The 288,358-nt window shown below is 37.8% G+C and overlaps 3 protein-coding genes across 5 annotated transcripts; 1 reads left to right on the top strand and 2 right to left on the bottom strand.

Annotated features, from left to right (window-relative positions):
* Positions 1 to 78,468: 78,468 nt before the first annotated feature.
* mrpl23 (mitochondrial ribosomal protein L23) lies at positions 78,469 to 120,253 on the bottom strand. The gene is made up of 5 exons (XM_056452074.1): positions 120,146 to 120,253; positions 119,465 to 119,587; positions 114,174 to 114,256; positions 95,262 to 95,335; positions 78,469 to 79,179 (listed from the first exon to the last, which is right to left on the bottom strand). The coding sequence occupies exons 1-5, from the start codon at positions 120,160 to 120,162 to the stop codon at positions 79,015 to 79,017; spliced, it is 462 nt and encodes a 153-aa protein (XP_056308049.1). The 5' UTR covers positions 120,163 to 120,253; the 3' UTR covers positions 78,469 to 79,014.
* A 13,987-nt stretch (positions 120,254 to 134,240) lies between these two features.
* On the top strand, positions 134,241 to 201,140 carry si:ch211-236l14.4 (SITS-binding protein). Of its 2 annotated transcripts, XM_056451474.1 has the most exons (10): positions 134,241 to 135,211; positions 136,797 to 136,968; positions 169,117 to 169,324; positions 175,159 to 175,309; positions 185,873 to 186,067; positions 189,039 to 189,307; positions 191,007 to 191,143; positions 194,452 to 194,573; positions 196,275 to 196,454; positions 199,247 to 201,140. In XM_056451474.1, the coding sequence occupies exons 1-10, from the start codon at positions 134,741 to 134,743 to the stop codon at positions 199,421 to 199,423; spliced, it is 2,082 nt and encodes a 693-aa protein (XP_056307449.1). In that variant the 5' UTR covers positions 134,241 to 134,740; the 3' UTR covers positions 199,424 to 201,140. The 2 variants fall into 2 exon arrangements, with proteins under 2 accessions (XP_056307449.1, XP_056307450.1); XM_056451475.1 differs by lacking the exon at positions 199,247 to 201,140 and having other exon boundaries at positions 191,007 to 191,139; positions 196,275 to 196,364.
* Positions 201,141 to 226,305: 25,165 nt separating this feature from the next.
* On the bottom strand, positions 226,306 to 275,996 carry cpt1ab (carnitine palmitoyltransferase 1Ab (liver)). Of its 2 annotated transcripts, none has more exons than XM_056451372.1 (19): positions 275,887 to 275,996; positions 268,495 to 268,653; positions 267,661 to 267,803; positions 266,248 to 266,419; positions 265,496 to 265,597; positions 262,484 to 262,621; positions 260,671 to 260,748; positions 257,490 to 257,597; positions 254,487 to 254,574; positions 248,424 to 248,619; positions 244,174 to 244,362; positions 242,910 to 243,015; positions 238,455 to 238,571; positions 237,288 to 237,452; positions 237,074 to 237,208; positions 236,461 to 236,613; positions 236,244 to 236,357; positions 233,885 to 233,977; positions 226,306 to 227,746 (listed from the first exon to the last, which is right to left on the bottom strand). In XM_056451372.1, exons 2-19 carry the CDS (start codon positions 268,633 to 268,635, stop codon positions 227,657 to 227,659), a joined length of 2,328 nt encoding a protein of 775 aa, XP_056307347.1. In that variant the 5' UTR covers positions 268,636 to 268,653; positions 275,887 to 275,996; the 3' UTR covers positions 226,306 to 227,656. The 2 variants fall into 2 exon arrangements, with proteins under 2 accessions (XP_056307347.1, XP_056307348.1); XM_056451373.1 differs by lacking the exon at positions 254,487 to 254,574 and adding an exon at positions 251,811 to 251,895.
* Positions 275,997 to 288,358: the final 12,362 nt, after the last annotated feature.

The raw sequence follows: 288,358 nt of genomic DNA, 5'->3' as shown, positions 1-288,358 counted from the left end.
AGTGGGGTTGAGTCATTCTCATACAACTGAACTTGTATGAAGTCGTACGAATTAGCTACTAAACTGACAAAAGGTAAAATAGTTATATTTTCTCATGAGATCAGGTTATGAAAACTGCACATATCAACTTGGAATTGCCAGCAACTCATTAGCTCTTTGAGTTAATGAATTCTGTTATTTAAGTTGTAATGTTGGGCGTCAAGGTGGCGCAGTGGGTAACACGATCACCTCACAGCAAGAAGGTCACTGGTTCGAGCCCTGGCTGGGTCAGTTGGCATTTCTGGGTGCGGGTGCTCCGGTTTCCTCCACAGTCCAAAGACATGCGGTCCAGGTAAATTGAATAAGCTAAAATTGGCTGTTGTGTATGTGTGTGAATGAGAGTATATGGGTGTTTCTCATTGTTGGGTTGTGGCTAGAAGGGCATCGGCTGCGTAAAACATATGTCTGATAAGTTGGCAGATCATTGTGGCGACCCCTAATTAATAAATGGAGTAAGCCAAAAAGAAAATGAATGAATGAAAGTTGTTATGTCATATTCTATAATGTTGGTTTGGCTAGTGGACCTAGTGAACCTTTCTACCTCTCAGTAAAAGTCTGAGAAGTGTGAAATGTCCACTTTTTTGTTGTGCTGAAAATGTTAATGACTGAATTTGTATCTGAAGTCTAGACAAGTTACTTTTATGTATGTAGCACTTTTACAATATACACTGCCATAGCAGCTTTACAAAGAAATCAGGCAATAAATAAATATCAGGTATGCAGTTTTGTCAGTATGAAACAAGTTCAGTAGGCACATTCAACTCTACAGAATGCTGGTTTTGTTCTAGTTAGCTCAAATGATTCAGTTGAATATGAATGTCAATGTTGAATGATGTAATTCACAGTAGGGAAGCTCTACCAACCCCAACTAATCAAGGCAAAAGCTGCAGTGACATGGAACCAACATTTCAACTCACATAAAAGGACAACAAACCTTAGGAGAGACCAGGCTCATTTAGAGCACCATTTCTGCTCTGGTCAACTTATTGAACAGGCACAACTTCATTCCAGTCAGAAGTGGACAATTGGCTTTTCACCAGCATGGACCATGCCACACTTTGAGCTACACTTTATTGTAGGGATGAAAGGGATGGCAAGGGAACAGTAGGATAAAGGGGAAGGGAAGGAAGAGATAAACAGTGAACAGGTTGAACGGGCCTACGGGTCCTACGATGATGCCCAGAGAGTCAGAGAGTGTCAGAGTACCATCTCTGTGATATTTTGATAGAGTGATTGAAACCCCCGCATCAACCTAGGAGGGAAGAGAGAGTTATAAGGATAGTTAATGGGAAGCAAGGAAATAGGTAGGTTCAAGGGAACAAGAAGAACAGTGCTAGAGGGCTGGTCTGCCTTAAGTAAGTTGTAGGGAGTTTGGTTAAGGAGGCAAAGTGAGGTCCACTTTGTTAACAAGTTAACTTTATATCAATGACCTTGAGAACAATGACAATCTTTCTTGTTCTTATTCCAAACAGTGTGTTCATGCAAGCCAAGGGGCTCTGTGTTGAGGACTTGTCCCATAAACAAGGCATCTGCTGAGGACCAATCCTGAGGGTTTGTCACATCAATGTCCTCTATGACCATGGACGGGTCTTGCTGTGATCAGTGCAGGTCAGTTATCTAGGCTGTATATGGACCAGATCCAAATTACAACTCTATATACTGTGTATATTTAGGTTGGACAGAGATGACGCGTCCCCACCAATATCCACCAACCATAGAAATGTCCCCACCAATAATTTAATCCACTTAAAAAAAATAAAAATAAAAAAATAAATGCGCTGTAAACTTTAAAGGGCACATAGTTTACCTCTTTTTTATGATTTAGTAATAATATTATGGTTCTTCTGAGTGTGCCAGTTTAGGTTCAGTTTAAAACACAATTCAGATTTTTTTATTATAATGTGTTAAAAAGTGTCATGTTGGGGGCGTGTCCACAGCTCGCTGATTTAGGGGTGTGTTGCTTCACATGTAAATTAGTTTCGGCTTCCCGCCCAACGTAACAAGGGGGCAGAGCCATGAGCTCACCCGCTCTGTGTTTGCACCAGAGTCAGACAGGCAGACTGAGAGAAGGAGCAGGACCAAGCAGAGAGTACAAAATCATTTGTGTCTTTGTATAGTTTTACAGCCAACTGTGTGCTAGTTTCAAGTACCGAGCTTGTACACAGAAACTAATAACCACGCACACTGAATTACCATCGACTGAGGCACCGGATGCGCTGCTCGAAGCCGCGACACGGCACACCAGACACTCTCTGTGGCGCAGCACAAACATGAAGGGTCCTGAATCGTCACGCCATGCATTTTAGAAAACTTAACATAGGTTTCTATTAGGGTACACACAATGGCACTTCAAGTCGGCAGCGGTTCGCGGTGCCCAGCCGTCGACTTGAAGCGCCGTTGTGTGTACCCAGATAGAAACCTATGTTTAGAATTCTAAAACGCATGGCGCTGCATCAGGTACAGCAGCACCTAGTTAAGATCACAGGGAGCCTCTGTGATCACGAGAAATGCAAACGGCTGAAGTATAAGGTAGACTCAATGAGAAGTACACATGTTTGCAAACCTACCTAAAGATACAACCAATAATTCCGATTAGAGCAATAATGTGGAGAATATTGATCTTGTGTTGAGCCCAATGAGCCTTGCATCTAAAAATAGAGCAAGGGTGTTCCTTTAGTGATTTTGCTTCGACTCACACTGAAAATGGCGGACGTGAATCAACAAACTGAGGATATGATGACGCGCCTGTCAATCAATATTGGTGGGCGGGGGGACCGCATTCCTACGTTAAGTTGCAGTCGGTCTGAAAACCGCTTCATTTGGTCCACCGTTTTTATGTTTTTAAATTGAAAAAAAAGCACTGGGTGTGTTTATATCACCCCAATATGACGGTCTATACACCATACATGCATATATGTCTGTCCAAACAGCTTGAAAAGTCGATTTTTTACCATAGGTGCCCTTTAACCTAGACACGCAGGTTAAATCACGTTCTCTCCCAGAGTCCTCCCGCCCCCAAAAGCGCATATGGACATTTTGATTGGCTGTGCCTTTCTCTGCTATCATGTGAGAGGCTGTGGCTGCCTTCAGATACAAGCAGCGCCAAAAGAAGTGGATTGTTTTTTTTCCCCGTGTAGGAATAAGATGTGTTGGGTGACACACAAGCAAGGATGGCGGCAGCAAAAAAGGTGCACATAAGGTGCTTCTTTCAACAAAAGTGTAGATCACATAAACGCAAGTTCGCTACTGAATGAGTCCATCATCATAATGGTGTTAATGCTTGTGTTTTCCTCGGCTTTAACGCACAGTGCATTGTTATAGCAGACTGATATAGTCTGAATAATATGCCCTGAAAACTAACCACAGAATAAGCAGCTAAAGTACAGTATATGATCCCCGTCAGTTCTTCTAATCTCTCCTAAAATATTGTGTTTTACTGACATTTTAAGAATAAATTTTTGCTGAATTAGCTTGTCGGATGGTTATCATAACCACACTTTTTGATGTACCAAAAATATTTTCAACCATTCTGTCTAATTGCTTACCATACTATTTTACTATTTTAAGTGTTTATTTACAAATGTGCATTTAATCTGTAAGTTTTATATTATAGTTATACAAATAATGAAAAATTTTAATAAACATATGAAAAGATACTTATTTAAAGTAAGTATCAAATATTAAATACAAATTTAAATAATAATAAAAATTCAAATTCAAACAAAAATAATTATAACAATCCAACTTTTGGTCTTTCGAACCACCCGAACCCCCCTTGGCTACAGGCCAAAAACTTAATAAACTGTATAAAGAGAGGATTAATTAATAATATAATTTAATAGCAGTTAAATAAATAATTGCACAATTATAAATAAAGACAATTTAAATATAATGATAATAATAGATATATGTGATAGCGATTTATTATTTTTTTTGCTAAGAGGAAATATAGTTGCAATATAGACGTGCCATCTATTAAATGTTCTTCACCCATAGCCATGAGGTCGGAGAATACGGGTGAAGTAGGGCTAGTTGTGGCAAATGATGACAACGAACAGAGTTCGGAAGATTGTAATTAACATTGGAGATACAAATCAATTCTATTAGGATGTTGCTAACATTTAGCACCAGGTGAAAAATAACTGTTTATAGAATATAATCACGATTTAGATGCTGTTACACATGAAATAGGCTAAACATTATTAAATAGCCTACTAAAAATGTTTCCTTCTTATTAAAAATAAATATAATTCTAATCTGATATGTAATGGGGAGAAAAAAAGTAGCACGAGTTCAGCAGATGGTGGATTTGAACCGGGTTGATGATCAATCGTGTGAAAAGATGTTGCTGTCTGCTTTACGAGGTACGCCACTCACGCTGTGATCTGCTTCGCTCTTTACTCATATTGTCTCTGTCAATCAGGCATTGATAGGCGTAAACCGTGAATATAGTTTATTCCAACTAAGTGCGCTATTTGAACTTAGTCTAAAAAGACACTCCGAAATTGCCCCACCTCCCCCACACCCCAGTCCACCCCCGCCAACCACCAACACCCCCCCCCCCCTCTCTCTAAAATAACTCAACTTAAGTCAATTGACTAAACCTAAATCGGCAACATAGATGTGCTCCTAGTAAGTAATTATATCTTAAGAGCAATCCCTATCTGTTCATTACCTGCTACAGCAGGGGAGTTTTCGAGATCTACCTCAGCTCAAACTCCCCTCTCGCCACAGCAACCGCGAGACCTATATGGGCCAAGAGAAAAGGAAATGGAAAAAAAAAAAAAAAGAGTAAAGACAGAGTAGACTGAGAGAGGGGAAAGAGGGAAAAAAGAATTGGGGTTCCGTTCTCCAGACATGCTTCCACTCGGTCCTCCACCAACTGAGAGATGTGACGACGTGTTGGGAGCCCTATGGAGGAATCTATCCACCCGCCTGTCTTCTGGTGTCCGGTGGCGGTTCTCCTGGCTGGCTGGTGGCATCTCTGGTCTCCTGCTCCACTCCCGCTTCGGTGGATGGATGCAGGCTACAGCATTATGGCGGATCATGGCGACTCCCCCTGGTTCTCTAGGATGGCTCCCTTCAGCGCTTTCCCTTCTGGTGGTGAGCCCCACGTCTCCTGCTTCTCTCCATGCTGGGAGACGGCAGCAGGCAGATCCTTTCCTCGCCAGCCTCAGTCTGCCTTGGCACTCTGGGCAGACGAACGGGTTTCTCCCCCACTCGGGTTAATTCCCGAACATTCGCCCCCCCTCCTCTCTCAGTGGCGAAGGCAACTGGACAACGTGTCCCTCCTTCTCCCGAGTTTCGGCACCACTATAATGAAGTTTACGGCCCCCTGGCAGCCGGGAAGAAGGAGGCGGAGAACCGACTAAGTTTTCAAATATTTATTAATAAAAGGGACGGCAGTCTCCGTGAGGACAAAACAAACGGATGGCAGCTCCTCACCGAGACTACTGTCAAACTGAAAACAAAAGTAAAACAATATGTCCTGGCCCGGTCCTCTCTCGGCTTCCTCTGCCATTATTCCTCCTCTTATAGTCCAGAGCTCCTTCCAGAGGTGTATCCACTTATGCAGCGCCCTCTTTCCGTTCCCATGGCTCTCGGCCCCGCCCCCTCACCACAATGTCATACTGACGTTGTACCCCAAGGTACCCCAACATCGTGGGGACGTTGGGTTATGTTTGGGAATTAAAAATTTGTTGACATCAGCACCCAACGTCAGGCTGACGTCAATGTCCTAACCTAAATATCAGCATCTAATCATGTTAGATCTTGTTGTTGTGTGGACGTTACCACTATGACATCTATCAGACGTTGGTTTTGGTCACTTTCCAACACAACCTAAAATCAACCAATAGCAACGTAATTTGACATCGTTACAGGACGTCAAATTAATGTTATCCTTAGACGCTGGCTAGACATTAAATTTTGGTCAACTGACATCCCGACCTAAATCTAACCTAATATTAACATCTTATGGTGTTGTGTGCTTGCTGGGTATATACTTATATACCATATCTATGAATGTATTTGTTTTATTTAAGAAAATTCATCATTTATAATTTTCTTTAGAATTTGATTGCACTCCAGAATCTGACAGATTAGCTGTAGGCTATAGAACAGTCATCTTAAACGTTGTCATAAAGTGTTATGCCTTGATTTCATAAATAGCCTTGCATGATGATGTATATAATGGACAAAAAAATCATTCTAACATGCTGATTTAAAAAAAAAAATGCACTCGTGTAAATTCCACCTAAGTGTTAACAAACCCGATGTGTCTTCAGCAGTTTCTTTAAAATCGCCAAAGATAAAGCTGCTCATGTACTGTAGATTGTGTCAAGTATTTCCATCAGCATGGAACATTAAAGATGAACATCAAAATCCTTGAAAGCGAACTCGTGGTTGATTTGTAGGCATATGGCAGCACCTTAAATTTGATGCAAGCAATAACTGGCAGCCAATGTAAATTGATGAATAGAGGATTGACACGTTCTTTTCAGCTCATTAAAGATCACTTTCACTGCTGCATTCTAAATCAGACACAGAGGTTGATGGTGCTGGTTGGGAGGCCAGCCAAGAGAGCATTGCAATAGTCCAGCTTGGACAGAACAAGAGCTTAGACAAGCAGTTGAGCATTATGTTCCAATAGGAACATGTTGTATAGAGCGGACCAGCATGACCTGGCATTTCTAGCAGTGTTGTCTGTCAAGATCAGCTGGTCAACAAGAACAACTCCTAGGTTCCTGATGGTCCTGGAAGGAGTTATGGTCAAGATGCCCACTGTAAGGTGAAGTTGTGAAGTGTTGGTTTAGCGGGGATTACATTTTATTAGATCTACTTTACATTGTTACTCTGTCACGTTTCAAAGTAAGTAACACTTGCACTCAGGACTTATTCCTTTATTTGAGTTTCTAATTTGGCTGTCTCAAACCCAAACATTTACGAAGTTTAAGTCTGCTTTTAATTGGCAGTTCATTCCACTTTAGAATCCCCTGATGAAGAATGGTATAAGCCGGAGGAAAGTAAGTGAGTGAGAAGTCTGTTGTTTGAATGGAAGTAAAATAGATAAGTAGTAAATGCAGCACCAAAAGTCATTTTGGAAAATACAGGAGGAGGGAAGTGCAGTATTTTATATTCATTATTATTTACAATTCAGAGAAATAACTCAAGTTATTCTTCTGTTTAGCTCAGAGGTTTTGCTTAATGAAACGGTGAAAGTAAACATTCACATGAAGAGGTTATTAAATGCGTAAACACATGGCAAAGAGTAGTGAAATTAAAATGTTTTTTTGCATCTTGCAAAGTATCTTTGTAAGGCTTTTGTACATGTTATATACACTCACCGGCCACTCTATTAGGTACACCTGTCCAACTGCTGGTTAACACAAATTTCTAATCAGCCAATCACATGACAGCAACTCAATGCATTTAGGCATGTAGATATGGTCAAGATGAACTGCTGCAGTTCAAATTGAACATCAGAATGGGGAAGAAAGCTGATTTAAGTGACTTTGAGCGTGGCATGGTTGTTGGTGCCAGATGGGCTGGTCTGAGTATTTCAGAAACTGCTAATCTACTGGGATTTTCACGCACAACCATCTCTAGGGTTTACAGAGAATGGTCTGAAATGTCTTGTTGATGCCAGAGGTCAAAGGAGAATGGCCAGACTGGTTCGAGCTGATAGAAAGGCAACAGTAACTCTAATAAGCACTTGTTACAACCGAGGTATGCAGAAGAACATCTCTGAAAGCACAACATGTCAAAACTTGAGGCAGATGCGCTACAGCAGTGGAAAACCGCACCGGGTGCCACTCCTGTCAGCTAAGAACAGGAAACTGAGGCTACAATTCGCACAGGCTCACCAAAATTGGACAATAAAAGATTAGAAAAACGTTGCCTGGTCTGATGAGCCTCGATTTTTGCTGCAACGTTCGGAGGGTAGGGTCAGAAGTTAGCGTCAACAACATGAAAGCATGGATCCATCCTGCCTTGTATAAATGGTTCAGGCTGGTGGTGGTGGTGGTGTAATGGTGTGGGGGATATTTTCTTGCCATATGTGGGCCCATTAGTACCAATTGTGCATCGTGTCAATGCCACAGCCTACCTGAGTATTGTTGCTGACCATGTCCATCCCTTTATTACCATACCTATCTTCTGATGGCTACTTCCAGCAGGATAATTGCCATGAAATAAAGCGTAAATAATTTCAGACTGGTTTCTTGAACCTGACATTGAGTTCTCAGCTGACAAATCTGCACCAAGTGCGTGATGCTATCATGTCAATTTGGACCAAAATAACTGATGAACATTTCCAGTACCTTGTCGAATCTATGCCACAAAGGATTAAGGCAGTTCTGAAGGCAAAAAGGGGGGGGGGGGGGGCAACCTGGTACTAGTGAGGTGTACTTAATAAAGTGGTCGGTGAGTGTATATATATATATTGAAAACATAAAAACACATCAGTGTATGAATATTTTAAAGTTTCAATTAATTTCTGTGAAAACCTGTAAAGTCATGTGATCAACAGGAAGATTGCAGTATTTCATTTTTCATAGGATGCGATATACATTCTTGCAGTCTTTTGAGTGCATTCTTCAGAGGTAACTTGGCAAGACCTTGTGAATCCATTCTCTGTGCTTTTGGTATTAAGCAACAGCCAATGGTTCCCAAATCTGTTCTTACAGGCCCACCAGAACTGCGTATTTTTAAACTCTTCTTAATCAAACACACCTGAATCGACTAATCAGAAGATTAGACGAGAATCCTAAACCTGAAATTAATGGGTCAGATAAGGGAGACATCCAAAGTATGTACTGTTGGTGTGCCTCCAAGAATGGAGTTGGAGAGACACGTTGGTCTATTGTGTTATATTTCAGAAGAACCATTTTGCACTGCACATATGCATAGATTGTTCTGGGTGTTCATGTGTGGTTTTGGTAACTTACAGAGATGCAGATATTGTATGATCATGGGGTCTGAAGTTTTGGATCCACTCAATTTCATCTGTTGGATCTGTTCAGTAATAGAAGCTTCTGTAAGTTAATAAAAATTTGACAGATGAGTTCACACATCAGTTTAATTGAATGTTCTAACACTGCAGTTATAGAATTTGCCATCATTGATAAGTCACTACTGCTATATATAGGTGACCATATTAGAAAGTTGCTGTATTAAAAAACTGTGTTTGTCAATCCCAAATGCTGACCGTGTGAATAACTATAGACTGTGATAGAACTGACTTTGGTTGTAAGGAACTTTGTAGAATTAAGCTGGTTTCCACTACAAATCAGGCCTATTCATGGGTGGTGGTTTGCTAAAGCCGGCAGATTATACAGGATATTGGCATACAAATGAAAGAGAAAATTCTTGTCAGTATATAGTCCATATCACAGAGTTGTCTCACTGGATGTGAAGCCCTAAACCTGAGACCTTCTGTGCCAACATATAAAACCGCATTGGCACATACACCTTGACAGACTTTCTGATGACTTCCCTTCCTGTTCACTCACTCGGACTCCTGCCTATGTTTCGCTTCAGGCCACATTTCAGAATGTTCTTAATTTTTCATGAGGACCTTTTCGTTCTGCTCTCCGGAGCTGAGAGGTCTTCCTTTGCCAGGAACATCAATTCTTTATTCCTCTGCTTCATCTGCAACTTTTTCATGCCAACAGCTGTCACTTGTCCTCCTGCTTCTCAAGATGAAAGACTTTGAAGAACACATAAATGGACATGGTAGCTGATAAAAAGAGTTATCACTATTTACACACAGGAGATTCTATATTAAAGGCTGTAACAACAACAACAACAGAAATCAATCCTAAATATAATTTCAAATTAACATTTTTGCTTGCAGGGAAACATTTCAGACATTTCATATTAAGGCAGTAATAAATTCAGACAAACGTGTACAAAATCTGAACTGTGATGCTTGTGAAAGGCTTGGATGAACTAGTTTTACAAAACCTGACTGAATGATGATGTATGTTAAAGGATAGTACTGAATCTTTCCTAAACTTTTAGTAATCCTTGAGTCAAATAACTGACTCAAGAACCATTACTTCTGAATCAATCATTTTCCAGATGAGGAGAAAAAAAAAGTTTAATAGCAAAATAACTAATACATCACTGTTAAAGACAGGTGGACATTTACAGAGTATTGTATAAGTGTAATTAAATACTCTATCCGATTAATTTTCCCTTGAAAAACAAACAAAACATGTCACTATTTTCTTATTTTGAACTAGAGAATTTGTCACCCACTCTGAGACATGACAGTGGTAAGCATTAAAAACATGTGTGGTGGGAACTAGAGATCTTGTGTACTAGACCCAAATCAACCCAAATCACTTCTAACCCAAACCCAATGTTTTTAAAAAGAAAAACCAGACCCGATAAAATTGGAACCCGAGTTTGACTTAATGAAATAACTGCATGTACAGTTTTATATAAAAATTTGGGCATCCCTCTGTGGCTGCATAATATTGTGCTCTCTCTTTAGAGAAGAGAAGATCACAGTGCAATGTTGTTCGGTTTCTAGAGAAAGTAAAAAAAAATTGATTGGAACAAAAAACCTGATTTGGTGGATGGTAGGTCTTTCCAGCCAGCTTTTGAAAACGATTAAGTACATTTGGGGCACCAGTGGCACAGTTGGGTGAGTGAGAATTAGCGTGGCTGGTGGTCGACGCTCACCGGGGTACTTGATAAGACCCAGGCCCCAGCCCGCCAAGCCATGCCCGACAGGAGACCCCTTTTCTGGGATGTCCCGCGCCTGGAGGTGCCTGTTCGACGCTGATTGTCTCTGACCTGCCATCAGGAATTCGGAGAAGGTGAAGAAATGTGGACTTAGGTTTTGGCGGCTTTGCGTTTAAAGGAACCAGGGGGTCAATGGCGAGGCTGGCTGCCCGCGAAAGTGCCCTGATCCCGGCCAGCGCCGTTGGCATTGGGGACCTGGGGGTCCCGCCTCAACCAAGCGGATTCAGTCATCAAAAGCTTGCCAGCAAAAGTGCCCCGATCCCGGCCAGCGCCGTTGGCATTGGGGGGTGGGGGTCCCGCCCCAACCAAGCGGTTCAGACATTGAAGTCTTGCGCAAAAACAGTGCCCTGATTTTGGCCAGCACCGTTGGCATTGGGGGCCTGGGGGTCCAGCGTCAACTAAGCGCTTCAGTCATCAAAGGCTTGCCCAAAGACAGTGCCCTGATCCAGGCCAGCGCTGTTGACCTTGGGGGGTGGGGGTCCCACCCCCAACCAAGCGGATTAGACATTGAAGTCTTGCCCAAAGACAGTGCCCCAATCTTGGCCAGCGCTGTTGCCATTGGGGGCCTGGGAGTACGGCCTCAACCAAGCGCATTAGTCATTAAAGGCTTGCCCCGAAATAGTGCCCCAATCCCGGCCAGCGCCGCTGGCAGTGGGGGCCCCAGGGGCACCAGTGCCACAATTGGGTGAGTGAAAATTAGCGTGGCTGGTCGGGTCGACGCTCACCGGTGTACTTGATAAGACCCAGGCCCCAGCCCGCTAAGCCATGCCCGACAGGAGACCCCTTTTCCGGAATGTCCTGCGCCTGGAGGTGCGTGTCCGGCACTGATTGTCTCTGACCTCCCATCAAGAATTCGGGAAAGGCGAAGAAATGTGGCCTTAGGTTCTGGCAGTTTCGCGGCCGGGAAAAAGTGGACTTAGGTTTTGACCGTTTCGCGCCTGGACCAAGAATGCTGATCGATAGGAGCTCGTTTGATGCCCCATGGGTTAGGCCCCCGCCCAGAACCCCCCCCAACATTGGTAGTTCGGCCCCTATGGGTGTGGTTGATTCCTCCCTGCCTCGGGCGTGCTTTGAGGGAGGCGTGGGGGGGTGTCCCTCCGCACACAACCCCCCTCTTTCCCGCCTCTATCTGTGGGAGAAAAAACTCAAATGGCCCGTCTGGTTTGGACCAAGAGCATGTCCGCCGCTCTGCCTGCCCGCCTGACCCCATGTGCTTTGTCCTCCCCCCTGCTTTCTCAGTCCACGCCCCCCTCGCCCTGGACAAGGGCTGGGGATGGTTGGTGGGTTCGGTAGAGTCTCCAGCATGGTGAATCAAGTCCAGAGCCCGTGTGGAATACGAGCTGGCGCCGGCTCTAGCCCCTGTGTGTGCGCGTGACCAGTGCTGCATCTCACGCCCGTTTGCAAGCTCGGCCACCCCTTCGGGTTTATCCTTGCCGGCCCTCGGCGACAATCCAAGCTGCCCAAAACATTGTGTGTTCGGCAGGACTCATGCCATCCATTTGTGGGGGCAGAAAAGGTAACTATAAAAAGCTTATGCAAAAAGCCCCTGCGGGCTGGCGCAATTCAAGCTGCCCAAAACAGTGCGTGTTCGGGAGAGCTCATGCCCATCCCTTTGTGTGGGAAAAGGGAATCAAAAAGCAGCGCAAAAAAAAAGTCCCCGCTGCTGACACTGTAAAGATGCCTGAAACAGTGCGTTGTTCCCGGGAAATAAATCCACCAAAAGTCGTAACAACTGCTTCCAAATTATATACGTTGGACCAAAGAAATTTCGTAGATATCGGTCTTCCCCTTTAAGAGGGGGAGGGGTGACCAGCGTCGATGCCGCGGAAGTGGATGCGTCGTCCGCCATCTTTTAAACCGCTCCACGCGGTGTGTGGGTCTCTCTCCCTCCAGTCTTGGTCTTGGATGGTCATGTCCGAATGTGCACTCTGCTTCAACTTCTACAGCCGCACCTGTCCGCGGGCCACAAGGTGTCAAACGCGGACGAGAAGAAGCTTTTGCTGATGCTCGCAGCTGCCCGCGTGGACCGCATGCCCGGAACCAGAATAAGTAATCAGAATAAGCCTGGGTTAGGTGTGGCAGTAATCAGACCTGGGAGTGGCTAGAGAAATTGAATTCAGGTGTGATAAACCAGATGCAAGTTATGTTTTAGGAGTATTGTTTCCTACTGGCGATAGGTTGTTGTATGGCTAGAAATACTTTTTAGCCAATCAGATTCAAATCCTGATTTAACTGTTGCATAAATTAGTTTAATGTTTTAAATTATGTTTATGCCTGCTATGTACTTTATCCAAAGCAGCTGAAAGTTTAAGATATATGCATGTAATGTATTCATTCTCATTAACCCATGATCATCAGCATGCTCTACCACTAGAGTTACATATAGTAATTTTTGGCTTTAAATGAACAATGACTTAAAGGAATTGCTTAAGTGTTTGGAAGAATCAATCTGTGGAACTTAGTTGGAAATCCATACAAAACAAATTGTTTTATAATGTCAAATATTTTGGCACAATAGATACATCTTTACGATAAAATATATAACTTATTTTCTTTTTTCCCCCTTGGGTCACACAGGGGTAACCTCCACAATAGCCACAACCCATCACACTGTGTAAATGTCATACTCACTCACAATCATTTTAGACGTTTATATGTTATCTTTTTCCCCATTTTCTTTGCGTTTTGGAGCTGATATCAACCATCCATCTAAAAGCCACATTGTTCATCAACGGGCCACTACATTTGGCTGAGGACACAGATGAACAAACCCTTTATCCCTCCCTAGCTCTGTTTATGGAGTCGCTTCCAACCTTTGCTAGGGTTAATGAGATAAAAGCATTGGAGAGGATGCCAAGTCCATGTGTCTGTGGTGTGTGCTTAAGCTCAGTCTCCTGCAGGTTGGCCATTCTTTGAAATGAGGAGACAGATAGGCATTTGCCTTAATTTCTGTATGATAACAGTGGTATTGGCCATGCATTTCATTGTTTACAACTATCTGAGCAGGCTCAATAGCCTTATGCTGTGTTCACACCAGACGCAGCATGCATGGATAAATTGCATGTAAATAGATGTGTGAACATTTTGAGTTTACTCGCTTTATTCGCTCGTAAAATTTACTTCAAAATAGATGCAGATTCATGTCATAAGATAGGCTTTTGTCTGCCCGGTGACTCTAGCTTTGTTGCTAAATGGCAAACATGGATTTTATTGAGAGAATAGCTGTGTTTATGTGCTTTATAAAGGCTGAAAAACAGTGTTGAGCCGTTTGGAGCCGTGTCTGAGTCCACTAGGTCCTATCAGAGGTGCATCCAGCTCTATGAGTTCATAAACTCCTCCAGAAACTGCACCTGAATGATGGAAGCTTTCAGCAGTGCTTTAGGCTGAGCCGAGCTCAATTTGATGAACTGTTGTCCGGTGCTGGCAGACCAACAACATACTGTGTCATAATCACGCCCCTACTAGAAAAAAAAAAATAATGAATCTCACGTTTATTTCATACAGATTACAAAACCAGAGAACATTATTTTCATGTGTTGGTTTGTTTAAATGTAGAGAATTCAAGCGTTACAGTAGCTATATTTCTCATCACTGTGAGGCAAGTGTTCACCGAGATTTCAGCGTTTATGCTGAACCTAGGGTTTATAACAATAAAGCTGCAGAAACTATTGTAAAAAACAAATGTCTGGAACGAGTCCTGCTTTCTAGGGCAATCAATGAATGGCTCCTTTATTATAATATTAATTGATTAATAGGCTATAATTTCTGCCTGATACAGTCCCAGCAGATTGCAATCAGAAGTTACTTCAGATTCACACTGATTGACTGAAAAAGTGAATTGTTTTTAACTGTCTTAAATTTTTTTATTAGCTATTAGCCTGATACAAAGAAATGTGCAGCGCTAACCTTCTCCTGTTCATGACCACTCCTCCAGCCCTCAATTGGTGGCCTGCTTTGGACTAATGTGCTTGGTGGGCCAAAATCGACTGACCCGTTCAAATCCCGGAAGTAATAGTGGCAACACAAGTGGCCCTGGCATGCGCTAACACACACACGCTTTTGGACAAAATGTGGAAACGTGGCTAATGAATCACTGGAATTTGTCAGAGATAATTGGGTGCTCTGTTGGTATGCTCTTCGCTGTAGTTAAGTAGAAATCCCGCTCACACCCCCTTCAAATCTTTTGCAGATGTAAAATTGCTATTATAAAAGCTGTCAGAGTGTTTGCTTTCAAATACCTCATGGTTTTGGTGGAATAACTCAATTGCTTCAAATGTGCACAAAATTTGAATGTGGATTCGGATGAGGTTTATGGGTGAGCTGGAATTTGAACTCTGGAGCTTGACACTATTGCAAAATGTGATGAGTTGGTCTCCTGAGAATTGCCTGTGCAATTACAAATAAAATCTGTCATGAAAAGGCAAGGTTATTTATTTCATTCAAAGAGCTCATAAAATGTTGTTATGATGATGATTATTATTATTATCTAATATTGCTTATTGAAGTATTAGTTAAATTATACTAAACAGCTTGACCAGACATGTAAAAACAGTCACACCAATGGTGGAATCTAGCATATTTTTGTCTAGCAATGGTAGACAGGAAACCTATATGAGATCAATGACTGAATTCATACAAGCATACTACTTTTTTCCAGTCATATTGCTTACTAATACTCATCTTGTTTAAAATGCTAATGTTCTAATCAGAATTGACCCTTCGCTAAGCCACATCCAAAACCACCACACACCTATCGTGGCTTAGCAACAGTAGCTACGCGCAGGAGGCCTGTCAAGCTTTCGAGCGAGGGAAACAAGCCAAAGCATTGTGCATACGGATTGTGCAAATCTGACACCCGGTATCCTAAAAGTTTGGACAGGGTGGTGAAATTTTTTCCTTTTTCAAAACTTAAAACCCAAGGGGAGAAATGTTAGCGTGGATCAAGCTCTGTGAGGGGCGCTAAAAGATTGGAGTTAAGTTGGTATTGTCTCCGATATTCTTGACACATTCAGTAATAAACGACATTAACTTACCCTAAACAGATCTAAACTGTGTTTCCTACAAAAATACAAAGCAGGTTATGTTTCACAGCTGTGTTTTTCTTTTTTTCATCTCGATACTATGAGCACTGCTTCATTTAAGCTCTCACCATAGTAGTCATTAAAATAGCAATCATGTTTCCATCTGTTTCAAGCTATGAATATTTAAAATTACATATTAACAGAACAAAACCGAGATATGATCACCAACTGAGCACTTGCGATCAATATACTTCACCCGCAGCTGTTTTTCAATCATTTATAACCCTAATGGCCATGTCATAGCTACAGTTCACTGATGTTTTCGTCCGTTGTTTAGAGATTTAGTCATTAAAGAGCCCATATTATGGATTTTTGAAAATGCCCTTCCATGTAGTGTGTAACACAGCTCTAAGTGAAGTGAAATATCCAGCTAAGGCTTAAATCTGTAAGTGTACAGTGTTTAAAACTATTGATTCATCTATAAAAGAGTCGACTCATAGTGCTTCAAACGAGTCGTCTTGATAACGAGTCATTAGGTGTTTCGTGATGACGCAGCTACGAAACACAAGTAGTTGGGCGCGCAAACCTGGGAGATTTGAAACCTGCGGCCCCGCCCACTAACACAGAAAAAAAAGTCTCACACACACACACACACACACACACACACACACAGACAGACACCGGTCGAATGAAGTCACGCTGTGCAGATGGATATTATTGAGTCTAATTAAAGAGGAAACCTCAGCATTATAGCCCAGCCTTGAGCAGTTCTGAGTGCTTATGAAAACTATATGCTTTCAAAGAAGACTTCATCAGTTTGTTAAAGGAAGGATCAGTGAAGACTGTCTGAACATGGATCACTGCATCATGGATCAGTTTCTTCCCCCATTTCACCAGTGTAAGTACGTGCGATTAAAATTATTGCCTCGTTTACTCTATCTTGCAAATTCTGTATTTAGTTGTGTTTTGTTACTTGTAACCGCGTGTGCTGTATCAGGTTAACTCTTTATATTCTCATATCGCGTGTAAAGCCACGTTGAAAACGCGACGCGTGCTGCTTTGATTACGGATCGTCAGCTGTTTACACACATGCAACGGTCAAGTTCAATTCAATTCAATTCAATTCAATTCACCTTTATTTGTATAGCGCTTATACAATGTAGATTGTGTCAAAGCAGCTTCACATAAAAGGTCACAGTAAATAGGAACAGTGTAATTCAGTTTGTAGTGTTTAAGTTCAGTTCAGTTTAGCTCAGTTCAGTGTGGTTTAATAATCACTACTGAGAGTCCAAATACTGAAGAGCAAATCCAACGATGCGCAGCTCTACAGATCCCGAAACATGCAAGCCAGTGGCGACAGCGGAGAGGGAAAAAAAACTTCACTAAAGGTGGAAGTGAAGAAAAAAAAAAACCTTGAGAGAAACCAGGCTCAGTTGGGCATGACCATTTTAATTTCTCCGCTGGCCAAACGTCTTGTGCAGAGCTGTAATCTCGGTGGCGGAGGCTGGAAGCTGGCCTCAGCGAAGACTCGTCTGTTTCTGGAGCGTCACAGGAATCAGTCTCATGTTCTCCACTCCTCCATGACCACCACAGTAGCTGCTTAGGATTCGGCCAGGTCCAGGATATAAAAACCTTGGGATCATCTCGTCGTTGGTCTTGGATCGAATCAGTGGCTCTGTATAGTCTGAGGGCCTCGGGAGGAGTATCCCCAGATGGAAATGGAGAATAAAGAAAATAATTAGCGTAGCTGATGTTCACAGTGTATATCAACAAGATGCATAACCTGTGTGGAAGCCCCCAAGTGGTGCACTAAGTGTATGCTTTACTGAACAGATAGGTCTTTAATCTAGTTTTGAATTGGGAGAGTGTGTCTGAGCCTCGGACGTTATCAGGAAGGCTATTCCAGAGTTTAGGAGCTATAAATGAGAAGGCTCGACCTCCTTTACTCGACTTTGCTATTCTAGGTACTACCAGAAGCCCTGAGTTTTGAGACCTTAAAGAGCGAGTTGGATTGTAGCGAGACAGAAGATTGGTTAGATAAACAGGAGCTAGATTATTTAAAGCTTTGTAGGTAAGAAGCAATATTTTAAATTCAATACGAAATTTAACAGGCAGCCAGTGTAAGGAGGATAAAATTGGGGTGATGTGATCAAATTTTCTAGATCTGGTAAGAACTCTGGCAGCTGCATTTTGTACTAATTGAAGTTTGTTAATAGAGGATGCTGGGCAGCCAGCAAACAGTGCATTACAGTAGTCCAGCCTAGAAGTCATAAAAGCATGGACTAGCTTTTCTGCATCTGAGATGGATAGCATACTTCGTAACTTAGCGATATTTCTCAGATGAAAGAAAGCAGTTTTTGTGACATGGGATATATGATTTTTAAAAGTTAAATTACTGTCTAATATGATACCCAGATCTTTTATAGTAGAGCTAACGCTAACTTTGTATCCCTCTAATTGTAGGTCGAGTTGTGAGATCTGCTGTGTACAGGATTTTGGCCCAATAAGTAATAATTCTGTTTTGTCTGAGTTTAAGAGAAGATAATTGTTGGTCATCCAGTCTTTAACATCTTTAATACACTCAGTTAGCTTGGACAGATTAGACGTCTCGTCAGGTTTAGTTGAAATATATAATTGAGTATCATCTGCATAGCAGTGAAAGCTGATCCCATGTCCTCTAATAATGTCTCCCAGGGGTAGCATGTATATTGTAAACAGCAAAGGCCCTAAAACTGATCCTTGAGGCACCCCGTATTTTACTGGGCTGATTTGTGAAGGCTGTCCATTAATATTCACAAACTGGTAACGGTCAGAAAAGTATGACTTAAACCATTGTAGGGCATGTCCCTGGACACCTGTAGACTTTAAGCGATTAATAAGGATACCATGGTCAATGGTGTCAAATGCCGCACTAAGATCGAGTAGAACTAATAGCGAGATGCACCCTTGGTCAGCAGCTAAGAGTAAATCGTTGGTTATTTTCACTAATGCAGTTTCTGTACTGTGATGAGCTCTGAAACCTGACTGAAACACTTCAAAAACATTGTTGGTCTGCAGAAAGGAGCATAATTGAGCAGAAACAACTTTTTCTAGTATTTTAGATATAAATGGAAGGTTTGAAATAGGCCTATAATTAGCTAAGTTGCTGGGGTCCAGTTGTGGTTTCTTAATAATAGGTTTAATAACAGCTAACTTGTAAGGATTTGGAACGTGGCCTAAAGATAAAGAAGAGTTGATAATGTTAAGAAGAGGTTCTCCTATAACAGGTAGCAATTCTTTCAGTAACTTTGTTGGAATTGGGTCCAATATACACGTAGCTGATTTAGAGCTATTTATAATTTTGTCTAGCTCTTCCTGTTCTATGATTTTAAAGCACTGTAGGTTATTTAGATTCAGAGGCGTGTTTACTGGATCTGAAGTATAAGGCGGTGCAGAAAGTTTAATATCTCCTATTTTCTGTCTAAAGCCTTCTATTTTATCACTGAAAAAATTCATGAAGTCATCACTACTAATTTGCGGTGGAACGTTTTGTTCCAAAGATGACCGATTATTTGTTAATTTAGCAATGGTGTTAAATAAGAATCTAGGATTGTTTTGATTATTTTCTATCAGTTTGCGGAGGTGCTCAGCCCTGGCAGATTTTAAAGCCCTCCTATAGCTGGACATACTGTCTTTGTATGCCATTCTAAATACTTCTAAATTAGTTTTTTTCCATTTACGTTCCAGGGCACGGGTTGCTGTTTTGAGAGCGCGGGTATGACTATTATACCACGGTGTAGTTTTATTCTCTCTAGCCTTTTTTAGTTTGAAGGGTGCCACAGTATTTAAAGTGCTAGTAAAGATGGCATCCATACTGCTGGTTACTACATCAAGGTCATTTGCGTTTGCGGGTGCATTTCGAAGTAGAGAAAGATCAGGTAAGTTATTTATAAATTCATCTTTAGTGGATGGAACAATAGTTCTACTAGGGCGATATATCGGAGCGGATCTGCTAATTTCAGGTAAACACAGCTTATATAGTAAGAGGTAGTGGTCTGTAATATCATCACTTTGTGGTATAATGTCTACATCAATGACCTCAATTCCATAAGACAGAATTAGATCTAGTGTATGCTTTAGGCGATGGGTTGGACCAATAACATTTTGCTTTATTCCTAGTGAGACCAGCAAGTCCATAAACACGAGCCCTAATGTGTCGTTAGCGTCATCTATGTGGATGTTAAAGTCTCCTACAATTAGTATTTTATCAGTTTTAACTAGTAAGTCAGAGATAAAATCAGAAAACTCTTTTAGAAAATTGACATAGGGTCCTGGGGGTCTATATATGGTGATTAGAGCGAGAGATAACATAGGTTTTTGCATAGTGTTTGGAAGGACAACATTAAGCGCTAGTACTTCAAAGGAGCTAAATGTAAGTCCGTTTCTCTGATTAACATTAAGAATATCACTAAAGATTGACGCGACTCCACCACCACGACCAGTTTGACGAGCCTCATGTTTATATAAGAATCCTGGAGGAGTTGCCTCATTTAAACTAATATAGTCATTTTGTTTCAGCCAGGTTTCAGTGAGACAGATTGCATTAAGATTGTTATCTGTTATTATTTCATTTATGATAAGTGCTTTAGGTGCTAGTGACCTGATGTTTAGGAGACCAAGCTTCATGAAATTTGTATTATCACTTTTTGGTGTTTTTTCTGGTTTAATTCTTAATAGATTATTTCTGGAGCACACAGTACGTTTGTTTCTTGATCTAATAATACGAGGAACAGACACAGTCTCTATGTGGTTAGCTAGGTATGCATTACTGATATTTATGTGGGACGAATAGGACTCTGTATGGCTAAATTGCGAATTTTGTGAATTTTTACTTACTAGTCAGATAGAGCGAAGTGTTCTGGAGATGTTGTCCGACAGGAGTTCAGCTCCAGCTCGACTGGGGTGCAGCCCGTCAGCGCGGAAAAGCCTAGGACACTCCCAGAAAAGATTCCAGTTATTGGCAAAGAGCAATTTCTGTTCTTCACACCATGTTAATAGCCATTCATTCAGAGCAAAAAGTCTACTGAACCTTTCATTTCCTCGGCGGTAGGTAGGAAGCGGTCCAGAAACGATGATCTGCGTGGCGGGCGAGGTGCGTCGAACCGTCTCGATCAGGCTCCTGAAGTCCTTCTTCAGGATCTCCGTCTGCCGGAGCCCGGTGTCGTTCGTCCCCACGTGGAGGACGACGGCACCGAGGCTCTCGGCAGTGCTCAGGATAGTAGGTATCTGTGCAGAAATATTCTTAACTCGGGCACCAGGGAAGCAGAAAGTGCGTACTTTGTTACCTTTGGAGGAAGTGGAGCGGACGTGGCGCACGATTGAGTCGCCAATGATGGCAACATCGCGACCCGTCTCGCGGAGAGGGGCGAAGCGGTTCTCCGTGGGGATCTCGAACACCGGAGGAGGAGACGTTCTGCCCCGGGGCCTGTTAAGCACCTTACGCGGCTGCACCCAGGGGCCGTGGTAGCCGGGTGTCGGCGTGAACGACGCCTGGGCGAACCGCGTCCTCGGTGCGTTGGGCCTGGACAGAGAAGCACACGGAGTTGAGGAAACTGGGAGATTGTCGTTGTATCGAACACTTACCTCAGACGAGCGAGTACGGGTTAAGAGCAGAGCCCTGATGCCCTCTCGCTTCGTCTCCAGCGAGCGAATCTGGGACTCCACCGCTTCCAGCTCCAGCTCCAGCGCCTCCATCGATGCCTCTCCTGCACTCAAGGACAGACACGCAAGCGACATTGTACAAGGTGAAGAGCAAAGCCAGAAAGTGAGAAAATAAGTGTGTGAAAGAGGTTGGTAGCTTTAGCTGACCAGCGGTGCTAGCAGGCTAAAGCTACAAACACCAAGCGGATGCTCGAGAGACAGAACGTTTAAAAGTAGATTTGTTTGTAAGAGTGTGTTAGGGGATTGTTCACCCCAAGTAGGAGAGATAAATATTTAGCGAATGAGGAGGTATTTTATGATAAAAATGTAAATTGCGAATCTAAACGCCAAACAAACGCAGCGAACTCCAAACAAACGCAGCGAAGTAATGTGTGTGTGTGTGTGTGTGTGTGTCTCCTCGTGTGTGTAACGCACGGGTATTCGCGGATATAACTGAGCGCCGCGCCGCCTCAATTCAGCCGCTCCTCTATGGACGCGCCGGCCCTGTGTGTGTGTGTGTAACGCACGGGTATTCGCGGATATAACTGAGTGCCGCGCCGCCTCAATTCAGCCGCTCCTCTATGGATGCGCCGGCCCTGTGTGTGTGTCTCCTCGTGTGTGTAACGCACGGGTATTCGCGGATATAACTGAGCGCCGCGCCGCCTCAATTCAGCCGCTCCTCTATGGACGCGCCGGCCCTGTGTGTGTGTGTGTGTGTGCAACGCACGGGTATTCGCGGATATAACTGAGCGCCGCGCCCTCTCTATTCAGCCGCTCCTCTATGGACACGCAGGCCCTGTGTGTGTGTGCGTGTGTGTGTGTGTGTGTGTGTGTGTGTGTGTGTGAAAAGAGCAAGAAGACTGTGACTAGGAGGCTAGGAGATCTCCTCGCCAGTTCTTGGACTTTTTGCTCAATAAAATAGTTAGTCGTCAGTATTTTCTAGTCCATCGTCTGTGTTTACATTCACCCACTGGCAGCCAAAATCCACTATGAAGCGTGTATGCACTGTGACTACTTTTATATTGTAGATTAGCAGCTGGGCATTTCACTCTGTCTCGCGCTGAAGCCTGTCACTGTCGACCAATCGCAGCAGGCTGTCATCGGTCCAATCAGCGCAGATTAGCTTCGCGCTGAGGATGGGTTTGGGAACAAATGAATCGCTGAACGATTTATATGGGAGTCGCTGGGATAATTAGGTAAAAATAAATGCAGATTATAAGACAGTGAAAGTGTTGTTTGACCTTGCATGCATATTAGACTGTTGTTGGAGACCCTTACAACCTAAATATGACCCTATTTCATGTATAATATGGGCTCTTTAATATCAGACACCAGCTATAGGTTAGTGTCTGCTTTTATATTTGGTGTCTGATTAATATTTGCTGGTAGGAAATATCTATATGTTCACTTCTGCTATTTATACTTTTATTTGCATTCCAATTAATTTATTTGTTCCACTTAACTGCAAATTAGAATAGAAACAGTATAAAAAACACAGACATACTGACAGTTATAGCTACTGTACATTGTTATGGGTCAATGATGCTAATATTTGGCACAAATCCATGAATTTCCCCTTTCTGGCTGTTCTTTCTATGAAGGAATTATGTAGAAGCACTGTCCATGCATGTTTCCTTGTCGGTTATTAACACTATATTTCATTGCGCAACAATTAGCCTATCAGGCTTTTAGCTAAAAAAGAAATCACGGTTTAATTAGTTATAATTAGATTATTTTTAATAATCAAATTATTAAAATTAGATTTTTAATAATATACCACACCAGAACTACCCCACACAATTCACAATTTCACCATGGACCAGTGGGGGGTGGTCGATGTTAGTAATTGCTAGGCGACCATCAACCGTTTTCTCAGAGGATGACAAGCTGACAAAACATTGCTGTAACTCTGATACAAGTTTTATTTATAGAGAAAATTACAAAGCACTGCAGCATTTGGGTGTTCTGTGTTTGTCACAGATAATTAGTCTACCAAAATGTATTTATTCTATAAAAGCTGAAGCTAATCGTTCACTTCACGTGACTCGCGGGGTGCTCACGACATTCAATGGCACACCTCCATTGGAAATAACGAAGTTGCGCGAACTCTAGAAAAGATATGCGAACAGCCCAGTTATGGGCAGTAGCGCTACTAGCTTAACTACATTTCTTAGTAGCGTGGCGGTAGCGTTGCTACTTTCTAAATCAAAAAGCTTTCCTGTAGTGAAGCTTTTTTTTTGTCAAGTAGCACAGTACCGTCCACACAAGCTACATTTACTGATAACGGATCAATAAGTGATCGCACCGACATTCACAGAGCCGATGAATGTAAATTATACATGATTGTTATATATGATGGTGAGAATGACGATTTCGTCTTCTTTCTGTTTTATGGTGGTCGACAACAAATTATTTGGTGCGTATCTGCCACCTCTCTGTCAGGTCAGTGACGTCGCCAATCAATTAGGCCAACATGAGAAACTTGCTTGATGGAAAGATGACTGAAGAAGAGGAGTTATTTCTGAAGCAGGATTGATCGTAATCATACCTCGAGAAGTATATGTTAAGATGCACTAACGTTAATTCTGATGCTGTGCTCAAAAAATACTTTAGTAATTTATAGTAAATACTATAATATTTTTGAACTACACAAAAGTGAAGTACTCAAATCAATTAGTTGTATCTATATAGTTTACTGTAGTAAAGGCTAAAGTATACTATAGTTATTACTATTAGTTCATGATAATAATAAAGAGTTGTATATGTATATGTATATATATACATATATGTATATTCTTATTATTCTTAAGAATATATATTATATATATTCTTAGTATAATTCTTATTCCTAAATAATTTCCTTTACTATAAACTACTACAAGATTTTAAATGTGTAACACCTGGTTTATTGGATTTTTGTTGTTTTTGCTGTTATATACTCTAATTTGTTTTTGTTTAATACAATTTTATTTGCAGTAAATAATTGAACTGAACAATTATGCCTCATATGTTTTATTCATCACTAAGATATGATTTTAAGTAGAGAAGGTAATAGCTTAGCTGACTACATTTTTCAAGTAGCTTACCCAAAACTAGAACGACACGTCGTTTGCGATCTCCAGAAATTGATGTTCTTGCACAGACATGGGGGATTTCACCTGATTTTTTGACAAACGGGTTGCTAATATAATCCTTGGCAGTTCGTAAGTCCTTCACTGGAACTTTTCCCCTTAGCAAAGAAACTTTCCAAAGACCTGTTTCTCACTCGTTTTGCTGCTTGTGGGTTAAATTTTGGCACTCAGGTGACCGAGATATAAGCGAGACAACATGGCCATTTTTTAAAATAAAAGTTTTTTCAAAATTAAGATTGTTCAGACTCAGATGAGTAAAATGGAAATAATTAATGATTTCTTGTGCAGCCTGGTACAAATTGATTCACGGACCATGGCCCGGTGGTTGAGGACCACTGCTGTAAACAGTGACATTTCTGATCACAATTCTACTCATTAACATTTTTCTTTACAAGAATAAATTATGAAAATCATGAGCTTCAATCATGGAGAAGGTGCCGGTATAAGTAGAAGTATAAAATATTCTATATGCCAGTGTTTATTTTAAATGCAGATGAAATGTCAATATATCAGACTCTTATATAAAAAATAAATACTAACATTTTATACAAACCCATACCAAATAAATCTAGTAAGAGAAACTGAGAAATTTGTCATAGTTTGTGAAAAGCTGTATATTGGATATAAGCTGAGTTTAGATGTGAATCAAATCTATGCGAAAAACTGGAATTTTGAATAAAAGAAGTGCGAATAAAGCGCCGTTTCCATCCAATAAGTCAAAGAGAACAAAATCGTCACTACCTGATTAACTGGCACCAAATATCAAAAGTAAAAACAGAATTTACTGTGGTAAGAGAGGCTGGGTGAATCTTTAATAAATTACTTACACCTCAGAAGACAATCCTGACACGCAATGAACACGTAGTGGTGTTTGAAGGCATCAGACATGGAGCACAGACACTCATCAATTCTAGAGGTAATTAATAATATAATAACACTACTAGTAAAAGTTTTAGAATGACAAAAACAGCAATTCAGATGTTTCACAATGTGGTCATCCTGCTGCTTTCTCTAATCACATTTTTATCATCAAATGACTTTTTTTTAATGCGCAAACTGGAATTTGTTCTGTAAATGTGTTTCCATATGCACATTTTTTTCTTATCGAATAAAATGTTTATCCTACTCTGCAATTGGCATATGATTTTTATGCGTATTTTCAAAATTGAAACATAGCTAGTGTCGCATGATCCTTCAGAAATCATTCTAATGTAATGAATTGTATGACTAAAAATGACTTAAAGGTGAAAAATTATTTTGAATATATGCATCATATTTTTCACTTATGTTCTAACAAAAATAATATTTTGAAGCTTATTCAGAGTATTTAAAGTATTTACTCAAAAACATTATTAAGTTCTGAAGCCTTAAAGTCCCAAAGAAATCAAAACTAACCATATGATTTTAGTAGCTGACATTGCCAGTTTTGTGGTGAACAATTAATCTGTGGATAAGTAAAAAATAGTTTGCTTTTTTTAATCTTTAATTGCAATCTGAAAATGCACTTCCTGTTGTTGTTTTTTTTTTTTCAGTTAATTTGTCAGATTACGTATATCTTAGGAATTGGGCTTCCAACTGTCAGTTTTGACAACAAACAGAAATGGTGAGGAGAAGGTGTCTGTTAGATTGTAATAACTTTCCCCAAGCCCTTTTCCCCATCTTTTTGAATTAAATACATATTTTACTACATCCAATCAGCTCTCAGTAGAAAAAAACAAGCCCCGCCCACTGTTTTGTCATTTAATAATCCGTTTCTCTAGGAACTGTGTCATAATATGAAAAAAAGGGATGATTGCAGCTTCCGGTTTATAGGGACTTTAAACCCAAAAAAATATTTGAGATTAGAAAATCAATGAAAAACTTAAATAAATTAGATTGTAAATGTGAGTGATTCTTCATCTGATGAATCCAACAATACATTCATTATGATGTTACCTCCTTGTGATTAAGGTTTCGGTTTAGTTGTTAATTGTCATGTATATGTGGACAGTCTCTGATGTATTTGTATGACGTCAAGAAGTGCAGAAGGTTTTGGTTTTTGCCATTGAATGTTCTTTTTGGACTGAAAAAGTTTTAAGTGCTGGATGTTTGTGTTCCTTTTTCACTGAAAAGATCAAGGAACATTTGTTTCCCTGTGAGGTGACCTCATAAGTCTTTGTTTCTTTTTTGCTAATCATACAGTTGTTCATAGGGAAACCCTCCAAAGACCCGACAATCTCCCCAGACCAACATCACAAACGTCATATTGCTCCCCGATCCCAACAGCTGTTTCTTTTTTCTCCCTGCCACACAACCTTTATTCATTCCATCCATGTATCCGATTTGTTTGCAATATAATCTAAAAGGAAGAAAACTCCTGAGGAAGTGGTGTGAGAGCTAGCTACTTTCCCTCAAGAGGGGCTATTATTCTTTAACAGTGTTTAGAGTGTAAGGCCTCTGTTGTTTTTCATTACGAAAGGAATCACCTTGGCTTTGCCAAGGATCTTGATCAAAACCAGCCGCTTATGACTTTTAATTGAAGCAAGCTGGACCTCCATGTAGAGCTCAATACACATAATGTGACAAGTTATCCCATCTCTTTAACAGCATTTCTTGAAAACAAGGCAGAAATAAAAACACCCTAAATGGCTTTTCTATTAAGGCAATCAGTATTTGTCATAATTCAGCAACTAGTTATAATCAAGGAAACATAGAGCCATTTTGGCGTTTTCCACATCTCAAGGGCAGCTCTGTGCTGCTTTGGGGTTTGTTGGGTTTTTTGGGACTTCCTCAGGTCACACAGCTCAAACTAACGAATGTAGTTTTGAAGGCCAGTAAGATTTAAGACTTGAAAAAACCAAATCACAATTACTTTGTCTTACAGATATTCTCTGGCTTCTCAGATGTTTCTCCCAAACAAATATCAAATTCTCATCAAGCTAGGAATAGCAAATAGACGCTGTGTTTTTAGAGCTTTTTTAAGTACACCCGCCTTCCACACTGCATTGTGAATACCACTGACTGTGGCAAATATAACTGGAGGGATTTAACTGGTGCCATGACCTAGAAGTGAGCAAGATTTATCTTCAAAATGATGGCAGAATGTTTGGGAACCTTGGTTGCTTTGAATGACCACTAAATAGGCTATATGACTGACAACTGAAGCAACAGTTATTGTGAAAAAGTCTCCACAATAACAGATCTGTTGTGCAGCCAGTACTAAATTTTCAAAAGTTTAAAACAACAGTACCATTAAACTCGGTCACTCTTTATTTTGATGGTCCGTTTGTTGAATTTAAGTTACATTGCATCTACATGCCAACTAACTCTCATTAGATAAGTTGATTGTTAGGTTGGGGTTAGGGTTAGTGTAAGTTGACATGTACTTGCAAAGTTTCTTATAGTTAGTTAAATGTCTGTTGAAGGAGCAGTATCAACAGATATTAAGCAGACAGTCTACTAATACTGATACTAATGGACCATCAAAATAAAGTGTTACTTTAAACTCTGACTGTAATGCATCGGTCTCGTACCAACATGGAATTAAAATTTTTCAAAATTTATTAAAAACATAGTGAGCATGAAACAGTTTTGAAGGGTGCCTTACCACCCTTAAAAACACCAAAAATTGGAACCTGAATACCATTACTTACCAATTACTTTCCATTGTACAACAGTGTGCACTTCATCAAGAGCTATACCAATAATACCTTCTCCAGTTTTTAAATCCATCAAGCAGTTCTGTTGGCCCATACACAGAAATAATTCCTTAATCTGTTTGTCCTTTATTTCGGATGAGACGTTAATCTGAGGTCCTGACCCATGGCACTTCTCGTAAAGAGTATGGGTGTAATCCCGGTGTCCTGACCAAATTCACTCCATGGCCAACCAGTCATCCCCATCCACCAAATTGGGTCTATCACTGTCCTTCCACTCCACCTATACCTGGTATGTGGTGAGCACACTGGCGTCGTAGTCCTGTGGCTACCATTGCATCATGCAAGTTGATGCTGCACGCTGGTGGTGGTGTTGAGAGCCCCATACACGATAAATGCACTATATACAGTAAATACATACACATTTATGCCAGCTTATGCAGCTGATATACCCTTCTAATTTAGGCATTTAAATTGTCCTTTATAGATGCTTGAGGGCTAACAACTATATGACTTTTGCCATCTTCAGTAACCAAAACAAGTAAATATACCTCTTAGAGATTTTACTGTGTTGCAAGAAATAATCTTGGACATACAATATTAATTTTTTTTTAGCATCAATTTTTTAGCCATTTTATAATGTTCTCAAAGCAAAGACTACTGAAGTCATATACCGAAAAATTAAGGTTGACATCATATCCAGCTCTACATGTGTGTACACCCTCAGGTGATAAGCACCCTCAAAGCTGGGACACATAAATTCAATGGTTGGCTGTTGTGCAGCATTGGGCCATCTGTGGTTTTCATCTCTGAATACATTGTAGCGAGCTTGCTCGATACAACACGAATAATTGGCATTTTCCTTTGTGTAATGACAATACAGACTACTGCAACCCAGTGGTATTGAAAAAATAATTATACACAGATGCAAAATCTACAGTATATTCTTATTTCTGTGTGTTCTGACGCAAGGTTTCGACCCAGCTGAGGCTCCAATAATAGGCAAAACAACTGACAAAACCACTCTGGCTAATATTGTGCATGTGTTTTGTTGGTTTCCTAAAGAATTCCAATTATCCCAGGCTATGATCTTTGGTTTGATACATTCGTCAAAAGGCTCAGTGGTTAGCACTGTCAGTTCCCAACAAGAAGGTTGCTGGTTCCAGTCTCAGTTGGGCCAGCATTTATGTGTGGAGTTTGCATGTTCTCCCCATGTTCACGTGGGTTTCCTCTGGGTGCTCTGATTTCCAGCACAGTTCAAAGCCATGTGATATAAGTGAATTGAATGAACTAAATTGGCCAAACTGTCCCAGCTCATAAGATCTTCGAGCTTGGGGCTTCCTCAAGTTTGCAGGGTGAAAGGGGAGTTTGAGCTCAGGTAGATCTGGAGAACTCCCCTGCTTATTTATGGCTAAATACAAATTAGGGATTGCTATGGAGAGATATACTGCTGGCTAAGAGCTCATCTATGGTGGCAGTTTTGGTTTAGTTAATTCACTTATGTCGCATGTCTTTGGATGGTGGGAAACCAGGGGAAACCCACGCAAGCATGGGGAGAACATGTAAACTCTACATAGAAATGCTGACCCAGTTTGGACTCGACTGGCCTGGTAAGGACTTGAACCAGCGGCATTCTTGCTGTAAGGCAACAGTGCTAACCACTGAGCCGCCATGCTGCTTTATCTAGGAAAAGGGGTGGAAGGGGGAATTCTTCAAGGCGAAGATAACTGAGGTATGAAACTCTTGTTATTTATAGCGTTTTGGAATGATCTGATTGGTGAATCATGTGTTAGCTAATGCAGTACCAGCTGTAGTCAATCATAAGCACGTGATCCTTTCGAAATTTGTTTATAAATAAACTTCACCTAGTGTATGAGTGCATGTGTGAATGTAAGAGAGTATGGGTGTTTTCCAGTACTGGGTTGTGGCTGGAAGAGCATCATTAAACAATGTCAGAAGATTTCAGACAGTTTCCTGCATTGTTTGCCATCACTACAACTAAGATCTTAAAGTGTGATATGGGGATCATGGTCTTACAATCTGACGAACTTTAATTGTGATTTGAGGTTTAGTCAGAATCCACTCACTGCTCACAGCTGCAGTGTTTCTTTTAAGTGGCAACCTCCCGCTCTCTCTCGTGAAGCAAATACGGAAGTAACTGAAACTGCAATTCATCGAAATTTTGCTAGTCCTGGCTCCATAATAGAGCAGATTTCTGTTGAGGCCACGGTTAAATTGGCCAACTTTACAGCAGAAAAAAGGATGTTTACAGCCTGGTACAAAGAACGATTTTGGTTAATATAGCTAATATTACACGTTATAACAACTGTTGGGTGTTTGGGTAAGGGTTGAACGTTTTTTATAACTCATCCTTTCATTTAAATTAAGTTTTATTAAGTCTGCATAATTAAGGGCGTGGCCACTTGAGTGACAGCTAGGTCTCGCTGGACGCCATAATACCTCAGCTGATTCCGGCCGATTAGCCACTGAACTCAGCATATACACTTGTTTTGTTTTATGTGGCTTTACACAGTCAGTTGCTTTTTGGAATTATTTTTTACAATCATCAGGTGATATGGCATGCTGTGTGCTCCTAATTGTGCTCACAATCCATTCACGTGGCTTCCATTTTGCCAGGTGAGTAAAATCATATACTTATATACCATATCTATAAATGTATTTGTTTTATTTAAGATCATTTATCATTTATATTTTCTTTAGACCTGTAATGCACTCCAGAATCTGACAGTTTTATTAGCTGTAGGCAATAAAACTATATAGTCAGTATATAGGCTATAGTCATCTGAAACGTTGTCATACAGTGTTATGCCTGGATTTCATAAATAGCCTTGCATTTACTAACACAGACTATACAGTATATTATGTGTTTGGAAGTAATTCATGTTTTCCTCCTGTAGAAAACCATCATAAAATGTTTAGCGGTTCAATGTATTACAACAGTGTTTTTAAAAGTCTAAATACTTTATTGATATAGTAAACAATCAAGCACATGTGGTCAGAACACAAACTAGTCGCAGGTAATGAAGTATTAAGCTTCTCTCCCAAAGAAAAGGCCATCTAAGCAAAATGCTAGCAGGCGTCTGTAGCTCCGATCACGCTCCGCCTCCTTGCCCTTGTTTGCTATCCCCCTGTGGGTGCGATAACGCGCGAACAAAATGGCGATGAGTGGCCATGCCTACCTGTAGCTTCTTTTGCGTTCTTCAGAAACCTATGGGTGATGTCACGGACACTACGTCCATATCTTTTACGGTCTTTAGTTTCTATCCAGTGCAGTGTTTTGCATGACCACAAAACTTCTCAATATAAAAAGGAAAGCACATATATAATCTAAACTAGAGTCAATGTGCAGTGTAGTAAATCTCCATTGACTATAACATCTTTTTGAGAATTTAAGAACAATTAGTTCAAGGCAGTAGAGCACCAGTTACATTCGACTGCTATTGATGCCATCCTTCTTTTTTTGTAGTTAATTCACTCCATCCCATTTAGCATTTCTGCTTTCACTACTCATCCATCAGAAAGCTTGACGTCTTCCAGGATGCTCTTTGAGTTGAAAACTTCTCCCAGGAAGATCTTTTTGATGTCTTATTTTTTTCAGCACGGAGCACTTACTTGAGTTGCTTTCAGCTTCAAGCTGCACCGAACAACAGCTGAATGTGGGAGGCAGATGAGCAGTGAACAGTCTTGGCACGTGATCAGTGGAATACACAGAGGGATTCAATATGTCCGTCGGCATTCGCCGTGGATGACTGACTCAACGCAGAGGACACACAATGCTCGGATTCTTTCAAAGATGTCTGAGTTTTCATCACCTCTTAGAAAAGGAAATTATTCATAATGGTTAAACATGAATAAGGCACCACAAACTGTCTTGATCTGAAAGAAAGCTGTGAGGCATCTGTAACCCTGAGCCAATATTATCTTTTAATTCAAGGTCTCTTGCTATCTTTCAAAAGCCAATCATAAATCTTTACGTGGAAGTGGCCCCCCGTGACTTCTTCGGCATGAAAAGGAAAGACGGCCAGCAAGTCACAGAGCTCGGGAGGTTCACGCGAAAGCACTGTCAGGGGGAACACAACTGAGGATCACATCCAGGAAGGCGTTGGCAAAGCTTCAGACTTAAAAACAAACACAATGTCCCGACACCCAGTGGATTCGACAAAGGTTAAAACAATATCATTTGTGCAATTCATTTTTGACCGATCTGCTTTTTCATCAGCTTCGCTTATCCTGACACATTTCTTGTCTCTTTTAAGTGTTGCTGACATAGACCATCACATCGTTGTTTTCGAGGGACCGCCGTGTTTATTTCGGCCAAAATATTTAGCGACTCGGCCTAATGAGAATCAGTTGAGCAGCCAGCGCAGCTCGAGGGAAGAGTTTGAAGTGGAACTCCTCTGAAGAAAGGAAATGATAACACACAGCTGGAGACTCAGCCGTAAAAAAACCCCTAGACACCCATCGTGGACATTTACCATTCATCATGACAGAAATTTTTGCTTTATACATTAGAGCAGTCATAACAACCACAAGTAGACTGATTAATGTCGTCATTCACTCCCTTCGACGCGCTTTCGGTTAGTTTCTGTTCAACTTTTCCACATTTTACTATTTGTATCTATTAAATGCAACCGTAAACTACACAAAGGGAAAAAGCTCAACAAAAGCTTAACTTTCAACAAAACTGACTGCTTGTACGTATGTTGTTAATGTTTTGACAGGCATACTATTGTTGTGTAGCAACCAAGCCATTTACATAATTTAGCAATAACGTAAGAACTTACGTAACAACTCATTCATTTCAATTCAACAACAGCTCCCAGCTTGGCCCCATGATTCAGAGACGCACGGCGGCCAGCTGAAACGGCTCTCTGAACTTGTTCTACTGCATTTACAAACTGCTTTGGAACAGCAGGGATCCCAACAGGCCGCTTTAGACCTTTTGGCCTCCTCACCTATCGTGACTTTCTCTCAGTGTGGGCTCATTGAAAACAATAATAGTAAATGTCTGGTAGATATTAACTGGTAGATGACACTTCCACGAACAGGATACACTTTGGTGCCCCATGACATTTTTTTAAAAGCACTAAAGGTACAATTCCTTTTTAATAAGTTAGACAAACTATTGTTGAACACGACTTAAAGAGCAATTAGTTTTGCAAACATTTATTATTTTTTGTTGTTTAACATCGATTTTCCAAGGAGGGCAATGAACTATTAATAATAATAATTTAAATTATTTAAATTAATGTATATGTTTTAAATAAATTCACCAGCCACTTTATTAGGTACACCTAACAGGCCTGCAGGCTGTGGCACTGATAGATGCTCAATTGGTACTAAGGGGCCCAAAGTGTGCCAAGATAATATCCCCCACACCATTACACAGAAGGCAGAAGGGATCAATGCTTCCCTGTTTTTGATGTTAAATTCAGACCCTACCATTCGAATGTCGCTGCAGAAATCGAGAATCATCAGACCAGACAATGTTTTTCTAATCTTCTATTGTGCAATTTTTGCTGACCCTGTGCAAATTGTAGCCTCAGCTTCCTGTTCTTAGCTAACAGGAGTGACACCCAGTGTGGTCTTCTAGTGCTGTAGCCCATCTGCCTCAAGGTTGGACGTGTTTTGCATTCAGAGATGCTCTTCTACATACCTCAGTTGTAACAAGTGGTTATTTGAGTTATCTTTCTATCGGCTCAAACCAGTTTGGCCATAATACTCCTCTGACCTCTGGCATCAACAAGGCATTTATATAAAAAAATTGATGATGGCAACATTGCGACACTGGCAACACTGTGAGATATGTAAACTTGGGATTGCCTGCCGGGAATTTTAAGTTAAGGTGCTATTTGTTTTTATATTCAATTTTTTTATATTTACTGTTGCAGTAAAGTCCAAAAGTGAAGAATTTAGGTTATTTATTACTTGATTGTTCAACCTTGTTGAATGTTTAAATAAGGTTAATTAAATGAAAAATACGGAACATCCTGGATCTGTTTCTTCACTCTTATTTATTATTTTTTTGTATTATAGAAGTATTGGATTGGGCATCGGCATCGGTAGATACTCAAATTCAAGGACTCGAGGGCAAAAAACAAACAAACAAACAAAAAAAAAAACAACGATCGGGACATCCATAGTAAACAAGCAGTTGGACAGGTGTACTTAATAAAGTGGCCGGTGAGTGTATTCACATAAATTATTTTATATACATAGAAGTACATTAAATACAAAAAAAGTGTTGTTTTAATGCTGCAAAAAACTTATTTTGTGAAATAATAACAAAAAAACAATTGTCAACCAATATGCAACATATTATATTATATTATATTATTTTATATTATATTATATTAACCACATATATATTTTACAAACCCCTTGCTGTAAAATGGGCAAAACTTGGTTGTACTCTATCAAAGATAGTGACGGTAGGGTTAGTGGTAAGGATAGTGATAGGTAAGGTTGATCATCACATGTTTCCAGTCCTAATTATCCTAATTATTATTATTGTACATTAGTCTTCTGGTCCAAGACAAAATGCTTGAAAGTTTAAAAAGGAACAAGAAAACTCTTGTCGCGACATACACACATACATACATGCATAAGACTTTTGGTCCAGATCTAATTTAAATGGACTTTAATTTAAACCCAATCATATTCTCAAATTACAAAATCATATACTATACCAAACCCATAATTTTGGATCCCTGAAACCCAGAGGAACAACATCAAAACAACTACATATAATATGGGCACATTTGTCGTTCCTGTATTTCTAGTCTCCTATCCAATGGCTACTAATAGAAATTAAATATGTGACCTGATGCATGTAAACGTCAAATAATTAAAATGTATAGTCAATTCATAGTAATAAAGAAATGCAGTATTCTATAAGAGAAGTTATTTATGAGTACTCCAGAATGTGCGTAGAAGAAAAATGCAGTGAAGATAATGAAATGGCCTCATCTGCCCTCCAAATGACAACAAAAAGAAAAATATCCAGCAAATTTACTGGCCTTAATGCTCTATAACTCTTTCTTAGGTACAAGCAGTTCAAACATACATGAGCATTGCAGTTTCAGTGAGAATTATTACTACTAGATAGATGTTGCATAATACTGCGAGTACATAATGTATAATTTATGAAATACAAAAAAATAAAAAAATAAAATAGGAGTGTTAAGGGTCTTGGGAAAGCTCTAAAATGGCCCTCTTGTTGCAGATGGGCTCTGAAATAACGGAAACAGCTGATGTCCAGCTAATAGTAGAAATAAATATATTTATTAATGTTTATACAACCTAAGTACACATAACAAGGACATTCTTTAATTCCAAAAAAGTCACAATGTAATTTACTGTAACACACAATTTGTAAACAGGCAGAAACACTGCTCTTTCCACGTGTGGGTTGTTGACATGATTTTATATTTCAACTGTCACAAGTGACAAAAATGAATACACTACCTGACAAATGTCTTGTCGCCTATCCAAGTTTTAAGAGCAACAAATAATAACTTGACTTCTAGTTGATCATTTATATCAGAAATGGCTTATATGAAAGGCAAAGGCCTCTAGATTACACTTATTTTACCAAAATAAAATATAATTATGTCTTGATTTTCAATTATTTAAAAGGTCTCACTTTGTTTAGACAAAAGTCTTGTCACTTAACAGAAATGATGTACAGTATAAAATATAAAGTCATGGTGTAGTGGAAGAATAATTAATATTGTGTATTGACTCCCATTAGGCATGGGCCGGTATAAGATTCTGATGATATGATAACCTTAAAAATATCATGGTTTCCTGGTATTGTGATTACTGCTCTAAAATATATTCTTTTTAAATGTCTGGGGAAAAAAACTACAACTTTTTTCTACTTTGAACACAATATATATTTCATTTTGAGAAACATTTAAAATTTTGTGGAGCAGTAAACATGTCAGGCTATAATTCAAATGAATCATTGACTTCTGCTGTCTTCATTAGTTTCAAAAACATAGATTTCTTAACAATTTAAAACGGCATCTTTGGATATTTTTTTTTCTGCTGGAGATACTGTTGTCCTAAAAATGTAAATAAAAAATTGTACACATGCCTTAGGAATGGTATAGCAGAATATTTTGGCAGTTTTAAAATCTTGACTAAGATAATTGTCCCATGCCTAACCCCCATGATCTTGGTCAACTGTATCTATTCATCTCTGCAATTGTAATGTGAAGTGACGCTGACAACTGGAGGTGTGGATCCAAATGCAGGTTTATAGAGAATGGTCAGGCAAGCAACGGTCACAATCAGGAGCAAACAGGTATATGTAGGCAAATCCAGAGTCTTAGTGAAATACACAGGCAGATGGTCAAAAGGCAGGCAGCAGACAGAAATAAACAAACAACAAATCGAGGTTCAAAACCACAGGTCGCAAAAAGGAAAACACGTCGTAATGTTCACAATACTGTACAACAAGACTCAGCACAGACGTGTGTGTGAGTGCTCTCTTTATAGTCAATGTAATCAGTTCATGAGCGGCTTCAGCTGTGAGTGTTTGCAATCAGACAGGATCTAGGCCAGGTGTGTAAGGGCTGCATGAATGGATCTTGTAGTTCTTTTGCTGGCAGATTTGTAGTTCTCCAGCGATCTGCATGGGTTAGATCGCTAGTGACTGTGACAGCAATGACTCTAACTTAGTAATAAAGTCATCTGGAATGGCAAAGAAAGCGTTCTTGCAGGACTCCCAGAGTTCATCAAGATTCTTTTTGATTCATCTTCAGTGCCTCCTCTTTCATTTTACCCCAGACATGCTCAATAATGTTCATATCTGATGACTGGGCTGGCTAATGGAGTGGAGGCTGAAGTATGAGAAGTAGCGCTATCCTGCTCAAGAATTTGCCCTCTCCTGTGATTTGTAATGTAATGGGAGCACAAATGTCTTGATACCTCAGGCTGTTGATCTTGCCAACCACTCTGCAGATCTCTCGCACGCCCCAAAATAATTTGTAACCCCTACCATGATTTTTCCTAAACTTGACTGATTTCTATGAGAATCTTGGGTCTATGTGGGTTCCAATAGGTCTTCTGCAGTATTCATGGTGGGATGATTGAGATGCAGTTCAAAAGATCATTCATCTGGTACAATCTATGTTTTTCTATGTTTTTATATATATATATATATATATATATATATATATATATATATAAATTTTCACAGTATGTCTGATAATATTTTTTCTTCTGGAGAAAGTCTTATTTGTTTTATTTCGGCTAGAATAGAGCAGTTTTAAAAAAAAATTTAAACCATTTTAAGGTCAAAATTAAGCTTTCAAGCTATATTTTGATAGTCTACTGAACAAACCATTGTTATACAATAAATTTCCTAATTACCCTAACCTGTCTAGTTAACCTAATTAACCTAGTTAATCCTTTAAATGTCACTTTAAGCTGTATAAAAGTGTCTTGAAAAATATCTAGTCAAATATTATTTACTGTCATCATAGCAAAGATAAAATAAATCAGTTATTAGAAATGTGTTGTTAAAACTATTATGTTTACAAATGTGTTGAAAAAAATCTCTCCGTTAAACAGAAATTGGGGAAAAAAATAAACGGGGGCTAATAATTCTGACTTCAACTGTGTATATATATACAACTGTGTATATATATATATATATATATATATATATATATATATATATATATATATATATATATATATTTACATATATATTAACTCATTCATTCATTTTCTTTTCGGCTTAGTCCCTTTATTAACTTGCAGTTGCCAAAGTGGAATGAAACATCCATACACACTCATTCACTCATGAATCACACTCATTCACTCATGAGATATTTAAAACTTTTATGATTAGACATGTGTTGAAAAAAATCTTCTCTCCGTTAAACAGAAATGGGGAAAAACAAACAGGTGGGCTAATAATTCAGGGGGGTTAATAATTCTGAGTTCAACTGTGAATATATATATATATACTGTTCCATGGAGTGACTGTCTCAAGCCTACTTCAGTAAATGTGTCTACCACTTTTTCCATGTATTTACAGGTGTGAATTGTATTTAACAAAGGTAGGTTACAACATTGACCCTAACAATATATCACTTTAGACTATTAAAAATGTTAATAAAAGTCTTTTTGAAACTTTTCAAAAACGTTAAACGTTGTTGAAAGAAAGCTCAAGGTGTCATAATGCAATTCAAAAGCATAAATAAACAAAAACATAAATCACAAAATATGTAAAACTGCTAAAATACAAATATTTTGTACACATAACAAGGAAATTCTTTGATTCCAAAAATCGCATCACGCTTATGAGGTCTGTAATCTGCACATTTGCAAACAGACAAATGTAATGACCTTTCTTGTGTATATTTAAAATGCCCCCCCCCCCCCCCCCCCCCAAAAAAAAAAAAAAATCAACAATAAGCTAGTCATCTGGGGGATGCATTTCATAGCAGTTTGAAAGGAAAAACATCTCTAGCGGTTTGATGTGGGGAAGCCCTGTTGGTTAATTGCGAGAAAGAAAAAAAAAGAGAAAACTCTCCGAATGGGTATAGCTGGAAAATCCATGACATCATTTAAAATGAGAGACACATCGAGTGGAGAGAGTGAAATGAGAAGGAGTAAAAACAGCAAAGGGTCAAAAAATTGGGCCTGATTAGCAATGGTTTCCAGTGAGGCACGCCGCAGGTTCCCCAAATGAAGGGAAACAGTGGTGTGTTTTACGCGGGTCTCGTTTTCACCCTTTTTTATCCCCCTGCGGTGTTCCAGGGGCAACTCGGTTTGCGTCTGAAGTTCATTGTGGTGGCAGTGTGAGCGCTGTGTGATCTCGTCTCACTCAGAGAAGTCTGTGCGTGTTTGTGTGTGTCTGACAGGAGCAGAGGTCACGCTAAGGTTCCGATGAAGTCAGAATGTAATTATGCCTCAATGAACCAAAGGGGAAAGTAATACAAAACAGCTGGATGTTTTTGACTCTGGCTCAAGACGTATAGATAGGGATATGAATAACTTTCTCCCTCTCTCTCTCTTGCGCTCACTCTGTCTTAGATGCTAGTGAAAAACAGATTGGATTGATGGGAGATGTTTCCATTTTTTTTTTATTTAATAAATTAAATGTGCTCAAGTTTGTGTGTTATTGCACTCTAAAATATGTCAGACCGCAATTCATAACTCAAAGCAAAAAAGCATTGCATTCTAAGTGCTGCCTCAATGAGTGCTATATAGGGAAAGCATTAATATAAATTGCCTTTTATTAGTCTGATTTGGGACATACAGTTGAAGGCAAATTTATTAAATAATTTTAATTCTTTATTTCAAATATTTCCCATGAGATAGATCAAGGAAATTTTATTGTAGTTCCTAATAATTTATGTTTTTTTCTTCTGAAGAAAGTCTTATTTCTTTCAGTTTGGCTGGAATATAAGCAGTATTTAATTTACATAATATAGTATTAACTTTTATTTTCTAATTGGTTACAGAACAAACCAATGACTTGCCTAATTAACCAGACTAAAGAGTTATTAGGATATTTTCGAAAAAGAAATTCAATTTTACAGGAGGGCTAATAATTTTGTCTTTAACTGTACAGACATGGTGAGGTAGTACAAAAGTAACAGTTATGGTTTATACTACACATATTTAGCTAAATCTTCCTTTAGAGGTAAATATGAGAAAGGCAAATATGGGAAATTTAAGGTTATTACTGACTATTTTCAACTTCTATAGACATCATTTAGTGGTTGAAACACTGATTGAGCAATTACATGAGATACTTTTGATAAGCTGTACTCTTTCTTTCAATATTCCTTCAATGTTCATTCTTGTTGTCACGATCACCAGTGATCCAGTCTGTGCAGATCGCTAGTAAACACACAGTATTGCATAGAACTACAAATCTGCCATTAAATGGACTACAAGATCCAGTCATGCACCACTCACACACCTGCTCCAAGTCTCTATTATTTAGACTCACACAGCTGCAATAGACTGCCCTACCAGTTGCAGCCAACACAGTATCACCCTTATGCTGGCATCTCCTGTACTCATGTCCCCTGTTCACCAGCCTAGACCACAGCTAGCTCACAAAATGGCTGCCTCCAATCCTTCAGCTCACAAGATGGCCGCCTCCAGTCCGCCAACTCACAAAGTGGCCACAACCAGCCACAACCATAAGATGGTAAGCGCCAATCTGCCACCGGCACAGAAGATGGTTTCATGTTTTAAGTCTGTTCCTGTCTTAGTTCCTGCCATAGTTCCTGTGCCATAGTCACCAGAATGGCTACCACCACCGGAGCTGTTACTGCCAGACCTACCAGAGCCGCTGCCAGAGTTGACACCATCAAAACTCTCTGAATCCCTTGAATGGTGGGTGCCAAAGCCCTCTGAATCCCCCGACTGGCAGGTGCCAGATCCTTCCGAATCCACCGAATGGTGGGCGCCAGATACTCCCAAATTCCCTGAATGGCCAGGGGCGCCAGATCCTCCCAAATTCCCTGAATGGCCAGGAAAGCCAGATCCTTCAGAATTCCCCAAATGGCCAAGGGTGCAAGATCCTATATAATTCCCTGAATGGCCAGGGGTGCCAGATCCTCCTGAATTCCCCAAAAGGCTAGAGCCACCACCTGAGTCCCACAAAAGGCCAGAGCTGCCACCTGAGTTTCATGAAAGGCCAGAGCCACCAGCTGAGTTCCAGGAATGGCTGCCAGAGACGTGTGACTTGCCAGAGCCGCATGACTTCACAGTGTTGCCAGAGCCATGTTACTTCTCAGAGCTGCCATAGCTGTGTGACCCTTTATGGCTCGTTTCCACTGACTGGTACGGTACGGTACGGTTCGGTTTGGTACGGGTCACCTTTATCAGGCTTGCGTTTCCACTAACAAGGGTACCCTTTTGGTGGGCGTGGTGTATGACAGAAAGTTTCAGTCGACGTCATTCTCCCTGGAGGAAATGTCTACTATAAAGCTGTATGGGTCATTCACATATCATATGAAAAGCACTTCTCACAACACAGATGCCTTACACACATAAATACTTGTGTAGAAATGTTTATTACTAACTTTTCTATGAACATGAGTTGATTATAACTGCAGATCAAAGACAGTGCGAAACAGCCTACTGTAACGTCTGTAATTATATTAAATAACTAAATAAATGAACATATATAAACACAAACAGCCCCTTACAGTCTCAGATATGTTACCATCTACAGAAGAACTACATATAGCAGACATTTCGCCCGTATTTAGGTTCAAAAACAACAAAATATATAGCCTACAGTCAGTAAAAAACCTCTTATCTGTGTCTGTAATCTTCAGCAGCACATGTAGCCTCTGTTAGAGAGTAATTCCCTCATTCCCGGTTCATATTAGTCCAAAATGTGAAGATAATAAGTTAGTTATACATGGCATTTTGTTCGCGTTTGCTGAAAAAATTTTCCGGCTTCTCCTTTGTTTCTTCACGCTTCACTCTCGCGTTTGTCAGTTTCTGACAGGATCGGGTTTCAAAAGCACATCAATAATCAAGCGCAGGTTATTATCATCAGCTCAAGAAGTTTGTTATTTCAGATATAATGTTAGACGCGCGCGAGCGCTAGCAAGAAAGCGAAACCGCTCGCGCCTCAGACTGGCTCGTAAAAAACTACGAGGCACAGGGTAAATCTGTTTTTCTTCTTGGCTTTGTGGCTGTTCATCCAGACGACGACAAAGTTTGTTTGAGCCCAGATCGACCATGGCTCGTTATTATACGTATAAATAATTCCGCTATAATCTCTCGGCTGTGTATTTCAAACATGGCGGGTTTTTTGTTTTCATTCTGGCTTGTTGCGTAAGCGAATGACGTATCTCTGTAAACCAATAGCGTTCAGCTGTGCGTGTGGCTCCGCCTTTTGGTACCCTTTCTCGTGTTTGGTACCCTTTCGAAAGGGTGCCGAAAAAGTGGTATGGTACGGTTCGGTTTGGTACGCTTTTTGACAGTGGAAACGGCCATAAAAGCGTACCAAACCAAATCGAACCGTACCGTACCACTCAGTGGAAACCGGCCATTAGTGCTTCCTGAACCAAATCCTCCTGACCAACTAAGGTTATACAAACTGCCAGTGCCTCCTGAGCCAAAGCTTCCTGGCCCACTAGGGTTGAATGAATTGCCAGTGCCTCCTGAAACAAGGCCTCCAGGCCCTCCGCAGCTCCACGCTCCAGGCCCTCCACAGCTCCACACTCCAGGCCCTCCGCAGCTCCACACTCCAGGTACACCTCCGCTGCATGGTCCTAGCCCTCTGTCCCTCCCCCTGTTCTGCCTCTGTTCCACCTCCCTCCTGGTCTGTATTTGGAGCGTCTGGAAGCCGCACTTAGAGGGGGGGCTCAGTCACGATCACCAGCGATCGAGTCTGTGTAGATCACTGGTAAACACACAGTATTTCATAGAACTACAAATCCAACATTAAATGGACTACATGATCCAGTTATGCATCACTCACACACCTGGCCTAGATTCCCATGATTGCAGACAGACACAGCTGAAGCTACTCATGAACTGATTATTAGGACTATTTATACTGCACACACACTTCAGTGCTGAGTCTTGTTTACTGTATTTGTGACATTGCAACGCATTTTCCTTGCCATGCCTTCTGTCTTTTTGAACCATTAGCAATTAATTGTGAACAATTAAACTATTAATTGATGATTAACTTATGCATAATTTTTGACCCTTAATATAAAGTGTTACCAAATTTTTAACCCAGACTGGCACCAGTTTTAAGGTTACATATTAGGCATTATAGACACTTGAAGTTATAAGTTAAACAAATCTTTGATGTGAAATTATATTAAACACATTTTAAATTCCAATCCAGTCTTCATCTGAACTTGATTTTTAGAAATATAATGATTTTTAGAAATAAAAAAGAAAGCCAACCTTGAATGGACAAACTAGTATGCTAGTATGCAGTCAAAGAAACTTACAACAACTTTCTATTTCACATGAAGTTATGAAAACACATTTCAAACCTTGTTACCATGTGACCATAAACAGTGAATACAGTTCAACTGAAATGGGTGGCATTACCAGGTGGTTCTACTCAGGTGATCTTGTAACTGCCCTGCCTTTAAAAAAAGAAGAAAAAAGGGAGGAAAAAGTTGTTTGGCTTTTAAAGACCTCTTAAAACGAAGAGGGCAAAACGACATCATTTTCCAAGAAACCCCACTCATCATCATCTCCCAATCTGTCTCTTTCAGACATGTTTTCCAGCCCTTGACATCCACAGATACCGTATCCAGCAACAGTAGCAGAGCAGTAGGTTGTGGGAAACCGCAAAGGGAGTGCAGGGCCATGGAGGGATTGAGAACAGAGTGATATGGATAAGCGGTTAGTGAGGAGGGGGATGGTGGAGGGTGCACAGTGCACTATTTGTTCCAGATAAAGGGGTTTAGTTACCCACATATCAGGAAATATGAAGAATAAAAAGATTTTGTCAAGTATGATCAAAAAGCACACATGAAATTATACATTGAAACTGGTTCAGGATAAGAATGACAAATTGTTTTTCATATTTTTAGAACATGCACAGATGAAAGAAACCCTACTGTTTTTCTTTGAGTACATTGTGTTTTTTGTGTGTTTACCTATATAGTAAACTATATATTTTTTTATTTCAATTTTGGCAATATATGAAGAGAATTTTATATGGAAATTGCATGGTAAAACTTGACAAAAATGCATTATATTTCTTAAAATACCAATATTACTAATAATAATATTACTATTAAACTATTAGTAAAAATAGACAGACAGACAGACAAAAGATAGATAGATAGATAGATAGATAGATAGATAGATAGATAGATAGATAGATAGATAGATAGATAGATAGATAGATAGATAGATAGATAGATAGATAGATAGAATCTGTTTTAATATTTTAAATGCTTAATTTATTCATACATAAAGATTTCAGATGCAAAAACCTTTAAGTGCAATCTAGAATTTTTATCTAAAACGAGCATTTTTCTCAGATTCCTGTTTATGTTCAGTTATTTCAGTTGAAATGCCATGAAGAGAACATATTCTTTGCCATTAAAGTTAAAGTACTTTAACCTACACACAGGAGCCTAAGAAAAATGCAAATTTTAGATGAAAATTTTAGATTGCACTTGATGAATGATTTAGGAATGATAAGTTTATTTATGTAGAATATTTCTAACACTGTGGTCATTCTAAGTGCTTTGCATAAACAAGAATAAAATAAGTATAAGAAATAAAAACAACAAAGAATAAAATGATATAAATGATTAAAAAAATATTAAATGTTTTAAAAGCTTTAAAGGAACGAAAAAGAAAAAAAGACATAATAGTGGTTCTGGTCAGAATCCTGGCCGGAGCATTCTGAATGAGCTGCAACTGTCATTCTTTTTGAGAATGCCAGTGCAGAGTCTATTACAGTAATCCACACTGCTGCTGGTAAAAGCATGAACAAGTTTCTCTAAGCCCTCTCTGGAAACAAAGCGTCTAATTCTTGCAATGTTTTTGAGATGATAATATGCTAATTTAGTTACTGCTTTGACATGACTACTGAAACTTAGATCTGACTCTATTTGTTGTTGTTTGACCTCTAGAGCCAAGGTATGCATACACCTTGAGAACCTCATCTCTGTTCCCAAATGCAATGACTTCAGTTTTCTCTTTGTTTAATTGAAGAAAGTTTTAGCACATCCAACTGCATTTGGCACATCCAAATGCATTTCATCAATGCATTGGCAGAGGGTATCAATAGGGCTATAATCATTAGGCAATAAGGCTAAGTAGATCTGATTGTCATCAGCATAGCTGTGGTAGGAGATTTGGTTCTTTTTCATTATTTGGCTCAGTGGGAGCATATAAAGGTTAAACAGGAAAGGTGCCAAATTGAACCTTGTGGGACTCTACATGCCATTGGAGTCCACCTTGACCTATGTTCACCTATAGTAACCTCACCCTTAAAGGTATGATCTGAACCATTTGAGGACCGTCCCAGAAAGCCCAACCCAGTTTTCCAGCCTATCCAGAAGTATACTGTGATTGACAGTATCAGATGCAGCACTGAGATCAAGCAATAACAGCAATGTTAGTTTACCTGAATCTGTATTTAGGTGAATATCATTGTTTATCTTTATAAGCCGTGGCGGATTTACGCATGGGCAATATGGGCGATCGCCAAGGGCAGCAACCTGCAGGGGGTTGGAAGCGAGCCCCAACTTTGACCTTTGAGATACTATTTACTTTATGCAAGTATATTAATTTAAAGTGTTAATCCCAGAATGAAGACGTTATGGGCCATTCACATTTAGTGTCTTTTGCATGCGCAAGCTTGTTACTCTCTATGTGCAACCAAAACAACGCTGGTGAAATCAAACTGACGCATGCATGCAGAAAACGATTCCTGCGCGCCTCATGCGCTGCTCTGCTCCTGGTGTGAATCCCGGTTGTTTACAGTCATGCCGATAAAATACGTCTTTGTGCTGTGAAACCGCAGTAACTGGTGTAACTTTTATGCAGAGGTGTCGGCACGCAGAGAGTTTTGCAAGTCAACAAAACTAAAGTTTATATGATGATGATCTTATTTTGACTAAGCATGGCTATGAAGCAGAAAGGACGGATAATGAATCAGGGAGGGAAGACTTTCTCGGCCATGAGTCAGGTCAAAGACAACAGATAATTCCATAAAACATGTATTTTTTTGTATTCTATAAAATTGTCATTAATATTCATGGAAAATATTTCTTAAGTGATCTTTGCATATCACTCCAGTTGTGTCTTTCTTTACATTGTTTTCCAGTTACATTTAGAATAATAATTGTATATTAATAATAATATTGGGCGGTATATTGGCCAGTACTGGGTTGCGGCCAGAAGGGCATCCTTATGGGGTGGTTCGCCCAGAGTGCCATTTAAACTAGAACCGCCACTGTTTATAAGGGAATTCTCTGTACTATGATGTGCCCTGAAACCAGATTGAAAATTGTCTAAACATCCCTTAGAGCTTAAGAACTTGGTTAAAAACAACTTTTTTCAATGATTAACTTTAGCATTTTGAATATTAAAATAAATATATCTATCTGTCTATCTTAATAGTAGTAGTTATGTGTACCAAAACTCGGTGCCATACTATGTAACCGGTATGCACCGGACTAAATCAGCATATAAATTTCGCTGCCTAATTTCGGTGTCACTGGTGCTGCGACAAGGACATAAAAAAGCATAAATGGGTGCATCAAAGGCACACATAGTTACACGTTGTGTCAACCCATTACTAAGCATTTAATTCTAAACAACTTTGAGGGATACGGACACGGTCGGCGATGTTAGGCATCTAATCTTGTTGTTCAGGGAACGCACACAAGAAGGCAACGTGCACAGTACAGCGTATACAGTGAGCAACTCCCTTCAGATCCATCAAAACGCATGATCCGTTCATTAAATTTGCTTAAACTAAGCATTCTAAAGTATGACTATATTTTACAAGCAAGGATTCTGACACAGCAACGTGCAGCAGATGCTTTGCAAAAGTTGCGTGTAAGAGGAAAACACGTCAAACTTAAAGAAACATTTGAGGGCACATAGAATCAACTTAAAGGCAGAGGAAGCTGTCTTTGACAGCTTGTGGCATCATCTGGAGCTTTCACTGAGTACGTTTACATGGACACCAATACTCAGATTTTAAGATAATTAAGTAAACAGCGAAATTTAATTACCTTAAAGGACCACAGACGACCGTGGCATGAAATGTGGAGGTTTTTTCTTTCATCTGGTGCATGATATCAAATTCCATTAAATTCCACTAGTCCTTACTTCATATTCTCATTCAATGCCTTAGTTTGTCAAGGGACATCAATAATATGTTGCTGAATAAAAGTAAAACTGCCGAACTGCAGTATAAAAATTAAAAATGAAACATCCGAAATTACATGAAACTCCAGAAGAAACGTGGATAGCGTGGTGATGCAATGACGTTAATCAATCTATGTACTTTAACATGCAAAACGGGATCCTAAAAGGAACATTCAAAAAGCAACTCATGTAAACACATTAATCATATTCTTGTCTTATTCAGATTAAGGCAAATAATTTGATTACTGATGTCCAGGTAAATCTAGTCACTCACGAGCCCCAACCCTAGATAAAAGGTGTTCACTGATTTTGATGAAAGCCTTTCCACAGATTAGTAGTAAGCTAATGTAATGGTAAATGCATAATGCAAATCTTAAATTTATGTTAACAAACCAATGATCAAAATAAATATATTAATGCAATTCAGTTGAAATATATAAAATATGAATTGATGTATACTTTAAACTTTAATTATATTGTTCAATTAAAAGGCCACACAGTGGCGCAGTAGGTAGTGCTGTTGCCTCACAGCAAGAAGGTCCCTGGTTCGAGCCTCGGCTGGGTCAGTTGGCGTTTCTGTGTGGAGTTTGCATGTTCTCTCGGTTTCCTCTGGGTGCTCCGGTTTCCCCACAGTCCAAAGACGTGGTACAGGTGAATTGGGAAGGCTAAATTGTCCGTAGTGTATGGATGTTTCCCAGAGATGGATTGTGGCTGGAAGGGCATCCGCTGTGTAAAACGTGCTGGATAAGTTGGTGGTTTATTCCGCTGTGGTGACCCCGGATTAATAAAAGGACTAAGCTGAAAAGAAAATGAATGAATGTTCAATTAAAATACTTTTTTTGTCATATAAACATTTTTCTAGAGTCATCCACCATACTTTTGTGGCTCAAAAATATTGGTTCAGGCACCGTTTTGGGACCAGTACTGTTATAAAAGTATTGATTTAGCACTGGTATCGAAATAACTCCAAACGACATCCAATCCTAGTGGTAGTTTTGGTAATAGTATTATTTTAACAAATATAATGCATTTTGCGTATAAGTTTTCATTCATTCATTCATTTTCTTTTCGGCTCAGTCTCTTTATTAATCCGTGGTCGACACTGCGGAATGAACCACCAACTTATCCAGCACATTTTTACGAGGCGGATGCCCTTCCAGCTGCAACCCACCACTGGGAAACATATATTCACACTCATTCACACACATACAGTACGGACAATTTAGCCTACCCAATTCACCTATAGCGCATGTCTTTGGACTTGTGGGAGAAACAGGAGGAAACTCATGTAAACGCAGGAAGAACATGCAAACTCTACACAGAAACACCAACTGACCCAGCCGAGGCTCGACCAGCGACCTTCTTGCTGTGAGGCGACAGTACTACATACTGTGCCACTGCGTCGCCCCGTAAAAGTTTTACGATGTGATTTCAAGGTTTTTCAAATATTAATCAGATTTGAAGCAGTCATGTTATCATTATTGCCCCCAACCCCCCCCCCCCCCCCCAAAAAAAAAAACAAAAAACTAATCATTACACCAAACTTCTTTTCAACATTTTAATTCTGCAAAAAAAAAATTTTTTTTTTCAATTTAGCCACAAAATATACAAATAAATTTGAATACAGTTCTGTCATGACAAGTCATGAATATGTATATGTCAATGTTGTTGCTTTCAGTCTACTGTTTTTTTTTATTATTGGTCTAGCGCACAGGTGTCAAATTCGCTTCCTGGAGGGCAGCAGCTCTGCAAAGTTTAGTTTCAACCCTAATTAACAGTTGATCAGACTTTGAGGCTTTCAGGCTTGTTTGAAACCTACAGGTCTGTTGGAGCAGGGTTGGAATTAAACTGTGCAGGGCTGTGGCCCTCCAGGAACTGAGTTTGACACCCCTGGTCTAGAGAAAGTACAGAAACTCGCTACTACCAGTATATTCACAGTCATGCTGTCTAAGAATATAACACACTGCTGCTGCAAGCAAAACTTACATGTAATCCTGTATAGCAGAACTATACAGAGGTGGAGCTAGGGTGAAGGAGTGTGTCCAGAAATGCTCTTCAGGTTTCTAACACAAACAACACTGAACACAAACAACACTAAGGAAACAGCAACCAATCACCTAAACCATGAAGTATCACCAAAGAGGTTTATTCAATTGTTCTGTATAGAATATAATTTTTTTTTTTTTATTGAATTTAATTTGGGGTGGCACGGTGGCTCAGTGGTTAGCACTGTCACCTCACAGCAAGAAGGTCACTGGTTCGAGTCCCGGCTGCGCCAGTTGCCATTTCTGTGTGGAGCTTGCATGTTCTTGGCATGTTCATGTTGGTTTCCTCTGGGTGTTCTGGTTTCCCCCACAGTCCAAAAACATGCAGTATAGGTGAACTGAGTGAACTAAATTGGCCATATAGTGTATGAGAGTGTGTGTGAATGTGAGTGTATATTTGGGTGCTTCCCAGTGCTGGATTGCAGCTGGAAGGGCATCCGGTGTGTAAAACATATGCAGGAATAGTTGGCGGTTCATTCCGTTGTGGTGACCCCTTATAAATAAGCGATTAAGCCCTTATTTGAATGAATTTAACTTTCTGTAAATGTATAAAAAAGGGAAAAGGATCATGTTATTGACCATTTCATCACACTATTGAAAAAGTCCTTAAACTGTAACAGAATGTTTCAGGATCAAGACTTCTAAAATAACAGCTAATGGTTTAATGCTAGAACAATGTGATCCAGGAACTGCACGGACAATCCTATACTTTTACCATTATGCAAGACAGTTAACCAGAGATTGCTTTGGAGAACATCGTAATATGATTGTCCCTGAGTTCCGTGAACGCAGCAAATTTGAGAGGAGGATAAAAGATTCAGGGAAATCTCACACATTGTTACTTTCTTTCTGTAACACACTCTTCCAGTGACAGAATGGGCACATACAAAATTGATTGCCAGTTGCTCCACCTGAGTTTCAACCATTTAGTTTTTGTTTGTGTTCAAACAGAAGTCAATTATGCTTCAAATGTGTAATTATGGTAAAATTTGGAACACCTACCCTTAGCCAAAATAGCCATGGAAATCTTTGGAAAACCTTTAATTCAAAGCTGTGCAAAAGACACATTATACTGAAATCAAAGCTTTGGAAAGGTACTTCAAAACGCAAGATTGTGTCATGTCAGGAATATAATTCTGTGGCCATCTTGGTATTTGGATAAGAATTTTTTTTTGTTGAAGCTAGCAGATTGCTTGAGCCCTGATATTACTTTAATGTGGTGTGAACTTGGAGAGTGGTGAAACACCACCTTTCAAAGGTGAAGAGAAAAGGATACATTTTTTAATTTATTTTATCTTTTAGTTTGTACACTCACTGGCCACTTTATTAGGGTACACCGGTCCAACTGCTTATTAATGCAAATTTCTAATCAGCCAATCACATGACAGCAACTCAATGCATTTAGGCATGTAGACATGGTCAACATGATCTGCTGCAGTTCAAACAGAGCATCAGAATGGGGAAGAAAGATGATGAATTCAAATGGCCTCCACAGTCACCAGACATCATTCCAATAGAGCACCTTTGGGATGTGGTTGAACTGCGGCAACTGCGTGATGCTATCATGTCAATGTAGACCAACACCTCTGAGGAATATTTCCAGTATCTTGTTGAATCTATGCCATTAGGAATTAAGGCAGTTCTAAAGGCAAAAGCGGGTCCTACCCGGTACTAGTAAGTTGTACCAAATAAAGTGGCCGGTGAGTGTACATTCAGCAGACATACAATTTCTTGGTGTAATATTTTAAATAATACATGTTTCTTCTTATATAATAGTTAAAAGGATAACATCTCATTTTGTTGTTTCTGTATTTTCTGATTCGCAAGTGTTCTTCATTTATTTACGGTTGTGAGTTGCATTATGGGATGTTGATCTCAGCTCTGTCGACTTTTGATGTTGAAAAATCAACTCTACAGTTTAACAAAATCACTTTTATTGACATTTTAGTAGTTTCAAATAATATAATAAATAATATATAGAGAAATAAGTCTGTAAAATAACAGAATATGTACTGGCAGTTTATTACAAGGTTTTTGTACCATAATATACAACACCAAGACAAACATATCATGTTAAACTATTAAAAATGTTAATAAAAGTCACCTTTTCAAACTTTTCAAGGTTAAAAGTTATTGGAAGAAAAATCAAGGCCCCATAATGGAATTCAAAAGCATAAACAAACCGGAAAAATAAAAAAATCAATCACAAAATAAGGAAAACACATTTACAGATATTTTACAGTGTATGTTTGAATCACAACTTTCGATCAGGCCTGTGAATGTTTCCCACCTCCCCTAGAGTTAAGATGAGGACAAAGAGCCCCTCAGGCAATCGCTCAGAATGGACAACTTCTAAATCCCACCAGCTGCTGCCTTGTTGTAAACTTCCTACAAATGTATTTGTAAAGACTGATCCATGTAAGGTCATCAGTGGAAGTTGTTCTGTTTTGTGCTCCAGTGGCGTCCATCCAAACATGAATGTCTTTTTTTGACAAATCTTTCACCACAACACATAATAAGTATCAACACACTACTTTCTGAGTGTTTTATTAATATCACTGTAAAATAGACTTCATAAATATTATTGTGGATATTATTTGGTTTATGGAGAATCAAGCTTTGAATTATCTTTTTAGGCTAAAGGTCTTTACAAGCTATATAAGAATAGGCAAGGCAACTTTATTTCGAGCACATTTTTACACAACCATAGTTGATTCAAAATGCTTTATAATAATAAAAATAACAAATAAATTAGTATAAAAAATCTAAGAGAAAATTGTATAAAGGGTGGCATGGTGGCTCAGTGGTTAGCACTGTTGCCTCACAGCAAGGTCGCTGGTTCGATTCCTAGCTGGGTCAGTTAGCATTTCTGTGTGTAGTTTTTATGTTCTCCCCGTGTTTGGGTGAGTTTCCTCCTCAATCCAAAGACATGCGGTATAGGTGAATTGAATAAACTAAATTGGCCTAAGTGTACAGTATGTGTGCTAATGTGAGATTGTATGGGTGTTTCCCAATACTTAGTTTTGACTGGAAGGGCATCCGCTGTGTAAAACATATGCTGGATAATTGGCAGTTCATTCCACTGTTTATTAATAAAAGGAATAAGCTGAATAAAAATTAATAAATGAAAATATTATATGTATAAACTGAAATACAGGTATAAAATAACATACCTGCATCATTCAAAGGCTAGAGAGTAAACATAAGCATTTCAATCTAAAAGCATCTGATGAGATGATGGAGAAATCCTGATGTTCAATAACTAAGACAATGATGAAGACATTGTTCTCCAAATCATGTCCACCAAAGCATTTTTGCACTGCAGATACTTGAAATTGCTTAGCCAAATGTCAAAGGTTTTAAAAAACGTCAAACGTTCAGCTTTGATCATACATTTCCACTGTTTTGAAAATGAGGTTCTTCCATTAACAACAGAAATAAAGGTAACACTTTATTTTGATGGTCCATTTGAATATTAGTAGGCTGATGGCTTTATATCTGTTGATACTGCTCCTTCAATGGATATTTAACTGACTATAAGAAACTTTGCAAGTAAATGTCAGCTTACACTAACCCTAACCCTATCCCCAACCTTTCTACTTATGATCTAATGAGAATTAGTTGCTATGTAGATGCAATGTAACTTAAATTCAACAAACGGACCATCAAAATAAAGTGTGACCAAAATAAATAATTCTGCATCACAAAATACACTTCAAAGGACACATGCCCTAAGAATTCAGACTGCAGTTATAATGTTACAGGTGTAGAGATACTATATTGTTGGGATCGTTTTCAGAAACTCAGCAAATCAGAATCTATAGAAATATAAAGTACTCACACCATTTAAAGCTACAGTCAAAAATCTTTTTAAAGATTTTTAAAGAGAGCCCCGGGCTCGAGGATCTTATGAGCTCAGGGCTCTCTCCTGGGACAGCATGCCAAACAAGCTTAGAATTAATCATCAGCTAAGTGTGAACTCTTGAAACTACTGTGAAAAGGATTTAGTTGTTTTTAATTCCACTACACTGACTGTAATTTCCAAATTTGCTGTTTGATTAGATAGATTAAAGCCCTGCTCACACTGTGTGATTTCAGCCACGATTCAGCCACGATCCTATAATCCTAGGCTAAAATCTGTGTTCTTTGATCGGCGGTTTGACACAATCGCCGACAGCCATTTTATGGAAGTTGTGATAAAATTTTCCCTGCAATGAAGTTCTGTCAGTGTCCAGAAGATTTCAGACACTTTCTTACAGTGTGATTTCAGCTACAACAAGTGTCAAACCAAAAACCAGTAGATACAACAAGCATAAAACCAGGAAACAATAGCTACAACAAGCATTAAACCAAGAACCAATAGCTACAACGAGCGTCAAACCAAGAACCAAAAGGTACAACAAGCGTCAAACCAGGAAACAATAGCTACAATGAGCATCAAACCAAGAACCAACAGCTACAACGAGCATCGAACCAAGAACCAACAGCTACAACGACCATCAAACCAAGAACCATTAATTACAACGAGCATCAAACCAAGAACCAATAGCTACAACGAGCGTCAAACCAAGAACCAATAGCTACAACGAGTATCAAACCAAGAACCATTAACTACAATGAGCATCAAACCAAGAACCAATAGCTACAACAAGGGTCAAACCAAGAACCAATAGCTACAATAAGCGTCAAACCAAGAATCAACAGCTATAACGTGCATCAAACCAAGAACCAACAGCTACGACGAGCGTCAAACCAAGAACCAACAGCTATAACGTGCATCAAACCAAGAACCAACAGCTACGACGAGCGTCAAACCAAGAACCAATAGCTACGACGAGCATCAAACCAAGAACCACCAGCTACAACGAGCGTCAAACCAAGAACCAACAGCTACAACGAGCGTCAAACCAAGAACCAACAGCTACAACGAGCGTCAAACCAAGAACCAATAGCTACGACGAGCATCAAACCAAGAACCACCAGCTACAACGAGCGTCAAACCAAGAACCAACAGCTACAACGAGCATCAAACCAAGAACCAATAGCTACAACGAGCATCAAACCAAGAACCAATAGCTAAAGCGAGCGTCAAACCAAGAACCATTAGCTACAACGAGCGTCAAACCAAGAACAAATAGCTACAACAACCGTCAAACTAAGAAACATTAGCTACAACAAGCGTCAATCCAAGAACCAATAGCTACAACGAGCGTCGAATAAAGTACCAACAGCTACAACGAGCGTCAAACCAAGAACCAATAGCTACAATGAGCATCAAACCAAGAACCAATAGCTACAACAAGCATCAAACCAAGAACCAATAGCTACAACGAGCGTCAAATCAAGAACCAACAGCTACAACGAGTATCAAACCAAGAACCAATAGCTACAACGAGCGTCAAACTAGGGCTGTGACGGTAACGGATTTTCTGTTACCGCGGTGATGAAGCAAGAAATCATGCGGTATGTCAGTTAACAACGCGCATGCATGCATATATATATACACATACATACACATACATACACATACATACATATTTACATATACACAGTGTTTCCTCTAGGATGTTTTCCAGCTGTGGCGGCAGGCCTTTTTTACACAGATCTACTAACTCCTGTGGCGTTATTTCAATGACAAATGTCGTGAGCGCAGTATTAGAAGTTGAGATCGCATTTATGTAATAGCCTACAGCATGCGGATCTCTGCTTGCGCGCCGATTTTTTCGGCTATACGTCGTGTTTGCTGGCCTCACGCATAACGCACCTGTCACAGTCAGCCAGTCAGTCAGCACGTAACCTTAAAGGGTTAAACAAGCACAGCACTACTACGGTTACAGAAAAGTTTGCGCTGTTATAATTCACGCTTTGGTGCGATTATCATATATGCGCTATTAAAATAATAAAAAAATTTGAATGAGAAGCTGTAATGTAGCTGTGGCGGGATGATCCTGGCGTGGCGCCCGCCATGGAAGAATGAATTTAGCGGAAACCATGAGTAAATGTGAAGTAGTTAAACTATCAAACTGGCACAGGAATATCAGTATATTAATATAAGCTTTTTAATAAACTCTCTTATATCTGCTGGTACTGCTATTAATACGCAGAACTCGATTATGCTGGTGCAGCCGTTAATACACGGTTCAGGTAATCAATAAGCCAGCTCGCCTACATGATGTTTAATTATGGGTGGCTCGCAGGTGGATAAGTTAAATCATTGGTTATGCAGACCACTTTGCCTAAAATATCAAAAAGTTCAAACACTTTGATTAAACTAAAGCGAAACTGACTGATCAATGGATGTTTGTCATAAAGAGTGATAGTATAGGCTGCTCTTTTAATTTTGATCATACAGTTAACAAAGATTCAATATTCGAAACTGAATATTTCACTTTTATTTTATTTATATTGCAGTATTTAATTGTATTTAACCGGTTTGTGTTTTGGCCGCGGCATAAGCGGACCCTGAGGCACATCGCTTCACCTCAAAGTTTATTAGTTATTCGTGTTTATTTTATAAATAACTGACCGACAAAAACTAAGATACAAATTGTACAAAACAAAATTCGTTCAAAGAATATTTTTTTTCCGAAGAAAATATCTGAATTGCATATTTTTGTGCGTCTCAATCCGCTACACAACTGTGCAGTGTTTGTTTCGCTCCACGGGAAAAAAGGATTTAATTAATGCTCCACTGTAATTGCTCCTACACAAACCCCTGTGATATATTAGCTACATGTTTTTATAAATGTCTTTACACAAAATTATTATAGCCTATAGCCTACTTTAAATAAGTCAAAATATATACGATTGTTGACTCTTCGCCGTGGTCGCAGCTCGCGCTTCTGTTTATAGCTTCTGTAAAAAAAGACCTACATTTAACCAGCTTTTTAGCAAAGCCTATATTAAAATACTGATATTCCTGTGCCAGTTTGACACTGTAAATTAAACTGAGGAGAGTTTAACTACTTCACAACACTCCGTCACCTGAACTCAGCGCGAGGGCGAAGGAGAAAAGTGCAGCGCTGAGGTAAAATCATATTCTCAAGTCATAATCTTTAAAATAATGACTTGTATTAAACATGTTGATAAAGGGATTGGGATATAGAAATTACAGCGGTGCGTTAAAAATGCAAATTTTCTGTGGAGCGATTGATTTGAGTTAGTAGGCCTGCTTTATTAAAATAAGCTTAAAATAAAAACAGCATGCTGGTTATTAAAACGGATTCAGTGTTTGCGTTTTGTAATCTAAATTTGTAATTTAAGTGGAAAATACTTAGGGCATGCCTTTTATTCCTTTTTAGTTTATTCAGTTTTTCTATACAATCCTGAAAGATTCACAAGCAAAAATAAATAATAAACTAAAATGAGCGGTGATGACGGTAATAGCCACATCACCGCGGTTGACATCTCATTATGGCGGTAAGGCGGTGATGCGGTTACCGTCACACCCCTACGTCAAACCAAGAACCATTAGCTACAACGAGTGTCAAACCAAGAACCAACAGCTACAATGAGCGTCAAACCAAGAACTAATAGCTACAACAAGCGTCAAACCAAGAACCATTAGCTACAACGAGCATCAAACCAAGAACCAATAGCTACCAAAGTGTCAAACCAAGAACCAATAGGAGCTTCAAAGCACCGAAATGTCAAAAAATTGTTGTTGTTTTTTTTTTTTCAAAGTATGAGCAAAATTACTGCTAGAGTTGTTTTATATTTGCCATGAGGTATTATTCGAGATCACGAGCAGTTTGATATGCTACAATCATTTCGAAATATAAAAAAATCGCACAATGTTAGCTAGGCTTAAGTTACATGAGCTGGATTCAATGGTCAAATGTACTGCTAGCACACCGATAATATCTGGTGATTAAAAGGGGGTATTGGACAAAAAAGCATATAAAAAAAACATAAAATAAACAGATTGATATCATTCGTCAGGGTAGACACAAAAATATTTATTGTTATATTTATAATTAGGGTGCTTGGTGTGAAGGCTTGAGGCTTTTGGCTAAACTATTCACTTTCAAAAGTAAACAAATAAATGAAAAGAAAATCTACAAAATTAAATAACAGCCTCACAGCTGGACCAGTTGGCACTTCTGTGCGGAGTTTGCATGTTCTACCCATGTTCTCTGGTGTCTGGTTTCTCCCCACAGTCCAAAGACATGTGCTATAGGTGAATTGAATGAACAAATTTAATTGAATGAAGGTAGTGTAGAAGTTTGTGTGTAAATAAGTGTGTTTGGGTGTTTCCCAGTACTGGGTTGTGGCTGGAAGGGCATCTGCTGCTTAAAACATATGCTGAAATAGTTGCCGGTTCATTCCACTGTGGCGACCTCTGAAATAGAAACTAAGCCAAAGGAAAATGAATGAATGAGTTAAAAAACAAGCATCAAGACAGCAGCAGTTGCTCAGCCAATGGTATACGTGTGGAGGTAGAGCTCTGTACTTTTTCAACCAGTGGCAGAGGTTGGTTGGGAAGCAAATACTTTGTTTACTATTTAAATAAACTGCGCCACTCAAGTAATTATGTGGTCATGTATTATAATTGTTCCTAAAGCTTTGTCACCCTTGGCCCATTTTTACATGACTTTAATGTCTTGCAATAACTCTACAGTACAAGCAAATTCAACATGTTGGATATCCTCTTTGCGTGACCCTAAACTCTGGCAGATTGTCTTGGAGCTTTTTTTTGGTTTTCCTAACAATATGTCAAACATCAACAGGATGAAAAACGCTTGATATTTAATTAATGTCTGACATTTCTCGGTTTTCTCATAAAGTTGCAAAGCCAGGGTGAGTTGTGTCTGAGAGGTCAACAATCTGTTTAGTTTCTGCCAAAAACAAAGATGTCTGACTGAAGCTGTTGCTCTTTGAGCGTGGGTTTGTTTGAAGAAAGACAGCCTTGAGGGTTTTTTTTCTAGGAATTCCTGCGGGGATTTCTAGGAATTCTGGATGTGGTCAAAGCACCGTCTACAGGAGGGGGTTTGAAGGCTTGATGTCATTAAAATGTAAAAAGACTTGTATTTCTGTGGTCAAGCTAACAAATACAACGGTCATTTTAAATATTCAGTCTTGAAAGAGCATTTTAGATATAAATAAGCAGTTTATTCTTAATTCCTAATGATTTTATTTTCACAACCTATTGAAGAAAGAGTCAGGTTTGTATTTTTTGAGCATATTTTTTTTAAGTATTGCTTTAACAAATCCTTTAAATGAAATTCCTCATGTTTATTGAACATAATGCTGTGCCTTCTAAGTTAGAAAGTCCATTCTATGAATGTTAACCCTCTTAAAAGTTCAAGTGCTCTCCGTTGAGTTCCTTTACATCAGTTTTTCCTCAGTGCGATACAAAAAAAGGCTTACTGCCAGTAAACAGCACACATGAATCATTTACTTCTATTTGCAATGCATGATCTGGAAGCTACAGTTAGGGATGCTGGTACAAATTTGTACGAGTGATTTTTATATTCACAGTAAAGTTATGCTCCACATGGAGAAAGGCAAACCCATTTGCCAAATCACAATTATATGACTTCACATTTAATGGTGTGCAAAACATTGCAGTACAGGAAGTACTATTTTACATTGTTTTTGCCCCCATTAAATGTTTAATGTTCTTGTAAAAGTAGGGGGAGAGAGGTTTAAAAGCACTCTCCAATCTGCTTACAAGGGAAAGCTGAATCATCTGACTCCAACCTGAGTCCACATATGACACGTAGATTCAGCACGAGTGTAAAATGTGACACGTGAACAGAAACGATGACTGTAGGCCTCAAAGCAGTCAGAAACAGTTCATCTTGGTAAATGACTCAATGTCTGATATCTATATAGGCAGCTACCTTCTTAAAGTGTCATATTTACCATTGTAGGTGAAACCCAGTCATTTCTACTGGAATCCATGCAATCTCAAGTTTTGATGAATGATTTCCCCAAGCAGACTTTACAAAACCTTCACAAAAAGCTGTTCGGTTTGTAATCAGTGTACCAATTATGTATTGACTATTGGTGGAGGGTCTGCTTTTTTCAGTGGTTTGTGTAATACATACTGTATGCATGCCTTAATGCCTTATAATGAGCCAAATTCATTCATTTGATTAGGGCCCAATCCCAATTCTACATCTTAGCCCTTCCCCTTAAGGCTGATTTATATTTCTGCATCAAGCGCACGCGTATGCTCCTGCGCAGTCTACGCGTAGTCGCATAGGCCTTGCGTCTCAAAAATGTAACTATATGTTGCACCGACACGTAGCGCAAGCTCTGTGATTGTTCGGCTTGCTAGCACTAATGCATGTGGGCGGAGTTGAGAGCCGCACGAGCCCGATGGAGCGAGTGGTTACAAGTGTGGAGTCCCATGAAGAAGCTCACTTTTGTTTTGTGTTTACCTTATGATTGAAGTTCTTGCACTCCCATCAATTCCAGCCTCAAAATGAGCTAATTTTAGCCACTTAAACATTAAGGTAGCGTTCAGAAAATACAAAACACCAGTGAAGAAACTCGACACAGAAGAACATAAACACCTACTGCCAGCTAGTGTTTCAGAAGTGTTATTGCAGAGCAACACAAACAGCACACAGAAGTATAAATGCATGGTTACGCGCATTGCATGTGCCGTGCGTGGGTCCATGCCGATCACTTGACGCAGAAGTATAAACCAGGCTTTACCCTCGTTTTGCACGTTCACATGAAGGGGTAGGGGTGTCCCAATTCTCTTCAGCTTGAAGGTGAAGAGTTAGGAATGGCTAGATAGCCTTTGAAACTGCGATTTTTCAGGACCCCACTCGAAACCAAGGGGTACAAAAGATTCCCAGAATACACCAGCTACAACAGCAAAATGGCTGCACAAGAAAGGAGATGCACAAATTTGTATTTTTTGTCATTATTATGAATTTTTACAACAAACAATCACATTTTTTAATACATTCATAATGGCGTTCGTGTTTTACTGTCATGCTTTTAAAAAATAACGCTAAAATATAAAAACACTAAATTTCGCTTTTTATAATCCATAATAATAACTCCTGTGTAGCATTCCCACAACATTCAACATCCATCGTCGATCTCATATGAAGCAAGAGATCGCGATGATATATGATGACGTGTGCTGGTGTTGTACAGAAAATTGTGATGGTAACTATTTCAATTGTAATTGTAACTATTTTGCACTTTTAAAGGGCAGACAACAGCCCCACCCCCTCCCCCATTAACCCCTGATTAACCATTAATGAATTTGTATTCTTGTAACTACTCATAACTAGGGAAAATTGTAATTTCGTAACTACAGAAAATTGTAATTGTAACTATTTTAATTGTAATTGTAACTATTTTGCACTTTTAAAGGGCAGACAACAGCCCCACCCTCTCCCCCATTAGCCCCTGATTAACCATTAATGAATTTGTATTCTTGTAACTACTCATAACTAGGGAAAATTGTAATTTCGTAACTACAGAAAATTGTAATTGTAACTATTTTAATTGTAATTGTAACTATTTTGCACTTTTAAAGGGCAGACAACAGCCCCACCCTCTCCCCCATTAACCCTTGATTAACCATTAATGAATTTGTACCCTTGTACAGTAACTACTCATAACTATTTGTAACTACAGAAAGTTGTAATTTTGTCAAAGTTTTGCTATTATGTGACCTTGCCTTAAAACAGCAAATCCTTGAGTACATAAAAGACGTGTGGCCAAATTAATTCCAAATATAAATTAATTCAGATTAATTAATTAATCAAGATAAATTATTAGAAAAATACATAAACATAATACATAATATAAATACATAATACATGAAACACATCCCATAACACATTGCAACAAGTAATTATTCAGTATGATGTGCATTAGTTTGCACTTTTTTACAACAGGTTTGATTGCAGAACCAACTTCCAGAATCAAACATTTATTAAAAGTTCACAAAGGTGCGAGAGTGACAACTTTAAAGGGCACTTATGTTGAAAATCAACTTTAGTAAGCTGTTTGAACAGAACTGTGTGCAGGTATAGTGTGTCCACTGTCATACTGGGGAGATATAAACACAATAAGTCTCTCTTTTTTGTATTTCTTATCGTTAAAATAGAACCCAAACCATAGTGATTTTGAGGCGTGACGTACAGTAGAAGTGAGGTTTTCCCCACCTACCAAATTAATTGACAGGTGCCATGTTTCTATAATGACATGTATACACATGTGCAAAGAACTTTTTTTTTTTTGCAAATAAACTGTGATTAAAATATCTGTTCCAACTCTCTGTGATTTTTATTAGTTTTATAAGTTTAAAACGTTTTTAAAACAGCAGGTTTCTTATAACAAAAAATTTAAATTGCTATCTAATTCTTAACCGCTATATTAGTGCTATACTATCTTCTGTCCTGTCCTTTGAAGCAAGCCCTTTTGCTCCTGCATTGGATGTCCATTATTTATTCATATATGTTTTGATTAAAAGTTTTGAGAAATTTTTGAGCTGAGATGTTAAAGTTACATTCACAATTTTTGCTGTCAGTCAGAGCAAAACATAAAATAATGGACTCCTATTGAACTTTACAACATAGAAGAAGAGCAACCACTAAACTTGTGCGCCCTCTTCAGTGTGGCAGAGCAACTGCCTGCCTCACCTCATGTCTTTTCAGTGACATCTTTATGTCAGATCCTAACACTAAATAAGTGATAAAGCATAAAATACATTACCTATCATATGCAAAGTGAGGACATATAATAAAAAATTTTTACAATGTAAAAACATTTTAATAAAGCATTACATTGGTAATTCTACACTGAGTAAGCAAAAGGCACGCGCTCAAGCCAGTGTGCAGGGGATTGTGCAATCTGGCGTGAGGCTCAGCTCAGTGCTGCCTCACCTGAGGATGATGACATGATGTCCCTGATCACCACAGCCGCGTGGTGCCAGTAAACGTGCATATATGTGTGTATGTACTGCAAACAGCGTTTGTGTGTGACTCATCGTTTCAGAAAGGTTTGAATAAAATATTTTTGACAAGAGCTGTATTTCAGCTTCATCCATATCTGTTTCTATCACTGACTGCTGTTTATCTGCTGTAACACAGAAGAAGCAGACAGGCATGTGGAAATGGTGGGCGGGGAGAAGCAGTTCATTTGGATTTAAATCCACAGGCTACAAAAACAGCTACACTGTAGTTAGACACCGAAATGTGCAGATTCTGGAGGCTATAATAAATTATCTGACGGGTATTTTGAGCTGAAATTTTAGACACATTCTGGATACGCCAAATGCTTATCTTACATCTTGTTAAAAGGGTAAAATATGTACTCTTTAATGCTGAAAAGAACTACAGTATAAAACTAAAAAGCGTTGTGAATGACAGTCAAATTAAAAAAACTATGGAGAGATATAAAACTATTATTTAAAATAGTTGGTCGTATCATTAAAATCAATACATTTCAGTTCCATATATAATTTATATATGTATAGCTATGTATTTTGAGAGATTTGACAAAAGCATACAAAATTTAACAATACAAGAGCTCACACCAACGTTTATCATTTACTGTAAAGAAAAAAATTAAAAGATAAATAAATCTGAAAGCCAATTTTGCATTTGAATAATTGTTTGTTGCAATGCATTACTGTACTGCCTTCTTAATAGGTCTTGAAATGTTTCAGAGCAGTGTTGAGACTAAAAGATGCCAGAAGGTGGGAAATGTTTAAGAAATATGTTCTCAAAACCTTAGATAGACTGTTGAAAAAAGTGATGTAATTAAAACTACTTGAAAATATTATTGATAATGAATCTTGATTCCTGCTGTTCCCAGCCTCCACATCCTTAATTAAGGTGAAGGTAAAATTGTTTCAAAGGCAAGCAAAGAAAACAACTTTCAGTCAAAACAGATGGATTTGATGTCTGAATTAAGACATCGCGAGGATGAAAAAGAAAAAAAATGTAATTACAAATAGATTGGCTGCTATGATGTTGTTGTGTGGTCTTTGGTAAACACTAAAGATTTGCTTTGAGACTAGATGGAGCTGTTCCCTTTGTCTGTTCCCCAAAAAAACAGAATTACACATGGCCAGGCCAATGTTTGTACAGAACACCAAACTCAGGACACCCCCAGGGGCAGAAAATGTTTGGTCACATGCCTTGCTCTGGCCTCAGATTAGCGTAGCTAACGTTGTTTTTCCTTTTCTCGTTACTAAGCACAAAAGTCAAGGATTCGCTTACAATAACATTAAATAACAGGCCCAGTTTTTGATCTCAAGACTAACAAAAAAGTCTTATTGTCTGACAATAAGAGATGAAAGCACATTCATTTAGCCTGCATAAGAACTTTCTAAATGCAACTAGTGCAATAACAGTGCTTTTTGGTTGTATTCTGGTATAGTTTTTATATAGTATCAATAGATTGTGGTGTATTTTCACCATCTTCGACCCCTGGGAAGCCATAAAAAAATAATCATCTTCTTTGTTTATAACCCAGTCAAGATCTGCTGTTGGTATTTTTACACATTTTGACATCAGTTCTTAACATTTAAGCTAAATATGATTGAACAGGATTGTTTGGAATTTCTTAAAAATGTAATACAGTGTTCATACTACTACAAAAACAAACACAAAATAAAAAATATATATGTACTTGGCTCTGGAGGGAAAAATCTAAGCAATAAATTGCTTGTTTTTAATCTTATTATTTTTTTCTCCTAAAATTCCTAAAAGTGATTGTGGCTAAGCTTTTAGGGATTTATTTTATGTTTCTTAAAAAAGGTCTAATTATTGACAAAGGGATGATTGAATAATGTAATTTTTGGGAGGAACTAATTAAATATTGACACATTGCTGAGATTTCTGAAACTTCACAACTTGTCTGAAGCATAGTCAATATCTGTTCCATGGGTTTGTTATACAGTGGGTACACAAAGTATTCAGACCTCCTTTACTGTTCCACCCTTTGTTAGATTGCAACCATTTGATAAAATCATTTATGATTTGTGATGTCGTGGACGAAAGTGAGTACTGGGGGAGTGGTTGTAGTCACCATCACTAGCCTAGGTCGCCCCTTTGGACGCACCGGCCCTGCATGTTTTTCACGTCTGGATTTAGGGATTCTTTGCCATTCCTCCTTGCAGTTCCTCTCCAGTTCTGTCAGGTAAACGTTGGTGGACAGCCATTTTTAGGCCTCTCCAGATATGCTCAATTGGGTTTAAGTCAGGGTTCTGGCTGAGCCATTTCAAGAACAGTCACAGAGTTGTTGTGAAGCCACTACTTTGTTATTTTAGCTGTGTGCTTAGGGTCATTGTCTTGTTGTAAGGTAAACCTTTGGCCCAGTCTGAGGTCCTGAGCACTCTGGAGAAGGTTTTTGTTTAGGATATCCCTGTACTTGGCTGCATTCATCTTTCCCTCGATTTCAACCAGTTGTCCCTGTCCCTGCAGCTGAAAAACACCCCCAAACCATGATACTACCACCACTATGCTTGACTGTTGGGACTGTATTGGACAGATGATGAGCAATGACTGGTTTTCTTCACACATACGGCTTAGAATTCAGGCAAAACCACCTGAAAATCTACTTCTCACCTTCTTGTGGTGGGAGTCCTTGAAGTGTTTTTTTGCAAACTTCACTGAGGAGAGGCTTCCGTCGGGATATGTACCCACTGTACATTTGCTGATAATGATACAGTAGTTCTTACTCAACAAACATTTGTTTTTACATAAAGCTCTTTTGTTTCCCAGTACTGGGTTGTGGCTGGAAGGTCATCCGCTGCGTAAAACATATGCTGGAATAGTTGGCGGTTCATTGTGCTATGGGGACACCTGATAAATAAGGGACTAAGCAGAAGGTAAATGAATGAATGAATAAAGCTCTTTTGCTTTTAACGTACATTAATCCATTTAGAGTGTACTGCGTCTCTCCTACACCCAGCAAACCATCTGTCCAAACGTGTTGAGCTAAAATGCATCTTTAGTGGGTCGTCCAACATCTCACATTGCATTTAGAGAAGACAATAAATGAGATGGTTTTCATGGAAAGCGAGACAGTTCTACAAAACAGAAGCCCCCTGACTCCAACAACAACATAACTGACGTTAGCTCTCGGGCACATGTACGTCTACACAAGGGACTGCATGGCTTCTCACACAACAAAGTGCCAGCTGAACTAACATAACCTGGATTCAATTCTCTTACAGCCATTTCCCATCCAGTATCCACTGTGCGCAATTAGTATTGAGGCGTTTCAGCCTGGCCAAGGATTGATTTTTTCTCTTTATTTTTTTAACCATACTAAACCCCCCCACCCCCAGCCGCCAAAATAACAGTCCAATTATAAGGAACAATTCATCAAGCACAAGTCTTGGAACAGCGACAGCAACAAAAAAAAAAGAAAAAAAGTGCTTCTAACGGTAAGGGAAAATCTGTCTTTACAGTCCCTAGGTTTCTCACTGCCAACTTTGTTCTGGCTGTTGGGTGAGCGGAAATGAAAGCGTGCTAGATTCTACCCCCCAGAGAATAACTCTAACCCTGCAAAGCGCAAATCAAACATACAATCGACGTCACAGGAAACCATTTTGAAGCCTAAAACCTCCCAATGGAAGATCCATTTGAGTGCCGCGGGTGTGTGCAAGCCGCTACGCCTCCCTCTTTCAAGGCTTCAGCCGCAAAATAACCCAAACCATACCACACCGCCAGTGTTCTGAGGACAGGACGCCTTTCTTTTTCCCTCGCTCCCTCCCTATCGCAGACGTTCTTTCTCGCCATCCCATCTCTCATTCTTGCAGTCTCTTCATCCAACACACGCAAAACTCTTCTTCTCCCACTCTCTTTTGTCTGCTGCTTATCAACAAACACATGATTGTTTTAAACAAAAAGGCAATTGTGGATCAAGTTTATGCAGACTAGAGATTGAGGAATGGCAGCTCTTGATTAGAAGCACCAATTTAAATCAGGTCTTTCTTTCTTTTTTTTTTTTTTCTTCTTTGAGACTCCCCTGCCCACAAACCAGGAGTTCTGGAGTCAGTAATGATCTGTATCGTATTGTGTTTAATTATCCAGGATCTGTTTGAGGCCTGGTGCCAAACTCTTGAGCTTTCGCCTTAGAAGACCGCATGACCCCCTACACCTCCCCTTCCAGCCTGCTTGACATTTGAAATATGGGTTGAAAGGTCACAACCCAAGCAATCAAAGCAGTTTGTTTTGGCACTCCGATGGCTGGGGAGAGACCTTGCTATCACCTCGCATGCCTCCCTGAGAAACAAATATGTCCTTGAAGATCGCCGTGGGTTGAGGCCACACATTTGGATTGGTCCAAGGTATGCACCAATTTTCGGAGCTAAAGGAAGTGGATGCAAATGAAAACCAGGACACATCACAAGCTTTCCCTCGGAACAAAAGGTTGGCTGAGGTTTCCAAAAATGCACAATTCATACACTGTTGCTAGAAAAACACATGAAATTCTCTTGAGGGGGGTTTGCATTCCAATCACCTATTGGTCCTGCATGAATGAGATCAGAGGATGTGTGTGTGTTTGCGTGTTCTCTTAGTGATTAACAATGGAGTGCTGGTTAAACTATTCCCAGCAATCTGTTTGAGTTAGGCCAAGGGGGGGCGTCACATATCCATTAAATCAAAAACCACAACATTCTCAGACGTTTAGGAATCTTTTAAGAAAAAAAAGTGTTTTTCTGAGCTGATATCACTTAATCAGACTAATATTTAGGTGACGTAATTAAATTAACCTTTCAGTTCCGTAATTCTTACAGTATTTTAAATCGTAGTCCTGCTGGTTAGATGGAATGTTGAGGCTCCTATTTTAAAACTTTGGATTAGGAGAACACACAATAGAACTTTAGGCCAGTAGCCACAGAAAAAACAAACATTATTTGTGAATTATTCTCATCTGTATCATTTTGTTGATAATATATTTAAAAAAAAAAGCTTGAATGCCCAAGATCTCTAGTCGTAAACTAAATTGTCACATCAAAACCACATTCAAAACCAAGCCCCTGGCGCCTGTTCTTTTAGCTTCGTTGTGATTATTAGCTTGTTTAAAATGCAAATGCATTTTTTCAACAGCTGCTTTAGACAAAGACCACCCAGTCAGAACAAGCCATTGTTGATTGCAGATAAGCAGTAATAGTGTGCCGAGGGAACTTACTTGCACTCCACTATGCAAGAGACTTGCAAAGCAAAGCAAAAAAAAAAAACCCCAAAAAAACCTAATAAATAAAAAATACAATAGTGTCAACATTTGGGTGTAATGATTAGTGTCAAGATGAGACTGATCTGGTGCCAGACATGTCAAATCATACATATTTTCTTCACAGTTCTTGACTTTTACAGATTACTTGATGTATCTCCTGGTTCTGGTTGAAAGGTATTTTCTACAAAAATAATAAATAATTTCAGGGTGTGTTGAATCAATTGGCCACATGCTGTACATACTGCTGCTTAATTCAGCTATTCCAACTACGTATCCAATAATTATTTCTTTACAGAAGAGAAAGCCATAGTGTACAACTACACTTTGATTGAACTTAAATAATAGTTCACTCTTTGCTGATGATTGATAACAAGGCATGTTTGGCATGCTATGCAGGGATTCTTTTGGCCTGTTCTTTAATTATTGGAGTTTGTCCATTGAAAGCTTAGCACTAAATGCTCATATACGGTGCTAATTTGGTTTATGCAATTCACTTAAACATGCAGTCTTTGGACTGTGGGAGGAAACCGGTGTACCTGGGGGAAAGCCACACTAGCACGGAAACAACATGTAAACTCCACACAGAAACCAATTGGCCCAGACGGATCTCGAACCAGTGACATTCTTGCTGTGAGCCAACACAGCATATGGTTTCAGTAGAGCTTATGTTTGGTTGATCTCAATTTGTATCTTGTTTCGACAATCTAAAAATCTAAAAATCCTGATGTTGTCTTTCATAAATAAAAAAAAAAACATAGCATAGTTTTTAAGTTTCGACTGGATGGACAACAGTCACTGGAAAAGGAAAACTGCAATGGTACAGAACCAAAACAACAGTTTATGCTATCCTTCCAGCAATTGTGAGGTTGTATTCATCTGATTGGTAAATCATGTTATAGCTAATACAGGACCAGCCGTGGTCAATCATAAGCACGTGATCCTCTCGACCTTAAACTTCACTTACTGAAACAACCAGAAGAAGATTCTTTCAAACTTTATTCACCCTCATGTCATTCAAATTATATAGTCGAATATAAATAAGAGAGATTACGATTAATATACTGTAATATTGTACAATTGGTCCTCCAAGTTGGGGGTTGAGCATTGAGCTAACGACCCACCTCGTAAAAATGAGATGTTATGAAACACTAACATGGTGCGGCTAAATATCAACTTCGATATAAACGGCCCTGGGAGTAAGCAAGTAAGTAATACTGTGTGATTATAATAATAGGATAATTGCTGCTTCAACACAGAAAATGGTTTCAGTAGAGCTTATGTACATTTGATCTCAATTTAAATCTCGTTTCGACCATTTCTCAAAATCCTGATGTTGTCCTTCATAAATAAAAAAAATATATATATACTTTAAGTTTCGACTGCATGGACAAGTCACAAAAAGAGCACAGCTGGTTGTCACAAATCTTAAGGACATTCGGTTTACATAGTGTCAAGTTTGTATCTCATTTTGGTTCTCAAAAAACACTGATCTAGTTTGGGAAAACTGCAATGGTACAGAACCAAAACAACTGTTTATTCTATCCTTTCAGCAATAGTGAGTTTGTATTCATCTGATTGGAAAATCATGTGATAGCCAATAAAGGACCAGCCGGGGTCAATCATAAGCACAGGATCCTCTCGAAATTAGACCACTTACAGAAACAACAAGAACAAGATTCTTTCAAACTTTATTCACCCTCATGTCATTCAAATTCTATAGTGGAATTAAAAAAAAAGAGATTTCGATTAATATACTGTAATATTGTGCGATTGGTCCTCCAGGTTGGGGGTTGAGCGATGGGCTAACGACCCACCTCGTAAAAATGAGATGTTACAAAACACCAACATGGTGCGGTGAAATATAAACTTTGATATAAACAGCCCTGGAAGTAATACTGTGCGATTATAATAATAGGATAATTGCTGCTTCAACACAGCATATGGTTTCTGTAGATCTTATGTACAATTGATCTCAATTTGAATTTAGTTTCGACCATTTCTCAAAATCCTGATGTTGTCCTTCATAAAATAAAAAAACACAGTATAATCTTTAAGTTTCGACTGCATGGACAACAGTCACAAAAAAAACACAGCTGGTTGTCACAAATCTTAAGAACATTCGGTTTACATTGTATCGAGTTTGTATCTCATTTTGGTTCTCAAAAAAACACTGATCTAGTTTGGGAAAACTGCAATGGTACAGAATCAAAACAACTGTTAATGCTATCCTTCCAGCAAGCCAGATGTTTACATTTAACGGGGGAAGTTCCTTCACTATTATCATTTGTATACTATGGTATATTAATAGTATGGGACGGTGGACATAATCTTAGATCACCCCCCTTTATGTCTCCCTTAAATACAGCTGTGCATATGGCACTTCAACTGAGCTTCCTGCTGGGCTAAAAACACTGCTGTTTTTGCACAAGGCCACGACAGAAAATGTGGGGTGAAAGAGTGCATTGGCTGAGCTCAAATGAAACAACAGCAACCTGGGGGTGTCAGGAATGTCTATGGATCCTCTCCAACACTCCCGCTCACTATGGGCCTACTCCGGTTGTCTTAGAGAACATCTTTCAGAGACACTAAAATGCATCAGGGGTTTTTTTTCTCAAGATTTGTTACGCAGCTATTAATAGGAAGAGTATTTATCGTCCCATCTTTTATTGGAGACTGCTCAAGTAATGCAATAGTGCTAAAAAATCATCAATATATTTGTTTGAGATCTTAACGTTTTCCAAAATCAAAAACTATCCCCAATTAGCCTTCATGGTCAAAACTAAAACGAGTGTTGTCAGCAAGAAATTCTGGGTTTGGAGCTGTGGAGAGATTATGTTTATTTTAAAGACCCAGATGTGTCTCTCCAAGGCCTAAGTATCACTGAAAAACAGCCACATCCATGAGTCAAGAATGACAACATATTTTATTTTGAAGCCCCCATTTTAGCATGCAATAGCAGACCACACAGGGTGATTGCAAAAACTCGCATTTATTAAATGGACAATAACTGTGATATATTCATATTGTTGAAAAGGTTAGTTTATCTTTGTTGATAGATCTTATAAATTTGACTTCTCCGAGAGAAACAAGCTACAGAGTTTGTTGTAACAGGTCATCTGAGTAGTGCGTATTTAAAAAAGGCTAAATAATTCTGTACCCTACCAACCAAGAGTACTGAAAAATCATGCTTAAGTAAAAGTACCATTACTTGCCAATAAATGTAGTGCAAGTACACTATAAACATCTGTTGTAAATATTACTCAAAGTATGAGTAAAACGAACACCCTTCAAAAGTACCTAAGGGTGGTTTCACATCTGTGGTTCGGGTCATTTAGTCCGGACCAAGGACAACATATGATACATTGTAGCATTTTTCTATTTTTTTTTTAAACCACACTGATTGCTTTTGTCCAAACCAGTTGAAAAGAACCAAAATGCAGTCATGTGACAAAATACAAATCACTCATTGGCCAGACGTTATGGAATGTATTTCCTAAACTGCTTTTCGAATGGTCAGAATTACCATGCAAGAATATGCCAATGAAACTCCCGCAAGTAGACAAACCGGTAGACACAAAATGTCACTTTTTACTATGGAGGGAAGACTACGCTGGCTGGTTGTATCCCTGGTCATAGTATACTATATATTTTGTATACATCACTTTAGACAAAATATACATTTCGAGAATGAAGCGTGGCTGCTGCTGGAAAACAATGTTTTTCAAATGGCGAAGGTGCATCGCAAGTCAATTCAGGAGGAGGCTTGAATTAATTTTGCTTAACTGCAACATGGTCATCTTCCGGAAATATTACCAACGATGCATCAGGTAATGTTTTTCCCTCTCTCTCTCTCTCTCTCTCTCTGTTTAAAACTGTTGGTAAAGCGCTGTCAACAAATATTTTTCCTCCACATTCCATAATGCACCGCGCATCGGCCTATGGCAGCTGGGTCTGTTCTAGTTCAGATCATGTTCTCACAACAAATAAACCACTCCAAGGTTTGTGTGAAAGCGTACCGAGACCACCTTTTTTAAGGAGGTCTCGGCACACTTTTTTGATCCACTATTGGTGCGCACTTGGACCTGCCCAAATGAACCGCACCAAGATGGAAAACGAACTTTGTGCATGTGTGTAAACGTAACATTCTGTAGTGCATTTAGTAACTGCCCAGCAGGCACTCGTCATAAGATGTTAATATTAGGTCAGATTTAGATTGTGATGTCAGGTGGCCAAAATTCAAGTCTAGCCAGCGTCTAAGGACAATGTTATTTTGGTGTCCAATAATGACATCAAATGACGTTGATATTTGGTTGATTTAGGTTGTGTTAGAAAGGGGCCAAAATCCAATGTCGAGCCAATATCCTAAACCAACGTCATACTGACGTCAAATACTGACATTTATTCGTCAGGTATGACATCCAAAATCCAACGTCTGATAGACGTCATATTGGTAACATCTACATGACATCAAGCTTTAACATCATTAGACATTGGTATGTGGTTGATTTTAAGTTGTACATTGGACATTGACGTCAGCCTGACATTGAGCTTTGATGTCAACCTGATTTTCATTACCAAACAAAATGCAATGTCCCCATGACCTTGGGGTATAACGCCAATTTGATGTCATGTTGACGTCTTGTGCCTGCTGGGTGTTTAATGCCAATTCAGTCATCCATTTATCATACAGTAACTAGCCGTCATCTTCTTATCAGTGACATGCATCTAAACTTGGGTGATTGTGTCTAAAGATTTTGGACATCTTCTTGTACACTGAATACTTTGAAATAGTTTGCTGTATTTATAAAGCGCCCATGACTTGAAGTTGTTCAGTGTGGTGCAATTTACTTTCTATGTGCGATTTGATTGGACAGGAATCACAGGGCTGATTTTTCTAATCCCCATAAACAAGAAAAAATAAAGTAGTGACTGCAGGTTGAAGGAAGGTAGGAGTAAAAGTACAGATACTGCACTAAAACTTTACACATGTGAAAGTAAAAGTACACATTTTTTAAAACAACTTTTTAAATTACAATTTCTGAGAAAAACCACTCAATTACAGTAGTTTGAGTATTTGTAATTTGTTACTTTACATTACTGCTACCAACAGACTTGAACGTATGTACTTTCACGTACAAGCTTTACAAAGTTTTACAAAGGAAGAGAGATGACTTCCGTCAAGGATTTTATGTAGGTACAACATGTTGTGGATTTAATGGAAATAAAGCATAGACAAAATTTTATTATATTGTGGTACTTCCTGCTGGTGTAAGAATGTGTCATGACATCTTTGACGATCTGATGTAGGCATGGAATGATGTAAGTCAATCTCATGTTAGCTTGTGATAAGACTACAGTTTCGTTGACATCATCTTCTATATTAAGCAGATGATGTCATGTCAATTCCAAACTTGGCGTGAAAAATAGGGCCATGCTCACTTTTCTCACAAGAGCCTGAATGAAAAGGAAATGGACAAGAGACTGTAAAATATTCAACCCTCTTCCATTAGCTTGGACAGACCGAGAATGCTGCTCACGCTGTCAATTTCATAACACATTAAACTATAGAGACAGGAGAAAAGAGCATGTGTGCATTGGATCTTGTTTTCAATAATGATGCATCTTGTATAATTCCTCAGTTCAGCATTCGGTAAAACTTTAGTTGAAGCGGGAGTTTATAAGACTGTCATGACACCTTTATAATCATGATATGACACATTAGGAATATTAAAGTGCTTTTATATCATACTATGACAACTGTCAGTAAGTGTTAGCTCGGCTATGTCGGCTTAAATGCAAAGATGCACTTGTTTGAGATGTCTTTGCTATGTCAACTTGACATAAATAAATCATAACCTGTTTAATCTTTTTCATGAGAACTTATTACCAAGACAACATAACTTGTCATAAATCTGTCATAAACATGACTGTCATGAGGTAATTATTAGTGATGTGACATTGTGGCTTCGAAGAATGAATCAAATAAATGATACATCTCGCAGTAAAGCAGTGTTCTGGAGTTTGATTAGTTTTGCCATAGTCACATGATCAGTCCGAAGCTTCATTGTCACCTATTTCCATACAACTGCTTTGAATTTTGGTTTAACGGTTTAACCGTTGTGGGTTAGTAAAGTGTATAGTGAGATGTCAGGCCTTGGATTTTACTTCAGTCATCAGTGGTGTAATGTAACATACCTTATATGTAAAAAACAGTATTTGGGTTATTTGTTTATATTACTGTTGTTGTATTACTACATGAATGAATTGGTCAGTTGTGGACGTTTGACATTTTTGTGCTTTCCCACACTTTAACCAGCAGAGGTCCTCATCAAGCTCTGATTTGGAAAGCTTCGAGTAACAAACCTTATTCCGATACAATTGAGCTGAACGGTTCACTGGTTCAGAAAGCTTAATTTTACCATCACTAGTAATTATAACTATGTCATGAATATTTTTCTGTTCACTTTTTTAGTGGAACAAACTGATTTTTTTGTTAAAAATGTAAGTAAATGTGTCAATACTGTCAACTAATTGTGTAACGTCTTTATTAATATTTAATGACATTTTAATGACAAATTCAAATTTACCACTAGATCAAGAAAAATATTAATGATGGTGTTTAAAACTTATGACACAATTACGAGAATCATGTTTATGACAGAATTATGACAGGTTATGTTGTCTTGGCAATGTCAAGTTGACAGACAGTTACAATGTATTTGTGAATGTCAAGTTGGCATAACAAAAACATCTCAAACAATGTCACCTTTAGATTAAAAATGACACAACTTATAGATGACACTTATGCTGAGTTCAGACTGCATGATTGTAGCCCTGAATTTGACTCTGATTTGACTGATTTTGATTGCTGACAAATGCCTGACATCCTTCATGTGAATAACAATCCCACAGTTTGAACTTTTAAAGATGTGATCTGAGAGAATCGTCGAAGAGTCACTGATACCCATGATACATTTGGCATTCTAAATATCTGGACCTGTCGCCGAAGGAAAAATCATGCCGTGGGAAATGTGTTTTGATTGAAAATCTGATGTATTCTTTAGATTAGATTAGATTCAACTTTATTCTCATTACACATGTACAAGTAGAAGGCAACGAGATGCAGTTTAGGTCTAACCAGCAGTGCAATAGCAGCAAGTGCAGGATACAGGTATAGGTTATAAAGTGCAGTTATAGAAAAACTATGGTGATATTTACAGATGGATGTACTATGAACATTATATACAGGTTGTATTAGCTATGAACAGATTTACAATAAATGAATATATGTACAGGATACTATTAATAGCAGAAGTGTGCAGATAGATAAACATAATTACAAATGTTCATGTGCAGTGGGTATGTCCAGTTCAAATAAGTGAATCAGTGCAATGAATATGTGCAAACTTTAAATGTGCAAATGTTAAATGGTGCAGTGATTCTGAGGAGTATAAGTTAAAGGAGTGTGGGGGGTGTATTGGGGGGCAAAAGAGTCAGTGAGGGGCAGAGTTCAAAAGGAAGACAGCTCTGGGGAAAAAGCTGGTTCTCAGTCTGCTGGTTTTTGTCCGGGGGAGCCTGAAGCGCCTGCCGGAAGGCAGGAGAGAAAACAGTCTGTGAGCAGGGTGAGAGGTGTCCTTAAGAATACTGCGTGCTCGGCGCAGACAGTGTTTCTTCTGGATGTCCTCTATGGCTGGCAGTGTAGTCCCTGTGATGCGTTGGGCAGTTTTCACCACCCGCTGCAGTGCCTTACGCTCAGCAACAGAGCAGCTTTCATACCAGACTGTGACGCAGTTGGTCAGGATGCTTTCTATTGTGCATCGGTAGAAGTTCACCAAGACAGCTGATGAAAGCTGGTTTTTCTTTAGTTGCCTCAAGAAGAATTGGCGCTGGTGAGCCTTCTTGACCAGGCTGGAGGTGTTGGTGGTCCAGGAAAGGTCCTTAGAGATGTGGGTCCCCAGGAACTTGAAGGATGAGACAGGCTCAACGGCCATCCCATTAATGTGGATAGGATCATGTGAGCCTGTTCGTCCCTTCCTGAAGTCCACAATGAGCACCTTGGTCTTGCTGGTGTTAAGGAGCAGATTATTGTCGGTGCACCAAGTGGCCAGATGCTGTATTTCCTCCCTGTAGGCAGTCTCATCATTATTGCTGATTAGACCTATCACTGTGGTGTCATCTGCAAATTTGATGATGGTGTTGGATCTGTTAACAGGCCTACAGTCGATGGTAAAAAGGGAGTAGAGGAAGGGGCTCAGCACGCAGCCCTGTGGTACACCAGTGTTGAGTGTGACGGTGGTGGAGCAGATGTGGCCTGATCTAACATTCTGAGGTCTGTTAGTCAGAAAGTCCATAACCCAGTTGCAGAGAGATGCGTTGATATCCAGGTCTCTGAGTTTGATCAGTAACTTAGAGGGTATGACAGTGTTGAATGCTGAGCTGAAGTCAACAAACAGCATTCGTGCATGAGTGTTTTTATTGTCCAGGTGTGTGAGGACAGAGTGCAGTGCTATGGAGACGGCATCTTCTGTGCTCCTGTTGCCACGGTAGGCAAACTGATCTGGGTCCAGTGTGGATGGCAGGGAATCTTTCAGATGTGCCAGGACCAACCGCTCGAAGCACTTCATGATGATGGGTGTGAGTGCTACAGGGCGGTAGTCATTCAGGTATGTTGGGCTGGAGTGTGTCGGCACTGGCACAATAGAGGTGGTTTTAAAGCATGTTGGCACAGTTGCTAGGTTAAGTGACAGGTTGAAAATGTCTGTGAATACCCCAGTGAGCTGCTCTGCACATGCTTTGAGGACGGGCCCAGGGATACCATCTGGTCCAGCAGCCTTACGCACATTGATCCGACTCAGTGAGGTGTAGACTTCTGAGGAGGTGAGTGTGATAGTTGAGTGGTCGGTTGAGGTAGTGTTCCTGGTGTAGGGTTCTGTATTGTCTCTTTCAAAAGCGGGCATAAAAGTCATTTAGCTCGTTCAGGAAGGAGACATTGGTGGCTGTGGGGGTGGACTGGCTGGGTTTGTAGTTGCTGATGGCCTGGATGCCCTGCCACATGCGCCGAGGATTAGAGTTGGAAAAGTGTTCCTCTAGCTTTAGCTTGTAGCAGTGCTTGGCCTTTTTGATGCCCCTCTTCAGATTAGCCCTGGAAGTGCTGTAGGCCTGTGCATCCCCTGATCTGAAGGCAGTGTTGCATGCCTTCAGCAGGAGGCGCACCTCCTTGTTCATCCATGGCTTTTGATTTGGGTATGTGGTGATCTGTTTCTGGGTTGTAACACTGTCTATGGTGGTGTTGATATATTCCAGAACAGAGGAAATGTAACTGTCAATGTCTGTGTGAGAGCCACATGTGGCCTGGGAAGCAAACATACTCCAGTCTGTGTCTTCAAACCTGTCCTGGAGTGTGAAGTCCACCCCCGCTGGCCACACTTTGATGGTCCTTACTGATGGCTTCACACGGTTGACGATGGGTGAGTACTTGGGGGTGAGAAACAAAGAAAGGTGATCTGATTGACCCAAGTGGGGGAGGGGGGGGGGTCACAGCATATGCTTCAGCCATGTTTGTGTAAACTTGGTCTAAAGTTTTGTTTCCCCTTGTGTGGCAGAAAATGTTTTGATGAAATTTGGGGAGCACTGTCTTTAAGTTTGAGTGATGAAAATCCCCCGCAACAATAAAAGCAGCCTCCGGGTGAGCAGTCTGTTGTTTGCTGATGGCTGCATGAAGTTCATTCATAGCGAGCTTGGCATCAGCGTCGGGAGGAATATAAGCAGCAATTATTATGGTGGAGGTGAACTCCCGTGGCAGATAAAACGGTCTACATTTAACCATTAGAAATTCCAGGTTAACAGAGCACTGTCACCCAACGATGACAGAGTTTGTGCACCAAGCTTTGTTAATATAAATGCATAATCCTCCGCCTCTGGTCTTACCGGAGTCATCCGCCGTTCTGTCTGCTCGGATTGTTTGATGCTCCGTTAGCGATATAGCGTTGTCTGGTATCCCGCTGTTTAGCCATGTTTCTGTGAAAATCATGACATTACAGTTCCATAATCTTTTGCTGTGGTTGATGCGCAGTCGAATCTCATCCATTTTGTTCAAGTGAAGCATTCAGTTTTTCCACTTACAAAGTCCGCCATGTAAATAGCAAATGTGCCATGGTGTGGCGCAACTGACACTTAAAGGGAATGGGAGAAGACACTTGGTTAGATGCACGATATGCTCAAAACACACCCATAACTAATTAAGAAAATATGCACAACCCTGTTAGACCATGTGCCAGGGCTAAAAGCATATTTTTCATCCTTAAAATTGCAAAAGTGGATTCGGACAGACCCTTAATGCTTTTGCGACATGCGCTTTAGACTTTGCGCCTAGATCGTTACAATAAAGCCCTTAATGACAGTTGTCATAAGCATGCATAACATCTCATTCATATTCATATGAAAACCCCCTTCAAGTAAAGTATTACCCAGAATTTTTTCAGATTTAGGAACAAAGTATTAATAAGGGAAAGCAACCATATTACTCCCGAGATGAAGGATCCAAGGCTTCTCAAACCACAAAAACTATGGCCAAATTCAGCTTACTAGGAACATTGTGTTAACAAATCAGGAAGTCTTTGCCAGCTTTCCGTGTAAAGTTCAGTTAAATACATTGTGTTTCGAGGTTTTTATAAGGTTTGGGCAAGAGCAGAGGAGTTGATTGGCTTGTAAGTGGAGAGATGCTGAGATGAAGGGGGGCAAACTTGGCAACCTCTATAAGACTTCCCGAACATAACGTGGACTCCGCTCATTCATTCAAGAAGTGGGCATACTGGACAAAAATCCAGAGTTCCTTATTTTTTTCAGCTGCTGTCTCACAAGGCATTTATTTTAGCCTTAAATCAAATAGCTTTATTGCAATGCAGGGGGTACTTCAGTGCAAGCACAAAATAGTAGGCAAATGTTATCAATATTGACATTCTCCTTGGCGAACCCCAGGTTGGCCGGGTGAGGTAAGCCTCTGTGGTATGAGAACTGGCAAGTGGTTATCCAACACATCTGTGGGGAATAGCTAACACTAGAGCCAGCAGAGTTGAAGAAAACACACAAAAGCACACGCAAAAACGTCTGCATGGTTTTATTGGAATTGAAATTTGTAGGTTTGCAAAAGAGAATCAGGAACCACACAAAGGTATCACTTCATTAAACTGACGATTTTACCACAAGTAGTTTATGGACTGTGTTGAAGGTCTACAAGGGGAAAATGAAAACATTTTGGACAAACTTTAAACGAAAGGAAACGTGTATGCTCAAGAACTTTGCTAGGAAGAGCTTTGTTTACGCACGTTTCTGAGACCTGCGGGAGGAGAACATAACCTGAAAGACTTTCATGACATGGCAGATGCTCAGAAGTGATCGTATGCCGGGGTAGACATTTACTTTTTTTGACAGTGCATAATTCTATTGGAGTAATGGGTTTCCAAGCCTTCTCTCAGGCAGTCTATCTTTCCATCGAGGGAGATCAGATCGCTACAAACAGCCCTCTTTGGAACGCTAGTCAGATCACTGCAAATGGCTCTTCCTGCGCAAATACATAATCTACAATGCACCACATTCTTCATTCAGCTTTTGCCGCTCTGAAGTCATTCTTCATTCAACACTTGTCTGTCTAAAGGCCAAACCATTCTGTAACTCCTCCTCTTCTGGGATCTGGTTTCTGCCTCTGACGCTCGTCCTCCATGAACTTCTCATGCATCTCCTCAACAGAGCCCTCCTCGGACTTCTTATCCTTCTCAGGAAAGATATCTGGAAACTGGAAGGTTTGCTGTTGAGCCTGTAGGAAAAAAAAACACAAATAGTTAGAGATTTAAAGGAAAATACCAAGACTGACTGTAGTAGTCCTCTCTTGAATTCAAACGGGCAACTTTATGCGGAACAACAATTATGAAGAAATATTACTTGAGAATAAAGAAAAGAAATGGTTCATAAATTTCGCTTCATTGGATAGGATACTATGAACTTTTTCCAAAGCTTTTCAACAGTGTACTGTAACACTCCAAAAGCAATTAATTATCACCAATCCCAGACAAACGCCAATTCTATTTAAGAGAAAGGAAGCTTGATGATGACAGCAGAGAGACAATAGCTATTTTAGCTACGCAAAACTGGAATATTGCATAAAAGGATTGCAAATAAAGCACTGTTTCAAGACAAAACAAAGGACAATGAACATGCGGTGGCTTATGAGGGGTGAGAATGCTCTTTGGAAGTACAGCCACTTAACACTGTTCTGGGAGGTAATACGGAGTTTGGCTGAGGCATATTTTAGAATGACCAAAATAACATTTCTTAAGTTATTAGGGCTCTAAAGCGCAACCAATTTTGACAAGATTGTAAGTTGATCATTTACAAGTCGATACTGCCTATATAGATATGATTCATTTTTTTCTGTGTTTCAAAGATAAAGAAATGTGTGGCTACAGCAGAAGCAACTAGGGACTGCAATAATCTTTATAATTTTCACCTATTCTAATGACCAGAAAGTGGCTTAGTAGTTAGCACTGTTGCCTCACAGTAGGAAGGTCGCTGTTTCAAGTCCCAGCTGGGTGGGGTTTGCATGTTCTCCTTGTGTTCGTGTAGGTTTCCTCTGGGTACTCTGGTTTCCCCCAGTCCAAAGACATGCAGTATAGGTGAATTGGGTAAACTAAACTGGCCTTATTGTATGAGTATGTGTGTCTGAATGTGAGTTTCCCATCCGCTGTATAAAACATTTGCTGAAATAGTTGGCGGTTCATTCCACTGTGGTGACCCCTGATGAATAAAGGACTAGGTTGAAGGAAAGTTAATGAATGAATGAAAGCTAATGAATGAACTAGATTGGCCTCCGAAGGCTCTTCGGTGGCATTACAACCTTACCATCTAGGAATGCGAAAACCCCACACTATAAATGCAGTCCAGCCAAAGGAACCAAATCTTTTAATAACAGGACCTTAGTCACAGAGTACTAAAAGGGATGCCAAAAATTGCTTTCCTTCACTTGTAGTAAACCCTCATTGGAACAAGAAAAAACACACATGAAGACCAACAAGTGGACTTATTTGCATTATAATTCAGGAATGAAGTTCAGATATTTGGATGTTCTAGTTCTGTGCCTATTCTGACACAGAGGAGAACCTGATAAACAAGACACTACATGAAATCACTATATTTAGATTCATAAATGAAACTGATAGACTGATTGTTGGCCAACACACAAGTCAAACACTCAAAAAAAAAATAATAAAAATAAAATAAAAAATAAAAACCTTTTTCAGACTTGTTTAGACTACTTATGTAAAATGAGCTGAATCAACACAATTCTTGAGCTTCATTTGGAACAACTTAACTTAAGTTAACTTAATTAAGTTAATTAAGTTAATTAAGTTAACTTAATTAATTTGTGTTGGGACAACATGAAAAAACTGTGGAACCCAGCTTTTTTTTTTTACAGTGATCATGATGTGTAAAGTCCTTGTCCCAAGCTATATTGGAAGCGATAATTTACTTTTCCAATCAAGACCAGTGATTTGTGGGTTTATTAACAAAACAAGACAAGAATGTTGTCAGAAAGATCAAGGCCAGACAAAAAACTTGTAAAATCTTCTTGTACTTTTACCAACTTTTAGCTGTTTTGATAAAATATGTGTTATTTCTGCTTCAATTACAACTGCATAAATGGTGCACCTACTCTACCCAAGTCCAATGCTATATGTAGAATATTGCTAGTCCTTTGCAGCTATTCACACAGAATGCACATTTGCACTGAAAATAAAGGCATGTCAGTGTTATAGGGGGAAAAATGCAAGGTAATGAGACACTAAGCAAGCTTCTTTTTTTGTTTTGAGCAGAAATGCTGCAATGATACAGAGGCACAATGGCCATCATGCATGTTTACAGATAGGAAAAACCTGTAAAGAACTACTACTACATGAATAATAGTTCATGTCTGCCGGCAGCTAGCTCTCTGCTACTGTCATAAGGTCGCCCACTGAAGCTAAGCAGGTCAGTACCTGGATGGGAGACTACTTGGAAAAGCTACAAAAGGTTGCTGCCGGAAATGGTGTTAATGAGGCCAGCAGGGGGTGCTCTATACTGCTCAGTGAGCGCCGTTTTTCAGATGAGACGTTAAACCGAGGTACTAACTTTCTGTGGTTATGCCGTTCTGCCGAAACAAGGATAATATATCAAAAAAAAAAAAAAAAAAAACGTTTTATACAGAGTTATTCACGGATAAATTCTGTGGTTTTATATTATGAATGGTGTGCTGGGTCATCCTTACGTTAGTGGCGAGACCACTCAATGTACCATGCCAACGGTCAGCGAGTAAACAAATATAATGAATGAAAATACAAAGGCCTATGCATATAGACATATAATGTAATGCTGTACAATAACGTCAAATTTGCTTGTTTCGGTTGTCTCCATTTTAATCGTTTCGTGATGATGCGATAGTGTGCTTCGTGTGCCTAATTTCCACTGAACTAGGCGAGTTGTGTGCCGTTTGATGAGGCTAATGAATTGTTCTGTAGCCAATTGGGAAAAAAGGGGGGCTAATAATATTGAAAATTATAATAAATAAATTATAATTATAATAAATTTATAAATTTAATTATCATTATAATAAATCAAAAATTAAAAACTGCTTTTATAATAGTTTCTTTATTTTATTTTTATTCTTTTTATTCTTGACTTTCTCCAGAAGAAAAAACATTGGAAATACTATGAATACTTTTTTTTAATAGGAGCACTTTCTATTAAGGAGCTAAGGGGCAAATTTTTCAAGGATGTTTTTGTTGATATTATGTTTGGAGATAAGTATACCAATGAATTTAAAATGATTTTCATCTCTACTTGATTTTTTTTTACTTAATGCAAAGATTATGTATTGCTTTTTTAAATAAATAAATAAATAAATAAATCAGTAATCAATAAAATGGTCCCAAGTAAATTAAAATTTAATGTGGAATATTTTTTGACTTGTGCCATCAAAATGTGTACAATAGAATAGAACATACACACACACACACACACACACACACACACACATACACACACACATATATATATATATATATATATATATATATATATATATATATATATATATATATATATATATATATATATATATATATATATATATATATATATATATATTAATGGATGCATTGCCATGTCTTATTTGACTCCCCGTCCTGCCAGTGCATAAAAAGGAAAATTATAGAAAAAAGAAAGAAAGAGTAAAGCATGGAACAAAAACGTTGTTGTTGGGTTCAACCCAACATCTGTCCTTGTTATAATAACCCCTCCCTCCCCCCACCCTTCTATAATTCAGGCCATGAACTTACACCATAAACTGTACATTCGCTGGCTTAACATCATGGATAGACATGCTTTCTCTGCCCCTGAGAGCAAAAGAAATGTCTAATGTTATCAGGGAGTTATCAGCTAAAGCAAATAGCAATTAGATTAGATTGATTGTAATTTACTAATACCTTACTAATACATTATTTCCATCAGCTGTTTGTGTCTTGTTTCATTAAGAATTTAGCATCACTATACTTTGTTAAAAAGGGCATTGATTCATGTTAAAGTAAACGGTTATGTAAATACAGTTTATAAACCAAAGGGTGGGCAAGAAAACCACACAGTATTATCAGCCAAATCTCACAAAGAAATGTAACTATTTTTCATATTAGCAGATAATGGCTAATTTGTCCAAATTCATAAGATTTCATTCATACATTTGAGGTGTGCACTTAAACCCAAATGTCATTGAGGACTGAGCAAATCATAGTAAAATGTTTAAATGAGAGATGGTACCAATTCAATCGAACTTACTAATCAATCAATCAATCAATCAATCAATCAATCAATCAATCAATCAATCAATCAATCAGCAGCTACTGAGAACACTAGCAACATCAAATCAATCATCCTGTTCAGGAACACTTTAAGAAACACATGTTAGAAAATATAAGCACCTTCTAGGTTTAGGGTTGAGTATTGAAACCCTGTACCTGAATGGCACCGTTACCTATGTAACTGGTATGCACCAGATCGAATCAGCATATGAATTTCATTGCCACTGGTGCTGCGACAAAGATGTATGAAGTATCAAGGGGTACTTCAAAGGCACACATAGTTACACGTTGCATCCCACCATCTCTAAACATTCAACTCTAAACAACTTTGAGCGATACAGAGACTGTCGATGTTAGGCGTTTGTTCTTTTTGCTTAGCAATGTATAGAAGGCAACATGCCATCCAATTTGCTTAAACTAAGTGTTCTAAAGTATGTCTATATTTTACAAGTAAGGATTCTGACACAGCAACGTGCAGCAGATGCTTTACATAAGTTGCGTGTAAGTGGGGAAACACGTCAAATTTAGTGAATCAACTTTAAGGCAGAGGAATGCACCGTCTGTGACAGCTTGCAACATCATCTGCCACTTTCAGTGACTTCGTTTACCTGGACATCAGTAATCTGAATAAGACAATAATGTGATTAAGGTGTTTACATGAGTTCCTTTCATTTTCCCGTTTTCCATGTTATAGCACATACACTGATTGACGTTGTTGCATCACCATGCTATCCAACGTTTCCTCCGGAGTTTCATGTAATATTGGGTGTCACATACTGCACGCCGAATGGAAAGAATAAACTTTTGCATTTTGCGATGTGTGTGTGTCTGTGGTCATGTAACAGCCGTGTGTGCATAACCTGTCTTATAAGGGCCAATCCTAATTCTATTTTTGCACCCCTACCCCATGGCCCTTGAAACAGAGTGTGAAGGGGAAGGGTTTCAAAATTTACCCCTAAGAAATGGGACAGCACTACAGCACCTGCACATGTCATTGCGATCTCTTGCTTCATATGAGATCGACGATGGCGGCTCTGTAGTTATTCCAGTTGTGTTATATTTTGGTTTTTATCTTAAGGAAATCTCTGAAGACATATCTCATGTCATGTTATCATAACGATGTAATGTGACAATATGATCGTAACTATACTGTGGATTTACACAGGGGCCATATTCATCTATGAAAAGACAAAAAAACAGCATTAACATTATACCAGACACTGTAAAAAGGTCATTCCCAGCCACTAGATTTTTCTGACAGGGTATTCAAGTGTCATTGAGTGTCAGAATGTTGTGGGACTGCTATATAGGAGTTATTATTATGGATTATAGATAGTAAAATTTAGCGTTTTTTATTTTAGCGTTATTTTTTAAAGCATGACGGTAACACACGAATGTGGTTATGAATGTATTAAAACATATGCTTGTTTGTTGTAAAAATTTGTAATAATGATAAAAAAAATGCTAATTTGTAAGGATCGTCTCACTTCCGGGTGCAGCTATGCTGTCGTTGTGGCTGGTGTATTTTGGGAAATTTTCTTACCCCTTGTTTTTGAGTGTGGTCCTGAAAAATTTGTAGTGTTTGAGGGGGTATCTAGCCCCTGCCCTTAGCCCTATGCCTTCAAGCTAAAGACAATTGGGACACCCCTACCCCTTCACATGAACGCGGAAAGGGGAAGGGCTAAGGGGTAGAATTGGGATTGGGCCTAAATGCAGCAAAAAGTCCTACAGTACATGATGGTAACAGTTCGATTAAGGTGTTTACATGTCTGTACTGCACTTTAATAATGCAACTGAAATAGGAATACTCCACATGTCCTAATTACATTTCTGTTTAGTTAAATTATGACTTTAGTCGGATTAAGGTAATCAAAAATCACCGTTTACATGGGTGACTAAATCAGAGTATTGTCTTAATCATATTAAAATCAGAGTATTGGTGTCCATGTAAATGTGCTCAGTGAAGACTCAATCCCCAACCCTAAAAAAAAGTGTTCCCTGATTTTGATGACAGCCTCAGCACAGGTTAGTAGTAAGCAAATGTAATGTTAATTGCATAATGCAAATCTTGCCTCCATGCTAACAAACAAATTATCCAAAGAAATATATTAATGCATTTCCAATATATATGAATTGATGTATACTTTAAACTTTAATTATATTTAAATTATATTTAATTATAACAATTAAAAAAGTTTTTTTTTTTTTGTCATATAAACATTATTCTAGAGTCATCCACTATAATTTTGTGGCTCAAAAATATCAGTTCAGGCACCGTTTTGGCACCGGTACTGTTTTAAAAGTATCGATTTAGCACTGGTATCGAAATAACCTCAAATGATACCCAACGTTAACTAGGATGTTTTAGGGAAGTTGTCATAGGCTTTGGAAAATATTTTAATTTGAAAACCGCTAACCAGAGTTATGTGGAAACACTTTAACGAAATAGCACATTTCACTTTTAATCAATTTAGGTAAACAGCCTAGTCAGCCTAATTAACTTAAATTACTACTCCACTGTTAAAAATGCTTAAGGTATCAATTCATAGACTCTGCAGTCACCCCAAATCAGTAACCACCTTCCTTCTAGTACTCGTGATGAACCCTAGTGACTCACATCACATAATCACTTCCCGATCAGTCAACTGGGAACAGCTGGCATGACTTGGGCCAGTCTGAAAGGATTAGAAGATGGGGTTTCCGTACATAAGCACCACCCTTTTCTTTTTAGTCACTGCCTTATCTCCAGTGTTTGCTTTTTGATGATGATGATGGCTAAACTATCGGAAGCAGAACTTCCCATTTATGAATAGGATTTCCAAATGTCTTAAAGATTATTCGCATTCCCAATGAGAAGGGCAGAATTTAAGAAACAAATTACCTTTAGAAAAACACAGGAAGAAAATGCAAATGGTCGAAGGATATTTATTTACAGTTTCTATTATTTAAAGGAGTTAGCATAACAGTTCACTAGCAAAATCCTCCTGCTGAAGTGGGATCAAAATATGGGTGGATACCACAAAATTTTTGTTCTCATGTTTATCTCAGTTTCCCTTTGGGCAATTGCAACAGCACGCATGTTGATGACAACTGAGGTTTGATTTACTTAAAGGGAGAAAAGGATATCCCAAAATGATAATCTGCTCACCCTCAAATGATTCCAAACCTTTCAGAATTTCTTTCTTCTCTTGGACATGACGCAAGATATTTTGGAGTAAGCTGGAAAGAGTAATCACTGACTTCCATAGTAGGAAAAACAAATACTATGCAAGTCAATTGTTAGTCAATTTTTTACAAAATATTATTTTACAAAATATCTTATTTTGTGCTCAACAATAGAAAGAAACTTATAAAAATTTGAAACAACTGAGTAAATGATGACAGAATTTAAATGTTTGGAACCATCCCTTTAAGGAGTCAACAGATAAAATTAATAACTCTGGGATGTTCGATGAATATAACTGCGTTTTCAGGAGGTTTAAGGATGAGGCATGTTTGTGTAATGTTGGAACTCTATTAACAAGTTCATTACCAGACAGGGGAGCAGGAAATGCGGGGAGATGCTTGTAAACAGCTCCCTCTGCCAGTCTCACTGGGTGGGCCACACTGCAACTTCCTCTGAGTCCACAGTCTTAGCCGACAACCAATACACACGAACCACAGATATTTGGCTGCCCTAAGACACCTCATATCTCTTAGTCTTGACACACACTACACCATAAAAAAAGAGACTGAATCAAGCAAAACGTGACAACAATGGTGGGATAGTCAGGAGAGTTCTCCTGATAAAGAGATGATTTGTAGCTTAAATGGTTCTTGCAAATCACAGTGGTAAGTTTAGGGCAGTTCTATGGCTAGACAGACATTCCGAGGCTAGTCTTGGTAGCGAAGACCCAGGTTGGGACAAACAAATGGAAAACTCCCAGACTTGACCACAAGGGAGGAGCCGGATGTTCTCAACGAGTGCATGACCTCTATTCCATCCCAATAAACTCGCAAATTTGGTGCGACCTTTAAACCACAGTGACCAACAAAATGCTATGTGGATGGGTTTGTTTATGTAAAAAGTATGATTGTGTTAAAATGGAATGCTGCCTATGTACATTAAAAACAAACTAGACAATGGGACTATTCCAGCATTTCACATTTTATCTCAGGTTGTGTTGTATAACATGCTGGAAAAGCACCCAAATCAATACACAAATTATTCTTAATTATTTTAAGGATCAGATCATTTAATTGAATATATATGATGTGCATCACCATTTTGGAATGTATAATTTCTTGTGTAACTGCAGGTCAGCTGTATAACTATGCAAATCAAGGCACATTCATGCCAATAACTGTAATAATAACAATATATATATATATATATATATATATATATATATATAAAGAAAGCTTGTTACACGAAGAGCACTGGTTAGTTTTTGTGTTTGAGGTTGTTACTGCCTCTGTGGGAACCAGCATGGACAAACAGTGCGAATGTACGCATTTCAGAGGGATTGAAGGATCTGGCCCATCTGAGGCCCAGCTGAGGCCAATCTGGGCCCGTGCCAGTCTGTCTGTCTGCCCTGCTTCACTCTGACGCCTTGACTGCCTCCCAGCAGAGGACCAGCATTTGTGCGTAAACACTTCCTTTGGGCATGGGTATAGTGGCCCAGCTGTCAAAACCTGACTGGCCACAGCAGTAGAGAACATGATTCATGCAATGCGTTTCTCATGCCAAGGCACAGCTGCCCTGCCAAACATGTGTGGGGGTCCACGGTCTTTGTTCCCAAAACTACTCTAATGAATCTTCAACGCCAGGGAAAAGTGTGCGGAGGGAAAAATTAAACAAAACATATTATATTTCCTCAATGAGGACAGCCACAAGCCAAGCCTTTTTTTACCCATTACTGTAAAACAGAAGCAGGTTTCCACTGCGACTGGGGAATGGTTTCTCGTACAGACTGGTGTGTAGACAATCAGCTGGCACAAAGTCTTGCTTGTTAAATCATTACGGTCAAGCCAAGCGGTCAATCAAAAGTCTGCTTTCAGAATAGGATCAGTCCTTGTGTCATTTTAAGCCACTGAGTCACTTGTTCTAAGTTTGCAGTATTGACAGTTGTGACCAGTCGACTTGTTCAGACTTGCCCGAGCCCCAGCTATTTTTTGGCTCCCCAGGATATTAGATCCTGTCAACAGTAATCAGCGCTTCACTTTTTCCACATTTTTTTATGGTACAGCCTTATTCCAAAATGGATTAAATTAATTTCTTTCCACAAAATTCTATACACAATACCCCATAATGACAATTTGAATTTTTTTTTTTAATTTTTAGCAAATTTCTTAAAAATAAAAAACCTGAAAAATCACATGTACATAAGTATTCACAGCCTTTGCTCAATACTTTGTTGATGCACCTTTGGCAGTAATTACAGCCTCAAGTCTTTTTGAATATGATGCCACAAGCTTGGCACACCTGTCTTTGGGAATTTTTGCCCATTCCTCTTTGCAGTACCTCTCAAGCTCTATCAGGTTGGATAGGAAGCGACAATGTACAGCCATTTTCAGATCTCTCCAGAGATGTTCAATAGGATTTAAGTCTGGGATCTGGCTGGGCCACTCAAGGACATTCACAGAGTTGTTGTGAAGCCACTCCATTGATATTTTGGCGGTGTGCTTTGGGTCATTGTCTTGCTGGAAGATGAACCGTCACCCCATTCTGAGGTCAAGAGCACTCTGAAACAGGTTTTCATTCAAGATGTCTCTGTACATTGCTGCATTCATCTTTCCCTCTATCCTGACTAGTCTTCTAGTTACTGCGGCTGAAAAACATCCCCACAGCATGATGCTGCCACCACCATGCTTCACTGTAGGGATAATATTAGCCTGGGGATGAGCGGTGCCTGGTTTTCTCTAAATGTAACACCTGTCATTCACTCCAAAGAGTTCAATATTAGTCAACAGACCAGAGAATTTTGTTTCTTATGGTCTGAGAGTCCTTCAGACGCCTTTTGGCAAATTCCAGGTGGGGAGCGGCTTCCGCCTGGCCACTCTACCATACAGACCTGATTGGTCCACAGATACAGGCCAGATTGCTGCACAGATGGTTGTCCTTCTGTAAGGTTCTCCTCACTCCACAGAAGAACGCTGGAGCTCAGACAGAGTGATCATCGGGTTATTGATCACCTCCCTGACTAAGGCCCATCTCTGGGCTTATCCCTGGGCGCGTCCTCAAAGCATGTGCAGAACAGCTCACTGGGGTATTCACAGACATTTTCAACCTGTCACTTAACCTAGCAACTGTGCCAACATGCTTTAAAACCACCTCTATTGTGCCAGTGCCCAAACACTCCAGCCCAACATACCTGAATGACTACCGCCCTGTAGCACTCACACCCATCATCATGAAGTGCTTCGAGCGGTTGGTCCTGGCGCATCTGAAAGACTCTTTGCCATCCACACTGGACCCACATCAGTTTGCCTACCGTGGCAACAGGAGCACAGAAGATGCCATCTCCATAGCACTGCACTCTGTCCTCACACACCTGGACAATAAAAACACTTATGCACGAATGCTGTTTGTTGACTTCAGCTCAGCATTCAACACTGTCATACCCTCTAAGCTAATGATCAAACTTAGAGACCTGGTTATCGACACGCCTCTCTGCAACTGGGTTATAAACTTTCTGACTAACAGACCTCAGAATGTTAGATCAGGCCACATCTGCTCCACCACCGTCACACTCAACACTGGTGTACCACAGGGCTGCGTGCTGAGCCCCTTCCTCTACTCCCTTTTTACCATCGACTGTACACCATCATCAAATTTGCAGATGACACCACAGTGATTGGTCTAATCAGCAATAATGATGAGTCTGCCTACAGGGAGAAGATACAGCATCTGGCCACTTGGTGCACCGACAATAATCTGCTCCTTAACACCAACAAGACTAAGGAGCTCATTGTGGACTTCAAGAAGGGACAAACAGGCTCACATGATCCCATCCTCATTAATGGGATGGTCGTTGAGCCTGTCTCATCCTTCAAGTTCCTGGGGACCCACATCTCAAAGGACCTTTCCTGGACCACCAACACCTCCAGCCTGGTCAAGAAGGCTCACCAGCGCCTATTTTTCTTGAGGCAACTTAAGAAAAACCAGCTTTCATCAGCTGTCTTGGTGAACTTCTACCGCTGCACAATAGAAAGCATCCTGACCAACTGCGTCACAGTCTGGTATGGAAGCTGCTCTGTTGCTGAGCGGAAGGCACTGCAGCGGGTGGTGAAAACTGCCCAACGCATCACAGGGACTACACTGCCAGCCATTGAGGACATCCAGAAGAAACACTGTCTGCGCAGAGCACGCAGTATTCTTAAGGACACCTCTCACCCTGCTCACAGACTGTTTTCTCTCCTGCCTTCAGGCAGGCGCTTCAGGCTACCCGGACAAAAACCAGCTGACTGAGAAACAGCTTTTTCCCAGAGCTGTCTTGCTTTTGAACGCTGCCCCTCACTGACTCTTTTGCCCCCCAATACACCCCCCACACTGCTTTAACTTATACTCCTCAGAATCACTGCACCATTTAACATTTGCACATTTAAAGTTTGCACATATTCATTGCACTGATTCACTTATTTGAACTGTACATACCCACTGCAAATGGACATTTGTAATTATGTTTATCTGTCTGCACACTTCTGCTATTAATAGCATCCTGTACATATATCCATTTATCGTAAATCTGTTCATAGCTAATACAACCTGTATATAATGTTCATAGTACATCCATCTGTAAATATTACCATAATTTTTCTATAACTGCACTTTATAACTTATACCTATATCCTGCACTTGCTGCTATTGCACTGCTCGTTAGACCGAAACTGCATTTCATTGCCTTGTACTTGTACATGTGTAATGACAATAAAGTTGAATCTAATCTAATCTAATCTAATCTCCCCCAGTCACTCAGCTTCGATGGCCGACCATCTCTAGGTTGAGTCCTGGTGGTTCCAAACATCTTCCACTTATGAATGATGTAGGCCACTGTGTTCATTGGAACTTTCAGAGCAGCAGGAATTTTTCTGTAACCTTCCCCAGTCTTGTGGGGGTCTACAGACAATTCCTTTGTCTTCATGCTTGGTTTGTGCTTTGACATGCACTGTCAACCCTGGGACCTTATTTAGACAGGTGTATGACTTTTCAAATCATGTCCAATCAACTGAATTTACCACAGGTGAACTCCAATTAAGCTGCTGAAACATCTCAAGAATGATCAGTGGAAACAGAATGTACCTAAACTCAATTTATACCTTCATGGCAAAGGCTGTGAATACTTATGTACATGTGATTTTTCAGGTTTTTTATTTTTAATAAATTTGCAACAATTTCAAAAAATCTTTTTTTCACATTGTCATTATGGGATATTGTGTGTAGAATTTTGAGGAAATAAATGAATTTAATCCATTTTGGAAAAAGGCTGTAACATAAAAAATGTGGAAAAAGGGAAGCGCTATGAATACTTTCCGGATTCACTGTAAACTCTACTTTTGCATGGATACTACACTGAACCTATCCCTCAATCTCCAGTGTACAAATTGAATCCAAGAGAGGAGGAAAGGAACGCAAGAGACAGAGATAGAAGAAGCAGGAAAACCGGGAGGTGTTACCATAACAGGAAAAGCATTGCTGGTTGAAATTGATACCAAAATAAAGCCGTGTGGTGCCTAAGTGTCAAGAGCCTGATAAAAACAGTGGGTACAATCAGAGGATTTTATGACCCTAAGTGTTCGAAATACTAAACGGGAATGACTTGAAGGAAATATAAGACACATCTCATAAAGCACATGAAGTAGATGTGGAAGGAGCAGTTCAATATCATCTTCTTTACTTGTGTCTGCTGGCACTCACAGAGGCTGTCTCGTAGTGGACGTACACTGGGGAGCACAGAGTGTGTGTGCTTGCTTCAAACAGGATGCCAGAGACCCCGCTGGCCTTTCCATTATTCATGCTGTGCTTCTTTCATCTGCACACAGCCTTACGAAAGTCCTTGTGGTGGATGAATACTGTACATTTGTAATTAAAAAATTGGAAATCAATTAAAACAACAATGTTAATGAATTCTGGCTAAAACCAATAGCGTGGTAAAGGATGACAGTTTCTTTATTGAAATAAAAGCCATCTACAATGCTATTAATGCTGTATAATTTCAAACCCACCCTGTACTTTTCCCTACAGTGGCAAATCTAACTAGTAGCTTTTCTATTGTATAACGCCAAGCTTGCCTAACTTTGTTTTTCTTCTACAATGACCAACTGACCTTTTCTATTCTACAGTACAATGATGAACTTCATACTAGACTTAACTGGTACAGTACCTTTTGTGTACACAGTACATTGATACAACTTATTTTGTAACTTCTCCATATGACAAATTTACTTATTACCCATTTAATTCTAAAATCATAACCTTGACTCTTGAAATCCTTATTTCAAATTAAGTCTGGCATGTAACACTTCTAGAAATGGTCGTTTTCTTTTTTTCATTACTTTTGTTTACAATATTCTGAACGGCAAAGAATACATGATTATTTAGGGTCTCACACGAAACACTACTGAAGCAAAACGTTGCCATCTAGTGTTGATAAGATCGCAATTTCCATTTTCACGACTGACTTAAATCAGCAAAAATTGCAAGGGTGTTAATTTGTGCAGGTCATTCATGGGGAGATATCTGTAACAGGAAGGAACCAATTTGAATAGAAAAAATAACAGTGTGCTTTAGTGAGGTTGAGTTTCACTCGGTTTTGTTCTGTGGTAATTGAGCAGAGTGTGCTCACAAGTTCAGGTGGAACATTGCGATCTGATCTAAAAGGTAGCCTGGCTACCAGCTGATCCAGACGAAACACGGCCCCAAAAACAACGACTCAGCAACAAGCTCTCAAACAACAACAACAAACATTCATTAGAACCTTGTCTTGCCAAACATTGATGCTTGAAACAAGACCCTTCTTCAATATAGAGAAGGGACAAATATAAACAGTTGTTGTCAACAAATGGGCAAACATGAGTGTTGCTGCAGAATCTTGGCTTTGCAGGGCAAGTGTTTCAATGGCATGGAAGTACTGAAATGAATTTGTAAGTGAAGATGCAAGGAGCATTTGATTCTGATTGGGATTCTCTATGTAATAACGTGCTCCGTGTTTTATACCAGTCAGCCAGGGAAACTACAGACTCGATGTCAAAAAACATAACCTTTATAACCAGCACCACAGTCATGGTCTTGCAAAGGGAAGCACAGGATATCACTGCATCTCACTAGAGCGTTACATGCAAAGCGGTCAAATGCAAGACCTTGATATTGTCTTAAGATTTTATGTTGCTTAAGACTTTCCTGACCCCTGTCTGGACCTCCCTTTTCTGGCACAGCTCCACAGTGCCCTCACTCACCTCGCTTCATGTGTCGACTCAATCCGTAACCCCCTCCTCCTCCTTGATGAACTCTCTCTCCTCCCGCACTCCTCCCCACCGTGGGGAGGTCTGATGAGAGAGTGGCCGTCAAGAAACCATACTAACACAAGGCTTTTTCTACAAGCCTGGAGTTTGTAAAATATGGGGGGTTCAGAGAAGGGGGAGTCATAGAGAGCGTTCTTTGCTGTATTGCCTCTGGAATATTAGCTGATGTAGTGCGTAGGGGGGGATGGGCTGGCGGGGGAACCATTGAGGGTATCCAACCACAGAACACTCCCCCACATGTGGTGTCAATTAGGAACAATCTTGTTTTTACCCACCACTGAAAAGAAAGGAGGGCTTTTCTTGGGCAGTGTTTTTCTCTTTGCAGACCTGCTCGAGGAGAAGAAAGCGGCCGGAAATTTGGTTTCATATCAGTGTTTTTCACCGCAGTCTGAGATTTTTTAGCTCTCATGTTATTCACACATAAATAAGCATGGCTTTCTGAAAAACGTAACAAGGAAGTAGTTCTCTCATGAAATGTTTAATCAAATATGGCACTGTATCTCAAAAGAGGACAAATGTTAGGAACAGGATGCAGGAATTTGCCGGTTCCAAGTCCCTAACTAGGTTTATGAGGAGGTTCAATTGACAGCACAAAGCCACACAGGAAGTCATTCGACTGTTGTCAGGAGGAAGTTCACCTTTAAATATTAATTTGTGTTTTGGTTATGTCTCCCATTACAAGCTGCTTTGTTTGGACTAATTAAATTATTTATCCCTGCCTTGATTGATATGAAAACAAGTACAAACAAGTTAATGCTTCTCTTACCAACTAAAAACCATAAAGAACCAAAAGCTGCTTTCCCAAAGGTATCAAGGGAGATCAGATTAGGGTATTTTCACAACGGCATACTTCAAACGCAGTCCATATCAACAGCCCAGAGCTCAGCCCAAATGCAGGTGTGAATCCAGCAGTGTGGTTGGCCACTGGATCGCGACCAAAATTAACTTTCTGATGCCCCAAGAAACAACTATCCCATCCGCCCATGATAATAACCATAGCTCTCTGAGAACTTTGTACTATAATTCCAGCACAAAGTCTGGCATGTAACCAAAGACGACCTCTTGCCTTCTTGGCCAAAGCCAGAACCGTCTTTCTCAGGAGGATAGCAATGGATGTGTGGGAGACACAGAAACTAAACAAGCAGCACTGGGACTCAGGGAGTCCACCACAATAAGGTGAGGTTTTGCTTCAAAGAGTACCTGTGCCTCAGGGTTTTTTTGAGGGAACTTACACTGTGATGGGTCCTCAAAATAAAAATGTGGAGCTTAAACGCCCAAACATCCCATTTCTCAAGGGTGTCTTGTTTTGTTGAACAACTCAAAAACTGCATCTGACCCAAACTCCTATAATCAAAAAGGTCGTCAAATGTTGTTTTTCAGCTGACACCCTTCACTTTGAATTGCCCACTTTCTGAAAATCAAGACGGCCAGAAACAACCACAGGAACAGACAGAGATTTTAACAATGCATGTCAGATTCTTTCAAGTGAAGACCCCAATAGGATAACACTTACCAATTGAACGTATGCCACTTTGTAATCTGGCTTCTTCACCCGTTGATTTAAGTGGTTTCGTTTCTTGTTTGAACCTTAGGACAAGAAAAAGATTAATTAATTATACTTATAACAGCTGTACATTCAATTTGCAATACAATATTACACATTTTGAATTAATTATCATATATTATAGAACAATGGTCTCAAACTTAATTGCTGGAGGGCTGAAGCACTGCACAGTTTAGCTCCAATCACCTCCAACTCACACCTGCTCAATAGACTCTAGTAGTCTTGAGCACCTTGATTAAGCTGGATTTTTACTTTCGCCTTGCTCTGCATCGCACACCTCCGCTAACTGCACGCGCACCTCATATAACGGACAAGGCTTTTATACTTGCCATGTTCGCCATTGTAATATTCTTTAAAATTACAGGGGGTGGTCAAAAGATTCAATTCAATTCAATTCACCTTTATTTGTATAGCGCTTATACAATGTAGATTGTGTCAAAGCAGCTTCACATAAAAGGTCACAGTAAATAGGAACAGTGTAGTTCAGTTTGTAGTGTTTAAGTTCAGTTCAGTTTAGCTCAGTTCAGTGTGGTTTAATAATCACTACTGAGAGTCCAAATATTGAAGAGCAAATCCAACGATGCGCAGCTCTACAGATCCTGAACCATGCAAGCCAGTGGCGACAGCGGAGAGGGAAAAAAAACTTCACTAAAGGCGGAAGTGAAGAAAAAAAACCTTGAGAGAAACCAGGCTCAGTTGGGCACGACCATTTTAATTTCTCCGCTGGCCAAACGTTTGTGCAGAGCTGTAGTCTCAGTGGCGGAGGCTGGAAGCTGGCCTCAGCGAAGACTCGTCTGTCTCTGGAGCGTCACAGGAATCAGTCTCATGTTCTCCACTCCTCCATGACCATCACAGTAGCTGCTCAGGATTCGGCCAGGTCCAGGATATAAAAAACCTTGGGATCATCTCGTCGTTGGTCTTGGATCGAGTCAGTGACTCTGCATAGTCTGAGGGCCTCGGGAAGAGTATCCCCAGGTGGAAATGGAGAATAAAGAAAATAATTAGCGTAGCTGATGTTCACAGTGTATATCAACAAGATGCATAACCTGTGTGGAAGCCCCCAAGTGGTGCACTAAGTGTATGCTTTACTGAACAGATAGGTCTTTAATCTAGTTTTGAATTGGGAGAGTGTGTCTGAGCCTCGGACGTTATCAGGAAGGCTATTCCAGAGTTTAGGAGCTATAAATGAGAAGGCTCGACCTCCTTTACTCGACTTTGCTATTCTAGGTACTACCAGAAGCCCTGAGTTTTGAGACCTTAAAGAGCGAGTTGGATTGTAGCGAGACAGAAGATTGGTTAGATAAACAGGAGCTAGATTATTTAAAGCTTTATATGTAAGAAGCAATATTTTAAATTCAATACGAAACTTAACAGGCAGCCAGTGTAAGGAGGATAAAATTGGGGTGATGTGATCAAATTTTCTAGACCTGGTAAGAACTCTGGCAGCTGCATTTTGTACTAGCTGAAGTTTGTTAATAGAGGATGCTGGGCAGCCAGCAAACAGTGCATTACAGTAGTCCAGCCTAGAAGTCATAAAAGCATGGACTAGCTTTTCTGCATCTGAGATGGATAGCATACTTCGTAACTTAGCGATATTTCTCAGATGAAAGAAAGCAGTTTTTGTGACATGGGATATATGATTTTTAAAAGTTAAATTACTGTCTAATATGACACCCAGATCTTTTATAGTAGAGCTAACGCTAACTTTGTATCCCTCTAATTGTAGGTCGAGTTGTGAGATCTGCTGTGTACAGGATTTAGGCCCAATAAGTAATAATTCTGTTTTGTCTGAGTTTAAGAGAAGATAATTGTTGGTCATCCAGTCTTTAACATCTTTAATACACTCAGTTAGCTTGGACAGATTAGACGTCTCGTCAGGTTTAGTTGAAATATATAATTGAGTATCATCTGCATAGCAGTGAAAGCTGATCCCATGTCTTCTAATAATGTCTCCCAGGGGTAGCATGTATATTGTAAACAGCAAAGGGCCTAAAACTGATCCTTGAGGCACCCCGTATTTTACTGGGCTGATTTGTGAAGGCTGTCCATTAATATTCACAAACTGGTAACGGTCAGATAAGTATGACTTAAACCATTGTAGGGCATGTCCCTGGACACCTGTAGACTTTAAGCGATTAATAAGGATACCATGGTCAATGGTGTCAAATGCCTCACTAAGATCGAGTAGAACTAAAAGAAACTGACCATAAAGTCAGATGGATAAACAGAGAAGTAGAAAGTTTGCGGAACTACGTCATATCATTAATATCGTTCAATATTTTTAAACTAATTATTTTTATAAATTATTTTAATGCTTATAAGGATTTTTATAAACATTCAAGATTTTATTTTATCAAACTTTGATGCATCACTTGCTTTTGTTCATATCTCGGACAGTTTTACCTATTAAAGTTTATTAAAATACGAATGACAACAGAACAAGAATGGCAAAAAAAAAAAGCAAAAAAAAAAAAGTACTCTTACAAAAAAATTCAGGTGTTTATTTTAGATTTAGCCCACTCCACAATTCACACATTATTGTCTGGCTAGTTTCTGTCCTCTTCTTATGCTAAAAATGAAGTAATAGTACAACATTCCTGACTATGATCACCAATAAAAGCCTAGAAAAACAGGTTTAAATATTTTTTCCAGTTATCAAAGAAATAATTTGTGACTTCATTTTAGTTTTGTAAATATTAAATTGTTTTAAATTCAAAATTGTAAAACATACATCAGTGTAAAACCTATGAATGGTGGAAAAACCTTCTGTAATTGTGTATTAAATTCACCCGGGTCTCCACTTTTGCCATGGCCTCTCTTTTTGATTTTAAAAAAACTTATCTTTTAAGTTTTTCTAAACTTTTTAATAATAACTTACTTTCTTTCCCACAGTTGTTGCAATTACTAGCCAATAATTATTACTCATCTTATTATCCCTATGATCATGCATGGACGGATCATAAAAATGTCTGTACAGTCATAACTGTTTCAGACAAAATCTTTTAAAGTGGTACATATTCAACTCAAATCAAACGCGGTGCACTGTTTGTTCGAGTCTCAAAAAAAAAAAACGTGAAAAAAACGCCGAAATCATGTCGCACGCACCCAAAGCAAACATCCACAAACTCAGCGATGACATCACATTCGCCATGCGCACTCAAGCAAACTAGCGGACGCGTCGAGTATGAACCAGGCTTCAGTTGAATCAGCTTTGTTTGATTAGGGTAGAAGCAAAACTGTGTAGAGCTGCGGCCCTCCAGGAATCCAGTTGGAGACTTATATTTTAGAAAATTGCTATTACATTTGATGACACAGATTGGATGCATACAGTTTATGAAAACTACTTTTGTTTTTACACCTATGATTTCTTTATTTTGACAACATGCTGCTAAAATATAAATAAGATCAATGTGTTTTACAGTGTAATACAATGACTGCTAAACTACTAATTAAATCTACCTGCAATACTTCGTGCTGACTAGTAAGGGCTCTGCCAGAAAATATCAATAAAACAAAATGAATTTAATACTACAAACTAAGTTAACATTCAGACGGCAGTATTAAACCCTCAAAGAAGTTTATACCTTGTAGAATAGTTCAGATTTCTACTTTGTGTCTATTAGGGCAACAGAGGGTTTGGTTTATTTGTGAGGAGGTCAACGTCTTCAGTCCAGTTAACTGTGGAATGCATGTTAACCTTTTCCCAGCTGGCCATGGTATAACTGCACAAAGGCTGTTAGGTAATTTATACAAAACCCAGCAAAAGTCAGAAAGTAAATCTGAACCAAATCAGTTCAAAGTGATAATGCAAAGGAGGTCATAAGGATTATACTGCTCGTGTAATATTTTGTTGGGCTACCATTACATTTATGGCACACAAGTTGCCATGGCCTTGATTCAATATGCTTTTCCAATGTCGCATTTATTCCCATACAGAGTTGCATTGTTTTAGCCAATGTGTTATAGTGATGATGGAAGATTCAAACTGCTGTCCAAAATCTTATACAGCACATACCAAAGATTCTCAATATGGTTAAGTTCTGGACTCTGTTGTGGCTAATCCATGTGTACAAATGTTGTACACGCCCTGAACCACTCTTTTTTATAATTTGTGCCCGATGAATCCTGACTGTCATCTTGGAAAATTATTGTGCCATCATGGAAGAAAAATGCATTTATGGAATAATCTGGTCATTCTGTATATTCACGTAGTCAGCTGACCTCATTCTTTGGGCACAAAACATTGGTGAACCTAGACCTGACCAATTAAGCATCCACAAATCACAGCACTGCCCCCACCCCCAAAGCTTGTATGGTAGAATGGGTGCATCACTTCATCCACCTCTCTTCTTACCCTGATGCATCCATTACTCTGGAACAGGGTAAATCTGAACTAATCAAACTACATGAACTTCTTCTATTGCTCCATAGTCCATTCTTTTTGCTCCCTAGCAAATTAAAGCCTTTTCTCTCTGATTCGCCGCACTGATTATGGTTTTCTTTTAGTCCCAATTTCTTGAGTTCACTTCGCATTGTCCGTGTGGAAATGCTCTTACATTCACTATTAAACATAACCATGAGTTTTACTGTTACTGTTTTTATCACTGATTTGATTTCACCAGAAGTGATCAGTGATCTTGATCATTCAAGTTTTTCCCGACCACAATTCTTCCTCAAGATGATGGTTCGTCACTATCGATCCAGTTTTTAAAAACATGTTGGATAGCTCTTAACCAACATAATAGTTTGATAAATGAGAAGCTACTCTATGCATCGCTTTGAGTGGAATAAATTCCAACAAAAATTGGAAATATATCAAAGGTACTTTCAGGAGTTTAAAGGAATTGTTAACGACACAGCATTTTAATACTTTATATCTATAGTGACCTTTCTTTTAAGCTAAAAAAAATGGAACAATTTGACAGCTTTGTATAAAAAATAATAATAAATGAAGTAAGTATAAGTATGAGTGGTCTGATGCTGATCTTTGTAGTGGTAATCTTATTGTATTAAAAAATATCTTTCATAAGAGTCCATTTTTTTCACAGAATCAGCAATGATATTAAATTTGAATGGCAGTAATATAAGAACACCAACATTGGGGGGTTGAAATCTCTCTTTAAAAACTTATATAACTAAAATCTTTACAATGGTGGCTTGTGTGATGAGTTTTCTTATACATCACCAAAAAAAAAAGGAAAAAAAAGATTGCAGTCTTCCTTTACTGGTACAAGGAAACCCTAAACACACAAACACTCTCTCCAATTAGGGTCAACTGAACGGTCAACCCGCAAAACAGGTGAGAAGCACTTTTGTTCATGTATGCAATGCCTGTTTCCATTCCCATACTCCCACCCAACATTATATAGTATAAATAAATATTCAATCAAGCTCTCTTTTGAGGTTTCGTTGGCTGGCTACTATTATGTTACAAATCCCAGGCCTAAGGGGTAGTTATAGAGACCTCTTCCAAAATACTCAGTAGGAAAAAGAATAGACGCCTTGAGCCCGGGGGTTCCACCCAAACCCCCCTTTTCTCAGAATCCTTTAAACTATCAGCAGAGTGAAACCCATGACGCAGAGCGGGGCACCTTCTCTGACGTGGTCGATTTCACCTAATGGGTGTTCTGCATTTTTTACGTTGTGGCTGTAAAAATGGCTACTTTGCTTATTGGTCCTCCCCAGCGTTGGCGTGGAAACCACACGGAAAAATCCCAGTGGCGTAAACCCAACTGGCAGCTTGTAAAAGTGGTTCCCTCTGCGTTAACCAGACGGTAAAGCCTGTAATAACCCCAGCATTATTTACTTACCCTTTTCTATTATTGTTTGCTATAGTATCATAACCTTTATGTCTTGCAGGAATAGTTCATCTTTTAAAATGATGTCATCCTTAGTCGCACTCATGTCATTTCAAACTGATATGACTTTCATCTAATTTTCAGGAATTTCAGTTTCAGGATAGTTTTGAGCTCATCTAACACATCAGATATGACGTGTAATAAGCAAGTTAACACATTAAATCTTGTTATAACAACATAGGAAAATCATGACGAAGGTTTCAGTATTTCAATCACCCCTTTCAGACCACTATCATGTGATCTTTAAACCTTAAACGCATACCTCATATCATTCTAGTGCTGGGCAATAAATCTATATTGGTATTTATTGACCAAACACCATTGTCAATAACGATAAAAAAAAGTTCAGTATTAAGTTTTGGTATGAAGGCTATAGTTTTTAAAATGTGGCTGCTGAGCGTGCACCTTAGAAGGAACGGCAATAAGCTTAAGTCCGATTCACACGGGGCTTCAGCGTCAATGCTTGACAGAGGGCCTGTCTTAAATTGGGGGTTGAGGCGATCATCATAGCAGCGTCAGCCAATGAAATAAGTCCGCAATCGGCTACTGTCTGAGCTGGGGTATTTGCATAAAAGGATTTCATTGGCTGAGGCTTCTGTTGCCGCTTGAAAAGTTGAGAAATTCCCAACTTCTGCAGCGAGCAAAGCCACTGAAGCACCCACAATTCAGTTTGATGCTGACACCCCGTGTGAATGGGCCATTAGGGTGTAAGTTTGTCATTTCCAATAGAGACGCCCTACTTGTATGACTATATTACCCCCTGGGACGCCGTGACGGACGCATATTTTCCAGTTACACTCCAGAAAAACATCTGGGGCCTCATGTATCAACGCTGCGTACTCACAAATGTGTACGCCAAATTTCACGCTCACGTTTGGATTTACTAACGATGAAATTAAGGTGAGAATGTGCATTGGTCTACGCCAACTTCATGTCTGGCGTATGTGTATTTCTTGTGCGTGTTTGTTTTATTTCCATTGGTGACTCCTAGAGGCAATTATGTTAAACTGCACACTACAAAGTATTGCACAAACACATGTGAAAAACATTGCTATTATTTATAACTGATAAAATTGGTTAATTTATTTATTTATTTCAAATTATGTGATTAAGAACATAATAAAAAGCATTTGCAATAATAATTTGCAAATAATAAAAGCATTTGCAAATGTATACAACCCTTAGTCTATGGCAATGGCAGTGTTGGCCTTATTAGAGGACATTCAAGGCTCCAAGTTGGCAGGGTGCGCGATGGGCGGTTTCTTGGTGAGTGATGTATTTAAAGATATTATTAGACTTTCCCCCTTTATTTCTGTGTTTAAGACTGTTTTAAAGACCTATCCATTTTCTCTCGCGTTAAATACTCCTTGATAACTATTTATTGCTTTTATTTGTTAAATGTTTATTTTATATTCTGCTTCTCTGTCTTTAGCACTCCTATGTACAGCACTTTGGTCAACCTTGGTTGTTTTTAAATGTGCTTTATAAATAAATATTGTTGTTGTTAGTTATTCCAGCTCATTTTTTTTATTTTATTTATTTATTTTTTTTTATTGTGCCCTCAGTTTCATGTTAATTTGGTTGTACAAAGAGAATATGCGTGGGATTTCGTGTACGCAGTGTTTCATACATGTGAATTTTTTACTTTTAAGCACATTTACAGCTTTGTCCGTACGCAATGTATTAGTATTGATTCAACGCAAGTCTTCGTACATGAGGCCCCTGAACTTTTCTGAATGCCGCGAGTGCACCACGATTCATGTAGAACTAACCAATCTGCTTCACGCTTTGTATGGAATATACACATTTCAGTAATAATGGCAGACTAATTACTGCAGACAACACACAGCGCACCCAAACACTGCAACGCTTTTTACTTTTCTCCATAAACTTGTATCGGAGCTGCAGCAATGATTTGTCCGTTTGTCATCCTCTGCGAAAACGGTTGATGATTTGCATAGTTATGAGAGGCGACATCAGCGCGAGCGCAAAGCCCATTGTAAATGGTCAAGAAATCCACGTGCTGGCGCTTTTCACTTCAGATCAGAATAGCAACACATGTGAAAATGAGTGCCGTATAGCAGCAGTGACGAGATTATAAATAAAAAAGGATGTAAGGAAGTCGCCAGAGTGGTTTTTTGGTTTCTTTTCATGTGCATCTCAGCTACTAGCACCCCATCTGAAAGAGATTTTAGCATAGGGATAATGTAGCTCATTCAACTTCACAATTTGAAATGTTGCAATATGTATTGAATAATGATGATTGGTTCCTTTACTTGAAAGCTCAGATTTGATTTTCATCATTTGCTTTGTTTACAGAGTTTGAGGTTTACTGTATCATTATTATTCAAACCTTACAGATGTTGATATACCTTCACCATTGCACACACTTTGTAACATTTTATTTATTAAGTTTATGAGTCTTCTTAACACTTATGTTTATTTTATTATGAAGAGATCAGATATTTTGTTTAAATAATTATGTTTTTGACTATTAAAACTATTTGCCTTAGAAACGTTGGTAAAATAAAATAAAGTGGTTACATAAATAAAAAAATCTTAATATTTCTAAATGTATTGTTAAAAAATATTCAATAATTACATGCGTTATATCACAGAATGATATAAAAAATTATATTGTGATATTTTTTTTGCAATATCGCCCAGCCCGTCATTCAGTACCCTCTCCCTGATTTATTTTCTGAGTTGGGTATAAACCTTTTTAAAAGCCTGTTTAAATTTTTGTGTCATGGTAGCATAGTGGGTAGCATGATCGCCTCACAGCAAGAAGGTCGCTGGTTCGAGCCCAGGCTGGGTCAGTTGGCATTTTCTGTGTGGAGTTTGTATGTTCTCCCTGTGTTGGCGTGGGTTTCCTCTGAGTGCTCCGGTTTCCCCCACAGTCCAAAGACATCTGGTCTAGGTGAATTGAATAAGCTAAATTGGCCGAAGTGTATGTGTGTGAATGGGGGTTTTCCAGTTTTGGGTTGTGGCTGGAAGGGCATCCTCTGCGTAAACATGTGGTGGTTCATTCCGCTGTGGCGGATGTGATTTTTAACTATATAAAAGTAAAAAATCTGCTCTCTCTCTTTCAAAGATGCTTTATTGAAATCAGAAATCAGAAATCAGAAAGAGCTTTATTGCCAGGTATGTTCACACATACGAGGAATTTGTTTTCGTGACAAAGCTTCTACAGTGCAACAGCATTACAGAGACAGGACAAAAAACAGATAATAAATATATTTTTTTAAAATAGAAGTAAGTAGTGAGTGCAAATATACAGATGGACAAGTGTATGTACATGTTTATTACTATATACAACATTATATGTGCAGCTGTTATGTGCAAATTGGCATGTAAAGTGTGTTGTTAAATAAGTGTATATGTGTATAAAAGTGTATGGCAAGTAGTGATGTTGGTTTCGCAATTATTATCATCAAGTGTTCATGAGATGGATTGCCTGAGGGAAGAAACTGTTTCTGTGTCGGGCTGTTCTGGTGCGCAGTGCTCTGTAGCGTCAACCAGAAGGTAAAAGTTCAAAGAGGCAGTGTGCTGGGTGTAAGGGGTCCAGAGTGATTTTGGCAGCCCTTCTGCTCGCTCAGGATAAGTACAGTTCTTGGGGAGTAGGAAGGATTGTACCAGTGATTCGCTCAGCAGTCCGAACTATTTGACGTAGTCTTTGGAGGTCGTATTTAGTAGCTGAGCTAAACCAGACAGTTATTGATGTGCAGATGACTGATTCAATGATGGAGGTGTAGAACTGTTTCAGCAGCTCCTTTGGGAGGTTAAACTTCCTCAGCTGATGAAGAAAGTACAGCCTCTGTTGAGCTTTTTTGACAATGGAGTCAATGTGAGTGTCCCACTTCAGGTCCTGAGAGATGGTGGTGCCCAGGAACCTGAATGACTCCACTGCTGCCACAATGCTGTCCATGATGCTCAGTGGGGGGAGAGCAGGGGGGTTTCTCCTGAAGTCCACTATCATCTCCACTGTTTTGAGCGTGTTGAGCTCTAGGTTGTTGTGGCTACACCAGACAGCCAACTCCTTAACCTCCTGTCTGTAAGCAGACTCGTCACCGTCCTGAATGAGGCCGATAAGTGTGGTGTCGTCTGCAAACTTCAAGAGCTTCACAGAGGAGTCTTTTGATGTGCAGTCATTCGTGTACAGGGAGAAGAGCAGTGGGGAGAGGACACACCCCTGGGGGGCGCCAGTGCTGATTGTGCGGATACTAGATGAGATCTTTCCCAGCTTCACCAGCTGCTGCCTGTCAGTTAGGAAGCTGTTGATCCACTGACAGACAGAGGTGGGCACAGAGAGCTGAGTTAATTTGGGCAGGAGAACTTTTGGGATGATAGTGTTAAACGCCGAGCTGAAGTCAACAAACAAGATCCTCACATAGGTCCCTGGTCTGTCTAGGTGTTGCAGAGCATAATGCAGTCCCATATTTACTGCATCATCCACAGACCTGTTTGCTCTGTAGGCAAACTGAAGAGAGTCCAGTGAGGGTTCAGTGATGTCCTTCAGGTGGGCCAGCATCAGTTTTTCAAAAGACTTCATGACCACAGATGTTAGTGCCACCGGTCTGTAGTCATTTAGTCCTGTAAGTTTGGGTTTCTTTGGGATGGGCATGATGGTGGAGCGTTTGAGGCAGGAGGGCACTTCACACAGCTCCAGTGATCTGTTGAAGATCAGGGTGAAGATGGGGGCCAGTTGGTCAGCACAGGATTTTAAACAGGCTGGTGTTATAAAATCTGGGCCTGGTGCTTTTTTTCCTCATCTGTTTCCGAAAGACCTGGCGAACCTCATTTTCGTTAAACTGTAGTGCAGGTATGGGGGAGGCAGGGGGTGGTGGAGGTGTTAATGGTGGCGTGAAGAGCAGTTCAGAGTGGGTGTGGGGGGTTTTCTCAAACCGGCAGTAAAACTCATTCAGGTCGTTTGCAAGCCATTCATTGTCTACAGTGCTGGGGGGTGGTGTCTTGTAGTTTGTGATGTTTTTCAAACTTTTCCACACGGATGCTGAGTCGCTGGAAGAGAACTGACTCCTTAGTTCCTCAGAATAGTTCCTTTTTTGCGAATCTGATCTCCTTTTCCAGTGTGTATTTGGCCTGCTTATACAAGGCCCTATTCCCCATTCCTGTAAGCAACCTCCTTGGCCTGACGTAGCTGTCTGAGTTTTACAGTGAACCATGGTTTGTCATTGTTGTATGCGAGTTGAGTCCTGGTAGGAATGCACACGTCTTCACAGAAACTGATATAAGATGTTACAGTCTCTGTGAGCTCATCCAGATCGTTTGCAGCAGCTTCAAAAACACTCCAGTCAGTGAGGTCAAAACAGGCTTGTAGATCCCGCTCTGTTTCGTTAGTCCATCTTTTCACAGATCTTAATACAGGTTTGGCTGTTTTCAGTTTCTGCCTGTAGGTTGGAATGAGATGAATCAAACAATGGTCAGAATGTCCCAAAGCTGCTCGTTGGACGGAGCGGTACGCATCCTTTATTGTGGTATAGCAGTGATCCAGTATATTTCTGTCTCTTGTGGGACATGTAACATGCTGTCTATATTTTGGCAGTTCACGGGATAGTTTTGCTTTGTTAAAATCCCCGAGAATGATTAAAACAGAGTCCGGGTGTTGTTGCTCCATCACCGTGATCTGATCAGCTAGTTTCTGTATCGCCAGGCTAGCGTGCGCGAGTGGAGGAAAGTAAACACTGACGAGGATGAACGAGCAGAACTCGCGCGGGGAGTAAAAAGGCTTACAGTTAATAAACAGTGCTTCGAGATCTGGACAGCACATCTTCTTTAAAACTGTTACATCTGTACACCACCTTTCATTGATGTAAAAGCACGTCCCGCCACCGCGCGATTTCCGCATTGATTCTTCGTCGCGATCCGCTCTGAACAGCTGATAGCCCGGTAGGTGAAGCGCGTTGTCTGGTATGGTGTCGTTCAGCCAGGTTTCCGTGAAACACAGAGCAGCTGAATGCAGAAAATCCCTGTTTGTCTGAGAGAGCAGAATGAGTTCATCTATTTTGTTGGGTAGAGAGCGGAGATTTGCCAGATGGATGCTAGGCAACGCGGTTCGAAATCCGCGCTGTCTGAGTTTCACAAGCGCGCCTGCACGCTTTCCTCGTCTGCGCGCTTGAAAACGTTTGAGCAGCACCGCGGCTCCTCCGACTACAATGTCCAACAGAACATCAGAAAAATCCAGGTATGGAAAAATATTCGGTGGTGTATGTGCCCGAATGTCCAACAATTCGTCTCTGGTGAAACTAATTGTAGGAATATGACTCGAGACAGGACAAACTAACAAAAACACAAACACTACTGCAGAGTACGACACGGAGGCTGCCATCGTCATCGGCGGCATCTTGGTATGACATAGTACAAAACTGCAGAAGCATTTTAGATATGTATAAAGTATGTAATATATTAACATCATTAGATTAATTAAAATATACAGCAAATAATATAGTAAAGTTTATTGGAGTCGTTTATCAAATGATTGATCATTTAATGTTTCTCTCGCAGCTATGCGCACGCAGTCTGCTGTGATAAAGTAATGCAAAAACGTACAAATAACTTTAGAAAATGAAAGTAAAACCCAGACATTTTAGGTGAGTCAGAAACTACAGTCGGACACATTTTTGCACATCTTTTTGGGTCTGCAGAGCACATGATGTGTGAGCGTTGACGGTTCTCGCACACACGAACCAGCAGTAGGAAACGTGCAAAGCGAGAAGATTTTCCATTGGTTAAACAGAAAGGCTTTGGCTTTCTTTGATGGAGACAAAAAAAAGTGTAAAAGGATGATAGTAATAGTATTATTCATGCATCACCACTAAAATACACTTGGGCAGCCATTAATGTACCTGGGCGGCCCGCCCAAGTAAAGTCTATGGGCCCTATCATACACTCGGTGCAATAAGGCGCAAGACGTGTTTGCCCAACGTGTTGCTATTTTCAGACCAACGCAACCTTAATTTTCCCGTTTTCCGCTACGTTATTTAAATAGCAAATCCATTTGTGCCACTTTGTGAACTCATGGGTGTTCCAGTCTAGAAAAGAGCTGTTTTAAGGTGCACTGTTGGCGCGTTGCTATTTTGAGGAACTAAAATAGACTGTCCAGAAAGTCCAGTGCAGAGCACATTAGTTTTGCGCCTTGCTTAAACATGCATGATGTACAGCAATACGCAAATATCTTTACAAATGAAAAAGAATTAAAGGAATAAAATATAAAAAAAAAAAAAATGTTTCTACATAAATATATAAACCATCCATGCCTCCATGCCTTCTTCATCTCAGGGAGCTTTTTTTCAGTTTATTCATGACAACTTGCTTTTGTATAATGTTGTTATTGTTATTATTATTATTATTATTATTTATTAAATGCATATTTATATTTGTTTTATTAAAAACAAGCTTAGATTTGTCCACCTGTTTTGGACCATATGGGGCAAAGGACGTGTGTTTGAATATAACCTCAGTTTTTTGACCACACTTCATTACAATTGTTCATTTATTCGTTTGCTGGAAATTAGAACTGAATTTAGAAATAGTTTTGAAACATATCCTCACGCTTAACAAGCAAAATTAATTATGTAGGCTGATGGATGTCTTCAGTGGAGTGCGTACAACACCGTTTCCTTATTCACGAAGGAGAGAAAGAGAAAGTGAAAGTAAAGGTGGATTGGAGAAGGCTCATTCTTTATCCTCGCACTGCAGATGCTCTGTTTAACTCTGTTTTTTCGCTAGTAAAGCATTCAGTTTTTACACTTACAAATTCTGCCATGTAAATAGCAAATGCACAACACAACTGACATTTAAAGGGAATGGGAGATGAGACTCTGATTGGTTTACATTTACATTTAGACATTTAGTCATTTAGCAGACGCTTTTATCCAAAGCGACTTACAAATGAGGACAAGGAAGCAATTTACACAACTATAAGAGCAGCAGTGAACAAGCGCTATAGACAAGTTTCAGGCGTGTAAAAGTCTAAGAAGCAAAACATTAGTAGAAATTTTTTTTTTTTATTCTCAAAACATACCCACAACTCATTTAGAGAACAAGCACAACCCTGTTAGACCATGCGCCATGGCGCAGAGTGTATTTTTCCATCCTTAAAATAGCAAAAGTGGATTCGGAATTAATTCTGACTCCTTATTGCTTTTGACTCTCCACCTAGATCGTTAAAATAGATCCCATATGTGTGGGAAGCACTGGACATGACTTTCATTTTTGGATAAACTATACCTTTAAGTGGACAAAACAATTAGTAACGTCTACATAAGTTGTTGCAATTGTGATATTTTGCTGCACGAAAGAAAATTCGCTTTTGTGTTCCAAAGAAAAACAACAACATACCGGGATGACATGGCTGTAAAAATAGCTAAATGCCTAAATTTTATCTTATGGGTGAACTACTCCTTTAATCATAACTGTAAAATAAGAGTATAAGGTTGTGTAACACTTCTGGTGAACTTTTTGAAAAAATAAACAAGGCAGGGCATCCTAGTACAACCGTTGGTTGAAACACTACAGCAAGAAACAGAAAGATAAGCAGCTGTTGAGTGCAATCACGCAAACCACTCTTGCTTTCCCTTCCCTCCATCAGTTCCTCCCACTTTATCCCCAAAACACAGTACACTGAATTAGCTGTATGTTTATACATATATTTCAAACTCCTGCTCTCCTGCCAAAACATCTTGTCAGTATTGATCATTCTCATCGACTAGCATACTGTACATATCAACCCTATCTAGGTGACCGACCACCCTGTGAGAGCAAAACAAGTGATAAACATTAGCCAGTTGTTGTTTAAGGAATGCATAAGGTTTAGGCCAGTTGACAGAACTGTCACTGCGTCTTTTACACGATTCAGTGTAGTTTGACCTGCGTTGTTGAGAAAGTAGACAACAACACAGAGTCAGAAGAGGTGCAAAAATAGCAAGGGGGTGCGCACAGGACTCAAAAACAGCTGGCCGGAACAAACTGGAATGGATTAGAATGCAGGGGTCTTGACACTTTGTTTTTTTGCAAGATGCTAAAAAGAAGAGGCAAACGATGTAGTTTTATTAAGTGTGTCTTTTAGATTTAAATCTGTGCTTCTTTATTAAAGGTGCTGTAATGTAAGTTTTTGACTCTTCTAAAGCATAAAAATACTATAATTTGTTTGCAGGTATTTAGGAAACATGCTAAGTGAACATTCTTGTTAATGTGAAAAGTCAGATATTTTGCTTTGAAAATGTGTTACGTGCCGGAACAACTGTCTTTATTTTGGTCTCTTTAACCCACCCAATGCCAGTTTAGCCAATTTTATTTCAGCACCCTGGGTTGCCTTGGTGGAAAACAGCGTATTTCATTCATTCAGTCACTAAGGCTCTCAAAGTATGTGTCCACGACCGAAATGCGACCTCCGGTGGACAGTAACAGCCCCGAAATGAGACACAGATTCAGAATTGGTTAATAATTAGAAAATACTATAATATTAGGAAAGTAAACATTAGGTGAGCAGGTAAATTGTACCCTGTGTCCTACAACACGCTACACAGTGATAAGCAATTGGGTTGTTTGCACCAGACGAAATGCAAAATACATTTAAATACAACCATTCAGAAGCACAGAATAGTGCACTTACTGCACCCCAACATGGTATGGTTATGGTAATGGTATGGTTTATAATCTAATAACTAACTGTACGTACTGAATCACTAATATGTGTTGGCTTACACTGAGTTACAGTTCTAAAGTTCAATTTTAAAGGGTTTACTTTATTTCAAGATCTGAGGTGAACTATCTGCTGCTGCTTTCAGCAACAAATGTCATGTGAAATACCATTCAAACTCACATTATTAGCATTTAACACTGAATAAAGTGTACCTAAGGTTATCATTGTCTGTTTTCTGTTGTTCAGCTGCAAGAAATAGATACAGTTTCTAAAATATATATTTCAGGTGCTGGTTAGAACAAAAACTTCTATTATTTTGGAAAATATTCCTTCTATTGTGTGCCGTTGCTTTTATTTAGAACACTGTTTAAATCAGCCTTTAGACTCGACAGTCAGGCACACTGCTGTTAGTGTCGTCAATCTGGCAACCTGAGCTTGCGTGTGTTTTGAACGAGGAGTGCAATACCTAGTTCATGGTTATCACTACATCCATTCTTCCATGGCGGGGCGCCATACCAAAATTCATCAAGCCAAAGCTACATTACAGCTTCTCATTCAAAACATTCAGTCATTTTTTTAAAATAGCGGGTTATTATCGCACCAAAACGTATTAAAAGGTAAGTGAATTACAACAGCGGGACCTTTTCTGTAACCGTAAGAGTGCTGTGCGTTATTTGTTTAACCCTTTAAGGTGACGTGCTGACTGACTGACTGGATAGGTGCGCGATGCGTGAGGCCAGCAAACACGACATAGCTTTTAGTTATGACGAACAGTTTCCATAATTATATTTTATTTATAAATAAAGGTCCATGGCTCTGCACACAATGACTTTATATTGCTGGAGTTTATAACCGCATTTCACCTAACTTCAGGACACATTAATGCCGCTCTGTAGGTCTATTGGAGACATTCACAAACATTCATACTCTTTATAAACGCACTAAATCGCACTTCAGCAGCGTTTATTTGAGAGCGCACAAGAAAATCTGCATTTGAGCAGCGTATATTTGAGGGCGCACAAGAAAGTTTTGTGCACAAAAAGAGGAAATCAACGCTCGAGCACAGAGATTGACAAGCTCGTATTACATGAATGCGATCTCGACTTGTTATACAGCGCTCACTATATTTGTCAATGAAATAACAACACAGGTAGTTTGTAGATCTGAGTAAAAGGCCCAACAGAGTCTGCCGCCAGAGGAAACACTGTCATTCATCCACTGGGTGTCAAACTTACATACTGCACCTTTACTTGTGGGATAACATTAATGAATATTAGCTAAGGCTGCACGGTGGTGCATGTTCTCCCCGTGTTGGCATGGGTTTCCATCGGGTGCTCCGGTTTCCCCCACAGTCCAAAGACATGCGGTACAGGTGAATTGGGTAAGTTAAATTGTCCGTAGTGTATGTGTATGAATGAGCGTGTATTGGTGTTTCCCAGTGATGGGTTGCAGCTGGAAGGGCATCCACTGTGTAAAACATATGCTGGATAAGTTGGTGATTCATTCCACTGTGGCAACCCCAGATTAATAAAAAACAATACTTTGTTGTGTATCCATGTCCAAAGTAAACATATGCTTCATTCGATTTGTATTGTAAAATGCTTATAACAATTACAATAGATGACACTTTACAACCCTCAAAAAAATTACATTACCTGTTTGTTCAAACTACTTATTTAAAATGAGCAGAAACAACACAATTCCTGAGGCTTTTTAAAGGACAACTTAATTGTTTTATGTTCAATCTACTTCAATTTGTAAAAATGTGTAAGTTAACTTAAGTCCTTCATGTTGTCCCAACACAAATCGATTGTGTGAAACCCAGCATTTATTTACAGTGAATAAAGTCTCATTAGGAAATGTTAGTTAACAGATTCAAATCAACAGTGAAAAAAGGCCAGGTATATTATAGTTAATATGTTAATATTGTTAGTAAAAACAATTAAAAAAATTAATTTTATAAGTTAACTCAATTGAATAAGTTTAATAAGTTTATAAGTTAATTCGATTTAAGTTATTATTAATTAACAATTACAACAATGATTTTAATACACTATTAGGAATTAACTAAGAAATTATTTCAATATTTCAGCATGTAGTAGTCCAGATTAACAAGTCAAAATGTTTAAATTGGAATTATTAAGTCTCTACGCATTTCACACTGTTAAGAAAACCATTGCAAATACAATGTGACTAAATATTCTTTAAAAAAAGCACTCTAAAAGTTTACATAATAAATAAATTGTTGATGGTATGATATTGCGATATCAATATATATGTTCATTATCATGAAATATTGAATATCAGCATGTCTGTACTGTAAGAAATTTACAGTTCATTGTTTGTTCGTGTTAGTGCATACATTAACTAATGGTGAGTTCAGACTGCATGACTTTCAAAGTAGTCGCATCATGGATATTTTTACACTGCATGACTATCTGGAGTAGTATTCCATCGCTGCTGTGTTCACACTGCAAGATGGATCGGCGACAGGGGGTTTCACACTGCATGACTTTACAATAGGAAGAATCGCCGACAACTTTGTCTCAGTCCGCAAACCACATCTAACAACCAAACATACGCGAGAAGATGTACTTATTCTGCTCACCTGGGTTTTGAAGGGAATTAGCAATTTCTCCTCAACTTTTTTCTTTGTCGGTTATGGTATTGCTCAGATGGGTGCACCTGACAAATTTCCACTAGTTTTTTCTCCATTGCTTGAGTCCAAATAGACTGAAAAGAAGCACTTTTAACTTCTCCCCCAACCTCTCGCTGGTCTGCAGATATCCATACTAGTGGATGCTGCACTCTTATTGGCTGTAGGTAATCGCTAATGTTATTTTCAATCAGAATAGATTTTACACAGCATGATTTTTAATCGGCGGTGTCGGCGACTCCTCTGTGCTTTTCTCAGATCGCGTCTTTGATAGTTCACACTGTGTGATTGTTACTCACGTGAACAAGCAGCGATTTGCCTGTGATTACAGGCATTTGTCTGTGATTTCTCAAAACCTGTAGGCGAGTTAGTATCTGGACTAAAAATCATGCAGCCTGAACTCGGCATAACGAAACATTATTGGAAACTCTTATACATTATTTAACATAAAATGACTCCCGACTTAGGTGTGTGCACTATATTTGTATGGATTAGAGTACATTAAGATGGATTGACTGTAGTTTTATAAAACAACACCTGACTTGACTACTGATTTAAAACTTAAAAGCCACGGTTAATTAAACTTTTTTCTAAACCCTGTTTGTCCATCCTCTTTAAAACATACAATCTTGTTAATAACTGATACATTCTATATAAAGTATATGCACAAAGAAAGATTTACTCACAGTACTGGATCCTTGTGCGTACAGCTGAAACAGGAACACTGTAGATCTTCTCTAGATAATTTCTGACATCACACTTGGTCATTCTTGAAGACAAAATTAAAATAGATGGATGTTGAATGTTGCAAAGGAGTAAGAGAACAAAATATGAGAATCTAAACTATGATCTTAGAATACAAGTCATATGGAAACAATTAATACAGAGATTCCCAACCCTTTTTAAGTTCAAAAGTTCTTGTGACCTCACAACCCCACCACACCACACCCAAATAACTGAATTAAGATGTACACTTTAGGATCTCATAGGTGACAAACTACGTTCAACTGTATCTCAAGTGATCTCTAGGTTGAGAAGTTCCAAATGTTTTGCTTTTGGTGGGACTAAAATGACGTGAAAAGAATTTTGTGACATGATCTTATTTCACAAACAAACAAAACACAATTGTATCATTATGTTTGAGTTACTGAAAACCCAACGAGTACCATTCAGAAAACAGGATGGTGAAGCTAATGGGAAGAACATATTGAACTGCTTTGAAAAACAAGGATGTTTGTCCACGAGTCAATCCATGCACTTTTTTTTTTTTTTTAAAGAAGATGGTTCCAAGAAATCTAACAAACAGATGCTCCTTCAGAAAGTGTATTGTATGCACATCTTTCAGAGTCAGCACCAGGGTGTGATGCCCAGATTTCAATGAAGTGGAGTGGAGATTTGGCCGTGAAACGCATGTGAGAGAGAAGAAGCATACAAGTGTACATTTGTCTGTGTGAAAGTGAGAGAGAGAAGCAATTCCTAGACAGCAGAGCACTCGAGCCACAGTGAAACGAATAGTTAGCAGACCTAAGTGCTTTTTGAGATCTTGGAGTGGAGAAGAATCTTGTTTTTTTTTTCAATTCCGGCCCCCCGGTGACCTCGACCACTCTGCCAACAGGAAAGACCTTTGATTTACCATTTACTATTAACACTGTATGAGCCTAGAGTGTTTTATAATCTGAAGTTAACGTACAGAAGTAAGGTGGCAAGTTTTACATTAATTTATAGGTTCAAAAAAAAAGAAAAATTATTATTATTTTTTTTTATCTACCTATCTATCTATCTATCTATCTATCTATCTATCTATATATATATATATATATATATATATATATATATATATATATATATATATATATATATATATATATATACATATACACTACCTGATAAATTAGTTTATCAATTCGATGCTAAATGGACAAAGCTAAGGTGTGAAACAATTTTAGCTTGTCCACTTTCGACCACTTCCAGAAGTACAGTAGTCGAAAATGCATTTGACATGATTGCTCCAATCGTGAGAACGCACATATGGTTGAATGTGTTCGAACGTCCACTAATGCATTCTCCACCTACTGAACTCATTTATAAACTGAGCGGCTGAAGAATTTTAGGTTTGTATAGGAGGCAACTATTTATGAAGTATAAAAATCACCCATCCCAATACGTTTAATATTTTTCTATTGCAAAAATAAACAGCCTATGTATTTGACCGCAAATCTTCATCTTCAAACAGCAGCTCTCATGTAGCACCTGTGAACTAGTGTTTTTTTTTTTTCCAGTTCCTGATCCTTTGCATAATGTTTTATATTCACTTTTATTTGAATTACTTTTGATGTTCTAAAATAGAAAAATAAAGCTTGTTTAATTGATCTGGTAACTTTTAATAATTTGCTTGTCTTTTATATGAAATTATCAAATATGCATAATTTTTTGCAGACCCTACCTTATCAGAGAAGTGACAAAAGAGACACATTTAAATGCCACAAGTGGACGGCAATGTGTCTACCTTGTCCTTTTTTGAATAGATCAATGACATTGCATCTTAAACCCTTATGTGCTGTTAAAAATTGGGTGATTTTGAGTCATAATTAGCCACAATGTTCTCTGTTTCAGCAAATATTATGATTTTTGGTGACAAATCTTATTTGAACACATATTTTGGGGTAAACACCTTGAAATTTTTCAAAATTCAACAATACGCTTTAGACAAATTGAATATCATTTCGTTATGTTCATGGCTGTTTTTGCCCTATTGACTTCCATTATAATGACATATTTGATTGTAAAGCAATGACACACCATATAATCAAGCATTCTTGATTGTTGCTGGCTTTCCCTGTTGGGAGAAGGTAAAATGTGTAACTTTTACCACTGATCATCAGTTGTAAATTTTAAAATTTATGCAAATTTTTTGTTTAACTCCACAGAACTTCATTTAAAAGTCGTAAACTTTTTCACACAGGCCTATCTAGAGAGTTATTGGTGCCAACTGATGATCAGCAGTAAAAATTAAAAGTTTTACCTCTTCCCAACAGGGATAATAATCAAGAATGCATTATTTGGTGTCATGGTTTTGCTTTCAAAAAATGTTGTTATAATGGAAGTCAATGGGGCAAAAACAGCCACAAACATAACGAAAGGGTAGTCAATTTTAACAACACACAAGGGTTAATACAAGGTGCAAACAAGGCTTTAGACATGTTGTAAGCAGCAACTGACTCCAGATGAGTCACATGAGCAGCAGAGCTCTACACAACTACAAATTTCATCTTGGAATGCAGAAATACAACAGTGTCATATTTCTAAATTACTGTTTGATGAAAGAACCACACTGAGCCTTGGATCCCACTGTGAAAATCCAGGTCAAGTTCAGCCTGCAACATATTTTAATCTTATTTCATACCATGTTCAATTAATTTAAATTTGTATAGCGCTTTTACAAATGTAGATTGTCAAAGCAGCTTCACACAGAAGATCATAGTAAATTGAAACAATAGCTATGTTTCCATCCAACTATTTTTATGCACATCTTGCATTTGCGCATAAAAAAACAGTTTATGGAAATGCCATAATGCGCTTAAAAAACTTATGCGCATAACTGAGTAGGATAAACTTTTTATTCGATAAGAAAAGATGCGCTTAAACTACGATGGAAACCCTTTTTATGAAATACCTTACCGTTTAAGTATTAGTGTTATTATATTATTAATGACCTCCAGAATCAAGAGCGTCTGTGCTCCGTGTCTGACACCTTCAAACGCCACCGCGTGTCAGGATTGCCTTTGGATGCGCAAGTCGTTTATTAGATAAAGAAAAAATTGACGCAGCTTCTCTTACCAGAGTAAAATCCATTTTTACTGTCGATATGTGGTGCCAGTTAATCAGAAAGTGACGATTTTGTTCGTTTTGACTCATTGGATGGAAACGATGCTTTATTCGCACGTCTTTAATGCAATAATCCAGTTTTACGCATAAAGTTCATTTGCAATTTTGGATGGAAACATAGCTAGTGTCAGTTCAGTTTTCAGTGTTTAAGTTCAGTTCAGTTTAGCTTAATTCAGTGTGGTTAATAATCACTACTGAGAGTCCAAACACTGAAGAGCAAATCCATCGATGCGCAGTTCTACAGATCCCGAACCATGCAAGCCAGTGGTGACAGCGGCGAGGAAAAAACTTCACTAATTGGCAAAAGTAAAGATTTAAAAAACCTCGAGAGAAACCAGGCATAGTTGGGCATGACCATTTCTCCTATGGCCATTTTCTTGTTGTATCTGGGGCTTGCTCAGCTCACATCATTGAATCATTAAAATAAATTAATAGTTTAAAAAAACAACCAAAAAAATAAAAATCAACACCTTAAAAAAAAAAAAAAAAAAACATTTTATTAGTTCCACTCTATTGAATCAATTAAATGAAGCACCAGGCAACACGGTCATGACCTTCAGCAGATGTAAACAGTGCCTTGTGCATGTGTGGCTTATCTTTTGTAAGCGCTGACGTCTTTTAAAGATAGAGACCTCCTTGTTGTTCAATCCTCTTGCCTGTGAGTTTGAGCTGCGCCCCACCCTTCACACATAAACACTCTACGCTCATCCCTAAACATGCTCACACCGCCCTATTCAAAGGCTTTCCAAGTAGGTGACTCAGAGGTAAAGCGACAAAACACTCGAAATTTTGAGGAAGTCCAAAAAAAAAGGGGGCGATCTTTTGTTAGCCGGTGACCTCTAGGTTACATTCACACCACTGGGACTATAAAGGCGGCAAGAGAGTCGACAAATAGCTGTAATGAACTACGAAAAGATCATTAAAATGAAATTATTCAGAGAAAAAGGCAAATAAAAAGATGAAAGATCAAATGTTGATGATGGATCAAATACTTAAAAGGCATGCAGAATGGTAAATAAACGGAAATCCCGCAAGTACAAACTCTTTGTGAAGAGGCCCTCTTTCACAAAAACAAGTGCTTTGAAATTCTTTGGCTCTGATAATCGCTATGCAAACCAGGTTGGTTTCAAGTAAAACAACTTCTTGCCAAAGTGGAGGGTATCTTTGAAAAGTAGAAAGTGAAGAGGGGGATGTCTTTAATGTTTTAATGATACCTCTGTTGCTTTGTCTGGTTTCGTACTGTTTGCGATGGGACTGTGTCAAACGCAGCACTGGAGTAGACAAAACAGTTTTGATATCAAATGAAAAGGTTTCAAAACAAGAAAAAAACACACTCTTCCTTTGATCGCACAGGCACTAAATGTTTCGATTCAGGTGACAAGGATGCATGGTGCAAATTAACATCACAAAACACTCAAAGTAGTAAAACCAGGTTAAAAAAACTTCCCCTGATAACATATAGTCCGATTTCAAGCGTGTGTGGTTTGGATGGAATAATAACTGAGGAACAAGGCTCCACCGTCACTGCTTTAGATGTACGCCCTGAGGTTCACCAGAAAACAAAGCAGACTTTGTACTCTTTTTTTTGTGTGTGGACTCCGATTAGACCCATTATTAACAGTTCTGACTGCCTGTTTCGTATTACACCACAGCAATGTAATAATTATGGCTGTATTTTTTAGTGACGCTTAACAAACGTCATCAATAAAGTCACCAAATGCTGGATCTTAAGCAGGCAAACGAGCTGTAAACAAATCTGAGAGAGTCTGGGAGCACCAAAGCATCATCTGGCACGCAACCGCACACGGAAACGTCATCCCGTGTTTTGTAACGAAATGCAGTGTTGCATCTAACCGGCCTGCAATTACAGTTAAGCTTCACTTAAGATGCTTTAATTCTTTGTGATCATCATGTGCAATCAGATTCCCACTCTGCAATTTACAGTCTCGAATTGAAAGGCATTTGTGGGATTTGTCTGACACCTAGTGGAAAGTAATGCAACTATCTTTGTTAACTGAAATTCTGTTGTGACACGTTAAAAGTATTCAAGACAACGACGTAGCTTCATTAAAGACAATGACAAAATACTTACGCCATAGAAATACGAAATTGAACTGTGTCAGGTGGCTGTTCTCTTCCTGGTCTGACTAGTGTCATGTTGAAAGTAGGTCGGAATATTCTCAGCTGGGGGTTACCCAGCTGGTATAAAGGATATCTGAACAAAATACAAAAGAGAAATCACATAATGAGCAGAGTTAATTGCCATTACTAGCTAATAATCCAATTAATTACCTTACCACTTGTATGAATGAATGCATGTATGGAATAGTATATTGTATTCTTGGCATAGTCATATTACAAACTAATTACTGTGACGATTACATGTCCATGAATAAATAAGTAGACTTAATACTATAGTCTTCACACAGAATTAAAATAGTACAATTTAATGAGAACGACGTGGTCATTGTTCAAATTGATAACCATGTTATCTGGTACAAAAACATGGCACTAAGTTCAATTTGCTGGATTACCATGGTACGTTACTGTGCTTAAAACAGGGTTTATCCTAGTACAAGCAGGAAAACATAATACATCGGCAAGTATGTGGTGTGCTACTGCTAATGAAATAAGTATATCATTTAAATTTATACAAAAGTACACCTTGCATTAAGCAGAAGGTAGGCTAGTGCAATTTTCACTGTTTATATATATAACATTAGTTTAGATTTTCATTATTTGACGAACTAAACAAACATTTAAAAAATCTCACATTATCCGTTTCGCCATATTCTGCAAATGTTCCGGATTTCTAGAATAGCATGTGGTGTTTTGATTTTATTTTCATGTGCTCAAGGTCCTCGAACACTCTCGTCTTCTGAAAACTTGCGCAGACAGGAGTTTTGAAATTTCAAAATAATAGCCCTCCCAAAATTGAAAATACAAGTGCTGGACTTCACACAAGTGCTACTTAAAAGTGCTTAATACAAGTGCTACTTTAACAGATAGGTGAAATAAATGAATGCAAGTTTAATACCTAATAAAACCTTCTAATCAAAGAAATGAAATGCAGTCTATTTATAAATCCATTCATTTTTTGTTTGTTTTATCTTCTTAAATATTATGTGCAAACTTTTATTTTGAAATATTTGTCATTCCTTGATGTTTCCTCGTGTCACATTTGTATTTCCGACTTATAAACAATCGGTCCTCAATGCGTTCCTGTTATATGCGCGTCATTAATTAATTTTCCTTCGGCTTGGTCCCTTTATTTATCAGGTCAGGACAGCGAAATATTTCATTTGAACCACAAATAACTACCATATGTTTTACACGGGACTCGAATCAGCAACGTTCTTGCTGTGAGGCGACAGTGGTAACCACTGAGCCACAGTGTTGCCCTCCATGATTCAAATCATTTAAAGGGATAGTTCACCCCCTCCCCCCAACAAAAAAATGGTAATTCTCTCATTACTCCCCCTTAACTTCCAACCTGTCTGAGTTTCTTCTTTTGAACACACTGGGTGGTCAATGCTTAGCTACAAATGTCCATTTTCTTCAAAATATCTTTTTTTGTGTGTTTAAGAGAAGAAAGAAACTAATAAAGGATTGGAACCACTTGAAAGGTGAGGGAATGCAGGCCCATAGCCAGCCTATTGAACAAGGTGGTTCTTTTTTTCTCAAAAAGTGGAGAAAACTTTTGCTGTTATTCAATTTCTATTAAATTATGAGATTCAAATACTGCATTTTAGTGATATTTTAAGCATTATTTTTTGCTTTACTTTTAATTACTTTTTAATGCAGCAAAAATACTAGTACTAACTGTACAATTTTACCACAAAGTGTTTATTTAGAAATGTGCAATTAAACTGTTTTTTTTTTTTTTGTGTGTGTGTGCATTTAAAAGTTATTACAGTTTTATAAATAATGTTATGAGATTAGAATTTTAAATTAAGAATAAAAAATACTTATTTTTAAAATACAAAGTTATTATCATGGATAATTAAAAAAAAAACTATTATAAATCTGTTAACACTTCTTAAAACTAAAAAAATATTAAAAACTGTAAACTGTAGGTAAATAACAAACTGGCCAGCTCATTTTTTCAGTCAGAATTTGTACATTTGAATAATTAAAAAAATATTTGTCTTAAAGCCTTCTTCTATCAGTTATTTTCTCTATTTATGATGGCATATTCTGTCAAAAATGGGGCAAATTAGCTCATATGGGCACCAAATTCTGGACTTTGTCAGTGGGGGGGTGGGTCTTTCGAACACCCCGAACACCTTGTCGTTGACTGTCCCAGGAATGCGCTTCAAAATTACAAATCATCCTTTGAAATGTGTACAGGCTGATTCAACAACAGAGGGCGCTAAAGTATGAATTCATGAAGGTTACTGTTTTAAAGGAGTCACACACTCACTGTGCATGTTCAGTTGTAATATGTATGTGGTGTGATATACCGTACACAGGATTCACGTTTACGCAGTTTTAAACGGGCATTGAAGTTAAAAATTACTTTTACACAGAACATCACCTTTTGAACATACTTTTTAATTTTTTTAATAAGGCTAAAATTAAAAATAAAAAAACCTAAAGGGGATAGCCAAGGACCATTTATCAAAAATAACATTTAAAAAGATTGTTCGAAAATTGGATAGTGTAGCCTACAACATTTTTGTTAAAACCACTTACAGTTAGTTTGACCACAAACTTCATAATACTTGCAATCATTAATAATAATTGTACTCATACATCATAATAATTATTGTTGTAACAACAGTAAATATAGAAACAGATACATCATAAAAACTTTTTGCCAATAAAGGCCGATATACACCTTTCCGACTAAGTTTTCCTCATTTAGGTTATTTATTTATCTATTTTTTATTTTTTTATTTACTGTCCATTTAAGGTTATTTTTTACAGCAGTCATGACAGCTTAAGTCTTCCCCTAAGGGTCATTAAAATGATAGATTCAGGGGTGTAAGCTTATTTCTCAACAAAAGGAAAACCTTCTGTACACAGTAACCTGCATAAACCAGCACTGACTCATTTTATATTTGTGTGTGTGTGTGTGTGTGCGTGTGTGTGTGTGTGTGTGTGTGTGTGTGTGTGTGTGTGTGTTTGCTTTTCTGTGCATTTAAATTTTAAAACTTAAAACTCTTGTCAAAGTCTAATGTAAATTTCGCCCTATCCAATATTTTCACATCTGCACATTTTAAAAAAAAATTACGTCCAAATGGGATTTTGATAAAATTTGCATTCAATTCCACAGAGAAAACTGCACTTGTTAAAAATGACCTGCATCCTGCATTAGACCAAGGTATACGTCATATAACATTTATTATTCATTCTTTTTTTTTTTGGCTTAGTTCCTTTATTAATCCGGGGGTTGCCACAGCAGAATAAACTGTCAACGTATCCAGCACTTGTTCCAGCTGCAACCCATCACTGGAAAACATCCATACACACTCATTTACAAACGCATACTACAGACCAATTGAGCTTACTCAATTCCTCTTGTACCTCATGCCTATGGACTTACGGGGAAAACTGGAGCACCCCGAGGAAACCCACAGCGAACACAGGAAGAACATGCAAACTCCACACAGAAATGCCAACTGACATAGCTGAGACTCAAACTACGGCCTTCTTGCTCTAAGGTGATCGTGCTACCCACTGTGCCGACGTGACTTAAGCTTAGTGCTGTGTTTGACACACGATATTACCAACATAAATCAGTTACAGAATTAAACTGGTATTCATTATTTTTTTAAAAAAACTGTCTGACCATTTCCATTTTGTTACAAAAAAGAGCACCTCTGATGAAAATAATTTTTTGGAAGCTTTTGGACATAACTGTGTATTACAGTATAGTGTGTCCACTGTGATATTGGGGTGATATAAAGACAACAAATCTCTTTTTTTTATTTCCTGATGTTTGAAATAGGATTCAAATCCCTCCCATTTTGAGGCCCACTGCAATGTGAAGTAGGAGTGCAGTTTCCCCACCCACTGAATTGATTGACAGCCATGTATAAACATGTCTCAGTAGTAACGCATATCATTTCTACAAGCCAGGACGTGCGCAAAGCAAATGGGATTAAACGATCTGTTCAGCTCTTTGTGATCATCAATCATCATCAAATGTGATCAAGAATGAGTTTTACGAGTTTAAAACATTTTTAAAACAGTGCATGTTTGTGATGAATTATCACCACAGCTGCACGTCATAACAATTATAAAAGAAAACTCTTCAATCCCGGTTTGTGTACATTAAAACAGGTTTATTTTGTTTATTAACATAACGGATACAGCAGTGGATATTAACGTGTATCCTGTCACATTTGCAGTGCAAAAACAGTGCAACGTTAAACATGCGCACACACAGAACTTTGTAACAACATTGTGTGTGACTTGAATTAGGCTTGAATTAACTCCACAACAAAAACATCAAATAATCATTGGTAAAGTTCTTACTGTAGTATTTCTCACAAATGTTACGCGAGATCTGCTTCCTTCATGTCTGTCACTGTGCTGTTTATCTGACGCAGCCTAGGCGGAGATTGAGGCACACTCTGACAGGCATGTGGGAACAGTGGAAGCTATAATAAATAATCTGATGGGTGTTTTGAGCTGAAACTTTACTAACACATTCTGTAGACATAAAAGAATTAAATCTGGAAAAAGGGGTAGATAGGTGCCCTTTAAATGGAGAGCCATCCAGATTAACAACAATGAAGTATGGAATTTCACAACGACCTTTTTTAGGTCTACTTGCCGGTTGCAAGTTTATCACTGTTAAAACATATGGTACCATCCATAAAAGTAATTTCTAATTTTTACGGTAAACTACTGTATTTCATTAATTTATAAAACTGGCAACCACAGCTGCCACTTTTTTCTGTAAATCTGACAGATTTTACATTGCTACAGATATTTTTTTACATTGATACAGATATTTTACAGATACTTATAATGCACCCAGAAAGTATTTAAAGTTCTTTTTTCCAAAGTTCCCGTTATGTTAAGCCTTATTCCAAAATGGATTAAATTTAGATTTCACCCAAAATTCTATCACAAAAGGTATCTAATGAACAATATGAAAATATAAGTTTGACATAATTGCATTTTGAAAAATTTTGAAAATAAAACATACCGCTGTACCTTATAAATGTTTCTTGTAGTTTTTAATTTATCAGTAATCAATTAGAATTTTCAGCAAAAGCCAAAAAATGCACCCCTGGTCATTAATATTTACTTATCAGCTACCTGAGGTTATATTAGAAAGAGCTCCTAAGTTTGGGGACAGTTTGCAAAGCTCTTGTAATTGAATCACAGTGCAAGAGTGCCTTGTCAAGGTGCCAATGTTATTAGCAAAGGGTGGGGCTCGGGTGGGTTAGAGGAGAAGTGCTCATGCAACCCGACTCCTCTCAACCTTCAACCAAAGGTCTGTTTCACACACTGTGTTTCCAATGCTGCCATTTATAGATTGGCCCATGCAGTTTGTTTGTGACTGAAACCGATGCCTGTTCAACATGGGGTAAAATCTGAAATTATCAATATCACTCGAGTGATTAAATAATTATTAGTAATGCTAATATGTAGGATATATATCATTACTAATAATTATTTAATCACTCGTTTGATTACTACAAATCAGTGCTTACAGTATAATATTTGCATGAAAAAATCAGTAAGCAAAGTAAATTAGCCAGGCAAAATTTGTCTAGTAGAAAATAAATAAATAATAATTATTATTATTATTTAAAAAATGATTGGGGTTAACTGAGCGAAAGATGCCAGGAGTGCAAGGCGCGAGAAAAGCTATGGAAACTTTCCCAGGCTCAAGTTATATTAAATATCCAAAAGGAAAAGGGGAAAAATTGTAAATTGGAAGATCCAGACAGGAAGATGGAAAAGTCTTTTTCGCCTTAAAGTGAATACTTGGCTTGTAGAGGTCTGCTATTTTTTTTTCTTCTTTTGTCAAAACAGCATTTTATATTTCCTTGAGGGACTGCCATGCCACTCATATTTTCCATTATTGCATTGACTGGGATATTGTGTTACATGAATGTACATGAAAAAGAGCTGCAACTGTAAAAATCAGGTGGTCCACAAACATTCCAGCAGACTTGCTCCATGAGAATAATGGATGCATTTGTAGACGCAATGACTGAGCACTTCCAGTTCCTTTAGTATATATTGTACTCCATCTTATCAAGCTTTCTTCAAAATAAATACACAAACAATATCAATATAATATATATTTAAACATAATCTGCAAACATTATTAATCTGTTTGTTTGCTTGTTTATTTGCTTGTGTATTGCACTTGAATTAATAGAACACAACAAATACAAAAAAAAAAAAACATTCTAAAACAATGTAGATGCTGATATCTTCTAATCGAAAAAAAATGTCATTGTAATTTTAAGGAAAAATAATTCCTATTAAACGAACAAGTACTATAACATTAAGCTCAACAACTCTTTGTTGCTTTTAATAGTTTTAAGTACACTACCTGATAAAAGTCTTGTCATCGATCCCAGTTGTAAGAGCGACAATACAATAACTTGACTTCTAGTTGATTATCTGGAAAAGTGGCAGAAGCTAGTATTGCCATAAATCATCAGTGAACTACATCCCATGATCACAAAATACTGCAGAGAACCTATTGGAACCCGCATGGACCAAAGATTCTCACGGATATCAGTCAAGTTTGGTGATCATGCTTTGGGGTTATGCGAGAGATCAAGACATTTATGCTGCCCATTACATTACAAACCACAAGAGAGGGCAAACTCTTCATAAGGATAGCACTCCTCCTTCTTCAGCCTCCACTTCAAAGTTTCCTGCAGCAGAGAAGGTCAAGGTGCTCCAGGATTGGCCAGCCCAGTCCCCAGCCATGACATTTTAAGCATGTCTGGGGTAAGATGAAGGAGGAGACTTTGCCATTTCCAAATGACTTTATAAATAAGTTATTTGAGTCATTGCAGAGATGTGTGGATGCAGTTGTCCAAGCCTCATGGGAGTCATCCACAAAATTAATTATTTTTCCAACTGCAACCATGACTTTATATATTCTACACTGTACACTATTTCTGTTAAGTGACAAGACTTTTTGTCTAAGCAAAGTCAGAACTTACTCTTCTTATTAATTAAAAATCAAGGGCATGATCACGTTATTTGGGTAAATAAAGCATAATCTAGAGGCCTTTGCCTTTCTATATAAGCCATCCTGATACCAAATGCTCAACTAGAAGTCAAGTTATTATTTGCTGTTCCTAAAACTTGGATAGGCGACAAGTTTTTTTGTCAGGTAGTTTAGTTATTGGATTATTGGATGTAGGACAAGATCATATAGAATCTGTGGCTTTATAAGGACGTATATCAATATCTTAAAAATAGGCAGCTAATATGCCACTTGTTAATCATTAATACTTAAACTAAAGTGTATCAGGAAAAATTCAGTAGTTTGTCCACTTGCTTGTTTCAAAGTTGTATAAATTATGAAACTAAAATAAAAAAAAAATTGTCTTCTGTTAACTTACATAACAAAAAAAGTGTTATCTAATGTATTCATTTATTCATGAAAAGGCAAATAAATAAATAAATGTATGCAAAAAAGTCTGCACAATGTTTATTAATGCTAAAAAAAGTTTAATTAAGTGGAAAAGAGGCTAAACAAATAAATATCTGTTCATATCATTATTATAAACAAGACATTTTTTAAAAGCTTTTCGCTGATGTTATCTGACAATTAGACTGTAGAGACTGTAAAAAATCTTTAAAATAGTTTTCCATATTTTGTGATTCATGTTTTTATTATGTTTTCCCTGTTTATTTATTGTGTTTGGATTGGATTATGGTCCCTGGTCTTTCTTTCAAACCAAACTTAAACTTGAAAAGATAAAAAAAAAAATAGATTTTAATAACATTTAACAATTTATTACATTGTGTTGTTTATTACACTACAAAAACCTTGTATCAAACAGCCAGTGCATATTCTGTTTATTTTACAGACTTATTTCTCTATATATTATTTCTTCTACATCATATTATTTAAAACTACTAAAACATCATAAAAGTCACTTTGTTAAACCTGTACAGTTTGAATTTTCAACATTAAAAGTCGACAGAGCAGAGATCAAGGTCTCATAATGCAATTCACAATGGTAAATAAACAGAAAACCACAAAATACAGGTATTAACAGAGATTTTTTTTACAGTGCAAATATAATCAGTTTATTCACTATAAATATATACTATCATTTGTTTTTCACTCTATCCTCACAGTGCGTGGAAAGCTGACCCTGCCACCAATCATTCAAACTGTTATTTATAGCACTTCTCAACGGAGTCGTATAGTTGATGTGTAAATTGAGCCTCTTCCTTTGGACATGGCCCCAAAGCACGCCTCAACTCTGACCCTGAGCCAAGGCCACTGTAAAGTTGAACTTGGCATAATCACACACCAAGAACAAACACGCATCTGAAGACAAGAGCAGAAGATAGTGACCTTTTCCTGCTATTTTGAATCAACTTCTAGGTCCAAATCTGAACATTTCTTTAAATAAGGCAGATAAAGGAAGGAATGATGACAGCCACTAGTCAGCTGATAGGTGAAGCCGTTTAGTGGTTGTGTGATTATTGGAGAAGAGTGAACAGCGAAGGGTGAGGTGTCCCACAGCCTTATCCAATGACCACCGCTCTGCCAGCAGATCCTGAGGTGCAAAAGGGGCTGACTTACAGAATCTGAGCCAGTCGCAACTAATCTTTCAGGCATTTAGGCTATTGGCCTCTTCGACACGTCGGTGATTCACTGTCAGAAGACGTTTTTCTATGTGTTTTCTGGGAAGCAAGAGACACAGTTAGGCATGTAAGGCATGAAATAGATATTGAAGAAAGAAAGAAACAAAAGAAAGTAGGATGGATGGATAGATGATATAAAAAGAAAGATGGATAGACAATAGTGAACAAAAGAAAAGAAAGAAAAAGAAGATGGGCAGACAGATAGATGGAAAATGAAAAAAAAAAACAATGAAAAAAGAAAGAAGAATGGATGGATGGATGGATAAATGGCTGAAAAGAAGAAGGAAGAAAGAAAGAAAGAGAAAGAAAGAAAAGAAAGAAAGAAGAAAGAAAGAAAGAAAGAAGAAGAAGATGATGGTTTAATAGATGGATGAAAAAATAAAAAAAGAAAGATGGAGACAGACAAACAAACAAAGAAAGAAAGAAAGAAAGAAAGAAAGAAGAAGAAAGAAAGAAAGAAAGAAAGAAAGAAAGAAAGAAAGAAAGAGATGATGGTTAGATAGATGGATGAAAAAATAAAAAAAAGAAAGATGGAGACAGACAAACAAAACAAGAAAGAAAGAAAGAAAGAAGAAAGAAAGAAAGAAAGAAAAGAAAGAAAGAAAGAAAGAAAGAAAGAAGAGTGATCATGATATGGATCCATCCATCATTACAAGACAGTGAAAGACCACCCACTTATCCCCATTAAATAGCATTCAGCTCTTACATGATTGCAATCCTTCAGAACATGACAACGCCAGTAGTCTTACAGTATAGAAAATAAAGACTACCCACATGCTCTGGGACAGGTTTTGTCATTCTACTCATCACACTCTATCCCAGCTTCTACTTACCTGTTGTAACCTGTCTTCATCTGCCTGCACAATCAAAGAAAAGTCTGTTAATCTCTGTTACTCACTGGTTTGGATTGCATATAGCCACCAGTTAGTTTAAGTAAATACCCATGTGTGAATCCCCAGTCGGTCCTCCTCTCCACTTTCAGCAGAAGACCTGACTGAACACAACGATACATATCTATCTATCTTTCTATCTATCTATCTATCTATCTATCTATCTATCTATCTATCTATCTATCTATCTATCTATCTATCTATCTATCTATCTATCTATCTATCTATCTATCTATCTATCTATCTATCTATCTATCTATCTATCTATCTATCTATCTATCCATCCGTCAGTCCATCCATCCATCCATCCATCCTCCTTCATTTGTTAGTTCATTCAGACTCAGTGATCAGTAGTAAAACCCCAGAGCGTGCAATTGTGCTGAAACGGCACCACAAAGAATAGCCACTGTTAGAAAACCAAACAGAGTATAAGGTTTAACTGTTTTTATTCATTCAACGTTACTAACAAACACACCACGAAATCATCTTAAAGAATTATTTATTTCAACTCGACTGAAGTTATGATTTGAGTTTGGAGCAAAAGCATGTTATTAGATGTGAAATCTAACAGATCAGCATCAACACAGAGCTATAGTTTACTAAGAAGCGGTGCAAACAGCTCTCAAATTGCAGATTTGTTTTCTTTGATTTCAGGACCCCACAGATCTCGTCTGCAATATTTTGCATAGCTTGTCACTGAATTAAGACTATGGGTAGTAAAAGGACGCCTGAAATCAGCTGCCTACAAATCACTTTTTACTGCCAAAATGTGCATGAAAATCACCTTTAATTGCAGCCCTACTCCTTTTGCCTGAAATAATGCAGGCAACTTTGGAAGAGCGAGCCATTACACACAACTCAATCATCCCCTGGAACCATGGACATACATTCACCAGCATCTTATTAGGTACACCTTACTAGTACCGGGTTGGACCCCCTTTTGCATTCAGAACTGCATTAATCCTTCGTGAAATAGATTCCACAAGGTACTGGAAATATTCCTCAGAGATTTTGGTCCATATTGACATGATAGCATCACACAGTTGCTGCAGATTTGTTGGCTGCACATTCATGATGCAAATCTCTTGTTTCGCTACATCCCAAAGGTGCTCTGTTGGATTGAGTTCTGGTGACTGTGGGTACATTTGAACACAGTGAACTCATTGTCATGTTCAAGAAACCAGTCTGAGATGATTTGTGCTTTATGACATGGTGCGTTATCCTGCTGGAAGTAGCCACCAGTAGATAGGTACACTGTGGTCATAAAGGGATGGACATGGTCAGCAACAATACTCGGGTAGGTTGTGGCATTAACACGATGCTCAATTGGTACTAATGTGCCCAAAGTGTGCCAAGAATATATTCCCTATTACTATTACATCACCACCACCAGCCTGGACTGTTGATACAAGGCAGGATGGATCCATGCTTTCATGTTGTTGATGCCAAATTCTGACCCTACCAATGTCAATGTCGCAGCAGAAATCAAGATTCATCAGACCAGGCAACGTTTTTCCAATTTTCTATTGTCCAATTTAGGTGATCCTGTGCAAATTGTAGCTTCGGTTTCTTGTTCTTAGCTAACAGGAGTGACACCCAGTGTGGTCTTCTGCTGGTGTAGCCCATCTTCCTTAAGGTTCGACGTGTTGTGCATTTCGAGATGCTCTGGGGAGCCAAGAAAGAAAGTTGCATAGTGTGGCTTTAATAGACCCTTAGCTCCACTTGATGGCTTTCAAAGAAGTCTTGGGTCAGACAGTAGGCACTGTCTCTGTGCATGATTAGCTCTATCAGTTTTACCAAGGTAAAGCCACTGATCTGCAATCAAATTTCATTATCCAATGAAATGAAACACTCTGATAACATCATACCGTATCATCAAAGGCTTGTGCGCTCCATCAACAAACAGTGATATATTACATGCCATTTGGCTCTAAAGTGTCATCCATCTCTCCATCCTCATATCTTAAAGGCTTAATGCTTGTGAATCCACTCTGCTTGCTGCATTACCATTACCTATTGGCACCCCTCCAGGACCAGATCCCGTACAAATAGACCAGATTCTCTTACTGTACTAATTTATCACTTGTACCTCTATTGTTGAGTGGATGGCCATCTGATCACCTTGTGTCAGTGGTGACTACCATCCCAGTTGTGCTACAAACTGCATCTTTGAATAAGATGGATTTTTCAGTAAATACTTGTCAATGTTCTTATCTGGCAAAACTAATCTGCTGGTAGCTTCATCTCCTGAGACGTCCTACATGAGCTTTATTGACAATGAGAGATCTGTTTTATTCAGAATTATTAACCCCCTTTTAGATTTTTTTTTTCTTTTTTAAATATTTCCTAAATGATGTTTAACAGAGCAAGGAAATTTTCACAGTGTGTCTGATCATATTTGTATTCTGGAGAAAGTCTTATTTGTTTTATTTTGGCTAGAAAAAAACAGTTTTAAAAATTTTTAAACACCATTTTAAGGTCAAAATTATTAGCCCCTTTAAGCTATTTTTTTTTCAAAAGTCTACAGAACAAACCATACAAGTTATGCAATAACTTGCCTAATTACCCTAATCTGCCTAGTTAACCTACAGTATAAATGTCACTTTAAGCTGTATAGAAGTGTCTTCAAAATATCTAGTAAAATATTATTTACTGTCATGATGGCATAGATAAAGTATAACAACTCAGTTATTAGAAATGAGTTATTAAAACTATTATGTTTAGAAATGCGTTGAAAAAAATCTTCTCTCCATTAAACAGAAATTGGGGAAAAAAATAAACAGGGGGGCTAATAATTCTGACTTCAACTACCATCTTTGTAATACAGTTGGCTGATTTTACATCAGTGATTGATATGCCAGCAATAACTGAGTATGAACAATTATTTAATTAAATAAGTGTCAAATAGCATGGATCATGAATAATGGAAAAGAGCCCCCATACACTGTCTTTTAGGGCCTAAAAATTTGGGCTTAGCCCCTGAGTGGGAGTAATCTTTTCCTGTAGTCCCCACAGCCATGCAATAACTATAGGGAGCTTTCATCTTCACATAACTATACAACAAGGAGTGCGTACAACATATTTCCAAGGGTGATAAATGAAAGACCAAATTTGTAACAGGGAACTATGGCAATTGGTTGAGGCTGCATGTACCAGCCAACATACTTTCTGTTTTACATGACATTATCAATGAGTTTTGCATTAGATGTATGCATTAGACAGACAGACAGACAGACAGACAGACAGACAGACAGACAGACAGACAGACAGACAGACAGACAGACAGACAGACAGATAGATAGATAGATAGATAGATAGATAGATAGATAGATAGATAGATAGATAGATAGATAGATAGATAGATAGATAGATAGATAGATAGATAGATAGATAGATAGATAGATAGATAGATAGGGCAATTCTTGAGTGTTAACAGCTTAATTGTTTCATGCTCAATCCACTTATGTTTGTAACAATTAATAAGTTAACTTAATTCCTTCATGTTTTCCCAACACAAATTGATTGTGTGGAACCCAGCATATTTACAGTGCATTTTCAAAATTAAGTATATAGAGATAAACAGGTTAAATAGTAGAATCATAAATGTAAAAGTGTGATGCTTTATTATTGTAAAACAAACAACAACAGATAATTATCCTCTGTCCAAGAAAATTATGTAAACAGAACAATTTTTTTACATTATTCAATTATTTTTTTATTTTATTAATTTTTCATTTCATAATTTATGTTGATAATAAATGTGAAAACAAAACAACCAGTACCTGCCCAGAATAAATTTGAACTTAAAGGGATAGTTAACCCAAAAAAATAATTCTGTCATAATTTACTCTCCCTTTAATTCTCGGTTAATTGAGTTTTTTCTTCTCCTAAAAAGAAAAGAATATATTTAAGAAAAAAAAAAAAACAGCACATAGTTGTTTTTTCCTATAATGAATGCCAATGGTTATCAGTTTACAACATTCTTCAAAATATCTTATGTTATGCTCAACAGAAAAAAATTGAAACTCATAAGGATTTGGACCCACTTGTGGGTGAGTCATTTAGCTATCTCTCTTTTTTTAATTGTGGGTGAACTATCCCTTTAATACTGCTGGAAATGTGTTCTAGTTTGTTTGGAATGAACTGAGAGAACAGAGCTTTAATCTCTTTCTTTCTTTCTTTCTTTCTTTCTTTCTTTGTTTGAGCAGATACTGAAGCAATGTTGCAGTGCACTTTGAGAGTGAATTAAGTGTTGCCTGAGAAAGTGAACAAAACTGAAAAGTACAAAGGGTCATAATTGAAGAAATTTAAATATATAACAATAATCTCAAAACAGTTTTCATTTGAACAGAAACTTTGTGCTGATGCATAATCGCCATACGTTTCTAATGTATATATATATATTTTTATTTGTCATAATTTGTGTAATACTTAATAATACTTATAATGTAACTGTTTGGTTGTGTACATGCATGAATTAAACACATTAGTATAGTTTTTAGGCATTGAAGACTTTTTAACAGTTGTAAACAATAATTATTGGTGTTTTATTGTTTCCAGATTTTACCTGAAAATGTGATAGAAACATGCTGAGGACAAGATTCCGCAGAAACAAAATGTAAATAAATAAAGGGCATAAAATAAATTTAAATTAATTAAAATAAAATAATAAAAATTAATAATCAAAACACACAGAATTCACATTCATTGTTAATTAGGCTATATTTTATTGTGGTAACAGTAAAACTGTTACACACAGTTATAGTTTGGCAGGTGTTTTAAAGTAGATAGTTTTTTTTTTATAAACTTAGAATGCACAAACTACAACAAAAGGCACGCAATATTGATAATTTAGAATGACATTAAGGAACGCAAGTGTACAACATGTAGTGAACAAATATAATGCGTAATTATGCAGATAGAGTAGAACTGCTGTGAGGACAGGTTAAAATAATACCACGTACTGAATGCATATTAACTTAGATTATCAGCTTCTCCAGCATGGGAACTTATTGAATGATTTGTGCACCTGACTGAATGGTTACAACACGCACCGTTAAAGAAACACCGTGCGCATATGTTGATGCGTGTTTCTTGCGCTTCCGCGAGTCAACCGCTCTGCATGCATACGCGTCTCCAAATGCCAAGCGCGTGCACGCAGATAGTGAGAATGGGGGATTCACCGCACAGTGCGCCCTGACCGGGGGCCCCGGTAATCTCAAAGCTCGCCTAATCACTTTCTCTTGTACCTTTCTGAAGAAGCAGTATGACGTTACGTCACACCAGCCCAAAAGTGCAGGCCAAGCAAATAAGCCGCTGAGGAGCTATTTGTAGGCATTGCTGCCAAACCCGGGTAAGGCTGCTCACTCTTCTGCAATCAATGCTTTTAAACTTGTTATTGCACTAGAAGCAGCATGCATTACATTTTTTGTTCATTCTGGAATGGTTCTGTTTGGAGAACTTGACCTGGATCATTTGATGACCGGCGGCCGGTGCGCGCAACCGCGCAATTACTAAATCCAGCTCAAATATTAACATTCGCAGAGAAGAGAACGCGAAGGACCGTTACACGATGACCATTCTGCATGTTATAGCAGAAAGATTGTTACTTCTTATCATTTTCGATTAGATATCATTTTTTCCTTCTTTCTGAAATCATCATGCCGCACACTCGCAACAGGAACCCAAGTCCAATCCCAGAGGTGACATGGGACACGGGCTTGAAAGAGATGAACGAGACCTGGAAGGGCGCAATTGCTTGCTTGGGAGTCGCTGTCTTTTTTGTCATGACAATTGGGATCATTTATTGGCAAGTTGTGGATCAGCCCAATAAGAACTGGATCCTGAAGGGGAGCTTTAGTGGACTAATTTGGGAGAGACGGACGCAAACTCTGGTCATACAGACACTGACCGAGGACAAAACTTTTGCGGAGATAGACGTGGAAAACGTGGGAAACACAGACATCGAGGTTCCGTTCGTGAGGAACATGTGCTGGCTTAACAAAACCGAGTTCTGCTACACTTGGGATTCGGTCGCGGAGGTGAAGATATCTTTGGAATCTGAGGAGGACTCGGTAACTGAGTGCTACAGTGTAACCTGGACTCCAATTCACTGTCATGTGGACCTGAAGGTAAAATGCTATTAGAACTAGGCTACACACTATTTAGCAGAAATAGTAACTAGTTGTAAAGCATGATAATCAATATAAAGCGATTCTTTAGAAAGTTCTGTTCCACACGTATTTTAAAAAAGAATAAAAAAATAAGACAACTTATAAAATGATAACAATTTTTAACAGCCAAAGCCAACTCGTAACTACACTGTTATTTTTTTAAAGCTGAATCAAATTAACTTCATGAGTCAATTAAACTTATATTATGTTAAAATGTCTTAAAACGTCTTGCGTAACTTATAAAACTAAGTTAGAACATGGTTAACTTTATTTGATAAGTTACAATGACTTAAAAACATATGCTGTCATAGCTAATTGATCATGTCATTTTTACAGTGTAGAGAACGTTGTATATCTAAAGATAAATAAAATAAAAATAAAATAAGCTGTACAGTTACTTTCAGGGGATTTAGCTTTTAAAACTTCCATTCAGAATTTTCACTTAATTGTCATTATAATATTTCTATTTAACTGTTAAAGAAAACACCAAAATAAATTGAAATACGTTTATGTTTAATTATCAAATCAATAAGTGCTAATAGGCTTTTTTGGGCGATATTTTAATTTAGTTTTTTTATAGTTAGAGTTTATTAATCATAAGTGTTTTATTAATATTAATTTGTGACCTCACTAACTTATAATAAATGTTTGTGGTTGCTAAAATGTTAAACTGAAAGGCACATATATAATCATATACAAATATTATGTAAATTATACATTTAAAGTTTGTTTGAAATAGCTTCTTCAATTAGCTACGTGTGTCAGACCTTCTTAATAGCTATAAATAATGATTTAATTTTTTGTTGTTTTACATTTTTGCATTAAGCATTTTTAGCTGAACTGATTTAACTTTTTATTTAGGTTATAGCTATTTATATTAAGTTTACTATTTAATCAAAGAGCATTTTTATATGATTTTCCAAATATATTTTTGTAAGGTTATTCAGTTATTTTTACTTTACATTCTTACTTTTTAAAGCAGGGTTTTCAAAGTTCACCAGACTGAAATGGACAAAGATACATTTCCCAGATATCCGCTAAGACAAAGTCTTTCTTTGTTCAGCAAGGAATTAATGCATTTCGGAAGTTTTCAACTTTAATCCCTTCATTTTCCACATTTCCTACTTCAGTAATATCCCATGTGTTATTTTAGATTTAAGCCTAAAGAACACATTGTTCCATCCAACCCTTTGACTTATATGCACGCACCTGCTTTTATGCGTTGTGAGAGCCAAAAGCTTCTTAGCTTAATATGCCTGCTCACGTTTTACTTTGTGATTTACCATTGATGAAGAGCAATCTGATAAGTATTTTCAACTCAATTAAATTAAATTAAATTCATCTTTATTTCTATGGTGCTTTTTACATTGTAGATTGTGACAAAACACCATAACTTAAATGAATATAAACAATAGCCACAATTTGTGGAACATTCCAGCAATTCAGGCAGGCAAAATTGATTTTTCATTTGAAATAAAGACATGCAGGATTATTCACTATATAGCTAGTGCTATATTTTAAGAATGGTTATCCTTTCTCTCAGGACTGCTTTTCCATGGTGAATATGTCATGGTATGGAGGTGCCAGCGTCCGTGCACCCAACTGGCCAATAAACAATGCCAATATTTCCATGCAACCCTTCACAGTCAGTGACTTCAGGGACAACCCTTCTGGCTTTGGATCAGTTTTAGAACGCTACTTCCTGGGATCCTCAGGTAAGCAAAGCTTCGATGACTGCCACCCCTAAGCCAAATTTGGCCACCCTGTCTCTTTCACACTTTGTTGACCAGTCCAAATATGTTTTCGCTTGTGACTATGCATACAATTTAAATCTGCCTCGGGCTCGAGATCACGGGGACCTACTGAACATAGAGAGCGTAACACAATACGGATGGTTACTTCTGCTTGATGAAAGACAGCAAAACAAAGGACGTCGGACTTGAATCCGAACCCACTGGTATTTGTCAGCAGATGCCTGGTGTTTATATTGAGAGTTAATTAAGCAGACAATCTCAGAGATGGATTTAAATAACCATTGTGTTTATGTCTGGCTGTTAGATTGATTTGAGGCAGGGTGGGGATGTTCGGACAGATGCTCAGCTCATTCAAACATCATCAGTCACTCAAAATTTTTAACATCTTAGTGTTTGTTTTCCTAATTAAAAAGATCAATCAGTATTTCATAATTTTTTCACATTTATATTATTCATTAACCCCCAATAATGTATTTTATTATAAAATGTAATTTATTCTGTAAAGATATAGTTTACTTTTGAAGATTTGTTTGAATTGTTCATAAATACTAGATCTGTAGAGTCTCTACAATCTGTTGAATCTCTGAGATGGATTTTACACTACTGTATTTTGTTTTAAAATGCCCAAGTTTTGTTACTGTTACACCTGGCATCCACATAACTCTGGCATCTTAGACACACAAAAACGGAGCATTTAGAAAATGCTGAAGACTGTGTTCCATGTCATGGTGTTCCATTTCAATACCTAAAGTACAATCAAAAAAATACGAAACGATGAGCTGAAACAACACAATTCTTGAGGGTTTTTTTTTGGGACAACTTTATGGTTTATGTTCAATCTACTTAAATTTGTAAAAACGAATAAGTTAACTTAATTTCTTCATGTTGTCCCAACACAAATTGTGTGGAACCCAGCATTTTTTACACTGTACACTCAAAAATGACATTTGCTTTTGTTTAAACTACTTATTTAAATAAAGCTGAAACAACACAATTCTTGAGTTTTTGGGACAACTTTATGGTTTTATGTTCAATCTACTTAAATTTGAAAAACTAATATGTTAACTTAATTCCATCATGTTGTCCCAACACAAATTGATTGTGTGGAACAGTATTTTTTTTTAAAAGTGTAGATCATGGGTGTCAAACTCTGCCCTACACCATTTATTTCCAACCCTGCTTCAACACACTGAAACCACCAACAAAGGCTCATTCTAAAAATGTAGCCCTATATACATTTCTGGAGATCGCGAATTACGTACAGCTGCATTTCATCTTTAAAACGAACGCTAAGGGGTGCTATGACGGCGTTCCTTTTCTTGCTTACCAGCTGACCGCTTACCTCCGTAAGGACAGCTTTTCTGCTTTTACGAGTTTGACTGTTGACTGTGACAACAGGGTTTGAATCTGGTTAAGAATCGTGCCAGAAAGCAGGTAAGACAAAAACAAAAGCTAAAAAATTTAAATAAACAAGTAAATAACAGAGTGAGAATGTGGTAAAATCTGAAAACGTGGTAAAAATCAGAGGGGCTTTTCTTTTTCTGGATTGCTTTTCAAAACATTTTCAGTTTTTTTTCACTATTGGTTGGGTTTAGGGAAGGGGGGGGGGGGGGGGGGATCGGTCGGTTGTTCAGTCAGTGAACAGCATCCTCTGGTGGATTAATATGAGAACAGCAGGTGCAAATGGTACTTGCGAGAGAAATTTGAGATCTGAACAAGCGTACACAGCTGCCTCTGGTGGATTCGCGAAAACAAAAAAAAAGTACCTCCTGAGATGTATTTTGCTCTCTCCAGAAATGAATATAGGGGTACATAATCAGAAAGAGCCTGGGTTGAAAGCTGCGGTCACACTGCACTTTTCACCCCAGAGACTTTTCTTCATAAGCAAGCGAATGTGACAGACCAAAAATGCAAGTAAGTTTCGCAGTTCGCTGCTTGCAAAGTTCAAGCTTGGTGTACTCTGACCTGCGAAATCGCATCACATGACTGCTTGAGACCATTTGAAGATCAAAACATGACCTCTCTGTACACATATTTAAAATATGGACCAATTGCTTGCTTTTTTAAACGTCTAATCATCCTGTTTAATCCCGCCCCCTTTCGCAGCAACTTACAACAGAATTTTGCATGCTCAAACTCTAGTGTGACTGTGGCATTACCTGTAGGTTTTAAACAAGGACTCAATCAATTTGATCAGGTGTGTTTAAATGCTGCAGAACCTCCAGGAACTGAATTGAACTGCAAACTTTTGATTTGACAAACCCCTCACATACAGTTGAAGTCAGAATTATTAGCCCTCCTGAATTATTAGCCCCCCTGTTTATTTTTTCCCCAATTTCTGTTTAACAGAGAGAAGATCTTTTCAATTAACTGGTTTATTTTATCTTTGCATTGACAACAGTACATAACATTTTGCTAGATGTTTTTCCAAGACATTTTTATACAGCTTAAAGTGACATTTAAAGGCTTAACTAGGTTAATTAGGTTAACTAGGCAGGTTAGGGTAATTAGGCAATTTATTGTGTAATGATGGTTTGTTCTGTAGACTATCGAAAAAAATATAGCTTAAAGGGGCTAATAATTTTGACCTTGAAATGTTTTTTCAAAGATGAAAAACTGCTGTCATTCTAGCCAAAATAAAACAAAAACAAGACTTTCTCAAGAAGAAAAAATATTATCAGACATACTGTGAAATTTCCTTGCTCTGTTAAACATAATTTAGGAAATATTTAAAAAGAAAAAAAAAATTAAAGGGGGGATAATAATTCTGATTTCAACTGTTTGGCCATTACACAAGCCGTAGACTGCAAGTGTTGACGACAGCTAAATATGCGCATGCTCAGTGAACGTGAATGATTATTTGACTGTATAGAGTGGATGGAGACTGTTTTGCAATGAAAACATCAGTCTGAAAGAGAATTGTTTTCATTCTCAAATGCTGTTTTTCAATGAAAATGCTCTAGTGTAAATGCTGCTTGAAACTGTCAGAAAGTATACCTGTATTAAAATTGCTATGTTTCCATCCACCTATTTTTAGGCTCATTTTGGATATGCGCATAAAAAAATTATTGATTGAAGCACTAAGATACACATAAATTTTGAACATGCGCATAAAAAAGTATGTGAATTACCAAGTAGGATAAACTTTTTATTCCATGAGAAAAAAATAAATAAATCACATAAACTGCGATGGAAAACTCAGGAAGTTAATCAGGCCAGTTTTATAAGGAAGTGATGATTTTATTTTTTTGACTCGTTGGATGGAAACACTGCTTTATTTGCACATCTTTTATGCAATATTCCCAACCCAGGCTCATTCTGAAAACGTACCTCTACAGACGTTTCTGGAGACCGCAAAATATGTCCCGGCGGCATGTTTTTCTGCAGTTTTTTTTTTTTTTTTTTAATCCACGACAAGCCGCTGTGTATGCTTTTTGAGATCTCAAATTTCCCTCGCTAGTGCCATTCGCGCCTGCTGTTCTCGCAAAATGACACCAGAGGCCGCTGTCGACTGACTTTGACAGACTTTTTGACTGACTGAGCGAACGATCGACTCTATCGACTCTCTACCCAACCAATTCTATCGAAGAACTAATTTTTGCTAGATTAGCTTGTCGGATGGTTATCATAAACACGCTTTTTGATGTACCAAAAAATATTTCCAACTATTTTGTCAAATTGCTTACCATACTATTTTAAATGTGCATTTAATATAATAATAACAAACTGGCCAGTACATTCAACTTTCTTTAGTCAGAATGTGGCCATTTGAATAAGAATTCAAAAACATAAAAATAATAATAATAATCAACTTTTGGTCTTTTGAACCACCCGAACCCCTCATGGCTACAGGCCTAAAACTTAATAATTTGTACGAAGAGAGGATTAATTATTAATATATTTTAATAACAGTTAAATAAATAATAGCAGTGTGTATGTATTATTAGCTCCCCTGTATATTGTTCCCCAATTTCCGTTTAATAGAGATTTTTTTCAACACATTTCTAAACATAATAGTTTGAATAACTCATCTCTAATAACTGATTTATTTTATCTTTGCCATGATGACAGTAAATAATATTTTACTACATATTTTTCAAGACACTTCTATACAGCATAGTGACATTTAAAGGCTTAACTACGTTAATTAGGTAAAACAGGCAGATTAGGGTAATTAGGGGCAAATAATTGACCTCACAATGGTTTTAAAAAATGAAAAACTGCCTTTATTCTAGCTGAAATAAAACAAATAAGACTTTCTCCAGAAGAAAAAATACTATCAGACATACTGTGAAAATGTCCTTGCTCTGTTAAACATCATTTGGGAATAATTTAAAAAAGAAAAGAAAATTCTGACTTCAACTCTGTATATATATGAATGAATTGAATTGAATAGAATGACCAAAACAATATTTCAGATATTTCACAATGTGTTCAGTCTGCTGGTTTTTCTACTAAATATCTCCTATTGCACCAATGTTCTTACCGAATAAAAAGTTTATTCAACTTATTTGTGTGCATAAATTTTTCATCATTTATGACGTTTCTAATAAGCATTTTTTATGGGATATTCCAAAACGTGCATAAAATAGGTGGATACTGACATAATGACCTCCAGTATAGCATCTTGTTAATGCCTTAAGCTGGAAAAAGCTATAAAATTTAAGCTTCTCAGATTTATGCGTCATCATTGTCATGTGAAGGAAGTTTGAAACCACCAAGACTCTTCCTAGAATCGACCGTCTGCCCAAATGGGGTATTCTAAGAATCTGGAAGGTCAGGGAGGTGATGAAGAGCCCCATGTGCTCCTCGGAAAGACCTTCAGATTACCTGTGTAAAGATGGGAGGTCCTGTCTTTACCCATCACTACAACATTTCATCAATCACTTTAAGATCTCAAACTAGCTCATGTAGCAGTATGATGAAATACTGATGTAGTGGCTGATGAAAAACTCACACAGAAAGAAAAACAGCAACACAACTAAACAAAATAATCATATATGTGAGAAGTAACATCAACATTTATTTAATATTAATAAGTTAGTTTCAATTACTCACTTAGGTCACACTTTATTTTGATGGCTCGTTTGTTGAATTTAAGTTACCTTGCATCTACATGCCAACTAACCCTCATTAGATTATAAGTAGACTGTTAGGTTAGAATTAGTGTAAGTTGACATGTAGTTTCTTATATTTAAATGTCTGTTGTAGGAGCAGTATCAGCAGATATTAAGCAGACAGTCTACTAATACTCAGAAGGACCATCAAAATAAAGTGTTACCCCCACTTAAATTTAAAAGTAACATAATTTAAGCAGTTAAGGTTATTAAAACAAGAAAACAAGTAATCAAGTCAAATTATGGCCCAATATCAATTCTATTTTTTACCCCTTCCATATGAAAGGGAAGGGCTTCAAATTTTACCCTTAAAAAATGGGACAGCACTACAACACCCGCACACGTCAACATATGTCATTATGATCTCTTACTTCATATGAGATCAATGACAGCGACTGCTGTTGTTAATCCACTAAGGGTTATTTTAACCCAATGCATTTGGTTTAACTAGGTTAATTAGGTTAACTAGGCAGGTTACAGTAATTAGGCAAGTTATTGTATAATGATGGTTTGTTCTGTAGACTATTGAAAAAAAAATGCTTAAAGAGGCTAATAATTTTGACCTTAAAATGTTTTTTAAAATATTAAAAGCTGCTTTTATTCTAACCTAAATAAAACAAATAAGACTTTCTCCAGAAGAAAAAATATTATCAGATATACGGTGAAATTTTCCTGCACTGTTAAACATCATTTGGGAAATATTTAAAAAAGAGAAAAATTCAATGAGGGGCAAATAATTCTGACTTCAACTGTAAGTATAAGCTCTTTCTGTCGTCTAGTTAAGGAAGCTCTGAAGTTTCACATTGAGGAACTAAAAGAAAGAATAACTGCAGCTATCCAAACTGTTACGCCCAAGATGCTACAATGAGAATGTGGAACGAGTTCGAGTATCGGGTTAATGTTACTCAAGTGTCTGGAGGGGGTCATATTGAACATCTATGAACTTGTTTTCTAATGAAAAAAGCCAAGGTTCCATCACGGCTCTTTGATTAAATACAGATTTTTCAAAGTTGTGGTATTCTTTTTGAATCATCCTGTATGTATATATATATATATACAGTGCTCAGCATAATTGAGTACACCCCATTTTAATAATGAATATTTTTATCCATTTCTCAGTGAATTTAGGCAATGTATTTTGGCGCATTTAAACAAAACAGATTTATTAAACAGATATATTTATTAAAATAACATGTTAGTCACCAATCATATTTAGGAATTAAAGCAAAATATTGCAAAAAATAAATTACACCCTACAAAATTTCAACAAAATTTTTTTGCTTCTGTTGATTTTTCATCTTTTTTTAAAATTTGGCTGTACTAGTTTTTGGACCATTATCGTACTTTTTTTTTATTAGAATAGCTCCAGATTTGGTTTCAGTACTGACTAATCTAATGTATATGCACAAACATAATATTGTATAGCAGGCGTGACCAACCCTGTTCCTGGAGATCGACCTTCCTGCACATTTCAGTTGCAACCCATATCAAACACACCTGCTTGTAATTATCAAGTGCTGTTCAGGACCTAATTAATTGGTTTGATCAGGGTTGGAGTGGAACTTTGCAGCAAGGTCGATCTCCAGGAACAGGATTGAGCACCACTGTTGTATAGGTTCCTATTAAAAATTTTAATTTAAAAGACAGATTTGTGAGGGGTGTACTTACATACGCTGAGCACTGTATATAGTCTGAGTCTGATCCATTGCACGTTTAGTAAATGGTTAATATGTTGGCCCGAGGGTCATTGCGCTGACCCCTCATTCTTTGGACCACCAGGCGTGCCATGAGAGGCTTGTGTGGATGGGCAGCTGCTCTCTAAACATGGTTACTACTCAGAGACACTTTCACACTCGCGCAGCATCTCGTCACCCGCACACAATCCAGCAATTAATAACCATATTTACTCAACACAGTCACGCTGCTTTTTTTGTGCGGCCGCATTGTTTGCTCCCACTTTGGTGTCTCCCCGTGTTTTGCATGTGAGCTTTGGGCAGCTGAAAGGTGAAAGTGGTAATCTGCGTCTCAGACAGCTGAACGGAATTAGATTAAAGCGAAAGGGCATGCCATCGGCTAAGGGCATTATATTCGTCATGTGACATAAACAAAGGGCTTTTATGATTTCCTAGATCGTTGTTTGCGCAGGCTCACCGGGTGTTACATAATGCAGTTTAACCGAAAAACAATCGCATGACTTTAATTCCTTTTCCACCTCACATGAATACGGCCGTGATTTCAGAGAGACCTCTCTCTTTAATTGGCTCAATTTTGAGACCGAAATGTTGAGCTTCCTGCCAATGCAGCTGTCTCTCGTTGCCAAGTGACCACAGACATATCATGGTATATAATGCCCAGTGGCGTAACAATGACAATCACGTTGAAGGCGACCCAGCAGCTGCCTGTGGCCACAGATTTTGGCTTCCAACGGTTGGCGGTGTGTGACGATAATGGACATAATTGTTTTTCCTGAGTCGCAGCTCTGCAGCCAAATGGCACGTTGTTGCGCAGGCCTGTAAAATGAGCCCCCGCTGACCCGGGGCAAACCCAAAGGTAAACTTTTCAGCACTGTATATTTACATTTAGGCCTTGAAATCGGAGAGTGGTTGCTGATGTGGGGCTTCAGTCATGTGATGTCTGTCAAATAGCTTTGTCCACTTTGTTGATGAGAGACATTATTGAAGTGTCCAGGCAAGTTGCTCTCCTTTGCTGGGATTGCTGACAGTTGCGTCCAGTCCAGCACGATGACTGAATTGTTTCTTAAAGAGATGGAGACATATTTAGATTGTGCCAGTAATGATTGTCTCCCCTTCCCGTGTGGGTTGGCTTGGCCAGATATGTGCTAATATAAACACATATACATATATACAGGTTTATGTGTGTCTACAGGGACACAAAGTTGTATAATGTCATGGGTACGATATAGTTGTACTTTATTAAGGTGGTTTACAGGGACACATCTTGTGTCACTGTAATTTAAACTGCTTAAAAAACCCCTACTTAACATGGTCAAATGTTACCCAAGATTGGATTTAGGGGTGAGGGTGGTGTAGGGCTATATAAGCAGCCAATTCGAATTGAATGGGCATCATCAGTGATAGATATGGGCCAGTAGGAGCCTTCTGTGCCTACTGGTAGGCTCAGAAGGCTGTTATAATCCATCCACATTGTTAATCAGCTATAGATCACATACGGCTGTGGCCAGAAGTTAATGAGAATTGTTTATATTATTTATTTAATTATCCATTAATTGTATTTTATTAACATCTACCCCAACCCCAACTCTTAACCCATCCTCACAGTAAGGTAAAAACAGTTTTGAATCTGGAGTCTTCACTATTAGTATAGCTGATTAACCATGTGGATGGTGATAACAGCCTTCTGAGCCTACCAGTACCCTACTGGCCCATATCTATCAGCTGATAACGTCCATTCTATCATGTGATAACATTCGAAGCGGGTGATGTAAGTGGTATTTACTGTCCAAAATACATTACACCTATGGAGTGTGTATGTTAACCATGTGTGTGCACTGCATGTGTGCCTGATGCACTGTTGGGAATGACAGAAGCTTTTTTATTATTTAGCTGGAAATCTAAATTAATAATAAAATATATTTAATGATCTATTAAAGGGAGCATTCACCCAAAGATGAAAATGTCCTCATTGTTTACTCACACTCAAGTTGTTAACTTTTATGAATATCTTTCTACTGTTAAACACATAACAAGCGATTCTGAAGAATGTTGGGGGAAAAAAGCAGCAACTGACATCTATACACTGTTAAAAATGCTGGGTTTCATGCAATTCTTTCATGTTGTCCTAACACAAATCGATTAATTTAATGTAATAGTTTTTACAAATTTAAGGGGATTGAACATAAAACAATTAAACTGTCTTTAAACTTCAAATACCTCAACAATTGTTTTGATTCAGATCATTTTAAATAAGTAGTTTAAAAAAGCAGCATTATATATATATATATATATATATATATATATATATATATATATATATACACACACACACACACACACACACACATATATATACACATACATATATATACACATACACACACACACACATTTTTTTTTTTTTTTGAGAGTAATAGTTGTAGTTCTGTTCTTATTTACTTTCCCTTATGATATACCAAGCCATTTTGTGTAATTAGTTTTTTTTTGTTGGAGCTGTTTGTAACAATGAACGCTGACAACAGGGGTGCGGATCCAATTGCAGAGTCTTTATTCAGACAGAGAGTGTTCAGGCAAGCAACAATCAACCAAGGAGCAAACAGATGTATAAGGGCAATCCAGAGGCATGGTCAATTAAACAGGCAGAAGGTCAGCAGGCAGGCAGCAGGCAACGTACACAAACAAACAAGGGGAAGGTCAAAACACATGGCAAAACGAAGCAAGGAAACCACATCATAATGTTTCACAAACAGATCAACAAGACTCAGCAATGTATGCCTCAAACTGAGCCGTGTATATATGTACTTGCATATAGCCGTGTGTGTAATCAGTACTTGCATGTTTGCAATCAGTCAGGAGCAGGAACTGGTTGTGTGTGGTGCATGACTGGCCCTTGTAGTCCATTTACCAGCAGATTTGTAGTCCTATGTGATCAGTGTGTTTACCAGCAATCTCTGGTGATTGTGACACTTTTTCTTACAATATTACACTTATATGATGTTTGCTGTTCTACTCAAAACTACTCAATTCTTTAAGTTTTTTTGAGAACTTCTTTGTTTTATGTTCAATCCACTTAAATTTGTTAAATGAGTTAAATTAATTCTTTCTTTGTGTTCAATACCCAAAAGAACTCATTTGGCGGCACAAAAACGCACCTGTTTAGTCTAAGCATGTCCAAATACTTGAAAATATACAAGAGCATTATGTGCACAGGTGTTTGTTTTTTATATTTGTATTAATTATTATTATTATTATTATTTTACTTTTTTTTAACAAAGTGACATCTAACTAACTAATGTCCAGGCATGCGTAATGCAGAATTTCTTAGGCCTGTAAAGTCATCATTGGAGTGAGATAAAAAATGTTTTAATTATTATTTTTTTATTTTTTTGAGGGGTGTGGTGAAGGGGATTTATTACAGCCTATATAATCAGCTTTTCCTAATTTCTCACTCACTCACTCACTCACTCACTCACTCACTCACTCACTCACTCACTCACTCACATATTTTTTATTCTGCTTAGTCCCAGCCTTACTGCCTTTTCTAATTATAAAGTTATTTACGTATATACCTTATGTATACCTTATATATAACTTAGTCATATCGCACTGCTATTGCGTTTATACAACAGTTCGACTGCATAATCGTGTATATAAAAAAGAAAATCAAACAGAGTCTCTAATCCTGTTGTATGAGGAACTACTTTCTTCTCCCAGTCTTCCAAATCTGCAGCTGACGTCAAAACAGCAGAAATCATTGCTACCGTTGCCAACGTCACTTTAGAGCTAATATTTGAATGATTCTATTATGTGATGTCTGAGGTAATGACAAAACAGGTGATTTTGCTGACATTTTAAGATTCTAAGGCTGAACGGCATGAAATGCCATCAGTCTACAGAGATTTCCCAGTATTTCTCTGTTGCAAATGTTTTTCTCCTCTAAGGCCCTGCTCACATTGTGAGATTTCAGCCACGATTTTGTCATCTGAGACAAATTTGGGAAATCCTAAAAGATTTCTGAAATCCTAGACTAAAATCTGTGATCTTTGATTGTTGGTTTGACATGTTCACTGACAGCCGCTTAGTGCCCGTTGCGATCAGATTTTCCTCCGATGAAGTTCTGGCAGTGTCAGAAGATTTCAGACACTTTCTTGCAGTGTGACAACAGCTGCTGTGAGCGTCAATCCAAGAACCAATAGGAGCCTGAATTAGATGACGCAATCCATGTGACAATTTAAATCACTGCGGGGAATTGTCGAAACTGTTTTTTTCTTCCTGGTTTTATTATTAAAACACGCCGTGTGCAATAGATGTGCTATAGATTGTTTGCATTTGCTGTAAGGAATCATTTCAGAACGCAGGATAGTAAAAGTGTCACACGTGGATGACATCAAACTCCAGGGCATTTTCTTTCATGTTTGGCGCATCTTCATTGTCGTTCAGTCTGATTTTATGACAGCTGAGATCTTACAGTGTGACATGAGAACCATGTAGTCTAACATGCTACAATCATTCAGAATTATAAAAAATCCCATGCTGTGAGCCGGGCTTAAGGGCTTATTATGTGGTCTCTGTCGTCATCTTGTGGCGAAACATCAACCATCTTTGCTCTGCTCAGTGTTAAAGGCTAATGGATGCAATATTTTTCAAACTGAAGTGAGTTTACTGATCTGCTGCCACTCTATGTGGGCGGAGTAATACAAGGGTAAGGAGGCTGTACCAGTGCAGCTATTGTAGATATCAACATCAGCCAATCAGATTCAAGAATCAGACAAAACTGTCGTATAAGTATGTATATGTATATATATATATATATATATATATATATATATATATATATATATATATATATATATATATATATATACATACAGACTGGCTGTTTTTGTACACTGCCACCACAAAACACCTTATAAAAGTGTTCAAGTAAGAGTAATAGTGAATCTTAAACATAAAGGTTTTAATAACTTATTTCTAATAACTGATTACTTTTATCTTTGCCATGATGACAGTGCATAATATTTTACTACAGATTTTTCAACACACTATTTAACTTGATGTGCAATTTAAAGGCTTAAGTAGGTTAATTGGGTTAAAAGTTAGGGTTTAAGGCAAATCATTGTATAGCGATGGTTTTGCTTAAGTGGGCTTAAAAATATTGACCTTAAATTACTTCAAAAAAATTAAAAATGGCTTTTATCCTCGCTGAAATAAAACAAATAAAACTTCCTCAAGAATAAAAAATGTTATAGGAAATACTGTGAAAAATTCCTTGCTCTAATCATTTAGAGGGCTAATCATTTTGACTTCAACTGTACATATTTTGCATCCGTCCACAGTCAGGCGCTTCGAAAAAAAGTTTTACCCTTCAAAAGCTTGGAGGCCCCTTTCGCAAGGTGTGTATAACATGGAATCTGCACAGAGGGGAATAAATAACTGTCATTTGCTGACGTTTAAGAGACTTTTGGCTTGAGTTATGAGCAAGGTGGGTTCTGCAGAAGTTGAAAAAGAGGGGGAGCAGTCTCTTATTTTTAGAAATAATTCCCCACGGTAACTACTACCAGCTTTCCTGAAATATTTTCCACTCTGTCTTTAAAGCAAAGATGAATAACAGCATCCCATCTCACTTTTTTCACCTAATATGGCCTGGACAGGAGCAAAGAGTGGAATTTTTTATTAATTTTTTTTAGTAATGAATGGATGGTTCTTGGAAATGCTTGACTGATATTTCATGTAAAGTATGTCAATAAATAATAGCAGTGTATAACATGATATAAGGATAATTATAGGATTGGAGAATACAATGAAAAGTTGAATACATACTTCATTAATTTGTCTTCCATATGGCTAGCCAGAGCTTCGAATTCCATCCTTTTTGTGCATTCAGATGCACTTTCCATTTGCTTGGATTAGACCCTTTTCACAAGACTGTTCTGACGTGTTTAACGGTCATCAGCATCTTAAATCCTTGAAAGTTTTTTATTTTTTAGTTTTTTTTAAGCGTATTAACATTTGTATGTATTTATGTATGTAGCATATCATCTTTGCTTCAATTGACAAAAAACGAATTACTGCTTGTGTGAGGCATTTCTAATGTAGCGTCTATGGGAGAGGACAGTAAATTTGACTTTATCCTCTCCTCTGGCTGCTGTTATTAGTCTCACACATTTTATTTCCTTTTTATGAAGGTCTTTATAACATCATCATGGAGTTTTTCTTTTATTATTTGAGCAAATAAGATTGTAAATAAATTATTTGTTGTATTCTCCCCTTCACTGCGCTTTACGTTTTCCCAACTATGACGACTTCCGCTACTGAGAAACCCGGAGATGTGAAAAGGGTTTATTAGTTCAGGGGTCACCAACCTTTTTGAAACTACTTCTTGGGTACCGATTAATGCGAAGGCCTGCCAGTTTGATACACACTTCTCAAATAACAATTTTGCCCAATTTACTGTTAATAATATGTTATCGTTAATAATTAATGACATTCATCTATGTGAAGAAACTGATCATGTTAATGATTTCTTACAATAGATGTCAACAATGATTTAACAAGGTAGGAAACAGATAAATATGCAACACTTTATTTTTATAAATCTCTGCAAGTATTTACATTTTCAGATTATCACTTCTACAATATTTTCACTAGCCACTAACAATTTTTAACAAATCCTGTTTTACCACGTTTGTACAGATTATCAATTGTGTAACATAAATCAATTTTCAGATTTTACTGAAATTAGCACCAAATCTACAGCATTTTTAACATAGCCGACACCAGGGCTGGCCCTGTACATTTGGGGGCGTTAAGCAGAATAATTTTGGGCTCCTACCTTGCTCTAAATTGTGCAGCATTGCCATTACCGGCCCACAGTGGTTTTATTGCTCATTAAATGCAATCAATAAAACAGAAATGTAACGCTTGATTTCTTCTACTTAATAACTGTATGAATGATTGGGACATTTTAAAACAGCACTATTTTTGTCAACTACCAGCTTCAAAAATGAAGGATTTAACAAGTTTTAATAAAGAGACAAGTGATTTGTATGCGTCCATCTGGAGTGTTTAAAAATATTCCATTAATTTAGCAAACAGATTGAAGATTGAAAATACATTACTTACTAATAAAATATACATACTGAACTCATTAAAAACTATAAAAAAAAAAACACAAAACAATTAACATTAATGCAAAGATTGATCCATAAATAATAAGTCAATCAGCAAATATTATAAAGTATTAACATGTAAAACATAGACGACATTTATTAATCTGGAATTGTCTATTTTTGATAAATGTGGTACCAGATTGTGTCTTTAACATCCTTATAAGCACTTAAAAGGGATGCTAAAAAGGATTTTGTGCTTGTCTCTTCTCTTCGAGAATTTTCCCCACGGTTTTTCTACGCCTGAGGAATAGCGTTAGTTTCATAAAATTTTCGTGGTCTAATTTCCAAAACAATTTTAACTTATGTTAAATAAGTTATATAACTTAATTTATATATAGTATACACAGAGTGGACATTTCAGCAAGAAAATGACCCAAAACACAGCCAAGGAAACTCTCAAATGCTTTCAGAGAAAGAAAATCAAGCTGTAGAATGGCCCAGCCAATCACCTGAGCTGAATCCAATAGAAAGTACAAAATAGAGATCAGATTTGATAGACGAGACACACAGAAGCATCAAGATTTTTGCACTCTGTTGAAGTCATTCACACCTGAGCAATTTCTGTGACTTCATTCTCCATATGAAAGGCGTCTTTAAGCTGCCATCACCAAAAAAGCCTTTTATATACAGTGTTAAATACATTTCAGTAGTTCAGTACTTTCGCCTTGTGTCCTTTCATTGTTATTACACATAACTAACTTTTTTGTTTTGTTTTATTTATTGTTTGGGTTTCTTACCAAAAACTGGTTCAACTCCATGTTAAAAGCTACATAAGAAATATTATTCCCAGGAAAAAAAACATGACGTGTTCAATACTTTTCTCCACTGTATTTCACTTTTGAAGCTCTAATGTGGACAAAACAACACTTATAAAAAATATTTTGTGGACCACAGCAGAAAAAAAACATACAATGGCAGAATTTTCTTTTTTGGCATGAGCTGGCCCTTTAACAACACATAAGCAACCTCTTTTTTTGCTAACAGTTTGGCTTCTTTCCTTCACTTGGCAAAGCCTATGACAGGTGTGATAGTTAGTAGAACGTACACGCTATTATTTATAAATGCTAGCCACGACAGCACCCTTCATATCTCTCCAAGTCTAATCTACAGTGATGAATAGGGGGAGAGTGGTAAAATTTGCCAAAGAACCTATCTTATTTAATTTATGAGATGTTTGTCTTTGAGTCTCTCAAAATAAAATGGGAAAGGAAGCTAATGAGACAATAAAGCTTTTCTTAAGGAGAGTAAAATCCATTCAGAGTCAGTTTCTAAAGCTCAAAAAGAATCACTTTGTGATTATTGGCAACACTGAGCTGCATGGAAAGAAAGTATACATACATAAATTGTAAAACCCAAAAAGTTAAAGGGGTGGGCCAGAATGTAATTTTAAGGCTTGGTTGTATTTATAAGATGCAAAGCAATGTGTACTCATGTTTCACTTGAAGGAAATCATGTTATTTTTTCATAAATCTCACTTTGATTATATACAGCTACTCAGCTAACATTAAAACGACTGTCATATTTCCTAGTTCCTCTGAAAGGCCCACCCTCAAGTGACTCTGATTGGTCATCTGTCATAATGTGCTGTGAATTGCGGATCTGCCCCACGTCACGCCCACGCGCGTGATTGTGTAAAAAGTCAGTCAACCTCATGCCCACTCTCTAAAATAAAATCGGACAAGTGTCTGTAACGAGTGAAAATGGGGTGCGGCTCCTTTATGCTTGTGCGCAGGACCGATGTTTATTTTTATTTTTCTCTGATGCTCGGATTAAGTTATTTTCTGTGACAAAATATACAGTGACACTGTTGACAGAAGAATAAAGCACAAGATGTGGGATGCGACCTGTGAGAGCCTTGTTTTTTTTCTGCTGCTACACGAGTTAGGCAAGCTCTCCTGTATTTATTTAACTCAACTCGTTACACGACGTCTTTCACATATATTCAGAATATTCATGTGTAAGTAATATGAATCATCCACACATCTTTTGCGAGTTCATTATCTGAGATGTAAAACGCAGAAAAAGCCCCTCATAGAGAGAAACGCACATGCTGGTGAAGTGTGTGTGTGTGTGTGTTTACAGCAGTTTGACTGATAAATATGAATTTGTAGCTAAATCGTTTGCGGTACCAAACAGCATTTCCCATTGTTTACATCTTTGCTACAACATACCATTAACGCTAGACACTGTTCATGTAATAGATCAATTTTAACAAATAAAAACATTTACAGGTTGTAGCTCAGAGTCCACAGCTTCTGCTTGTTGGAGCTGCTCCTTTGAGGAGATTTTAACCGAATCCAGCACTGAACTGGGAGAGATCTCAAATCATGCTTGCTATGTATCTTATAATTCTCTGGAACATAATTAAAATTAAACTGTAAGCACTTCTGTCTTTGTGTCGTGTCCTTTGGAACACCAAATACAGAAACAGAAGAAGCTCTGTGGAAATAGCAGCCTTTGGATTTTACCTCTCTCTCTGCTGTAATATTACAGTGCCTCTGGCCACGCCCCTTAACTGCGCAGTGTGTGTGCGCAGTAAAAGTACGTTTGTGATCTCACATGCCCGGAAGTATTTTTTTGTAGTCTCCAAAATTCGTTCAATGTAGGCTTTGCTAAGCTAACTCTGTAAAAACCAAGGTCTCCCTTTGCATTGAACTTTGAGCATCTTACATACAGAGATGCTGTTTATATTTACACAGCTACATTACACATCAACTAAAGTTTAAAGTATGATATCATAGTAGACCACCCCTTTAAGATAACTCAAACCGTTTGAGGAAACCATTTTGCTACACACCATTTAAGTTCAAAAACTAATCTTAATGAGTATTGTGAACTTAATCCATTTGAGCAGTTTGAGCACAGTAAAACCCGATAAATGAAGAGAACTCAAACCAACTGAGTACTGTAAAACCCAATAAGTTAAGGCAACTCAAACTGTTTGAGGAAACTGATTGCAACAAACCATTTAAGTTAAAAAACTAATCTATACTGTGAACTTGCTCCATGTAGGTTGAAGTAATGAGGTATTTAATTAACTCATTACCATCAACACTGAGTTCAAAACTCTTCAGATGAGTAGAATTCACTTTCAGTAAATTTTGAGTTTACTACAATCATTTCATTGGATAAAGTTGACTGTTGGGTTTTACAGTCTATGAATTAGTACACATGTCTGAACAAGATAATGGTGTAATAAAAATACAATTACTGCATACAGACTTAAATGTTGTTATAAAGATTGTCTTATTTTAAGGTTCTTTTATAATACCGCTCCATGCAGTCTAAAAGACAAAACACATTAAAGGTTTTTTGTGTTTCCGTTTTTTATAAAACTAAACTAAAAATTGAGGGTGTATAACATTATTAGCATGGCAACAGAGTATTTAGTCTATGCCACTGTTTAAAATTGCTTATATCTCTAGATTTGAACATTCTTTGAAACATTTGAGAAAATGTAGTTCTGCAAAATATATAACACTTTTCTTGAGATTTTTATGTATTTTAATGATAAAAAAAGTTAGTGCCTTATATTTGAATAAATGTATGCAAGGCATGTACCAGGCTCATTCTAAATACATACCCCTATAAACATTTCTGGAGAGCAGCAAATATGTCCCAAGAGGTATGTTTTTTTTTTGCAGTTTTTGTTTTTGTGAATCCACCAGAGACCGCTGTGTATGCTTCTCTCACGAGTGCCATTCGTGCCTGCTTTTCTTACATAAATCCATGAGAGGCCATTGCAGGGGCATTGCTAGACCCAATTTACTGGGGCACGTGCCCCAGTAAACACCGCCAGTGCCCCAGTAAATGATTTGAGATATGATTTACTTCATATGTAAAGTGTGTTTATTAAGAGTGGCAATCCCGGAATAAAGACATTATTCTCTATGTGCAACCGAACCAACACTGGTGAAAGCAATATAGTTTAATCAAAAAGCAAACTGACGCATCTCCATGTGTGTGCAGAAAACCAGACCTGCTGACTGACCGATCAACTGACCCACACTCCTCCTTCCCTAAACCCAACCGATATTGTTTTCAAAAGCACAAATTGACCCACCCACTCCCTTCCCTTATTCCAACAGCGAGTCCTGGTTGATAACATGCACGCTGAAAATCAGCGTAACAGCCTTTTATGCGGAGGTGTCGACAGGCAGTGAGTTTTGCAAGTCGACAAAACTCAAATTGGAATAATATGTGGGTGATCTTACTAAGCATGTCTCCTGATAAATTTTTGTATGATGTAAAAAGGAGGGATGACGAGTCAGGGAGGACGTAATAAAACTAATTCTCTGCCATGTGTCAAGTCTAATACAACAGATAGTTCTATAAAACATACATTTTTTTATTCTATAGAATTGTCTATAAAATTTCATTCAAATGAAATTTTTATTCTTGCAAAACGTTTCTTAAACAGTTCTAGCATATCACTCCAGCTGTGTCTTTAAGTTGTTTTTCCAGTTACATATAGGATTAATTTCTGTTATTTATTTAGACTAATAATTGTGTATTAACAATAATACTTTTCTTTATTTATAACAAATATTTATTTGTATTTAAAAATGAATATATATATATATATATATGTAGTTTAAAACAGAATTATTATCCCCCTTTTTCATTTTTTTTTTCTTTTTAAATATTTCCCAAATTATGTTTAACAGACCAAGGAAATTTTCACAGTATGTCTGATAATATTTTTTCTTCCGGAGAAAGTCTTATTTGTTTTATTTCGGCTAGATTAAAAGCAGTGTAAAAAAATTTAAAATCCATTTTAAGGTCAAAATGATTAGCTCTAAGCTATTTTTTTCGATGGTCTACAGAACAAACCATCGTTATACAATAACTTGCCTAATTACCCTAACCTGCCTAGTTAACCTAATTAACCTAGTTAATTATTTAAATGTCACTTTAAGCTGTATAGAAGTGTCTTGAAAAATATCTAGTAAATTATTATGTGCTGATATCATGGCAAAGATAAAATAAATCAGTAATTAGAAATGAGTTATTAAAACTATTATGATTAGAAATGTGTTGAAAACAGAAATTGAAATTGGGGAAAAAGTAAACAGGGGGGCTAATAATTCTGACTTATATATAAATATATATATATTTTTGTTTTGAGGGGGCGCGTGCCCCAGTAGAGCTTTTTGTCTAGTAACGCCCCTGGGCCATTGTCAGTTGACTGACTAACTGACTGACTGATCAACTGACCCACCCTCCTCCTTCCCTAAACCCAACCGATATTGTTTTCAAAAGCACAAACTCCCTTCCCTTGTTCCAACCGAGTGTTTTCAAAAGCAGTCCAGAAAAAGAAAAGCCCTCATGACCACCTGATATTTTACCACATTTAAAAAAAAAATTTTCACACTCTCACCCTGTTATTTACTTGTTTATTTTTTTTTTTGGCTTGTGTTTTTGTCTTATCTGCTTTCTGGAACCATTCTTTACCTGCCTCGAACCTCGTCATTGCGTCATTCTGCTCCACATCACAAGTCCGCCGACGTATGCAGCGAGCCACTAGACAGACTGGTAACAACATGAAAGCTGTCAATACGGAGGTAAGCGGTCAGCATGAAAAGGAACGGTGTTATACCACCCCGTAAGCATTCGTTTAAAAAAAGAACTTAATGCAGCCATACGTACTTTTGCCTACATAATTTGTGATCTACAAAATTGCATATAGGGACATGCTTTCAAAATGAGCTTATGTTGTTAAAGAAACATGTACACCTGCATATGTAGTTCATCATTGTTGTTATGGTTGTCAAGTATTCACACATTTTTGGACTTAAGAAGTAATACATAGAGACATGGTATATTCATTAATTTTCTTTTCGGCTCAGTCCCTTTATTAATCTGGGGTCACCACAGTGGAATGAACCGCCAACTTATCCAGCATTTGTTTAACACAGCTGATGCCCTTCCAGCTGCAACCCATCTCTGGGAAACATCCATACACACTCATACACTACAGACAATTTAGCCTACCCAATTCACCTATACCACATGTCTTTGGACTTTGGTCTTTGGAAACCCACGCGAACGTGGGGAGAACATGCAAACTCCTCACAGAAATGCCAACTGACCCAGCCGAGGCTCGAACCAGCGACTTTCTTGCTGTGAGGTGACAGCACTACCTACTGTGCCACCGCATCACCTAGACATGGTATAATTTAAAAAAAATTATATTTGCATTTTGACACCAGTTTAAACATTTTACATTGTGTAAAGCTAGTGTGTAAACACAGTCTACAAACCACCACATTAGTGCAGATTCACATTTAATCCACATTTTGCGAGTGATTACTGATTTTATTGTTAATGTGTAATAAAGATTGTGTACCAAAAAAACAAGACAATTCTTGAATTTTGTATAAATTTAGCATTTTTTTCTAAATTTAAACTAATTTCGAGAGGAGCACTTGCTCATGATTGACCCAGCTGGCCCACATTAGCTAATCATGATCCTCCAATCAAACGATCACAAGTCACTATATATATATACTCATTTCCTTTCAACAACTATCTTCATCTGGAAGAAACCCCCCCTCCTCCCCTTCTTCCACCTTTATCCAGAATGGGCGGCACGGTGGCCCAGTGACTAGCACTGTTGCCTCACAGCAAGAATACCAATAGTTTTGGGTCCTCGCTGGGCCATCTGGTATTTCTGTACGGAGTTTGCATGTTCTCCCCGTATCCGTGTGGGTTTCCTCCGGGTTCCCCAGTTTCCTCCCACCGTCCAAATATGCTCTTATTACAGATAAAATAAGCCTAAATCTTTTTTCTAATGTCTTACTCTCAGGAAGTTCACCGTGGCCTCAGTAGTGGGGGAGTTTGAGATCGACCTGAGCTCAATTTCCCCTCACCCTGGGAAAGGGAGGAGCCCTGGCCCACGAGGATCTCTTGAGCTCAGGGCTCTCTCTCGGGACAGCACACCAAACAAGCTATGTATGAATCATGAGCTAAGTCTGAACTCTTGAAATTTGGGATAACTTGGCAACAGTGATGCATTCAGGAACTTTTGTTTATTAAACTTTGCATACTATATTTACTTACTCCCAAAGCCGTTTATATCGAAGTTGATATTTAGTCGCACCATGTTGGTGTTTCGTAATATCTAACTTTTACGAGGTGGGTCATTAGCCCAATGCTCAACCCCCAACCTGGAGGACTAGGACATACACACATACACTACGGACAATTTTGCTCACCCAATTCCCTTATAGCAAATGTCTGTGGACTGTGGGGGAAACTGAAGCCCACGCAAACACAGGGAGAACATGCAACCTCCACACATAAATGCCAACTGACCCTGTTGGGGCTCGAACTAGCGACCTTCTGGCTGTGAGGCTGAGTCACCGTGCTGAGTTACATTTTTTGTTTTTGCAGTTTTGTTTTTCACTGGAGGCCACTGTGTATGCTTTTTGTGATTTCAAATTTCTCTCGCGAGTGGCATTCGTGCCTGCTCCTCTCGCATAAATCCACCAGAGGCTGCCGTCGACTGACTGACTGACTGACTGACTGGCTAGAAGTACCCACCCACTTCCCTAAAACTATTTAAAAAACTAACGAAACTATTAAATTAAAACTAATGAAACTTCATTGTAAAGTGTAACCAGCTTATATATTTTATATAGAAAAAATTAATTTTATCAAAGTTTTTCTCTGAATGCTGAATCAGAAAAAAAAATTGTTATTTATATTTTCAATATTACTGGTCAAGCTGATTATTAGTGTGTGTGTGTGTGTGTGTGTGTGTGTGTGTGTGTGTGTGTGTGTGTGTGTGTGTGTGTGTGTGTGTGTGTGTGTGTGCGTGTGTGTGTGTGTGTGTGTGTAGTGTTCTTTGGAATTGAAACCATGACAAAAACATGATAAATTGCTCACTTCGGTATTTAGTTGTCTTTATTTTCAGAATCTATACAGTATTTTTCTTGGATTTCATAATCTTGTCATGTTTTTCACGATGTGAATGGGCTTCTTGAGTTTGGTTAGGTGAGGGGGGATTTGGATGGAGGGTCCTGTGTGTGTCTACACTGGGATACATTGACATGGTAGGGAAATCCGAGAAGCAGGAAGAATTCCAGAGAGGGCAGCTACATCTGCGGACACAATTATCTGCTTCACATAATCTTGTCTTTTCAGGTGCAGAAAGACCTTAGAAGCAACCCTCATACCACCAGCCATTCTGAAAAAGCCTTGCAAATGAAAAGATTCAATTATGAATCCCAATGTTTCCTGTTCCAGGCGTTACAGGCTTGAGATTTCCATGATTTGTCAGGGTGTAAAGGCTGTTTTACCAAGGCAGGTCAAAAGATGGTATTTGGTTTCGTTCATGCTGTGTCTGCCATTCACACAGAGTCACGAATGGAGTTACAGAAGTAAACGTGTGATCTGAAATCACCTGACATCTCAGCAGTGTCCCGTGATGTACTAAATACCGAAAACCAAGGCTATGCTTCAAACCTCACTGGCTGAACGACACTATTTCACCTCTAATGAAACGAATTACCTTCTTAAAGTAAAGTGCTATTTTGAGGTTTCCTTTTGGATTTTGCCTACCAAAATTCAAAAGCTTCCCAAATCCACATGCAGAGGTGTAAATGATTGGTATCATTTTAAAGAAAACCAGTTGAATTTTCATTTTAAAAAGGAATTAAAATAATTGTATATGTTGCCTGTGTTATAATAAACCCCTCCAAAAAGAGAGGCACTTTTTTGTTGTAAACTCAAATTTGAAAGTGTACCTTTTAGGTGGTCTATCTTGTTGTAATTATGTTGGTGGTTCCTGCCAGTAATTATTAGAAAAAAGCAAAAATGTCTCTATCGTAATCTATTCAAACGAGATTCTATTTCATCTGATGAGAGAATGGAACAACTTATGGGGGTATTGGGCCAGTACGGACCTTTAAAATTTAAAGAATGCAGAAGTAAATAACGTCACAGACCCGGTACCGAGTATGCAGAGTTTGCAAAGTTTTGACGTTTTGAAACAAGAAATTTATTTCAATTGTTGAAATGAACAAGAAATTGTGGTGCAATGTGTGGTTTATTTTGGTCTCTAAAATAAAGGAATACTTTTGCTCAGAAAATATGTATTAATAACATGGAACTTGATGACAGTAAAGACAATTGTCACAATTTTGTTTAGATACATTCTGATGTTTTTGAATTTTTTACTGATGAGAAAAGAATTCTGGAAAAAAAATATGATAATTTCCATCAAGCATTTAATCAGTGAAAGAATTAAATATATAAAGTATAAAACATTTTGGTAACACTTTATTTTAAGTCACAATTCACTGTATTAACAAACCATTAACTAACAATAGTAGCTTAATAAAGCTATTAATTAGTTGTTTATTAGGGTAGAAGTTGGGTTTAGGTTTTGGGTAGGATTAGGGATGCAGAATAAGATCTATAACTACTAAGGACAACACAGGCTGATTGTGGATACGTGCCCCTGTTCTGAAGAGAGCAAATTATGTAGCCAGAGGTACGTATGGCTGCATATCATCTTTAAAATAAATGCTGTGGGGCGATATGATGCCGTTGACGGCTATTGTTTCTTTCAGCTTACCTCTGTAGAGACAACTTTTCTGGTGTTACTAGTTTGCCCAGTGGCTCGCCGTGTACGTTAGTGAACTTGGGATGTGGAATGAAGTGGACAGCAACAACTGGGTGTGAGTCTAGTAAAGAATGGTTCCAGAAATCAGGTAAAACAAAAACAAAAAATAAATAAATAAATAAACAACAGACTAAAAACATGGTGAAATCACATGGACGCTACAGCTTTTCTTTTTCTAAAATTGCTTTCGAAAACACTATCGGTTGTGTTTAAGGAACGGTTTGGGTGGGTCAGTCAGTCTGTCTGAGTCAGTCGGTCAGTCTGAGTCAGTCAGTCGACAGCAAGGTGGCCTGGGGTGCTTTTCCCAAACAACGACATAACTCGTGGCTGAACTATAATAGTATGATGCATTGTAGGCTTAATTCACAATGGGTTATTTATTAAAAAATGAAAAAAAAAATCCTACTTAATAATGATAATAATAATAATAATTATTATTATTATTCATTCATTCATTCATTTTCTTTTTGGCTTAGTCCCTTTATTAATCCGGGGTTGCCACAGCGGAATAAACCGCCAACTTATCCAGCATATGTTTTACGCAGCGGATGCCCTTCCAGCTGCAACCCATCTCTGGGAAACATCCATACACACTCATTCACACACATATACTACGGACAATTTAGCTTACCCAATTCACCGGTACTGCATGTCTTTGGACTGTGGGGGAAACCGGAGCAACGGGAGGAATCCCACACGAACACAGGGAGAACATGCAAACTCCACACAGAAATGCCAACTGACCCAGCCGAGGCTCGGACCAGCGACCTTCTTGCTGTGAGGCGACAGCACTACCTACTGCGCTGCTCCACTGCGTCAACATTATTATTATTATTATTATTATTATTATTATTATTATTATTATTATTATTATTATTATTATTATTATTATTATTAATAAGTAATGTATTGTTTATTTAGTTATTTATTTTTTGAAAAGTCTACTTTTACAATTTGACACATTCTGCAGAAATGTTCTGACCAACAGACCCATGTCATATACCTCAGGGTACCTCAGGGCTCTGTTCTTGGGCCACTTCTCTTCTCCATCTACACGACATCCTTAGGACCAGTCATCCAGAAACATGGAATTTCCTACCACTGCTATGCTGATGATACCCAGCTATACCTCTCTTTTCACCCCGATGATCCCTCTGTTCCAGCTCGCATCTCAGCCTGCCTGTCAGACATGTCACACTTGATGAAAGATCATCATCTTCAGCTTAACCTCGCGAAAACGGAAATGCTTGAAGTTTCTGCCAACTCGACTCTACACCATAACTTTTCAATCCAGATGGATGGGGCAACCATTACTGCATCCAAAATGGTAAAAAGCCTTTGAGTAACGATTGATGACCAACTAAACTTCTCTGACCACATTTCTAGAACTGCTTGATCTTGCAGATTCGCATTCTATAACATCAGAAAGGTCCGACCCTTCCTATCTGAACATGCAGCTCAATTCATTGTTCAAGCTCTTGTTCTCTCCAAACTGGATTATTGCAACTCTCTACTAGCCGGGCTTCCAGCTAACTCTATCAAACCTCTTCAGCTGCCTCAGAACGCAGCAGCACGAGTGGTCTTTGATAAACCCAAAAGAGCACATATCACTTCGCTACTCACCCGTTTGCACTGGCTGCCAATTGCTGCTCGCATCAAATTCAAAGCTCTGATGTTTGCTTACAAAGCGATCTCTGGCTTTGCTCCTTCTTATCTGCTCTCACTTCTGCAGATTTATGTGCCCTCCAGAAACTTGCGTTCTGTGAATGAACGTCCCCTCGTGGTTCCATCCCTATAAGGGAAGAAATCACTTTCCCAAACTCACGCATTCAATCTGCCCAGTTGGTAGAATGAACTCCCTAACTGCATCAGAATGGCAGAGTCACTCCCTGTCTGCAAGAAACGACTAAAAACTCAACTATTTAGTCTCCACTTTCCTTCCTAATCTGTAACTGCCTCTCTGGCTATACCACTTACTGTACTCTCTCTCTCAAAAAAAAAAAAAAAAAAAACATTACTAATGCTTTGCTTCTTAGACTTTACACACTTGAAACTTGCCTATAGCACTTCTTCACTGTTGCTCTTATAGTTGTGTAAATTGCTTCCTTGTCCTCATTTGTAAGTCGCTTTGGATAAAAGCATCTGCTAAATGACTAAATGTAAATGTCATGTACAGTACAGAAACATTTCTTAATAAATAACCTACTATAAATTAAAACCATTAACATATGCTATATATTTGTCTTTTCACAAGCTTTGGAGATGTAACATAAATTCTGCTTTTAAATAATAGGTCACCTATGTATAGCTTTCATCATAAGCCACGGCTATATTTCAAAGTGCACTACGAAGGGAACGCAACTGTCAATATGAAGATCGCTAAAACTGAACTGTAAAAATACTTTGAAAGCAAATTACGAAAGATGACTTTAATGTCTCTTTAAATCATTCCAAGTTTAAATGTTTGAATGCCCTAAATGAATAGGGCTTAGGAGGGATAACAGTGAATAGAACACAACCAGTAACTATGCCTCGACTACAGCTCTAGAGGTGTAGTTGCAAGCGTTCAAGTCTGCGATGCAGTTTGAAGAATGTTCGTTGGAATGATAGATTTGGAAAATGCAAACTAAACAAACTATGTTTGTAACAAGGAAACTTGTAACCTAAGTTAGCCAATGATGATTTTCGGAAATGCACCCTAGGTCGGCTGAAGTGTATAATGCACCCTCTGGTGGGTATATGTGAGAAGAGGACACGCAATAGAAATTGAGATCATCAAAAAGCGTACACAGCGGTAGACATGGGTATCCGCAATGAGCCTGGGTTGACTAATGACATTTAATATCTTAAAGAGCCCATATTATACATGAAATAGGGTCATATTTAGGTTGTAAGGGTCTCCAACAACAGTATCAACAATACGCATGTAACAACAATATGCATGCAAGGTCATAAAACACTTTGATGGTCTTATAATCTGCATTTATTTTTACCTAATTATCCCAACGACTCCCATATGAATCGTTCAGCGATTCATTTGTTCCCAAACCCCTCCTCAGCGCGAAGCTAATCTGCGCTGATTGGACCGATGACAGCCTGCTGCGATTGGTCGACAGTGACAGGCTTCAGCACGAGACAGAGTGAAATGCCCAGCTGGTAATCAACTATATAAAAGTAGTCACAGTGCACACGCGCTTCATAGTGTAAGGCTTTTTTCACACACACACACAACCCTCCTCAGAAGAACTGGGGAGATCGACGCGAGTCTCCTAGCCTCTCCCTCTCTCTCTCTCACACACACACACAACGCTCCTCAGAAGAACTAGGGAAAGCGACGCGAGTCTCTCTCTCTCTCACACACACACACACACACACACACACACACACACACACACACACACAACGCTCCTCAGAAAAACTAGGGAAAGCGACGCGAGTCTCTCTCTCTCTCTCTCTCTCTCTCTCTCTCTCTCTCTCTCTCTCTCTCTCTCTCTCTCTCTCACACACACACACACACACAACGCTCCTCAGAAGAACTAGGGAAAGCGACGCGAGTCTCCTGTCTCCTAGCTTACGATCACCATAGCAACGACAAACGGCAGTGGAACGCGAGCTCACAAAAGCCTTTAACGTTAAATCCGTAAACAAAGCGGCACGCGTCGCGTTTTTAACGTGGCTTACATGTGATAAGAGAATATAAAGAGTAACCGCGTGTACTGTACCAGGTTAACAAGTAACAAAACACAATAAATACATAATTTCCAAGTTAAACGAGGCAACAATTTTAATCGCACTTACTTACACTAGTGAATAAACCTCAACCACTGACTCTTCACAGTTCACAACTCATCTTTGGGTAGAGACTGTCAATATTATCCATCTGAGCACAGCTTGACTTCATTCGACCGGCGGCGTCTGTGTGTGTGTGTCTAGTGTTTTTTCTGTGTTAGTGGGCGGGGCCGCAGGTTTCAAATCTCCCTGGTTTGCGCGCGTAACTACTGGCGAGGCTTGTGTTTCGTGGCTGCGTCATCGCGAAACACCTAATGACTCGTTATCAAGACGACTCGTTTGAAGCACTATGAGTCGACTCTTTTATAGATGAATCAATAGTTTTAAACACTGTACACTTACAGATTTAAGCCTTAGCTGGATATTTCACTTCACTTAGAGCTGTGTTACACACTACATGGAAGGGCATTTTCAAAAACCCATAATATGGGCTCTTTAATAATAGGCAGGTAATAAGCCAGTGGTTAAAGAGCCCCTATTATGGGTTTTTGAAAATGACCTTCCATGCAGTGTGTAACACAGCTCTAAGTGAATGAAAACATCCTGCTGAGGTTTAAATCTAAAAGTGCAGCATGTTTAAAAATATTGATTCTTTAGCGAACTATTTGACTCAGAGTCGAAAAAACGAATTGAGTTGGGTTCGAATCTTTTGTTTGATCGTATCGACGTCTATACGATACATCACCAAATATGTAGTTCCAGTTCTAGTTAAATGTGCATGCGCTTTCACTTCAGATCACAGGACTGATCAGGACGCAAAGATGACGATCACTGACAGATGGAGATTCGGCTGTGGGGAATAAAGGGTAAAAGTTCATTTTCACAACACAGTATAGCCAACCTAGTGCTGTGTTTGTTCCTGTCATTTTTCAAATTTTTGATACAATAGCCTATGCTGCAGCACAGGATTCGCTAGCCGTTTGCTGTTGAAGGAGCAGCAGAGACTATGGGACTTTGTCAGAATTTGACAGGGACTTTGTCAGTAACTTTTACAGTTCAATTGGACCAGTTTTTTCTTCCTCCGGATCATAACATGTCATCGGACCAATCACCGCAGATCAGCTTCGTGCTAAGGAGGGGTTTGGGAACAAATGAATCTCTGAACGATTCATATGGGAGTCGCTGGGATAATTAGGTAAAAATAAATACATATTATAAGACAATGAAAGTGTTTTTTGACCTTGCACACATATCAGCATGTTGTTGGAGACCCCTAAAACCAAAATATGACATTTAAAATGCAAAATAGGGGCTCTTTAATAATGTAAATTGTGACTAAACTAAAGGTTTATCAATATTTTATTTTCATCCAAAAATGTGTCAAGGATTCTCACCATTTACTCACATTCAATGATTCTAAACCTTTATGAATGCCTGTTAAACACAAAACAAAATATTCTGAAAATGCAACCATTAATAGGATCAAAAATATATATATTATGGAGTTGAATGGCTGATTTTTTCAACCAAAGAAAAAAACTCAAAGAAAAAGTAAAGGATGAGTGAATGATGCCAGAATTGTTAGTTTGGGTGAAATATTCCTATAAGATGTCTGTCAATCTGTCAATCTCTTTTGGGGGATGAAAAACTACAGTAAAATATAAAAATACTAGGGTGTTATTGAAACTTGCAGTATGTTGCAGTTCTAAACCTGCTGTTTATATTGCAGAGTAAACTCTCATAAGTGTAGATATCCTGGATGTTTTACATTTCAATCTCCTGACCCCTTTAACGGTCCCCTGACTTGCTTGGGGATATGAAGCTTTGATCGATGTGTTATTTCATTTCAACTAAAACATGATGACAGGACAGAGCATATTGAGTAGCTCCTCTTCTTTAATAGTAGCCAATAGCGTTTTGTTTATATCACGGCTCTGCTAGTCAGAGTCATTGAGCTAAAGCATGTCTGACTCATGACAGACACAGTCTATAATAGCAATGCTGAGTCTGTCTGTCAGTTTCTCCACTGTAAAACCCAGCATTCAGGCTGTTATTCAAATGGGGCTGATACATTTTGTGGTCAGCGCCAACTCACACAAATGATTTGCACTGTGCTATCATGTCTCTAAACCAGAGCAGACCATGTGATCTCTACAGCAGTTTGTGTGACATTAACACGGAGCCAGATTTTATTCATCCTAATGGGAAGCATTTTTTTTAAGCTGTCTGAATCAATTGTCCACTATGTAGTGCGCAATGTGCGTGAGTTTACTTACTTAAGTTACTGTAGGTGCCTTTCAATCAAGTTGTTAGAGTGGCTCTCTGTAGTATTGGTAACCTAGCAACCAACAGTAAACAGGCAAGCATAACGATTAACCATAGGCTTGTGGTCCTAGGAATCGTAGTTCCTTGTATGCTGACTGTATATTTGTGTGTGCGCAATGCATTTTACCTCTCGTGGTTTGCATTATAGGTGAGTGTATACTGTATGTGTGCAGCCCATTTCGGCTTACTGGCTTTTTAAAAACTATGTCAGGTATTGTTTATTATTTTCTTATTTTCTTATATCCAGGGTCGCCACAGCGAATTAACTGCCAGCTTATCCAGCATATGTTTTACGCAGCGGATGCCCTTTCAGCTGCAACCCATCACACTCCCATTCACACACATACACTACAGACAATACTTGCTTACCCAATTCACCTATAACTTGTGAGGGACACCGGAGCACCTGTAGGAAACCCACGTGAACACAGGGAGAACATTTCCTTGTAAATGTATATTAAAGTGGCATATAAAAAAGTGGCAGATTTCGGCTGCACCGTGTAAGCCGTGGGACACTTTTGATTGGTGAAATCGAATGAGAAACTGAAGTGCTCAATGATATCATTAAAAGTCATTGAGCCCTATCATACATCCGGCGCAATAACACACAAGACATGTAGGGTGTGATTTATTTGCTATTTTCGGACCAGCGCAGCCCTAATTTTCACGTTTTGCGCCACATTTTTTAAATACCAAATCCATTTGTGCTACTTTGTGGACTCACAAAGTTGTTCTAGTCTAAAAAGGAGGTGTGTTAAGGTGCATTGTTGCTATTTTGAGGATCTGAAATAGACCGTGCCATTGATCAACTAACAGCTGGTCTGAAGTCGAACGCGCAAAGCTCGTTATCCGCCTGTGCAGGTCCAAACACTTAGACATTGCTTGATACACACAGGATGTACAGCAATACACAAATATCTTTACGTTTAAAAAAAAAAATTAAAGGCTTCAAATGTTACAAAAATTATTATTTTCTACATAGATATAAAAACCACTGCCCCATGCCTTGTTCTCCTCATGGTGACTTTTTTCATGACAATTTGCATTTGTATAGTTTTTTTTTAAGTAGTGTTATTTATTATATGCATATTTATATTTGTTTTAATAAAAAAAACAAGTTTAGATTTGTTCACCTGCACATATGTGCATCGTGTCATATCAATTAGAACTGAATTTAGAAATAGTTTTAAAACAAATCTTTGTGTTTAACAAACGAAATTATGAAATTAAATATGTAGGCTAAAGGATGTCTTCAGTAGAGTGAGTTTCTTTACTTCAGGAAAGTAAAAGATTAAAGTAAAGTGTAAAAGTAAAGTAAAGAAGTGAATGCAGGAGGCTCATTCTTTATCCTTGCGCTGCAGATGCTCTTTTAACTGTTTTCTTGCTAGTGAAGCTTTCAGTTTTTCCACTTACAAAGTCTGTCATGTAAATAGCAATTGCACCACGGTGCGACCCAGCTGACTCTAAAAGGAATGTAAGATAAGAGACTGATTGGTTTAATGCACGTAATGCTCAAAACACATCCATAACTCACTAAGAGAATAAGCACAACCCTGTTAGACCATGCGCTGGGGCGCAAAACGTATTTTTCCATCCTTAAAATAGCAAAAGTGGATTCGGATACACTCTTAATGCTGTTGCACCATGCCCAAATAGAGCCCAATGGTTTAGCCCATAGAATCAATGCACTCTATAGCACATTTAATACAAAAAATAAAACTGATGCTAATACCCAACTAAAAATGGATTTCAGTGGGACTTTAGGGTCATTATCATTTGTTAGAACACTTGTTGTGTACCCTTCTTAAGTGTCTGATGATGTCATGAATATTATTTGGGTGCTTTTTTTAGAAAACACAGTGTAACGGTATATCTATTTTTGATTAATTTCATGAATGTACTACAATATATGCTCTTATAGTTAGCAAACATGAACTAAATCCCACAAAAAGTAAATTCTAAATTTCCAGATTAGCTGACCAGGCAAGTCATTTCACTCGGCAGCCATCTTTGAAACGCTGAGCATTATGCTTGGCCATTCTTTTTGAATGGGGAAACATCAAATTCTCCAAAATTGCTTGCCAAGCTTATGATTGAATTTCATATTAGGAATCACCAATAAAATTAAACAACAACTGTGTCTTTAGTTTCATTTTTAAACATCCGAATCACACAAAATCTGCAGAAACTCACGTCTGGTCCAAGCCCCTCCCCCAGAGTATCGTCAGTCTATAGTGATCGATGATTGGCTCCTGTACTAAAAGGCAGGCTTTTTCCACTATATAGTGATCGATGATTGGCTCCCATACTAGTAGGCGGGGCTTTATTCACCATATTAACAATTACATTTTTTCCCATTCAAAAAGATACGACTGGCATGTCTTGTGTATTCTAGAGTCTTTGCCAATAGTAACTTGAAATTGTTGTGTTTCTTTCTTTTAAAGGTGTGTCAGTTCTAGTTGCCCCGAACATCCCACTACATGTAGGAATGGAAAGCCAGCAGCAGTTCTGTTTGCAGACGCCCCCCAGCATGGAGCGCATGCCTCTGCAGTACACTGTGTGTGTGGGACACAACATTAAAGTTGTCCATCAAGAGTCAATGCGACAGCTCTCCACAACCAGACGAGAGCTGCCAAACATGGATGTCTTACGGTACAGCACCTTTACAAAAATTAATTTTACTGTATTTCATTAATTCACTATATTGCATGGAAATATTAAGATTTGTCACTATTATGTCTACTATTAGAAGTGGACACCAGTAAGCTGCCCAACGAGTCAAACCAACGATGTTACTGTATACTATAAAGTTTTAATTTCTGACTCATTTTGAAGGATACACTTTGCAATAAGGGTCTGTTAGTTAATGCATTAGTTAACGTGATTTAACGGTGAACAATACATCTGTTAAGCATTACTTAAACTTGTTAATGTGATTTAAACATACTGTATAAGAATGCGTTAATTAATACATAATATATGAATTAAGACTGATTTAGTTCATATTTACTTACACATAGACTAGGGCTGCATGATATTGGAAAAATCATTGTGATATTTAATTTTGCTGTGAGTTATATTGCAATATGAATACAATTTCGGCAGACAACATGAATAGCTCTGTTTGGAATGACATCTTTAACTTAGATTGATTGGTAAATAAGCTAAGTAAATTAGATACATTAGATAAATAAATAAGATAAAAGAGAAATAAGTAGTCAGATATTCAGGTATACGGCAACACAGGCTCATTCTGAAAATTTAGTCCCGTGGACGTTTTTGAAGACCGCAAATTATGTAGCCGGGGGTACGTCTGGCAGCATTTCATTTTTTAAAAGAACCGGCTGACTGCTTACCCCGTGTGGAGGCCTTTCCTGCTGCAACCAGTTTGTCCAGTTAGCTCGTCGTGTATGTCAGTGGACTTGAGACGCAGAGAGGAGATGATCGCGACAATGATGGGGTTCGAGTCTGGGGAAGAGTGGTTCCAGAAATCAGGTAAGACAAAAACAGAATCCAAAAAATAAAATTAACAAGTGAATAACAGGGTGAGAATGTAGTAAAATCCGAAAACGTGGTAAAAATCAGATGAGGCCTTTTCTTTTTCTGGACGGCTTTTGTAAATCGTTGGTTGGGTTTAGGGAAGTAAGTGGGTGGGCGGGTCAATCAATAAAATTGGTTGTGTTTAGAGGAGGAGGGTGGGTCAGTCGATTGGTCAGCCGGCCAGTCAGTCATCCAGTCGTGCAGTCAGTCAGAGAGATGTTCGGTCGACAGCGGCCTCTGGTGGGTTTACACGTAGCCACCTCTGGCTACGTAATTCACGTTCTCCAGAAGCGTCTGTAGAGCTACGTTTTCAGAATGAGCCTGTGTTGAAAATGTAGTAAGTAGGGTACCATTTTGATTACTTTAAAAAAAGAAAGTAAATGATTACATCTGATTACTTTTTGATTACTTTAATGTTTCTAATAGATATTTTCAACAAAATCATTTTCAAGCATTTATACCAAGCAGGCGTGACGTTACAGTAGCACTGTTTACTGTTAGAATTTCAAAATCTTTTATCACTTGAATTCAGATTATATTAAGTTAACTTTGAAGTTCAGCCATCACAAAACCAGACCTTATAAGAAATTTTTTTACTGTTGTTACAAAATCTAAATTTTAGGTAGTTGTGCAAGGTAATTTTTGTGTCATTTTCAAGAAAAAAAAAAAAACATCTAAGCTATTTTTTGCAATTTTCATTTTTAAATCCATGCAACTTAAATCCAAGTCAATTAAATCTTAGTGATCAAAAACTGTCAATGAAACAAATTAGGCAGAATTGTTCAGTTCATTATTTACTGTAAATAATATGCTGTACCAAACAGAAACACATTATAGTATATGACAGCAAACACAGACAAAAAAAAAAATAGATGACACATTTAAAATACTAAAGTACTTTATATTAAAGGAAAATATTTAGAAATTAGCATTATATTGTATATATATTTACTACTCTTCATTAATGAATTACACTACATAATGTAGTATCATTAGTAACTATCAATAACTAATAGTAATTACCATAGTATACTTCAGCCTTTACTTCAGTAAACTATATATATATACATGAACCTCCCCTTCCTCAGTCATCTTTCCGTCAAGCAAATTTCTCGTGTTAGCCTAATTGGTTGGTGACATCACTGACCAGAGCGAAAGGTGCTAGTAACACACCAAAAAGTTTGTTGTCGACCACTGAAAAACAGGTAGAAAAAGAAATCGTCATTCTCTATATCATATGGATTTACTTTCATCAGCTAAACACCGGCCTCACAGCTCTGTGAATGTCAGTGCAGTCACTTAATGATCCGCGATCGGTAAATGTAGCTTGTGTTGACGCTACGCCGCTACACTAATATAAAAGCTTCGCTACTAAAAAGCTTTTTGATTTAGAAAGTAGCGACGCTACTGACACCCTGCTGAGAAATGTAGTTAAGCTAGTAGCGTCACTACTTGTAGCATCACTACTTACAGCTCTCAGACTGATTGTAGCAGCCTAATGCTTTCAGCGGCAAAGGGGATTAATGTAACTGGTAGACATGGTGCGCCGCAATCAAACCGGAAAACCAATTAAAAGCATCAGAATAGCACCGCTTTAATAAATTACCTTACACAAGGCAATGTGCATATCAAAAACAGGCAAAGCAACAGATTGATATTAATCAACATATTTAGATGTAACCCCATTTGTAATCTTTAACATTTTCATAAGTAACTTTAACGTAGTAACTGTAAGTAACTGTAATTTTTTCTCAGTAACTGTAACGAATTACTGTTACTTTTATTTTTTTATTAAATTACATAAAACCATTACACTTACTGCCTCTTATACATACAGATTATCTATTGCATTATTATAGACAAATTTACAGCACAAATACTCACTTTTTCACCGAAAATTGGAAAAGTATGTGTATTTTTGTTGTTTTATTAATTCTGTACTTTTTATTAGTATATATTTTAGTTATTTATAACATATGAAAATAATAAAACTTTCTTTTAGCAAGGACTGGAACACAATTATGTATGGGGTCAATTTGACACCAAAAAAAAAAATCAAAACAGACAGCGACCACGAAATGGCACCAGACATTCATCCACAGTGATGTGGGGGCCTGCATTGTAAAGAACGGGCAATCACTGACCGCAAATAACGCCGATGTGACAAAATGTGTACAGGGCATTGAAAAAATAATGTCATGTTAATTTTATGGTTACCAAGTTTTCCCCAATAAATTAGGGAAAGTCATTCAATCTGAAGCAAAAAACAAAAAACAATGTCAATTATATATGTACAGTTGAAGTCAGAATTATTAGCCCCCCCTGAATTATTCGCCCCGTTTCTTTAATATAGCTTCTAAAAATATAGCTTAAAAGGGCTAATAATTTTGACCTTAAAATGGTTTTTGCAAAATTAAAAACTGCTTTTATTTCTCCAGAAGAAAAAATACTATCAGACATACTGTGAAAATTTCCTTGCTCTGTTAAACATTATTTGGAAAATATTTAAAAAAGAAAAAAAAAATTCAAGGGGGGTCTAATAATTTCTTCAACTGTACATGTGTTTAACATTGAATGGGGTCAAATTGATTACATTAGGATAATAGGATAATAGGAAAATAGGAGGGTTAATGCATTAGTTAATGCATTAATTAACATAAACAAATAATGAGCAAATTTTAGCAACACATTTTTGAAACAACCACTTTACAATAAGGCTCCTAATTCTCTTAACTAATGCTTTGTTAATGATAAATTATATTAGTAAAGAGTTAACAAACATGCATAACATGCGAGTGGAAGCTTTCCACTTTAACACTCCAAAACCGCCTAGTTAATCATGCTTGTTAGCTCATACTAACATGATTTAGTGTTAACAAAGCATTAGCTAGGGGAATTAAGAGCCTTATTGTAAAGTGTACACTACTCTAACATATCTAATGCAGTGTTTCTCAACTATGTTCCTGTATGCCCACCAGCTCTGCACATTTTCCATGTCTCCTTAAACAAACACACATGATTCAGATCATCAGGTCATTAGCAGAAACTGAAACACCTGTAATGGGTGTGACAGGCAAAGGAGACACCCAAAACATGCAATGTTGGTAGGCCTCCACGAATGTGGTTGAGAAACACTGATCTAATGTGGTGCTAACATTTGTTCTAGTTACCTATTAGTTAACACATTAACATATATTTAGTTTATATAACAGATTTAGAGCTGAACAAATGTATTGTTAATTGTTAGGTCATGCTATCTTATCTGTAAACAAATGCATTACTGTATGTGTAAGATATGTAATGCTGAATGAAGCCATTGTTCACCATTAACGTTAACTAATGTATTAATTAACATTAACTAATACACCCTTATTGTAAAGTGTTACAGACTAATTAATAATAATATTAGATTTATTAAAAATAAACTAAATTATTAAGAATAAACAAAAACTGAATGCCCTACGAGGCCGGGTTTTTTTTCCCACGAATAAAAAGAAGGGGGACCGGAGCGTGTGCTCCAACTATTGGGTGATCACACTCCTCAGCCTCGCAGGGAAAGTCTTTGCCATGGTACTGGAGAGGTGGATCCGGCCGATGGTTGAACCTAGGATCCAGGAGGAACAAAGCGGGTTTTGTCCAGGCCGTGGTACACTGGACCAGCTCTATACCTTCACCAGGGTGCTCGAGGGTTCATGGGAGTATGCCCAACCAGTCTACATGTGTTTTGTGGACTTGGAGAATGTATTCAACCGTGTCCCTTGTGGCATCCTGTGGAGGGTGCTCGGGGAGTATGGGGTCAGAGGCGCTCTGTTAAGAGTCGTCTCGTCCCTGTATGAACAGAGTAGGAGTCTGGTTCACATTGCCGGCAATAAGTCAGACTTGTTTTCAGTGCATGTTGGAATGCCCCTTGTCACCAATTCTGTTCCATAATAATAATTTTTAATAATATTTATGGACAGAATTTCAAGGGCCTTGGGCTGGAGGGGGTCCGGTTTGGGGACCAGAGGATTTCATCTCTGTTATTTGCAGATGATGTTGTTCTGTTGGCTTCATCGAACATGGACCTTCAGCATGCACTGGGGCGGTTTGCTGCCGAGTGTGACACTGCTGGGATGAGAATCAGCACCTCCAAATCCGAGGCCATGGTGCTCCACTGGAAACAGGTGGTTTGCCATCTCCAGGTTGGAGGAAAGTCCTTACCCCAGGTGGAGGAATTTAAGTATCCTGGGGTTTCTGTTCACGAGTGAGGGAAGGATGGAACCTGAGATTGACAGTCGGATTGGTGCAGTGGCAGCAGTAATGCGGTCAATGTACTGGTCTGTTGTGGTAAAGAAGGAGCTCTAACACTAGGGAGGAGCTCAAAGTAGAGCCGCTGCTCCTCCACATCGAGAGAAGTCAGCTGAGGTGGCTCGGGCATCTTTTTCGGATGCCTCCTGGACGCCTACCTAGACTGGCCTGGAAACGCCTCGGAATTGAATTGCTGTTATCAGTGGTTATCAGTTGATAGATATGGGCCAGTAGGGGCCTTCTGTGTTTATTAGTAGCCCAGAAGGCTGTTATCATCTATCCACATGGTTGATCAGATATATATCACATACAGCTGTGGCTGGAAGTTAACTAAAATTATTAGTATTATTTATTAAATTTACAGTTAATTGTATTTTATTAACGTCTACCCCTACTCCAACTCTAAACCCAACCATCACAGTAATGTAAAAACAGATCTGGATCTGGAGTCCTCTCTATTAGTATAGATGAATAACCATGTGGATGGATGATAACAGCCTTCTGAGCCTACCAGTAGACGCAGAAGGCCCCTACTGACCCATATCAGCTGATAACTACTGATAACACCCATTCAATCGAGTGATAACATTCGAAGCGGGTGTGTACTAAGATGTTCAACCTTTAATATCTACCCTAAATAAAAACATGTTTCTCTTAAGGCTTCCTTTTTGGAAGCTTCTAGCAAATGTGGACTCAGGGGCCAAGCTAGAGAGAGAGCTGAGGACCTTCTCAAACCGGCTGAAGCGGCATCACCTTGGGGAGGGAATCATCAGCCTCGACGAACATTCCACAACTCTCCTCGCCAACATGGTGGGTGATGTTCTCTTTTCCAGTCCAAAATGTCTAAATCATTTGACATGACAAAGGTCTTTGTTCCATTAAATCATCATTCATTAAAGCTTTAAAAGCATAATTTATTCATTCAGCTTAGTCCCTTTAAATAACGGAATTAACCACCAACATATCCAGCATTTGTTTTACACAACAGATGCCCTTCTAGCTGCAACCCTGTACTGGGAAACATCCATACACAAATTCACACACATACAGTACGGCCAATTTAGTTTATTCAATTCACCTATAGCGCATGTCTTTTGACTTATGGAGGAAACCGGAGCACCCGGGGGAAACCCACACGGACACGGGTAGAACTTGTAAACTCCACACAGAAATGCCAACTGACCCAGCCGGGACTCGAACCAGTGACCTTACTGTGACAGTAATGACTTACTGTGGCAGTGCTAACCACTCAGCCACAGTGTTTTGCCCATTTAAAGCATCATCCTCATTTTTACTTTAAAAAAATGTTTATTTAATCAAGCTTTAAAAATGACTAGTTTTTCAAAGACAGAGGATGTGGTTCACAGGGAGGCATACATTTGCATACACACCGCCTCCAGAGCATAGGCTCCACCCACTTTCTTTCAATTTAACTTGGCAGTAACTTTGTTTTTGGCTAAAATTTAGTTATTTTTGCTACCCAGGCTCATCGAAGATACATGCCCTAGGCTACATTTTTGGGAACCGTGAAACACGTCTGTTTGCAGACTTGCTTGTTTTGTTTTTATATATATTCACTTATATATACATATATATATAGTTGAATGATGACAGTACATAAAAAGATACAAGTATTCACCTTAAAGTGACATTTAAAGGCTTAACTAGGTTAATTAGACAAGTTAGGGAAATTAGGCAAGTCATTAGCTATGTTTCCAAAACTGTGAATAAACTTTATGCACAAAACTGGATTATCTCATAAAAGATGTGCTAATAAAGCACGTTGGTTTCCATCTAACGAGTCAAAGCAAACAAAATCGTCACTTCCTGATTAACTGGCGCCAAATATCAACAGTAAAAACGGAACTTGCTGCGATAAGAGAAGCTGCGTGAACCTTTTCTTCATTTAATAAATGACTTGTGCATCAGAAGACGATGCTGAAACGCAGTGAATGCATGGTGGCGGTTGAAGGTGTGAGACGCAGAGCACAGGCGATCTTGATTTTGAAGGTAATTAATAATATAAAAACACTTATGGTGAAATAGTTAAGGCATTTAGAATGACCAAAACCACATTTCAGATGTTTTACAATGTGCTCAGCCAGCTGGTTTTGTCCATTCACACATTTTTATCATCACATGATCTCTTATAAAAAAATCACATGACACTTTTTAATGCGAATGCTAGAATTTGTTCAGTAAAAGTGTTTCTATTGTAGTGTATGCGCATCTTTTCTTATCAAACAAAAAGGTTATCCTACTCAGTTATGCGCATAACTTGGCGTTTCCATCAACCGTTCTTTTAGGCATACATCCAAAAATAGGTGGATGGAAACGTAGCTACTGTATAATGATGGTTTGTTCTGTAAACAATGAAAAAAATAAATTGCTTTAAGAGGCAAATAATATTCACCTTTTTAAAAAATTAAAAACTGCTCTTATTCTAGCCAAGATAAAACAAATAAGACTTTCTCCAGCAGAAAAAAACATTATAGGACACACTGTGAAAAATTCCTTGCTCTGTTAAACATCATTTGGGAAATATTTGAAAAAGAAAAATCACAGGAGGGATAATAATATGTTAAATTATATTTATATACTTATATTTATTATAAGTAATAATAAATAAAATCAAAGAAGTTGTAAGAAAATGTATTCTTTTTGTCTCATATTGGCCCTGCGGAGTCTTATGTACGGATCTGCAGCATATTCTCTGCCTCTGACCTTCAGTGTAGGCTGTTTAATCTTCAGCCGTCAGCGGCTCTAGCTCTGCACCTGTTGAGGCTACGGGCCTTCAGGCCTTCATTTTCCGCCTAAACACACCACTGGCTCGCACAGTCCAGAGAGCCAACTAGATTGCATTGTACATTGCAAGTGAACATGTTAAAAGTGGTCATTTATAAAAAATTAATTATTACATCTTATGAATTTTTAGATATGGTGAAGTAAGACAATTCTAAGTATATAAGAAATGATTCTGAAGTACATAAGAAATGGCCGATATATATTACCATATCTAATATATATATATATATATATATATATATATATATATATATATATATATATATATATATATATATATATATATATAACCGGCCACTTTATTAGGGACACCTGTACAACTGCTCGTTAACACAGATTTCTAATCAGTCAATCACATGGCAGCAACTAAGGCTTGTAGACATGGTCAAGACAATCTGCTGCAGTTCAAACCGAGCATCAGAAGAAAGGTGATTTAAGTGACTTTGAATATGGCATGGTTGTTGGTGCCGGTCTGAGTTTTTCAGAAACTGCTGATCTACTGGGATTTTTGAGTTTACAGTTGAGTCTCTAGTTTATCTGAGTTTACAGAGAATGGTCCGAAAAAGAGAAAATATCCAGTGAGTGGCAGTTCTGTAGGACCAAATGCGTTGTTGATGCCAGAGGTCAGAGGAATGATTTGAGCTGATAGAAAGGCAACAGTAACTCAAATAACAACTTGTTACAACCGAGGTATGCAGAAGAGCATCTCTGAATGCACAACATGTCGAACAGTACTAGTAAGGTGTACCTAAAATAGTATATATATATATATATATATATATATATATATATATATATATATATATATATATATATATATATATATATATATATACTGTTGAAGTCAGAATAATTAGCCCACTAAATTTTTCGTCCCTTGTTTATTTTTCCCCCCAATTTCTGTTTAACAGAGAGAAGATTTCTCCATCACATTTCTAAACATAATAGTTTTAATATCTCATTTCTAATAACTGATTTATTTTATCTTTGCCATGATGGCAGTAAATAATATTTTACCAGATATTTTTCAAGACACTTCTATACAGCTTAAAGTGACATATAAAGGCTTAAGTAGGTTATTAAGGTTAACTAGGCAGGTTAGGGTAATTAGGCAAGTTATTGTATAATGAGGGTTTGTTCTGTAGACAGTCGAAAAAAAAATTGCCCGGGTTTCTAAATCTCCCAAAATGTCCTGTATTCAACTTTTGCTTTCACTTTCTAAAACTCGTATGCGTTTTTGCATTACTCTTTAATTAAAGAATACTTTTTGCCTGGTTTCACAGCTGACAGTGCATGTCCGGTCGCGATACCGAGAGAAAAAGTAAATAATAGATTCATTAATCTAAACGACTCTAAACTTTACTACTGTATATACTCAGAGAGGACAGAATGACATCTAAACTGGCTGCAAAATATATGTACACAATTAGTAATGGTTTATCAACACATTTTCCTTCTTTAAAAAAATCTACTTGTTTTAATTTTGCAGTTATAATATTTTTTAGAGATACTGTCTGTTTTTATTAACTTTTCTGTCATTTATTTCTCATTTGTTCATTATTTTATTAATTTGATGATGTTAATATATTCTATAGGGTATTTTATATACATATCTAAAATGACATTTAAGTTTTCTTTGAACTTAAAAAAGACAGATGGGTGCACTTTGCTCCTGAATAGCATAAAAGTATTTTTTTATTTTTCAGTCTGTTTTTACTTTAAACCATTGATAAGAAACAGTATCATAATAAATACAATTATTATTAAAAATGAAATTATGTTTTGTTTGTAGCATATGGTTAACTATTTATGTGATGTGGGTACACGATGTGTTTCAATCCGGCAACCACCGCAAGTATATTTCAAACCTGTGGGAAGCACTGTTATTATATATAATAATGTTATATGTTATATATATATATATATATATATATATATATATATATATATATATATATATATATATATATATATATATATATATATATATATATATATACATTCATTTTCTTTTCAGCTTAGTCCCTTTATTAATCCGGGGTCACCAAAGCAGAATGAACCGCCAACTTATCCAGCACATGTTTTTACGCAGCAGATGCCCTTCCAGCCACAACCCATCTCTGGGAAACATCCATATACACTCATTCACACACATACACTACAGACAATTTAACTTACCCAATTCACCTGTACCGCATGTCTTTGGACTGTGGGGGAAACCGGAGAACCCAGAGGAAACCCACAAGAACATGCAAACTTCACACAGAAACGCCAACTGACCCAGCCGAGGCTCTAACCAGCACCCTTCTTGCTGTGAGGCGACAGCACTACCTACTACGCCACTGCGTCGCCTATATATATATTGAAGGACAAATTATTAGCCCTCCTGAGATTTAAAAAAAATCTATTTAAATACAGAACAGTTTATTAAACTGTGTTGTTTAACAGAGAAATAATATTGACCTAAAATAACTTTTAAAACCATAAAAGTAGACCACAAAAGTAGACCATAAAAATGCTTTTATTCCAGCCAAACTTAAAAAAAATAAGAATTTCTCCAGAAGAACAAAAATAAATATATATAAAATTTTGCGAAACTTTCCTTGTTCTGTTAGAGATCCCCTGCGAAATATTTGAAAAAGAATTACAATTTCATTGAACAGCTAATAATTTTGCATTCAACTGTATGTGTAATGTACATATTGAAGATAGACACCATTTAAGAGACGACTATGAATAAACAGTTCAAATCAAATGCACACCATTAGTATTAGCTAATGTGGCATTATATAAAGTATCTGAGCAAATCTGATTTAGATCTTCCTAAGCCATTAGGTGCTTTGCATGCATGTGTAACATTTTGTTCTAAATCAGATTTAGCTTCTTTGTTTAATCAGATTTATAATTATCAATAGCCTTAAACTGAATTATAATACATAATTCGTCAAACTATTTTGATCCGTGCGCTTATGTCGTACCAAACCTGTATGACTTTTGGATGAATTACACAATTCGCTGTTCATTTCCATGCGGTTCGTTGTGAGGTTTTTAAAGGTACTCATTATAATCACAAACACAGGGTCTGGCAGAATACGCTTCGTTTTGATACCGACTTGCATACCAGGCAGAGTTACCAAAGGACGCACAGGAACACTGTGTTCAAGTAGAAACGTCTCACATTAAAAGCCACCAGCTGGGCTGTTAAGTTCAGTCTGACAGAACAAAAACAGTCAGAGCTGTTCAGTGTTGTGGACATGAAAGGCTTCATTTCTCTAAGCGGATCTGCAGCCGCTGAAGAGAGGTCAGGGAAATGCAGCGCTTGATCCCCTGAGAGAAAGACACATCTCTGGTTCACTGACATGTCAGCAGGGTACTGGATTCCAATTAGGTGATACTTCCAGCATCAAAATTCACATAGAATCAAAATTTACAGTGTTTATTTTGCTAGCGCACATTGTTAGTCTTAAAGTCAACAATTAATCTATGCATGTTTATCCACTATGCTTTTGTGATGATGTTGTTTGGGTGAAATATGCTTAACAACACCCATACAACCATTAGTTTGCCGCAAATGAAAGAAGAGAGAAGATTCGCGAAAATAAATCCCACCTCTGACTCAATATGCTGTATTAATTTGAAATAAATTGTCATGCTAAAATACGATTATACACAAAATTCTAATTCGTGCAGAAGTATGTAGAAAATAAAAATGTGTAATTTTTGGTTTTGCTTGCGCACATTGGTATTCTTTAGGTGAATTAACCTGTGCAAGTTTATCCACTGTCCTTTATCGATGATGTTGCTTGAGTAAAATATTCTTAACCACACCCATACAACCATTAGTTTGCCGCAAGTGAAAGATCCAACTTAATATTTTATTTTAGTAAGAAATAAGTCATCATGCTAAAATAAAATTCCAGTTTGTGCAGACTTTGAAGTTTGTGTGAAATAAAAATGTGCAATGTTTTATTTCATTTAGGTGAACAAATAATCTATGTAAATTAATCCACTGAAAACAAATCTGAAAAATCCAAATCTGACCATTTGCGTCTGTGTTTGGAGTGGATTTGATAGCTTCAGGCACATTTTACATGTAAATTTTAAATACTCCTACTCAAAATATCAACAACGTACCTTAAAACACCTCCTTTTTAGACAAGCACACCCATGAGTTCACAAAGTAGCGCAAATGGATTTACTATTTAAACAACAAAGGGTTGCACTGGTCTGAAAATAGCAAAAATCGCACCATACACGTCTTGCACCATGTTGCACCGGGTGTATGATAGGGCGCTAAGAATAGACAACCAAACAAACCCCAAAGAAAGAAAGAAAGAAAGAAAGAAAGAAAGAAAGAAAGAAAGAAAGAAAGAAAGAAAGAAAGAAAGAAAGAATAAACATAACAAAACATAAAAAATATATGTATTTAGCACAATTTTTTTCTCCACAAAAATTTGAAAAGTTGCCATGTAATAAAGAATCTCTTATATGACCCTTTCATAAAACATTTGCGTTTTTTTAATTGTATGTTAAATATAACATCTTTTATCCAGAGTTTAAATGTTGGAGGTGAGGAGTCTTTTGATATATACAGAATAGTATATATGACTGTGCATAGCATCAGACAGAAACATAATAGCATCAGACTGTGATTAGCTTAAGTTATAGTCTTGAGTAGTAACGCCAAATATTGCTGTCATCATATGGGAAGAGCAATAGTTTTACCCAAGCTAATGTGACCATTATTTAGAACACATCGATTTAGAGCGCACCTATTTTACTCCTTTTTTAAGATTTAAGATAAGTTTTTTGTGTCTCCAGAATGTGTCTGTAATGTTTCAGCTCAGAACACCCATCAGATTATTTATATAGCTTTCGGAATATTGGCATTTTCTGATCAGAACACGTTGTAGCTGCCTTTAATTCTAGTTCTCCCCACCCACCGTTCCCACATGCCTGTCAGAGTGTGCCTCAATCTCAGCCTCGACTGCGTCAGATAAATAGCACAGTGACCGACATGAAAGAAGCAGATCTCACACAATGTTTGTAAGAAATACTACAGTAAGAACTTTCCTAATGATTATTTGATGTATTTGTTGTGGAATAAATTCAAGCCTTTCTGCAACGATGAGTCACACACAATGTCGTTACAGAGTTCATGTACACACGCATCGGACACAGACACACAGCGCACGTGTTTAACTTTGCGCTGTTTTTGCACGACAAATGTGACAGGATACACGTTAATATTCACTGCTGTATGGATATCCGTTATGTTGATGTACAAAATAGATGTAATTTAACGTCCACAAACCGGGATTGAAACGTTTTCTTTTATAATTGTACTGACATGCATCTGTAGTGATAAAGATGGTAAAACTGCTGTCATTCATCACAAACATGCACTGTTTTAAAAACGTTTTAAACTTGTAAAACTCATTCTTGATCACATTTGATGGTGATTGATGATCACAGAGAGCTGAACAGATCGTTTAATCCCAGTTGCTTTGAGCACGTCCTGGCTTGTTGATATGATTATACGCATTACTCTGGAAACATGTTAATATGCGTCTGTCAATCAATTCAGTGGGCAGGGAAACTGCACTCCCACACTGTAAAAAATTATATGATCAATAAGTCATGATCATACGTCATATGTTTTTAGTTAATTGTAACTTATTAAACATATTAAAGTTAACCAGCTTCCAACTTAATTTTATGAGTTACGCAAGCTGTTTTAAGTCAATTTAATATAATATGAGTTCAAATGACTCATAAGGTTAATTTGATTCAGCTTAAAAATGTAAGACAACCAGTATTTTTTTACAATGCATGCCACGTTGTAGTGGGTCTAAAAATGGGAGAGATTTGGATCCTATTTTAACATCAAGAAATTTAAAAAAAGATACTTTATTGTGTTATTACTGTGGACACACTTTATCTACACAGTTCTGTCCAAACAGCTTACAAAAGATTATTTTGCATAGCTGCCCTTTAAAGTGTATTTTGTTTCTTTTTTTTTGAACAATGGGAGAACATGCAAACTCCACACAGAAATGCCAACTGTCTCAGTCGGGACTCAAACCAGTGACTTTCTTGCTGTGAGGCAACAGTGCTAACCACTGAGCCACCGTGCCACCTCATTCGGATCAATATCCGGCTAAAATGTAAGACCACCCACCTTGAAGCATACAGTAAAGTCTGTATGCTATCTGATACACATACCAATCTTTCCCATATCCCAACCTGAATAAACGTCTTACCCATAAACTGCAGTGGAAAATCCTCCCTTGTGTGACAGCTATACAAAACTCCAATTGGGAAACAATCCCAATGCTAGTTTCCATTTTAGCTTGAAATAACACAGTCATGAGTGGAACCAACAGCTTGACTTGGAATCAATCTGGTTATAAACACACTTGCCAGTATTCGCTATTTATTGCACAGATTCCTCATAATCGCACTGCTCGGCATGCCTGTACAATATGATGAATATATATGACATTATTGCTGTATTTTTCTCAGACGTTAATGACCGTCATGGTAAAAACATTAAAAGGAGCTGGAGTATTGTTTTCAGTTATGTTAAGACAATACTATTTTTTCGTACTGTTAAAATAATCAACAAAATACGAATTATGATTTGTTATTGGCGACTACTGCCATCATCTGTAATACCTGATTGCCTACAAAAGCAGACTAATATTGCTTGCAGTACAGAGGAATCCTGCGTTGATGAAATGTGTTGGCCAACAGCAGCAATACTATAGTTTTGCTAGTAAAGGTAGAAGAAAAAATAAAATAAAATAAATTGGTGGAACTTATAAACATGGTTTTAATTATAAACAGGAAATACACTGGGACTCTTATTTTGAAATGGTTCTTTTCTACTACTTCTAGCTGCTCTTTCAAACATGATGAAGGGGATAAAATATGCACTCTTATATATATTTACAACAAATTACAATAGAAAAACTATCAAAAACACTTCCTGACAAAATCTTGTCACCTATTCAAGTTTTAGCAACAGCAAATAATAACTTGACTTCTAGTCATTTGGTATCAGAAATGGCTTATATGAAAGGCAAATGCCTCTAGATTACGCTTTTACCAAAATAAAATATGATAATGCCTTGATTTTTAATTATTTAATTATGACAGTGAGGTCTGACTTTGCTTAGACAAAAGTCTTGTCACTTAACAGAAATAATGTACAGTATAGAATATAAAGTCATGGTGCAGTGGGAAAAGAATGAATATCGTGTATGACTGCATCCATACATCTCTGCAACGACTCAAATAACTTATTAATAAAGGGTTAGCAAATAAAGCATTCTTGCAGGACTCCCAGAGTTCATCAAGATTCTTTGGATTCATTCCCAATGCCCTCTCCTTTATCTTACCCCAGACATGCTAAATAATGTTCATGTTTGGTGACTGGGCCTGCAAGACCTGCATGTTTCAAGGGATAGTTCAGCCAAAAATAAACAATGTGTCATCATTTTCTCACCATGCCATGATTTATTTTCTCGTCTGCTGAACACTAAATATATTTTAAAGAATGTTGGAAACCTGTAACCATTGACTTTATTATAATTTGCTTTTCCTATGTCTATAGTTACAGGTTTCCTCAAAATATCTTCTTTTGTATTGAAGAAATAAAATAATAAAATGGGATTTTAGTTTTGGGTGAACTATCCCTTTAATAATCAATCATATATTAGGATATATTTGAGATCTCTTGATTTTTTACTTTTGTTGTAGCATTTAAGACTTTAAAGAACTTTTATGATCTTAAATGTGATCAAACTAAATTTAAATACTTTTTATGAACCTACAAGGACCCTGGTCTTATTTTATTACAGTATTACAGACCTTATGAAAAGCTTTTTATATGTCACCTATTTAATAATGTGTGTTATGTGTGATTTATAAACAATGCTGAATTACACAGTAAACCTTGAAAAACATTTAATAGACACACTGTATCTGGTCATAAAAAATAAAGGATTAACTACTTTGCTGGATTATATAAACGACAATAAAAATATACAGAAAACATTCTTCATTTATATTTTATGTTTTTAGTTTAGTATCAAAATTTTCGAAAACCCCTTACCAAAGATTGAGAAGTTGTTGAGACTTTTATTTTAGTAGGCTGATGTAGTTCCAACTGAAATGGAATATTGAAAGGGGGCAAGGTTTTCTTTAGCGCATCATTCCCTCATAGCAAACAGTTGCTATGGAAGCCATCCAGTTGACGTCAACAGAAGGATTGCCATTCAAAGCATGAAACAACATCTTTTTAATTTTGTTCTAGTCATCTATGACAGTGATGCATGAAATTTCTGTTTAAGAAACCACCTCAAACATCACTAGTAAGACAATGATCACCTCAGGTACCGATTATGTGCTTTATTCAGTATTAAATGCTACCAATGTGAGTTTAAATACCATTTTCTTGCCATACTACTAAAAGCACATAGTGTGAGGTTAACAATTTGAACTAGTAAAATAAACACGAATTTGGATTTCACACAGACTTTAAATGTTGTATTATCTTTCTAGGACCACAGCTACCTCAATGGCAAGAAAAGGACGTCAAAGAGACAGACTAGGGACCTTCCTTTTGTTAAGCTTCTAAACATTTCCATCACCCTGTCACCGTACCTGAGTGTGGACACACAGCAGTTCCAGACCTCCATTCAAGAAGGCATTGAAGACTACTGGCTCAGTCTGCCCTCAGGACCACAGGGCCAACTGGTAAAACCATCTGCTTGTTTATCAGCGTATCCATCTCATTCTACTGTATATGTGCTAATAATGTAATGCCATTATATTTATATCACTGGTAAACGATTATACTTTTTGTTAGTGTATTACAGTTTTTGTTTTTAATTCAATTTCATTTAAAGTTCTATGGCCCTATTATAAATCTAGCGCAATAAGGCGCAAGACGTGTTTGGTGCGATTAGTGCGATTTTCAGACCAACGCAACCCTAATTTTTCACGTTTTGCGCCACGTCATTTAAATAGTTAATCCATTTGCGCCGTTTTGTCGACTCATGGGTGTTCCAGTCTAGAATTTTGAGGACCTAGAGTAGACTGTGCAACTGAACAGCTGAAAGCTGGTCTAAATTCCAGCGGAGAGCGTGTTAGTTGTACGCCTTAAATGCTACACATTGCTTATTACACACAGGATGTACAGCAATACACAAATATCTTTACAAATGAAAAAGAATATATAAATATTAAAACCACTGCCTCCATGCCTTCTTCATCTCAGGGGCAATTTTTTCATAGTTTATTTATGACAATTTGCTTTTACATTGTTATTAATATAATATAATAAGTATAATATTATAATATAATAAGTAGTATTATTTAGTATTTGCATATTTAGATTTGTTTTAATAAAAACAAGCTTAGATTTGTCTACCTGTCGGGTTTTGGACCATATGGGTCATAGGACTTGTGTTTGGATATAACTCAGTTTTTTACCACACTTCGTTATTATTGTTCATTTATTTGTTAGCTTGAAATTAGAACTGAATTTAGAGATAATTTTGAAGCAAATATTTGTGCTTAAAAAACGAAGTTAAATATATAGGCTGATGGATGTCTTCAGTGAAGTGCGTACAACACCATTTCCTTATCTACGAACGTAAAGGAGTAAAGTAAAGAGTAAATGTAAAGTAAAGTGAAAGTAAAGAGGCCGAATGTGGGAGGCTCGTTATTTATCCTCGCTGCAGATGTCCTGTTTAACTGTTTTCTCGCTAGTGAAGCGTTCAGTTTTTCTACTTACAAAGTCTGCCAAGTAAATAACAAATGTGCCATGGTGTAACACAACTGACTCTTAAAGGGAATGAGAGATGAGACTCTGATTGGTTTAATGCACGTTATGCTCAAAACACACCCATAACTCATTAAGAGAATAAGCACATCCCTGTTAGACCATGTGCCACGGCACAAATCATATTTTTCCATTATTAAAATAGCAAAAGTGGATTCGGACACGCCCTTAATGCTTTTGCGCCATGAGCTTTAGGGCTCTAATTTACAGTCTAGGCAGTCTAGTCTATAGTCTGAAGCGCAGAGTGCAAAAGCATTAAGGGCATGTCTGAATCCACTTTTGCTATTTTAAGAAAAATCCGCTCTGCGCTGCAACGCATGGTCTAACAGGGTTGTGCTTATTCTTTACAACGCGAGGATAACAAACGAGCCTCCTCTATTTGGCCTTTACTTTCACTTTCTCACTTTTGTGGATAAGGAAACATGTTGGACACACTCACTGAAGACATACATAAGCCTACATATTTAATTTAGTTTGTTATTATTTAGTTTGTTAAGATTCGTTTCAAAATTGTTTATAAATTCAGTTCTAATTTCCAGCAAACAAATAAATGAACAATAATAAAAAGGGTGGTCAAAAACTGAGTTATATCCAAAGCCACGTATAATGCCTCATATGGTCCAAAACCTGACAGGTGGACAAATCTAAGCTTGTTTTTAATAAAACAAATATAAATATCTTGCGTCTTATTGTGCCAGATGTATGATAGGGCCCTTGGACTTTGTGCCTATTGTTATAACAGAGTCCCTAGTATTTGATTTTTGCTAGGGTTTTTTTTTTTGTCATTTTTTTATTTTCTTGTTGTATTTATGCTAACTTTTCTGTAGTTTTAGTTTGTTATTTTAGTGTTTTAACCTACAAAGTTTGTCTTGATAAATAAAAATGCAATGACTTGAAATCTCTTGCTGAATTAAAAAAATTTGATTAATGAAAAACTAATTATTTTTATTATTATTAATATTATTTTTGGTAGTAGTTCAGGTTTGGACATTTAGTTGTTATATACAGACATGCAGTGATTTATGATTTCTCAAAAATGCAATAATATTTAATTATTTATTAACTTGAGTTTTGAAATTGTAAAAAAATGTAACCCCAATTTTGTGGGGACGTTGCATTTTGTTTGGAAATGAAAATTGGATTGGCGTTAGAACCCAACGTCAGGCCGACGTCAATGTCAATTGTTAGACAGACATTGTATTTAGGTTACTTTCCAACGCAACCTAAAAACAACAAAATATCCACGTTTAATCATGTTATAGCTTGATGTTGTGAGGACGTTACCACTATGACGTCTATCAGACATTGTATTTTGCTTGCCATACATAACGAATGAATATCAGTATTTGACATCAATATGATGTTGGTTTAAGATGTTGGCTCAATGTTGAATTTTGGTCACTTTCCAGCACAACCTAAAATCAACAAAATATCAACGTTGTTTCACATTGTTACTGGATGTCAAAATAACATTTCCTTAGATGCTGCCGACCTGAATCTGGCCTAATTTTAACGTCTTATAAAGTTGTGTCTGCTGGGTGTATTTATGGGTTGTTTACTTAAAAGGTTTCCATTGTATGGTTTGTTTTGAATGGAACAACATTTGGTCTAGATACAACTTCTGCCACAATAAATCTGGAATCAAAAGTTCAAAACAATCAATACATAGAGAAAATCAACATAATATTGGTCCAAATTAAGGTCTTAGCCTTATATGTTTCGGTAGATTATGGTAGGAGATTTCCTGAAATGTACTCATGCAACATAAGACTTTTTTTTCAATATAAGAGATTTTGTGGTCCAGGGACACACACTTTTTATACACAGTGCATATAGCTGTGTATAGCTGACCCATACATTTCCATTATTGTTTCTCATAAGGTGCCTTTGTTGACTCGGTGGAAGGGAAAGTACAGTGTGAAGCTCAACATCACAAACCCAGAAGCCACGAATTGGTTTCTGGACAAAGTGGACAGCTTACATAGCCATTTGGGCATGGAGTATGTCATCCTGGAAGGCGGTGAGGGAAACCCTTTTGAGGAACAGGCCCTGCGCCCCCCTCTGGAATTGGTTGGTGATGAATATATCAGACTCCTGGCTGACCTAGCAGAGAGGATAGGGGACAATGCTATTGTGACCTCAGGAACAAGGTATTGGGTGCAAATCAATTCCTTCTATTTTGCCAACTAGGACACAAATTATTTTTGAAATTAAGCCTGGGGCAACAGGTAGTTTTTCTGCATTTGCCTGGAATGTTGTTCAAGTATGAACCAAACATGTTAATCCAATAATTTGTTCAATTTGTCAAAATCCTGACTACCAACTGCAGCCTACCACAAAGTGAACTGACTTGCTCAGACAGGGAACCAAAATCCATTGTTGCCATGTCTGACTCAAATCTGTTCAGTCGTCTGAACCTCCCAAAAATATATCAGATCTGGGTCTGTATTCACAAAACATTTGATCATACTTAAAGTACTAATCATGCACACAGTGGTTGGCTGATGAAAATGAAGAGCGTGGGAGTCGGGGATTTAGTTGCAGATGAAAGTGGCTTTTTCCATTTCTTCTGGACAAAGTCTTATTTGTTTATTTTTTTCAGCTAGAATAAAAGCAGTTTTTAAGGTCAATTTTATTAGCCCCCCATAATCTATTTTTTTAGATAACTACAGAAAAAAACATCATTATACAATGATTGCCTAATTATCCTAACTTGCCTAATTAACCATGTTAAAGAGCACCTATTTTACCCCTTTTTCAATATGTAAAATAAGCCTGTGGTGTCTAAAGTTTCAACTCAAAATACCCATCAGATCATTTATTTTAGCCTTCAGAATCTGCCCATACTGGAGTCTGAGTAGTGTGGTTGTTTTTGTAATCTGCTTTATCTCCAAAACTGCTTTAAATCCAAATGAACTGCTTCTCCACAACCACCATTCCCACGTACAAATCTGCTTCTTCTGCATTACAGCAGATAAACAGCAGTCAGTGACAGAAACAGAGACAGATGAAGCTAAAATGCAGCTCATACATGAAGTTTATTTCATGTATTTGTGGTGGAGGTTATTCAAGTCCTTCTGAAATTATGAGTCACACACAAATGCACACACACACACACACACACGCACACACACACATGCACACACGCATACACACACAAACATGCTGTTGTAAAAGCATTTTAAACTTATACAAATCACAGAGAGTTGGAACAGATATTTTAATCCCAATTTATTTGCAAAATGTTTTTTTCTGTGGATATGTTTATACATGTTATTATAGAAACATGGCACCTTTCAATCAACTTGGTGGGCAGGGAAAACTGTACTCCCACGTCACGTTGCGGTGGGCCTCAAAATCACTGGGATTTGGGTCCTATTTTAACTTCATGATTTTTTAAAAAAGACACTTGTGTTTAAATCACTCCAATATGACAGTGGACACACTATACTTACACACAGTTCTGTCCAAACAGCTTACAAAAGTTGATTTTCATCATAGGTGCCCTTTAAGCCTTTAAATGTCCCTTTAAGCTGAATACTAGTATCTTGAAAAATATCTAGTAAAATATTATTTACTGTCATCATGGTAAAGATACAGAAATCTGTCTTTAGAAATGAGTTATTAAAACTATTATGTTTAGAAATGTGTTGAAAAAAATCTTTCATTTATGAAGAGTGTGGAGGGGGATATAAAACAGGGCTATATATATATATATATATATATATATATATATATATATATATATATATATATATATATATATATACATATACACAAATGAAAATTTAGAAGTTTTACTACAGGTGACTGTAATTGTTTCTGACCTGTCCAATTTTCGTTGCAAAGGTCCAGCAACAAACCACTCTTCATCCGCATGAGTGCACTACAGTCAGACTGGAGTTATTCCGGCCTCAAGGGCATCATTCCATCCCTGCTGCATCACAGTCTTCTGGGATATAATTTCTTCATTCCTGATGCAGTAGGTAATACCTGCTCACACACACACATAAATAGACTTTTACTTGTTTTTTATTTGGTAAAAATGCATACCATAGGTAAAGAAAACATAATCATTTCCCATAACTGCCACACAGCTGCAGATCACACCGAATTGTACAAGTAAATACTTTCCAGGTCACATTTCACCCATATATCCAATATAAAAATAAAAGATAACAAAAATAATAAGAGTTGAAGGTTCCATAGAATGCATTGATACAATATATTAAATTGTTTTGTGATATCTACATAAAAGGTACAAGATGTGGTTTGGATAAGTTATTATTACCCAAAATTATTTGAAAAAATTATATTAAAAAATGATCCAAAAATGGTTTTACAAGAATGTCTTAGGAATTGGCCGTTGAATATATGGTTGGCTTTGACCATATTTGGAAGGGTGGTGAATATTAATAGGCTCTGTTCTGACTCTTTGAAGCTCATGTCAGTACCTGATGCTCAACCATTTTGAATAAATTATAATTCAAATATCCTGCATATTATGTTCAGACTTGCTATAAACAGATGCAACTCTGTAGTCATGAATGGCCCCCTGCTTCACCGAACTTCTCCTTTACTCTTCTTTAAAGCCTGTCCAGTTTTTAAGAAAAGTCCCATATATGTAGAAAGTATAATATAAGCTAAAATAAACTTTAAAATAGGAAAAAATATCATTGTTGTAATCTCACTAGGAAATATTGTGGCCAATCAAATGATCAGTTTTGGATTGTCACAGTATTTATTTTGTTCCAATTGGCCTGTTTATTACTGGGCATTTTACTGAGATCTATATAAGAACATGTACTGAACTTTTATTATTAAGCTAAGCCAATAGGTATATCCAGATTTTCATTCAATGGCACCTTTAATAAATTACTAAATAAAAGACTTATCTTCATTACTAACTGTCACACAGCTGTAGAGACACAGAATGGCACTTTTCCTGGTTAAAAGTCACCCATTAATCCAATATATAACTGTATATTTAAAAAAAAAACATCATCCGCGTGTTTAAAATGCACTTATTATTTTAAGAGTTTTCAGTGTAAACACACTACTTAAACTATTTATACTACAAAATGGCATAGAATAGACCCTTTTCACCATTACTTTTCATAATTAAGACTTTTCTGGAAAATTTACAAATAAAAATATTAACATTGCACGATCTGATTTAAGACTATTATTGGTATTGGACATGTGTCCAAATGTTTCTCTTTCATTAATGAACTGCTTTCTGAGTTTGAAAATGATTTTTTAAGTTATTATGAATAGGAATAAGCTATTGTTTATCGAGGAAAGCATATGTTTGCAACCTTTTCACTTATTATTTAAGTTTATTTCCTCAATAATGGATTTATTTTTACTTTAATGCTGCTCTGAATATAAATTTATATTATCTGTTATATGTAAATGCTCCAGCATGAGTACAATTCTTTAATAAATCTTCTCATATTACCTGGTAAGTCTTTTGTCTATAAATGCAACCAGTTTCATAATTTATTATTTACTGATCTATTAATGTTTTGTTCAGTTTCCCCATTTGAATGTATTAATTATATCCTACCACCACCTTTAGGGTCGATTTAATTTGATATACTACCTTTTAATGAATAATGTTACAAAAATTCATAATCTAATAATACTGAATTAAAATGTTGTCTTCTTTGTGTTAATTTTGCAATTGTAAATTTTTTTAATGATTTCGTTTGATTAGTAAGAGTCACATACAACATTGTTATTCTATTTCATTTAATTTGAGTACTAAATAGATATTAATGTTTTATGTTCATGAATAAAATACCTAAACAGAAAAAAATGTCAGATCTGAGAATTTGAATAATATGAATGTGTTTGTGAATCAGCTGTCCACTGTAAACAACCACCCAGTTTTAAACACCCAGTTTTATTTATTACTTATTCTTCAGAACACAAAAACAATACAATAAACCTTTCATAAAAAATGTTCAGCACCCATGTAAACATCTAAAATCTTTTATTCATTCATTTTCTTTTTGGCTTATTCCCTTTATTAATCCGGGGTCGCCACAGCGGAATGAACCCCCAACTTATCCAGCACATTTTTACGCAGCAGATGCCCTTCCAGCCGCAACCCATCTCTGGGAAACATCTATACACACTCACTCACTACGGACAATTAAGCCTACCCAATTCACCTGTACCACATGTCTTTGGACTGTGGGGGAAACCGGAGCACCCGGAGGAATCCCACGCAAACGCAGGGAGAACATGCAAACTCCACACAGAAACGCCAACTGACCCAGCCAAGGCTCGAACCAGCGACCTTCTTGCTGTGAGGCGACAGCACTAACTACTGCGCTGCTGCATCGCCTCTAAAATCTTTATTTGACAAATGCTGAAAAGTACATACCAACTTCATCTCTAGTAAAGATAGTAACACAAAGCAATAAACTGTTTAAAGTCCCATTTTCTTGGTTCAAGCTGAAATCTGGATGATCTGTAAGTTATTTTAAAATGTCAGATGTCTCACCTTGAACACAGACAACAAAAAAACAGCCGTAGTCACAATCTAACTATATCTGTAATAAATATACAGCTATCTGGGTGAGTTCTCTGGGGATTTCTGTGTAGGCGGAAGTAATGATACACTGCATGAAGTGAAACCGGACACCGCGTGACGTCATGTGAAAAGGATCTATAGTACATAAGTATGCGATTTGGGACGCACCTCATGTCTCCTTAACCAAACACAACTGATTCAGATCATCAGCTCATTAGCACAGACTGAAAGACCTGTAATTGGTGTAACAAACAAAGGAGACATCCAAAACATGCAGTGCTGGTGGTCCTCCAAGAACATGGTTGAGAAACAATAATTTAGAGGCTATTTTGACAATGAAGCAACCGATATACTGTATCTATTGCTGAAACATGATATTGAACCAAATTAGGCCTTGTGGACATATTAGATATTCATCAAAACATTCCTCTCAGTGTCAGGATGTACACTAACAGTACACCACAACATGGGTATTTTTAACACCTAAAATATGAATGAAAAAGAACGTTGTCATGAGTGTATTTGGACATTTAAAGACAAATTTCTGTAAATTACTGTAGTAGAAAATCATATAAATATTTTACAGATGTCAAAATCACCACTTGGAACATTTTAGGAAATATTATCTATGTCAAAAACAAAATACACTTTGGGTTATCCAACAAAAAATATCTAAAATAATTATTATTAATTTTATTCTTATTATACAGTTTTTTTTATGTAAATAAATTAGATTTCTCTCGATTGCAGGAGGCTCTCTCTCTGCTGAACTGGTTGGTGACGATGAGCTCTTCGTTCGCTGGTTGGGGATCGCAGCCTTTCTTCCTGTCATCAGCTTCCAGACACCTCCATGGGTCTTTGAGAAGGAATGGGTAAGTGCCGCAAATGCAGGTCATGGGCCCCTTATGAGTTTTAGCTTTCACCTCCTTTTCTGTTTTGGTAAAAAAAAAAAAAGATACAATGGAACTAAGCTGATCATACAATAAGAAAGTACAATATGTTTACCATTGTGAGTTTCCTTTTACACTGCTAGCATAATATTGGGAATGTAATACTCATACACTCCATGGTGTGCCATGAGAATGCCCTTCTCAATATACTAGCTAAATACACAGCAGAATAGCTAGTCTCAAGCAATGATATGTTTGAGCCGGTAGAGCCCAGTTTGTGTTAAAGATTGGTATAGAGGATCCTCCAGGTGGCTGTTTTTCTTGCATTACTTCTTGCTTCTTACTTGGCCTTTCTGTAATATCACCTGTGGTTAAGGGTCCATCTGGTCTGCATTAACATCTCTTTAAAATTTATGACCCTCAATCTCAACTGTAATGAGAACTGCTGGACCAGGAAGGATAATGAATCACTGGATAAGAGTAAACAAAAATTTCCAGAGACAATTACAGGTTTCATTTGTGATGTGACTTTACAGTCTATAGTAGGGGTGGTCAGTGTGTTTTTTTTTCTAATCACTGGTAGGCTAGAAAAGTTTCACTACTACAAATGGACAAATATAGTTATATTTAGCACAATATATGAGGACTTTCTGGTAACACTGAATTTTGATGGTCCATTTGAGTATTAGTAGACTGTCTGCTTAATATCTGTTGATACTGCTCCTTCAACAGTCATTTAACTGACTATAGGAAACTCTGCAATTACATGTCAACTTACACTAACCCAGTGGTGGAAAAAGTACTGAAAAATCAAAAATGTAGTGTGAGTAGAGTAAAAGAATATGTGGTAAATAATACTCAAAGAATGAGTGCTTTTGTGGAATACAAAAAAGAGAATTTTTAAAGGAAACTATTTAGGTACTAATATTAATGCTTTAAAAATTATTCTAAATGTATTAGAAACAATAGAACTTTAAGTTATTATTCTTAAAAATAACGTAAAATCTATAAAACTGCTTTTGAAATGTTCTCGAGTGTATCCACATTCCTATATTAACAAAATTATAGGAAAGTGTCAAGTGGATTTACAGTGAATAAATGATGACAGATTTTTTTCTCTCCTTTTAAGAACTCCATGCCTGAGAAAATGTTATTGGACAATAAATTGGTTTTGATCTTGGATCCTGGATATTATCTTGACAGTTTTAACCCTCTTAAATCCTTATTCGTTATAATTAATATTTAATATGCTGATTATACCAGACATTGTCTCTTGCTGTTATTTCAATTCTTTGCTTTGTTTCCATCTGAAGGCAGAATGTGTGCCTGTACTAGCCATTGTGCAATTACCCAGCACCCGTTAGAGACTCAGTGACTATACTTGGTCTAAATAGGAGTAAAACGGGAAGCCACATGCCTGTTTTCTCCATTTAAAATTAGGTTGAACACAGGCAGTTATTCAAAATTCATCTCATGAAACTGTTTTCATCTAGAGGATACATTTTTTTATGAATGTGGTTTTGCTTTGTTTCCGTCACCAGAGACTGGCTATGTTAACTGATGGATGTGACCTCTTAAGGAATGTTAAAAGCGAACCACAGCAGAACTAGACTAGAATGGTGTTAAGGAAAAACTCACATTCTCTTTCATATAAGTTTATTAAGCATTCACTTCTCTGTCTAGGTTTTAAACCTCACCAGATTCTACATAGCCAAGCATCATGACTTCGTTGTTCCTTTGATACTGAAATATGCAGACGAATGGCAAGATACCGGAAACCCCATCTACAGACCACTGTGGTGGCTTAGTCCAAATGACCCAATCACTTTCACCATTGATGATGAGTTCCTCATTGGAGATGAGGTAAGTTGAAAAGTAGGATGGCGGGGTCTCTATGGTGTTGTTGTTTTTTTTTTTTTACTTTGCCTCTGCAGCCCAGCAGTACATGCATTTTACAGTAGCAACATCCACTATTTGTCCCTTAGACGAACTAAAATCAGAACAATATACAAGTGTTATGACAAGTCTGAGTTACTCTAAAGGCTGATTTAACTTCTGCCTGTAGTGTTCTAGTGATCTTGAAGACACTGATTAGTTTGTTCAGGTATCTTTTGATTAGTGTTGGAGCAAAAATCTGCATAGACATTGGCCCTCCAGGATCAAGTTTGCCCATCCCTTACCTAGAGAGAAGCATGTGAGCATTTATGTTTGCAAGTAAGATGTGGTCATTTGAGAATTGGAACGTCTATAAATGAAGAATGCGGGAAATTCTTCAGCTGTTAGAGTTGACTGCGGAAGGGGTGGAGAAGAACAAAATGAGCATGCAAGAGTTAGAATAAACTTAGTTTTCTCAGTGGTGATATTAGCAGAGATGGAAGAGAGGAGTGACTGATACACACTAAAGTCAGTAGGATTTTTTTGCACCACGTCATCTCTGTAGCCCTACATTTGGAGCAGTGCTTGTAAAGATCATCAGATAGCCAAGGGGATGTGTCTTACGTGTCAAAACAAGAAGTCAGAGTAGAACAGGGAATGTCAGTAGCACTCTCAGCCTCAAGTGATGAGAACTGATTAGGGGAAGGAAGTGAAACTATAGTGTATATCCTAGAGGGTGAGAGTGAGGGTAGGTTACAGTGGAGTATTATGTGTTGTGTCAGGAGCTAGGTTGAGGTTAAGAGTGAGGAGGAAATGATACACTGGCGTACACATCACATGAACTGTGGAACAGCGATATGTGTGAATGAAAGTTAATTACCTGACACTAAGTTGAGATTAAAAGAGACAAGCCAAGTGTGGTAGTGAGTGGCCTAATGTTTATTTAGGTGGATATTGAAGTCTCCAAGCACCACCAGAGATGTACCCCACTTACTCACTATCCTTTGGCTTAGTCCCTGATTATCAGGGGTCACCAAAGTGGAATGAACCACTAATTGAAAATGCAGGGAAACTCCACACAAAAAAAATGCCTTATAGTCCCACTGGGACTCGAATCAGCAACCTTCTTGCTGTGAGGTGACTGCTAACCACTAAGCCACTATCCCCTAGAGATGTAGACTTGGATGTAAAAATCAACCAGATTAGATTTCAGTTACAAAACAAATTTCAGATACAAAACAGAACTCAAAAAAAAACTTAGTTCTGGCAGGATTGTTTTCGAAATGATGTCATTAAATCATTCTATACCTTTATTTGAAGTATCCTTAAGGCTACATCTATACTAATCCAGATACATTTGAAAACTCTTCGTCCACATTATAATTTTCAATCTTTCCACAAAGCTGTTCATCCATACTGAAATGACAAAATGGTTTTGATACTTTAAGACACAGGTGACAAATCCTGCAAAGTTTAGCTTTAACTCTAGTTAAACACATCTGATCAAACTAATTGAGTCTTTCAGGCTTGTTTAAAACCTATAGGTCAGTGTGTTTAAGCAGGGTTGGAACTAAACTGAGCAGAGCTGTGGCCCTCCAGGTACTGGATTTGACACCTGTACTTAAAGACCACCTTGAGCTGCATCCCTTGAGCCTGGTATTATTTACTTTCCAGCTCTTTGAAATGTCACAGCATTATGGCGTGCAGGCTTTTCCAAAACAACAGCTCTGAATAAACCTTCCATGTCCTTTAAAGAAAAGCAATCTGGAGCATGTACAGACTTATTTGAATCTTTAACAATGCTGTCCAAATGGAGAGCTTCCAAAACAACTGGTGTACAATGTCGTCCACCATTTTAGCTGAACTGGTCACATGACATGTCCTTTTTTTAAGTGAAGTTTATTCATAGACTAATTTCGAGAGGATCATATGCTTATGATTGACTACAGCTGGTCCTGCATTAGCAACGCAGGATTCACCAATCGGATGATTCCTAGCTTACTATAAATAATCAGAGTTTCTTACCTTAGTTATCTTCATTTTGAAGAATCCCCCTTTCCACCCCTACTCCTCCTTTCTTTTCCTTGACAGGGCGGCACGGCAGCCCAGTGGTTAGCACTGTTGCCTCACAGCAAGAATGTCACTGGTTCAAGTCCTTACTTGGCCAGTAAATGTTTCTGTGTGTAGTTTACATGTTCTCCCCATGCTCTCGTGTGTTTACCCGGGTTCTCCGGTTTCCTCCCACAGTCCAAAGACATGCAACATATGTGAATTGACCAAACCAAACTGGCACCATTGTTGAGCTCTTAATCAGCAATTCTTAATTGCCATTAGCCATGAATAAGTGGGGGAATTCTCGAGACCTACCAGAGCTCAAACTCCCCCCTTGCCTTAAAAACAGGAGGGAGCTCTGGACTCACAGATCTTATGAGCTCAGGGCTCTCTCCCGGGACAGCATGACAAACACGCTTTATAATCAATCATCAGCTAAGTGTGAACAGTTGAAATCCTACGTTTTCACAGACCACACTGTGACTTCAAAATTAACTTTTTTTTCCCAACTGTATACACTATAGAAAGTTTTCACAAAAGTTCAGTTTTGTTGCCTACCTCAAAGTGGACAAAATGCCAAACAGTGAAAAAAAATTGTGTTTCATATACATTAGTGTAGGCATGGCGTAAGACTGCCAGTACAACTAAGGTATACATACAGGGTACCCTAGGCTTTCAGGTAATCTCTGTTAATGGATAGTTGCTCTTTTGTTCTTTTTCTTTTCTAGGTTCTTGTTGCTCCGGTTACAGAAAAAGGATCTTTACACAGAGACATTTACCTGCCAGAGAGTGACTTTCAGTGGCAGGACACTAACAATGCTCAAGTGTTTGACGGAGGGACGTTTTTGGAAAATTACTCGGTCGGCCTTGGGGATGTGCCAGTTTTTGTACAATGGACACCCTGAGGCTTACTTACCACTTTTATTTTTTAAATTTTCACTTGTGCTGATCTCAAATTGCACTTTCCATAAAGACCATTATCTGTGTCTCAAGGAATCTTGAGATTAGGTAGAAATACTACATTTGCACTTTAAAAATCAACACAATTTTTGTAATCTCATGATTTTTAAACTCCTCTTGTTTTTCTCCACTTCTTGTTTTGCTAGTTTATGAGATTTAAAAAAATCTTTTTTCTCAGAATGCCGTTTACCTTTAATCACTTCTTAAAGCATCTTAAAGTTACATTATATCATGAAACCCTTCACTTTTAAACAATCAAGTAAAATATATGGAGACCAAACAATCGAAAAAGAGAAAAAAAATGGCTGGCGAAATGGATGAAGATTAATTATATCACTCATCTCACCCAAGCAAGGTTTTTACTTGAACTTTGCTGAATATTTGCTGTAATTATATATTATTTTAACTGTACCTCAAGTTCTCATAGTGTTTTTGACGTGATTAACATGAACTGTGAGACAAGCACTTATAGAGGAGACTAAAATGAAGAGTTTTAGTGTGAATAGCACAATTATTTGTCTACAGAGCAAACATTTTGAAGATAGTAGTAGTAGATTATGAGCCAAAGTCAATCACAATTGTATAGCTGTACAGTCTTAGTTTTAACACAACACAAACTGTTAATCATAAAGGTATTTTGATATTACAAATGTTTTAATAATTATTTGTTTAGCTTCTTACAACTGACCAGACTAACCAATATGGTATTGGTATCTTAATGAATTCATACTGTAGGGTATTATCTAAAGCAGTAGCGCAATTAGAGTTTTGTATTTATATCAGTTCAGACTAAACTTGATCATTCATTGCTGATGTCTGCCTTAACTTTGATTATATAAGCGGCATTTCTACTTTTTGTGCTCAATACCTGGTTTTATTAACTATACAGTAGTTGCTAATTGCTATGAAGTTGATTTGCACCATTACAAATGATTTGGCATAACATATGTAAAATGTCTTTTTTAATGGCCCGAAGGCAGCATTTGTCATGTAAAATTGTGGTTTACGTGAGTTTGGGCAAATGTATATGCATTTATATAATATTTTGATTGAGGTGCTGCTACTTTCACTGAGCTTTTTGAATATTTCGCCTTTTTGAATCAAGGTCCCCCCTTCGCACACACACACACAAAATAACACTAAATCACTATCACCACCGTGTGAATCTACAGTGCAGAGAAAGAACGAGAACTTGATCAGTATCACCTGATACGTGTGGCCTACTGGGAATGTCCTCTTAATCCTCACTGTGATTTCGAATGTTTACTGTATCTGCAGGTTTCTCAGGTCAAACATATCAAATCCAAAAGAAAGAACATGTCTTATGCCCCAGCGCACTGTTGATGTCTTAATCTCTTGATGCTCTTATCATTTGAGCATTTACAGAAGAGACTAATTGTGATGATCTTATATAGAGTTGTGTTTTGGAAGGTTATTTTGCTTGAATTTTTTTTTTATTATGAAATGCTGCGTTATGAAAATGATATGCTGAATATGTCCCTGCTGAACAATCATTAATATAAATATTTTTTTAGTAATCAGGTGCGCAAACCAATGAGCAATGTGCATATATCATGACTGTGCCGTTCAACTCTTCTGTTTTCATTTATTCTCAAAAATAGAGATGTCAATCTGCAATAAAGTTTACATTTTGTTACTGTAGCAGTGTTTTTATGCTGTAATGAGGCAAATATTCTCATGTTTATCAGAGTAATTCAGTCCAAAGTAACTGGAATCCAATGGTAATCCATGCATACTGTACACTCAAAAAATAAAAATAAATAAATAAATAAAAAATAAAGATTGTTACTGCTTGTTTAAACTAATTGTTTAAAATGAGCTGAAACAATTCAATTAATTTGTTTTATGTTCAGTCCACTTGTAAAATTTGTAAAAATGAAGAGATAACCTAACTGTTTTGTGTTGGGCCAACAAGTGGAAGTGCTTTGAAAGAAACTGCATTAAGAGGAAAAATGTTGACAATAAAAGTAATATAAGGTAATTGAAGTTAAGAGAAAGACTTGTGAAAGAGTTTCATTTTCATTATCTTGAAGATTAAGAAGTGTTTCAAGTTAAGTTTTTAAGTTTTGCAGAAGAGTAGGACTCATGGCAGTTGTTTGTTGTTTCTCTCAGAAAGCTATAACTGTGTTAATGCCAGATCTGAAATCATTAAGCATTTTTAATGCAGTTACATACGTTTAAATATCAATAAATAAAAAAAACCTGGTTGCCAAATTGTTAGTCAACCAATGCTTTAAATTCAGGGTTCATACAGGCACAGCCTAATGGAAATCAAGGACTTTAAGCACTTTTTAAGCACCTATTTTTATTTTCAAGACTGACACGCAACATGTTGAACACCTGAAATGTATTCTCAGCAACACATAAAACCATTGCATAGATATGTATACAAAGAAAAACTATGTATACAAATAATAATAATATAATAATTAATTAATCATATATTAATAATTAATAATATAATAAACCTGCACTAAATGTGCTTGTGAATTTTTTATTTTTATTTTTTATCTGATTTTCATTATGGCCCTTTTTTTAAGTGTAAACTTATTTGAATGGTTTAAATCACAAAGGTACATATATAGAAATTTTCACTAACAAAGGATGTATGGTGTATATTTTTCCTTTCATGACAATAAATCTTATTTAATAGCGCTGGCAAAACTACCACATACTCTATGAGGCCATAGAAACACTTTTTGTCCATTTTTAAACAATATTTTCAAGCTTTGAAAGGTTTAATTAAAGTATATGATGAAAAGATGAATATTTAGCCTTTTATTTACATATTTTACACAATTTTTCTTATTTGAAAAATAAGATGTGTTTCTTAAATAGCTGTACATCACATGGAAATTTTATTTTACATTTGATCTTAAACTGAAATAATTTAAACAGTAATAAAATAAAACAAATGACTTGAAATATGACAACACTACATTTTTGCCGTATTGTTTATTTTGATAAATGTAGCAACATATTGCTTTGACCTGTAATGCCTGTACAATTTAATGATGCTTTACGACAGATCAGAATGCAGATATTATGTATAAATTACACAAATACCTCAAATTGAAAAATTTCGAGCATAATTCTTTTGTCGTAAAAAAATAAAAAGTTCCTACCTTTGCTAAAAGTACGATAGTCACGATAGAGATCTGTGCGAGACTAAATTTTGAATCACACTCCCGCCAGGTTTTAGCCCGAACCCGACCGCTCCCACTTATATTCAGCAATTGTTGTCCTGTTGCCCGACCCGCCCCGTTTTCTACCCGCCACGCCCGTTCCCGCTAACTTCCCTATACAGAGTCCAGATAGCCTATAACAAGCTGTCTGTACAAACCAAGCGGCAACCTCCCGCTCTCCCTCGGGAGGCCAATACGGAAGTAACTGAAACTGCAATTCATCAAAATTCCACTAGTCCTGGCTCCATAATAGAGCAAAGTGCAATTGAGCCCACTGTTAGAATGGCCAACTTTACAGCAGAAAAAAAGGTGTTTACAGCCTGGTACAAAGAACGATTTTGGTTCATATAGCTATTATTACCCTCCATGACAACTGTGAGGGGGGTGAATTTTTTTATAACTCATCCATTTCCTTTATATTAGGTTATTTTAAGTTTGCATAATTAAGGGTGTGGCCACTTGAGTGACAGCTAGGTCTCGCTGGTCGCCGTCACTTCACCTCAGCTGAATCCGGCAGATTAGCCACTGATCTCGGCATATTCATCGTATTTTTGTGTTGTTTTATGTGGCTTTACACAGTCAGCTGCCTTTTGGACTTATTTCTTACAATTATCAGATGATATGGGATGCTGTGTGCATTTAATTGTGCTCACAAACCATTCACGTGGCCTCCTTTTCCCATGTGAGTAAAGTTATATACTTGTATACCATCTCTATAAATGTATTTGTTTTATTTAAGATCATTTATCATTATTATTTTTCTTTAGACCCATAAAGCACTCCAGAATGTGACAGATTGATTAGCTGTAGGCTCTAGAACACTCACCTGAAGCGTTATCATACAGTGTTGTGGATTTTATCAATAGTCTTGCATATACTAACACACACACACATCTGAAGTGTCATCTGAAGTAATTCGCGTTTTCCTCCTGTAGAAAAACGTCATAAGAGCAATGTTTAGTGGCTCAATGTATTACAACAGTGTTTTTGAAAGTCTAATCACTTTATTGATATAGTGTACAGCCAAGCACATGTGGTCAGAACACAAACGAGTCGCAGGTAATAAAGTATCAAGCGTTTCTCCCAAAGTAAAGTCTGTCTGCCAGGTCTAAGCAAAGTGCCAGCAGGTGTCTGTAGCTCCACCCACTCTCCGCCTCTTTGCCCTTGTTTGGTATCCCGCCGTGGGTGCGATGACGCGCAAACAAAATGGCGACGGTTGGCCGCGCCTACTTGTGGCTTCTTTTGCGCTCTTCAGAAACCTATGGGTGACGTCACGGATGCTACGTCCATATATTTTTTCACATAGACAGCAACAATCAGGCTAAACACAGCATCATGCCCTCTAATTCACACATATACATACGCGTGCTCGCTCAGGAGTCGGGAGCGATATTGTTAGACCGCCCACTCCCGTCCAAAATTACACCTGTTACCGACTGCTCCCACGCTTACTCAGAATAAAGCAGACATCTACTTCACGATACAGCCAAATAAGAAGTCCGTTAACATTGTCATCGGTCATGCATAGATCTAATTCTAAATACTAGACAGTTTTTGACTAAATTTAGTCAAGGAGCAAAAATAAAAAATTTCTAACGGTAGAGATCCTGATTGTATACAGTCTTAGCGAATACACGCGATGAAAAGAGGACTTGCAGTTCATTTTAAAAAGCCTATTTAAGAGCTTGCAGATCTGTTTTTGCGATTAACGTAACAACGTAACGTAACTCGTGACATTTGCAGAAATGAGTAATTGTGCAATACCTGCTTTCCACCACCAACATTCAAAATTTAGAAGAGTTACAGGTCAGAGGCGAGAAGATAAAGAAGAGAGTGAAATGTGTGTACGTGTGTGTGTGTGTGTGTGTGTGTGTGTGTGTGTGTGTGTGTGTGTGTAGAAAGTCCGCGGTGTAATTACTCTTGCTAATAACATGTCTATAGTGAAAACAACCAAAAAGCATTATTCCAATAAAACATTTGTTTTTAACTTTTTGTTTTTCTGTCACTGCAACACAAAGGCCTTTGTCCCGCCCTTACATTTATAATATATACATATAATAATGAGCCATGGCCGACCCGAGCTCAAACAAACCTTGTAATCGTCTTGATGAAGAGTCACAAAGCCAAGAAGAAGAGCAGAATCTACCCTTCGCCCCGTAGTTTGTTACAAGGTCGTCTAAAGCACGAGCGGTTTCGCTTTTTCCCTTGCACTCATTTTACACAGCGGATGCCCTTCCAGCTGCAACCCAGCATTGGGAAACAACCACACTCTCCCATTTACACACTATGACCAAATTTAGTTTATTCAGTTTACCTATACCATATGTCTTTGGACAGCAAACTTTGCACAGAAACGCCAACTGACACAGCCGGGACTTGAACCAGCAACCTTCTTGCTATGAAGCGACAGTGCTAACCACAGAGCCACTGTGCCACCCTTTTTCAATGGAAAGAAAAGAAAAAAAAACAAGAGAAAGGTGAGTGAAGGATGATAAAATTTTTGGGTGAATAATTGTTCTTTAATTGTTTTTATGTGTAATTTCCGAGCCAAAACAGGCCTCAAATACAGAATAATTAGCTTTTTTTATGATTTTGACATCAAGGCGAAAAGCAAGTATGGAATTACCACATATATAATATTAGCATTTATGTGTAGTGCACGGAAATATAAATACCCCAATCGAGAGATGGGAGCTGTTTGACAGGGTGTTGGAATTCCCACATTTGTCATTGTAGAAGCAGCCACCATCTATGAGCCCTTCAATAAATTGTAAGCTTATATAGTTTTATTACATGTGTGCAAAGAGATATTTAAGTGAGCGTCATTGCCCTTAGTGGCTCTGCTGACGATAAAAAAACCTGCACTAATTCCACTTAAACCCAATAAGAATTATTTATAGTAGCAGAGAGCATGCAAATGGAATCATATGGAAAACACATTCAGGGGCCCCTACCTCACCTTACATTGGCCCTATTCCATTACAGACCTTTTCTAGAACCGCACAGCTACCCACTGAAACACAAAAAGGTTATGTGTTATTATTTAGATTACTTTAATTATTATATTAGCAATATATTATATTAGTTATATCATTAATAGTTTTATAAAATACTATATATTGTTGACACCAAACTTGCTACTGTTTTCAAGAAGATAAATCTACCTATGGATGGCTATATATTTATATATAGCATGACCCAAGGCATCTGCCCTGCGCGTAGTTGTGCATTTATACTTCTGCATGTGGTTTGTGTTGCTCTGAAATAACACTATCGAAATGCTAGCTGGCAGTAGGTTATGTCATGTTCCTCTGTATCGAGTTACTTCTCGGGTGTTTTGTTTTTTCTGAACGCTACCTTAATGTGCTAGTAGCTAAAACTCACTCATTCAGAGGCAGGAACGGGCGGACATGCAACAACTTTAATCATAAGGTAAACACAAAACAGTTTTCATCTGGAGCTACTTCATGGGACTCGACACTTAAAGCCTGGTTTATACATTTGTGTCGAGTGATTGCCATGACCCACGGTGCATGCCTTGGTGCTACGCATTGTTGCAATGTGTAGTTAAATTTTTTGAGAGGTGCGAATCTTTTTTTACATTTTTTGAGGGCTATGCGACCGTGAGAAGGTTGCGAAGGCTGCGCCGGAACATACGTGTGTGCTTGACACAGGAGTATAATTCAGCCTTAACACTAGCTACAGCGGGTTTGTGCGGCTCTCAACACTGCCCACACTTGTCACAGCTACCAAGCCGACCAATCCAGAGCTTGCTCTATGCGTCGCTGTGCGTTAGCGTCGGCCACAGTGAGGGCTATACAACCGCGCGAAGGCTGCACCAGAGCATCAAGTGCCCTTGATGCAAAAGTATAAATCAGCCTTTAGTTTTACTTTCTTAACTTTAGTTATTATTATGGATAAAAGTATTTTAGGATAGAACCTTTCCTATTAACAATGGTTTATGGACAATACTACATTCTTGAATTTTTTTTTTGCCGATACCAATAATTACTATACTGATATTGGTCAAAGTACTATATTGCACTATTATTATTTTTTTCTGTCAATTAAATTAGTTTTACTAAACATGGATTAGATCCATTTTACTATCCAAAATTTCAAGAGAGGTACAAGATTAAAATATGACAATTTTCGAATGTGATTTTTGCTATTCAGTATTTCTTTTACTAACAGTAAATTTGATTTGAGATATACTAGACCACATGTATTTATTCATTCATTCATTTTGCTTTGGCTTAGTCCCTTATGTATCAGGGGTCGCCACAGTGGAATAAACCACCAAGTATTCCAGCATATGTTTTACGCAGCGGATGTTCTTCCAGCCACAACCCAGTACTGGAAAACACCCATACACTATCGCATTCACACAAACACTCATACACTATGACCAGTTTTATTCATCCAATTCACCTATAGCGCCTGACTTTGGACTGGGGGGAAACCGGAGTCCCCAGAGAAAATCCACACGAACACAGAGAGAACTTGTAAACTCAACCAAACCAGACTCAAACCAGCAACCTTCTTGCTGTGAGGCGACAGTGCTAACCACTGAGCCACCGTGCCACCTTGTGCAGATGATCAATTATTCGTTTTCTTTTCGGCTTAGTCCCTTTATTAATCTGGGGTCGCCACAGCAGAATGAACCACCAACTTATTCAGCATATATTTCCCGCAGCGGATGCCCTTCCAGCTGCAACACAGTACTGGGAAACATCCATACACACTCATTCACACACATACACTACGGACAATTTAGCTTCCAGAGCACCTAGAGGAAACTCACGCTAACACGGAGAGAACATGCAAACTCCACACAGAAATGCCAACTGACCCAGCTAAGGCTCGAACCAGTGACCTTCTTGCTGTGAGGTGGTCGAGCTACCCACTGTGCCACGGTAGAGATTATATTTCAGGGTTTTTTTTTTTGTAAGTATTTAATGATTTTGCTTTCAGAAAAACATTGGACAATTTAAAATTCATGTAACTCATTGGCTTCATGAAATAATCAAAGATTTGGTATCAGTCAGTTTATGTTATTTATAACTTAATGATAATGATAATTTTAACAAATGATAATTTTTTAAAATTTGAAATTAAATGCTTTAACTGCTTAAATTATAATACGAAGCTGGACTCACGTCAGAATTGCATTTAAAAGATATAGCTTTACCTATAATTTGACTGAAAGATCTGTTTTTAAATTTATTTTAACTCACTTCTTTACTGTTTGTTTTGTTTGCTAACAGATAACTCTAGTGTTTAGAATCAGTTCATCCTCCTGTACGTGGCGGATCTTTTTGCCAGTACTTTACACATTAGTCACCTGAGAAACTACAGCTGAGCATTTGTTAACCAGTGTCACTTTTCATATGTATAGATGTTTGATTGAATGCATTTTACATTGATAATGGCAGGCTGCAACATCAAGCAATGATAATACGCAATGATTATATGCAACAATCCAATGTGATCTTACTTTTTGTCATCATAATGTGGAAACAGCTTCAATTACTCTATGTCCATCATGAGGACAAAATTCAGTAAAATTCCAAGGTTTCTTTGAGTGCTGTGTGTCCAGCTCTTCATGAATGGTTCAGTAATTTAAAGAGCCCATATTATACATGAAATAGAGTCATATTTAGGTTTTAAGGGTCTCCAACAACAGTCTAATATGCATGCAAGGTCAAAAAACACTTTCATGGTCTTATAATCTGCATTTATTTTTACCTAATTATCCCAGTGACTCCCATATGAATCTTTCAGCGATTCATTTGTACCCAAACCCGTCCTCAGCGCGAAGCTAATCTGCGCTGATTGGACCGATGACAGCCTGCTACGATTGGTCGAAACTGACAGCCTTCAGCGCGAGACAGAGTGAAATGCCCAGCAGCTAATCAACTATATAAAAGTAGTCACAGTGCATACACGCTTTATAGTGTAAGGTGTGGATTTTGGCTGCCAGTGGGTGAATGTAAATACAGACGATGGACTTAAAAAAAACAGACGACTAACTATTTTATTGAGCAAAAACTCCAAGAACTGGCGAGGAGCACATCACCATCTAACTGCTCTATTCACACAGACACACAGACACACACAAACAACTCCTCCTCCTCCTCCTCCTCCTAAGAAGACACAACACCAATAGAGAGTCCTCAGTCCTCAGTTATATCTGCGACACGCCCCGTCCTCACTTTGCTAACAGGTCACTTTTGTTTTCACTTTCGGGTTGAGGGCGGCGTGATCGTCCTTAACCTAGAGCGTCAGTTCAGCTTGCTGAACTGGCCCTGCGCAACACACACACACACATTACCCTTACCGTTCGCCTAGACTAGAGCGCCAGTTCAGCTTGCTGGGTGCAATTTAGACACCTCCCTTGAACCTGAGCTGAAATATTTTGAAACTTGACCGTTGCATGTGTGTAGACACAGCTGACGATCCGTAAACAAAGCGGCACGCGTCGCGTTTTCAACATGGCTTTACACGCGATATGAGAAAATAAAGAGTTAACCTGATACTGTACACGCGGTTACAAGTAACAAAACACAACTAAATACATAATTTGCAAGCTAGAGTAAACGAGGCAACAGTTTTAATCGCACATACTTACACTTGTGAAATGGGGGTAGAAATTGATTCATGATGCACTGATCCATGTTCTGACAGTCTTTACTGATCCTTCCTGTAACAAACCGATGAAGTCTTCTTTTTAAGCATGTAGTTTCCAGAAGCACTCTGGGCTATAATGCTGAGCTTTCATCTTTGGGTAGGCTGTCGATATAGTATCCATCTGCTCAGCGTGACTTCATTCGACCGGTGTCTGTGTGTGTCTGTGTGCGTGTGTGTGTTTGTGTGTGTAGGGCTTTTTTTCTGTGTTAGTGGGCGGGGCCGCAGGTTTCAAATGTGCCGGGTTTGCGCGTGCAACTACTTGTGTTTCGTAGCCGCGTCATCACGAAACACCTAATGACTCGTTATCAAGACGACTCGTTTGAAGCACTATGAGTCGACTCCTTTATAGATGAATCAATAGTTTTAAACACTGTACACTTACAGATTTAAGCCTTAGCTGGATATTTCACTTCACTTAGAGCTGTGTTACACACTACATGGAAGGGCATTTTCAAAAACCCATAATATGGGCTCTTTAAAACACAACTATGACCCTGCAGCCATTTAAAGAGATATAAAGCAAAATGGCTCACAGTGGGGTGTTTTTGACAGGGCTAAAGGGTATTTTTACCCATCTGCAACCTCCCACGCTCCCTCATCAAACTGTTACAGAAGTATAACTGAAACTGCAATTCATTGACTGAAGCCCTGTGGGTTGGCTCCAAAAGGCACTAAATTCCCATAGAGTCGCATGATAAAATGCATAACTTTACAGCAGAAAAAGGTGTTTATAATCTGGTACAAAACAAAATAGTTTTGGAGTATATACCCAGCAGACACACAAGGTCATAAGACATTAATATTAGGTTAGATTTAGGTTGCCAGCGTCTAAAGACAATGTTATTTTGACGTCCCATAACGACGTGAAATGACGTTGATATTTTGATGATTTTAGGTTGTGTTGGAAAGTGACCAAAATCGAGCTAACATTTTAAAACAACATCATATTGATGTCAAATACTGACATTTATTTGTCAGGTATGGCAACCAAAATCCAATGTCTGATAGATGTCAAAGTGGTAACATCCACACAACGTCAAGCTGTAACAACATCAGACGTTGATATTTGATTGTTTTTAGGTTGCATTGGAAAGTAACCAAAATGCAACATCTGTCCAATGTTGGACATGAAGGTCGGCCTGTAGTTGGGTTTTGACATCAACCCAATTTTCATTTTCAAACAAAATACAAGGTCTGAAGTTCAACAAAATCTGATGTCATGTTGATGTCCTGTGCCTGCAGGGTAGCTGGTACTACCCTTAATGGTACCTGTAAGGGGGTGAATTTTTAATAGCTTGTTTGATTAATCTATATCAAGCTTTCATTTTTTGTTTTTCAAATTTTGTTTAGTTTTTTAGTTTTTTTTTTATAAAACTACTGAATGCCCCTTCTCTGAATTATAATTATATAACCATGGAACCACCATCTAGTCGAAAGTGTTGATGGGGACCTTGGCAGCCATGGATGCAACCCCTGAAATATAATCTACAGTGAAAATTGGCTTGTGAACCTATATCTTCACTGGGAATACTACTGTAAAAAAACTCTGTGCTTCCTGTTTTGCCTTTCTGAGATATTTGTCACCTTGCAATGGTTTTAAGAGTCTGCCTTGTATATATGGGGATCAACAGAATTCTTCTTGGCCCATAGCCAAGGATGCACTTCTAGGTTTACTGGCATACTGCAGAAACTCAGTTTGCATTAGTCGTCTATATTTCTACAGCAGTTTTTACCATGTAGACTGTGGTATAGCAGTTTAACCTAGATGAGAATAAAAAGCCAGAACAATATTTCAGATTGTGGAACGTTCCAGCATATCAGGCAGGCAGGAGAGTAGTGGTAGAATGCCAGAGTGGTTCTAGATGAATTAAAACTGATTCAGTTCAGTTTAATACTAACGTCACTGTTAAAGTTCAGTTTAGTTTTATACAAATGTCAATGCTGAAGACTGATCCACTGAAGAACAGCTCCACTGAAGCACAGCTTCGCCTGCCCCAACAAAGCATGCTAGAGGTGACAATGGCAAGAAACCAAAACAAGGTTGCCAGCTCATTACCTTGCCAAACTTAAAGGGCAAAGCTACAATCTAGAGTCTGTAGGACTTGAGATCGATGTGCACCCGTCAAGGAGAAGGTGCAGGTCCAAGTAGGCCATTGGACAGGTGTACAGATTAGTCAAAGGGATTACTGCAGATTCATAAACAGAAATAAGTCTTGCGCTCTTGACTTGTCGAAGACCACAACAACCTTTTGCTCTGGATATGGGTTGGATCCAAGTATATGGGAACTTTGAGATAAGAAGAAACAGTCTAACGTGAGTGTAGATGCCATTTGTATTTCAGTGTCTTTTTGGGAAGTGTTCCCTGCTCTGGTTGCCCTGAATAATTCAGCCTAACAATCTGTTCAAATTATGTTTTATATGGATGCTAGTGCAAAAAGATGTGTCTTTAGTCTAGATCTAAACTGACAGAGTGTGTCTGCCTCTAGAAATGTGCTAGGAAGAGTTTTCCATAGTTTAGGTGCCAGATATGACAAAGATCTACTGCCTACAGTCAATTTTAATATTAGAGGAATACTCAATTGCCTAGAATTAATCGAACATAGTGAGGATGGGGGAATGTGATACAGCAGCAGGTCACCTAAATACTGGGGGACTAAGCTATACAGCGCTTTGTAAGTAGTCAATAAGATCTAAAAATGTATACAATGTTTAATCGGGAGCCAATTGATAATTTTCAGTCTGCACAGAGCTACACTGGGATCTCCATAGAAAAGCAGCCTGTAATATATATCTATCTATCTGTTTCAATCCAAAATATTTGGATCACATAACAACAAAACAGAATAGAGATCCCAAACTGTAACTTTTGGGCACTTGCGATCTATATACTGCACCTACAGCCATTTTTCAGTCATTCACAATTGTCATGTCCCTGGTTTGAGCCTCGGCTGGGTCAGTTGGCATTTCTGTGTGGAGTTTGCATGTTCTCCTCGTGTTCGTGTGAGTTTCCTCCGGGTGCTCCTGTTTCCCCCACAAGTCCAAAGACATGCAGTACAGGTGAATTGGGTAAGCTAAAATTGTACGTCGTGTATGTGTGTGAATGAGTGTATTGGTGTTTCCCAGTGATGGGTTGCAGCTGGATGGGCATCCGCTGCGTGAAACATGTGCTGGATAATTTGGAGGTTCATTCTGCTGTGTCGACCCCAGATTAATAAAGGAACTAAGCCAAAAAGAAAATGAATGAATGTACTTGACCTGCAATGAAGAATAGAAACTGTATAAAAAGCATACAAACACCCTGAGAGGAGTTGAATTTCACCTATCTGGCTGTTCTAAACCATTTTGCACAATAATTATCTGGCTTTTTGGCAAAAAATTACTCAACTCTTGGCTTGGCAGGAGTAATGTTTTGCCCACCAGGGGGATGTTCCCCTAATGGCATGACTACATGTGAAATCTACTGTATCTATCTTTTAAAACCAAAGATGCATTCAGTGTGAATGAGCCCTTACTTTGCTTCATACTATGTTGATAAATTTTGAATACTATAGCTCATTCATGAACATAGGATGTAATGAAGATAACAACTCCCATGGTTCCACATTTAAGTCATGTATGGTCATTACACACTGTGCATTTAATGCAAATTTATATTAGAATTACATTTCAGAAACTAACTCTATAAATTGTGATTTGATCAAAATGGCGATTTAAGTTCCATTTGAACATGGTATGTGTTAGGGAAGCAGACGGACAAGTTAGGTGAGTATATTATGAAAGATGTTTATTACAGCAGCGGAGCAAATAAGGATAACAAAGGGGATGTGACTGTAGTATGGATGAGCTGATGTTCCTTCTTCGGAGCAGGATGGATGACAGACACTGAGGGAGACCGAATGCACACACCAGAGGGCTTGCGGGGAAGACAGACTGAAGACACACTCAATACAGACAGGACACCGGGAACACTGGACAGACTGGAACGAGACAGAGATCAAGTAAGTTCAAACAATTGGATAAATGTGATAGTGACTACCAGGAGGTACTCGCTATGAGTCCGCTTCGTGGGAACGAGACCGGACACTGACTGAAGTGAGGTGTGTGCTTATATAGTGAATGGGAGTGATTGGGTGCAGCTGTGCGTGGTTAATACTCAGGTGACGGTGATCGTTGCGTGATGCTGGTGGAAGAGCCTGGCCAATCCGTGACATTACCCCCCTCCCCAGGGCCCGCTCCTGAGGGCCTAGACCGCCGACGCCGTGGTGGTCTACCTCGTCCACGAGGTGCTGGGAACTCGGGGTGATTGGAGTGGAACTCCTCCATAAGTGCGGGATCTAATATGTCGGATCTGGGGACCCAAGACCTCTCTTCTGGACCATATCCCTCCCAGTCTACGAGGTATTCCAGATGACCACCACGACGTCGGGACCGTAGAATGTCCTTGACTTTGTATATAGACCCTTTTTCTGACATCAGTGGGAGAGGGGGTTCCTCTTCATGGCCAGGCTCTGTGGAGGGAATCAGAGGGTCATGAAAGGGTTTAAGGAGTGATACGTGGAATGTGGGGTGGATTCTATATTGTGGTGGTAGCTGTAACTTATAGGTGACTGGGTTGACCTGTTCCAGGATGGTGAAGGGACCAACAAATCTGGGACTAAGTTTTCGGGAGGGCAGTCGCAAGCGGATGTCTCTGGTGGAGAGCCAAACTTTCTGCCCAGGAGCATAGGCAGGTCCAGGAATCCTCTTCTTGTCTGACACCTCCTTGGCTCGGCGAACTGCCCTCTGGAGATGGTGATGAGCATCGTCCCAGACCCTCTCGCTCTCCCGGAACCAGTAATCCACTGCGGGGACGTCAGAAGGTTCGCCATCCCAGGGAAAGAGGGGAGGTTGGAAGCCCAGAATACACTGGAATGGCGTAAGTCCGGTGGTAGGTTGCCGCAGGGAATTCTGGGCGTATTCCGCCCAGCCCAGAAACTGGCTCCAGGAGTTCTGATGACCGTGACAGAAGGTCCTGAGGAACCGCCCCACTTCTTGAATTTTCCTCTCAGTCTGGCCGTTGGTCTGTGGGTGATAGCCAGACGAGAGGCTGACGGTCACACCTAGGAGTCTAAAAAAGGCTTTCCATAGTCTAGATATGAATTGGGGTCCTCGGTCCGAGACTATGTCTTCAGGTAGCCCAAAACATCGAAAGACATGGTTAAATAGGTTTTCAGCAGTTTCTAGGGCTGTGGGTAGACCCTTCAGAGGAATCAGACGACAGAATTTGGAAAATCGATCTACAATGACTAATATGCAAGTATTACCTTCAGACGATGGGAGGTCTGTCATGAAGTCAACTCCTAGGTGTGACCAGGGGCGGTTTGGGATGGGCAAGGGATGGAGTTTTCCTGCAGGTAGATGACGAGGACTCTTTGACATGGCACATTCTCTACAGCCTTGGATGTATCTCCTCACATCCCTCGCCATGTTCGGCCACCAGAAGCGTTGGGATAGCAGCGAGAGGGTGTTGTTGGCCCCGGGATGCCCTGTGCCCAGAGAGGTATGACTGGAGTGAATGAGATCTACCCGTTGATTTTCAGGGATGAATCGTCGATTGGGGGGACAGCCCGGCGGAGTTCTGGACTCTGGGGTGGCGACAACTGTTGGAGCAGACCAGGTGATGGGACAGACAGTGATCTGATCTGGGAGAATGTTGGCCGGGGTCTCACTTGTTTCCTGTTGGTCATGGATTCTGGAGAGTGCATCCGCCCGGATGTTTTTGGATCCTGGTCGATATGATATGGAGAACTGAAATCTGGAGAAGAATAAGGACCACCGGGCTTGACGAGGACAGAGTCTTTTCGCTTCTTTAAGGTACTGTAAGTTTTTATGGTCGGTAATCACCTGGAATGGGTGTTTAGCTCCCTCCAACCAGTGTCGCCACTCCTCCAGGGCGAGCTTGATGGCTAGAAGTTCACGGTTCCCGATGTCATAGTTCTTTTCCGCCGGGCTGAGCTTACGGGAGAAGTAGGCGCATGGATGGAGTAGTGAGGGATTCCCATGGAGCTGGGACAAGATGGCTCCTACTCCGGTGGTCGATGCATCCACCTCGACCACGAAAGGTAAGTCGGGATTAGGGTGAGTCAGGAGTGGAGCCTGCGTGAAGGACTTCTTGAGTCTTTGGAAGGCTGCGGCCGCTTCGGGTGACCAGGATAGTGTTTTGGGTTGATTCTTTAGGAGGTTGGTAAGTGGAGCGGTGATAAGACTGTAGTTGTTGATGAAACGGCGATAGAAATTGGCAAACCCTAGGAATCGTTGGAGTTCTTTGATGGTTTTTGGTTCAGGCCAGGAGATGACGGAAGTGACCTTCCCCTCGTCCATGCGAACCCCTTTTCGGTCAATGATGTATCCGAGGAACTGGACAGATGGTAAGTGAAATGAGCACTTCTCAGCCTTGAGGTACAGTTTATGGTTCCGTAGGGTTTGTAGGACCTCCGCAACGTGGTGGCGATGTTCGGCCTCACTCCGGGAGTAAATCAGGATATCATCAATATAGACAATGACGGAGATATGGAGGAACTCCCGGAGGACTTCGTGTATGAAGTTCTGGAATACGGAGGGGGCGTTGACCAGACCATAGGGCATGACCAGATATTCGTAGTGTCCAGTAGGGGTCACAAACGCCGTCTTCCATTCGTCCCCCTCGCGTATTCGTACCAGATTGTAGGCGCTGCGGAGGTCTAACTTAGTGAATATCCTGGCGGATCGGAGTTGTTCCAGGGCCGCAGGGACGAGAGGAAGTGGGTATCTGAATTTGATGGTTCCTTGGTTCAGGACTCGATAATCAATACATGGCCGCAGCCCTCCGTCCTTCTTGGCCACGAAGAAGAAGCTTGAGGCCGCGGGTGACGTGGACTGGCGAATATACCCCTGACTCAGAGCCTCCTGAATGTACTCCTCCATGGCCTTAGTTTCTGGAAGGGACAACGGGTAGATCCTACCTCTGGGCATAGGAGCATCAGGAAGCAGGTCAATGGCGCAGTCCCATGGCCGATGTGGAGGTAGCTGGGAAGCTCTCTTGGGGCAAAATACGTCCTCGTATGAGGAGTAGATCTTCGGGATCTGGATGGATTGTTTCTCAACTGGACTTTCGACAGACGTGACGTAGACATTTATGGGTCTCTGGATCTGCTAGGGTAGGTCAGGAAAACAGCTGGAGACGCATTCTTTACCCCATCTTTTGATTTCTCCGGTGCCCCAAGAGAGGATGGGATCATGCTTCACCAGCCACGGGCGCCCTAAGATGATGTCCATTGATGCTCCCTCCAGAACCAGAAATTGAATTTCTTCCGTATGAAGTAACCCTACTCTGAGGGTGACGGGTTCACATTTACGATGGATACGTGCCTGGGAATGGATATCGGTGGTTATAGGTTGAATCTGGTAGATGTGCGTCGAGGCTTCGGTGTGGAGCTGGAGGCGGCGACAGAGGGCGTGCGAGATGAAATTTCCGGCTGACCCGGAGTCGATGAGGGCCGTGACTGAAATAGAGACAGAATGGGCAGTTAACTGAACATTGGTGGTGAGAGGGTGCATTTTTTCAACGGGAGAACTGAACACACTCACCAATGAACGTACTGGACGAATGGGACAGTCCAGCCTGACATGTCCTTCGGCACCACAGTACATACACAGACCCCGGGTCAGCCTCCTCTGTCGCTCAGTAATCGTAAGTCTACCAGACTCGACGATCATAGGTTCTGGTTCTGGAGGGACGACTGGCTCTGGCGGACGAAGGAGTGCTTGTGGGATTGATGGGAGATCATGCTGGTAGACCTTCAGACGATCAGAACATCGAAGTGATTGTTGGATGATTGTTTTTCCAACCCCATAGTATCGTCGAGGGCTGCCAGCTGTAACCTCAGGTTGGGCTCCAATCCGAACCGGTAAGTTGTTAGGAGAGATCGTTCATTCCATCCACTAGCAGCAGCCAGAGTCCGAAACCGGAGCGCATAGTCCTGGGTGGACATGGCTCCCTGCTTAAGATGATATAGTTGTTCTCCGGCTGCTACTTCTCCATCTGTACGACCAAAGACCTCCTTGAAATATGTGGTAAAGTTATGAATGGAATTGGTTACCGGCCCAGCTTGCTGCCAGATGGTCTCAGCCCACCGGAGAGCCGACCCAGAGAGAAGGGAGATGATGAAGGCAATTTTGGACCGATCTGTGGGGTATAAATCTGGTTGCATTGTGAATATCAGAGAACATTGTAATAGAAAGCCATTGCACTCCTCCGCCCCGCCAGAGTAGGGCGCTGGTCGAGCCATGGGACTGGATGAGTGGGTGGACGGTGAAGAAGTGCTTGGTGCTGGTGGTGCTTCGGGAAGTGGAGTAGCTGGCATTAACACTCTCTTCAGGGAGTCCACCAACTCCTGAATGGGATCGGGAGTGCTCATGCTGTATTGTTGTTAGGTCCGGTCTTCTGTTAGGGAAGCAGACGGACAAGTTAGGTGAGTATATTATGAAAGATGTTTATTACAGCAGCGGAGCAAATAAGGATAACAAAGGGGATGTGACTGTAGTATGGATGAGCTGATGTTCCTTCTTCGGAGCAGGATGGATGACAGACACTGAGGGAGACCGAATGCACACACCAGAGGGCTTGCGGGGAAGACAGACTAAAGACACACTCAATACAGACAGGACACCGGGAACACTGGACAGACTGGAACGAGACAGAGATCAAGTAAGTTCAAACAATTGGATAAATGTGATAGTGACTACCAGGAGGTACTCGCTATGAGTCCGCTTCGTGGGAACGAGACCGGACACTGACTGAAGTGAGGTGTGTGCTTATATAGTGAATGGGAGTGATTGGGTGCAGCTGTGCGTGGTTAATACTCAGGTGACGGTGATCGTTGCGTGATGCTGGTGGAAGAGCCTGGCCAATCCGTGACAGTATGCTGATCTAATGGGATTTTATGTACAATCTACAGAGGTATATCCAGACCATTTTGACAGGATTTTGAATGTCTTTCTCCCTTCAAGATTTTAGTTGATAACTTCATTTTATGAGGTGGCATGATGGAATCCTTGAGAGACATTGGGATATCCTGAGTGGGTCATGCTTTGGTATCACACATTTTCCTGTATACAAAAATGTTGCTTCAATTCATCAAATTAATCAAATAGACAGGAATGGACACATGCGAAGTTTGTTTAATCTATTTAATGACTAGACTACAAATCTATAGACTAATTTTTATCCTTACTCAGCAGCAATAAATGTTATTTGATGTAGCTGATTTTAAATTAAATTCGTAGCATATTTACTCTTAAGTATCATATATGTATACACACTTAAACTGGATAATGAGTTAATTCTTCATTATTACAGAATGAGGTGATGTTATTTTTATTTTCATACAGTAGTTCTGCCTTTTTCAAGCCTCAAAGTATCCAGGCAAAGTAACCTTAATAAATGCATATCAAGATACTATCAAGACATTACAATACTATCAAGAAATTATGATAAATATTCATATCTACCTGGCTTGTGCAAATTTATCACAAATTTATACACACTCACGAGATCCAGATCAGTGGAAGGATACCAGAAAGCTAATGTTGTTTACATCAGTGATTCCCTCATAGTAGCCTAACAGAAATTCCGCCTAGAAAAAAAATCATCTCATTGTTAAAATGAGACGAGATGTCAAGATGTGGATTATTTTTATAGGCTAACTCAAATAACACACATATTGTACAGAGAAGTTGATATAAAACAATACATATATTAACAATATATTAACATATTAACGATATATTAACAATACATTACTTTGTTATTTTCACATACCTGTCAGCCCTCCCATTTTTCCCAGGATTCTCCCATATTTTACAATTCTATCTTCCCATAAAGGTATTTTCTCGTATTTCTCCCATATTTTCAATCTTTCAATGAAGGGTGGCTATAGAGGAATTACCAACCTACGTCACACATGACGTCACATGGGTTCCCGGTTGCAATAGCAAACATGTGGTGTTGTGCGGTAGGATGCCAAATTAAAAAAAATAATAAAATAATAGAAAACTTAACTTTTATCATGCACCACACTGCTTTTAATGCCAACCGCAGACGTCTTTGGCTAAAAGGGAGCTGAATGGTGTGATGACCTAATTAAAATTGCTAGACTCTGCAGTTCTCATTTCATATCAGGTAAGTTCACGCTATGCTGAATCATACACATTACTCGTTTTTTGATTGCAGCAATGATTTCAGCAAAAACAGTTAAATAGGGTTAAACAAACTGCAAACACTGATGCTAAGAATGAAACGTAAAAGGGTAAGTTCACATACCCTGCCGTACAGGTGCAGTTCGCTGTCAGAATGCAGTTTTGCTTATTGATGTTTACCCAGGCCTTGTATAGCCCCGTCTTCTTTCCTTGTCTTTGGCTAGGCAGAACCTCGGTTTTTAGCACTACATATTTTTGAATCTGGTAATCGTGGAACATTATTTCTTGCACATGACCACACAGAACTAAAATGTAGGCATCCAAAGACTTGTAGGCCTTTAACTTCTCTCTTGTAAAAATACTTGGAGTTTCAGTGAGATTGTTGTATATTTCGGGCTGGATGCTTGGCCATTTCGTCTCATCCAATATCCATTGTGAGGGAGCTATCACAAATGAACCTGTCAGAAGAAACGCCGCTCACTTTAACGTTAATTTTGCAAAATAACTGTGCTTATCACTGGGTGACAAGCTGTTACATAATGCTGAAAGCATTATGAAAATAATATATATAATATGTAATCAATATAACTTATTTCTAAGACAACGTACGCCACTGTATTTTATGGAAGCCCGTTCCCGCCACTGAATAAAAAAAAATAATTGAAAAAAAAAAAAAAAAAACACTTAAAAAAAAACTTAAAAAAAAAAATTAAGTCAGAATTCTGAGTTATAAAGTCAGAATTGCGAGTTATAAAGTCAGAATTCTGAGTTATAAAGTCAGAATTCCGAGTTATAAAGTCAGAATTCTGAGTTATAAAGTCAGAATTGCGAGTTATAAAGTCAGAATTGCGAGTTATAAAGTCAGAATTCCGAGTTATAAAGTCAGAATTCCGAGTTATAAAGTCAGAATTCTGAGTTATAAAGTCAGAATTGCGAGTTATAACATCAGAATTGCGAGTTATAAAGTCAGAATTCTGAGTTATAAAGTCAGAATTCCGAGTTATAAAGTCAGAATTCTGAGTTATAAAGTCAGAATTCCGAGTTATAAAGTCAGAATTCTGAGTTATAAAGTCAGAATTCTGAGTTATAAAGTCAGAATTCTAAGTTATAAAGTCAGAATTCCGAGTTATAAAGTCAGAATTGCGAGTTATTAAGTCAGAATTCCGAGTTACAAATGAGTTTCCTGTTATGCCGACTGGCCATAAATGGAGTTTTAAAGACGCATGCACATTGGCTCATAATCACAACATAAAGCCTATATCTGACTTTTTAATGTTTATCACGCTTTCTAAAAGGAAATATATAGTTGAACTAGGCTGTCTATTTATTCGTATGGATTTGTTCTTTTTTTAAAGAGCCCATATTATACATGAAATAGGGTCATATTTAGGTTGTAAGGGTCTCCAACAACAGTCTAATATGCATGCAAGGTCAAACAACACTTTGATGGTCTTATAATCTGCATTTATTTTTACCTAATTATCCCAGTGACTCCCATATGAATCGTTCAGCGATTCATTTGTTCCCAAACCCATCCTCAGCGCGAAGCTAATCTGCGCTGATTGGACCAATGGCAGCCTGCTGCGATTGGTCGACAGTGACAGGCTTCAGCGCGAGACAGAGTGAAATGCCCAGCTGCTAATCTACAATATAAAAGTAGTCACAGTGCATACACGCTTCATAGTGGATTTTGGCTGCCAGTGGGTGAATGTTAACACAGACGATGGACTAGAAAATACTGACGACGAACTATTTTATTGAGCAAAAACTCCAAGAACTGGCGAGGAGATCTCCTAGCCTCCTAGTCACAGTCTTCTTACTCTTTTCACACACACACACACACACAAAGGGCCTGCGCGTCCATAAATGAGCGGCTGAATAGAGAGGGCGCGGCGCTCAGTTATATCCGCGAATACCCGTGCGTTACACACACACACACACACACAGGGCCGGCGCGTCCATAAAGGAGCGTCTGAATTGAGGCGGCGCGGCGCTCAGTTATATCCGCGAATACCCGTGCGTTGCACACACGAGGAGACACACACACACACAGGGCCGGCGCGTCCATAAATGAGCGGCTGAATTGAGGCGGCGTGGCCCTCGGTTATATCCGCGAATACCCGTGCGTTACACACACACACACACAGGGCCGGCGCGTCCATAAAGGAGCGGCTGAATTGAGGCGGCACGGCGCTCAGTTATATCCGCGAATACCTGTGCGTTACACACACGGGGAGACACACACACACACATTACTTGACCGTTGCATGTGTGTAAACAGCTGACGATCCGTAATCAAAGCGGCACGCGTCGCGTTTTCAACGTGGCTTTACACGCGATATGAGAATATAAAGAGTTAACCTGATACAGCACACACGGTTACAAGTAACAAAACACAACTAAATACATAATTTGCAAGCTAGAGTAAACGAGGCAATAATTTTAATCGCACGTACTTACACTGGTGAAATGGGGGAAGAAACTGATCCATGATGCACTGATCCATGTTCTGACAGTCTATACTGATCCTTCCTTTAACAAACTGAAGAAGTCTTCTTTGAAAGCATATAGTTTTCAGAAGCACTCAGAACTGCTCAAGGCTGGGCTATAATGCTGAGGTTTCCTCTTTAATTAGACTCAATAATATCCATCTGCACAGCGTGACTTCATTCGACCGGTGTCTGTCTGTGTGTGTGTGTGTGTGACTTTTTTTTTGTTAGTGGGCGGGGCCGCAGGTTTCAAATCTCCCGGGTTTGCGCGCCCAACTACTTGTGTTTCGTAGCTGCGTCATCGCGAAACACCTAATGACTCGTTATCAAGACGACTCGTTTGAAGCACTATGAGTCAACTCTTTTATAGATGAATCAATAGTTTTAAACACTGTACACTTACAGATTTAAGCCTTAGCTGGATATTTCACTTCACTTAGAGCTGTGTTACACACTACATGGAAGGGTATTTTCAAAAACCCATAATATGGGCTCTTTAATTATTACCATTTGGTCTAAATAGCAATTATAAAGCATTAAACAGAGCGCCTGAAACTAGCTATAGGTTGTGTGGTTCCTCCAAATGTCTAAAATTAGGATTTCATTACTATTTATCTATTATATGTGTAACAATTATATGATTTATCGCAGCTGTTATTTGTTTCATGTTGCAAGAGTGCCCTCATATGGTGTATACTTGGGAGCTGCAGACATATCGTACATAGACATTATAAAGGGCTAAATCTAAAAGGGTTATATTAGTTTATATTTCAGTTCAGTAAAAGTGTCAACCAAATACTGTGTATTCCTGGCCTTTATTGGTAAACTGGGCTGCGAATCCATACCACATCAGAAGCAGAGAACCTAAAGAAAGAGTCTTTAACACTTCATTTATGGCCAATCGCCATAACAGGAAACTCCTTTAAAACTCGCAATTCTGACTTAATAACTCAGAACTCTGACTTTATAACTCAGAATTCTGACTTTATAACTCGCAATTCTGACTTTATAACTCGGAATTCTGACTTTATAACTCGGAATTCTGACTTAATAACTCAGAATTCTGACTTTATAACTCAGAATTATGACTTAATTTTTTTTATTTTTATTTTTTTTATAATTTTTTTTTCAATAAATTTTTTTTATTTTTTATTGAGTGGCGGGAAAGGGCTTCCATAGTATTTAGACTCACCTTCGAAATCGAAGAATCGAAGTCAGATGGTTTACCTCACCTTCTCGTCTACTTCCGTTTCTATCGTCCTGTGGACGTTTCTCCTAACCTGTGGATGCACATGCTGTGAATAGGGGAAGTGACTACTATACTCTGGTGGTTGAATGAAGATCCTTGTTTAACTTATATGTGGCTTACAAGACTGCTCATATTCTACAAATATCACTTACCTGCTTCTCCTGCTGAAATATCCACAATGTTTTGAATAAATTGACAAAAAGAGATAACCATCGTTGTCTTGTCATTGTGTGACCATGACATTCAAACGGTTCATTGTTAAATATCGCCATCTTGTGGTGGCATAAATTGAGCAGATGTTCTTTGCTTTACGTTGTAATATTTAAGAAATAGTTCAATAAAAAAATAAAAAACTTTCATTATTTACTTACCCTTGTTTCAAACCTTAATGAGTTTCTTTCTTCTGTTGAACACAAGAAATGTTTTGAAGTAACCTGTAACCACTGACTTCCATAGGACGAAGTCAATTGACTTCCATAGTATTTGTTTTGTCCTATGGAAGTCAGTTGAGTGTATAGTTTCTTTTTTTTTAATCACAGCTCTGTTCTTCATATCATGCGTGTTTATGAAGGAAGCCTATGGAAAGCATTATTCGAGTATTAAAGGGATATTAATTTGTTGAACACAAAAGATGATATTTCGAAGAAAGTGTTTTGTGTTCAACAAATTAATGTCCCTTTAATACTCGAATAATGCTTTCCATAGGCTTCCTTCATAAACACGCTTGATATGAAGAACAGAGCTGTGATTAAAAAAAAGGAACTATACACTCAACGGCCACTTTATTAAGCACACTTTACTTGTATTGGGTTGGACCCCCCCTTTGCTTTCAGAACTGCCTTAATCCTTTGTGACAGATTCAACAAGATACTGTAAATATTCCTCAGATATTTTGGTCCATATTGACATGATAGCATTACGCATCCATGGTGCGAATCTCCCATCCACCACACCCCAAAGATGCTCTATTGGATTGAGTTCTGGTGACTGTGAAAGCCATTTGAACACAGTGAACTCATTTTCATGTTCAAGAAACCAGTCTGAGATGATTTGCACTTTATGACATGGCATGTCATCCTGTTTGAAGTAGCCATCAGAAAATGGATACACTGTGGTTATAAAGGGATGAACAAGGTCAGAAAAAAATACTCAGGTAGGCTGTGGCGTTGACACGATGCTCAATTGGTCCTAATGGGTCCAAAGTGTGCCAAGAAAATTTCCTCCACATCATTATACCAGCACCACCCGCCTGAACCGTTGATACAATGCAGGATGGATCTACTGTATGCTTTCATGTTGTTTCAACATTTTTACAATCTTTTATTGTTCATTGTTTGTGAGCCTGTGCAAATTGTAGCCTCAGTTTTCTGTTCTTAGCTGACAGGAGGGAAACCCGGTGTGGTCTTCTGCTGCTGTAGCTCATCTGCCTCCAGGTTCAACATGTTGTGCATTTAGAAATGCATTCTGCATACTTCAGTTGTAATGAGTGGTTATTTGAGTTACTGTTGCCTTTCTATCAGCTCGAACCAGTCTGCCCATAACCTCTGGCATCAACAAGGTACAGAAAAATATTTTCTTTTTTTCAGACCATTATTTGTAAACCCTAGAGATGGTTGTGCATGAAAATTCCAGTAGATCAGCAGTTTCTGAAATACTCAGACCAGCCCGTCTGGCACCAACAACCATGCCACGTTCAAAGTCACTTAAATCAGCTTTCTTCCGGTGGCTGGTGAGTTTACTTTAGGTTTCTACATTACACAACCAATTAAATTTCACTCCTTAGTCCAAAGAGTCAACTTTTATTGAGTGAAAGTACAGTCAAATGTGAAATACAGTAACTATGCCACAGTTCCCTTATCACACCTTTTGCAGAAAAAAGAACATCTGATATGATACACCACATTACACAACAGATTGACACTTTCCCTTTAAAAATTGTATTGATTTGCATTCATTTGTTTAATTTCACTGTTCATTTACAATCAACAACAATTATTGTTCTGTAAATTCATGAGCACACTTTCAAATAAAATGATGATGAACCGATAAATAAATAGCATACTTTCCAGTCAATGAGACCAACATATACACATTTTTTATCCCTTATTACCTGTGAATGATTTCCCTATATGTGTTTTATTTTTGCGTTCAAATACAGATTGACAAAAAAAAAAAAAAACTAGCTGAACACAAATAACCTTACAATTCTTTAACCATGTGCAACTACAAAAAAGCACCAGTAAAAAGAAAAAATATGCATCGCTGCCCTTTATGTTTGTAATATTAACCTATACAGAATCCCTGTAACCTGCAACAGTGCTACTTCAGAAACAATTCAAGTCACAATACAGTGAATAAATTAGCTGAAAACCTGAGTATGAGAATATCATGTGAAAGAAAAAACGAACTGGTACAATTTTTGCACACAAGTGAACATACAATGCATCTGGAAAGTATTTATAGCGCTTCACTTTTTCCACATTTTTTTATGTTACAGCCTTATTCCAAAATGGATTAAATTCATTAATTTCCTCAGAATTCTACACACAATACCCCATAATGACAATGTGAAATTTATTAAAAAATAAAAAACCTGAAAAATCACATGACCATAAGTATTCATAGCCGTGAAGCTTCAAATTGAGCTCAGCTACTGTTCTGTTTCCACTGATCATTCTTGAGATGTTTCATCAGCTTAATTGGATTTAACTGTGGTAAATTCAGTTGATTGGACATGATTTGAAAAGGCATACAGCTGTCTATATAAGGGCCCAGGGTTGACAGTACATGTAAAAGCACAAACCAAGCATGAAGACAAAGGAATTGTCTGTAGACCTCCGAGACAGGATTGTCTCAAGGCACAAGGCTGGGGAAGGTTACAGAAAAATTTCTGCTGCTTGAAAAGTTCTTATGAGCACAGTGGCCTCCATCATCCGTAAGTGGAAGATGTTTGGAACCACCAGGACTCTTTCGAGTGATCAGGGGAGAAGAGCCTTAGTCAGGGAGGTGATTTATAAGCTGATGGTTTCTCTGTCTGAGTTCCAGCGTTCTTCTGTGGAGATAGGAGAACCTCACAGAAGGACAACCATCTATGCAGCAATCCACCAATCAGGCCTGTATGGTAGCGTGGCCAGACAGAAGCCACTCTCCGCCTGGAATTTGCCAAAAAGCATCTAAAGGACTCTCAGATCATAAAAAACAAAATTCTCTGGTCTGATGAGACTAAAATTGAACTCTTTGGAGTGAATGCCAGGCATTACGTTTGGAGAAAACCAGGCACCGCTCATCACCAGGCTAATACCATCCCTACAGTGAAGCATGGTGGTGGCAGCATCATGCTGTGGGGATGTTTTTCAGCAGCAGGAACTGGAAGACTAGTCAGGATAGAGGGAAAGATGAATGCAGCAATGTACAGAGACATCCTGAATGAAAACCTGCTTCATAGTGCTCTTGACCTCAGACTGGGGCGACGGTTCATCTTCCAGCAGGACAATGACCCAAAGCACAACGCCACAATATAAATGGAGTGGCTTCACAACAACTCTGTGAATGTCCTTGAGTGGCCCAGCCAGAGCCCAGACCTAAATCCTATTGAACATCTCTGGAGAGATCTGAAAATGGCTGTACACCGTCGCTTCCCATCCAACCTGATAGAGCTTGAGAGGTACTGTAAAGAAGAATGGGCAAAAATTCCCAAAGATTTGTGTGCCAAGCTTGTGGCATCATATCCAAAAAGACTTGAGGCTGTAATTGCTGCCAAAGGTGCATCAACAAAGTATTGAGCAAAGGCTGTGAATACTTATGTACGTGATTTTTCATAGTTTTTTTTATTTAATAAATTTGCAACAATTTCAAAAAATCTTTTTTCACATTGTCATTATGGGGTATTGTGTGTAGAATTTTGAGGAAATAAATGAATTTAATCCATTTTGGAATGAGGCTATAACATAAAAAATGTGGAAAAGTGAAGCGCTATGAATACTTTCCAGATGCATTGTATGAATGTTCAGCAGCACAAAAAGGCAACTTCTGAAAAACATTCATTTCGAGATTAAGGCAAAAATACATCCCAAAACAAGCAAACAAACCAAAAAAATGCAGTCTGTGATATAATTCTGAGCCACAAAATTATTTCTTCTCTAAAACTACTCATTTACATAAAATGCCCAGTTACCATGCTCTGCACTATTTAAAATAACCACTCTAATTTTATTATTATTACAGCTTCAATTAGAACAATCATTTACTCTGTACATTCCTCAGAAGAATCAGTATGTTTAAAAGATTTGAAAACAATTTCCCTTTTCACAAATGAGAAAACGAGATGGATCACTTGTTGTTAGCTTTGATGTCAAGCTGGAAAAGATCCAAGATTTCAAGCATCGCCTGTTTAATGTTACTTCCAAAACGATGAGAATCCTAAAATGTAAAATGCAGACATGAAAATAATAAAATTAGACATGTAAACGACACAAAAGTGAAAATAATATGTGCTATAAATACAGTGGATACTTAAATTTAAATTTGTGGGTACCTTAAATTTTTCACTCTCTGTTATATTGCAGCCATTTTCTAAAATCATATTTTTTCCCTCCTTAATGTACACACAGCACCCCATATTGACAGAAAAACACAGAAAAAAGACATTTTTCCAGGTTTATTAAAAAAAAAAGCTGAAATATCAGACGGTCTTAAGTAGTGATGTAACGGATCCCAAATTTCATGGTTCGGATCACATTAGATTAGATTCAACTTTATTGTCATTACACATGTACAAGTACAAGGCAACGAAATGCAGTTTAGGTCTAACCAGCAGTGCAATAGCAGCAAGTGCAGGATATAGGTATAAGTTATAAAGTGCAGTTATAGAAAAACTATGGTGATATTTACAGATGAATGTACTATGAACATTATATACAGGTTGTGTTAGCTATGAACAGATTTACAATAAATGAATATATGTACAGGATGCTATTAATAGCAGAAGTGTGCAGACAGATAAACATAATTACAAATGTCCATGTGCAGTGGGTATGTCCAGTTCAAATAAGTGAATCAGTGCAATGAATATGTGCAAACTTTAAATGTGCAAATGTTAAATGGTGCAGTGATTCTGAGGAGTATAAGTTAGAGTTTTAGTCACATAAGTATAAGTTTTAGTCACAGATCTGACCATTTTTCAGATCAGCCAAAAAGAGAAGACAAATGTAATTTGCTTTCCATTTATTACAAAAACAGTACTGCAAGACACTTTTGGTTTTAACAAACAGAGCTTTGAACCTATACATTTATTAAAAATAAAATGAAGAAATAATTATCTGAATAAAAATAAATAGTTAAATATTCAGTACTGTGAAAAAATTCACTGTTACTACTACTTTTGTTGATAATGCTCAATGTAGAAATCTAACATTATAATTTGTACAACCCATGTTTATTTTTTGTCTATTTTTTAATAAATGATTCAGTTATTCACTTCATGTTTCATTGCTAGATGTATCATTATTGAAGAATTAATCAGTGTCATAATTTTAATGGCTGGTTGTCGCCACCTATTGTTAAATAACGTAATTGCTGCCTACAACTTAAATTTTTGAGCATATGACGGTGATTTTAATCTTTACCATAAACATCAATGGTTTGATCCAAACCAGGCCCAGCGCCAGGATGTCATAACTGAGGGCGCATTTTAATCCCATAAGGGGGCACCTGGTGATTTTGCTTCCTCTTGTTCCTTTCATTTAGGCTATTTGTTCACTTATTTATTATTACTTTGCATTACTGCCTGTTACTGACTTAAGGCAGTAATATACTTTTTATAGTAATAATAATAAACAATTTCGCTATTACTGATTTTATCAATGAAGGTTATGCAACGATACATATACGCAGACGAAATATGGCTTCAGCGCCAAACGAGTGGTTTAAATTATATTTTATTCCCCTTATTTTTTTCAGTTTTATTTCAGATACTATAAATGTTTCATGTTTTAGGTAAATTCAATTCAATTTAAATCACCTTTATTTGTATAGCGCTTATACAATGTAGATTGTGTCAAAGCAGCTTCACATAAAAGGTCATAGTAAATAGGAACAGTGTAGTTCAGTTTGTAGTGTTTAAGCCCACAAAGTAGTGTTTAAGTGTCAAACTATGCCCACACATGCAAGCTAACCCACAGTTACTCTATTCGTTTAACCGGTAAATAAAGCAAAATCAGCATATCCGAGTCATCACTCCTTACCCAACCAATATCAGTGTTAGGAAAAAGTGAAATGTTACAATCTAATGTCATTTAAAAAAAATAGTAGCTAAATGTGTTACATTTTAAGGCATTAGTGTAGCAAAAGTCTATATTTAGGCATGGATAACACACAACTTAATAGGCATAGCTTTTATTATAATTTTAAAGTTGAAGACAAAAATTTATGTAAGGTTATCATGAGTCGGGGTTTTTTTGGTGAAATTGTCCTGTTGGCATTTGTAAAAACGCCACGATAAGCCATTAGGTTACTAGACCTACCCATAATTTTATTTATTTATTTAGCCTATTTTAATAACTTGTTTTTAGGTTACATTTTCATTTTTTGTACATGAGCTTACAAGTCAAAATTAAATCGATGTGCTAACTGTGTTTTAGCTGTTAAAATAGACCTACAGTATATTTTCTGGTGTTTAATTTCGCATTAGCAAATAGCAGTATATACTATATTGCATATTTTTGAAAAGATTATCATTCAGCCTACCTACAGCGCATGTGAGAGGTTGATCCGCGGTAAATCCACTTATACTCACACACTATATATTTCATTTATAACAACTTGACTTCACAGGCCAATCATCTTTAAACTCAAAAAGCATTTTTTGAGACTGCTGCTGCATGATGTTTCTTTTCACAACTGTAAAAGAGTGTTTAGCAATGTCAAAAATTTAAGCAAACAATCCGTTTTGTCAATTTTTGAGCTTTTAATAGTATTAATAATAATGAATATAATAAATTCTACAGGTGACGCGGTGGCACAATAGGTAGTGCTGTCTCCTCACAGCAAGAAGGTCGCTGGTTCGAGCCTCGGCTGGGTCAGTTTGCATTTCTGTGCAGAGTTTGCATGTTCTCTCCGCGTTCGCGTGGGTGTCCTCTGGGTGCTTTGGTGTCCCCCACAGTCCAAAGACATGCGGTATAGGTGAATTGGGTAAGCTAAATTGTCTGTAGCGTGTGTGTGTGAATGAGTGTGTATGGTTGTTTCTCAGTGATGGGTTGCACCTGGAAGGGCATCCGCTGCATAAAAACATGCTCGATAAGTTGGCGGTTCATTCCGCTGTGGTGACCTGGGATGAATAAAGGGACTAAGCCGAAAAGAAAATGAACGAATGAATATTAAATCCTGTTATTAATTATAGTGTAGACAACTGTGGGATGTGCAGTGTCCAACTAAACATTTTTATTAGGCTACTCTAATATTAATCCCTAACTGAAAAATTATTGTGATTAGCAGTTGCGTCTCTGCTAAAATTAATTTAACAGCAAATTTCTTCTGCGTTTTTTTCCCGTTAGAGCTCAAGAGTGTTGTATTTAAAGAATTGGTTAACAAAAACATGTCGCCTTCATGTCATCCACAAGTCCAGTTTTCTGGCGCCGCATGCGTGTTTACGGGCAAACCCTGACCTGATGTGGCGACCCAGATCTCTGGGCTATTGCTTTAATTTAACAATTTTCATAATTTAATTGCTTTTTCATATTATAAGTGGAGTGTGTGTGTGAATGCGTGCTGCTGAGTTTTGAATGTAGTGCAGCCGTTTGATTATTTTAACAGGTATGCGATTGTTATTTTAACAAATGCGACAAATGCATGAATGAGTCTTTTAGCATCAGGTTGAGGGGAGATCTAATTTTTGCAATATTCCTCAGATGATGAAAAGAAGATTTTTTAAATGCTCTTGATGTGCGATTATGTCGGTTATGTGCTTTGGTAGATGGACAGACAGAACTCGCTATCTTAGAGAGTGGCTGCTGGTGTGCCTCTGTTTTTGAACAATTCAATTTTAGAAAATTTTGGTGCATTTTGGAGAATTGAAGCAGTAACAGACAGATTGGATTTGGAGCTGATATAAATTTGGGTATCACCAGCATAAAAATGATATCCCAGTCCATATTTGCTAATGATTTGCCCTAGTGGAAGCATATAAATGCTAAAAAGTATGGGACCTAAGAGGGACACCATGGCAGACCCGTCTGAATTCAGATTATTTTCCATGACCACTAATTGAAAACGATCCAGAAAATAAGATTTAAAACAGTTAAGCACAGTGCCAGTGATACCAAGCCATTGCTTTCTCTGTTATCCCAGTAACCCGGTGTGTTTTTTGACTGTTTGTAACTTCATAACTCAAAAGACTAAAGAGAATCTCTTATTTGATTTATGTGTTTTTCGAACACATATTTGAACGCAGCAATTCGAAGGATTAATAAACATATGCAAATCACCATCATTTACAATTTATTTGGCGTGGGTGTTGAGTTTCAGATCTTTTAATGATTAATCATGCAGCTTACACTGAATACATTAATGCAGGCTAAACTAGTAGTAACAGAAATCAACTTTAAAAACCTAAGAAACCCGCCACATCCTAAATAACCTACCACAAATTCTTCCATCATCATTATGTTTTAAGGAAAGCCTAAATGCTTTCATACATTTGATGTGAATGACCCAGGAAGCTCTCTTTGCAATTGTTACAAATTTAGGATTAATCTACAGGGGAAAAATTTATAAAGCTGCGGTCACACTGGACTTTTCTCCCAATACACGTCTATTCATACATACGTGAATGCGTCAGACCGGAAACACAAGCTCATGCGACAAGTTTCACAGTTCGATTCGTTGCAAAATTAAAGCTTGTAGAACTCTGACCTGCGAAATCGCATCACTTGACTGCGTGAGACGATTCGACAATCAAAACATGACCTCTCTGGACAGAAATTTAAAATATGGACCAATCACTCGCTTTTTAAAATGTCTAATCATCTTTTTTTAAATCCTGCCCCTTTTCGCAGCGCCGTACGAATTTTGCAAGCTCAAACTCTAGTGTGACCGCAGCTTTAATCCGCAGGTCACGTGTTTTGTGAGCCGTACAAATCCCGGATCAACCATGACCCATTACACCCCTAGTCTTATTTAATCAGACCCTTTTCTGTGACTTTGCTGTCCACTTCTTCTGATCATGCTTGAGATGGTTCTACACCTTCATTTGAGTCCAACTGTGTTTGATTATACTGATTGAACTTGATTAGGTAAGCCACACTCCTGTCTATATCAGGCCTTACAGCTTACAATGCATGTCAGAGCAAATGACAATCATGAGGTCAAAGGAACTGCCTGAAGAGCTCAGAGACATAACTGTGGCAAGGCACAGATCTGGCTATGGTTACAAAAACATTTCTGCGGCACCTAATGTTCCTATAAGCACAGTGACCCCCATAAACCTTAACTGAAAGACATTTGGGATGATCAGAACCCTTACTAGAGCTGGCCGTCTGGCCAAACTGAGCTATCGGGGGAGACAAGCCTTAGTGAGAAAGGTAAAGAAGAGCTCAAAGATCAGTGGCTGAGCTCCAGAGATGTTGGGAGATGGGAGAAAGTTGTAGAAATTCAACCATCATTGCAGCCCTTCATCAGTCAGGGCTTTATGACAGATGACCTGATGAAAGCCTCTCCTTAGTGCAAGACACAAGATACTCTGATCTGATGAGACCAAGATATAACTTTTTGACCTTAATTCTAAGTGGTAAATGTGGAGAAAACCAGGCACTGCTGATCACCTGTCCATTAGTCACAAAAGTGAAGAACGATGATGGCAATATTATGCTGTGGGGGTGTTTTTCAGCTGCAGGGACAGGACGACTGGTTGTGGGAGAGGGAAGATGAATGCGGCCAAGTACAGAGATATCCTGAACGAAAACCTTTTCCAGAGTGCTCAGGACCTCAGACTGGGCCGAAGGTTTACCTTCCAACAAGACAATGACCCTAAGCACACAGCTCAAATAACGAAGGGCTTCACAGCAACGCCCTGACTGTTCTTGAATGGCCCAGCCAGAGCCCTGACATAAACCCAATTAAGCATCTCTGGAGAGACCTAAAATGGCTGTCCACCAATGTTTACCTAACAGAACTGGAGAGGATCTGCAAGGAGGAATGGCAGAGGATCCCCATATCCAGGTGTAAAAACGTGTTGCGTCTTTACCAAAGACTCATGGCTGTATTAGGTCAAAAGGGTGCTTCTATTAAATACTGAGCAAAGGGTCTGAATACTTAAGACCATGTGATATTTCAGTTTTTCATTTTTAATAAATGTGAATCTTTTCTGTCAATATAGGGTGCTGTGACTACTTTAATGAGCAAACAAATTAACTGATTTTAGCAAATGGCTGCAATATGACAGTGAAAAATTTAAAGGGGTGTGAATACTTTCCATTTTTTATAAGCATCTTATTTTATATAATATTATTATATAAAATTATATTTAATTACTAAATATAAAAATATGAATTATAATTGACTTACAGTCTCATGGCTTGAGTGTTTGCTGGATATGTGGAAATTGATAAGGTCCTCTCCGAGAATGATATATGATACACCATAACCATCATCAGCAACCTAAACAAACAAACAAAAAAGCTATTATTTAGTGTGTGCATACAAATACTCTTTATTAGGTACACCTGTTCAACTGCTCGTTTACGTAAATTTCTAATCAGCCAATCACATGACAGCAACTCAATGCATTTAGGCATGTAGACATGGTCAAGATGATCTGCGAAAGTTCTAACTGAGCCTCAGAATAGGGAAGAAAGGTGATTTAAGTGACTTTGAATGTGGCATGGATGCTGGTGCCAGACGGGCTGGTCTGAGTATTTCAGAAACTGCTGATCTACTAAGATTTTTACGCACAACCATCTATGGGTTTTACAGAGAATGGCCAGAAAAAGAGAAAATATTCAGTGAGCGGCAGTTTTGTGGGTGCAAATGCCTTGTTAATGGCAGAGGTCAGAGGAGAATGGCCAGACTGGTTCAAGCTGATAGAAAGGCAACAGTAACTCAAATAACCATTTGTTACAATCGTGGTATGCAGAAGAGCATCTCTAAATTCAAAACACGCTAAACCTTGAGGCAGATGAGCTACAGTAGCAGAAAACAATACCGGGTACTTGTAAGGTGTACATAATAAAATCAGTGTATAGTTCATTTAAAAATACACTACCATTAAAAAAACATCACATGAATGACTTGCTTTTAAAGCATATTAAAATACTAAATAATTACAATGCTATTTCATAACCACTTTCCTGTATTTTTAAATACATGTAAATAAACAAATACATTAATGGCGATGTAGATATTGAACCCGATACTTTATTTTTTTGATTGAATTTTTGCAAACATATTAAAAGTATTACAAGATAATTATTCATTTAATTTTTGCGCTGTATCGCGGGGGCAGCAGTCTCAGGAGAGAACCCCAGACTTCCCTCTCCCCAGACACTTCTTCCAGCTCCTCCGGGGGGATCCCGAGGCATTCCCATGCCAGCTGAGAGACATAGTCCCTCCAGCATGTCCTGGGTCTTCCCCGAGGCCTCCTCCTGGTGGGACATGCCTGGAACACCTCATTAGATAGGCATCCAGGAGGCATCCAAAACAGATGGCCGAGCCACGACAGCTGACTTCTCTCGATGTGGAGGAGAAGCGGCTCTACTCTAAACTCCTCCCGGGTGACAGAGCTCCTCACCCTATCTATAAGGGTGTGCCCTGCCACCCTGCGAAGGAAACTAATTTCGGCCTCTTGTATCCGAGATCTTGTCCTTTCGGTCATGACCCATAGCTCATGACCATAGGTGAGAGTAGGAACGTAGATTGACCAGTAAATTGAGAGCTTTGCCTTTCAGCTCAGCTCCTTCTGTACCACAACAGAGCAATACATCAACCACATTACTGCTGCCACTGCACCGATCTGTCTGTCAATCTCATGTTTCATCCCTCCCTCACTCGTGAACAAAACCCCAGATACTTCAACTCCTCCACCTGGGGTAAGGACATTCCTCCAACCTGAAGATTCCAAACCACCTTTTTCCAGTGGAGCACCATGGCCTTGGACTTGGAGGTGCTGATTCTCATGCCAGCCGCGTCATCAAAAGTATTACAAAAAGAAATAGCAACAACAAACTCCGCATCCCAAACACTCAGAGAGGCCATAAGAACACAGAATAAATTAGAAATGATCATAATAATCATGATATTTATAACATCATAATTATATAAACATCATCATTATGTTTAAAACTTTATTATTATTGCTATTATTATTATTATTATTATTATTGTTGTTGTTGTTATTATTATTATTATTGCTATTATTATTATTATTATTGTTGTTGTTGTTGTTGTTATTATTATTAGTATGATTATTATTGCAATTATTATTATTGCAATTATTATTATTATTATTATTATTATTGTTGTTATTATTATTATTATTATTATTAGTATTATTATTATTATTATTGCTATCATTATTATTATTAATATTATTAAGAAAGACTTGTAAACTTCAATTGTTATTACTATTTGATAGAAGTGTCTGATAAATAAATAAATGAAAAACTTACATATTTCTTTGTTTTGGTTTGAGTTTTTTCTTAAAATTAATATAGCTATAATATAATATATAAATGTTATATAAATAATATATAAACCTGCCTTTAAATGGAAAAAAGACATTTAAAACATTATTATAAAACAATAAAAACTTGCAATGAGTCTACTTCTTTTACTTAAAAACTAAACATAGCACTTATGATAATCTAAACACCAGTTGTCATTGCACCTTGCCTAGGCAGGATAAAACATTGATAAAAAATGAACTTACAGGTCCAAATCCACCTCCACTGGTGACATATTCTGGATGTCTTTTCAAGTCAAAGAGTTCCATCTGCTGGAGAGGAGTCTGACTGGTGGACAACCTCCAGGGTTCGGACAAAACCTGGATCAAACCCAGCTCATTACAGACTATGCAGAGCACAATGTGTCTAGGCTACAAAACTGATATGGTTTGCAGTTTGTTTTGTGACAGGTTGCTCACAAACCTCTTTGAGGAAAGGCGAATCTTCACCGAGATACTTGGACACTAAGTAGAGGCAGAAAAGATGACGGTCAATGCCTTTTCCGGTCATGGCCAGTTTGTATAAATTCTGGTGCTTTTCTGCAGCCGCTTTCAGCAGCTTCAGTCTCTCTTCTCTCTGAGAAAAAAAAGAACAAATAAGAATGATTATTGATATTTGCAGAAACAAACGCACACTAGAACTACAAGGTAAGTTGAGATCCAGCTAACGAGGATCATTCTCAGAATATTAAGGCAAGGTTCTCTCATATGTTTAACACTAATGTTAATTTGTTCATGTACCTTTTATTCCTTGGTCATTCTTGAAAGACAATAGTATGAGAGGATAGGTTAATATGGAGAAACTCACTGGACTTGCAGTTAGACTTGTTCATGCTGAACAGGGTAAGAGTCTGTCTTTGCTACAGTGCCTTTACATTTAAGAATTTACATTTTCCACAGCATATATCATATATAGGAAAAGCTTTGAGAATTTCGTTGGTCTGTTTGGTTGAAAAATATATTTTAAAACAAAAGTAACAGGAGGGCTAATAATTGAACTGTATATGCTGTATTTTCACATACTACTTTTTACCCACCGTTGTTTTCTCATCCATCATGGCATGAACAAAAGCACAGGTCTCATTGGTGCAGGAACGCACAGTCTCAGTGCGGCCTTCTCTGAACAGACGCGTCATGGATGCTTCGTACGTCAGACAGAACTTGCCTTTATCCTGCAGAAGTAAAAATTTAACATATTACACAGAAATCACATGAAGAAACGACACAGAAGTGTTTATTACTCTCTCTTACCCTGAAGTGTGCCAGCTGGAGGGCGAGCTGAATAAAGCCATCAGGACTGGTCTTGCATTTCTTGATTAAGCCTTTGCCAAAGTCGTTGAAGGGGAAAATGTGCATGTCTACATCATCTGCCAGAGTATTGGCTACTTTCAGAGAGCTGCTGATTACCGTCTGGCACTGTGAGTGTCAATGAAAAGAGGTTATTTCCTTCACTGTAAAAAAAATGGTGGGTTCCACCCAATCCCTTTATGTCATCTCAATGTATATTGATTAAGTTAACATTATGGTTTTTACAATTGTAAGTTGATTGAACATAAAACAATTAGGTTCCCCCCCAAAAAAACTCAAGAATTGTGGTGTTTCCACTCATTTTCTTTCTTTCTTTTAGTTCTAACATTCAGCAATTGGTGAAAAAAATTAAAAGCTTCTATTTTAGAATTAACTGCCTTTTTTTTGATGCTAAAACGAAGCTGGTTGATGCAACATTTATGTCGATATTGGACTTCGGTGATGTCATCTATATGCAGTCTGCATGCATTGGATACTGTTTACCATGGTGCACTAAGATTTATAACAACTTTTAAATCCCTTATTCATCGTTGTGTGCTGTATACTAGGGTAGGTTGGTCTGCTTTGTCCATTCGTAGGCTCAAGCATTGGCATATCCTTGTTTACAAATCTATACTGGGTTTACTCCTATCACATCTACAGAGTTACATTTGTATAAAGCCTGTTCTTAACCATGGCCTTCGGTCACAGGATGTTTATTTACTGTCTGTTCCTAAAGTGCAGAATGAAATGGGAAAAAAGGCTTTAAAATACGCAGGACCTTTTGTATGGAATAATCTGCAAAAACAGTTTAAATTTAAAGAGTTGATTTCACTAAATGATTTAAAAAGAGTATAAATGATTTAGAAGTTGAAACACAGGTTTGTAGATGTTTTGAATAGTTTGTCAGTGTGATTCATGTTAACTTTTAATTGTTTTTTGTTTGTTAGACCCATGTAGCATGTGTTCTGCCTAATCTAGGCCAGGATGCTCTTTTTAATCTCAATGTGTCTTTGCTGGTAAAATAAAGGTTATAATAATAATAGTTTTAAGTAGTTTGAACAAGCAGCAAACATATTTTTGGAGTGTATATGATTTATGTTGAAAACTCACAATAGATATTTAACTGACCTCCTCTGGGATGTCCCACTGCAGTCTCTGGGGTCCCGGCATGTTGGGATGGGTGTTTCCTTTGCAGTGTCCATCCTCAGTATAGCCCAGACTCACTGGATCCGATGACAAGACTTGCTGCACACACATACAGTACACATTCAAACGAAATGAACAGTTTCTTACAGTAAGGTTACATCAAACTGTTCCACAATCATAGTGGAAAAATTAGGATTTATAAATAGAACCAACTACTTATTAAGAACTTTATATTTTTTATGGTGAGCTGTCTTTAAGGTCATATTACAGATTTTATCTATTGCTTTGGCTCAATTATTGAATTAAAGTTTTATTTTTCAAAACAGTAAGTTCAGATCTCAGAATAATTAGCTTCTTGATCACATTAGATTGGAATATATTGTTGATTTGAGCAAATTCTTTGGGAAGTACAATTGTGTGTAGTTTGTACAAAAACTATTCACATGTGGCTTGTTGATCAAAACTGATCAGTCAATTCGCATCATGTAAACCATCACACTCAAAACAATATATTGAATTATCAAGTTTTTACATACTTATGATTCAATACATGCATGTACTGTAATTACTGCTGTAATAACATTAATAATTACACTGTTGACCATCCCTTACACCTTAGCTCACCCTTAAACCTACCCATACCACCAAACCTGACCCAAACTCAACCCGTATCCCACCTCAAGAGCACCAGAAGTGTTCTGTAATACATTATGAACACAGTAAGTACACTGTATTTTTACTTTTTTTATGCAAATACTTAGTAGTTAAGGCCATTTAATATAAAGTGAGACCAAAATTTGTATGCTCATACTCATATTCCATAAATATCTGACATTGACATTATTTGCAATGTCTGCTAATTTGGCAAATGACCTCTAATTTCAATGCAATTTGAATTAATCATTTGGCCAATCAAGTTCTGGAGTATATATTGTGTATATATAGATTGCCTACAAGCACAATCGCTACCATTTTTTGAGAAAGGAGGATTTTCACGCTGCAGCAACATGCTGGTGAAAGAGAAATTAGAGGACATGTAATCATTGGTCCAACCAACATGTCTGGCCAACATTGTCATAAATGTTATTTTGCAGTATTTTTGTGTATTTATTTTTTGTATTTATTTATTTACCAAGATTATACTTTACATGTAATACATTTGTACAAAAATAAATCTACTGTATAAATACAAATGTTCATCTACTTTTTTCTATGTACTATGTGACTATTCCGTTCTCAAAAAAATATCAGATTTTTAAAAAATAAAACCTTTTACATGGTTGACTGCTCACACGATGACCAACATACTTTACATTTTGGTAGCCTTGACCAAATTACTGACACGATTACTAGGTTTTAAAGGGCACCTATGGTGAAAAATCTACTTTTCAAGCTGTTTGGACAGACATATGTGTAGGTATAGTGTATAGGCCGTCATATTGGGGTGATATAAACACACCCAGCGCTTTTTTTTTTCAATTTAACAACATAAAAACGGTGGACCAATTGGAGCGGTTTTCAGATCGACCGCAACTTTACGTAGGAGTGCGGTCCCCCCGCCAACCGAATTAATTGACAGCTGCGTATTAGCATGTCCCAGTAGTCATGTGTATAATCATGTCAACAAGAGAGGACGAGTGCAAAGCAACCGGGAATAAAAGGTCTGTTCAGTTTGCTAGGATCATCAATCATCATTAAATGTGATCAAAAAGAGTGCGTTTTACAAGTTTAAAATGTTTTGAAACAGTGCATGTGTGTAATGAATTACAGCAATTCACTTTATCTTTACTTTATCACCACAGCCGCGTGTCGGAACAATTATAAAAGATGCTTCAATCCCGGTTTGTGGACGTTAAATCAGGTTTATTTTGTACATTAACATAACAGATTTCCATACAGCAGTGGAGATTAACCTGTATCCTGTCACATACGCGTGCATAAAGAGTGCAAAGCTAAACGCACGCTCTGCCTGTCTGTCTGTGTGTGTGTGTGTGTGTGTGTGTGTGTGTGCGTGTGTGTGTGTGTGTGTGTGTGTGTGTGTGTGTGTGTGTCTGCTACGCTGCGTGTGTGTGTATCTGTGTGTGTGCGCGTGAACTTTGTAACGATATTGTGTGTGACTAATCGTTAAGTAGACTCATCTTAACACAACTAATGCATCAAATACCAACTGGTAAAGTTCTTACTGTGGTATTTCTCACAAACGCTACGTGAGATCTGCTTCCTTTATGTCTGTTTGTTGTCTGACGCAGCCGAGGGAAGAGAATAAGGCACGGGGAGGACTAGCCTTAAAGCTGCAATACAACAAAACATCCTCCTGGTGCAAAAATGTATCAAATAGAATCTTATAAAATGTGTAATAAAAAATCTGATGGGTGTTTTGAGCTGAAACTTTACAGACACATTCTGAAGACACAAAACACTCATATTAAATCTGAAAAAAGGAGTAACCTAGGTGCCCTTTAAAGCATGAATGAATTGTGGGTGAGTAACTACATTTTGCAGACATGCAATAAATTTCTGACGTTCTAGCAAACAGTTGTCACATTTGCACATTGTCACATTTTTTGGAGAATGCTGTTTCGAAAAATGTGCCGAAGCAATTAAGAAAAACTGTAAAATCTTAGAGTGCTCGTTATTTGCAAAACCTATGGTGGCTGTGAGAGCATAATGCGCTGCTGCAAAGCACCAGCCAATTAAGAAAACATCTTCATTGATTTGACAGTACATGTGCTCCTATTTTAAGGACGGAAAAATACGCTCTGTGCCCTGGCGCATGGTCTAACAGGGTTGTGCTTATTTTCTGAATGAGTTATGGGAGTGTTTTGAGCATAATGTGCATTAAACTAATCAGAGTCTCAGCTCTCATTCCCTTTAAGAGTCAGTTGTGTCACGGCGCCATGGCGCATTTGCTATTTACATGGGAGACTCTGTAAGTGGATAAACTGAATGCTTCACTAGCAAGAAAACAATTAAACAGACAATCTGCAGCGAAAGGATAAAGAATGAGCCTCCTCCATTCGGCCACTTTACTTTCACTTTACTTTCATGGATAATGAAATGGTGTTGTATCCACTGAAGACATTCATTAGCCTCCATATTTAATTTCGTTTGTTAATTGCAAAGATGAGCGTCACGGTGGGTAGCACGCTCAAAGCAAGAAGGTCGCTGGTTCAAGCCTCGGCTTTGGTGTTTTTGTGTGGTTTGCATGTTCTCCCTGTTCGTTTGGGTTTCCTCCGAGTGCTCTCCCCCACAAGTCCAAAGACATGTGGTATAGGTGAATTAGGTAGGATAAAATTGTCCGTAGTGTATGTGTGTGTATGGGTGTTTCCCAGTATTGGGTTGCGGCTGGAAGGCCATCCGCTGTGTTAAACATGTGCTGGATGAGTTGGTGGTTCATTCTGCTGTGGCGACCCCAGATTAATAAAAAGATTAAGCCAAAAATGAATGAATGAATGAATGAATGAATGAATGAATGAAACAATGAATGAAGATTTGTTTCAAACTTTTTCTAAATTCAGTTCTATTTTCCAGCTGATGAATAAATGAACAATAATGTGGTCAAAAAACTGAGTTATATCCAAACACATGTCCTATTCTTATGCCCCATATAGTGACACACACCCAAAACCATTAGACAAATCTAAACTTGTTTTTATTAAAACAAATATAAATTTTCATATAATAAATAATACTACTAATAATAATAAAATTATACAAATGCAAATTGTCATGAATGAACTGAAAAAGCTTTTAGTTGGTCGATGGCAGTTTTTTTCAGATTCTCAAAATAGCAACGCGCCAACAATGAGCCTTAACACACCTCTATTTTAAATCAGCTCGCCCACAAAGACCACATAGTGGCGCAAATGGATTTTCTATTTAAACAATGTAGTGCAAAACGTGAAAATTAAGGTTGCGCTGGTCTAAAAATAGCAACAAATCGTGCCAAACACATCTTGCGCCTTATTGCACCGGGTGTATGAAAGGGCCCATACACTTTAAGAAATGGCACATATTGATCTAAAAAAAGTTGACTGAAGTTAGCACATCGTATTTTTGTATTATGTTGTCATTTCCATCGTTAGTCTATAATTAAAGAGCATGAATTTTTTTAATAGCCTATTATTCTTATATGCAATTTATCTTGTCCTTGTTTTAACAATGAAGTATTGAGAATTTAATATTGCGGATATTAAGTTAATTTAGTTTATTTAGCTAATAGTATGAAAAAAAAATAAATAAAAAAAATAAAAAAATAAAAAAATTCAGTTTCTAATGCCAATGGAAACACAGTGGAACACACATGATTTTTTTTTTTGTAAATGTGATTCAGACATTGTGCAGATTTTCATAAAAAAATACAAAAAAAAATGTAGAATGATGCCATTATTTTTATCAAATGTGACACATGCCAGTATCTCAATAAATTTTCTTTACCTCCCACAAATGGCCAACGATGGGTGCATCAGCCCAGGAGTGTTCTGCATTCAGTCCCATAGTGCCGTTCTTGAATATAATAAGGTTCAAAGACTTATCAAACCATCTGGAAAAAAAAGAACACACACACATAATTAAAAACACACTTTTTAAAGCTAGTCACAAGTTTAAGATGTTCTAGCAGTTTTGAAAGGAGTCACGCTCACCATGAATAATTAAATATAATGGTCATATAATAGTAATTATGAAATATTGCAATTTAAAATAAGTGTTTTCAATTTTATCTGTCATAAACACCTATTTATTCCTATAATGAAATTCAGAATTGTAGTTTTATAGTTGTAGATTTTACTAGTTATTAGTGGCTCTTGATCTTTTAGAAATTATTCTAATATGCTTACTTGGTGCACATGAAATATTTCTTATTATTCTACCAAAAACAGTTATGCTACTAATATTTTGTGGAAATTATGACCTTTTATTTAAGATTATAGAAAAAAGACAGATCAGAAAAACATTATTTTATGCATTTATAATATTTTTTTAAAAAACAGGAATCAACTGAATAATTTTAATGTGCCCTAGGTAGATAGATATAATAATAAATAAAATTATAATATACAGGGTGGGTCATTTATATGGATACACCTTAATAAACTTATTGGGAATTTCACAAGAAAAACAATAGTGTGCTTGGCTTTAACGTAACTTTATTCTTTCATGAGTTATTTACAAGCCCCCTCACATATACTAATGTGCCACAAACAGAACATTAATATCACCAACCATTCCCATTTTATTAAGGTGTATCCATATAAATGGCCCACCCTGTACAATAAATATAAATTATTATTATTATTTTATTATATATATATTCAATCTTTAATATTTATTTTAAATTGTTTTATATATATTAATTTCTAAAAAGAAACTCACTATTTTTACTCACTATTTAGTCACTCTCAAGTGGTTCCAAACATTTATGGGTTTCTTTCTTCTGAAGAAACACAGAAGACGATATTTTGAAGTAGGATGACAACCTGTAACCATTGACATCCATAGTAGGAACAAACAAATATTATGGAAGTCAATGGTTACAGGTTTCTAGCTTTTGTCAAAATATCTTCTGTTTACATTCAAGTCAAACAGGTTTGAAACAAGTAAAGGGTGAGTAAAAGATGACACTATTTTCAGTTTTGGCTGAACTATCCCTTTAATAGAAAATAATTTAATAATCTAATTTGATTTAAGAGCTCTTAGTCACCTGTCATAGCATTTTCCATGGAGCAGAGATTTGCCATAGCTGTCCAGTGACTGGATTGGATTTTCTGGCTCATAACGCTGTTCGGAATCATCCAGAGTAACAAAGAAAGCAGCCTTCTCCACAGCATCCAGAGCCTGCTTATTCTTTCCACGAATGAAAAACTGTGAACGGGCTTTGGCCCAGGGAACTCTGGGTAATGGGAAACAGAAGCATTGATAAACTCATGTTGTTTTATTGACTTTGATTACATTTTACTGAACAGAAAGAGAGAAAATGCACATCTGGTTCCATAAATGAGGGCTCAAATCTGTAAACTTAGCGGCCGCAAAATGTTCTCTTCTCCAATCCAAGGAAACAAAACCATAGTTACTACTATTAAAAAGCCACTATTATGCTTATTCCGATATTATGTTTCATGCAGTTTGCAATGTAGCAGTATATGAATAAAAAAAGTCTGCAAAGTTTTAAAGATCAAAGTGCTTGATACATTAGGAATAAAGAACATCCGGGAGGTTCTTATCGCAGAATAAAGCCTGACAGGCTTATCAGCAGTTTGGCTTATCGGCTGTTGTACAAGACTGAAGGGCTTTATTCTGTAAAATCAACTGTCCTGAATGTACTTTTTCCCAGCTTTTACATGGCTACTTGCCACAAAACATAATAATTTGACACAATATTGTTCTCAGCCATAATTGTTTATTAATTCTTTAATCAAGCGCAAAGCTGACAGAAACAAACTGGCTTATTGAAGCTGATGGAGCATACAAAAACCTATAATTAATATTATTAACCCATTATTCAGTCACAAGTACACTTAAAAATTATTCAAAGATTAATTTCAAAGATGAATTTTTAAAAAAAGCCCCTATTATGTGTTTTTGAAAATGACCTTCCATGCAGTGTGTAACACAGCTCTAAGTGAAGTGAAATTTCCAGCTAAGGCTTAAATCTGAAAGTGCACCATGTTAAACTATTGATTCCTCTATAAAAAAGTCGACTCATAGTGGTTTGAATGAATCGCCATTGTAACGAGTCTTTAGCTGTGTCGGCGAGACGTCATTTGTTGCGTGCAGACCAGGGAAAATTGAAACCCCTGGCCCCGCCCACAAACACTGTAGAAAGAAATAGAGAAAGACAAACACTGTAGCAGATCCCGGTTAAATTAAGTCGCATAGACGCTGTGCTCTAAAGTGTGAGGGAAAATCAGTGTTACTTACTCTACCCAAAGATGAGGCTGTGAAGAGTCAGTGGTTAAAGTTTATTTTTGCAAACATACCTCAGCATTATAGCCCCAGCCTTGTGCTGTGTTTCTGTTATTTTTCTGACTAGTGCTTCAGCAATCTACACGCTTACGAGGGATTTACTAGCCGTTTGTTGAAGGAACGATCAGAAAAGACTATTGATGTATGGGACTTTGTCAGAGCTTGACAGGAACTTTACAGTACACAGTTCATGGATCAATTTCTTCCTCCATTTCACAAGTGTAAGTAAGTGTGATTAAAATGGTTTCCTCCTTGTTTTCTCTAGCTTGCAAAATTATGTTTTTACTTATGTTTTGTAGCTAGTAATCGCTTGTACTTTCTCTGATTAACTTTTTATATTCTCATATCGCATCTAAAACCACAATGAAAACGCAAAGCCTGTGCTTTGTTTACGGATTGAAATGCGTTTGTGAGCTTGCGATCCACTGCCGTTTGGTGTTGTTATGGCCACCATCAGCTGTTCCTACACACGAGCGGCAGACAAGTTTCAAAATAGTTCAGCTTTTGCCACTGTGTGGATTAATACTGAATGTGTATCATGGTTAAGAATAGATTACATGCTGATGTTAAATTGCATTGCTGTAATGCACACCTGCATTGGGCTCATGCATACACTCTGCACTCTGACTACTTCAACAATGTTGATAAGCCGTGGTTGGCATTTCTCTTTGTCTCACACTGAGCACAGTGGACCAATCCCTACAGATTGGGTCATCGGACCAATCAGCACAGATTAGCATCGTGCTAAGGAGGGGTTTGGGAACAAATGAATCGCTGAACGAATCATATGGCAGTATAGTTGGGATAATCAGGTAAAAATAAATGCATATTATAAGACAATGAAAGTGTTTATTTGACCTTACATGCATACCAGACTGTTGTTGGAGACCCCCAAAATCAAAATATGACCATTTTTAATAGGGGCTCTTTTAGGTAAGTGGTTGTAAACAATTTATTTGGGCTGAATTTAAACAAACAAAAAAAGTTGAACATTACTAAAATTTAATTTGTTTGTTTAAATTCAACCCAAATAGTTTGCAACAATTTTGCAGAAATATTTTTTTTCAGTTTAGTGTTGTCACGATACTGGAATTTCAGCACTGAAATGTAAAAATAAATCAATTTCCCACTAACATTTGAGTGCTGTTGAGTACATTCTTAAACACTGCTAATTGGCCTTTGTGTTCACGTGCTTAACAGAAAGGACTATGATTGGCCGTGAAGGTCACCAGTTCACCAATCTTCAAGCACTGTTTTAAAGTCGTGAAGTGCAGTCGATCCATCAGGGGATCGACATGACTCTGAAACGCTCCAGTGCAAAAGTGCACTTAGTGCAAACACAGATATTTAACGGGGTTCAACAGCGCTCAAATGTTAGCGGAAAATAGACGTTTGGTAAAAAAATTCCAGTATCGTGACAACACAAATCACAAGATGACGCCAAATAGTCAAAAACGCAAATAATTTTAAAATACAATTTTTATATAAATAATCCTGAGATTAATATTTGTTTTCATGAAAAAATGCAATAAACGTTCATTTTGGTTTGTATATGCTGTCATAACAATAATAATAACCCAGGCTCATTATTGATACGTACTCCTTCATACATTCCTGGACAGCGTGAAATATGTCCCAGGAGGTAAGTTCTTATTCAGTTTTTGTTTCTGCGAATCCACCAGAGGCCGATGTGTACACTTTATCAGATCTTAAATTTTCCTTGCGAGTGCCATCCGTGCCTGCTGGTCTCACATAAATCCACCACAGGCCGCTGTTGATTGACTGACTGAGCGAATGACCCACCCTCCTTCTTCCCTAAAGCCAACCAATAGTGTTTTCAAAAGCACCGATTAACATTGTTACACCGTTGTGTGGACGTTACCACTATGACATCTATCAGATGTTGGATTTTGGTCACTTTCCAACACAACCTAAAATCGTAAATTTTTGGTCACCTGACGCCATGACTTAAATCTAACCTAATATTAACATCTTATGATGTTCTGTGCCTTCTGGGTTACCACATTCTCACGCAGTCATTTACTTGTTTACTTTATTTTTTGCCCTTTGTTTTTGTTTCTCCTGCTTTCTGGAACCGCTTTTTGTCAGACTCGAACCCTGTCATTGCAGTCAACTCCTCTCGGTGTGTCAAGTCCGCCAACGTACACAGCGAGCCACTGGGCAAACTGGTGACAGTGGAAGAGCCCTCCACATGGAGGTAATCAGTCAGCTGGTAAATGCAAAAAGAAATAGAAGCCAATGGCGGCATCATACCGCCCCGTATTGTTCGTTTTAAAGATAAAATGCAGCCATACGTAGCTCTGGGTACATAATTCACACTCTCCAATGTATACGGAAATGTATACGGGGTACGTTTTCACAATGAGCCTGTGTTGATTGATTTAATGATTTGAAGTCTTTGAGAGACAATAACTTTAAACATGGTGCACCTTTTAGATTCAAACATTTTTCATTCTCTTAGAGCTGTGTCACTTTAAAACAACTGTTTTAACTTCTTAAGGCCCAAGGTGTTTTTATACATGGATTTTTTTTTTCTCTTTGCTATTCGGGCTTATTAAAACCTAATTAGAATAAAAATCTAAGTATCATCTTTTGATATGATGTACTTTAGAGAAAAATTATGTCCATATATGTGGACTCATGGTCCGAATTTACATAAAACACTTTTTTCTGATTTTTTTTATGCATATTTTTTTTTTACTTGCTTTGACTATCAGTAAAAACTATTTTTTCCACCCATTTGGACAGTTAAAAATTGTGTTTGGGACATTTAATATGCTGCAAACAATTGCAGGATGACACTGTATGTCTGTAGAAAAATATAAAACATTCAAAGTATTTTAAATGGCCACTTTAGAGCTAAAATGTGCTGTCCACGTATGTGGGCACTCAAGCCCTAGTAGGTTAAAATTCTTCCAGTCTTCAAAATTTCAAATAAATGTATTTTAATAAAACAGAAGCACTCACCTGTCTCCTGCCGTCAAAGCAGCCAGAAACTCTTCACCTGGCTGAGGTTCAGATTTGTCTGCCAAGATTCTCTCCATCTGCTGCTCAATTTCTCGAGGCAACAGCAAGCGTCCGTCATAAAACATCCACACCTTGTAAAAGCGACCCTTGTGGTACACGGCGATGTGTTTGCTCTCATTCACATGCTGAAGGACATCTGATATATACAGAAAATATGGACGTTAAGCATGAAGGTGCACACATGCATATGGAATTACAGTAACATTGTTCTGTAAATCATTCAGTGATTCTTTGTGATTTAAAATAGGCACATGTCATATTAAAGGGATAGTTCACCCAAAATTCTATATGTACTCACCATTTACTCACAAGTGGTTCTAAACTTTAATGAATTTCTTTCTTTTGTTGAACACAAAGCAAGGTTTACTGAACAATGGTGGAGAAAAACATCTATAGTAGAATAAAAAAAAAATAATAATAAATAAATAAATAAATAAATAAATATATATATATATATATATATATATATATATATATATATATATATATATATATATATATATATATATATATATATATATATATGAATGTTTGTTTGCTTGTCCTCAATATTCATTCATTCACTTTCCTTCGACTTAGTCCCTTATTTATGAGGGGTCGCCACAGCGGAATGAACCACCAACTGTTCTGGCATATGTTTTATGCAGCGGATACCCTTCCAGCCGCAACCCAGTACTGGGAAACACCCATGCACACTCATTTACACACACACAATCATACACTAAGGCCAATTGCCAAAGACTACCGAACCATTCTGAAGGACCATCTACACCTAATGGTTCAAACATTCTATCCTGAAGGCAGTGCTGAGGATGAGGATGATAATGCACCAATACACACAGCAAGACTGGTGACAGAGTGGTTTGATGAACATGAAAGTGAAGTTGAACATCTCCCATGGCCACCAGGTTTAAATATTATTTAGTCACAATTTACACAATTCACCAATAGCGAATGTCTTTGGACTGCAGGGAAAACTGGAGCATCCGGAGGAATCCCACACCAACATGGAGAGAAGATGCAAACTCCTCACAGAAATGCCATCTAGCCTTGCCAGGACTCCAACCAGTGTCCTTCTTGCCGTAAGGCAACAGTGCTAACAAAGCCACCCCTTTGCCTAACATTCTTCAATAAATCTGGTTTTGTGTTCAACAACAACAAAACTCAAACAGGTTTGAAACAAGAGGAGGATGAGTAAATGATTTTAGTAAACGATTAAATCATTTTCATTTTTGGGTGAATTATCCCTTAAAATTTGAATTGTTATGGATTAGTTGATTAGTTGTCAGTAGACAATTATGAGAAAAGCAGATGAAAAATATAGATGAGAAGAAAGGCCAAAATACAGGATTTGTATAAACATATTGCTTTTTACATATATCTATTACCAACTTATCAACAAATGGATATATATAACTTATGACTAACAATATTTTGTAGTGTATTGTACAGAAAAATGGTTATAATCTAATGGAGACATGGCTATAATGACTATATATTTTGTTACAAATATAACATTATTATAATTTGCATTTATGGTATAACTTTGTAAAATAGTTTTATATATCTATTTTTAATTAATTAATTATTAATCTATCTATTCATTTATTACTCTTTTGGAAAACAAGATTTTTTTCAAGTAACATTTAAAGGTTATTATTATTATTATTATTATATATAATTTTTTATTCATCATATTTTATTATTAGTAATTATTATTATTATTATTATTATTAATAAAATTTGTTTTGTGTACAGGTGTTAAATTAGTTGTAATCATTTTAGTTTTATTCTTAAGTTTTATTCTAAATGAAGATGTGAAAGAATTCCGTCTGTCTGTCTGTCTGTCTGTCTGTCTATCTATCTATCTATTTATTACTTTTTTGAAAAACATGATTAATTTCAAGTAACATTTAAAAGTTATTATTATTATTATTAGTAGTAGTAGTAGTAGTAGTAGTAGTAGTAGTTGTTGTTCTATTAGTATTATTAAAAATGTGTATACAGGTGTTAAATTACTTTTAATCATTTTAGTTTTATTTTAAATGAAAATTTGAAATAGTTTGTTTATTTATTTATCTACTCATTAATTCATTCATTTATTACACTTTTGGAAAACATGATTTATTTCAAGTAACAAAAATGTAAAATAGCGGCAGTTAAGTTACAGACATTTACCATTAAATAGCGGACGTTAAATTATAGAAATTTCCTTAAATGACAATTTCCGGTAAATTTCTGTAATTTACCATCTGTTATTTTACAGTAAATGTCTGTAATTTAACGGACGCTTTTTTACGTTTTTTTCTTTTTGTTTGTGTAAAATAACAGATTTTTTTTTACAGTGTAGTATTTATAGAAATAAAAAATATATTTTATAAACATTTTAGTTATACAAAATTGTAAAACAAAATTATATATTAAAATAATTAAATACCACATACATTTATTTTTATGTGATGCTGTAATTTTAAATTATGTTGATTGTAAAAAAAATAAATAAATAAAAACAGGAACATTTAATAAATTAAATACTTGGAATTATCTCATAATTAATTACATATTGAAACATTAGCTCTTATGTAAAAAATAAGCACTATATAACTTTTTCAGGCTTTACAGTACACTTATCAGTAAATGCCTTTATTTATATGCTCTTTTGGGAAAAAAATGGTTTATTTCATTTTTAAAAATCATTTTTAGTTGACATGCATGCTAATTAACTCAATATAGTATTTATAGTTATTAAACACATATTTATAAATATTTTATTTATACAAAAAACACAACAAATATTAATATGAATTAAAATAAGTTAATCCCAAATATATAGTATAGTATACAATTTTTTTTTTCATGTGATGCTGTAATTTTAAGATTCATGTATTTAAGTAAAAAAATTTAACATATATTACTAATCTAATGACTTAAGCATTTCCACTAACTATGCAATCCAACATTCCATTTAAGTTTACATTATAAATGAATAGCAATGAATATAACATTACAAATATTTCACTGCCCCTAATGTATTGTGTAATGTAATGTATTGCCAGATGGCTGTAAAACATGCTATTTCCTGTTCCTCATTCATCCTGTTTCAGATAACAGGTTAATCATTAAATCATGCAAATAGCTTATCAAGTTATCGAAAACGGTTAAGCACACAAAACAAATTCCTTACCATCTGCTTTCTCCAGAAACATCAGCTAAATAAAGCGCAGTGTTAAAAGCAGGCCCAAACTACAAACCTGCTCGCAGCAGCCACTAGCATCTACAAAGAGCAGATTCAATGCGAAATAAAGGCAGGCAAGAGGGAAGCTCTACCTGTTTCTACACCTGGAACTCGACTGGTGTTGAACATACGCTCGTACTGAGATGAGCACATGGGGATAGTGTTTAGAACCATGAGCTGTGAAGCAGAAGGGAAGGTCAAACACTAACAGGAAAAAAAAAAAAAAAAACAAAGGAAGAAACCCAAAACACCACACTATGGAAACCTGTAAACCGGAAGATGGAAAAACAGAGATAAAAAAGAGTGAAGGATCATCGGGAGAGATGAATTCAACTTGATGACCAGCCTACAGATAGCAGCACAGTTAAAAGATAATAAATGATATACTAATTTCACTCATTTCCAAGGATCAAATCAAATGTGTTTTGTTTGCTTTGATATTTTAGGATTATTAGACAGTGGTCAACTATTATGCACTTTTTATTATGCACGATGCGGTGGTGCAGTAGGTAGTGTTGTTGCCTCACAGCAAGAAGGTTGCTGGTTTTGAGACTCGGCTCGGTCAGTTGGCATTTCTGTGTGGAGTTTGCATGTTCTCCCCGCGTTCACGTGGGTTTCCTCTGGGTGCTAAGACATGCGCTATCGGTGAACTGGGTAGGCTAAATTGTCCATAGAGTATGATTGAGGGTGAGTGTGTATGGATGTTTCCCAGAGATGGATAACAGCTTGAAGGGAATCCGCTGCGTGAAACATATGCTGGATAAGTTGGCGGTTGGGGTGGTGACCCCAGATTAATAAAGGGACTAAGCCGAAAAGAAAATGAATGAATGAATGAATGAATGAATCATCATAGCAAAGACAAAGGAATTTAGTTTTTAATAGGGTTGTGTGATGTTGACCAATTTGGCATCGTACGCAATGGGCGGGTGGGGGTTGTTATTAAATATCAATTAATTCATAACGAATTAATTAATTGTAGCCTACCGTTTTCACTGCCTAAGTACTAATAAATAAAGTTACACACAAATTACCACCTGTCAATCACTTTTTTTTCACGGGACTCTGGCATGAATAGGCACAGTAATCTGTCTCGTTATAATGGCTTTTTCCCACAGCTGGTGGAGGAGATGAGAATTCGTTTGGAGTTCACTGTAATTTGTAGTGTGATAGATGATAACATCCTTATTTTATTATCATTATTATGAGGAAATAATAACAAGTAAAGATACTAGGGCTTGACCATTTTGGTCACATATGCGCTCGAAATTTTATCTATGCGACCTAAAAATATATTTGGAGGCATTTGAGCGAGTGCATAAATTGTTGTCGTGCAACCTGTTTTCACTGCAAAATCCTCACCGCATGCGTGGATTTAGGAGACATTTCCGCAGAATGCCTCTTTGCACCTAAAAGTGCCAAACGCAGCGCTCAGGAACAGATTAAAACAGTTGTTATGTGAACTTGCTGAAGTAAAAAAAGCCAGCAGTGCTTGCCCCGCCTTTGTGCTCTTCTTATTGGCTCACTGCTCTAGAACTGAACGCGCATGGATTGGTTAATATCAGCTGTCGATCACTCAGTCTATGCCTCCTGCCTTCAGATGACAGGAGCTACAACCGCAAAAACGTAAAGCGCTGAAGATGAGAGAATGAAAATAACACTGACAGATTTTGTTTTACAAACCACCTGAAGTTACTAATAATGGCACATCTTGTTAGTGATCATGTGCTGAATGTTAATCCACCATTTACACTTTTCCAAGAGTGGATAAAAGACTTCCATTGGCGTGAAGTCCGCAATGAAAATAACTAAAGCCATTCACTGTAAAGCAGGCGTGACCAACCCTGTTCCTGGAGATCGACCTTTCTGCAGATTTCAGTTGCAACCCATATCAAACACACCTGCCTGTAATTATAAAGTGCTGTTCAGATCCTAATTAATTGGTTCAGGTGTGTTTGATCAGGGTTGAAGCTGAACTTTGCAGGAAGGTCGATCTCCAGGAACAGGGTTGAGCACCACTGCTGTAAAAACGAGTAAACACTGCTGTGTGGGACGGGGTTTGGTAACAGCGTTTGCTACTGAATCTACACATTTCAAGCGCGAGATGTACCGTATAATCCTTCATTTAGACCTCACGATGCTGTCAGCCTTGCAAGTGGTAGCTTTATGTAAAATGTAACACAGCTTATGAAAAGACCGTTTTTGCTATTAAGATAACATGCAATTAATAAGTTATATATCAATATAAATGTGGGGCGAAGGATCGTGATGCCAGCTCAGCATTGTGAAATTTATCAGCCATTGGCAATGGACGATGGCATTGTCTATCGGTCCAACCCTAGTTTTTAAAACTATTATGCTGAAAATGTGTTGAAAAAATTTCTCCATTAAACAGCACTCAACATTTTTTTTTAATAATTTACAGGATGTCTAATAATTTTGACTTCGCCTGCATATATAAATATTTACAATTAATAAATAAATACTAATTTGAAAACTTATAATTATCTCGTAATTGATAACATATTATTACCTATATTATTAATAACAAATAATACCTCTAATATAATAATTCAGCCCTAACTTTTTCAGGTTTTACAGTGCACTTATCAGTCGACCACTACAAATCATCTAGCGCTACTCTTATGCAGTCCACTGTGCTGTTGTCTGAGGCTGAATCTGGATGTTGGTCAGTTTTGACTGCTGCTGCAGCTGAGGAAGGTGCGAGGGTTATAGGTGCAGGTCGTGGCAGGATGAGCCCCTCCTCTTACCTGTCTCCAGCCCAGGAATACGGCAAGTGTTAAACATCCTCTCCCACTGTGCCGAACACAGTGGCACTCGATTCTCCAGCAAGTATAACTGTGGGTGTCGTGTGTAAGTGCACATACAGTAGCATATGCAGCAACGTCCAGGTTTGAGGAACAAAACAGAGGATTGTTTATGAGGGGAGGCTCGTTCACAGGCATGCAGAAAGTGTTGAGGGGTTAGAGAGAAAGAAATGCAGGCTATGACAAGTAAAAAAAAAAGCCATTTCAACTTCTGTCTACTAATTTAAACATAATACAGTATTTATCAAGGAAAAAACACTGACTAATGAAATTAAATCCGAACATATTTCAGATGGGCTAATAATTTTGTATTCTATATTATATGGGAAAAAAGTATAATGTTTTCTTCATCACACGTACACAGTTAGGTCCATAAATATTTGGACATCGACACATTTCTAACATTTTTGGCTCTATACACCAACACAATCATTTTGAAATGAAACAAGATGTGTTTAACTGCAGACTGTCAGCTTTAATTTGAGGGTATTTACACCCAAATCAGGTGAACGCTGTAGGAATTACAACAGTTTGCATATGTGCCTCCCACTTGTTAAGGGACCAAAAGCAATTGGACAAAATAGTAATCATAAATCAAATTTTCATTTTTTTTTAATACTTGGCTGCAAATTCTTTGCTTTCAATTACAGCTTGAAGTCTGGAACGCATAGACATCAGCAGACGCTGGGTTTCATTCCTGGTGGTGCTCTGCCAGGCCTCTGCAGCAACTGTCTTTAGTTCCAGCTTGTTCTTGGGGCATTTTCCCTTCAGTTTTGTCTTCAGCAAGTGAAATGCATGCTCAATCGGATTGAGTTCAGGTGATTGACTTGGCCATTGCATAACATTCCACTTCTTTCCCCTCAAAAACTCTTCGCTTGCTTTTGCAATGTGCTTTAGGCCATTATTCATCTGCACTGTGAAGCGTCGTCCAATGAGTTCTGAAGTATTTGGCTTAATATGAGCAGAAAATATTAGCCCAAACACTTCAGAATTCATCCCGCTGCTTTTGTCAGCAGTCACATTATCAATAAATACAAGAGAAACAGGTCTATTGACAGCCATACATGCCCATTCCATGTCACTACTACCACCATTCTTCACTACTTAGGATCATGAGCAGTTCCTTTCCTTCTCCATACTATTCTCTTCCAATCACACTGGTACAAGTTGATCTTGATCTCATCTGTCCATGGGATGTTGTTCCTGCACTGTGAAGGCTATTTTAGAACTCTAATCTGGCCTTCCTGTTTTTGAGGCACACCAATGGTTTACATCTTGTGATGAACCCTCTGTATTCACTCTTGATTGTTGACTTTGACACAAATACATCTACCTCCTAGAGGGTGTTCTTGATTTGGCCAACTGTTGTGAAGTGTTTTCACAACAAACACATGCCTAGTGTTTTTGCTGTGTCTCTGATGAGTTTGTTTGTTTTTTTTAGCTTAATGATGGCTTGCTTGACTGATAGTGACAGCTCTTTATATCTCAGAGTTGACAGTAACAGATTCCAAATGCAAATAGCACACTTGAAATGAACTCTGGACCTTTTAACTGCTCATTGCTATTGAGATAATGAGGGAATATTTCCACTTGGGGATACTCATCCCAAGGCCCTCAGACTATGCAGCGCCACTGATTTGATCCAATACCAGCGACGAGATGATCCCAAGGTTTCCATAATCCTGGACCAGGCCGTATCCTGAGTAGCTGCTGTGGTGGTCATGGAGGAGCGGAGAGCATGAGACTGATTCCTGTGATGCTCCAGGGACAGACAAGTCTTTGCTGAGGTCCAGCATTCTCCAGTCTCGACATTTTTCCGCCAGTTTTTTTCTTCGCCGCTGTCGCCACTGGCTTGCATGGTTCGGGATCTGTTGAGCTGCGCATCGATGGATTTGCTCTTCAGCGTTTCGACTCTCAGTAGTGATTATTAACCACACTGAACTGAGCTAAACTGAACTGAACTTAAACACTGAAAACTGAACTACACTGTTTCAATTTACTATGATCTTCTATGTGAAGCTGCTTTGACACAATCTATATTGTAAAACCGTTATACAAATAAAGGTGAATTGAATTGAATTAAATTGAATAACACACACCTAAACATGGAACAGCTTATAAGCCAATTGTCCAATTACTTTTGGACCCCTAACAAGTGGAAGGCACATATGCAAACTGATTTGGATGTTAAATGGTAAATACCCTCAAACTAAAGCTGACAGTCTGCAGTAAAAGCACATCTTGTTCGTTTCATTTCAAATCAAAGTGAAGTCATGCAGCTCTAGATAACTCGAAACAGTCACTAGTCACTCCTCCATCTTTAAAAAGTATCTGTAGTTATCATGACAGTACAAACACAGCTGTCAAATCAACGAAAACCTCACCTTTGGTTTCATTTGATTGGAGAACAAAAAAGGCATGATTTACGTTTTGCCGAACATTAGAAAACCCTTCAAAAAAGGTCTCTTATTGCAAAAGGCGCATTTGGTGTGATCAAGGCCTAAAGAAACTTTTACAATATAACAAACTTATTGTGATGGTTCTTTGAGCAATCATCAATAACCTTTATTTTGAAGAATGTAAGACTTCAAAAGCCACGATAAACACCATTTACAGCCTTACAGGCTCTTTAAATAATGTTTTGTTTTGTTTTGTGTTATTTCTTGACAGTAAGTAGTATGAGGAAAATTGGGGACATTTTGTTTAATGCTTTTGTGTTCCAAAGAATAAAAACATTTTTACTGGTCTTATTATGGAAAAATGGTTGTAGGACAAACACATTGAAAATGTATGCTTAACGCAGATATTCCTCCAGCATACATTTAAATTATTGTGATTTCCTTCGTCATTGTCAAACTAGGAATTGTCCTTGTGTAAAATAACATGAAATAGGAAAAAAAATATATATAAATTTGTTTCACTACAGATTGTGGATTCTACACTCACAGGTTTTATCTGTGCTCTGTCCAGTTTTCTCCTGTACATCATCATGGCATGGATGGAATTACCAGCTCGAGCAGCTTGGAGTGAAGTGGGGTTCACATACAAGAAGTCCTTATGAAAACAAAAACAGAAACAAAAAAATTTTATGAATCACTGCACAAAAAGAATGTGACACCAACTTAAAACTGTTTATTTCTCTCATATTATGATGGATCACTTTTGGATTTCACTTTCGATTCAGTTTAAGTTAATTATCAATAACCAATAATTATCATTTCAAAGCAGCTTTACAAAAGTTGCATGTTTTTACATTAAAATCACTATCAGAAAATGTTATGATGTTGTGTATAAGGTGGACAGTATACAGTTCATACTTATTACACAGCTCATTGGAATTGTCAAGGGGTTTAGGGAGGATGAGAGAGCGAGGACTCAAATGCAACATAAAATGGCATTTATTTAATAAAAAACAACACAAAACAACAACAAAAACCACCGCGAGGGGGGAAAACATAACTAAACACAAAAAGGTACACAAACTTGACTGGGCTGGCAAGACAGGACTGGAGCAGAAACAAAGGGGAGTATAGACAACGAACTGGTACAGGACATCAGACAAGAGGCACGCAAGACATGACACACAAACAACACAAGCCATGTGCTCACATAAAACAAGACTAAGACCATACCTGTCAACCCTCCCGTTTTTCCCAGGATTCTCCTGTATTTTACAGTTCTATCCCACTATCATCCCGTAAAAGTATTTTACCGTATTTCTCCCGTATTTTCAGTTTTTTTCTGAAGGGTGGCAATAAACATTAAAGAGCCAATCCTCCATATACGCAACCCATACCGCCCCTTGCTCTTAAATGTGTGCTTTTGTTTTATTTAGGCATGAAAACACTTTGAAATAAATATATAAACGGCGTGATTCCCTTTCCTTTTCATTGCAGGCACCGTCGCCCCTCTTATGCAATCCTCAAAATAGCTGACACGCTCCATAGTGATAAACAGACGCTGTTTCCCAAACGGATTACGCGATCTGAAGCAGAGCGAAAGTCTGGGCTTTGGGTGCGTGTTTGAACAGACATATACACAACATCTAAACATCTAAAGATGTCGATCTTGGTGGGGTGTTTTCAAACTCAACTAATTTTGTCCTAAATTAGCATAAAAAGTTAGGAAAGCAATTGAATGCTTTCGATATAACATTAGATGTGTGCAGTTTTAAAGTGACACCTCTGTTATTTAATGTAATCAAATGAAAAATCCAAATAAATTAGATTAATTCGCTGCTCTTTAATCAGAATGTGTAAGTTAGACAGTGAAGAAAAGATTAATGAGATTTAATAACTTGATTTTGTTTCTTTATAATAGCTATTATTTTTAATTATCTGAACTGTTTGCTAATTTATTTGCTGATAATGTATACTATTTATTTTTTCTTTTGTAAATAATAATAATAAAACATATTACTGACCGTTTAACTGTTTAGTATAGTATATATATTTAGTATATAGTAACATATTTAGTAATTTGGGGATTTTTTGAAGGGGTGGGGTATCCCTTATTATGGTGGGCGTATCCCTTATTTTCACATGCCAGTGTTGACAGGTATGACTAGAGCACGCAGCCAATGAGAGAACAAAACACAACACTAATGCACGCGGTCACAATGTAAGCACAGAGCCACGTGCTTAGACAACACTAACATAAACAGACGCAAGACACAAGCACACGATAAATGAAAACATCTTACCGTGCGCTCACACATGCAACACTCACACAACCAACTAGTCTAAGACGCTGAGAATAAAACAACACGCTGCAGACAGAACAAACACAAACCCGAGAGCAAGCGAGGACGCACGAACCGAGCCTCCTCTGGGGCGCGAGCATGTGCGCTTGCGACAAAGACATGAACACGCAGCTCACTTGAGACACAGACCAAGACAGGATTAGTGTCCGGCCAGAGAAATCTTGCGCCGAGCATGACAAATAAGACAGACAGGACTAGTGTCTGGATTCTGCCATCAAAACAAAAATTGACAAGACCGATGTGGCAGTCTAATCCTTTAAGGCAAGTCATTACACTTGGCGGTCATCTTTGAAATGCCTCTCGGGCACTATGCTCAGCCATTCTGTTTGAATGAGGAAACATCAAACTCTCCAAAACTGTTTGCCAAGCTTACGATTACATTAGATATTTAAAATCACCAATAAAGTTAAACAACAACTGGCTCATAAGTTTTATTTCAAAATGTTTGAATCAAACAAAATCTGCATTTTTTCAAGTTGCCCAAGCTAATGCGTATGTGCACTTGAAAAGAACGAGATCATGACACCAACCTCAATTATGGCCGTGTTACACATTATCATCCTCTAAATAATGCTTCGTCAGATCGAGCTGGTCTTCTGAAGTAATCCCCAACTTGATATTGATGGCGAATCTCCTCCAGAAATGAAAGCGACTCTTTGTTTACACGTTTGTGGGCGTTCGAGAAGTTGCTGTGATGTGATGTGCGTTTGATAAGATGGACTGTACCTTGCGTAGTTTCATACAGATTACAAAACAAAAAAACATTTGTCTTCAAGTGTAGTTGGTCCATTTAAAAGTACAGATTTCAAGCTTTATCTGCATATATTTCTTTTGTCTGTGAAGCATGTATTTGCTGAGATTCAAGTGTGTTTGTTGACCACAAAAAAGGTTGTAAAAGCACATGTCCGCTCCGAGCTTCTCCCCTGGAGTCTATAGCGATCAATGATTGGCTTCTGTACTAGTAGGCAGGGCTTCATTCACATTGACCATATTGACCATTACACATTTCTCCATTTAAAACTTTTATTCAGCCAGTTTAGTTTCTGTCAGCTTTGCGTTTTTGATTGTTTGGCACCATCTTGTGACTGAATAATTTACAAGTTAGTGAATACTCCATCAACTGTTTTCTGTGTCTGTGTACTTTGCGCTGTGAAGCTCTTCAATCTTATGCAGCCACCTGGATGTACTTAACCTGCAGGTTTTCAATATACAGTGTGCTTTTCAAAAAGGTGATGTCTATGTTTATAATACATTTTCAATTAAGTGATCTGATCATTTCAATAATTAAGAATAATTTGTGTATTGCTTAAGACTTAAGACTCTTTAACATATTTTCCATAGGAATCCAATGCATAGCAGCCTTACCATTGCATAGTAGTTGCTGTTGACCATGATTGGACTTCGACCTCTGAGGTAAATGTACTCTTCCCACCAGTCGCTGACCTGAGAGCGTGAAACAAATGATGTCCGTATTATATAAAGTATGGCCAGTGGTGTAAAGTAATAATTTACAAATACTCAAACTACTGTAATTGAGCAGTGTTTCTCAGGAATTGTAATTTACTAAGTAGTTTTAAAAATATGTACTTTTACTTTCCCTTAAGTACATTTTTAATGCAGTATTGGTACTTATACTTCACTCCTTTTCTTCAACCTGCAGTGATTACTTTATTTTTTCTTGTCTATGGGGATTTAAAAAAATCAGTCCTGTGATTCCTGTACAATTAAATCACACATAGAAGGTAAATCTCATCATCATGAACTACCTCAAGACATAGGCGCTTTATAATTGCAGCAAACTGTTTGGAAGCATTAAAACTGTCCAAGAAGATGTACAAAATCTTTACACGCATTGACCCAGAGGCTGTTTAGATGCATGTTACTGATGAGAAGATGACGGATGTTTACTATATTATGACCGAAATGGCCTTAAACACCCAGCAGGCACAAGACGTCAACATGGCGTCAGATTGACGTTGTACCCCAACGTCGTGGGGACATTGCATTTTGTTTGGAAATAAAAATCGGGTTGATGTCAGAACCCAATGTCAGGTCGATGTCAATGTCCAACGTCCAACATCTAATGATGTTACAGCTTGACGTTGTGTGGACGTTACCACTATGACGTCTATCAGATGTTGGATTTTGGTCACTTTCTAACAAAACCTAAAATCAATCAAATATCAACGTCATTTGATATCGTTATTGAACATTAAAATAAAATTGTCATTAGACACCGGTTAGTGATTGAATTTTGGTCACCTGACATCACAACCTAAATCTAACCTAATATTAACGTCTTATGACGTTGTGTGCCTGCTGGGCAATAACAAAGTGCACTACAGAATGTTATGTTCACACACCCACAAATTACATGTAAATGCATCAGCTTTTTACAGTGTAATACTTAGTACTAACTATTATTAAGTACTTTTGAAAGGTTTACTTTTTACTCCTACTTTCAATAATATTTACAACAGATACTTTTACTCAACTTGCACTACATTTTCAGGCAAGTAATGGTAATTTACTTGAGTATGATTTTTCAGTCCTCTTTCCACCACTGAATATGGAACACATCTCAAGTAAACATGCATTAAGGTTCCATATTTAAAAAGAATTTCATACCATTAAGGACCTAAGATTTTTTTCACATTAAATTTTATTTAATGAATTTCCCAAACTCAAAAATGTCTCCTCTGCTTAAAATATTCAGGATTCCATTTTTTTTCTGTATTGTGTTTTATTGCTATCATTAAATGTTAGCAATCAAAAAAACGTATTTAATTTATTCCATTTGATGCAATCAAGAAACTAATGCAATTTTATTATTCCTGTTAACTATGTTTGCGCCAATAGCCTTGTGGGCAGTGCGCCAACATGTAGCACAACTGTGCTTCAATTGTCCTGAGTTTGAATTCTGTCTCATTGATCTTTCCCAATACTGTCCCTCTCTCTTCCACTTCAACTTTGCTTCCTGTCAAACTACTGCCCTATCAAAATAAAAGGCAAAAAAAAAAGAATCTAAAAAAAGTAGACCTCAAGATCACTATTAGCATTGAACACTATTGCGTTTCACTACGAAATCAGTTCTAATGAGATTGGAGTGCCTGGAGTGCCTGGAGTGCCTGAAGAACAATAGTTTGACATTGCGACATTAAACATAGAGTGATCTTACGTAATTGGAAGTCCACCAGGATTTCAGCTTCAGGTACCACTGAAGTTTGGGGCCCAAATTCTTCTCAAAGTCCTTTGCTAAACCCTCCATACGTTTGTACTGTTCATCATCCATCAGAGGACGTGCCGACTCCAGGTACTGAAAAAAACAATACAAATGTAAATAGGTGAGGGAGGTTTTACGATTCCAATGTATCAAATCATGATACCAATTTCCTTTTTTAAATGATTATGTTTTTATGCTTTTAAAAATCTAAATATATGTTTAAAAGTTTAATAAGTAATTGCAAAATGTTTTGACATTAGCTTTCTGGAATTATGCTATTATGCTATTATGTTTCTTTTGAAGCTTTGAGGAAAAACTGCACATATATTTTGTTCACAGGCTGTCCAAGGCTTCTGAAGTAAACTATATTTATTTTATAATATATAGTGTATACTGTTTATTACATTAGCATGCAGTAGGCTTGGATTTATAAAATATAGCCTTTCACTCATTTTCATGAGTGTCATCCAAATTTAACCCTCCAATTTATTATTCTGTTTTATATATAATTAAATTCATTAATTTAACAACTCCACTGGCTGACTTCTTTACCAGTGTTTCATCAGGACAGTTACTCAGAGTCGCTCCCCTGTTGTTGTAAATAATAGTATAATTGCTAAATCAGGCTTAATACATTACGGTCAGACTTGTTTTTTTCACTTCCAACAGTTCTCCTACTTGGTTGGTCAGGTGTAAGCCAGAAAGTTGCGATCGACGTCATTATCACTTGAAGAACAAAGCCTTATGGGTCGTTCACATATTGTTTGTTTTTTCAAACTCAAGTTTATAATTTCAAAATTCGAAAACCATGCCTATTGCTCTTTCCACACATTTAGATTTATATGAACGGCCTCATAAACAACAATAGAGGACATATACCAGATTCTGTTCATCATTATCAAGGTGTCATCCTTTAGTGGTCTATTTAAAAATGGCTCTTTTGTTGCACATATTGGTGATAATTCTCTGTAAACCAATAGCGTTCAGAGTCTAGCGTCACCATATTGGTACCATATCATTGTGCTAGGTACACTTGGAAAAAAATGGCAAAAAACTGGTATAGTATGGCAGTTTTTATTTTCATTCCTGCCAGCAAACAGAGGACGTCAACATGACGTCAGATTGATGTTGTACCCCAACACTGTGGGACGTTGCATTTTGTTTGGAAATGAAAATTGCATTGACACCAGAACCCAATGTCAGGTCGATGTCAATGTTCAACATCGGACAGACGTTGCATTTTGGCTACTTTCTAATGCAACCTAAAAACAACAACATTTCTAACAACAACATCTAATGATGTTCTAGCTTGACGTTATGTAGACATTACCAATTTGACATCTACCAGACATTGGATTTTGGTTGCCAAACCTGACAAATAAATGTCAGTACTTGACGTCAATATGATGTTGATTTAAGATGTTGGCTCGACGTTAGAATTTGGTCACTTTCCAACACAACCTAAAATCAACCAAATATCAACGTCATTTCACGTCATTATTGGGCATCAAAATAACATTGTGCTTAGACACTGGTGACCTAAATTTAACCTAATATTAAAGTCTGTAACGAACCCCTCAGAAGAAACATTAATGTATTTTTTATTACATTTACAGAGATAATATAAAAAGTACCAATCTAAAAATAACTAGTTTTATAAAACAATGGGTTCACCTAATAAAATTTTTTATTTAAAAATCCCACCCCAATTCTGTACTTGTAATTTTCTTCCAGTGCTTCTAGCACAGGGGTCTCAAACTCAAATCGGCAGGGGGCCATTTAAGTGACTGACAATTCATAGGAGGGCCGTTTTACATTCAAGTACAAGAAAAAAGTGGAAATCTGACATAATTGATGCATCTTAGGACAACAGACATGACGTTTATATTTCAAGCATTACCTGTCACCAGTGATACTACTATGATCTTCTATGTGAAGCTGCTTTGACACAATCTACATTGTAAAAAAGCGCTATACAAATAAAGGTGAATTAAAATGAATTGATAATGGTGTGCTAGACACTCAGTCATTCTTTCACAGAGTATATGCAGTCAAAACTGTACATATTGAAGGGGTAGTTCAAATTGCTATGAAAATACTACAAATAGGCATAATAAGTATTACTCTGTCCCAACCTATTGTATTGTCCCAATAGCATAAAAACAGCAGAAAGCAGTCTGGGTAACTTAAGTGACTTCACTGGCAATTGTTCTTCTCAATATCTTTTTTTTTTTTGTAAAACTATAACAAGTATATATTCACATTTACTTTAGCAATTTCAATTTTAACAGCAGTACAACTTTACTAATGTACATAGTTTTTATGCAAATATTAATATGCATACAGTATGAGGAAAATCTATTAAATGAGACCATTTGAATGGAATATTAGCAAAATTATTATATTTGTTACACCACCTGCATAACATGTAAGCCATGAGGAAGTGTTTGGACAACAAAATACAGGTGGTATAAAACTGATTATAATCAAATGACCCTTGAATATTAACAAAAATAGAGCTTTCGTAAAAATAGAGTAGTTAACTCTCGACTGTACACTGAGAGAAAATGAAAGAAAAACTAATCTGAATTCAGTACTTTAAATGTCGACTAGGTGGCGGGTTAAAACTACAAATGGCTAGACGCGACTGCACAACAATGATAGAGGTTCTAAAATATGTTTTGGTGGGCCGAATCTCGGTTTGTTTTTGATGTCAATTGCGAGCCGGAGGGAGGAGGAGGGCGGGCCGTAAATGGCCCGTAGGCCGGTAGTTGGAGACCTTTGTTCTAGCATTAGGAACAGTAAGCTTATCCCAATTTCTTATAATAAAAGCAAAAATATGCCAATCGTGGGTCTGATAGATTCTAGTTTCTGGCCTATCAATCAGTGCATCTCTTAAAAAATCTTTTTAGATCTTTTAATAAACTGGATGATATTAAGAATCAATAGAAAAAAAGCATGACTTACTCTTCTAACGGTGTCTTTTACGGGAGGCACTGGCAAACGTGGTAGTGAACTCTGGAAGCTGTACAGCATTGGCTTTGGCCCAGAAAATAACTTCACCAACACCTGAGCAGATAGCGATAGCATTGGATCAAGAGTCAAACATGAGACCAGCCGGAATACTTTCCAATGATAAAGCCAAGCCTGTTCTAGTGAAGAGCTATATCACAATCACTTTGACACAGTTACGTAGAGAAAACAGAATTCAAAAGAAGCTTGCCATTACTGGAACAGTGCTAAGATTCTGTCATAAAACAAGTGCATTAAGTGACTTTGGACTCTTGCTGGATATAGAGTTAGCAAAATATTTACTAAGTTGGTTTATTTACAACATGTTCAATGAATTGTTTACCTTAAAAATGAAAATAGTCTTTCTAAAAAAACACAGTGGGCACCTTGATGTCAAAATGAAATAAAAAAACATGTCAAAAATGTGAATCAATTTGATGTCAATCAGAATAACAAAGAATTTACTTCTAAAATTGGTATAAAAAATTGAATACAAGACTGTCTGTTAAGCAATTTTTGGCATGTTTTTTTGGAACTGTGGATTTGGAATTGAAGCTTTCAGATGAATAAAACTTATTTTATAATACGTTGTGTCATTATTTTGGTGGTCAAAAGGGCATCATTGTGCAGATGTCTAATAGACGTCAAAATTTTGACATCAAATCAGTTAGCCTTTTTGACGTCAATGTCACATTTTTCACACTTACCAACCAAATCTTTGTTTTTAAGGACAGAGTTCCATGGCGGTTAAACATCCACCCATGCCAGGACAGCAAGTACTTGAGTGCGTTCCTCATAACGAAAGTCACAGCAATCCACAGTCCCGTGCCAACAAGCACACCACCAACAATACGCTGGCCATCTTCTGTTATGTATTTACTGCAGGGAAACACCGCTGTTAGGTGACAACTGCAGTGCTCTTATAAACGCTCTCAGATTCTAACAAAATGCTGCAGTTACAACAATACATAACTATGATTGTACTTCGATTAAAAATCAAATCAAATCAATATGAATTATGTATGTGGGATGTCCTTTAAATAGTAAATGAAGCTGGCAAAAAATAAATTAATTTACTTCATTTCACTTTTCATATATTTATTTAATAATAATGTATTTTTTATTGTAATTGTAATTCATTTATACTTGGTTTTGAATTTACGAATTGGATTTGCATATTTATAAACTGCGTTTTGAATTTATAAATTGGATTTGTGTATTTATGAACTGAGTTTTGAATTTACGAATTCGAATTAAGTATTTATGAACTGTTTTAAACTTATGAATTAGATTTGCGCATTTATGAACTGTGTTTTGAATTTTACAAATTGGAATTGCACATTTATGAACTGTTTTGAATTTATGAATTGGATTTATGTATTTATGAACTGTTTTGAATTTACGAATTGGATTTGCGAATTTATTAACTGTTTTGAATTTACAAATTGGATTTCTGAGTTTATTACCAAAATTTTGAATTTACGAATTGGATTTGCTTATTTCTGAATTATGTTTAAAATTTACGAAATGGATTTGTGTATTTATGAACTGAGTTTTGAATTTACATATTAGATTTGTGTATTTATGAACTGAGTTTTGAATTTATGAGTTGGATTTCCGTATTTATGAGCTGCGATTTGGATTTACAAATTGGATTTGTGTATTTATGCTCTGTGTTTTGAATTCATGAATTGGATTTGCATATTTATGAACTGTGTTTTGTATTTATGAATGAGAATTGTGTATTTATGAATTGTGTTTTGTATTTATAAATCAGAATTGTGTATTTATAAATTGTGTTTTGAATTTACAAATGTTTTTGTATTTTACAAATTTTTACAAATTTTATGTATTTATGAACTGTGTTCTGATTTTGTAAATGTAAATCATGCTGTGTGTGCAGGAATTTTATTTTTTAAATGTGTTATTTTTAAGACTGGTCTGGATCCAAACTACCAAATCACAAAAAAACAAAGCAAACAATCATACGACTTTGGAATTCAGTCATAAAATATATTTATTTCTATTTATATTATTCAAAATAAAAAAAAAATATTTTGTTCAATTGATTTTCATTATAACTAATGCCTATTATAAGTAACCGTTCTTCAGTGGTTTACCTGACTGGTAGGTGTGTCGACAGCTTGCTTAATATCCCAAGGGAGGGGTCAATTTTGGCATATTTCGTACTTGACATGTAACCAACCAATACAACCACGAGCCCAGAGGGACTTCCTGGATAGACCCCTGTCATGACACCATTCTACAAAAACAAAAAATATATAATATAATATAATATAATATAATATAATATAATATAATATAATATAATATAATATAATATAATATAATATAATATAATATAATATAAATCAACTGCATATATATATATATATATATATATATATATATATATATATATATATATATATATATATATATATATATATATATATATATATATATATATATATATATACATTCATACATACATACATACATACATACATACATACATACATACATACATACATACATACATACATACGTACGTACGTACGTATGTATGTATATATATATATATATATATATATATATATATATATATATATATATATATATATATATATATATATACACACATACATACATTCATTCATACATACATACATACATACATATATTTATATATATATATATATATATATATATATATATATATATATATATATATATATATAGTATGTTTTTTCGTATGTGTGTGTATTACATAATAATATCTGATATTGCATAGGTAATAAACTACTAAATGGGCAGATAAACAAATTATCTTTTAATTCAATTAAACATTGACATTTTAGGTGACATTCAGAACTGATTAGATAACTGCTCGTGAACTACTTTAACAGCAACTATTTAATCTACTGGATGGATAAGAAAGTCACTGAGGTCACCTTGAACCTGATAAACCTCTTCTTCCAGGAGTGGATGCCAGACAGATAGATCTGACGTAGGGCTTCGTGGCACAGATGCAGGTCGATGCCATCAGGAGTGACAGTGAACTGGAAGGCCACTGCCTGATGTGCTTCTGCCATGCTGACTATACACTTGCACTGCAATGGTGAGTAAAACAGCAGTTAGACAAGATTCAAAGTAGGACTGCATAGTCTTGAGTAGGGCTGCACGATTTGGAAAAATTTGATATTGCCATATTTTATTTTTATATAATATTATAGTTTTATGGGATAAATGTACGTAAGAGCAAAACATAATAATTATTTGTTCATTTATTTTATATATATAAATATTATATATATACAGATTTGTGTTTTGTTTATGCATCTGGAGCTGATGTTGTGTTGCGCGCTGTGGAGCATGCGCAGGTCTCTCTCTCTCTCTCCCCCTCTAGAGCTGCGCTTGATTGTGGTCCAGCTGTGTTGCGAGTGGGAGTGTATATAAGTTGGAGGAGAGGTACAAAGTTCGGATCTTTCTGCTCGGTGCAGGTCGCAAATCTCAGTCGTCGCTGCCGCCGCTGTTGCTATTGTTCCAAGCGTCTCCTATCTTCTGCCCCAGATTCTGACAATTTGACAACGACAATTTAATTCCTTTCTAAACTGCTCGCCGTTAGATCTGAGCCTGTGTGCTTTTTCCCTTATTAAAACTATACATTATTTTTTATTTTAAATTGAAGCTGTAGGTTGGGAATCGCCATTTACTTAAAAAAAACGTTTTCTCCTGGTTAGTGGCAGCGAGGGAGAAAGGGAAGTTTGTAGTAATTTTATTTGGGGTACTTTTATTTGAGCAGGAAAATTTGGATTATTTCCACGCAAGTTAGCTGTCGTTTTGTTAATTATTTTGGCCTGGATTCCCTTCCGAAGAGATGCTTCTAATATCTTCTGTTGTTTAAGTAAAGAAATAAACCTTGTTATTTCTTGATAAACTTGTGTGATTATTGTGAGTTGGGACAGGAGAAGGGGAAAACCCTAAATTGAGTATTTAAGTTTTTAATTTATTTATTTATTTACATTATTGTTATTGTTCCCACCAACCCTAGACTGCTTGGGACGTAACAAATGCATAAATTGTATAAATTTCTATATAAATACAGTAATTAAATACAATTCTGTAGCTCCTGGTCAACTATAATCCAAACTTAAAATTGCATATCTTGTGATGTGACTATTACTCACATACCAATATCCAAACCCAGGCTCATTCTGATTATGTACCCCTATATACACTTCTGGAGAGCGCCAAATACGTGCCAGAAGATACTTTTTTTGCAGTTTTGTTTTCACAAATCCACCAGAGGCTGCTGTGTAAGATTTTTAAGATCTCATGTTGCTCTAGCAAGTGCCATTCGAGCCTGCGCTTCTCACATATATTCACCGGAGGCCTCTGTTGACTGACTGACTGACTGACTGACTGAATGACTGACCGATCAACCGAACTCAAACCCTATCGTTGTGTTCAACTTCTCTCTGCGAAATGCAGCCATACGTACTTCTGGCTACATAATTCGTGATCTCCAAAAATGTACACTGTAAAAAAAATCCATAATTTTACTTTTTTTTAACAGCAGCTGGGGTGCCAAAAAAAAAAAAAAATTAAAATAACGGCCGTTAAATTACAGAAATTTACCAGAAATTTAAATTGAAAGAAATTTCTGTAATTTAATGTCTGTTATTCTACTGTAAATTTCTGTAATTTAACGTGCTTTTAGACACAATATGTGAACGGCCTCAAGTTGGGTTTCGCCACCACAGGTCAGAATATAACACACGCGAAAACAAGTGGCATGACTAGCAGCAGTTAAGAGATTGTAAATAAAAAAACATGTAAGGATGTCACCAGAGTGTCTTTTTGGTTTCTTTTCTTGTGCATCCCAGCCACTAGCACCCCATCTGAAATATTTTTTTAGCATAGTGATAATTTAGTCATTCAACTTCACAATTTTAATGTCGCAATATGTATTTGAATAACGTTGGTTGGCTGGTTCCTTTACTTGAAAGCTAAGATTTGATTATCATAATTTGTTTTGTTAATAGTTTGTGATTTACTGTATGGTTATTATAGACATCTTACAGATGTTGATCAACCTTAAAGTTTGCTTTGATTATTCAGCATTTACACTTCATCTAATCACTTTGTAACATTTCATTTATTAAGTGTCTATTAGCAATTATGTTTATTTTATTATAGGACATAAGAGACAAGATGTTTTTGTTTATTTATTTTTTTGTTTGTTTTTGACTATTAAAACTATATGCCTTAGTAATGTTGTTATATTAAAAATGGTTATACAAATAAAAAAACCTAATATTCCTAAATGGATTGTAAAAAAATTTCAACAATTATCAATACCGAATGATGTTAAGCATTATATTATGATCATATTTTGTGCTGTCTCAGCCAGCCCTAAATAAACATTGTGAATTTTAATTTCACATAGACTTTAAAGTTCGCTTTCATAAAGGTGACAATGCAAACAGTGCCTTTTCACAAATATCATTAAAGTAATTTTATGGGAACCTTTCAATTCAACACCATCAGTGCCAATGTTTCTATTAGGACATTTAAATTGCCATAAGAATGAAAAGATTTTTTCTGCTAATTTCCATTATTTTTTGTTGTATAATCATTATACAGTGGCATAAAATGCTCTGGAAATGACAATAAAATCAACTATTGCAATAATTTATGCAAGAATGTAGGCCTAACATCAGTAGTCTAGTCTCGTAGAATTTGTTTAGTTCTGTGCTACCTCATCCATGGCATAACAGATTACAAAATGCACTTTAATCCTGACCTCTGTGACTCTTTCACAGCTGTGTGTATTGTAAACATAAATCTGGCGTACATTGAGTCACACGAATGTTTAATAGGTCAAAATGGTCTCTGACTTTTTGGAGCAATCTTAACTTGAAAGTTTACACAATGTCTGTTTAATAAAGAAAGAAGGTCTCAGGTATTTGATCATCGGATATAAGGCTAAAACGGCAATAGAAAGTGCGTATTTGGGTTGTCTTTCCTTGTTTTCAAAACTGAGGCATAATCTTTAGAAGATAAACTGGTTTAAAGAAGAACCAAACACACTGTATGCTTCCTCAAACCAGCTAGACAACTTTATTATGTTGCTAAATTAGCTGTGTATACTACAAAACCACTAATTTACAATGAGTGCAACCTTATAATGTCATTGAAACAGCCTTGAATAAATTGTCTAAATACAGTTTTTAAAGCCTAAGAAATAAATATTATTTGCAAGTTTATAATTTCCATAATAAGTAATACAAATAATAATAGTAATAAAAAGTATGTCAATGTTTACTTCTTTGTCACAGAGGTAATGGCAAATTGCCAAAGTATGTTGGTCAAGCAAATGTGAGTCACCATATGGTTTCAACAACATCTGAAAACAATTACAAAACTACTGAACGGATTTCGCTGCACCACAACCACTCACACCTGAAAACGTTTGGGCATAAATTTCCAAACTATCTGCATTTTTGTGTTGCCAACCTAAATGACTACACAATAACTACAAGAATATTATTGAAAATATTAATATATGACTAGATTACATTCTGTTACACACATAAAAGTCATTTTTAAAAACTCTAGTCCTCAAAAATGAAACACTCTACAGGCTCCGTAGCCAGAGGGAGGGTTTGGGTGGTTCGAAAGACCCACCCCACGCTGACAAAGGTCCAGAATTTTTTGTCCCATACATGCGCTCATTTGTCCTATTTTGACTGCTATGCCATCATAAAAAGTGGAAATAACCAATAAAAAAAGGTTTTAAGACCAAGTGGAATCCACTTTTTGAGAAAAAAGAACCACCCCCTTCACCAGGCTGGCTATGGGCCTGCTCTATCTGTCCTATCGACTTTAAATCTGTGTCATTTAAATCATGCATTCAGAACATACACATTCAAGATGCTTGTAATAAAAGTGATTGTGAATCAACTCAATGTAACGGCGCACTGATACGCCGGCTTTTATGAGGAGACTGTTTAAGTCCACTTTCGATTTTAAAAGACGGAGTTTGATTAACTGGATAAGCCTGTCCGACTGTCAGTGAATGGCAAATGAAAACGTCCTTTTCCTCAAAACTCTGTGCATTATATGAAAAAGAAAACCAGAGATGGGAAGTAACGAAGTACAAATACTTTGTTACTGTGCTTAAGTAGATTTTTCTAATATCAGTACTTTACTCCACAATTTTTTTGACAACTTTTTACTTTTACTTCTTTCAATTTTACACAAATATCTGTACTTTCTACTCCTTACATTTTAAATTGCACTTGTTACTTTCGTTTTCAAATGTTTATTATTTCATATCTTTTTTAAAATTATTTTTGTCATTGTGCGCCTGCGTGCTGCATCCCGCAGCTTTTTCAACCAGGCTATCACGCACCGTATGTAGGCTAGTTTATGAAGATCACTATGAGAAAGGCAAGGATGACTTCGTAGAAAGAGGAAGAGGGAGACGGCGAATTTAACATGACTGATGCTGCCCTGTTTACACAGTAATAAAACACATTATGCTCAATCAGATCGCAGGTGAACAAGAGAGACACATTCCAGTTCTAAAATATGCAATTTAAATGCTTAAGCTGTAACCAATTTACATTCAATTTACATTCAATTAAGATCGAAGTTCTAACTCAAACTGTCTAGACTGTTCTAGAGCAGTTTTAAACACCTTTGGGCTTGCCGTGCATGAGACCTTTGCCATGGTGCCTCAACACAAAATAGTTTACAGCAAAGTAAATCCCATGTTGCATGACCAAAGTAATGTGCAAAATGCTTCCATTTCTTGGATATTTGGAAGAAGTTTGAAATAGCTTTCATTACCTGACAAGTTCCCCAGTTACATTTCGCTCAGGACAATTCTCCTGGATGCATTCACAGTATCAATAGGAACACTTGAGTGACTGGAGAAAATGCGCATAATACTTCCATTTTTTGAACATTTGGAATACGGCAGCACAATTTATTGCAATAATTTCAATATTGTTGAGGCCAATAGCCTGATGGTTAAGTGCGCAGACATATAGCACCATGGTATTCACGGCGACCCGAATTCGATTCCAGGCTTGAGGTCCTTTGCCAACCCTTCCCTCTGTGCTTCCAATACTTTCCTGTCTGTAACCTCCACTGTCCTATCAAATTAAAGAATCCACTTTTGCTATTTTGAGGATGGAAAAATACTGTGTTTTTTTTAGCATAACGTGCTTTAAACCAATCAGAGACTCATCTCTCATTGCCTTTAAGAGTCAGTTGCATCGCGCCATGGCACATTGTACATGGAAAAACTGACCATTTGCAGCCCGAGGATAAAGAATGAGCCTTCTCCATTCGGCCTTTTTACTTTCTCTTTCTCTTCACTTTTACTCTTTACTCACTTTGTGGATAAGGAAACGGTGTTGTACGCACTCCACTGAAGACATCCCTTAGCCTACATATATAATTTCGTTTTATAAGCACAAAGATTTGTTTCAACTATTTCTAAATTTAGCTCTAATTACCAACAAACAAATAAATTAACAATAATAACCAAGTGTGGCCAAAAAACTGAGCTATATCCAAACACACGTTCTATTCTTTTGCCCTATATGGTACAAAACCTGACAGGTGGACAAATCTAAGCCTGTTTTTATTTAAAATAAAAAAAAAAGTTTCAGGATACAACTAACAATCCCTGGGAGAGAATGAGACACTGTGTTGCCCAGTTAACCCTCCTTGCAATTGACTTGATTCGGACAATTAGAAGCGAGCTAACACTGTTTGGTTCAAGCCTTCACTGTAGTATCTTCTTTATTTTACCACTTCACGCTACGTGGTGACAGACAGCCGCACCACTGGACTGATTTCTCACATAGCATTCTATTACCCCTCACAGAACTGTGGTCATAACCTGACATTTCTATTTGACAGTATAGTAACTAATAATCCGTGAAACATACTATTTTAAATGTTTGTGTATTGTTATTATACAATAATAATACCTACAAATGCTAATAATAATTACTTTTTAATATTTATAATTATTATTTAATATTAGTATTACATTATATTAATATTATTAATTCTTATGTGTAATCATAAATCATTAATACAATATTATACTAAATAATTAATACAATTAAAGCTCTACACAGACTTCACAGCTCCACAACCTGTCAAGCCTGCAATATTACCACAAGTTTAAGATTATGACCACGAACTGGTCATCAAATTATTCAAATTAATTAAAAAAACTGTGAAGGTCAAGTATTGTTTAAAAAGGTGCTATGTTATGTATTAGCAAGTCATATTTCAACCCCCAAGCAAGAGTGATCACGTGACGCAGATGGAAACTAGGGGAAAGGTCACGCGCCGCTCGACGCCACACACAGGACTGTGTTGATGATACACGCTGCTGAACGCCATTATGGGTCACACTCCGTTTTAAAGCTTGCATTACACATTCTACCACAACAAACGCGAGATAGAAAATAACGAGTTACTTTATTATCCAACAGAAAAGGGAACTGTCGACTATTCATATATTTGCATAGCTGTTTGCATATAGTTCCTGCTCTATCGGCGAACTATTTAATTAAAGTGATAGTTCACCAAAACCTGAAAATACATATTTACATTTTTACTCAATGTTTATTTTGATAATAATAATTATTATTATTTATCAATACAATTACTATTATGCTGTCGGTCATAAGTGTCACAGAGAATGGATCAACAAAAGGTTGAGTAAATGAACCCTAATGTATGACGAAATATGGGTTAATATTAATAGCTGGATAGCTACATAATACATAATAGCTAAGCTAGCTTATTAGTTTTGCGTAATAGTTCGCAATAAACCAAAACCAATCGAAACTATAACGTAAAAAGAAGCACTTGGCAATATTGATATGATAATATTGTAATCAATAAAGAAATCAAACATCTGTCAAAGCAGCGGTTGTTTTTCGCGCTCAATCTGAACGTCCTTGTAACGTATTAGCTGCATTGGAGATGCCCCTCACATACCATGTGCGACATTCACCAGGTGCTCTTGGATGTCAGAATGTCAACAAACATGCACTTATAATAAACATAAAAGTTATTGCGCAACGTCAATGACATTTATTTTTGTTTTATTCAATGAGGTAAAACTGCGTTGATGTCCAATATCACCTTGTGTGTGTGTCTGTTTTTTTAAGAAGGACGTCTGTGTCAAACCACGGGACAAGAATATATCAGGCTGTGGTGCACTTTCACCTACTTAAACCGGAGCTCCACATTCAATCTCATGCGGCTTCTTAAAATATAGTCGATTCATTTAAGATTCTTACCTCTGCGTCTCTTCCTGAAAACACGGACGATGCGGACTGCTGTTTTACTTCAGGAGACGCACCGGTATTGCCGCCGCCTGCTTTATGTGTAAGCTATGAATGAATTTAGTAAGGGTAATTTAGTAGGCTGGACCCGCCCCTCATGTTCACGTCACACCGCAGAGATAGCGGTGCGCTCTTGAGTGCACAACCAAGGGTTGCGTAGAACTCCTTTATCTGAGTTGTAAATGTGACATCAAAGGGTTCGATTTGTTTTCGTACATATGGTTATTGACAGGGAGTAATCTTTGTGGCTTCTAGAACAAAGCAACAAAATAAATTGAAATATTTTTTTAAAAAGTAGGCCAATTATGTGATACTTAAGATTAATTAACGGGTACTGCAAATTCAGCTTTGAATTACAGAAGTAAATCACATTTATTAAAATAATAATACTAAAAAATATTACAGAAAACAGCTTCCCTATTTTTAAATATATATATATATATTATAATTTTACACAAATATATAATTTTAAATATATATATTTATAATATGACTAAATGTAAACGTTATGCATTGAGATTTATTCCTTTTGTTTCCAATGGCTTCATATTTCCTAGTACATTATTTATACTGTTTTATAGTTTTACCGTGTAGCTATTATACACAACAAAAAAAAATGTTAACTTGTTCAAACTACTTAATTAAAATGAGCTGAAACATCACAATTTCAGAGATTTCATTGGGAGAACTTTATTTTTTATGTTCAATCCCCAATAACTTAATCAATTTGTGTTGGGACAACATGAATGAATTGTGTGTAACCCTACATTTTTTACAGTGTATATACTCTGTAGACAGGGTTTGAATTATAGGGGACTATATAGGGGGTCAGTTATTTTCATTAGCTTATGTAATAAATATGCGTGTTTCAGTGAACCAAATTCATACATTTATTTTAATTAGCCAACATCTCATTGGATAATCAAACTTATTTATGTTTTCAGTGTTTTGAGGGATAATGAGGTCTTTAAGCTCTTTTAATGACTTTAAACACTTGACAGTTGCATTTTAAGCTGTTCCACCACTACATCTGTGGTATATTACATATTTGCATGCACATACTTCTCATCAAATTATATAAGGTGCTATTTATTGTAATATTCTATAGTAAGCAGCATATACAGTAGCATAGTATTCGAAAAGAAATATTTATTATTATAATTATGGGCTTTAGACAAACATACCATTCAAATATTTTGCTTCAAATACTATACTACAGTTATAACACTGAAATGCTGTCTCACTTAAATGTCATCTATTTACATCTTAGATGTCATATTTAACCTTAAATTTATATGTATTTTAATGATCAGATTTTTCCAAATGCCAAATATCAAAATATAACATTGTAATTTTTTTATTAGAGGCTACATTACAGTTTTTCTTAGTCACTTTGGTGCATTTCTCAACACTATTTACATTTAGTACAAACTGCAAAACCTAGTTGATAACCTGCAAAAGCGTGTCACTTGCTCAAAATGGAGAGCTCATTCCTCAAAAGCAAGTATTGATGTGTCAGTGTCATCAAGATGAAAATTCCTGACATCATTGTTTATGAACAAGATAGTCAAATGGCTTTGTCATGTTTTCATTATGACGGTTTCCTCTCTACTTTTTTTCATTGCAAAAAATTCAGATTTTAGTGACACTTCCTAAAATGCTCAAGACAGCACTATATACTATTTGCACAGCCATTTGAAAACTACAGTAAAGTTAGACATCACTGCATTTAGTAAGGTATCTGAGTACAAGACACTGAATATGTGTTTCACATTTTTACTGCATTTGCTCTTTACAATTCTAATTTATTCACAGCATGTGCAAAAGAATAAATACACCCTTACTTCCAACAAACATAATCTACCTTTGAGCTGTGCACAACTGTAAAAAAAAATTGCAGTATATATTGGAACTGAACCTACATCATACATAGGTCTGTAAATCATTCATGAAATTGTTTAATTTAAAAGACATTTTGAAAAAAAAAAAAAAAAAGACTTAAAAAAGTCTCATAAAATTAGCTTGACAGATTTTGACAACAGCCATTTGAAAACTACAATAATGTTAGACATCACTGCATTTAGTGAGGTATCTGAGAACAAGACACTGAGTATGTTTCACATTTTACTGCATATACTCTTTGCAATTTATTCACAGCATTGTACAAAAGAATAAATACAAATAATTTACAACAAACATAAACTTCCTTTGGGTAGAGCTGTGCACAACTGTAAACAATAATACATAGTGGAACTGATCATATATAGGTCTGTAAATCATTCATGTAATTGTTCAGTTTAGTAGACATTTTCAGGAAAAAAAGCTAATTATATATATATATATATATATATATATATATATACAATTTGCTTGACAGATTTTGACAACTAGTTCGAAATTTTTGTATGTAATGACTCAAGTAATGAAATGAGGACTATTAGTTTTATATGGAATGACTATTCAGCATTCACAAGTTTAGTTAATTTTGACTGACATGACATAAGCAAATGAAAATGTTACAAACAGCAAAGAGTTGTATGGAAGCAATTGATGCATGTCCAAAAGCACTGCCCAATGTGTTGGAAGGAATGAGAAACTGCTACTTTGCACAAATGACTAATTGTTTTGAGAAATTCTTTAACTGTTGTGCAAATGTAAATAGTGTTGTGAAAAATGCACCAAAGCCACTGAGAAAAACTGTAAATATAAACCAAAATGTCCAATGGGTGGCGCCAAATCTGCATTTTTGTCACTGAATTGTTCATTCAGATTCTTTCAAAACGGCTCATTTATAAATGAATTGACTCATTAGGAATGACTCGCTCAAAGATTTATTGTTCACCTCATTCATTTGTTAAGTGCGTCTTCAGTGGGAATGCATTTAAATCTTCGATTTAAACATTAACAACATAACAGGTGTAAATAAAGTCTATATTGTTGTCGATAATGTACAGGGAAAGCCACTTTAGTTTTACAGGCTACTGTATATGTACACATGATGTGCAGTGTAGTTACCACCCTGAAACTAAAACAGGTATAGCAAAGGTGTAGATTTGCTCTTGATATAGTTGGGGACGTATAGAGCACATGTATTGAACAGCACAAATTCTGTTTCATGCTTTTAAAAACATTTACAGTAAACACTTAAATAACAATTAATTGAAATCGTACTATGCTGCAAAAGTCAATTCACATGATTTTACTGTAATCTGGCTTTTGGGTATGAATGCACAGAAATTTAGAGAGGTATGTGATGCAGTTTAACCATTTTATCCCTATTATCTATTATGGATTTAACCCTTTGAGCACATCTAGGTTACTAACGGTTGACAGAGCATTATTTTAATTTTGAAGGCAATTAAATTATTGGTGGGGACATTTCAGTAATTTCTGGATATTGGTGGGGACATGTCCCCTCATCCATGCCACTTCTACGCCCTTGAGGTATAGCAATGAATTATTTTTCCTTAAGTATATTTCAGGACGTACTTCTTTACTTTTACTTGAGTACAAAAGTGTAGTCAGTACTTTTACCAGTCATTTTAAACATGAGTATCTGTACTTCTACTTGAGTCAAGGCTGCGTGTACTTTTGCCATCTCTGCAGCAAGAACGTCACTGGTTCAAGTCCCAGCTAGGCCAATTAGCATTTCTGTGTGGAGTTTGCATGTTCTCTCCATGTTTGCATGGGTTTCCTCCCGGTTTCCCCCTCCAGGTTTCCCCCAGAGTCCAAAGACATGTGCTATAAGTCATTTGGATGAACTAAATTGGCCATAGTGTGAGTGTGTGTGAATGCGAGTGTGTATGGGTGTTTTCCAGTACTGGCTTGCAACTGGAAGAGCATCTGCTGTGTAAAATATATTTTGGAATAGTTGGTGGTTCATTCCGCTGTGCAAAGTTGAAGGAAAATGAATGAATGTTATTTTACAGACTTATTTCTTTTTATATTATTTCTTACTTCAAACTACTAAAATGTCAATAAAATCATTTGTCTCTGTTTTAAAGGCATTTCAGGAGCATTCTTTAAAGCATTCAACTTACTAACTGTAATGAAAAATAATTTTACTGAATTATAAATACAATGAAGACTATGTAGTGTTATTTTACATTTAATTATTACATTTCTGTACCTGAATACTGTATGATACTTTTTCTTTTCTCTATTGCAATTATTCTTGCATGCAATTTCTTTATTATTTTTATACACGAATCACACTTTTACAAAATCACTCCAATCAATCTAAATTGAAGATTTTTTTTTTCCAAAAAGAGCTATTCAAGTCATCTGCTGAAATTGTATTCACATCGCAATATATTACAAAAAAAAGTCTGATTTTTCCCCAATATCTTGCAGATCTACAAGGTACACGCACACATTCAGAATGCATGCATGTGTTATGAAGCGGACAGGAGACAGAGGTAAGGAAACGTTAGGGTGTTTATTAAATGACAACAAGGAGCACATGAAGGATAGCCAGGAGGATCAGGAATGATGTTGGGGTCTTTTCCTCCGTGGCTGGGTAACAGGAATACACGAGGATGGACAGCACACACCAGATACAGCTGACAGAGGATGACACAGACTTGGAAGGACTGGAAGACAGGACGATTCGGGTGGACCAGGAAGACTAGGAGGAATACAAAGAGAACAGGTAAGTAAAGCGTTTGTTTTAGCTGAGGATGACTACGCTGAGTGGTCGCTCAGTTGTCCGCTTTCGTCGAGACGTGCCCGGACAATGAGCGACTGGAGTGCTGTGCTTTTATCTGGTGCTCGTGAATGTGATGCAGCTGTGTGCTCATTAGAAGTCAGGTGATGGTGATCTTCGTGAGTGGGGATCGTGAGAGCCTGACCAATCCGTGACAGTACCCCCCTCCCCAGGGCCCGCTCCTGAGGGCCGACACCTCCGACGCCGTGGTGGTCTCCCTCTGCCTCTAGGCGCTGGGAACTCAGGGTGGCTCTCATGAAACTCCACCATGAGACTAGGATCGAGAATATCAGCTCTGGGAACCCATGTCCTTTCTTCGGGGCCGTACCCTTCCCAGTCCACCAGGTACTCCAACTGGCCACCACGACGTCGGGAACGCAAGATCTCCTTCACTGCGTAGACGGCTCCTTCTTCTAGGAGCAGTGGAGGAGGGGGTTCCTCTTCGTGGTCAGGCTCTGTGGAGGGAAGAACAGGATCGTGATAGGGTTTCAGGAGTGATACGTGGAATGTAGGGTGAATACGGTAGTGAGAGGGTAATTGTAGTTTGTAGGTGACGGGGTTAACCTGTTCCACGATGGTGAAGGGACCAACAAATCGGGGACTTAACTTGCGAGAGGGCAGTCGCATGCGTATGTCCCGGGTGGATAGCCACACCTTTTGTCCGGGTGTGTATCTGGGTTCTTCAGACCTTCTTCTATCGGCGGTTACCTTGCTTCGACGGACTGCCCTCTGCAGATGTTGATGAGCCTCGTCCCAGACTCTCTCGCTCTCCCGGAACCAGTGATCCACTGCGGGGACATCAGATGGTTCGCCATCCCAGGGAAAGAGCGGTGGTTGGAAGCCCAGGACGCACTGGAATGGCGTGAGTCCGGTGGAGGGTTGCCGCAGTGAATTTTGGGCATATTCTGCCCAGCCCAAATACTGGCTCCAGGAGCTCTGGTGACCACTGCAGAAGGTCCTCAGGAACCGTCCCACCTCCTGAATCTTCCTCTCTGTCTGCCCGTTGGTTTGGGGATGATATCCAGAAGAGAGGCTGACGGCCACACCTAGGAGCTTGAAGAAGGCTTTCCATAGACGTGAGATGAACTGTGGACCTCTGTCCGACACAATATCTTCTGGAATACCAAATGACCTGAAGACTTGATTAAAGATATTGTCGGCTGTTTCAAAGGCTGTGGGAAGACCTTTCAGAGGGATTAGTTTGACAAACTTTGAGAATCTATCTACGATGACTAGAATACAGGTATTACCTTCTGACGAGGGGAGGTCAGTGATAAAGTCCACTCCTAGGTGTGACCAGGGACGGTTCGGAATCGGCAAGGGATGGAGCTTTCCAGCGGGTAGATGACGTGGGCTCTTGGATTGGGCACAGTCCTTACAGCCCTGAACATATTGCCTCACATCCCTTGCCATGTTTGGCCACCAGAATCGTTGGGATACTAGCGAGAGAGTATTGTTGATCCCTGGATGTCCAGTGCCTAGCGAGGTATGTAAGGAGTGGATCAGATCTACCCGGTGTTCAGGTGGTATGAACTGCCGATGAGGAGGGCATCCCGGCGGAGCAGGGGCTTCCGGAGTGGCAACGACTGGAGGAGCGTTCCAGGTGATCGGACAAATGGAGATGTGTTCGGGAAGAATCTTCGTTGGGAGTTCTTCATGATCGTGATGCTCGTGTAAACGAGAGAGAGCGTCTGCTCTTAGATTCTTGGGTCCTGGACGATAGGAAATGGAGAAATCAAAACGTGAGAAGAAAAGTGACCATCTGGCTTGACGTGGACATAGTCTCTTGGCCTCTTTGATATATTGGAGGTTTTTGTGATCTGTGATCACCTGGAACGGATGTTTGGCTCCCTCCAACCAGTGACGCCACTCCTCCAAGGCTAGCTTGATTGCTAGAAGCTCCCTGTCTCCTATGCTGTAATTCTGCTCCGCCGGGCTCAACTTCCGAGAGAAATAGGCACAGGGATGCAGTCGGGGCGGTGTATCATGATGTTGGGATAATACTGCCCCGACGCCGGTGGTGGATGCGTCCACTTCCACCACGAAAGGAAGATTTGGGTCAGGATGAGTCAGGAGTGGGGCCCTTGTGAACTCCTTCTTAAGAAGGCGGAAGGCTGCGGCTGCTTCTTTGGTCCACTCCAGTCCTTTGGGTTTACCCTTGAGGAGATTAGTGAGAGGTGATGTAATCCTGCTGTAGTCCTTGATAAACCGTCTATAAAAGTTAGCAAACCCAAGAAACCTCTGGAGCTCCTTAATGGAAGTGGGTTCTGACCAGGATAGAACAGCCTCAATTTTCTTCCCATCCATACGTATACCGGTTTGGTCAATGATGTATCCCAAGAAATGAATCGACTTCTGGTGGAATGAGCATTTCTCCGCTTTGAGGTAGAGGTGATGTTCTCTCAATGTGTGTAGGACCTCCGCAACGTGTTGGCGATGTTCGGCCTCACTCCGGGAGTAAATGAGGATGTCATCTATGTACACTATTACAAAGTGGTGAAGAAACTCCCGGAGGACTTCATGAATGAAGTTTTGGAATACGGAGGGGGGCGTTGACCAGACCGTAAGGCATGACCTCATATTCATAGTGGCCAGTAGGGGTCACGAATGCTGTCTTCCATTGGTCCCCCTCACGTATTCTTATCAGATTATACGCGCTGCGGAGGTCCAATTTAGTGAAGACTTTAGCTTCTCGGAGCTGTTCCAAAGCGGCTGGTACCAGAGGAAGGGGATATCGGTATTTTACTGTACCGTTATTTAGGACCCTGTAGTCGATGCATGGACGCAGCCCTCCGTCCTTCTTGGCCACAAAGAAGAAGCTTGAGGCGGCTGGTGATTTTGAGTGACGTATGTACCCCTGACTCAGAGCCTCCCTTATGTAATCTTCCATTGCCTGATTCTCTGGAAGCGAGAGCGGGTAGATCCTACCTCTTGGCAACTGGGCATCTGGAACTAGGTCGATCGCGCAGTCCCATGGCCGATGCGGCGGTAGCTGGGAAGCTCTCTTGGGGCAGAAGACATCATGAAAGGAGCTGTACTCCTTAGGAATGTGGATAGACTGCTTCTCAGGAGGACTCTCGACCGATGTTGTAAACAAAGAAATGGGGTTCCGACCTTGAAGAGGGAGATTTGGAAAACAGGTAGGTGTACATCCAGATCCCCATTTCTTTATCTCTCCTGTGCCCCAAGAGATGATGGGATCGTGCTTCACCAGCCACGGGCGCCCTAGAATGATGTCCATATTTGCACCCTCCAGAACCAGAAATTGAATCCTCTCTTGATGTAACAACCCCACTTGAAGAAGGATGTCTTCGCATTGTCGATGGATACGGGTCGAAGATCGAGTGCACTGGGTTATCGGTTGTATCTGGTATATATGCGAGGACGCCTCAGTACGTAGGTGGAGTTGACGACAGAGGGATTGGGAGATGAAGTTCCCTGCTGACCCGGAGTCGATGAGGGCTGTGACAAGGAGAGAAATAGAGGCAGTAGTTATTTGTACGGTGGTAGTAAGTGGTTTACATTGTTCAATATTCGTACTGAATACACTCACTGAAGTCCGAATGGGACGAAGGGGACACTCCATACGGGTGTGTCCACTGACACCGCAGTATAGACACAGACCCCGGGTCAGCCTCCTCTGTCGTTCCGCTGATGTCAGTCTTCCAGACTCTATTATCATGGGTTCTGGTTCTGGAGAGGCTGTTGACTCAGGCGATTGGAGGAGTGCAGACGAGGGGGTGATGGTGTCCTGTTGATAGGAACGGAGACGATCGGAACATCGGAGAGAATGTTGGATGAATCTCTCCAGACCCATAGTATCATCTAATGTGGCCAGCTGGATTCGGAGAGTGGGTTCCAAGCCGAGCCGGTACGTGGTCAACAACGATCTCTCATTCCATCCACTTGCAGCTGCTAGAGTGCGAAACCGGAGAGCATATTCCTGTGTAGATAGAGTACCTTGCTTTAGATGATACAGCTGCTCTCCAGCGGCTACTTCCCCATCAGAACGTCCAAACACCTCTTTGAAATACTCCGTGAAGGTAGTGATGGAATTCATGACCGGCCCGGCTTGGTTCCAGATCGTCTCAGCCCATTTAAGTGCAGGCCCAGAGAGTAGTGATACGATGTAGGCGATCTTTGACTTATCTGTGGGATATAGAGAAGGTTGCATTTCGAATATGAGGGAACATTGTAACAGAAAACCATTGCACTCCCCCGCTCCGCCTGAGTAGGGCGCTGGTCGGGCCATGGGACTGGAAGGAAGGGCCGAAGAAGAAACTGTGGAGGCGGAAGTGCTCGGTGCTGGTGGTGCGTTGGAAAGTGGAGCTGGTGGCTGTAGAATCCGCGTCAACTGGTCCACCAGCTCTTGAAAGTGATCGGGGGTGCTCATGTTGTCGTCGTTATTGGTCCGGGCTTCTGTTATGAAGCGGACAGGAGACAGAGGTAAGGAAACGTTAGGGTGTTTATTAAATGACAACAAGGAGCACATGAAGGATAGCCAGGAGGATCAGGAATGATGTTGGGGTCTTTTCCTCCGTGGCTGGGTAACAGGAATACACGAGGATGGACAGCACACACCAGATACAGCTGACAGAGGATGACACAGACTTGGAAGGACTGGAAGACAGGACGATTCGGGTGGACCAGGAAGACTAGGAGGAATACAAAGAGAACAGGTAAGTAAAGCGTTTGTTTTAGCTGAGGATGACTACGCTGAGTGGTCGCTCAGTTGTCCGCTTTCGTCGAGACGTGCCCGGACAATGAGCGACTGGAGTGCTGTGCTTTTATCTGGTGCTCGTGAATGTGATGCAGCTGTGTGCTCATTAGAAGTCAGGTGATGGTGATCTTCGTGAGTGGGGATCGTGAGAGCCTGACCAATCCGTGACAGCATGGAGACCAAATATCTTCTCAAGTTTAGTGAAACTAGTCATTTTTCACTTTCCACAATGAGATCAGTTTGTAAATCACAGAAAAAGAGATTATTATTATTGTTAATATTATTATTATTGTTATTATTATTATTATTGTTTTTGTTATTATCATCATTCATTCATTCATTTATTTTCCTTCGGCTTAGTCCCTTATTTATCAGGGGTCGCCACAGCGGAGTGAACCACCAATTATTTCAGCATATGTTTTACGCAGCGGATGCTTGTTCAGCTGCAACCCAGTACTGGGAAACACCCATACACACTCATTCACACACACACACACACACACACACACACACACTCATACACTACAGCCAATTAAGTTCATCGAATTTCATCGAATTCATCGAATTTATCTCCCCCACATTTCTTTGGACTGTGGGGGAAACCGGAGCACCCGGAGGAAACCTACGCCAACATGGAGAAAACATGCAAACTCCACACAGAAATGCCAACTGACCCAGCCAGGACTCGAACTAGACCTTCTTGTTGTGAAACAATAGCTAACCACTCAGCCACTGTACTGCCCTGAAAAACTTTATTTTTACTATATTATTATTATTATTATTATTATTATTATTATTATTATTATTATTATTATTGGGTGGGGGATCTAACAATGCAGAAAATCGTAGTATGGGATCTAATTAACTGTATATTCACTAAAAATGTTTTACTCCGATGGCAAGGCCTCATGAAACATGATTTGTGTGCACGTGCATGTTCTATTATGCATTCAAAAACACGATGGTTGCTAGTAGTATTTTTCCCTTGGATAATAGCAACAGCCTGTCCCCATGGTGCTAAAGGCAATGCACTAGAGAAAAAGCAAAAGAACACACACTTGTTTAGGTAGGAGTAACAGCAAGAACCGAAGCCAATTTGACATTTACTTTTCCTGAAAGACATACACAGAGTCTTTAGTCATTCTCAAGAATAGTCTAAACATTCATCTGCTTTTGTCAACACTACAGCAAGCACTTTGAATCTGATTTTCAAACTATCTATAAAATGTTGTCTTGTCTTAACTTTAATACTTTGTCACTATCAGGGTTGGGCAAAAATACATTAAAATGTATTTTAAAATAAAATACCAAATAGCTTAATTTTAGGTGTGTTAAAATAAACTACAAAATACAGCAGCCATAACATGTATCAAAATAAAATATTGTATTTTGTATTTTAAAAATACTACAAAATACTTTTACAAGGGAGCATGACATTCTTCGCAAATCTTTTATCAATTAGGCCTATTAGATTAATCCCTTCCCCATTAAACTGACTTAGTGAAGTAAACAATGTTTGATAGCAAAAGTGGCCAGTAAAATTGCCATCATCTCTGTACAATGATTATTCAATCTTTTAATATTGTTAAATAAAGAGTTGGAACCTTGGAATTACAAGGTTCTATCTGCGTTCTGAATGATTTTGAGATATTGAGCTTCAAAGTTTTTGCGTTCCATAGCATACAGTATGTGTGTAACATTTTGTCACCTCAGAATTATAAGGTTCTAACTGACATTTTTGTCAAAATTGAGTTATTGACATTTTCTTATTAAATGACAACTTATTTACATTATGGGATTTTTTATAAGTTGTTTACATTTGAAGACTTTTTATAACCTTCAAAAGTTTAAAAAAAGTGATTTTTATAGACATTTTTAGTAGCGTACACTAAAGAAAACAAAGTCCATAATTTAAGTTTCTGTGTATTTTATATGTTGGAAAATTTCATATATATATATATATATATATATATATATATATATATATATATATATATATATATATATATATATATATATATATAAATGTAAACCCCATTTTTTAATAAAAAAAAGAAAGAAAAAAACATTGAGACATACCTAAATTCAATTTCAACATCTAGTTATAAGAAAGCAATTAAAACTTGTAAAATTGTTTCTTTGTTCAATATTCTGCATTAGTTTTGATTTGCGTTTTCGTTTTTTCCCTTTTCTATAACATCACTTTGCAGCATACACATAAAACACAAATTCTTTTGAAATCCAAATCCTCTAAAGGATTATGGGCTGCATTACTTAGGGCAGCCGGAACCAGAAAAGCTTCACAAAAGACTTTATAATTTGAACGGCATCTACGCTTTTGTTAGTCTGTTTTTCATTATCCCGAGGTCTCCATAAACCTTGACCAGGCCGTATCCTGAGCATATGCTGTGGCGGTCATGGAGGAGTGGAGAGTATGAGACTGATTCCTGAAAGACCACAGTGACAGACGAGTCTCTGCATTGATCCAGAAGGGCTAGCCTGTACACCCACAGATGACCTACTCACACACAAATGCGGTAGACGTCCAGCTTTCTCCAGAAGTTTGGCCAGAGAAGAAATGGTCGTACCCAACTTCACCTGGTTTCTCTCAAGGTTTTTTGCCCCATTAACTTTCGTCAATTGGTGCAGTTTTGTTTCTCACCACTGTTGATGGATTTGCTCTTCAGTGTTTGGACTTTCACCAGTGAAAATTAAACCACACTGAACTGAACTAAACTTCAATCCTGAAAAACGGAGTTTCAATTGCAATTGACTAGAACTTCTGTGTTCAGCTGCTTTGACACAATCTACACTGTAAAAGCGCTGCACACATAAAGATTAATTGAATTGAATATAACCCTGTCATACTATTTTAAATGTAAGTCATACTTCCCTTATTAAAAAAAGTAATCTCTGTATGGGTTGTACTTTGTGTCTGTTCATATTGCTTTGTTGTTACTGCAACAAAAACCATAAACAGCATTCTTCTCTGTCTCGCATTT

The sequence above is a fragment of the Danio aesculapii genome, chromosome 25 (assembly GCF_903798145.1).
Source record: "Danio aesculapii chromosome 25, fDanAes4.1, whole genome shotgun sequence".
In the NCBI taxonomy this organism is placed as follows: Eukaryota; Metazoa; Chordata; class Actinopteri; order Cypriniformes; family Danionidae; genus Danio; species Danio aesculapii.
This window is presented reverse-complemented; position numbering and strand designations above follow the sequence as displayed.

Coding starts and splice junctions, on each gene's coding strand:
- mrpl23 (XM_056452074.1), bottom strand. Junction 114,257..119,464: donor CAATTTCGTATTTCTATGGC/GTAAGTATTTTG, acceptor TTTGTCTTCAAG/AATGACCAAGTGTGATGTCA. Junction 95,336..114,173: donor ACGCACAAGGATCCAGTACT/GTGAGTAAATCT, acceptor TCTTGTCCTAAG/GTTCAAACAAGAAACGAAAC.
- si:ch211-236l14.4 (XM_056451474.1), top strand. CDS start 134,741: ATGCCGCACACTCGCAACAGGAACCCAAGTCCAATCCCAGAGGTGACA. Junction 175,310..185,872: donor CAACTCTCCTCGCCAACATG/GTGGGTGATGTT, acceptor TTATCTTTCTAG/GACCACAGCTACCTCAATGG. Junction 196,455..199,246: donor AGTTCCTCATTGGAGATGAG/GTAAGTTGAAAA, acceptor TTTCTTTTCTAG/GTTCTTGTTGCTCCGGTTAC.
- cpt1ab (XM_056451372.1), bottom strand. CDS start 268,635: ATGGCAGAAGCACATCAGGCAGTGGCCTTCCAGTTCACTGTCACTCCT. Junction 237,453..238,454: donor AGTGGGACATCCCAGAGGAG/GTCAGTTAAATA, acceptor TGACACTCACAG/TGCCAGACGGTAATCAGCAG. Junction 233,978..236,243: donor GTGGAGGTGGATTTGGACCT/GTAAGTTCATTT, acceptor TTGTTTGTTTAG/GTTGCTGATGATGGTTATGG.